We start from the raw sequence: 288,358 nt of genomic DNA, 5'->3' as shown, positions 1-288,358 counted from the left end.
CAAACAAATGTTCAATAATTGTTTAAGAACTTGCCCTGCAAAAGCCAAAATATCAGGATAGATTGTTACAAATAGTTCACAAACCCATTTAGCTGATAGAGATAAGGAGAAAAGGATTGTAAGGAAAAATTGTTAGTGGAATTATGTGGCTTTTTCACAATTACACCTTTTACAATACAGAAATATAATGATATATCAGGTCACATTTTAAAAAAATAGCACCGAGGATAACAAACACACATTTATGTATGTATACATGTATGTGTGTGTGTGTGTGTGTGTAGATAGATAATAGATGGGTAGATGGATACATAGGTAGATAGGGATAGAGATATGTATAGTCAGAATGATAGAGAGATAGTAGTACATAAACACACACATATATAAGCAATAAACTTTGTTTTAGATTAGTGAAATGTTAGAAACAAAACAAATGCTCATCAATACAGGAATAGCTGACCATGTTATGTTTCATTTATATACAATATAAAATGTATTTATATTAAATTATATATATTAAATATATGCACATTTTGAATACTATGTAGAAATTAAAAATTATTTAGGACTGTATCAGTTGATTGTACTTGTGTCGGGGTGTAAGGGGGAATTGTTCACTAACAATTTGCTGTTGTTGTTAGTGTGGAAGGAAGGAAGTAGAAAAAACTGTCAAAGAAACAATGATTGTAAAGGAATGTGTATACATGTATATGTTCAGAAGGCATCCTGGGAAATCCAGGAGAGATAAAACAAAGTGGTAAAATGACCCTAGACCGTGTGTAATGAGTGTACAACTAAAATTTAGAAAAAATGAAATAAAATAAAATACAATCAAATGAGAAACTATGGTGCCACCAGTTAAGGAGGATTATGACAGACAACTGACCAAGTATTCTACCAAGGATAATGAGACTCAATTGCTTTCAGTCCAGGTCAGAGGCAGTGAAGTATCTAATTAATAAATGAATGGAACAGATCATTTCCATGAACATACTAGAAAAAAATGAAAAGATGGGTTACTGGAAGCAGATCTCAGTTTCAGTTCATGTGTCACTTTAGAAGTGTTAAGTGGGTTGAGTGCCCCATTTTGTGCACTGAAATTTAGAAATGAGTTCCATATGCTGGTATCAAAATGTTTGGCTTCTGACAGTAGCTCAAGTTTTTGAGGCTCCCTCTTGCAAGTGTGTCTTATATTTCTTTTAAGATTCTTTCTAGATTAGTGGTTAACTCTCTATTTAGTTTACCGCAACTTTTTGTTAATGTTTTAAGATACTTATTAGGTAGAAAACTCTTCTTATTCTGTAAATTTTCCTAGAGAAAAAAATGATGACTGATGATCAGATGTGAGAGAGATGGTCATGCTTCATTTGTGAGTAACATCTGATATGTAAATAATATTTTATTCAGGAAATTTATAATTTTTATCTTTTATGAAATTAAATTCTATGACCAGTTTATTGCAGTTGTCAATATATCTAACTAGAAACATAGAGACGATTTGACCATGTTCAATTTCCAACTCTGTTTGCTATTTATGTAACTTTACGTAATATACTAATTTCTCCAAAACTCAGCTTTCTCACTAAAAATATAACCTCAAAGGAATGTTGTTTGTATTAGATGAGATAATGTGAATAAAGTGTTTATAAAATATTATTCACTTGTCAAAACTTACATGGCAAAAGTTATTATTAAAGTATGTCTTCATAAAGGGCTCACTTCACATATTAAGAACATATGAAATAATTTAATTTTAATCATAAAGCTAAGAAGTATTAGACCTAAGGCAGTTTGGCAATGTGAATGAAAGAGGGGTTTGGGAGAAAATTTAGTCAAACAAATTTTGTGTACATATTATGTGAAATAGGGCTTAAGAAGTCATTGAGATGTGCTTCAATTTTTTATCTTTAAAACTGAGATGATTGGGAGAGTCTTTATTCATTTCTCAACTTTAACGTGAGAATCAAAGTACATAAAATACATTAAAGGACTCTTTAAATTGTGAAGTACTATACAAATGTGAACTATTGTGATAATTTTATAGTTCAAAATGTCTCTATACTGACATTTTAAATGCTAGATTTTGTAGGTCTTTAGGAAATTCATTCATTCAATTATCAATTTGTTTTAAAAATTAAGGGAGGTGCAGCATAAGAGAAAAATGACTGTAAAACAAGGGCAGTGAAGCAAGCCTTTCATGAGAGCTAGCATTTTCAAAATCGCAAGAGGCTATCTGAATAAAATTACACTCCAGTGAGGTTTGGGTAGGAAAAAAAAAAAAATGAAAAATGATGGTCTACAAGGATGGCTTATTACTTTCACTTATCCATTTCATAAAATAATTTACCACTAACATAATAGAATTTTAATGTTTAATTGTATACTATTTTTAGGTAACTCCTCATATGCTGTTAATACTGTCTTGTTTTGAGATGAATATTTGGAATAATTAATTCAATTTTTAAATGCCAAATGTCTATGTTTAGCCACAGTCAGAAAAAAAAAAAAAAAAAAAAAAAAAAAAAAAAAAAAAAAAAAAAAAAAACCAAGAAGAGTTAGCTGCATATGCAAGGGGGTTACCCGTTGGTATTCCACTTGTGATGGTATTAGCACTAAATTAATCCCTTGAAAAATGTTTTACAAACATGGACAAATCTTCTGATCTTTGATTGATAGACCAGGTTGATTTTAACAAAATTTTGGTTAAAACTGACTGCAGAGCAGTTGTGTCTTCCAAAAGAGTATGGAGTATAGACTGAGAATATTGGGAGACCTCCACATTAATTTACTATGTCATTCTGAAGGTCCTAGGTTATAATGAATGTATAGTTTAATCACAAAACTCTGGATAAGGCTTAGTTTTCTGACTTGGATTTGCATCATCAAAATGCAACACAGTGAAACAAACACATTATTTTTCAAAGAAGACTTCATTTCTGTGTATTTAAAAGAAATGACCTCACTTGTATAGCTTTTCAGAACGCTAAATATTGTAACTCAAAAAAAATTTTGGAGGGTTACTGATGATCTATATGCCAAATATTGGTATGCATCAGAGCAATTCTGCAGCCACTCCACTCACCCAACCTCGCCTATTCACCTACCCACCAGCCCACAACATCAATGAGGTGATGTTGTAATGGTGGCTGCCAAATAGAGACCTCATCCAATCACTTCCATTTCTTGTCAGAAGAATACATAAAGCCAATATGGACCAACAATATGCAATGTACTAAACATGTGGCCATACTGCTTGATTTAAGAATCCATAATTGATCAGATCAGTCAGTATTACTGGAGTATTATCAAATATTCCAGTATTTTCAATCTCAAGTGGAATAAAGTATCATTTTCTCCCTGATAGCCATCCCATGAGGCTTTGCTGACTCCTGTAGAGAAAAAGGTGCTTTGAGGGACAGCCCTGATGGAAAATTGTATCTGGCTACAATCTTCTCGACCAACCCACCTACGTTTCCTGTTTATGTGAGGAAGCTTACTATGTGCTTACCCTATATTAGTCTGAGATGCATTTTTATCACTTGAAATAGAGAGACATAAATGAGTATAACTATAAGTACTTTTAGCCAATGAATACTTTGACTCAGGCAAAATATAACATGTTAGAAATTGAAACATTCAACCAAAAGTCTATTTGCTAACGGTGAAGAGTGAAATTGGTGTTTGATTACACAATTTGGTTAATGACTATAATCCAGGGTATTTTTTTTTAGTTAATTATATTTTCCATTTTGTGCATACAGAGATAGAATGAGAGTGTAGACATTGATCTGGAATGCCTGAGGGTCATGGTTTTACATGATATATAACGGTATCAGTGACAGCCATTGAAGAGAGTATAAACTCCACAGGGTGTACGATCTTCGTCTTGGAACAGTAAGGTAGAAACTTGACCTATGTATAATTGCTCTTTGTGCAATTTTTCAAATTAAAAGTGGGAATAATTATAGTATTTTCAACATTATAAATTATGGAGCAAGACTAAATTAACTATCATGAGAATATTAGTTATTAAGATATTATATTTAACTAGAAATATATAAAAGAGAAATTTTTTGTTTTTTTTTCTTTGGGTTTATTTTAGTAAATGGGGAATAATTACTATATGTAAGATTATATTTTTTTGTATTAACATTGTTCCAGGTTAATTTTTTTTAAAGCCACTGAAATGAAATATTTGGGGGAAATGTAAAACTTAGGTTGAATGAAATATCGTGACTGTTTAATAAACGTTTGGGAGTAATACTAATTATAATGTAGTAAAAGCAACAAAGAGTTTTTATGTGATTTTTGGCAAACACCTCAGAATTGTTTAGGGAAAATAACTTATAAGTTGCTTATAGTTAAGTGTTTTTACTGTTGTTACGTAAAGTTTTATTCTTCCCAGAAACAAATACTTAATTTACTATGCATTGAGCATAAATAGTTTTTAATTCTTACTCTTTGTGCTAAGCCTCAGTCAATTCAGATATATCTTGATATTCTTTAACTAAAACTGACATCTAACAGAGAGGTTGAAATTACAGATATGTGTCATTAGGTGTATGTATTTCTGTGCATTTACTCCTAATTTGCATATTTATTTCATTAATATTTCAGTCAAGAATTCCAGTTGAAAAACTATGACTGGTGCCTGTGGAAAGGAATGAGCAAACAGGTCTTTCAAAGTTTTATAAAGGCAAAAGTAAACCACATCTCAGCAGAAATTAGTATTTCAGAGATTTTTTTTCCTCCATTAAATTAGTTGTTTGTTACCTGGTATCAGCATATCTGCCGGCAGCCGCGGCGGGTCCTCAAAGTGCAGCAACAATCGACGAGAGGGGGTAGGGAACTGAACGCACCAAGGTATGGGATCAGAAGGGCACAAGCAACTGATGGTTGCAAGGGAAGTTTAACAACAAAGCATAGCCATATATATATACCCCTAAAGCAGGGAATTTGCTTAGTCATGCCTTATCGGCATCAGCTGGTTGATTGGCTTCTCGGCTTAGTCACGCCTTATCGGCATCAGCTGGCTGATTGGCTTCTCGGCTTAGTCACGCCTTATCGGCATCAGCTGGTTGATTGGCTTCTCGGCTTCTCCCTCAAAGGCACCAATTTCCCGCCAGGGTTGCTTTTCCTAGCTTTAGGGAACAACCAGGGACTCCCAGTAACTGAGCAGGTCCCTAGAGCGATTTGGCCAAAGGCCATCTCCTTTTTTACGTTCATACCATAAAGTCCAGGATGCATACCAAGGAGAGTACAATCGGGCCCTGAGGCTTATGAGCGTCTTAATGGCGCCTTCCTCAGAGGGCAATGCTCGCCACGTTTCCCCCTCTTTCATTTTTTAAAGCTTGATAATGCAATTTCAACCCATACACCTCCTGACGAAGAGCAACGAGACGGCCAACAATAAAGAGTAATAAACAAGGTAAGGCAATTAACATTAACAATACACATGACCCCACGGTAATCAATCCTGTGAGTCCATTTTGAAACCAATGCATTGGGTTTAACCATTGAAGCTGATCCAAGAGTCCTTGAATTAATTGTTGGGGCCTGACTTCTTGTAGATGAGCTTCTTGAATTGCTTGTATTTCCGCATTAAGTTTTTGTATGTCCAAACTAATGTGTCCATCAGTCCATACACTTAAAAGTGCATTTTTACTTTGTTCCAATCCCAGTCAATTTCATTATAAGCGTGTTGAGTCACACAAATCCAAGTATATTTAGCATGGCAAATCAAACGCATTTTCAATTTTAAAGCCATAATTTGGTCTCCTAAACCTATGAGAGCATTTTTTAACTCATCAACCTCAGTTTTTAGTTGAGTATCAATATGACTTTGTAATGCTAATGCAATACTGGTATTTTTAGACAATTGATTAACATAATGTGCTTTTGTACAGTTGTACTTAATGCTAAACCGGCAGTAGCGGCTATGGCTGTTAAAGCGGCTAAGGTTAATATGCTACATATTAACATTCCAATGAATTGTTTAGGTCTTTTTAAAGCTTCAGATAATTCTAGCCAAGCTTGCATGCTAGTACTATGATAACATGGTTCAGAAATATTTACAGGCAGCATTACATAGGAAGGTTGTTTTAACATCATAACAGAAAAAGTTCCTTTCATAGGCAGAATGCAAGTACTAAAAATACAATTCTGACAAGTTATATTATATCCTAAGGAACCAGAAGTAAACTCAATCTGTAAATCTCCTATTAGCAAGGCATATGAGGGTGTAACACAAGTAATAACCGGTTGATAAGAATAAGACAATGCAAACTTCCCAAAATCCCAATGCTTATAAAACACCAAACTATTATTAGTAACAGAAATAAATTAAAATGGTACCATTATTATAATTTAAGGTGCACCAGATTTGAGAATTCAAAAATCAGATTGGGGAAAATCAGAAGGAAAAAAGGAGGGAAACTTAAAACTTGTAACAGCTTTAACTACCTTTAAACTATGGCCGGCCAGTAAAGTCCCTTGTCCTCCTACATATATTTCAACACAAAAATAGTATCTTTACTAGTCTCATTCTTTCCATTTTTGTTATTGTTGCCCTGTGAAATCATTTTTTTCTAGAACAGCAAGAAGATGTAAAGCTTTCTCAGCTTGGTAGGTTAATATATACAGGTCTACGAACAAAAAACACACTGCTTGGGCAAATTTTTCTTCAAAAGGTTCTATGAACTGATAAAGTTTTTCACCAATGGGTATGGCTTCTGTATACTATCAGACTGATACAGGATGACTGCTTGATTGTAATACAACATACTGTTTTCAAGATCATCTAGTCCATCCATTTCTTCAACAGCCGAGTGCACCTGATTCTTCAATTGGTTAAGTGTCTGTCTTAAACTATCTGTTGTTATCTGGTTACTTTTGAAAAACTCAGCTACTGCCGTATTCAAAATTATTTTATAATCGTCTTTGTTTATATCTTGTAGGCAGGCAAGATGTTGCAGACAGATATCATAATTTCCAGCTGTAAAAGCCTGGAAAGCACTGGTGGACAACTCTTTCTCTTGATCAGTGATTTCAGGTCGCTTCTTGGATACTTCTTGTCCCATATTTTTTTACTTCTGACTATTGCCCCGAGTTACTATCTACTTTACTATGTGGCCACACTTTCACTCTTCACTCTGGGGATTCACCTACCGAGATTCAGATGTCCCTCTCGTCAGGTTCCTGTTCGGGCGCCACTTGCCGCCAGCCGCGGCGGGTCCTCAAAGTGCAGCAACAATCGACGAGAGGGGGTAGGGAACTGAACGCACCAACGTATGGGATCAGAAGGGCACAAGCAACTGATGGTTGCAAGGGAAGTTTAATAACAAAGCATAGCCATACATATATACCCCTAAAGCAGGGAATTTGCTTAGTCATGCCTTATCGGCATCAGCTCGTTGATTGGCTTCTCGGCTTCTCCCTCAAAGGCACCAATTTCCCCTCCACGGTTGCTTTTCCTAGCTTTAGGGAACAACCAGGGACTCCCAGTAACTGAGCAGGTCCCTGGAGCGATTTGGCCAAAGGCCATCTCCTTTTTTACGTTCATACCATAAAGTCCAGGATGCATACCAAGGAGAGTACAATCGGGCCCTGAGGCTTATGAGGGTCTTAATGGCGGCTTCCTCAGAGGGCAATGCTCGCCACATATATCTGTGTTTGAAAAAGGCATCTAGCAAAATATCTGATAGCATTTTCATGAATGAGAGGAGACTATGTGGGAAGTTAATATATTTTAGTAAATTTGAAGATATTTGAACAACTTCACTTTCAAAGAATATTGATAAATGAATCAATGTTCTCTAGTTCTGTTTCCCAAACTGTTTTTTTTTTATGAAGTGAACTCCTTAATTTGCATGCTTGTGACACTATTTAAATACCCATTGGTTAAAAGGCACCAGAAAATTTTAAAATTAGGATGTTTTTATGGTAGCATGAAATGAAATAGTGACAAGCTTTTGACTTAGTAATCATCAATGGTTTAATCAGTTTATTGGATAAAAATTTGACAGATGTGTGAAAATTACAGATAGCACTTGAGTGAGAACATGTAGCTGGTTTGGTAGAGAGCTGACCCAGAACTTTGTGATACCCCAACAGATTATGCTAATGGCTTAAAACAGCTCAACTATGTATGGACTACCTAAAGGCAGAGGCTGTTGTCTCTAGTCTGTTTCTTCTTAGATGCTCAATGCTTCCGTGGCCTTTAGCCTGATTGATTTTTTGCCTGGGAAATAGTATCTTGTTACATCCTTCTGCTTCTAAGTTTGCCTTACATCCAGTCATCTCCAAGCTGCCATTAGAAAACAACTATTTATTTATTTATTTATTTATTTATTTATTTATTTATTTATTTTTAATTGAAGTGTAGTTCATTTACAATGTCTTATTAGTTTCTGGTATACAGCAAAGTGATTCAGTCACACATATATATATATACACATGTATAATATTTTTCATATGCTTTTCCATTATGGTTTATTATAGGATATTGAATATACTTCCATGTGCTATACAGTAGGGCCTTGTTGATTATCTATTTTATATATAGTAGTTTGTATCTGCTAATCCCAAACTCCTAATTTTTCCCTCCCTCAAGAAAACAATTTTTAAAACTCAAACTTGATTGTCTCTTTCTTCATCTTAAAACTTTTAAATCTATTAAAATTTCAAATTTGTAAAACAACGAATGTTATACCAATTCCCATTCACCTCTTTTAATTCTTGGTTCCAATGTCACCTTTTCAGTGAGACCTATTCTTTCCATGCTATTTAAAAGAAGAAATCGTTCATTTTCACTCTTATCTTATAGTTTTCATTTTACTTATCACCTTGAACCAAAATAAAACCTACTTATTTACTCTATAATTTTTATTTGCTAATTCTGTCCTGCAGGAATGTCTATTCTCATCAATGTGCAGTTCTTCATCTATTTTACTCACTGGTGTAACCTAGTACCTAGTAACGCTCAACAAATATTATTTCTAATTAAGTTGAGTGGATAAGTTGATTCCTACTGGACCATTCATTTAATAATTCTAAAGATGCTTATTTTCTATGTAAAACATGTCTTAAAGAGAATATATAATTTCAATACCAAAAAAAGCTGGAGGAGTCCATTTTTCAGTAGAGGAAATATCCCCATTAAATTCTAAATTTAAGTTAAAATAAACATAGAAAGTCAGTATTACAGCACATTATTTTTGGCTCCCATAAACATTTTTTGTTCCCAGTCTTTAAATGGATGTTTAGATATAATATAGGAAAGATTATGTATTCCAGACAAAATGGAAGCAACAGCAATACCATGGAATAATGTTTACAATTATTTTAGATTTTTTCTGCACTAAAAGACTCAGCAGAAAAATTCAATTCTCCAATACTTTTAAGTGTCACTCCAATAAAAATAATCATTTTCCTTCTGAACTGTTATAGCTATTTGATAAGATTATTTTGATCTATATCTCATATACTATACACTGTAGCCTTACGTTTATTCAGGCACATGGCATGTTTCCTGAGAAACCAGGAATTCCCTTAGGTTGGGAATTCCAGCAAAGAAGTCTTTTTAGTAAAAAACATTTACAACAAATGATGACTTTGTCATGTCTTTTTGTTACTTAATTCCCAGAAAAACTCTTTAAGTAAACATAATAAGGTACACCGAGTTCTTTACATTAGAGTCTTGGGGAAGTGGTCGTGTGGAAGTTATATAATATTTCTAATCTTCAGATTTCTAATCTGTAATATAAGGATAAAAGTAGTGTATACCTCATGGCATAGGGGAATAAGTTAACAATTAAAAATTGTTTTAAAGAGAGCCCAGAATCATCAATATTTTTGTTAGCATTATTCTTTCTACCAATACACATTAAAAGTTATAAATATTTATGTATCTCAGTAAATAAAATAATTTCTGAATAGTGGGTTTATCTCTGAATGGAATGAAAAAAAAAAATTAAATCCTGAAGAAGGTGGAAACATCACTAAATCTCTGCACTCTAATCTGTCTAAAGTCAGATTTGTCAAGAGTGTACAAAGGATGACAGTAGAAGTATCCGGTTACTTTTTACTTGATTTCTAAACATGTAATTTGAAAAGACCATGAGCAAATGGGACACGTGGGTTTGAATTAAAAATCAAGATTCTAAAATGGGCCTGGTCATTTGTAAAATTTCTAATCACTCTCAGCCTTACTGTTCTCATCTGTAAAATGAAATAGGATTATTAGGCAAATTAAAGGACAAAAGTAAAAGCTGTTTCTTAATAGTGTAGTTCACTTTGTCCTTTCCTTCTTCCTTTTCTCCCTATAAATGAAGCTATTGACCCCACCCCTCTTTTATTTCTCCCTCCCCATTTCTAGGATCAAATCAGAATTTTATCAGGAAAGATTTAAGGAAGGCTGTCACAGTACACTTTAGCTAGTTATTTTCATATTTTCAGCATTCTTGTCCAGAACCTACCTTAGAATAGTTACAACACAAGGAGCTTTAATCTATCATATTAATTTTTCACTTTACATTTATATATTTATTTTTATTGAAGTTTGATTGACAAATAAAATTGTAAGATATTTAAAGTGTACATCATGATGATTTGATATATATATACATAGTGGAAGGATTCCCTTCATTGAATTAATTAATACATTCATCATCTCACATACCTGCCTTTTTTTTTTTTTTGGTAAGAACATTTAAGTTCTACTTTCTTATCAAATTTCAAGTGTAAAATACAATGTTACCAACTACAGTTACCATATTTTACATTAGATCCTCAGATCTATTCCTCTTATAGCTCAAGGTTTATTCCCTTTTACCAACTTCTCCCTATTCCTCCCACCCCTCAGCCCCTGGTAACAGCTTTTCTACTCCCTCTTTCCATGAGTTCAACTTTTTTTTTCCCCAAATCCCACGTATAAGTGATAGAATACAGAATTTGTCTTTCTCTGCCTGTCTTATTTCACTAAGTGTAATGTCCTCCAGGTTCTTCCATATTGTCACAAATGGCAAGATTTCCTCCTTTTAATACTGAATAATATTATATATATATATATATATATATATATATATATACATATATACACACGTATATATGAAACATTTTAAAAATCTGCTCATTAGTTGGTGGACACTTAAGCACTTAGGCTGTTTTTCATATCTTGGCTATTGTGAATAATGGTTCAATGAATAAGAGACTGCAGATATCTCTTCAAGACAATGGTTTCATTTCCTCTGACTATATACCCAGAAGTGAGATTACTCAATCAAATGGTAGTTCTATTTTAATTTTTTGAAGAACCTTCATATTATTTTCTATAGTGGCTATACCAGTTTACGTTCCCACCAACAATGTACAAGGGTTCCCTTTTCTCCATATCATCACCATCATTTATTATCTCTTGTCTTTTTGATAATAACATCCTAACAGATATGAAGTGATATTTATTTACACTTAAAAATATTAAATGAATGCTGAATCTCATCTAATATTGAAGTTTACATAATCTAGGAAAAACATGCTTTAGATCTCACTTCCACCTATATATAGTTGAAAAACTGGTGGACATTAATATACAAAATCACTCCAAAGCTGTTACAGTGTCTAAAATAATGTAAGTGTATGCACTTTGGAGTGTCATAGACTTTAGTTCAAGCACTACATTTGCCACTTCTGACTGATAGATGGCTTCTCTGAAGCTCATATTCCTCATCTGTTGAATGGGAATATTGATGTGAATCATAAATCATAACTATAATGATAATAAATACATGCCTGATATATATTTATAGTAATAATAAGTTCTTTGTAGACAGTTTGATGACTTTTTCTTGAATGAGTGAATGAAGAAATGAATGAATCAGATCTGCCTTGGTGCCTGACATTAAATTTCCATTTATATCTATTTCTCGTAAGTGGAATAAATTTGTTTTTTCTTCTAAGCTTAGGGCAATATATTGTTCTTGCCAAGTGAAGCCTAGAGAATTCTAGGTCTGCCTACAAAATCTCGCTTTTTGCCTGTGATCCTGCTATAAGTTAACAGATTTCCCTGATGATACTGCCACTACTTTCTGCCCACTGATCTGAACAGGTTTTTTTTAATCTTTTTTTTTTTCTTAATGCAAACTACTTGCTAGCATTAATTCCTTAAGTATGTTTTCCTGACATCCACCTTGATTTTGTCCCAGCAGTAATAGTTGGTTTGTCTCCCAGTTCCTGCCTCCCTGAATTTCTACTCATGCCTACTTGTCCTGTTGGAGATAACCAGGTGTTATGGGTTGAATTGCGTCCCCTCCCCAAATTCATTTATTGAAGTCCTTACCCACAGTGAATGTTAGTATATTTGGAGATGGGTTTTTAAGAAGGCAGTTAAGTTAGAATGATGTCATTAGGATAGGCCCTAATCCGATATGACTGGTGTCCTTAGAAAAAGAGGAGATTGGGACACAGACATGCACACAGGGAATGCCATGTAAAAATAAAAGAAGAAGTCAAGGAGAGAAGCCTCAGGAGAAACGAACCTTAACAACACCTTGATCTTGGACTTCTAGTCTCTAGAAATCTGAGAAAATACATTTCTGTTGTTTAAGCCATCCAGTCTGTGGTACTTTGTTATGGCAATTCTATCAAACTAATACATCAGGAAATTCATTGGAGATTACCAGGTAAACAATTGGTGGTAATGGCAAAATTCCATTCAGTATCCACTTCTTTCAACAAACAATATTGTGTCAGAGATGGGACTACCATCTAAGGACAAAAGGAAAATTAAAATATAAATAATATCTTGGTCCTCAGGTCACTTATGGTCCAACCTGGATCAAAAACCAGAAGTAAACTGGAAGAATATGCTTTAAGGAAAAAGAAGAGAAAAAAGATGTTAATCACAACCAAAATGGCTGAAACTGTTCTCGTGGTCTTACAAAGTTAAAGGTTGTCAATGTGCTTCCAAAAATGTAATCTTCACCTATTACAGACAGTTGTTTTAAACACCTGCATTTTGTGTCTGTTTTTTGTTTGTCTGTTTTTCCTTTTTAAAAAAGTCTTTAAATTAATCTAAAGTTCTTTAAATATAAAAGGCTAGAACAAATAATATACAGATAATGTACATTAAATAAATTATAAAGAATTTACCATTCCAGATACACCATAGTCTTTTGGCAAAAGAAGCCTACAGTTGTCATTTTTAGAACAAGTTGGAGTGGATAACTAACATTATGTGGAAAGTGCAAGACAATTGGCCTAGAATTTTCAAAAATATCAACGTCACGTAAGACAGAAAAAGAGGTTTTTTGGTGAAGTTCTAGACTAAAGGCACTCAAAAGACTTTGCAGCTAAGATGAACATGTGCTCCTTGAATTCTGAAGATAGGGAAAAATACATACTTTTAAATATAGATTGCATATTAGATAAGAATATTATATTGATTTATCTCTGTATCATAATTGTACTGCAGTTATATAGAAGAATGACCTGGTTCTTGGGCAGTACATGGCAAAATAATGTCAGTATCTGCAACGAAACAAAATCCTTCAGCAAAAAGTATATCTGTATATATAAATATATATATCCATATCCATATACATATGTATATATGGAGAGAGCAGAGACAGAGAAAACAAATGTTTAAAAATGTGAAATTAGGGGCTTCTCCGGTGGTGCAGTGGTTGAGAATCTGCCTGCCAATGCAGGGGACACGGGTTCGAGCCCTGGTCTGGGAGGATCCCACATGCCGTGGAGCAACTAGGCCCGTGAGCCACAACTACTGAGCCTGCGCGTCTGGAGCTTGTGCTCCACAACAAGAGAGGCCACCACAGTGAGAGGCCCGCGCACCACGATGAAGAGTGGCCCCACATCACCGCAACTAGAGAAAGCCCTCGCACAGAAACGAAGACCCAACAAAGCCAAAAATAAATAAATAAAATTTTAAATAAATAAATAATGTGAAATTATTGTTGATATTCTTTGAAAGAATAGAAAACTAATTTATTAAACACTTTAAGCTTGAGAAAATATTGTAGTCAAGAAATTACCAAGAGGTAAATGTTAATTTAATTTTTGAAAAATTCTCGAATGGATTGTCAAAAAGATAGCCTGTAATAATCTAATAAAAAGTAGTTATCCATTAAACAATCACGATTTGTCTTAATCACTAAAATATGTTATGCTATTTTTACTATATTTTCCATTGGTAGGGAAATGCCAAAGTCACCTGTTAACTTAAATTCACCAAAACCTTTTGTGGTAGACATGATTTAGTTGGTGAAATATGGGATGTGTAATAAATGAAGTGCTGGAAGTTAGTACAAACCCAAAAATGCATTATTCTATATTTTTCTCTTCAATGTACCAGTAAATATAACTCTTAAATTTAATATTTTACATAATAGAGTTAGTGGTCTCTATGAGAATACTTATTTCTAGAAATCTATATCTTACTTTACCTGTGACAATTAACAAAGAGTAAAAGTACAAGTAGAAAGCAGTTAATTATAATTTTGCTATTCAGCTTTCTTTGCATGTTTGAAAGTTCCAATTACGATGGCTACATGGCGACCAGCTACAAGGAAATCACATTTAACATATGTTTATATTGACCAAAGGACAATTAAAAGGCATTACAATGACAAACATTGGACATGGCATTATTAACCTGAGCATAAACTGAAAAAAAAAATCCATATTCCCACAATTTAAAAATAATTTAAATGCAAAAAACGCTCATGCATTTAAAACCATACTGACTTGAAGCCAATAAAATCCACTCACAGGGTAAAAAATAAAGATAATTGGTTATTTATTTTGCAGCTGAATAAATCTTCCTAGATTCCTAAGCAAATAGTAAACTAAGTTTTAACTTATTTAGGAAGGAAGCAAAAAACAATGGTTTGTTCTGTAAATGTCTACTTATAAGAGTGAGGGAATTGAGGCTTAGGGTGATTAAAAAAGTGATTAAGGGCACATCTAATTAGGGGAAAAACAGTGTATGGATTCTCCTCGATATGACCTCAATTTCTGTGTTCCTTGTCATTGTACTATGTACCACACAGAAAGCCATCAATATTCATATTGTAAAGTTTGGACCCTGGTGCAAACATTCACTGTCATGAACTGGAAAGTTCTCAGTTTCTTCATCTTTAAAATGAGGATAATAAATTCCATATTGGAAGATAGTTTATAGAATTAAAAGTCATAATTATTAAGAGTTGAAAGGATACAAAGCAAAGCCTAGCTAAAATAATTTTAAAACTGAAAATGTTCACAATGATGATTATATCCAACACCTTCTTTACACATAATAGATTCAATTAAATAGTCTTATGATAATTGTTTTCATTCTCAAATACAGTGAAACAAAATGTGCTAGCAAATCTGGAAACAAACAAGTTGAACATCTTGAATGGCACTTCATGCCAACTTAAGCACTGCATTATTTCAATAATTTTTTTAAATGTTAGAAATATTTTTCTAAAAGATTTTCAGGATTACTGAATGTAAAAACAATGTAAAATATGAAATATACACAATACAAATATAAGAAATAATTATTGATAATATGTAATATTAATTACATAAACTAAACACTGTATAGAGATAAAATAATATGAAGTAATTAATGATTTAATGAACATGTATGAATATTTATATTTTAAAATAATACATATAAAAACAAAAATAGAAACAGGCTAATAGAAAACTGCTTATAAAGTTTGGCTAAGTATAAAATATATCATTTGAAACTTTTCCCTTTCTCCCCCTCTTTTCAATTACTCCTATGCCCTAGAATATCATGTAGCACCTTGGCTTTTCTGGATATTTTACCACATTTTGTATTTTCTTTTCTGTGGCTAATCTGGGCCTTTTTTTATTAGTTAACTATCCTCTCACCAGCCTGCCTCTATCAAAGTGTATCAGTACTTTCTATATAATTTCTTTTGAAACTTTGTTTTTAGTATTGAGATTCTTTGCCATTCAGAAAAATACTGTATATCTTGTAAATTCAGGGAACATTTATTTTGGGCAGTGATGTTAGCTGTCTACAAGAGAGTAGAAAATGCAATGTTGACCTTGATCTCATAGGATGACATTTTTCTTGTACACATTTACTGTATTGTGATACTTTATCAACTACAGTCACTTTAAAAGACCCATTTGTATCCAGATGTGGAGATACTGCTTAGTGTTTTATTATTCTTTCTCCACCAGTAAGGTAGTAAAATCTACATTGACCATATTTTATATATGGGAATTGACAAAAGCCACCTTTAATCAAGTAATTTTACAACAATCACAAAAAGAAAGTATACATTTCCTAGAAAAAAAGGGTTAATTTTTACCTTTAATTGGTGCATTTAGACCAATTGATATTGAAAATAATTAACATAGTTATATTAATATAAACCATATTTGTTACCATGTTCTGTTTGTTGCCCTTGTTCTTTGCTTCTAATTTTGACTCCCAATCTTTTTCTACATTTTGTGATTTCACTGAGCATTTTATATGATTCAATTTCTTTCCTTTCTTAGCCTATAAATTATATTTCTTTTTTAAAAAAAGTTTTAGTGTTTTCCATAGAGTTTGCAGTATACCTTTACAACAAATTCAAGTCTACTTTCAAATAACCCTGTATTACATCACAGGAAGTGCAAGTACCTTATAATAACAAAATGTTTTTTAATTCTTTTCTCTCTTCCCTCATGCCATTGCTGTCATCCATTTCACTTATACGTAAGGTACAATCATCAAATATATTGTTGCTATTAGCTTTTCAAAAGTAATGTTTATCTGTTAGATCAATTAAGAATTAAAAACTTTTTTTTTTTTTTTTTTTGCGGTACGTGGGCCTCTCACTGTTGTGGCCTCTCCCGTTGCGGAGCACAGGCTCCGGACGCGCAGGCCTAGCGGCCATGGCTCACGGGCTTAGTTGCTCCGCGGCATGTGGGATCTTCCCGGACCAGGGCACGAACCCGTGTCTCCTGCATCGGCAGGCGGATTCTCAACCACTGCGCCACCAGGGAAGCCCTAAAAACATTTTTAAGAAAGTATTTTACCATTACTTATTTCTTTTGTAATACTATTGTTTTCTTTATGTCAATCCTAATTTCTGATATATACCATTTTCCTTCTCTCTAAAGTACCTCTTTTTAACATTTCTTATAAGGTAAATCTACTCGCAAAATAGTCCCTCAAGTTTTGTTTGTCTGAGAAAGTCTTTATTTCTACTTCAATTCTGAAAGATATTTCCACAAGATACAGAATTCTAGGTTGTTTGTTTGTTTGTTTTTCTCTCAACACTGTAAATATTTCACTTTATCTTCTTCTTGCTTGCATGGTTTCTGTGGAGAAGTCATATGTGAGTCTTATATTTGCTCCTCTGTAAGTAGGGTGTTTTATTTCTCCCCTTTGGTTTCTTTCAAAATGTTTTATCTTTGTCTTTGATTTTCTGCAGTTCAAATATGATATATCTAAGTCTAGGCTTTTTCTCTGTTTTTAGCATTTATTCTGCTTGGTGGTTTCTGAGATTCCTGGATCTGTGGTTTGGGGTTTGGTGTCTAGCATTAATTTGGGGAAATTCAGTCACAATTGCTTCAGATTTTTCTTCTGTTCTTTTTTCTCTTTCTTCTCATTCTGATATTTCCATTATGCATATACTTCAGCTTTTCTTAGTTTCACAGTGTTCTTGGATATTCTGTTCAGTTCTTTTCAGTATTTCTCTCTCTGATTCTTTTTCTTCTTTTCTTTTTTCTTTGTTTTTCTTTCTCTCTCTCTCTCTCTCTTTTTTTTTTCAGTTTTAGGAGTTTGTATCTCAAGCTCAGAGATTCTTTCTTCAGCTGTGTTCAGTTTACTAATGAGCTCATGGAAAGCATTCTTCCATGAGTGTTGGAGTGTTTTCAATCACTAGAATTCTATTGGAATGTTTTTTTGTTTTGGTTTGTTTTTGTTTTTGTTTTTGTTTTGCAGTATGCGGGCCTCTCACTGTTGTGGCCTCTCCCATTGCGGAGCACAGGCTCCGGACGCGCAGGCTCAGCGGCCATGGCTCACGGGCCCAGCCGCTCTGCGGCACGTGGGATCTTCCCAGACCAGGGCACGAACCCCTGTCCCCTGCATCGGCAGGCGGACTCTCAACCACTGTGCCACCAGGGAAGCTCCATAATTTCTCAACTAATCTATTCAGTGTTTTAACTGAGACAAAATATGAATTGATTTCTTTGTGTCTATTGTTTTCCTGGATTGTACCATAATATCATCATTTAATTATAAGAATCATATTCTTACTATTGGTTTACTAGGGCTATTACAGCAAAGCACCATGAACTGAGTGGCTTATAACAGCAGAAATTTATTTTCTCACATTCCTGGAGGTTGTAAATCAGGAATCAAGGTGTTGGCAGATCCTGCTCCCTCTGAAATCTATAGAGGAAGAATTTTTCTTTGCATCATCCAGCTTCTGGTAGTCCCAATGTCTCTTGGTTTGTGTTAGCATAACTCCTTTTTGCCTCCAACTTCACATGGTGTTTTCCATTTGTCTCTTCACAATATCTTCACTCTGTGCATGTCTATTTATCCAAATTTCTTTTTTTTTTTTTTTTTTTTTTTTTTTTGCGTTACTTGGACCTCTCACTGTTATGGTCTCTCCTGTTGCGGAGCACTGGCTCTGGACGCACAGGCTCAGCAGCCATGGCTCACGGGCCTAGCTGCTCTGTGGCATGTGGGATCTTCACGGACCGGGGCACGAACCCATGTCTCCTGCATCGGCAGGTAGACTCTCAACCACTGAGCCACGAGGGAAGCCCCGAATTTCTCATTTTTATAAGGACTTCAGTCACTTTGGATTAGGTTCACCCTTATGACCTCATTTTAACTTAATTACCTCTACAATGACCCTATTTCCAATGAAGGTACCGGGGATTAGGATTTCAATATGTCTTTTTGGGGATGACTAAATTTATTCCATAATACTTAGAACTTTTTACTATAATAAAATATTTATTACATTTTTTCTTTCTCAAACTCTGCTAACATAAATCAGACCATTTAATTTATTTTTTTATTATTGTTTCCCAGAACTACATAAAAATGTACATAATTAAACTCTTAGAGATGGAGGGCTGGCTGACAGCTAGGGTTATTTTCCACAGAAAAAAACGTGTTGTGAAAAATCAGCTTAAAAATAAGTTTTATTTCTATAATGCTGAGTTACATAAAATTTTAGTTTGACTAAAAATCTTGGCTGTTTCTTTAGACAGCAAAATCTCAATACTTTCCTAAGCAAGTGCACAATGCAAGAGAGTAAGTATTTGGTAATGAGGAACTGCAGGAGAAATGTACTTCTAAAATATATTTTTTTTCTTTTCATTATCTGTGAAACTTCACTTATTTCACAGTTCAGTTCAAAATCCTATAACTTAGATTTCACATTCATGATCATTGATCTGTTTGCAGCCTGGGATGCCAACATCCCCTTTAGAATCATTAATTTCAGAATATCAATATTCTAAGGGGAAAAGAAAGCTTTTTATTTCTCTTTTACCTTTATGATCTAGGAATAGACTGAAATGTAATAAAGAGCAATTGCAAGTAATTAAAAATATGATAATTTCAATTAAAAAAAACTACCATAGTCATTACAGTGTTATCAATGGTATATATAAAATATATGTATGTAACTATACATAAAAAGTAAAAAGGGGATGTATTTTGTTTGAATTTAATACAGCATGATGTACTTTTCATATATTCATTTTGTTCTTTACTATAATTCCATCATTAAACATGAAATTGATTTATTATCAAGTGGTACTAATCTCATAAATTTAATTATCTAGGTAAATTCTCCAAAACTTTATTCTTTTATATTTTATTCAGTGGTTAACATCTTACATATTATATACAGTCAGTACTACAATAGTTTGTTATCTTATTAGAATACCCTCTTTCTCTCTAAAAGTGTGACTTGACATATTCTAAATGATTAGGTTAAAATGAGAAAAATGTATAAAAACTATCATTTTCTATTAAAATGAACAATTTATATCAGTTGGACATAGCATCATTTAACAATTATCACCTATATGTTAGTTCTTCTTAAAAATACATTTGGTCAAAGGAATATTCATTTTGATAAAGAAATAGCATGGCAATGAAAGTCATGAAATGAAATAATGGAAACACTTTGGAATATGTTTCTTATTTTTTTTTTCCTTGTCTTCTGTGAAATAAAGCTCATGAACAAATTTTGTATATATATTGAAATTTGTGCGTGAGACTCTGTACTACATAAAATACATAACGTTCTGTCATAGTTCAATGCCAGAAAACTTGTCTTGATGGTCTAAATGACATAATATATGCCCCCCAAGAGTAAGATGTATTTTAAATATATCTTTTAAGTATGTAATAAGTGTGATTTACAGAACTATGTACAAAGAGAGGTTTTTTTTTTAATGTCCTATTTCAAATCAGTCATTTTTCTGATCTTTCTTCACCAAGGTGAGTGTTCATTTTTAGTTTATTCTTTTTATAACAATCATTTTTAATTATTTCCTATTTTCCCTTTCATCTTAATATCAAAACATTAACAGTATAGTAAAGAGTATGTCACCACTCCTAACCTCCTGCACACTCCCCCTTTGAAAATTATTTTAGTCTTCTTTATTTAGGAAAGGACTTCAATAACAAAGGCTTATTAGCTCTCTTAAAATGACAATGTTCCATTCTTTGGGTTAAATCTTTTCAAATCTTCACTTCACAGTTAAGATAACAAAATTCAAAAACTTATCTGATCTAGCCCTTAACTACCTCTTCCACTTCAACTCAGATCACTCTCCCCTAGCCCACTTGGCTACAAGAGAACTGTCCTTTTTATTCTTGGAAGACGCTAAATGTATGCTTTTACAATACCTCACTGGAGTATTCTCACTTATATTTGTCTAATAGTGTAGTATATATTCTTGATGTCACACACAGATCCACCCTTTATAGGATGATGCACCCATCCACCAGCCACTGTGGAATTTAGCTGTTAACCCTGGAAAATTGTTCTAAAACGGTGTATGTCATTTTGCCCAGATATGACCAGAAGGTAAATTATCCCTTGCAAGAGGGATAGCCTGCAACCAATGACTGATTGGTATGAGGGTATGAAGTTCAACCTCCTTGTCTCAAGAGAGAGACAACCCTGTGGTACAATTCATGCTACAGATGTTCTTGTAGGATCAGACTGAGAACACACATTTTACCTAGCTCCTTATCCTGACCAATTCTGATTTCCTCCCTTCCTTTTAGGTTTTACCCAAAGCAAATCCTTGAAAAAACTTTTGCACAAGAAACCTCATCTGAAACACTGTTTGGAGAATATAACCTAAGACAGCTGATACCAGATATAGTCCAAGAAATTGGACTTTAAGGATGGAATTCCAGATTTGTATAATTTGTTTCCTGGATGGCAATGTCTACCCTATTACAGGGGTTCTGTAGAACAGTGATAGTCCTTGGCATGCTCTTTTTTTGTAAACTAGGTCAGTATAAAAGTACAAGAGATGTTGTATCTTGTGCAATGTCTCTGATACTTGAGAAATCTGAGGGAAATAATACCCATAAGATCCATGGAATTAGATGGATACTATTAAGGCCACGGATTTGTATCCATTATTCACAAAATTTAACAAAAATGTGAGAGTCAAAAGGCCTCTTTGAAATTATTCAAAGATATCTTAATTTCCTATAGCCAGAGGGCATGTGTTACAGCCACCCCACAGGAAGATAACATACTTCTACCCAAAACCTGGTTTGCTTGTTGAGATCGACCATGCCATACACACACCAAGATTGTATGAAAGATGCATTACTCACATAATTGGGCTTTCTGGAGAGAGCAGGATAGCTTTCCAGCAAGTGTAAATTGTCTTGAGAGCACAGGAAAAGGATACTTGATAGGGATTTTTATGGTAATTAGGTGTTGGGATTGGTCATGTGGTTTGAACCCCTTCAGTACCAATTGAGGGAGGACCCAGGCTTTCTTATCAGATTTCTCAGATGTAGAACAGAATAGGAAAGACGGAGAGGTTAGGCTTAAAAGATGTCAGCAGTCAAACTTGAAGTAATTGATTCAGACTATTACAGAAACAAAGATGAAAAATTGCACCTTATTGTAAGACTGCCAGACATTCAGAAAAGTTTGCATTTCTTAGACTAGATAACTCTTTCCTGTTAAAGTCGGGGTCTTGTTTTGTTTTTGTTTTTTTAATCCAATCAGCTACGCTATGTCTTTTGATCTTTTGATTGGAGCATTTAGTCCACTGACATTTCAAGTAATTATTGATAGGTACATACTTATTGCCTTTTTTTAAACTTTTTTTTCTAGTTTCTGTAGGTCTTCCCTACTCTCTTCTTCCTCTTTTGGTTTCCTCCCTTGCAGTTTGATTATTTTCTTTAGTGGTATGCTTGTGTTCCTTTCTCTCTAACTTTTGTGCATCTATTGTAGGATTTTGATTTGTGTTTATCGTGGGGTTCATACATGTTGACCTATAACTATATATCTATTTGCTTTAAACAGGTAGTCCTTTAAATTCAAACACATTCTAAAAGATATACATTTTTTATTTCCTGCTCCCACCCTTTTTGTTTTTGATGTCATATTTTGTCTTCATATTTATCCCTTTACTATTTATTGAAGCTATAGTTGATTTTACAATTTTTGTCTTTTAATCTTCGTACTTATGTAAGCTTACTTAAGCGGTTGATTCTCAGCCTTTGCTGTATATTTGCCTTTACTAGTGGGATTTTTCCTTTCCTATAGATACTTACTTCCTATTATAACCTTTTCTCTTCCATTCAGAGAAGACCTTTTAACATTTCTTTAGTGTTGGTTTGCTCTTAACGAACTCTTTTATCTTTTGCTTGTCTGAGAAGTTATCTCTCCTTCAATTCTAAATAATAATTTGCTGGGTAGAGTATCTTAGGTTGCAAGTTTTTCCCTTTCAGCCTTTTCAATATATCATGCCACTCACTTGTGACCTGCAAAGTTTCTGCAGAAAAATCAGTTGATAACCATATGGGGGTTCCTTTGTATACTACTCTGCTTACTGCCTTTACAATTCTCTTTATTTTTAAATTTTTCCATTTTAATTATGGTATGTCTTGGTGTGGTTCTATTTAGGTTTATCTTGTTTAGGACCCTCTGTGCTTCCTGTACCTGAATGTCTGTTCATTTCTTCAGGTTTGGGAAGCTCTCAGCCATAATTTTGTCATATACATTTTTAACCCCCTTCTCTCTTTCTTCTCCTTCTGAGACCCTTATAATGAGAATGTTGGTACATTTGATGTTATTCCAAAGATCCCTCAAACTGTTTTTATTTTTTTTTAATATTTGCTGTCTTGATTGGGTGATTTCCATTATTCTAACTTCTAGATCACTTATGTATTCTTCTGTATCACCTAGTCTGCTGTTCATTCCTTCCAGTGTGTTTTTATTTCAGTTATTATATTTTTCATTTCTGACTGATTATTTTAATATGTTATAGTTCCTTGTTAAAATTCTCACTGTGTTCATCTATTCTTTTCCAATTCGGTTAGCAATTTTATTACTAATGCTTTGAATTCTTTATGTCATAAATTATTTCTGTTTCATTAGTTGTTTTATCAGTGTTTCTTTTTTTTTTTTTTTTTTTTTTCAATTCAGACAAATTCCTCTGTCTTCTCATTTTTGCTTATCTTTCTTTTCTCTATAAAATTAGGTGAAAGATTTCCCTCTGGTGGTCCTGAAGGAGTGTCTTTATGTGGGACCATCCTTATTCAGTCTGTGTGTACCCAGTGTCTTTGGTGGGAGAGCTGGATTTGATGTGAACACAAGTCATGTCTTTCCTCAGAGTGTGCTGGCAGCTATTACTTTAGTAGGAGGTGGGGCTGGAGATGGAGGGGCTAAGGTCGGAACCAGTTATGAGGTGGCATTCTTCTCTGCTCAGAGGCTATCACCACCCTCTTGGAGTAGGGTGTCAAGTCCCAACTTGCTGGAGCAGAAGCCCTGAGCTGTCTCAGTTCCCTTTAAGTGTGAGTTCTTTCCCCTGACCAGCACCAAAACTCTCAGCCCCAAATGAGAGTAGTGCTGGAGCAAGAGGGGCTGGTGTGGGTATTTAGCAAGGTCAGGGCACAGGGTGTAGAGATCTGTTCTGCCTCTGAGGCACTGCTTGTGTAATTGCCCGTAATGGGTGCCGCCTACATGCTCAGATGCAGCTTAGGGTTTGAGCCACCACAGCATCTGGTGGCCAAGCTTTTTGCTTGGTCTTGGCTCCAGTGTTGAACTGCAATGTGAGACAAGTGGTGCTAGAGCATTTACTTGGCTCAGGCTTTGGTATGTGTCAGGGAGGTGGCGGGAAAGCAGTCAGCCAACTGCAAGGTTTCAAGTTTTCCTTTCCTCCCCGCTTTGGGAGCAAGCAAGTATATGTACACTCCTCAGGAGCAGAGTCCAGAGGCCAGGCTTCCTATAGCCCTTATGTTAATCCCATCAGCCCTCCAACCAGCCCAGGGGGCTTATCTTCCTTTGTGGGACCCCGGGCTAGGGCATCCAATATGTGGCCTGAAACACTCACTCCCCAGGGATGATCTCTGTCCATGTAATCTCCCTTTTCTTCTGAGTCTCCTCCCAGGGGTACCTGATTGCTTCTCTTCCTTTCCTACCTGATTCCACATGTATCTTTCTTACAGCCTTTTTGTACAGGGGTCTTTCTGCTAGTCTCCAGTTAGTTTTCAGTGAGAATCTTTCCACATGTTGATGCATTTTCAATGTGTTCCTGGAGGGTAATGATTTCCACATCCCCTTACTCTGCCGTCTTGATTTGAGTCCAAAAAGAGTCTTTTTGAAAGTACTTTTAAATATAAAGTTCTACAGTCATAATATTGTTATAAGATGTGATATTTTTCAAGAACCCCACAATGTTTTAAGCAATCTGTAGTTTACAAAAATCACAGTGGAATTGGAAGTACCAAAAAGAAAAAGAAAGAAAAAAAACACAATCAGGTCTGTAATGCCATATAAAAATCTTTATCTGTATATCCTACTAAAACATCACTCCCAAACACTTGCCTAGCTTAGTTACTTTTTCTGATGGGTTTCTTTACATTTGTTAGAGAACAGTCACCACCTACGGTGCTAAATTCAGCCTTTAGATAAAGGCTGACAGCTCCCTTTGACTGCCATGTACTTGCAAGAGCAGAATTTGGCCTGCAGTGATTCACATGGATGGGGGTGGGGGGAGAGGGGTGGAAAAACAATCTTCAAAGAACTAAAGTGGCCATGAAGCTAAGGCTAAGGAGAGGAAATGGTGAAGGGGATTAAGTGGACTGAAAAAGGGATTTTGTACAGCAGCACTGTGGGATCTCTTACTTACACTTGTTGAACAGTAAGAACATTGCAACCCCCTGGAGTTCCAAAATAGCATCCTTAACTATGAAGTCTGATATCTCAGGCATTCCTTCGGCAAAGTAGTATTGGCTTAAAAGTTGTCAGTCAATAGAAGATACTCTTTAAGGACCGTCAATGACTGACACTGTTTTTTTCTTTTTCACCATAAAAGAAAAATACCACCTTTGTCCTTCATTTTGACTAACATCTCATCCAATGTAAAGAGACATAAGAAAGGAAAGAGCGACATAAGGAAACTATTGAGACTTATAGTCTCTCCCTGTCTTTTATATATAGTTAGGAAAGGGGCTCAGATGTGTTCCTATCAAACAACTTCCAGAGAGAGTAGCTCTTATGGAAACCCACCTGAAGAAGTATAATTCTACTTTAGCAGCACCATTTAGAAAAGTGATTCTTTTGAATTTGCAGTGCCACTTTTTAAAGCAGAATAACTTTTTTTTCTGTTTGATTTAAAAAAAACAGGCATTTTATGGAATTTTTTCCAAGTCTTTCATTTTCTTATATAATATAATAGGAAATATATTGTTTAACTTTTAATTTAAAAGTGCTTCTTAAACATATCACCCCTTATTATCCAAACAATTCTATGACTACACATTGCTGTACCCACTTATGCTTGAAGAAACTAAAGTTTTGAGAGATTAAGTAACTTTTCTAAGATTCACAGCTATCAAACATCAAAACTCAGATTTAAATCTAGGTCTCTAACATCAAATTCTATGTAAGTTCCACTATCATGTACAATTATATAGAAATATGGTTTTAAAATATTAAGTAACTATACAATTATGGGAAAATAATCATATTTTTTTTAAAAAATCAAAATAATGAAATTATTTGCAAGATTTTGGAATCAGATCTAGAGATACATCCAAGGTTTTCTCCATAAAATAAAAATGAAAAGTTACTTAATCACTTTGAACATCAGTTGTTTCATACAGCAATAGTACTTATGAAACTATTTATTATCTAACATAGATAGATGTACATACAGCACATGACAACAGATGCTTTCCCAATAAAGCCCAGTAAAGTATTTTCAGTAGTTTCCAGGAACTCTTTGAATAATATTAGCTTTAGGATGTTGCCCATCTCCTACCTCCCTCAAAATGAGTTTATTTTTCTTTTTTATGTCACAATAGCCATCTATTCACAGAGAGAACTGCTATACCATTCCTGTGTGATACAGTGTGTTTGTGTGTAGAAGATTTAGTATAAGCCAGACACAGAAAGACAAATATCATGATCTCACTTATATGGGGAATGTCAAATAGTCAAATTCATAGAAGTAGAGTAGAAAGGTGGTTGCCAAGTTTGGATGTGAGGAGGGAGATGTGGGGAATAGTTGTCAAAGGGTACAAAGTTTTAGTTATTCAAGTTGAATAAGCTCTGGACATCTAACATAAAACATGGTTCTGATAGTTAATAATATAGTATTACATACTTAAAATTTTCTAAGAGGAGAGTTCTCTAGCTGTTTCTTTCATAAATTTAAGTCCTACCAAGAGCTAATTTAGTCCTCTCATTTTCTTTTTACCTTATATTTTCTACCACGAAGATCTATATTTCCTCATCATTATTCTCTGCCAAAATCACTGATACTTTCATTGATCTTTTTCTCATGGACAATTTTTTATTTCAATTACTGTCAGAGAAGTGCCTGACATACAGGTAATTCTATTAAGGAAACATTCACGGTATTACCCTTTAAATGCTACTTCATTTTTTTTTTCATTTTATGTGGACTATTTTCTCCATAGTTGAGAGCATCCACATTTAGCATCTAGGTATTTCATTTGCTACTTAATTTTCCCTCAGTGATTCAATTATGAATAGCTCTAGACCAAGTCATCATCCATTTAAAGAGCTTAAGATCTTTCTTATGATCCATCATAAATGGATCTCAAATGGCATATGGATTAAAAAAAATAAACCCACTTCTCTAACTCTATAAAAGTATTTGAGACTACAAGTATATTATTTGAGATTATAAGAAGTTTGTATATGTTTTCTTGCAAGGATATTATGCAGCTATGGACAGTTAATACGTATTAGTTTGTTTGGAAAGACCATGAGGGAATGGATGCTTTTTGATTGCTATTACTGGGGAATTTTTTTTCATGTGGAATATGAACTCCTTGGAAAGGAATGAAGGTGAAGCTTCTGCTAAGGAGTCTGGGCAAAGAAGCAGCAGTATTATGTGTTTACTTATTGAAAGAATATTTATTGAGTGCCTACTGTGTTAAAGGCAGTTCTGATGGGCACAAATGTGATAAAACCAAAATTGTTTCATTATTAAATGAAGGATCAATTAAATTCTTTTAAAAAGTAATTATGAGAAATGACTTGGTAAAAGTGGAAAAGAATTGACTATGCAGTGGACTCTTGAACAACACAGGTTTGAACCATGGGTCCAGATACACAGAGTTTTTTCACTAAATACATACTAGAGTACTACATGATCAGCTGTTGGTTGAATCTGTGGATGTTGAAATGCAAATATAAGGGCCAACTGTAAAGTTATATGTGGATTTTAGACTCTCTCAGCATTCCTAACCCCCATGTTGTTCAAGGGTCAACTGTATATATATATATCTATATCAATATCTATAATCTATCTGTAAACGAAATCACTCAAACATGGCCAATTAATTTGGCTACATAAGAGAAACAAGTTAACTTTAAAAGAAAGGATTAAAGTCAGATGCAATATAGTGAGTATTGGAATTATTTTTTGTATGATGCACATCCTCTTCGAGAAATTAGAGACAGTTTTGGTATAGCTGAGTAAGGACTTAAAGGATAAATTGAATTCTTTGGAGAGTAGAGTAAATCTAGGTGCCACTATGAAATGGTAGAAATTTGTCTGATGAAGATATTCTTAGTATTACCAGGCAGATTTTTCCTTTTTGTGTGTTTCATCGTCAATGTTCATGTCTTAGTTGTACATGTAATACATATGCCTTCCACAGTAATTTTCATTAATTAATATACCAAATATCTTATGTCTCAAGATTTTTTTTTTTCCTCTTGGGTATACAAACAGATAAATACACATAGAGAACAAACACACACACAGAGTTTGGGTTTAATAGAATGGTTTATAATTCTATTATATCCTGTTTGAGGAAACCTATAAAATACCAGAATTCTACTTTCAACCACAGCCCCACAAGTAAAAAAAGAAATGAGATAAATAAGAGAAAATGACAACATTGAGAAAATAATATTTTATCCTTTTCAGATCTGTGTTTGGAATGCCAATCAGAGTCTTCCTGGTGAGCTGGAATGGAGTATATTGAACACTGGGTCATATTTCTGCCTCACAACGAATAAACATAAGGTTCCTCATCCATTTTACCACTCCTAGTCCCCCATATAAACTTTGGGAAAACTGAAAGACAAAAGGCAAACAAACAAACAAAAACAAAACAAACAAACAAAAAAACCAAAAAACACCCCAGAAATGACAGAGCAGAACACTCTTCTCATATGAAAGTGAGACCTAGCTCTTTACTGTTTGGTGGCATGGAGGAATGAAGAGTGAGAGCTGTCAAGACTGCCTCAAAAGGAAAGGACATAGGTCAGCTGTTCTTTTCTGAAGAATGGATTCAGTGAGGATAGCAACATCAGAGAGACTTCTATCTACATGCATGACATCTTACCATACCACAAGCACACCAAATCACAATTATGACTAAATATTTGCCCTAGACTATGACCAGCAATGTTATTATACCTTGCTTTTAAGAAGGAATCATGTGGGAAAGAATAGAGAACATAGCTAAATTCCTCTTTTACTTTCTGTGAAAGATAGTATCATTTTCATTTTTCACACCTACAAATTAAAAAAAGAAAAGTGTCTTTAGGCTGAAAGTTTCTTTTTCATATGCTTATTTCTACTTTTATTTTTTTCAATTTTTAAGGATTTTAAAAAAATTTTTAAGTGTTCTTAAATTATTCATGTAAACAATATAATTTAAGACCTCTCCTGCAAGCTTTTATCATGTGCTAGATATTTGTGCTTCATATATAGGAATGTATCAAAGAACAAAATCGATAAAATGTACTAGTGCAGTTTACAGTTTTGTAAGAAAAAACAAATAATAAACCACACATATAATAAATAAGTAGCTTTTATTATGTTTACAAGATAATACATACTGTGCAACAGTAAAATAAAGTAGACCAGAATAAGGAGATTGGATAATGAACAGCCCAAAGGCCAATGTGCTAGGGTAAGTAAGGAAAAGAAGAAGCAAGAATGAATCGATGTTGAAGTGGTGAGTTATAACAGTAAGGCAAATTATCTTGGGCCTGGGAGGCCATTATAAATTTTTTGCTTTTTAATTGGAATAAAATGGGACCTTTACAGAATGTTGAGCAAAGGAGTAACATAATCTGATCTATCTATCTATCTATCTACCTATCTACTTTTTAATTAAATACGTAAGATTTTATCTATACTTACAATGAAGAAGAAAAACAGAAAAAAAAAAATCTTGAAACAAAACCTAGATGTTAGTTTCTCTTTTCTAAAGTTAAGAAAACTAACATTGAAATAACAATTATAATGAATAAAGAAGCACAAGAATATGCCAAGGTTTCATAGCATCTTTAAGACATAATGCCAGGTAATAATGAAGTTTGCTTATCTATAGTTCACTTTTACTGACTGTTTCCATTTTGAAAACTATTTTTGGCTCTTTCTTGTCTGATGAGACAGATGACTTTGATACAACTCTTTGAAATTTAGATTAACTACATGAAATTCATCACACCCAAAACAACACAAGTAGAGATTCAAGAACATTAGATTACAAATCCAGGTTTTATGAGGCATCTGCTCCAAACAGAGAAAGGAAGTGTGATGGCAATCCACACAATGAAGACCACTGCCGTGAATATTCATTGATGACTGTAGCTTTGGCAAACTTAGAATATTTCAGAGAGTCAAAGAACCACTACTAATTCACTAGAGTTGGAAAATTCTGCAAGCAGACAAGAATTCCCAGTGCATGCCATTCAGTATAAAAGCATCACTCTGACAGCTGTTAAATGAAAAAGCTGATGATTGTAAGCAAGGGTTTTACTTAGGAAGATATGGCTGGCAGTAACCTAGGCATGGAGATGTCTATGGGACAAAGAGTAGAACTGTGATGCAAGGTTGTTGGGGTTTGGGTATATTTAAAAATAAGAGGCAACTGGATTGATGATTTAAAGAAGTTGCAAGAGAAGGTGAGGAGTCAAGGAAATCTCCAAGACTTCTGGACTTGACAAATTGAAAGAAGTTACTGTTATTTGGGATGGGGAAAGTTTTGGATACACCAACTTGCAGGGAGAACTTCAAAGTTCAATGTTTAGAATTTTTGATTTTCTGGTATATATTGAAAATATTTTTCCACTTTAATATTTTTGTTTAAAATTTTCTTTTTGTTTTTGCTTTTTGCTATATAGAACTTTTATATTCCCCCTAAATTATTTATTTGTTAAAGTGTGTTTATTATTCATCTCTTATATGTCAGGTACCATAGTCAATATAAATAATAGCCTTGCTCCCATGCACTTATAGTCTATTGATTGGGAAAAATACTAAAGAATAATAAATAACTATCTGACATGAATATATATGCACACATATTTTATTTATTTTTTGTCACATGCTGTTAAGTGTAAGATGAGTTTTTTTTAATAGGAAGGTATTTTTCAGTGTATGGAGGACTTCTATTTAATTTGAGCTCTCAGAAAAAGCCTTTCTTGTGACAAAAAATTTGAGCTGGCATCTATATGAAAGAGGACTCAGTCAACAGAGCTATCTAGAAGAGTATGGGCATAAGTAAGCACAATGACCCCAAAGCAGGAGAGTTTTTGAAATGTTAAAAGTATGGCAATAACTCAGTAAGGAAAGAAGAGACAGTAAGAGATGAGTAGGGGAGCAGTTAGGGACCAGCTCATGTCAGAACATGTTAGCTCAAGAGAAAATGTGAGTATTTTTCTAAATGTGATGGGAAACCATTGGAGAACTTCATCTAGAGGAGTGTCAGGGACAGAGTCAATTGTAAAAGAATCATTTGGAAAAGATAGACTTGTAGATACATATGTGTGAGGGGTGGTATTATTTGAAAATAAAAGACCATTTGAGAGGAGATTGCAATGTTCAAGTTTAGATATGTTGTAAGCTTGGACTTAGGTGATATTGGTGGAAAGTATTTCAGAAGTATTTCAAAGATTGAACTATAGAATTTGCAGATGGATTGAATAAAAATGGGAGAGAAAGAGAAATTCGAGTTTATCTCCAAGATTTTTGACCTGAGTCATTGGAAGAAAAGAGGTGCCATTATTAAGATGAGGAATATTTGAAGGATACTAGGTTTAAGAGGAGTTTAAAAATGAGTTTGATAGTATTACAAATTACATATTCTGAAGGAAATACTGAATAAACACCTGAATATATATGTCAGGAGTTCAATGAATAGGTAATGGCTAGACTTGAACTTGAACCTATGAACTTAGGTTCTCTGGAATAAGAAAACTAAGAAGTTAGTATAGAAAAAGAAGGAAATTAGTCTATGGGCCAAACTCCTGGAGTCTGAGAAGCAGCCAGTGAGGTTAAATTGAATATCTTTTAAAATATACCCTCCTTTATTTGAGGCTCTGGGAGAAGACACCAGGTGCCCTATGAGTCAAAGGTCTCACTGATCACACATCATGGGGTGGGGGAGACACAGGTGGGAGGTAGGGCTTCCTGAAGGATATAAGATGCATGGAAGTATGTCTTTGGCCCTTGATGCAAAGACCAAGTGTCCCTAAGGCATATCAATTCTCAGAGCACTGGTGAAAGACCCTGGGCTGCAGACTTCTGTTTGATGGGCCACCAAAACTGCTGATGGAGACTGTGGTTTTAGCAGCTTGCTGGCAGTTGACTGTGTGTTTCTCTCATCTTTGCTCAGTCTGAAGGTGAGTGGTACCTGGAGCTTGCGCCTCCCCAATGTCACCAGAGGAAAGGCACGATCCCCAGAGAGTAGGGCTGAAAATTAGCTCAGTGACGCAGGTCTGTGTTATCAGATGTCATCCCAGGCTCTGACCTCTGCAGATTCAAAGCGCTGCAAGACTGCTGCATCTCTCAGTGCCGTATGCTAAGTCCTGAACTCTAGACCCTCTTCTTGACCCCTTCTGAGGGTCCTTGGCCATGGCACCTCACCTCTTGGTTGCACCCAGGACATTACACAGTATCTCCAACTCTCCACATTTATGCCTGTCCCCTGGGCTCTGAAGCCCTGCCCCACCTCCCCAAGCCTTACTACAAGCACTTCCTAAGGGTGTAATATCCAGCAGAAGTGATATTGCTTGGAGAGTTTAGACGTGTCCAGATATATGGTGACGGGTGCTAACTAGATTTATTTTGGTGATTATTTCACAACATATACAAATATTGAGTTATTATTTTGTACACCTGAAACTAATATAATGTTATATGTCAATTATACCTCAATAAAAAAGTAAAAACAAAATAAAATATATCTTTTTGATGTATGTGTAAAAATTAAAATACTCTTAAATATAATGAATTTTTGTTTGTATACTTGTTGATAGGTAGGTAAACAAGTACAACTATTTTAAGCATCACAATTATTTCAGAGTGTATAGAAGACACAATGATACCATCCTTACTAAGTACCAAGTGTAGTTTTGAGATTCTGTTGGAAAGTGTTTATATGCAATCTAAAAACTATATATTGTTGAGAACATGTTATGAAAATTTCCTGTTATAAGCAGTTGTTAGACAAAATATATCAAGCAGAGGCCAGTCCTCATGGATTTAAAATTCAGTATGGAAAAGAGCTTATAAAGATTAAAAGATAAACTCAGGCTGTCCCAACTCACAGACTGACCATGTTTGTAAGTCAGTTGCTTGGCACTTCAATGTCACATAGAAATTTAGACACTGAATACATACTTATGATATCAACTGACACACCTAGTAATGGCTTTGAAAAATAAAGTGTTACTTAGAGCAGACTCATACCACTGTCCACACCACAGGCCAATAAATCGAGAGAGGAGTTGTTCAGTCAAAGAATAGAGACTTTATTCTGAAAGATAGCAGACCAAGAATATGGTGGACAAATGCTTCAAATAACCATCTTAGAATCTTAGAATCAAAGAACCATCTTAAAATTCATGCTTGTTTTATACTAAAAGGGGAGGTAGTGTGGTTGGTTGTTGCAAACTTCTTGGAGCAGAAGTCCTTTGTTCTTGTAACTGTCCGTGTGCGTTTGGTCACAGTATTCCTGTAAACCTCAAACAAGACAAGTGTTATTCTATTTTCTGTGACTTTGTATCTCCATATGAATAGAAAAGAGTTAAACCTTTAAAGATCAGAGCCTTGAGAATGGGCTATGGTGTTTATTTCAGGCTATAGGCAACATTCTTTTACAAAGGTGCAGAGCCAGCATAACTAAGCACAGGCAACAGAGCACAAGGGTTAGAGCTAAAGGGGTCAGATTTGTTCTTCTCTGTTACAAAATTTCAGGTGCTGGCAAACAGGAAGAAGCAAGGATGAGTGATGACTATTTCATCAACAAGATATCTAATCCTAACCTTTTATTTTACTGCCTGAAAGAATAACCTCTTCATTGCAAAACCTCTTTGCTTTTAGTAAGCTTCGCCTCACCTCTATCTGACACCAAGTTAAATGAAATCATCTTAAGGGTAAATGCAGTAAATGGATATGACTTTGGAGAAGCTCATAAATCTGAAATCAAATCCCAACTCTCCTATTAAGAAGGGAAATGTTGCCTTAGGGTTGTTACTTAATTTCTTTAACACAGCTTTTCTTTTTGTTACAAGTGGATAAATAATAATTTCTTAATGGGATTACAATGATATAATAAATGCAATATAAAACACATTCTTGCCACTCAGAAAAATGCTTAGTACATTTTAGGTAGTCAATATATAATAATTAATCATTTTTCTCTAAGCACATTATCATTTTGAGTTTTATAAAATATTTTAACACTAGAAAGGCTATGATAATGGCATAAAATACAAGGTATACTTTTGTGCCCCACCTATTTTACATTTTTCCATTACGTACTTTTAGAAATAAAAATGTTCTGTGTATATTAATATAAGACCTTAGTATCTGCTTTGCTGGTGATTACATTTATCTGAAGCTTTGAGTTTCAGTATTTGGTCATTGAGGATATCAAAGAATAAAGAAAAATGACACATGTCAGGGAGCAAAAAGATTTAGGAAATTATGGAAATTTAACCATGAGATTCTGGGACATCTTGCTAAGAAGCAAGATGTGGCCAGATGAGAGGTAGGTGAGGGGATAGAAAAAAGATTCAGTATGCCTAATCATGTTTGGGAGAGAAGAGAGTGGATACTGGGGGAAGGAAGGAGCTCCCAAGAGCTCTCTTTCACTTTTCAGTTCAATACATTTAATCCTGCCATTATAGATGCCTCCCTAAACTAGTCCTGAGAAGAATTAAGAATTCTGGATGGATTAGAAGTCAAAGAGTGTTCTTGTCATCAATTTTCTAAGAACAAGGAGAAAGAACAGGATATTGGTTATCCAAAGCAGCAATAGCGGGGACAGAAGGGAATGCCAATACTCACTGCAGTGGGATTTATATTAAATTTTTTGCAGTTTATGTTAACAGTCTATTGAGGTATCCTAAGGTTTCAATAGAGGCATTTCAGGTACAAGGTGGCTTATTAGACAAAGCATAGGATTTTTTACTCCTTTCTCTATTTTTTCTTATTTTATTTATTTGGGTTGGCATATAAGTTTTTATGACAAAAGTTGTTCTCAGGGGAAAAAAAGAAAGAAGAAAGAAGAAAGGATAGAAGGTAGGTGGACAGAAAAAGAAGGAAGGAAGGAAGGAAGGAAAGAACTCTATTCTATAAATAGTACATGTTCAAAGCAGGTGACTGGTAGAAGCAATAACATATCCAATTTTAGGAAGGGAAAGCTCATTATATAATGGAATGAATGGTAGTGATAAAGAAAGTTTTATGGATATGCAAAGTTGAATTCAACTTTGAAATCTGTTTCATATTCAAATAAGTGATAAGAAGGGGGAACAATTTAATGGTTGGGAGAATGAATTTAGACAGATGAAGATAAGAATAATCCTCAAATATGACCATTCTTAAAAATTTTGAATGCTCCTCTGATGGTGACTAGCCTTTGTCCCTGTGCTTCATTCCACAAAGCCAAGGGAGTTTTAGTAGAGTTCTCTATTGGCCACCAATCTTTTCTCCTGCTGATAAATGTGTTAACTTTCTAACTACTGCTGAAACCCACTTGGACAAATTGAAAACAATTATGTTTTCATCAGCATTGAATTACAGATATAAAATATTGTATGGGAATTATAATTTGATAAATGGGAATATTCTGGGTCCCATATTGAGTTTAGATGGTTACAGTGTCTTTAATACATGCATCCATTTGGCACTGGCACTTTTGTGTATCACAGTCTCTTTCTCATTTATGTTTAATGATGGATAGATTCCAAATAATACAAGATGTTCCTCAACATGTTAAACTTCTGGTGAGTAAGTGAGCAGACAGTGAGTTCTCTTTTTTCCAGTATACCTCATACTCTCAACATAACTGTTCAAAGAAGATCTGAACTTCAGACTGATTAACTGATATTTTCCAATCCCAGGCAAAGAACAGAATAAAATGAACAATTTCTTCCCTCCAAAAGAAGAAAGTATACTTAATAAGAACAAAGTACAGATTGCAGTGCATCTAAAATTCCAGGCTATTTTCTTCAGTCTACAGTCAAATGTGGAATTCAAGGCAACTTCCAGTGAGGTGTAGATTTTGGGGGCACTGGATGTTTTCAAAGATGTCTACTGCTAAATCAGGGAACTAGGTAGATATTTCCTTCAACATGATTCGAATTTACTTATTACTTTATCTATTACCTCTACTATAAATGCACCACTCACCTATCAGTTTTTCCCGTCTTCAATTTCCTTCTCTTTAAAGCCAGCAAGTGTTTGCAATTTATTTTCTTTGAATACTTCTCAGGTTTTTCAACCTACTCTAAAATTTGATAGTTTCCCATTTCCCATAAAATTACAAAATTAAGTTATTTAGCATGGCCAGAAAGGTTACCTGCATTCATTGTCCATTCTAGATTTGCAACATTATCTCTCTGTTTTTTTCTTTTCTCTTTAAAAAATGTTTTTTCTTCCATTAATCCACTTGGTATTTCATCCAAATTAAACTATTTTTCTCCCTCATATTTCAACAGACCTGACGATAAGCCTTACTCTGGATGGTTACATCTTGGGATGCCTGGGATTGGTACCCCAGTACAACTAAATCCTCTGAATTTTTTTCAGCATTATGGTATGACTTCCACTCACTAGCTACCATGTTGATAAGAGGATTAGAAATCAGTATCTCTAAGGCAAGATATACTCACATCCTGATACAGTTTATGTAGACTTTGCACCTGGCTGTACCAGACCAACCTACCCATGTAGAGTCAGAGTGAATGATTATGTACCTCTCATAATAATAGAAAAGAAACAGAACAGTATAAAGTTCTTCTACCTGAGAGTGGCAAGAGGTGTTTTCAGAACCAAACTCTTTGATCCCCAGCTTCATTACTTCTAGCTAAATAAAATAGACTTTTCCACAGGCTACATTCATTCTCCAAAATTTCCTGAGGAATAGAACACTGATCAATGTGCTCAGCTAAAAGACTACAGTCCTCAGCCCCCTTTCTAGGTTATAGGACTGAATTTTGGTCACAGAGAAAAAGCAGAAGTGTTGTGTATGCATTCTGTAAGACTCTTAAAAGGCAGTGACAAGTTTATTTCCCTTCTATATTAATTAGGCATATGTTAGACCTTTTGAAATGGTCTCATAATTCTTGGGTGTTCTTTTCTTTTTTCTCTTTTCTTTTCTTTTACTTTACTTTTTTGGCTGCACCATATGGCTTGCAGGATCTTAGTTTCCTGACCAGGGATCAAACCTGGGCCACTGGCAGTGAGAGTGTCAAGTCCTAAGCACTGGATAGCCAGGGAATTCCCTATTTTTTTATTATTATTATTCTTTTTTTCTCCTTGGATTTTGTTTTGGGAAGTTTCTGTTGTCCTGTCTTCCAGCTCACTGATCAATACTATGTTAAATAGAAGTGATAAGAGTAGGCATATTTGACTTGTTCCAGATTTTAGATATAAGGCTTTCAGCTTTTCACTGTTGATATGATGTTAGCTGTGGGTTTGTCATAAGTAGCCTTTATTATAATGGTTTTGCTATCTCTGTACCAACTTTGATGAGAGTTTTTACCATGAATAGATGTTGAATTTTGTCAAATGCTTTTTCTGTGTCTATTGGGATGATAATGTGATTTTTATCCTTCCTTTTGTTAAGGTGGTATATCAAACTGATTGGAGAATATTGAGCCATCCTTGCATCCCTGGAATAAATCCACCTTGGTCATGGTGTATGATCTTCTTTATGTATTGTTGAATTTATGTTGCTAATATTTTGTTGAGGGTTTTTGTATCCATATTCATCAAAGACCTTGGCCTGTAATTTTCTTTTTTTGTAGTGTCTTTGTCTGGTTTTGGTATCAGGGTAATGGTGACCTCATAGAATGACTTTGGGAATGTTCCCTACTCTTCAGTTTTTTGGAACAGTTTGAGAAGGATAGGTATTAGCTCTTCTTTACTTGTTTAATATGCAGAAATATGTTGCTTTTCTATACACTAACAATGAAATATCAGAAAGAGAATGCAATAAAAATTGCATTTAAAAATCACATCAAAGGGCTTCCCTAGTGGCGCAGTGGTTGAGAATCCGCCTGCCGATGCAGGAGACACGGGTTCGTGCCCTGGTCCGGGAAGATCCCACATGCCGCGGAGCAACTAAGCCCGTGAGCCATGGCCGCTGAGCCTGTGCGTCCGGAGCCTGTGCTCCGCAACGGGAGAGGCCACAACAGTGAGAGGCCCGCATACCGCAAAAAAAAAAAAAAAATAAAATAAAAAAAAAATAAAAAAAATAAAAATAAAAATCACATCAAAAAGAATAAAATACCTAGGTATAAAGTTAACCATGGAAGTGAAAGACCTATACTCTGAAAACTATAAAATATTGATGAAGGAATTTGAAAATGATTCAAATAAATGGAAAGATATCTCACGTTCTTGGATTGGGAGAGTTGATGTTAAAATGTACATAGTACTCAAAGCAATCTACAGATTTAATGCAGTCCCTATCAAAATACCCATGACATTTTTTACAGAGCTAGAACAAATAATCCTAAAATTGGTATGGAACCACAAAACTGCAAAAGAAAGCTTGAAATTAAAACCTGGAAGAATCCTCCTCTCTGTGACCTCAGACTATACTACAAAGCTACAGTAATCAAAACAGCATGGTAATGGCACAAATATAGATACATAGATCAATGGAACAGAATAGAGAGCCTGGAAATAAACCCACACACTCATAGTCAATTAATCTGTGACAAAGGGGACAAAAATTTACAATGGAGAAAAGAGTCTCTTCAATAAGTGATGTTGGGAAACTGGACAGCTATGTGTACAAGAATATTAGAACATTCCTCACACTATATACAAAAAGAAACTCAAAGTGGATTAAAGACCTAAATATAAGATGTGAAACCATAAAACTCCTAGAAGAGAAGATAGTAGAACACTCTTTGACATAACTTGAAGCAATGTATATTTTTTATCTGTTTCCTAAGGCAAAAGAAACAAAAGCAAAAATAAACAAATAGGACCTAATTAAACTTTAAAGTTTTTTCACAGCAAAGGAAAACATCAACAAAATGAAAAGACAACCTGTTGAATGGGAGAAGATTTTTTTTTTTTTTTTTTTTTTTTTTTTTCAGTATGTGGGCCTCTCACTGTGGTGGCCTCTCCCATTGGGGAGCACAGGCTCTGGACGTGCAGGATCAGCAGCCATGGCTCATGGGCCCAGCTGCTCCACGGCATGTGTGATCTTCCCAGACTGGGGCATGAACCCATGTCTCCTGCATCAGCAGGTGGACTCTCAACCACTGTGCCACCAGGGAAGCCCATGGGAGAAGATATTTGAAAATGATATGACAGATAAGGGGGTAATATCCAAAATACATAAATATCTTTTACAAGTAAATGTCCAAAAAAAAAAAACAATTAAAAAATGGGCAGAGACTCTGGGAGTGCCCAGCACTGGGACGCAAAGGAAAGTAGTTGCTGATTGTTGGAGTTTCTTTTGGTCTTTGTGAGTTTTCACAAATTCATTATGATGTTGTGAAGATTAAAATTGATCCTGAGTTAGAAAGAAAGCTGAAAATGAATAAAGTGTCATTGGAATCAGAGTATGAGAAAATAAAGGACTCCACTTTTGATGAGTGGAAGAATATTCAAGGACCCAGGCCTTGGGAAGATCCTGACCTTCTCCAAGGAAGAAGCCCAGAAATCCTTAAGACTAAGACAACTTGACTATGATGATTTTTTTTTTTTAATAGAAATGTTATCAACTGGAATTCCTACTACATACTCCTATCCAGTGGAAAGAAATTTCCAGACCTGCAGAAGCCTGGATGAGAATAATATGATGACACGTATTCTTGAAAAAAAGTCAAGTACAGGTTTTCGTATGTCCTAAGTCATTTATTTGCAAATGAAGGTAACAATGTTGACCACACATACTTTATACTGCTCAATAAAAATGTGAATACAGCTTAAAAAAAAAAAAAAAAAAGGGCAGATAACCTGTATAGACATTTTTCCAAAGAAGACATATAGATGGCCAACAGACACATGAAAAGATGCTCAACATAGCTAATCATCAGAGAAATGCAAGTCAAACTCAGAATGAGATGTCACCTCACACCTGTCAGAATGGGTATCATCCAAAATCTACAAATAACAAATGTTGGTAAGGGTGTGGAGAGAAGGGAACTCTTGTACACTGTTGGTGGGAATGTAAATTGGTGTAACCAACATGGAAAACAGTACGGTGTTTCCTCAAAAAAGCTAAAAATAAAGCTACCATATTGTCTAAAAACCCACCTCCTGTGTATATATACAAAGAAAATGAAAACACTAATCTGAAAAGGTACACGCATCCCAATGCTCATTGGTTTTAGTATGCTTCAACTAACCTCTTTCTGACAGCAAGTTAAATGACATAATCTCAGGGGTAAATGCAGTAAAATGAACACAGACTTCTCAGACAGAAAAAGGCAAATACTAAATATGGAATATTATCACTTATATTTGGTATCTAAAAAATAAAACAAACAAATGTATATAACAAAACATAAACAGATTCACAGATGTAAAGAACAAACTAGTGGTTACCAGTAGGGAGCAGGAAAAGGGAAGAAGCAAGATAGGGGAAGGAAATTAAAAGATATAGGACAGGGAAATATAACCATTATTTTGTAATAACTTTAAATGGTGTATAATCTATAACAATATTGAATCACTATGTTGTACACTTGAAACTAATATAATATTGTAAATCAACTATACATCAATAAAATTTAATCAATTAAAAGTAAATCAATAAGTAAATTTCAGCAAAGATCAGCACCTGTAGTTCTCATTAAAACACATATTGCCTAGTTCTGCTGCTCGAAATATCTGATTCAGTACGTCTGAGGTAGGAACTCATAATTTGCATTTCTAACAAATTCTTACGTGATGCTGAGACCCTTTGAGAAGCAATGTCTTAAGTCATCTCTTGTATGTAAGGAGTTTTCTCCCTTGCATCTAGAACAGTACTATTGAAAAAAAAAAAAAAAAAACCCACAGATCATTTTATATGTGGCTTAATTTTCTCATAAATTTCAGTTGAGAAAGTTTGCCAGAAAATGTCACAGTATTTATGAAAAATGCCTCTTACCTCTTCCTATGATCTGTGTGGAAACAATGTGAGAACTTTATTAATGAGAAACTCTTAGCATCTGTGAGATTGCTTTGAAAATCCCCATGCACTAAAAATAAGTATTTAATTTTAATCTTGTCTAGTTATACTTTATGGAAATGACCTATGTTGAGAGTGCCCTACACTAGTTTGAAAGAAAGTGTCTATTAATTAAATATCTAGCTGAATAAATCATTGAAAAGATTTATATACTGTGGGGTCTCTGGTTTGCAGAATGTGTTACCACACCCTTCTTCTCTGACCTGTTTTATGTCTCTAAGTACTTATGCAAGTTTAACTCTGAAAACTGAATCTGAAATTATTTCTGCTTTGAACCCCTTATTCCCTAATGCAGTAACAGTGAGTGAGTGTAGTTTTGAGAACAAAAAATATTTCTCTACATGTATTTAATAAAGAATGAGACTCTCTCAAGTCTCTCAGGCATCTTAAGATTTATGGTATAGAATTTGCACACACTATAATATTCCCTCCCTTTTCTTAGGGCTTCTTGTCCTCTCTTATTTTATTTTATTTTTATTTTATTTTATTTTATTTTATTTTTTTAAACATCTTTGAGTATAACTGTTTTACAATAGTGTGTTAGTTTCTCCTTTACAACAAAGTGAATCAGTTATACATATACATATGTTCCCATATCTCTTCCCTCTTGTGTCACCCTCCCTCCCACACTCCCTATCCCACCCCTCTAGGTGGTCACAAAGCAGAGAGGTGAACTCCCTGTGCTATGCGGCAGCTTCCCACTAGCCATCTAATTTACATTTGGTAGTGTGTATATGTCCCTGCCACTCTCTCACATCGTCACAGCTTGCCCTTCCCCCTCCCCATATCCTCAAGTCCATGCTCTAGTAGGTCTGTGTTTTATTCCCGTCCTACCACTAATCTCTTCATGACATTATTTTTTTCTTAGATTCCATATATATGTGTTAGCATATAGTATTTGTTTTTCTCCTTCTGACTTACTTCACTCTGTATGACAGACTCCAGGTCTATCCACCTCATTACAAATAATTCAGTTTCATTTCCATTTATGGCTGAGTAATATTCCATTGTATATATGTGTCACATCTTCTTTATCCATTCATCTGTTGATGGACACTTAGGTTGCTTCCATGTCCTGGCTATTGTAAATAGAGCTGCAATAAATAGTTTGGTACATGACTCTTTTTGAATTATGGTTTTCTCAGGGTATATGCCTAGTAGTGGGACTGTGGGGTCGTATGGTAGTTCTATTTGTAGTTTTTTAAGGAACCTCCATACTGTTCTCCATAGTGGCTGTATCAATTTACATTCCCAACAGCAGTGCAAGAGTGTTCCTTTTTCTCCACACCCTCTCCAGCATTTATTGTTTCTAAAGTTTTTGATGATGGCCAATCTGACCGGTGTGAGATGATATCTCATTGTACTTTTGATTTGTATTTCTCTAATGATTAACAATGTTGAGCATTCTTTCATGTGATTGTTGGCAATCTATATATCTTCTTTGGAGAAATGTCTATTTAGGTCTTCTGCCCATTTTTGGATTGGGTTGTTTGGTTTTTTGTAATTGAGCTGCCTGGGCTGCTTCTAAATTTTGGATATTAATCCTTTGTCAGTTGCTTCATTTGCAAATATTTTCTCCCATTCTGAGGGTTGTCTTTTGGTCTTGTTTATGGTATCCTTTGCTGTGCAAAAGCTTTTAAGTTTCATTAGATCCCATTTGTTTATTTTTGTTTTTATTTCCATTTCTCTAGGAGATGGGTCAAAAAGGATCTTGCTGTGATTTATGTCATAAAGTGCTCTGCCTATGTTTTCCTCTAAGAGTTTGATAGTGTCTGGCCTTACATTTAGGTCTTTAACCCATTTTGAGTTTATTTTTGTGTGTGGTGTTAGGGAATGTTCTAATTTCATGCTTTTACATGTAGCTATCCAGTTTTCCCAGCAACACTTATTGAAGAGGCTGTCTTTTCTCCACTGTATATCCTTCCCTCCTTTATCAAAGATAAGGTGACCATATGTGTGTGGGTTTATCTCTGGGCTTTCTATCCTGTTCCATTGATCTATATTTCTGTTTTTGTGCCAGTACCATACTGTCTTGATTACTGTAGCCTTGTAGTATAGTCTGAAGTCAGGGAGCCTGATTCCTCCAGTTCCACTTTTCGTTCACAAGATTGCTTTGGCTATTCGGGGTCTTTTGTGTTTCCATACAAATTGTGAAATTTTTTGTTCTAGTTCTGTAAAAAATGCGAGTGGTAATTTGATAGGGATCGCATTGAATCTGTAGATTGCTTTGGGTAGTAGAGTCATTTTCACAATGTTGATTCTTCCAATCCAAGAACATGGTATATTTCTCCACCTATTTGTATCACATTTAATTTCTTTCATCAGTGTCTTATAGTTTTCTGCATACAAGTCTTTTGTCTCCTTAGGTAGGTTTATTCCTAGATATTTTATTCTTTTTGTTGCAATGGTAAATGGGAGTGTTTTCTTAATTTCACTCTCAGATTTCTCATCATTAGTGTATAAGAATGCCAGAGATTTCTGTGCATTGATTTTGTATCCTGCTACTTTACCAAATTCATTGATTAGCTCTAGTAGTTTTCTGGTAGCATCCTTAGTATTCTCTATGTATAGTATCATGTCATCTGCAAACAGTGACAGCTTTACTTCTTCTTTTCCTATTTGGATTCCTGTTATTTCTTTTTTTTCTCTGATTGCTGTGGCTAGAACTTCCAAAACTAGGTTGAATAAGAGTGGTGAGAGTGGGCAACCTTGTCTTGTTCCTGATCTTAGTGGAAATGGTTTCAGTTTTTCACCATTGAGAATGATGCTGGCTGTGGGTTTGTCATATATGGCCTTTATTATGTTGAGGAAAGTTCCCTCTATGCCTACATTCTGCAGGGTTTTTATCATAAATGGGTGTTGAATTTTGTCAAAAGCTTTCTCTGCATCTATTGAGATGATCATATGGTTTTTCTCCTTCAGTTTGTTGATATGGTGTATCACGTTGATTGATTTGCATATATTGAAGAATCCTTGCATTCCTGGAATAAACCCCACTTGATCATGGTGCATGATCCTTTTAATGTGCTGTTGGATTCTGTTTGCTAGTATTTTGTTGAGGATTTTTGCATCTATGTTCATCAGTGGTATTGGCCTGTAGTTTTCTTTCTTTGTGACGTCTTTGTCTGGTTTTGGTATCAGGGTGATCGTGGCCTCAGAATGAGTTTGGGAGTGTTCCTCCCTCTGCTCTCTTTTGGAAGAGTTTGAGAAGGATAAGTGTTAGCTCTTCTCTAAATGTTTGATAGAATTTGCCTGTGAAGCCATCTGGTCCTGGGCTTTTGTTTGTTGGAAGATTTTTAATCACAGTTTCAATTTCAGTGCTTGTGATTGGTCTGTTCATATTTTCTATTTCTTCCTGGTTCAGTCTTGGCACGTTGTGCATTTCTAAGAATTTGTCCATTTCTTCCAGGTTGTTCATTTTATTGGCATAGAGTTGCTTGTAGTAATCTCTAATAATCTTTTGTATTTCTGCAGTGTCAGTTGTTACATCTCCTTTTTCTTTTCTAATTCTATTGATTTGAGTCTTCTCCCTTTTTTTCTTGATGAGTCTGGCTAATGGTTTATCAATTTTATTTATCTTCTCAAAGAACCAGCTTTTACTTTTATTGATTTTTGCTATTGTTTCCTTCACTTCTTTTTCATTCATTTCTGATCTGATCTTTATGATTTCTTTCCTTCTGCTAAATTTGGGGTTTTTTGGTTCTTCTCTCTCTAATTGCTTTAGGTGCAAATTTAGGTTGTTTATTCGACATGTTTCCTGTTTCTTAAGGTATGATTGTATTGCTATAAAATTCCCTCTTAGAACTGCTTTTGCTGAATCCCATAGGTTTTGGGTCATCCTGTCTCCATTTTCATTTGTTTCTAAGTCCTTTTTGATTTCCTCTTTGATTTTTTCAGTGATCACTTCATTATCAAGTAGTGTATTGCTTAGCCTCCATGTGTTTGTACTTTTTATAGATCTTTTCCTGTAATTGATATCTAGTCTCATAGCGTTGTGGTCAGAAAAGATACTTGATATGATTTCAATTTTCTTAAATTTGCCAAGGCTAGATTTGTGACCCAGTATGTGATCTATCCTGGAGAATGTTCCATGAGCACTTGAGAAAAATGTGTATTCTGTTGTTTTTGGATGGAATATCCTATAAATATCAAGTAAATCCATCTTGTGTAATGTATAATTTAAAGCTTGTGTTTCCTTATTTATTTTCATTTTGGATAATCTGTCCATTGGTGACAGTGGGGTGTTAAAGTCCCCTACTATGATTGTGTTACTGTCGATTTCCCCTTTTATGGCTGTTAGTATTTGCCTTATGTATTGAGGTGCTCCTATGTTGGGTGCATAAATATTTACAATTGTTATATCTTCTTCATGGATCGATCCCTTGATCGTTATGTAGTGTCCTTCTTTGTCTCTTGTAATAGTTTTTATTTTAAATTCTATTTTGTCTGTTATGAGAATTGCTACTCCAGCTTTCTTCTGATTTCCATTTGCATGGAATATCTTTTTCCATCCCGTCACTTTCAGTCTATAAGTGTCCCTAGGTCTGAAGTGGGTCTCTTGTAGACAGCATATATATATGGGTCCTGTTTTTGTATCCATTAAGCCAGTCTGTGTCTTTTGGTGGGAGCATTTAATCCATTTACATTTAAGGTAATTATTGATATGTGTGTTCCTATTACCGTTTACTTAATTGTTTCGGGTTGTTCGTGTAGGTCTTTTCTTTCTCTTGTGTTTCTTGCTTAGAGAAGTTCCTTTAGCATTTGTTGTAAAGCTGGTTTGGTGGTGCTGAACTCTCTCAGCTTTTGCTTGTCTGTAAAGGTTTTAATTTCTCCATCAAATCTGAATGAGATCCTTGCTGGGTAGAGTAATCTTGGTTGTAGGTTTTTTTTCCTTCATCACTTTAAATATGTCCTGCCACTCCTTTCTGGCTTGTAGAGTTTCTGCTGAAAGATCAGATGTTAACCTTATGGGGATTCCCTTGTGTGTTATTTGTTGTTTTTCCCTTGCTGCTTTTAATATGTTTTCTTTGTATTTAATTTTTGACAGCTTGATTATTATGTGTCTTGGCGTGTTTCTCCTTGGGTTTATCCTGTATGGGACTCTCTGTGCTTCCTGGATTTGATTGACTATTTCCTTTCCTATATTAGGGAAGTTTTCAACTATAATCTCTTCAAATATTTTCTCAGTCCCTTTCTTTTTCTCTTCTTCTTCTGGGACTCCTATAATTCTAATGTTGGTGGGTTTAATGTTGTCCCAGAGGTCTCTGAGACTGTCCTCAGTTCTTTTCATTCTTTTTTCTTTTTTCTGCTCTGCAGTAGTTATTTCCACTATTTTATCCTCCGAGTCACTTATCCATCCTTCTGCCTCAGTTATTCTGCTATTGATCCCATCTAGAGTATTTTTCATTTCATTTATTGTGTTGCTCATCGTTGCTTGCTTCCTCTTTATTTCTTGTTAACTGTTTCTTGCAATTTGTCTATTCTATTTCCAAGATTTTGAATCACCTTTACTATCATTATTCTGAATTCTTTTTCAGGTAGACTGCCTATTACCTCTTCATTTGTTAGGTCTGGTGTGTTTTTATCTTGCTCCTTCATCTGCTTTGTGTTTTTCTGTCTTCTCATTTTGCTTATCTTACTGTGTTTGGGGTCTCCTTTTTGCAGGCTGCAGGTTCGTAGTTCCCTCTGTTTTTGGTGGCTGTCCCCAGTGGCTGAGGTTGGTTCAGTGGGTTGAGCAGGTTTCCTGGTTGGGGGGACTAGTGCCTCTGTTCTGGTGGATGAGGCTGGATCTTGTCTTTCTGATGGGCAGGTCCACGTCTGGTGGTGTTTTGGGGGATGTTGGTAGCCTTATTATGATTTCAGGCAGCCTCTCTGCTAATGGATGGGGCTGTAGACCTGTCTTGCTCTTTGTTGGGTGTAGGGTGTCCAGCACTTTTTGTTGCTGGTCCTTGAGCGAAGCTGGGTCTTGGTGTTGAGATGGAGATCTCTGGGAGATTTTCACCGTTTGATATTACGTGGAACTGGGAGGTCTCTTGTGGACCAGTGTCCTGAGGTAGGTTCTTCCACCTCAGAGACACAGCCTTGACACCTGTCTGGAGTGCCAAGAGCCTTTAATTCACATGGCTCAAAATAAAAGGGAGAAAAAAATAGAAAGGAAAGAAAGGAAGGAAGGAAGGAAGGAGGGAGGGAGGGAGGGAAGGAAGGAAGAAAGGAAGGGAGGGAGGAAGGGAGGAAGGAAGAAAGGAAGGAAGGAAGGGAGGAAGGAAGGAAGGAAGGAAGGAGGGAAGTAGGAAAGGAAGAAAGAAAGGGAGAAGACAAAATAAAGTAGGATAAAATATAGTTATTAAAATAAAAAATAATTATTAAGAAGAAAAATTTCTATTAAAAAAAAAAAAATGGGTCGGTCTAACCCTAGGACAAATGGTGAAAACAAAGCTATACAGACAATATCTCACACAGCTGCACACACATACACACTCACAAAAAGAAAAAAGGGGAAAATAATAGTATATCTTGCTCCCAAAGTCCACCTCCTTAACTTGGGATATTTCTCTGTCTATTCAGGTTTTCCACAGATGCAGGGCACTTCAAGTTGACTGTGGAGCTTTAATCCGCTGCTTTTGAGGTTGCTGGGAGAGATCTCCCCCTCTCCTCTTTGTTCGCACAGCTCCTGGGGTTCAGCTTTGGACTTGGCCCCGCCTCTGCATGTAGGTCTTCCGAGGGCGTCTGCCCTTTGCTCAGACAGGACGGGGTTAAAGGAGCAGCTGATTCGGGCGCTCTGGCACAGGCCGGGGTGGGAGGGGGGAGGGGCACGGATGTGGGGCGAGCCTGCGACGTCAGAGGCTGGCGTGATGCTGCACCGGCCGGAGGCGCACCGTGCGTTTTCCCGGGGAAGCTGTCCCTGGGTCACGGGGCCCTGGCAGTGGCGGGCTGCTCGGGCTCCTGGGAGGGGCGGTGTGGAGAGTGACCTATGCTCGCACACAGGCTTCTTGGTGGCCGCAGCAGCAACCCTAGCGTCCCACACCCGTCTCTACTGTCCGTGCTGACAGCCGCGGCTCGCGCCCGTTTCTGGAGCTCCTTTACGCGATGCCCTTAATCCCCTCTCCTCGCGCCCCAGGAAGCAAAGAGGCAAGAAAAAATCTCTTGTCTCTTTGGTAGCTCCGCGCCCGTTTCTGGAGCTCCTTTAAGCGGCGTGCTTAAACCCCTCTCCTCGCGCACCAGGAGGCAAAGAAGGAAGAAAAGGTCTCTTGCCTCTTCGGCAGCTCCAGACTTCAACTGGACTCCCTCCCGGCCAGCCGTGGTGCACTAACCCCTTCAGGCTGTTTTCACTCTGCCAACTCCAGACTGAAGCCCGAGGCTCAGCTCCCGGCCCCGCCTACCCCGGCGGGTGAGCAGACAAGCCTCTCGGGCTGGTGAGTGCTCGTCGGCACTGATCCTCTGCGGAATCTCTCTGCTTTGCCCTCCGCACCCTGTTGCTGTGCTCTCCTCCGCGGCTCCGGAGCTTCCCCCTCTACCACCCGCGGTCTCCACCCATGAAGGGGCTTCTAGTGTGTGGGAACCTTTCCTCCTTCACGGCTCCCTCCCACTGGTGTAGGTCCCGTCCCTATTCTTTTGTCTCTGTTTATTCTTTTTTCTTTTGCCCTACCCAGGTACGTGGGGAGTTTCTTGCCTTTTGGGAGGTCTGAGGTCTTCTGCCAGCGTTCGGTGGGTGTTCTATAGGAGAAGTTCCACGTGTAGATGTATTTCTGACGTATCTGTGAGGAGGAAGGTGATCCCTGCTTCTTACTCTTCCGCCATCTTCTCGCTCCCTTGTCCTCTGTTCTTTTAGTGTATCCTTTCTTGGTTGAGAAAATTAAATCTGAATTATAAATTTTCTTCCTTCCTTTTTTCTTTATCATTCAACTTAGCATGATTATTATTATTATTTTGCTTTTGTCAATTATTTTCATGATGGATTACCTTTGTTTATTTTAGATTTCATTTGCCTTATTTCAGTTTGCTCTTCTGTGTTGCTGCCTTTATTTCATGTTCAGAATTGTTTGTCAGCCTTTTGGTTTTTCCTGCCTTTTATTTTCCCTTTGTTGATTCTCTGGTGCTCTTATTTTGCTGCTAGAGTCAAATTGGATGTGAAACCAGTGTCACATGTGGATTTACTCTGTTCTGCATGACATTTTTCCTTTATGTTTTTGTTTGTTACAAATTATCATGGTTTATAAACCCTTCCAGGCTTTTCAAAGGGTTTTGTATTACTAAACATGAAAAATAAAAGGATGTAGCAGTTTCAAAGGGACAAATTCCCTTTTAGAAGTCAAAGAGGATGCTAAAGTAAAGCAGTAGAATGGCAATTGAATACATTTTCCAACATCATGAGGTGATATGGTTGCTCTTATAATGTCACCAAAGTTAAGGAGGCAATATCCTGTGGAGTGACAGTATGGCTCAGAGCAAACCTCATGGCACATTTTGAACAGAAAAACGAAGGCCTCTTTGCTCACTGGAGATTAGTTTCAAAATAATTTAGAAAATAGTGTCTACTTATGAAAAATTGAATCACTGACCCAGGTTTATCCAGGACCTCAGATTCCTGGTAGTAAGGTAGACATATGGTTGGCCGAACATATTCTTTTCTACATACCTTGTTGACCCAAACTTGAAAAAAAAGATCCTTAAGCAGTCTTTGTCCATCTTAAGATCTTGTTAGATGGTACCTCCAGGTTTTTCAGTGTCCAGCCCTAGCAATTACCGTCTCATTAAGGAGGAGGCTTTACTGGTGTGGTTTATGCAGGAAATGTCCAGGACACTGATGACTTAGGGTGAAAAACAAAGCAAAAACTACATCAAAGTTCAAAGGAAGTTAGATTGCTAGAATGCCAGCCAAAAACTTGCCAAAGAAAGACACTGTCATGGCGACTATGGTCACTGGGAACACTGGTTTTGTAACAGCATAAATTCTTCACTGCTCTACCTTTATTTATTTAATTTTTTTTGAACTTAGAAAATATGCAGTAGGCTAGAATTTTTTATTTGTAAAGCAAACAACCACTTTAACAATCATCTATTCGTGTAGTTCTCTGTTCTCCACACTGAGAATCCAAAACAGGTCCTGGGGATAACTTTTAAAAACAACACACCCATGAAAAAAAAAATCTCAGCCAAGAACACACACTTCCTGCCTATCTCTGGCGTTCCAAAGGATGAAGGAAACCTGAACATTTACATAAGACTCTGATGCCAGGAGCTAACTGCTCCTGTTGGACTCCAGCCCATCCCTCCCTACCCGGAGGAGGACAGGATACTCACCAGTCATTAGGCTGCAGTAACTGGGATAAGAGAGACTGGGAAATTCTGGGGTCAAGTAATCCTCATTTACCCCCGTGCTCACAATCTCTCTGAAACCAAGCAAGGACTCCAGGACCTTTACTTTAATCTAGAAGTTCCAGACAGGGTATTTTGCTGGTTGAAACTAGATTATACACTCATGACCTAGAAGTCAGGATGGTGGCAGAAGTGTTCGCCTTCTCACCTGAGAGCTAGGCACATAGGAATTCTCATGGTGGAAATTCCTTCAATAGAAGGAAGCCAAGATGCAGGAGAGCCAATGATGAATGTCTTTTATGTACATATATTATATATACATTTTTGAACACTAATCTTGGGGATAAATGCAGTAAAATAAATACTGCAGTAAAACTATTTTACCTGTTTTGGGATTTTATAAAATTGAATCAAAATGTATGTTTTATAGAATAACATTCTTCTTTTATTCAATATTAGGTTTATAGACTGCATATTGATATGTGTAACAAATAGGTTTTTTCCTGAATGACATTGTATTCCATTTTAAGAATACATTACAATATATATATTTATTTATTCTATTTAGGATTTTTCCTGTTTTGATTACTACAGACAATGTTTTAAACACTCTTTTCAATGTATCCTGACTTTCTCCAGAGTATTTCCCCAGGGGTGGAATTTCTGGGTTTTAGAGGAATATTTACATATTTATATTTGATAAGTAATGAAAAATTATTTTCCAAAATGTTTATACCAATTTGTACTTCCACCATCAATTTGTGAGAGTTCCCATTCCCCCTGCATTTGTTCATTATTGCTACAGTGATGCTGGCAAGCCACCTCAAACAGAGTGGCTGAGCATAGCAATCATTTATTCTCATTATAATCTGTGGGTTGTCTCTACTTCCCACTGTAGTTGTGTGGGTCTAAGTCTGCTCCATGTGCCCCTCATTCCAACTTCCTATGGTGATGGCAGATGCATGAGAGAGCAAGGCAACAGCATGCACACTTTCAAAGCTTCTGCTAACATTACTTTTACTAACACCTCACTGGCCAAAGCAAGCCCACAGCCTAATCAAAAGTCAGAAGTGGGGAAATATATTCCACCTTTTGTGGGAACTACTGCTTGGTTACATGGCAAAGATGTGGACATAGGGGGGAGTGAAGAGTTGGGACCAGTAATTTATCATATCTCTGCATTCTCATCAACATTTGGTATTTTCAAACTTCTTAAAATGGTATGTAAAGGTATCTCATTGTCACTGTAATATGTATTTACCTGATCATTAATGAGGCTGGACATATTTTTATACCTTCATTGGCCTTTTATGTGTCCCCTTTTGTGAAGTGCCTGATTAAGTTTCCTGCCCCATTTTTTTAAAAAAAGGATCCTTAGTCTTTTCTTAAGAGTCATTTTGTATTTTGATATTTGTCTTTCCCCCACATATATTCTTATCAAGTGTTTTAACTTCCTTTATAATGATTTTTATCAAAAGTTCTTACTTGTAACATAATCAGATATATCCTTTGATATATGGTTAACACCTTTTTTTTCTCCTGCTTAAGAAGTCCTTTTTCAGAGTGAGGTTATGAAAATATTCTCCTACATTATATTATCTTTGAAAATCTTTATAGCTCTGTCTCACAAATTTAGTTACTCAATGTATCTTGATATAACAGGTCTTTCCACTTGATCTTCCTTAAGTGTGTCTTGGGCTATTCTTGTCCTTTTGTACTTGAAATAAATTTTAAATCAGCATTCCAAGGTGTACAAAATACTGGTTTATTTATTTTAATGTATAGTACATTGAAGTTACACACTGAAGTTACATATTGAATTAAGACAGAATTTTTTCCAATAATAAATTTAATGAATTTTTTCAATTCGTAAAACATATTTTGATCTTTAGAATTTTTCTACTTTTGTAATTTTCTCAATAAAGGCTTTATATTTTTAAGTTAAGTTTATTCCTGGATACTTGATGTTTTTGCAGCAATGGTAAGGGTGTCATTATAAACATTTTATTTTCTAGCCATTTATTTTCTAACCATTTAGTGATGGAATGTAACATTCATTTGTGAGATCTTTATATTTTGCCCAGCAATACTTTTGAGTTCATTCACTAATTCTAATAATATTATCTATTGATTACTTTGGGAATTTCTATGTATGAATTAATATCATCTGTGAATATTGAAAGTCTTATTTCTTCCTTTCAAATTCTTATAACATTTATTTTAATTGCTTGCATTTAATGTATTGGCTATGTCCTAAAGTAAAATGTTGAAAAAGCAGACATTTGGGCTTTAAATTGGTTATGAAAAAGAATGGTTTGCACATTTTACCATTAAATATTATTTGCTCTATATTTTGAGGATATGTTTATCACTTTTTGAAAAAAAACTCAGATTTCCACTTTAAAGAAAAAATCATGAATGGTTACTTAGTTTTTAAATGTTTTTATGGTATCTATATATTCAAAGGAATATTTCATTTTTTTACTCCTTAGTCTTTAATGTTGTTAAACTTTAATTTTCTAATGTTAGATTAACTTTGCCTTCATTAGATAATCTAAAATTAATTATGATGAATTTTCCTTATATGCATTGCTGGAACTGTTTATTAACATTCTATTTAGGGTTTTTGCATCATTATTTATTATTAAGATAGGCTTTAAAGTCCTTTCTTTGATGTCTTTTTCAGGTTTTGATATCAGGTTAGCCTAAAATGAGTTGAAAAGTCGCTTAATGTTTTATTTATTTAATTGTTTTTGTAATATTGGAAATAAATATTCCCTGCATTTTAGAAAAACTTAGTGGTGAATTCTTCTCAGCCATAATTATTTCATGGGAATATTTGTGTCTACTGATTTAATTTTTGATAAATATATAAATTTTAGGGTTTTAAAATTTCAATTGTTTTTGTATATTTCATTTAAATATTCAAAATGTTTCTATAATTCTCTATTTTTAAAACACTTTTAATGTTTGAAATATCTGAGTTATTTTTTCCTTTTCATCCTTGTACTAAATTCTGTGCCAACTCTTTTTTCTCCATTACTTACTCTACACTCTTAATTTTTTTCTTTCTATAATAGCTTTTTTCCAGCTTCTTGAATGAATGTTTAGGTTATTACTTTACTTTTATAATTACCTAGTATAAGCTTTATGACTATGTATTTCTCTTAAATTCTGCCTTATTTCTAGGCCTTAAGTTTTGACATGTGATATTTTTACCATTTAGTTCAAAATACTTCCTAACATTCACTGTGATTTTTTTCTCAAACTAATGCATAATTTAGAAGTGTTCATTAATTTTCAGAAACGTAGAAAATTTTATTTATTTTGTTTTTTAATATTGGAGTATAGTTGATTTACAAGAAGATTTTAAATTATCTTTTGTTTATTGATTTCTGCTTTACTGCATCATGGTTAGAGAGCATGGCTTAGATATTTGAAAAAAAATTTTGAAACACACTACACATTTCAATAAGTATAAGGTGATAATATTACTTATTTTCTGATATGTTACACTTTTGAGTGTGAAAAAGAGATGCTAACCAGCTAACCCTCAGGAAAACAGTTTGAGTAAATCAGGCTGTATTGTTATCCAAACCATGTAATACATCTTCAAAATTTTCCATGGGTGCTGGAAAATTATGTGTTTTCTATAATTGTTTTGTGAAGGGTCCTATATATAAACTAGTAAATTGCAGGAAAAAAAGAGGTTATGAGGAAGCAAAGATTAATAAAATCACAGATCTATACCCAGTTTAGAATTTGTCATGTGTCATTTGTCAATTTAAAAAGAAATTATAAGAATATTCCCACCACTACACATAAAATAACTCATAAACACACACACACAATATTTTTTATAATTTCACACCCAGAGTTTTCAATGAAACTTTTCGAAAAATGTTTACTTCTTTCTCACTGTAGTTAATAAAGATTCCATTATATGTGTACCTAAGCGGCAATATCCTAAAATGAGCAATACTCTCAATTTGCCTTTCTAGCTAACACTCTTAGATAATATTAACTTACTCTCTACCCTTTTCTACCCTTCTCTGTGACTTTAGATCACATCAGTTCAAACTGCCTTTCCCTCCGGTTTTTGGATGGCTTCAGCTTTTGGAGAGCAGAGGTGGGAAGAAGGTAAGGTCTGATTACTTATTGCCCTGGTTTGCTTTACTGGTTCTCAAGAAGTCAATGATCAGTTCCCTATACCAAAGGCCACAACTCTCTTCTACAGCTGCAGATCTCTGTTTGTCTTCCTTTCCACTTGCCTCTTCAGGCCTAGGGGTAAGAATGGCTTTCCCACTCTTGCTTAATCCTGGATGTTTCATCCTTCCTTTTCTTGAAACTCCATTCACATTTTTTAATATTTTTTTTATTAAACACTTTTTATTAACCTGATAATTACCTGTCACAACCCTGACTAATATATTACTATATTTTTTTCAAATATATGTAAAATCAATTTGTAATTATAATTCATAGTTCAAAAATAATCATGTAATACCTGCAAAAATCTAGGGTATCACTAATTATATATAATACATAGTCATACTTTAGGGAACACTGTCCTGTACACTACTTAAATTTACTCAGTTTTCCTAAACATAACTAAGATTTGGTTTCTAAAGAAGATGTGGAGGAGACCTCCCCAATAGTAAGTAGTATTAATTCCAAGAAAGTAAATTTTATATAATGCAAATAATAGATGTAATCTAATGAGAGCTATTATTAGGGACAATAATATATTACTTCTATGTAGTGATGTCCAGTAGAACTAAGGTAGATTATAAAGCTACTAAAATGCTCACATAAGACTAGATATCAAATTTTACCTACAGCAAATATTTGGTACATTAAGTTTTCAACAAATATCACTAACTGCTTTTACATTTATTATTTTTATCATGTTTGTTTCTCTGTTTGCTTTGAAAAAAAATGTTGTGTTCTCTGCCTCTTGGATAATACCTCTAATATCCTTAAAACTTTTTGCAGAAATTTTGTATTGTTTTTCAACATACTATAAGTAAAGCTTGTTACATCTGGACAATTTCATGAGAAAAACGGTCAGTTACAGATCAATTCCCCATCCCCCTTTGCCCAAAGGTGAGACTTTAATAGATCCAAGTGAAAAGGAGTTTATCATAGAAAAATGAGAAAAGAGAAATTAAGAAAATGAGTCTTCATTCCATTTATGTCATCCTCAGCATCTTTAATTGAGACAAAGTCACATTTGAAGAATCTTGGAATGTGAGCATTTGAATTTTCAGGTAGAGGATTTCAACTTTCTTATCACCTCTGTTTATACCAGGAGCCAAGAGTTTGGAATGATTCTGAACTTGAGAAGAATTAGGTGCCATAATGATGAGTGAACAGCTAGATATATTTTGTAAAGTGCCTTGTATAAACACATATTCTGCCTTCCACGGTATAGGCTCTTTAGGAAAGCCTTCTTATAAAAAGACTGAACTGCCAATTTCTTAGCAAGCAGAAATCCTAGAAATATCATCATTGATGAATCACTTCTTACTGAGGAGCCAATTTAGAACAGAAATGGACAGGCAAGCTGCTAACAGTAGGGTAGAGGCTTCTGAGGGATATGGGGACAGAAGAAAAGAAGAACAGCATGTTTTCACGTTAATTTGGTCCATAACCTTGGCACTGAAGTGATAATGGAAATCACGTTAAGGTGTGACCGAAGGTCTCCAACCAAGCTAGTGAGGATGTTACATAATGCATCAGTTATAAAACCTCTTTCAACTGCATATATACATTGAGTGTCTCATACCTCATAGCACTTAACATACTGTTATTGTGGAGTTGTAGAATAAGCATGGATTTTGAAGTTAGATGTGTGGAAGTTAGCGAGTACAGTAGGTGAGCCATTTAACCTTTCTTGCCTTTGGTGTTCTCATCTGTAAAATGAGGGTATTTGAGCTCCATAAGATCTGTGGCTCTACATATGTTTAATGATCAGACTCTAAGTATGGTAGATATGGTATAATGGCAAGAAAAGTGGATTTATTTCAAGAGAAAACGGTTCTGGTTTTGAGGTGTAGCACTACCTAAATCTTTACTTCTTACCTTGTGATCTTGAACTTGAAGCTTAAATGTTATGAGACTGCAACTTCTTTTCTTCAAAAAGGGCATAATAAGTCTTGGTAAAGGTGTTTTTTTTTAACTAAAAAGTGGAAGAAAGCATAGCGATACAGTTTCCAAACACTATATAAATGTAACAAATGGACAAATATATTGGTCATGGATACTGGGTCTCAAATTAAACTTTGGTTGCCTAAATCTAGACCCTTTTTTGAAAAAAACATATACCCCTTGTTCCAGGCAGTAAAGAACAGACACAACTTCTTGGTCTCTCTTTCCTTGTCAGGCATACTGCTGTGTGTTAAGCCTTTGGTGTAACAAGACGGTGGATCGTTTGTCATCCCAAGACCCTGATTGACTAACAAAGCAAAGTCCCCAGCAACCTGAATTAGACAGATAGAGTTAGTGAGAAATAAATCTTTGCTATTATGCCACAGAGATTTAGAAGTTAATTTGGCTTTGTAGCATAACTAAACTTTCCTGAGCAAATAGAGGCATTAATACTAGAAAAAAAAATATTTGTTGAGTATTATAGGACAGAGAGAATTCACTGTCAAAGTACTCTAACCAAGTATGAATATTAAGTATGCTTGAACTTCAAAAAACACATCATTTAAAGTAGACTAGTCCCCAGAGGGGCATGTTTAGTATTGGAGATCACCAGAAATTGAACCAAGTCCATGTCAATAACCAAAGAAAAATACAAACTCGGAAAAAGTTTCTCTTAAATGGAAATTGTGTTTCTGGAGTGTTCCTTTGTGTCCCCTTTTCTCCAGAACCTCATTATTCTGGGAAAAAAAAAAAAAATTCATCTTGAGAACAGAAAGTGTCTTATTCTGGCTTCATTCATATAGACAGGGATTCAATGCAGTCCTCTATCTGAAGTTGGACAGTAGAATTTAGATATTTATATGTACATATTTATAAAGATATAATATAAACATACACATATAATTCATGTACCTGCTTATATTAGTCTCAATAACTAAAATATTCCACCATAGCTGGGATTTTATCTCTTGTGTGACTCATAGTATGAACTCACTAGGTATTTGCTTTATTTACACATGAGTGAATAATCGAATGAAATAAGTAGGTGTGAGAATGAATGGATGAAAGTATAAAGATTGGATACTATGTATTTGTGGCAGAAGGCTGTAGCTTGGTGCCATGTGGATGCTAATCACTTATGTTAGAAACAATGGGAACTGGGTTTAGGGCAGCAAAGTGTATGCTAGGCCAAATTCTCACTGGTAGACACTGGCCTCTCAATACTTTTCCTACTTTAGTCATAATTATCTCAGGAACTGACAGGGTAGATGAATTATTTTTACTCTCAACAATTTAGTAAACTAGTTTTTGACCCTGACATTATCTTTCTCAGCTGACTGCATTTGTTCCTTTTCTTATACACATTCTTCTGTATTCTGCTTGGTTGTAATACCTCACCATCACCCCCCACTCCATGTGCCTTTATCTGGTTAATTTCTATTCATCATCTAGCTTCAACAGCTTTATTTTCATTCTCCCCAAACTGAATAGTTGATTTCTCTATGTGTTTCATAGTAATCATAGTTTTCTATCATTTAAGATCAGCTTCTCTTTAATCTCTAATAATCTGGAAGCTTCTATGTCTAGCTCAGGGTACATAATAATCATTCAAGAAAGATTAAATCCCCTGATACTTGAAATTCAGGGACTGTCAACTTAGTTTTATTTAGTAGATTCACTTACCCAACTGCATTTCCAATGCAGAAAATGGGGGTTCTATAACACCCCTAAAGTAAGGTACTGTATCTCTACTTTTGCCCTGCAAGTGAATATACAGATAGACTATTTATGCCTTTTAAATAGTTTCTTTAGAACTTATATAAAATGTGAGATTCTTAGGATCACACACATATCTTTTGTGAAATTATGTAGATTAAAAATGATTTTTTCCAGGTGTTCATACTACTCTGCAGTTTGTAAGGCTAACCAGCAGGAAGCCACAAGAAAAAGAGAGGTGGGAGAGATGAAAGAGAACATCAAATTGATGTTGGTCTGGTATGAATAATGATAGCATGTCTGTGTGAAACCTATACACAGAGGTCAAACTTTCCTGGACCACATAATGAAAGGTGACAGAATCACATCCCTGATCTTAGGTAACAATAATGTAATAACTTAATAAATATACATATGTTTACAATATAAAGTAGTCACAAGAGCATGTTCAAATCATCAGCATTGTGCCAATTAATACTAAAAATTATAGCAAAAGAAAATTAAGGAAAATTATAAGAAATGGAAATTATCCAAATAGAATTTCTTAAGATCTGTCTTTCCATCTTTCTGAGAAGTTTCTAAAGAAATGGCTTTTGAAAACTCTAGTTAAAACATTGTAGTCAACAGGTAAGTATAGAATGAATATGCAACGTCTGTCAAAGAGTAGGTGTATCACATATGAATAGACACAATCAATCCTAAACCACTGCTCTGTAAGGAGATCCATTTTTCTTACCTGCCCAAAAAATCTTAAATATAATTAAGGATGTAGTAGATTTTAAAAAATGTTAAGTATACTATATGAGTTTGAATCCTGACTTAGACAAGCTAAATACCTTCTTTATGTCCCAATTTCCTCATTTGTAGAAAGAGGGAAAATAATAGCAGTTACGTCTAAGTTTTTTGTAGAGATAAAGTAAGTTAGTACCTGTCAATATTATAGATTGAGTGAGTGCCAATTATCAAGTATTATTTCAACTGTTAGTACCGAACTATCATTATGGACACCTGTGTTCAACAATACTCAAAGGGGTTGTGTTCCATTTATTGCTAGTGCATAATCTCATTTAGGACTCTGACCTTTGAGAGATTTGCTCTCTTCTTTATTATATTCTCCATGATGTTATGCTGAAGATAATAGTTAACATTTGTTTTGTAGTTACTATACGTCAGGCACTTAATGTATGAATGCCTTTAATTATGAAAAATAAATAAATACATAAATAAATATATAAATAAAACAGGACAGGAATACCTCTACCATCCTCATTTTAAGTTTATGGAAATTGAAATATAGAAAGGTGAATGACTTGCTCCAAGACAATTAATAAGGTCAGAGACAGGATTTGAACTCATACACCCCAAATCCATGTTCTTAATCCTCACATACATTTTCTTGCCTCCAGTGAAGATCTCCTCTCTCTGCCTCTCCCTCTTCCTCCTCCTTCTTCTCCTTTTTCTTCTTCTTCTCTCTCTCTCTCTCCCCCACTTATTTTTTATCCCTAGTACTCTCTCTGTTTAAAAAATCAGTGTACATTAACTTAAAACTTGTCAGAAAAACAAAACAAAACAAAACACTTCTCAAATGATGAAACCAGAAAAACTATTCTACTTTGTACAAAAATACTTATTATAACATTCATTTATTCATAAATATTAATTTTGTTTCTACTATGAACCAGGCTATGTTCTATGTGATAGAGATAAAATGGTGAAGGATATATGGGAGCCTTTATTCTAGTATTTTAAACAAAAATATTAACTAAAACTTATTCTGAATCAGATGGTGATAAGTGCTGTGGGATAAGGTCAAGGAGAAGAGTATTGGGAATGAGTGTGTGACAGAGAGAGGGGGGGGGGAGAGAGAGAGAGAGAGAGAGAGAGAGAGAGAGAGAGAGAGAGAGAGAGAGAGAGAGAGAGAGAGAGGAGGTGATGTTCATTTTTAAACATATGGACCAGGGAAAGCCTCACCACAATGATGACATGTGAGCAAAGAACTGAAGAGAAAGCACCCAGAAACCAAGGGGAAGAGAATTCCAGGAAGGGGGCAGACAGTTAGTACAGAGCCTCTGAACAGGTGTATATTTCTGATGTTTTGGAAGAAGTGTAACATGGCCACATGTCTGGGGTAGAGTGGGAAGGGAATAGGGCATGAGGGTAGTGTCAAACAGAGCCCGAATTTTGCAGGCCATTTTAGGGACTTTGGGTCTCACTTGCAATCAGACAGTTAACCTTTGAATGATTGCTAATATTAGTAACACAAACTGATTCAATTTGTATCTGTGTCACTTCCCAGTGTTAGATGGGGAAGAGACTGTAGAAGGTCAAGAGCAGAAGCAGGGGTGCTAGTGGACTAGGGTGAAGTTCCTGAGAAGACGTAATGGTGCCTTAGATCAGATGAACAGGGTGACAAATCAGACTCTGAATATGTGATTGAGGTGAGTCTGAGAGTGACTGTGACATGATCAATGTCCCGCCCCAATTACTGTAGCTGCTGTAGTTGTGCAGTTTAGTTCTAGGGGCAATAAAAGCATGTAGTAGAGTATGGGTTACATGGTGAGCAGTTTCCCAATGATAGCTGAAATTTAAACCTGAGTTTTGAGTAGTGGTACAGCCATGATTATCAATGAACTATTCTTTTTATTGTATGGGCACCATCTGAAAGGGTAGTATTCCACCAAGAAAAGGTAGGATCTAAGGAATGGGGCATAAGAAGGATTGTAGATTGAGGTGGCAAGGGAGCAGCATATGGTAGTGAGTGGAAATAAAGGAAATGGTAGTGGTGTCCAGACTTTGGGCCTCCTCAAAGTATATATATACTTTACATATATATACACACCCACACATATATGACATCAAAATGCCCGCCCACAGGCGTTCCAGAATTAGGACTAGCAGAGGGATCTATACAGAAGTATTAGGCGTATTAGCTGTAGAACGAGATGAGAACACTCATAACTGGTGATTCTTTACCCAGACAGATCAAGGTTTTGCAGACTGGAAGCTGGTACAATTCTTAGTATACCCCTTTAGAAAGAGAATAAATAATTATAAACACAAAGTGAGGTTCAGAGTCTTGCAAATGGCCTGTGCAAGTGAGATTAAGCTTTACTAGAACCATGGTAAATCCACTACTAATTATAGAATTTTCATATGAAATACATTTTAATTGCATTTATTCCTAATAAACCTCACTAAACATCAACTTATAAAAATAATAAAAATAGGAATTTCTTTAATTAAAAAATTGGAAACGGTAAAGTATATATCCCTGATTGTTCTCAGGCTGCCCCCTTAAGCCCTTCCTGATACAAATAGTTTATTTTTTTTTTAAACATATTCTGAAAAAAATAGCACACAGTTTGGGTTACTTACAATTTCTATCATGGTTTTAAAGTGAATGATGCAATAGTTGTCCCAAATACCTATTAAAAAAATCAAAGCACATTCAGCTCTGGGCAGTTGTTTAGAAAATGAAATACAGATCAGAAGTGGTCTAAAAATTGGAAAAGAAGTTAGGATTTAATTTTTTAAGAAATGATGGGGAAACCAATATTACCTGATAAAGGAGAAGACAGGAGCAGGCTATTTGTACTTGACTATGCCCCATATGCCATCCTTTATCTTCTGTGCAGGAAACCTCTGGGTGAGAAAAGATGTATTTCCTTGCAATTAAAAACCCCTCATTCCCATAAATTCCTTTCACTGCCATTGTCTAATCTGCACATTTTGTGGCTGAATTAAAGGAATAGAAAATATATCTTTCTCGAAATCAATTTTTATTTTCCCCCAAGTGTTCAACTTTCCAATTTGCAGAGTCCCACTATTTCTCTAAATTCTTGTTTTCCACATATCCAAGTATTTTCCCCTTCTTTTTGGATTTTAACAAGGAATTAAATGAACATTTTAGTGATTATTAGAGAACAGGTTTAGCATTTCTTAAGGGGTCGTCCTAAGTTAGCCTTCAGCTGGAAATAAGGGAAAATCAAAACTCTCCTTTGACCCCTTTAGCTCTACCCTCCAAGGAAACTATTATCTGGACTAGAGCAGCATCCTCTGCTGTTACTCCACCCAGATTCCCTGAGGTTACTTGTAATGGTGTGGTGTACCTACTGTGCCTTAGTGCTCAGGTAAATATACTCAGCTTTGAGTTTAGGAGAAGTAAAGAAAATACATCAAGTGTCCTAGTTTAGTTGTTAACCATTTGGATTAATCTAACTTGGGTAAATTACTCTCCCAACATATTCAACAAAAATCTCTGGGTCTTGCAGTGAAGCTTGGGGCTAAACATCTAGGTAGTAATTACATGTCACTTTACCAGGTACTGCTTTGGAAAAATGTAGGAAGGATCAATTATCATATTAACATCTATTCTTAAGTGTATTTGAGTTTTGTCGCCAAGAGTCTAAAAGTTACCTAACTTTCCTTTCCTTCTAAACAGAGGTTATTAATTTGAAACCTAATCATAAAAATGTAACTTTTAATTTAATTGAGCAATAGTGCAAGGTATTTGCCAGAAACCATCATCTGGCACCAAGCTAACAACAAGGACATGTGTGCAATCTACTCTCCCTGTGAATCCTGGAAAAGGAAAATAAAGTGGGATTTGGTAAACATAGATACTGTCTTTGCTATGTTAACTAAGCAGGCATTTTAGTTAGCTTTTGCTGTATAACAAACTGCCTCCCCCCCCCCCCAAATATAATGATTTAAAACGTAACAGTGTTATTTAGCTCATACTTCCATGGGTCGTCTTGATATTCTTGTGGTCTAGGCCAGTTTGGCTGGTGATGCTAGGCTCTCTCACTTATCTATGGTGAGCTGGCAGGTTGGCTGGTTGTTGGTTGATCTCACAGGGCCTCAGTCACAAGACTGGCAATCGCCAGGCATGTTGGCTCCTCAGGTGGGATGGCTCATCTCAGCTACATGTGGTCTCTCAATTTCCAGTAAGCTAAGTCAGCTTTGTTTACATGGCAATCTCAAATTTTCCAAGCATAGGCAAATGAGCTCTGATCTCTTTTCAAATCTCTGCTTGTATCACATTTGCTAACATCCCGTGGGCCAAGGCAAGACACATGATCAAGTCCAGATATAAAAAGTGAAGAAATAATCTCCATCTCTTGATTGGAAGAGCTTCAAAATTACTTTGCAAAAGGGCATGCATGTAAGGAAAGTAAAAATTTGTGGCTACTTTTTGCAATCTTCTCTGTAGACTAGTTGAATTGAAACTATTGTGCTATTGTGTTGAATTGAAAACCTTTGATGGTCACTCTCCTGCATTTTTGCCTTTCTCTTGCAGCTCTCAGAGCACATTCTTAATCTTCACAACTTCTACTTAGAGATAAAATGTTCTCCTCCCATACCACCTTATTTTTCTTTGTAATTTTTTTTTAAAGTATTGATTAGGGGAGACGATTTGGCTTAATGATTCTATATTATCCTGTTTGTCTCAACACATCCCTAGAATTAAATACAGTAAAAAGATTTTGAAAATGATATTTATTTTCAAAAAAGTGGTATGGTTTTTGAGAGTCAATGACTGCATACCAGCATTATTATTTCTTTCTTCTTAACACTGTGATTTATGCATTGTGCATATGCTTATACTTCTCTGCAGAATTTCTAGGAACCTATTGAATGACATCCACATTAATTTCCCTAATAAATCATAAATTTGAAACAGGTGGTCAATATGTACTGGGAAGTTGGATGGTATACAGTGTCCCTACAAAATTTTTAGATGCTAGGTCTCTTCCAAAGCAACAGGACTAAATGATGTCATCTTGTAAATTCCTCTCTGGAAATGGGGTGAAGGTCAATGAGTGAACTCTTTGCAGTTGACAGTGAATTGAAGTCCATTACATTATGATCTTGATCATTACATGGATTCAAATTATCAAATTACTGGCCATGATATCAGAGCAATAGAGAGGAAGGGGGGAAGAAAGAGACAAAAGAGAGAAAGACAGAGAGATAATTTACTGTAGATTCTGATATTTACCTATGGCATCGTTTTCCAAAGTTTGTTTCACAGATCATTAATCTTAAAAATGATTAGAGGAACTTTCCTGGTGGTCCATGGTTGGGAATCTGCCTTCCAGTGCAGGGGACGTGGGTTCAATCCCTGATCAGGGAACTACGATCCCACATACAGCGGGGCAACTAAGCCTGCGCTCCACAATTACTGAGCTTGCACGCTCTAGAGCCCATGCGTCAAAACTAGAGAGAAGCCCATGCGCTGCAGTGAAAGTTCCCATGTGCTGCTGCAACGAAGACCCCTGCATGCTGCAACCAAGGCCCGACACAGCCAAATGAATAAATAAATATTTTAAAAAGAAAAGATGATTGGAGAAAAATTTTTAAAAATGGAAAAACTTGGAGTAACATAAGGAAATAAGTTTGGAAGATAATACCTTTGATTTTTCTCCCTTTAGATATTTATGATATACATCAGAATAATTAGGTAATCTGGGAAATCTTTAAAAAGCAAACCAAATTCACCTATCTATATTTACTGCTTTTTTTTTTAAAGAACATAGTAAAGCACTTCTCAAATGAAATTGGTTAGATCAGCTGACCCCACTCTGAAGATTAGGAGCTAGACTGGGAAGGGGGCAGATTACCTAATCTCAGGCAGCAATGATGGTTGCATTAGATTTTCTTTCCTTATGGTATTATGAAACCCAACTCCCCTCAAGCTCTTTCAAATGAGGAAAGTTGAAAACTTGTGTAGAATACCTATTCAGGAGGAGACATTAACAAAGATTTTGGTAATCTGAAGGGGGAGAATATGTGGCAAAGGGGTGATTGGAAGTTTCAGTCAGCTTTTTGGTCTCTGCATCCAATACATTGCTTCCAAACTTTTTAAGCACGTGGTTTTTATTTATTTATTTTTTAACCTCTTTATTGGAGTATAATTGCTTTATAATATTGTGTTAGCTTCTGCTGTATAACAAAGTGAATCAGCTATACGTATACATATATTCCATATCCCCTCCCTCCCACTCTCCCTATACCTCCCCTCTAGGTGTTCGCTGATCTCCCTGGGCTATGCGGCTGCTATCAACTAGCATTCTATTTTACCTTTAGTAGTTTGTATATGTCAATACAACACTCTCACTTCATCCCATCTTACACTTCCCCCTCCCCATGTCCTCAAATCCATTCTTTACATTTGCATCTTTATTCCTGTCCTGCCACTATGTTCATCAGAATCATTTTTTTCTTTTTAAAATTCCATATATTCGTGTTAGCATATGATATTTGTTTTTCCGTTTCTGATTTACTTCGCTCTGTATGACAGCCTCTATGTCCATCCACCTCACTGCAAATAACTCAATTTCATTTCTTTTTATGGCTGAGTAATATTCCATTTTATATACGTGCCACATCTTCCTTATCCAATCATCTATTGTTGGACACTTAGGTTGCTTCCATGTCCTGGATATTGTAAATAGTGCTGCAATAAATATTGTGGCACATGTCTCTTTCAAATTATGGTTTTCTCAGGGTATATGCCTAGTAGTGGGATTGCTGGGTCATATGGTAGTTCTATTTTTAGTTTTTTAAGGAACCTCCATATTGTATATAGTGGCTGTATCAATTTACATTCCCACCAACAGTGCAGGAGGGTTCCCTTTTCTCCACACCTTCTCCAGAATTTACTGTTTATAGATTTTTTTATGATGGCCATTCTGTCTGGTGTGAGGTTATACCACATTGCAGTTTTGATTTGCATTTCTCTAATGATTTGTGATGTTGAGCATCCTTTCATCTGTTTATTGGCAATCTGTATTTTTTCTTTGGAGAAATGTCTATTTAGGTCTTCTGCCCATTTTTGGATTGGGTTGTTTGGTTTTTTGTTATTAAGCTGCATGAGCTGCTTGTAAATTTTGGAGATTAATCCTTCGTCAGTTGCTTCATTTGCTAATATTTTCTCCCATTCGGAAGGTTGGTTTTTCATTTAGTTTATGGATTCCTTTGCTGTGCAAAAGCTTTTAAGTTTCATTAGGTCCCATTTGTTTATTTTTGTTTTTATTTCCATTTCTCTACGAGGTGAGTCAAAAAGGATTTTGCTGTGATTAATGTCAAAGAGTGTTCTTCCTATGTTTTCCTCTAAGAGTTTTGTAGTGTCTGGACTTACATTTACAACTTTAATGCATTTTGAGTTTATTTTTGTGTATGGTGTCAGGGAGTGTTCTAATATCATTCTTTTACATGTAGCTTTCCAGTTTTCCCAGCACCACTTATTGAAGAGGCTGTCTTTCCTCCATTGTATATTCTTGCCTCCTTAATCAAAGATAAGGTGATCATATGTGTATGGGTATATTTCTGGGCTTTCTACCCTGTTCCATTGATCTATATTTCTGTTTTTGTGCCAGTACCATATGGTCTTGATTACTATAGATTTGTAGTATAGTCTGAATTCTGGGAGCCTTATTCCTCCAGCTCCATTTTTCTTTCTCAAGATTGCTTTGGCTATTCAGGGTCTTTTGTGTTTCCATAAAAATTGTGAAATTTTTTGTTCTAGTTTTTTGAAAAATGCTATTGGTAGTTTGATAGGGATTGCATTGAATCTGTAGATTGCTATGGGTAGTATAGTCATTTTCACAATGTTATTCTTCCAATCCAAGAACAAGGTATATCTATCCATCTGTTTCTATCATTTTTAATTTCTTTCATCAGTGTCTTATAGTTTTATGCATACAGGTCTTTTGTCTCCTTAGTTTGCTTTTTTCCTAGGTATTTTATTCTTTTTGTTGCAATGGTAAATGGGAGTGTTTCCTTAATTTCTCTTTCAGATTTTTCATCATTAGTGTATAGGAATACAAGAGATTTCTGTGCATTAATTTTGTATCCTACTACTTTACCAAATTCATTGATTGGCTCTTGTAGTTTTCTGGTAGCATCTTTAGGATTCTCTATGTGTAGTATCATGTCATCTGCAAACAGTGACAGTTTTATTTTTTCTTCTCTGATTTGGATTCCTTTTATTTATTTTTCTTCTCTCATTCTTGTGGCTAAAACTTCCAAAACTATGTTGAATAAGAGCAGTGGGAGTGGGCATCCTTGTCTTTTTACTGATTTTAGAGGAATGGTTTCAGTATTTCACCACTGAGAATGATATTTGCTGTGGGTTTGTTATATATGGCCTTTATTATATGTTGAGATAAGTTCTATCTATGCCTAGTTTCTGGAGAGTTTTTATCATAAATGGGTGTTGAATTTTGTCAAAAGCTTTCTCTGCATCTATTGAGATTATAATATGTTTTTTATCCTTAGGTTTGTTATGATCCTTTTAATGTATTGTTGGATTCTGTTTCTACTATTTTGTTGAGGATTTTTGCATCTATGTTCATTAGTGATATTGGCCTGTAGTTTTCTTTCTTTGTGACATCTTTGTCTGGTTTTGTTATCAGGGTGATGGTGGCCTCATAGAATGAGTTTGGGAGTGTTCCTTCTTCTGCTCTATTTTGGAAGGGTTTGAGAAGGATAGGTGTTAACTCTTCTCTAAACATTTCATAGAATTCGTCTGTGAAGCCATCTGGTCCTGGGCTTTTGTTTGTTGGAAGCTGTTTAATCACAGTTTCAATTTCATTGCTTGTGACTGGTCTGTTTATATTTTTTATTTCTTCCTGGTTCAGTCTTGCAAGGTTGTGCTTTTCTAAGAATTGTCCCTTTCTTCCAGGGTTTCCATTTTGTTGGCATATAGCTGCTTGTAGTCTCTCATGATCCTTTGAATTTTTGAAGTGTCATTTGTTACTTCTCCTTTTTCATTTCTATTTCTGTTCATTTGAGGCTTCTCCCTTTTTTTCTTGATGAGTCTGCCTAGTGGTTTATCAATTGTGTTAATATTCTCAAAGAACCAGCTTTAAGTTTTATTGATCTTTACTATCTTTTCCTTCATTTCTTTTCATTTATTTCTTTTTTTTTTTTAACATCTTTATTGGAGTATAATTGTTTTACAATAGTGTGTTAGTTTTTCCTTTACAACAAACTGAATCAGTTATACATATACATATGTTCCCATATCTCTTCCCTCTTGCATCACCCTCTCTCCCACCCTCCCTACCCCACCCCTCTAGGTGGTCACAAAGCACAGAGGTGATCTCCCTGTGCTATGCGGCAGCTTCCCACTAGCTATCTAATTTACATTTGATAGTGTGTATATGTCCCTGCCACTCTCTCACTTTGTCTCAGCCCACCCTTCCCCCTCCCCATATCCTCAAGTCCATGCTCGAATAAGTCTGTGTTTTATTCCCGTCCTACCACTAATCTCTTCATGACATTTTTTTCCCTTAGAGTCCATATATATGTGTTAGCATACGGTATTTGTTTTTCTCCTTCTGACTTACTTCACTCTGTATGACAGACTCCAGGTCCATCCACCTCATTATAAATAACTCAGTTTCATTCCTTTTTATGGCTGAGTAATATTCCATTGTATATATGTGCCACATCTTCTTTATCCATTCATCTGTTGATGGACACTTAGGTTGCTTCCATGTCCTGGCTATTGTAAATAGAGCTGCAATGAACATTTTGGTACATGAGTCTTTCTGAATTATGGTTTTCTCAGGGTATATGCCCAGTAGTGGGATTGCTGGGTCGTATGGTAGTTCTATTTGTAGTTTTTTAAGGAACCTCCATACTGTTCTCCATAGCGGCTGTATCAATTTACATTCCCACCAGCAGTGCAAGAGGGTTCCCTTTTCTCCACACCCTCTCCAGCATTTATTGTTTCTAGAGTTTTTGATGATGGCCAATCTGACCGGTGTGAGATGATATCTCATTGTAGTTTTGATTTGCATTTCTCTAATGATTAATGAGGTTGAGCATTCTTTCATGTGTTTGTTGGCAATCTGTATATCTTCTTTGGAGAAATGTCTATTTAGTTCTTCTGCCCATTTTTGGATTGGGTTGCTTGTTTTTTTGTTATTGAGCTGCATGAGTTGCTTGTAAATTTTGGAAATTAATCCTTTGTCAGTTGCTTCATTTGCAAATATTTTCTCCCATTCTGAGGGTTGTCTTTTGGTCTTGTTTATGGTATCCTTTGCTGTGCAAAAGCTTTTAAGTTTTATTAGGTCCCATTTGTTTATTTTTGTTTTGATTTCCATTTCTCTAGGAGATGGGTCAAAAAGGATCTTGCTGTGATTTATGTCGTATAGTGTTCTGCCTATGTTTTCCTCTAAGAGTTTGATAGTGTCTGGCCTTACATTTAGGTCTTTAACCTATTTTGAGTTTATTTTTGTGTGTGGTGTTAGGGAGTGTTCTAATTTCATACTTTTACATGTAGCTGTCCAGTTTTCCCAGCACCACTTATTGAAGAGGCTGTCTTTTCTCCACTGTATATCCTTCCCTCCTTTATCAAAGATAAGGTGACCATATGTGTGTGGGTTTATCTCTGGGCTCTCTATCCTGTTCCATTGATCTTCATTTATTTCTGATCTGATCTTTATGATGTCTTTCCTTCTGCTAACTTTGGGGTGTTTTTGTTCTTCTTTCTCTAATTGCTTTAGCTGCAAGGTTAGATTGTTTATTTGAGATTTTTCTTGTTTATTGAAGTAGGATTGTATTGCTATAAACTTCCCTCATAGAACTGCTTTTGCTGCATCCCATAGGTTTTGGGTCATCGTGTTTTCATTGTCATTTGTTTCTAGGTATTTTTTGGTTTCCTCTTTGCCTTCTTCAGTGATCTCTTGGTTATTTAGTTGTATATTGTTTAGCCTCCATGTGTTTGTGCTTTTTACAATTATTTTCCTGTAATTGATATCTAGTCTCATAGTGTTGTGGTCAGAAAAGATATTTGATATGATGTCAATTTTCTTGAATTTACCAAGGCTTGTTTTGTGACACAAGGTATGATATATCCTGGAGAATGTTCCATGAACACTTGAGAAGAAAGTGTATCCTATTGTTTTTCAATGGAATGTCCTATAAATATCAGTTAAGTCCATCTTGTTTAATGTGTTATTTAAAGCTTGTGTTTCCTTATTTATTTTCACCTTGGATGATCTGTCCATTGATTAAAGTAGGGTGTTAAAGTCCCCTACTATGATTGTGTTACTGTCGATTTCCCCTTTTATGGCTGTTAACATTTGCCTTATGTATTGAGGTGATCCTTTGTTGGTTGTGTAAATATTTACAATTGTTATATCTTCTTCTTGAATTGATCTCTTGATCATTATATAGTGTCCTCCTTTGTCTCTTGTAATAGTCTTTATTTTAAAGTCTATTTTATCTGATCTGAGAATTGCTAATCCATCTTTCTTTTGATTTTCATTTGCAAGGAATATGTTTTTCCATCCCCTTACTTTCAGTCTGTATGTGTCCCTAGGTCTGAAGTTTGTCTCTGGTAGACAGCATAGATACAGGTCTTTTTTTTTTTTTTTTTTTTTTTTTAATTTATTTATTTTTGGCTGTGTTGGGCCTGCGCCGCTGCATGAGGGTTTTCTCTAGTTGCGGCAAGCGGGGGCCACTCCTCGTTGTGGTGCGCGGGCTTCTCATTGCGGTGACCTCTCCTGTTGAGGCTCCAGGCGTGTGGGCTCAGTAGTTGGGGTGCACGGGGCTTAATTGCTCCACGGCATGTGGGATCCTCCCGGACCAGGGCTCGAACCCACGTCCCCTGCATTGGCAGGCAAACTCCCAACCACTGTGCCACCAGGGAAGTCCGCAGGTCTTGTTTTTTTATCCATTCAGCCAGTCTATGTCTTTTGCCTGGAGCATTTAATCCATTTACATTTAAGTTAATTATCGATATGTATGTTCCTATTATCATTTTCTTAATTGTTTTAGGTTTGTTATTGTAGGTCTTTTCCTTCTCTTGTGTTTCCTGCCTAGAGAAGTTCCTTTAGCATTTGTTGTAAAGCTGGCTTAGTGGTGCTGAATTTTCTTAGCTTTTGCTTCTCTGTAAAGGTTTTACCTTTTCATCACTTTAAATATATCTTGCCACTCCCTTCTGGCTTGTAGAGTTTCTGCTGAAAGGTCAACTGTTAACCTTATGGGGATTCCAATAAGGGAATTATTTGTTGCTTTTCCCTTGCTGCTTTTAATATGTTTTCTTTTTGTTTAATTTTTGATGGTATGTTTAATATGTGTCTTGGCATGTTTCTCCTTGGATTTATCCTATATAAGACTCTGTCTTTCCTGGACTTAACTGACTATTTCCTTTCTCATGTTAAGGAAGTTTTCAAGTATAATCTCTTCAAATATTTTCTCAGTCCCTTTCTTTTTCTCTTCTTCTGGGACCATGATAATTCAAATATTGGTGCATTTAATGTTGTCCCAGAGGTCTCTGAGACTGTCCTCATCCTTTTCATTCTTCTTTCTTTATTCTGCTCTGTGGTAGTTATTTCCACTTTTTTATCTTCCAGGTCACTTATCCATTCTTCTGCCTCATTTATTCTGCTATTGATTCATTAAAGATAATTTTAAATTTCATTTATTGTGTTGTTCTTCATTGTTTGTTTGCCCTTTTGTTCTTCTAGGTCTTTGTTAGACTTTTTTTTTTTTTTTTCTCCATTCTATTTCCAAGATTTTTGATTATCTTTACTATCATTACTCTGAATTCTTTTTCAGATAGGCTGCCTATTTCCTCTTCATTTGTTTGGTCTGGTGGATTTTTACCTTGCTCCTTGATCTGCTACACATTTCTTTGTCTTCTCATTTTATTTAATTTCCTTTGTTTTTGGTCTCCTTTTCACAGGCTGCAGGTTCATAGTCCCCTTTGTTTTTGGTGTCTACCCTTAGTGGGTAAGGATGGTTCAGGCGTTTGTTTAGCCTTCCTGGTGAAGGGGACTGGTGCCTGTATTCTGGTGGGTGGGGCTGGATCTTGTCTTTCTGGTGGGCCATACCACATCCAGTGGTGTATTTTGGCGTGTCTGTGAACTTATTATGATTTTATGCCACCTCTCTGGTAATGGGTGGGGTTATGTTCCTGTCTTGCTAGTTGTTTGGCATGGTGTGTTCAGCACTGGATCTTGCTGGCTGTTGAGTGTTCCTGGGTCTTAACATTGAGATGGAGATCTCTGGTAGAGCTCTCACCTATTGATATTATGTGGGGACGGGAGGTCTCTGATTGTCCAATGTCCTGAACTCAGCTCTCCCACCTCAGAGTCTTAGGTCTGACACCCAGCCTGAGCACCAATACTCTGTCAGCCACATAGCTCAGAAGAAAAGGGAGAAAGAAAGAAAATAAATAAATAAATAAAATATTATAAAGTAAAATAAAATATATTGTTAAAGTAAAAAAAAATTAACAAAAAGTAATAAAGGAAAAAATAAGAGAGCAACCATACCAATAAACAAATCCACCAATGATATTAAGTTCTAGAAGCTATACTGAGATAAACATAAAAATCATAAAGAAGTCAGTTGCATACAGCAAACCCCAAGTCTACAGTTACTTCCAAGGTCCACTGACTCAATTTTGGGTTGATTCATGGTCTATCCAGGTATTCCAGTGATGCAGAGTACATCAAGTTGACTATGGGTATTTAATCCACTGCACCTGAGGCTGCAGGGAGAAATTTCCCTGTCTCTTCTTTGTTCTCACAGCTCCTGGGGTTCAGCTTTGGATTTGGCCCAGTCTCTGTGTGTAGGACGCCTGAGGGCATCTGTTCTTTGCTCAAACAGATGAGGTTAAAGTAGCAGTTGATTCAGGGGCTCTGGCTCACTCAGTCCAGGGTGGAGGGAGGGCTAGAGAATGCGGTGCAAGCCTGCAGCAGCAGAGTCCAGTGTGATGTTGCAACAGTGGGGGTTGTGCCATGTGTTCTCCAGGGGAAGCTATCTCTGGATCACGGGACCCTGACAGTGGCAGGATGCACAGGCTCTCTGGGGGTGGGGAGGGAGGTGTGGATAGTGATCTGTGCTTGCACACAGGATTCTTGGTGGCTGTAGCAGCAGTGTTAGCGTTTCATGCCCATCTCTGGGGTCCACATTGATAACCGTGGCTCATGCCCATTTGTGAAGGTCATTTAGGCAGTGCTCTGAATCCCCTCTCCTTGCGCACCACGAAATAATGGTCTCTTGACCCTTAGGCAGTTCCAGACTTTTTCCCAGACTCCCTCCCGCCTAGCTGTGGTGCACTAGCCCCCTTCAGGCTGTGTTCATTTAGCCAACCCCAGTCCTCTACCTGGAATCTCACCTCCGAAGCCAAACCTCAGCTCCCAGACCCCACTTGCCCCAGCGGGTGAGCAGACAAGCCTTTCAGGCTGGTGAGTGCTGGTCGGCACTGATCCTCTACATGGGAATCTCTCTGCTTTGCCTTCTGCACCACTGTTGCTGCGCTCTCCTCTGTGGCTTTGAAGCTTTCCCCCCACCCACCCGTCTCCACCAGTGAAGGGGCTTCCTAGTGTGTGGAAACTTTTCCTCCTTCACAGCTCCCTCTCAGAGGTGCAGGTCCTGTCCCTATTCTTTTGTCTCTGTTTTTCCTTTTTTCTTTTGCCCTACCCAGGTACGTGGGGTGTTTCTTGCCTTTTGGGAAGTCTGAGGTCTTCTGCCAGCATTCAGTAGGTGTTCGGTAAGAGTTGTTTCACATGTATATGTATTTTTGATGTATTTTTTGGGAGGAAGATGATCTCCACATCTTACTCCTCCACCATCTTGAAGCACCCCTAAGCATGTGTTTTAATGTATGCAGAATTCTATTGAAATCTTAGGATGATTCAGGGAGAATTCATATAAATAAGTATATAAACCTTTCTCTAATCATTTCTTACTCACACTGCATAATTAGTAGTTGATTAAGCAAAAAATGTTTATAATACATTAACACTAACCTAATTAAGATACAAAAGCATGTAATGTATCCATTTGTAAAAATGTGCATAAGATTTTCATATACAAAACTCTTATGGTTTGTGCATAATGACTTACCTGAATTAACTTTGTATTATGTAACAGTAATTAAAAATAGCTACTGAATATTAAGCCCTAGACATTCCTGATTGTCCTTTATAATTTTCACCCATCTCTCACCTAAATATCTGTCCATAAGCTATATATATTCATCTCCAACAAGACTTATATGATCAAACCACTACTCCCATCTGATGGCCATCGACATCTTCACTTGCAACACTGACCTTCTTTCTACACACATGCATCAACTATTTATGAGATTCAGGGAGAATAAAAAGAAATAGTAATGACAATATTTTTTTTCACTCTTCAACTCATTACAAAATGATTTCCACTTTAGATAATTCTCCTTCAATTCCTTAAAAGACAGTTTTAGACCAATTTATGACACGATAAAAGCAGAAGTTATAGACAGACATTAAATACCCTTCTTTACCCCTTATTGCTCATCACAAGTCATAATACGCTCATCTTCTAGAGCTAATAGTTGGCACAATATTAATGACACCCTTGGATTGTGACTTGGCATCATTGTGAACCTGGAAAGGCTCCTGGTTACAGAAAGTCTAAGGTTTTGGTTTTGGTTTCAGATCACTCATGAAGTTGATGGGCAAGCCAATACCTATTTCTCCCCTCTATTCTGGGATTAACTTTTTATAGTATTCTCTTTGACCTCTGCCTATATACGTTGTTCCCAAAATATCAAATCATAGTTGACTCCTTCTGGTCCTTTTTTCCTAAAGCTGTTAAAGCAGAATGTGAGTTTATTTTTCATTGGCTTTTTACACCTAAGTGTCACTCAATAAAGGACCTAATCATAATTGTCTCATATTTTTGAAACATTATAGATTGACACATTTAGTAATATTCAGAAATTAGGTATTTATGGCAGATGTTGACCTGTACCACCTTCATCTTGGACATTGTATATTTTCATTCAAAGCAGACAAAAGCAGACTTATTTTAATACTCATCTATTGCTACACAGGAAAGTAATTACAGTTCTGTGGGAATTACCTCATTCACAGGTTGACCCAAGTTCATTTCTTCTACTTCAACTAGGTGATCATATAATACTTTCCCATACTCCTTCTTCCAGTCAAATATATTTATCTGTCAAGATGTGAATCTGCTCACAATGAAAACAACTTGTCACATTTATATAAAGGATATTTTTTTATATAAAGGATATTTAAACATCTCATTGACATCATAAAAAATATCTTAATTCACATTAACAAAGCCAAAAGGATCTCTGATGTATTTTTTCCCATATAAGAGATCTCTCAGGCCCACAGAGATGAATTCAAGCCTTTACCAAGTAAATAATCATAGAAGCTATGGAACTGCACTTTTTCAGAGTTTCCAAGATTTCTGGATTTATAACCTAAATACAAGGTATAACCATAATAAGAACACCTCTCTCAATCCAGAAATTTTGTTGAAAAGATAGATTTTCTACGCAAATGCCCTGATGGAGTAGAAGGGCAAGGAAGGTGACAGATCTATCACTCTATTTTAAAGCAAATCTAAATGGTCATATTTTCCCTGTTATACTTTTATTTCCTATTATATATATTTTCTTAGGTCAATTAAACTTTGCTTATGGGGGAATGGGTGCAATTCCAAAAAAAAGGTGAGTCTAATTAATCTTAATGCTATACACTCAATATTGAAAAATTCTGGAATAAGGTCTTGGTGTAAAAGTGTCTCACTTTATGTTTTTCAAGAAGACTGTGTTTGCCCAATATATACCAATGGATCTGGAGAACATTCTAGCTCCCAGTCCCCATCCATTCCCTGTCCAGTAGAAACACACTTGGATAGATCATGGAAACCCCATAAATATATTGCTATATTAGATATTAGAAATTATTGATATCACAGAAGTATTTCTATATTGTGAGACACAGAATAATTGTAATCATTTTGAAATAATATAACATTCCCTCAATGTGGATCTGAAACTACATCTCAATCCTACTTTGTGTTTGAATGATCTCTAAATACTCCTTTTTACTTAATATAATAGCAATCAGTTGAAGCTCATGTCTGAGATGGACATTTTTGAATTACATTAAATGCTTTAGGACTAGAGAACATGTCCATATTTGCTTAGAATTATCTAAACTATATTGGATAAAACATATTTACCTCTAAGCTAAGCCATTTTAAGGCTAATTTCAGCGTGAAGGTCCCTTTAAAAATGGAATCTATAACAGAAACTCAGAGAAGGGCCGAAGAATATCTGTGCTAATGGTTACCTGTATACTTAATAATACTATTTATTCAACATTTTCTCCTTTATCGATTGTTTAAATTCTACGTAGCAACCTTCAGCAAAAACATTTAAACAACAGGATCATAAGCTGGTAAGAATGGCATACTGAAGAATGTAACTTCTTTTTTCTTGCATTTTGACTTTTGGCATGCCTATCTACACAACCATTCTTCAAATTAATTTGGAGAACTGAGAAGTTTCAAGGAGAAGGATGGAAATGTGGAGAACTTTATTGAGACATTTGTACTAAAAATAGAAAGGAAAAAAAATAGTATCATTTATCTAAAGACATATCATCTAGAGCTGTGATCTTGTCAGTTCTTAGTAGCTGAGTAGGGTCAGTTCCTCTTAGCACTTGAATGTGAGATCTCAGGAAATAATATAAAGGATTGAAAGAAATGGTGTTTGTGATTTTTAAAAAATAAGTTATAACTTTATTCTTCTTTCAGATTTCATCCAGGACTCATAATAGAGTTAAGGAAACTATTGGTCATGTTAACTTAAAAATAAAAAGTTAACAAAAGCAATATTTTATTAGAAATTCCTGGGTATTTTTAAAAATTCATTTGTGTTTTCATTGTCATTTATAAACTGACATGTCATTATTGTCTTTGTCACATTAGACACATTTTCATTACAAAGTTTCATATTCTATATGCAAAATAGGTTTAGGATAAATTGTTCCAAACTCCTGTCCCCATATCTAGGTTCCTTTTCCTGTGCACCCATCAAATTCTGTGTTTCTGAAATTGACCTTATCCTAGCTTTATTCTCACACCTAATGAGATTTATTTGCTTGTATCTCTAGCAGAAATAAAATTTCTATAGGGCTAATTCCCGACTTCTTAATACTTAATTGAAGGCTTGGCCTACAGTAGGTAGTTAATAAATATGTGTTGAATATATGAATTAATAAATGAATAATACCAAGATACATAATGCTGGAAGAAACTGAAAAAGGAAGGGCTCTAAATTGGGAATTCCTGAACCTAACAACTGTTCTTCAAAACCCATGACAAAATTTTAAAATTATGTGCTATTCTTAAGTGTATTTATGTCTTTATTCCATACTGTTTTGTGAGTTTATTTCTATCTTAGATTGAAAAATATCCTAATGGAAGCAAATGTTTTCAGACATAAAATTTTAAGTATATGGAAAAGATAGCAAACTCGATGTGATTTTAGAAATGCTAAAATATTTCTTCGATTAATGTAATTGTAATAGGGAAGAACAAATCTGACTCCGTATTGGATCTGTTTCTTTTGTTAACCTTTATATTCTATTGCTTTTGCTACAAATTAATCACTAAAGTGATGTTGCTTATGGCTTAAAGTATACATAATGACCCATCTCTGGGAACCCTGCCTCCCATGCCTAAACATTAAGCTAAAATACCTTTGTTTAGCTCACAAGAAACATCCTGACCAGGCCCATCTATGAATGGCTGCAGGAGAGATGAAATTAATATATCCCCACCAGAGTCTGGCTGGAATCAGGAAATATTTGCAACAACATATCATCTTTTTTACTTGACATCCTAACCTTTACCTCTTTTTTCTATCAAAGAAACCAGCATCCAAAGCCAGGCAAGATAGTTCTTGGAACACAAGTCCACCATCTTCTCCATCTGCTGGCTTTACAAATAAAATAGCTATCCCTTGCCCCAACAACTCGTCTCTCAATTTATTGGCCTGTAGTACAGCGAGCAGTATGAGCTTAGACTTGGTAGCATAATTATTCCAGAAGTTAGAGAATTATATTTGTGATTTATGATTTTAAGATTAAAAACCTTAAGATACAGTAGAAGAGTCTTTTACCTTATCTCTAATGTCCTTCCATTTATGCCATTGAAGTAAAGAATGATTAGTGAAGTAGAATAGAGCTGGATTCCAATTTTTTATCCACTTATTTACCATCTTGTGGTACTAAACTGGTATCCTAATTGTTTTCTTTTATATCTGTTAAAAACCTGTGCCTCTCATAAAGTAGAACTCCAATAAATTATTGCAATTCAACATTATTTTCACAGTTATTTCTTAAAACCCTTTTTACATATAAAGCATTTCACCTTAGCTCTGCAAAACTCTGGTGTCCATTTTCTACTTTTTCAAAAGAGAGATCAAAATACTGGTTTAAGCAGAAAAAAATTTTCTTGGGATTGCTTATAATTTCAATGCTCCAGATCATTAATCAAAGCCATATTGTTTGGTGACTATTTCACTTTAACAGTAATTAACCAAGAGTCTCATGTAATAGAAATTGAAATGACACCCCCCTCCCCCTCCTCAGAAAAGAAATGTAAAAGCCATGAGACTTGGAATACAAGGGAATAGCAGCAAGCTGTGATCCTTTTCTCTATTCATACATCTGGTGCATGAGGTATGAACCTGTGAAGAGAGAGACTCTTAAAGGAAGTCATTTTGAAAGCTGTTGAAAATGTTTCCCAGTTTGGCAATAGCTCTTACCTTGGCCTCAGACTCAGAAGCTTGTCCCAAAACAAGTGATATTAAACTCATTCATACTCTAACAATTTTGAGCTTCAGTCATTAGATTTCAGAAAACATGCAAAATACTTTCCAAAAATGAATTATACAGCAGAATAATACTGATATTGAAATATTAATAAAGGTCCTAAGAGACTGTTCATTTATTTTTGCTCCAAATATAGTAAATTTCTTCTCACATACTATACATTGTTTAAATTTGTGTAACATAAATAGTACATAAATAAATAAATTTAGTACAATGGTAATATAAATAAAATTCTAATATTGAACAAAATATGTATATAACAAAGTGAAACATCTAAGCTCTTCACAGAGTAGGTAATATTCTTCATTTGATTTGAAGAAATAAACTCTTAGAAATAAGATGCAATGTCTTGACAGGCACAATTTACAAGGATAAGTCTCATTAGTCTCAACGGGTTCTAAATAAGGATTCCAAAATTCATTAGATTATCCAGTGTTAGCCATAGTGTATCTAAGATTTCTTGGTATATGAACCAATCTGAAAGAGTCTTAGATATTATCAGTCTAGTGAAATTCTTGCTTCTCTTTTACTCTCCAAGAGTTAAAAATAAGAGCAAACTGTGTCCGTGTTCTATTCAGTCTTAATATAATCAAATGGGTTTGTTGATTTTAGCATAAGTTTATTCTCACATGAGATCCTACGGAATAAAATCAGAAATAAATTGGCACTGGAGTTACAATTCTATTCCCAGGTTTTAAAGATGTTCACAGGGAATAGTATTTCAATAGATGTCAGGAAATAGAGGGAATGCAAGTTCGCATTTTTTTTTTTCTTAAAATAAATTTTACGAATAGACATAAGTAGGTGTGTGGACACAAAAAGGTTTTTTTTCTTAAGTAAATACCAAATCAAGAAAATGAGTATCCAGTTCTGTGTTGAACTCCAATCTTCTGTATTTTCTTCATTTTACTTTTGCTTTTTTGACTTCACTCAGCCCAGAAGGAGACACAGTTCTAGTTATCAATACATAAAACCATAATGGGATAATAATAGTGACAATAGTATCAATAAATTAGTAAATAAATTTATTGAGCAATTATAACATTCAGTGAGATGTTTAACATAAATTTTCATTTAATGGATTAATTTTGTGGAATAGTTTTCATTTAATCCACACACAAAAAAACACTTCAAGGGAGTTACTTTTATAATCTGAATTTTACAAAAGAAGAACCTAAAGCAGAGAGTGGCCACATGGCACATCAAACTTAAAACAGCTACTACTGCAAAACTAATGTTTAAAAAATCCCTTATTTATTACATTACATTAACCCTTTATCTCACTTTTACTATAATTTATCAAGTCAAGGACCAAATCATATTTACGTTTAACATTCCCAGTACCAAATGCTGTGTAAAGTTCACAGTTGATAATACTCTATTGATGGGAGTGTGAAACATATTTTTTACTCAACAGTTATTCATTATCAACTATGTGCTTTACAATGACCTCCTTGAATAGTTTCAGTGATCAGTTGTGATGTAGTTTCAGTCCTTCAGTAGTAATCTGTTCTGCTGCTAATTATTTTGTCTCATTCCTGGCCTTTTGCCTACAAGGTGGTTGGCATTGCTTCCTTTATCCTGTTTCTCTTTGGCTAATTAGCTTTGTCAACCAGCACAACGTTTTTTTCTTTGGTTTGATCATGAAATTCCTAATTCTTAGCTGAGGAAAGACTCTAGATCTCATAGTGGAGCAGAAGAAAATGAAGTATTTTGAAGCACAATGAGGGCCGGAGAAGTTCAGGGGGCTAATTTTGCCATTTTTTTCAAATTTCCTGGATTATTCTTTAATCAGATTATGACTATGAAGAGCAATTTCTCAGAATCAGCAATTTAGTTTTTGCTGATTGGTAATGTGACAAATATGTTCCAAGTTTATTGAGAAAAGAATAAAACTCAGAGTCAAGAGGATGTAAAGGGCATTCATTACAGGGAAGCTGAAAAATCACCTTCATATGACTTTCTCTACCTATTTCTGCTTTTCCTTCTTATTAATCCCTCTCTCTTCCTAAACTGTCTCTCTCATCTTCCTCCTTCTTTTTCTGCTTTCCATCTTTATCTGCTTATCTACAACCACACACATACATATCTACAAATCTACATACAGATACAAAGATTGATTGATAGATGATAAATGGATAGATTGATAGGTATATAGAAAAAAATGTGTAAATATGTAAATCAGAGTATTCTGGGGTGTTTCATTATTTCCGTAGAAGACTAAAAGATCAGAATAATTCACTAGATGACAAATAATCACATAGCCTAAAACTAGGTGCTTGAATGAATATCTACAAAGAATGGACTAAAGCTTTTGCTAACAATATTCTTTACCTTCATGCAGGTTACTCAAGTAAAGTTGAAATATTCACTGGAAGGTTGAGAAGCTGATAGCAAAAATGTCCTTGTAGAGATCAAAGTGCGTTGTGACCCCTTTGTAGAGTCTGAGGAAGCAAGAAGAAGTATTTGGAATATGCCAGGAGAAAGTTTCAATCAGATAGACTGACTAGCTTAGCCTGAGACAAAAGAGCAAAGAGAGACAAAATTGCATTAACAGAAAGCTGCACTTACAGGTTCTGCCAGGATAAGGAAAGTGCATGTGACAGAATTTACTGTGGGTTACTTTGGGAAGAAAAAAATTCCCATTGAAGATGTTATAGACTCATGATGCTTCGTCACTTCACCAGAAAGTGACTTGAGGTGGAGAATTCAGTGTGGAGCTGATAGGTTGTAAGGTGCCAGGTGGGGTGGTAAACCCAGTGCCAAAGGAGCTGCAGGCAAGAGATCTCCAACTGTGTGTGCATGTGCGCACACACACGTGGAATAACAGGAGCTTCCCTTGAAAGGAAGGTTCATTAAAAATTTGATATCAGCCACACCCAGATTACAACTGTAGCAGTCAGTCAAAAACATGTTTCCCTTTTCTTGTTCCTCTTCCCACTCTCTTTTCAGGAGTTGTGTTAAACAGCAAAGTGAGGGAAAGAGGAGATGAATTGAGAAATAGAGAAGGGGAAGAGCCAACTTTGCTTTCTTCCTAACTGTGGGGTTCTTGGGCTGAGGTTGGCACAGGGATAAGTTATACAGATGAGACTGTTGTTTCCCTTTTCTTGTTCCTCTTCCCACTCCCTTTTCAGGATTTGTGTTAAACAGCAAAGTGAGAGAAAGAGGAGATGAATTGAGAAATAGAGAAGGGGAAGAGCCAACTTTGCTTTCTTCCTAACTGTAGGGTTCTTGGGCTGAGGTTGGCACAGGGATAAGTTATACAGATGAGACTGTTACATTTTAATATTTCTGGACTGAAATTTGTACCTAGCAAAGGTAACATTCACCTATTATCTAGGGGTAATCAGAAAAGTTATGAGACATGCCAGGGATTGGAGATGTAGGAGTGGAGTTGAGTGGGATTGGAGGAAGGAAAAAGTTGATCAGCAAGGAAAATGAAGAAACTATATGAAAGGGTTTGAAGAATTACTTCCTGTTTGACTCCTACAAAACACAGCTTGTTCAATTAAATGCATAATCATGATTATTATGTGCCATTCACTGGGCCAAGTGCTTTATATTCATTATCTTCTTTGAATTCACTTAAATTCAAGTGTAAATGGCAAATATTGCCTTGCTTGATAATTAAATGAGCACTGTGGAAGAAAAGCAACTAGGACACCACGAACACAGCCTTCACTGACGAATGCTGGGGATGAAAAGGCTCTGGAAGAGAGTTCAGGCTTGAGGAAGGAGGGGGGAAATATGGAGCTTCAGCAGGAGGATGTCTATTGAAGCTCAGCTAGTTTCAAAAATGTGAATACAATTGTTCTTGAAGACTAGTAGCCACTGTTTGGGCAGTGTTTATTGAGAGTTGTGAAGAGAAGCAGAGGGTAAATTATGTGCCAGAGAAATTGTCAAGAAACTGATGCAGAACACAAGATCTTGTGAAAGTGAAGTTTTCAGAGGAAAATCTCAAGCCCTTCAGTGTCTCTCACAGGGCTTTCACATCAGCAAAACTTTAGCATTTATAACCCCATCATGGAAAAAAATATGCTTTGGGCAACTGATTTTAACTTTTAGATATATGGGCAGTAGAGAGAGACTTTTTTTAAAAGACAAATGTATTATTTCTTGGTATATTTTTCAAGCCAAGTTAGTTTTATTTGGAAAACAAAGACTCCAAAGATTCAAAAATTCTTGGGAAAAAAAGTTCTGAAAGGTTGAGTGTGCTGATTTTGCATAGTTTACCCCAAAATCAAACTCAGGAATTCTCTTACCTATGAGTTATGATTTGGAGAATATGTTAGAAGTGTTAAAAACATATTCTGTGAAGAGGTTCAGAACAAGCTTCCCCAAAATGTGTCACTTTTGTATGTGGATTATTTGGGCTGAAAATGATCAAGGACCAAAAGACTTAGGAAGACCCTTTTACCACCCCCTCAACTACCTAAAATAATTTAGATAGGGGTCCTGACTCAGACAGAGAAAGCTATTACCAGAGGTAACTATTTTTCTGAATGAACGATCTGTATAGCAGGACAAACATCTAATTACCAATCCTGTGAATTACCCTCCTTCCCTTTGAAGTCCCAGGCCCTATTCCAATCCTTAGCTCAGAATAGCATATAAACCTCAACTACCTGACTTACTTTGAGTCGGTCTTATATCTTTAGGTATCCTGTTTGTATGAAATTAAAATTTTTCTCCTGTTTATCTGTATTATATCAATTTAATTATTAGATCAGCCAAAGAAACTAGAAGCATAGAGAAAATTTCTTTCCTCCCCAACACTCGTCATTATGATCTCTACTTTTTAATCAACCACGTTCCTTAAGCCATCCTTTAAAAAAAAAAAAAAAAGCACATTTTTGATGGCAATTTTTAAAAACTGGCCATAACCAAATTGGCCATATCCATTTAAGCAAACACAAGAAAAAAAAAAAAAAAAAAGGGAACAAGTATGCAAGACTCTCCTACCTATTTGCAAACATTTAAAATATGAATTTCCCCTAAAATATATATAAAAACAATTTGGGAGCTTTCTAACTATTTACAGTTAGAATAATTTTATATACATAGTAAGGACAAGTATTCTGAAAATATTTTATCTATTTTTATGCTTCATATAAAAAAGTATTTTTCAAAAAATTGTTAGATATTTTATTGTTCTCTAGTTGTACACATCTTCTGACAATACCTTACACTTGATCTAAAAAAAGGATAGTAGTTACAAGGTGAAGGCTCAAAGAACCAGCTCTCATTAAATATAAGAAAATATTGATTTTGTGATCCACCATTATTTTAGGTAATGTTAAGAAAAAAAAATACTGACAATTAAAACAGAACATGTTGCTAAAATACTGATAAAACAGAACCCAATGTTTTCTTATCATTTAGATTTTTTATTTTCTTTTTTTAGACTCATTTTGATATATGTTTTTATCATATATCAAACTTGAGCACATGTGAAATGAAACTATAAGTGAAATAAAATGGTTAAAGCATTCCAAAAATATCTTCTTATACAGAGTTTGGTATTACCAATGTTAGACCTGAACGGTCTCCGAGGGATCCCAGCTCGCCCAAGAACCGCCAAGAGTCGAGGGTCGCTGCAACACGCAAGAGGTTTATTAGGAGCCGGTGCACCGGGGTTCCTTGGTCCTCACGCAGGAGGCCGAAGAAGAATACCCCCCCCCCCCAAGCGGAATCACATACATTTTATAGCTTTCATTTTTCATTATGCAAAGTGTGGATATATCAAGGGTTTTTTTCTCATTGGTTTGTTTGTTCCGGACCAGAGTGGGGACTTGGCTCTAGTTCCTTGATTGGTTGGCTGTCGGATGCCTACTTTACATTTACCGGAGTGGGGTCTTGGCTCTAGTTCCTTGATTGGTTAGCTGTCGGATGCCTACTTTACATTTTCGTGTTTTTGTGGTGGGGGGTTGAGTCACATGAGTTATGGTTGGCTGGGGCGACCTTTAAACTCTTTGGCTTAATCATTCTTATCACCCGCCATACTTGTTGGCTCGAGGTCTTATCCCCCGCCATACTTGTTTGCTCGCGGTTAGGGCATGTCTCAGACATGTCCTGTTTTCCAGGCCTTTGTTGTTTGCTCGGAATGGTTTCTGCCCAGGGGGGACATTCCAGTATCTTATTGCCAGCCGAAAAAGCTCAAAGCTCAAAAGTATCCATAGGGAAGTAGGGGTGTAAGTATAGTTAAGGCCCTACACCAAATCACATTGTCTCAGAGTGGTCAATGTCAGTTTTTCCATGTAGCATCATTCTCTGTGCCATCAAAGCAACTACACAGTAGCATTTCTTAAATAAGTCTTCTACCATTTTCTTCAGGATGTTCTTCCAAACTGATAAAACCCATACTGCAAGTTTCAATTTGCAGGTACCTGCTTTGTCAATAACAGTGCAACAACTGCTGCCTGGATTGTTGTGATTGTAAAAGGTCCTGGATTTCATAATGTTTCAGGTGAAGAATGTACACCTTGGAATTCACAAAATATTGCAGGAAAGCTTAATAGTGTCTTTCAAATGTACTCTTAGAAAAAAGGAATACCTTACATTTCCTCATACTTGATTTAGGATGTAAAATTATGGGAACAAAGTCACATTTGCATTTGAAAGATTTTCATTTAATTCCTCAGTTGTAAAGCAAGGAAAAGGTATTGAAACCTTATTCATTCTGTGCTTTCTTACACTGTGGTTCTCTATTTTTTACATTCTTCTTCTTTTATTTTTTGTCACTTTTGTTTCCTGTATTCTTTTTTTTTACCTTTGACTATCCTAAGAATCTGAGAGCCTTTAAGACCCTCAGTTAACTCTGAGACCATAAAAAATAGTTCCTAATACAAACTAATTAAAATAATTATTAAACATGAAAAGTCACCCTCACCATTAACTTTTGACTTTAACCCAGTCTTTTTCTTCCTCAGCTTCTAAAAAGCATTCAAAATTTCTTTGTTCTGCTGCTCACCTGCCAATCTCTTAGGAAGTTAAACCTTGCTTGTTAATTTCTTTGGGCTAAAGAATTCGGAATTCTTTGGTGGTCAATGCTTAGTTTGGGAAAGGACACATAAGAATAATAGGCACATGAACTAGGCAGACTTTAGAAAGACAGAAGGCTTGAAAAAGTTATGCCACATGACATGACATCACATGCTACATATAAGTACCCTGTGTTCTGTGTATTTCCACTCTAGTTATTTATGAAATATCTGTAAGGAGTTTGAGCCATTATGAAAGTAATTTTGGTTATTTTTAATGTTGTTTTGATGAATACACCATAATGAGAAATTGGCCAAGTAGGTTACAAGTTTATTAGTGGTACCAAGAGTCCCAAATGCAAATGCATCCAGAGAGCAACACATAAGGAAAGCAGACAGTGTTTCCCTTAAGAGAAACATGAGAAGTGTGGCAAACTGGAAAGGACACATTCCAATTAAAACTATTCAAATTCAAACATTTTCTTAACACTTTGGACAAACACAACTTCAGCCTCAACAAAAGCCATTGCAGCCTCATTTAAGTTGAGGCTATGCAGTGTAAAACGTAGACATTACACAAATGACTTTAAAAAAAGCTACTCTTGATCACACTTGCTGTGGGATCAAATTAAAGAAAAAAAGGAAGAGTTGGGATTTGAAGCTGTGGGTGAAGGCCTAAAGTTAAAGCCTAATATTATGCACTACTTTGGTATCTGGTGAAACCAGGAGCGCCTTGAATGGCTTAACCACAAGTTCCCCTTCTGACTCTGTTGCCAATGATAAGGTCCCTAGCCAAACAATTCTCCTTACCAAGGAGACCAGGTACAGTTCTGGCATATCCCTGAGGACCAGGTTTCAGTTCCTAGCTAGGCTGTGGAATTGTTCCTGAAAGCTAATCACATCCTGCCTAGAACAAGAGGTCAGGCATCCTCTTGATACTATAAACTGTGCCTCCCACAGCCCTGGTTGTTCTGTTTCTGGGTGCAACCTTCATGGGGCCCTTTATGGCTTGCAGTGTCCTCCTTCCCTGCTCTGTAATTAGATGTGGCAAACAAACTGTTGTCTATCTCATCTGTCCAGTGTCATGAGTCCTGCATTCAGCCATCCCCACAACCCTGGGGGGAGGGACGATCCCTCCCTCATAAACGGGGTGCAGAGGAATCATTAAAGCAGAGGTAGTGGCCTCATGCAGAATAAATGTTCAAAAACTTTGTTGAATTATTTTTGATTAAGGACAAATATAAGAGTTAATACACAAAAGTCCATTTGTGGCCATTTGCTACTTGTTTGCAAATAATTTAGATGCTTCCAAATACTGAAAATTAAATAACCAAACTTCACAAAACCAGTAAATCTCTATTCCATGAAGGAGAAGATGTTTTCTAACATTTAGAGTGTCAAAATAAGTACTGAATTATTTCTGAAGGGCTGTTGTGCAAGCATTCTTTCTTTGGGGTTTCTGAAAAGTTTGGTCTTTAACCCCAAAAGCCTAAAACTGCCTCAGGACAAAAATGCCTTTAGTGTTCCCTCCTTTCATTATCCTGCCTCTAAGCTGTGTTAAAAGGAAAAGAGAGCCTCTCAGTTTACTATAGCTTTAGAAAGTTTGCCTGTCTTATCATGCAAAGAAAAGCAATGGGGATTTGTTTACGTGTTGCTTCACAAGTTTTAACTTATTACCCTTGAAAAAAAAAGTTTGATAAATCACCATGCATATATCATAGAGTTATGTGAGCATTAAAGGCTTAATCTTTGCATTTGGGAAGCTTATATGTCTAATGTAAAGTAGCTACTTAATAAATATCTGCCAGCTGAATATATGTGCTATAGTGGCCAATGCACTCCTGTGATAGAGTGCTAGGAAATGTGTCAGTTAAGTAAACCATGACATTATTATTATGCAATTTTACTTACATTTTAAAATTATCTCTTTGGAATAATTTGTAACATTTGTCATTATAATCAATACATTTCATAATTGTTATTTAATTAAGTCTTTGTTTTCCTTTCTTCTTTACTGATTTTTATTAGATTATGACAGTCATGAATGCTAAAGCTAGTAAATTGTGCTGCTGTCTGTTCATAGTACATCACCACAGATAACAATTGGGAATGTACTTTATTCAATTTATTTTTTATTTTTTAATATCTTTCTTGGAATATAATTGCTTTACAATGGTGTGTTAGTTTCTGCTTTACAACAAAGTGAATCAGTTATGGGAATGTACTTTAAATGGTCTTCTCACAATTAATGGCAGTTTGAGTTGATCAACACATACTATCACTTTGTGCCTTTGTCACCAATAGCTTCTTTTTTTTTTTTGGCTTCTGTCTTGGAGTTAAGACCAGAGAAATATAAAATTACCTACTGCATATACACATTCACGGGGTTAGATTAGCTAGTAAAAAGTATGCTAATTCAATTCAAATGTAACAATAGTAAAATTTATTGAAAAGTTACTATGTGTCAGGCACTGTGCTAATAGGACTTATAGCTCTGTTTAATTTTTCTAATAGTCCTACAAGCAACTTATATCAAGTCCATTATACAGGAAATGAAACTGAAGGTAAGTGAAATAATTTTTCCTTATATGGTACATAATGACTAAAATGATTAATTTAATGTGTGAATTTCGCTAGACCACAGTACCTGGCTAGTTGGTAAAACACTATTCTAGAAGTTTCTGTGAAGCTGTCTTTTGGATGGGATTAGTGTGTAAATCAGTAGACTGTTAGTAAAGCAGATTGTTCTCTATAATGTGGGTAAGCCTCATTCAATCAGTTAAAGGCCTTTCGAAAAAGATTGACATCCCTGGAGGAAGAAGGAAGTCTGCCCTAAACTCCCTCCAGCTTTGAACTGCTACTCTTCCCCGACTTCCATTCTGCCAGCCTACTCTGCAGATTTTGAACTTGCCAGGTTCCACAACTGCATGAGCCAATTTCTTAAATCTCTGGATAGACAGGGAGAGAGAGAAAACCCTGATTCATACAGTGGCGGAGTGAAATTTAAAACAAGGATTTTCTGATTGTAAATTTTGAGATTTTTATAATTCTGGGCATAATGCATACTCAAATTATGCTGTTTTATTTTATCCTTTAATATGTGTTTATCCTTCTGTAATGTGTGTGTGTGTGTGTGTCTGCTTGACATCACTCTGGTCTACCACCCATCCACCATGTCCAGTCAGTTTGGCTCTGGTCATATCCCTACTATCCCCTGGGTTAGGGGAAAGCACATACTTCACATTTGGCCAATTAGAACAGTACTTTGTTTAGACCACAATGATTGGTTTAATGAAAGGCTCAAAGTGAGGCCAGTTAAAGCCTTCCTGGATCTCTCAGGAAAGAGGATTTCCTTCTAAAATTCTTTTTATTAAGGACAATGTAGATGCTCATATAGGACCCAAGCTGCCAGAAGATAAAATAAGCAAAGAAGAAAACAGAGGAGAACGACAATATTAATGAATCACTGGAGTTTTTAGGACCAACCTCATTTAACCACATTTAGTTTTTTGATATTATATATTCTGATAGTGGAAAACAATTTATCATTTAGTTTAAATTAGAGTTATGTTTATGTCACTTGAAACTAAAAGAACTTAAATTAAAACTTAATTATAAGAACTTAATTAAAAGAATAAATACTTTGTAATATAGTTGAACATTTTTCTTTGTTTTTGGTTTTTTGATTCAGAAAGTTTTGTGACACTCAGTATACTGATAAACATCACCATGGGAGAAATTATAGCACAGGCAACTATTAGGTGAAAATATCCATTTACTTATCCATCACAGTAATAGATTTAATTTATCTTCACAGAGGTGAATCTTCTATAATACTTACAGACACATATAACATTCCATTTTCATAGAATCTTTTGGTTTTCCAAATGTTATTCCATTGGTTATCTCATTCAGATATTCATCAAGCCCAATGACATGGCTTGAATCAGTATGATGATCACAATGTATTGATGATGAATTTATTGCTAAGATGTTTGAATGACTTAATATTTCACAATTAGTTAATGGCAAATAAAGACTACATAAATCCAATGTATACAAAAAATGCAGAGGTTGTCACATAGTAACCAAACCACAAATACTAAATAAGTAGTTGCCATACATATATGAATTTAATGTATATATACAGATATGTGTATATATAAAATGCATATGTATATTCATATACGCATATATAGCTGTTATATCACATATTTAAGCACTTTGTACTGAAAAGTGCTTATCTTTTCTAATTCAAACACTTATTAATGATTTAATATTTTTGATCAAGGAAGGAAATGTGCAGAAGACCACAAATAGGTTGGATCTATTGTAGGAGACTATCAGGAGATAACCTGAGAGCAAAATAGATTTAGATGGGTAAAGTTTTTGTTTAATCCAATGGTATAGAGAGACAAAGAGAGGAAATTAACAATTCAAAATTGTTAAAAGTTTTCCTACTCTTAATATGTACAGAGATCTGAATTAAAAACCTGTGGAAAAGGAGGATTCGTATTAGAACAATTGTTAAATAAATCCTAATACATGCAGCAGGAATAAAAATGGGATTAAATCTTTAATAAGTGAATATTGATTATAATACTGTAGAAAATCTCTCATGAGTTAGGTATATTGTTAAAAATTTTAATAGAATAACTTTTTGAAAAACATCTCTATAATAGAATGTATTTTACAACCTAGAATGTATTTTCATGCTCACTGAATGAGCATGAAAAGCCAAAATTCTTTCATTAGTCAAAAGAAAATAAGACTTCAGTGGAGAAATTTCAGATAAATAATTTCTTGGCTGATGTTTTGAATATTTGGAAGAGTCTATAAAAGATGATTCTGAGACCAATTTAAGGCATACTTTTGGTAAGTCTTCTATAAGAAATATATATAATAGAATATGATTTCATAAAAATGTGATATTTTCAATGCCTGAATACATCTAGAGGTAACACTGCATGTTCATTAAAGTTATCTCCTGCAAACTGCTTTGTCTGAATTACTGTCTCTAAAATCGAAATCTGATCAAGTCCCTATACTACTAAAAAAAAAAAAAAATCCTGTCTTTCCTTTGCTCATAGGACAACGTCTAAACCCTTTATAAGTTGCCTCCTTGCTCTATCCAGTCCTATCCTCTTAGAATATACAATCTGGTGATTTTAAGTTTTATCAGTATTTCAACAGGACCTTTATACCTGTGCAACTTTGTACATACTATTCTTCGGACTCAATGCCCTTGATCCCCTTTCTTTGTTTGCCTAACTCTAAACCTACCATCAAGATCTTGTCAGCTCAAAGTTGTTTCTGTCACTATGCTTCTTTGGCTCCCTCAGGCAGAGAGTAAATATCCTTTGCCCTCATGTGATGTTACTCATACTTTTAATTTTATATTTATCTGCCTGAGCTATAATATCTTCATATTTCTCTTTGTCTAACAAGACAGTGAGTCCATCAAGGTCTAATTCCACATGTTTTTAACTTTATATTCCTGGTATTAAGAAGTATGAATCAGACATAACAAATGTTCATTAATTATTTGTTAAATATTTAAATGAACATTTGAAGGAATAAATGAATGCATAAATTGAATATTTTTTCTAACTTCCTAATCTGTGCTTTCAGAAGTGTATCCTTTGTTTTGATAGTGTATCAGAAGAGGCCTAATTAAGAAAGAGACAAAATCTACATATAGAAGATTTAAACACTATTATCACATTTTGGAGCAAAGGAAATATGTTTAGAGAGATTATTAGAAACATTTAAACTGAGACTTCCATTTTCTTGACATTCAATCCAGTGTTGCTTTAAAGGTCTTTTGACGATCCCATTTTGTCTCTCAAGAAAAAAAGTGATAATAGAGTGAATTTTATCATAGCTTGACAATTTGGGGAATATCTTTTACTATCAAAGAAACTAGATGTTGAATGAAATGGAAGCGCAAACCTATGTGATGCTAATTTATCTACAGTTACACTAAAATTGTCCTAATAAAATATAAAAATATTGAGTTGTTAGATTTAAATACATTATAGCACAGTAAAGTATTAACCATAATAGAAAAATTGAATAAATTTAACTGTATCAAAATTAATAACTTCTATTCATCAAAACACACTGCTGAGAGAATTAAAAGGCAACCTAGAGTATGATAAGATATTTGAATGAATTTATACAAGAGACATTTACCTAGAATATGCAATAAATGCCTGCAAATCAAGTATAAAAAGAAAACAGCAATAGAAAACTGGGCAAAAGTCTTGAACAGACACTTCACAGAGAAGATAAGTAAATGGCCAAAAAAACCTATCAAAATGTCTTCAAATTTAAAGGAAATGCAATTTGTAAATCATAATATGATACTTATTTATCCACCAGAAAATAGAAGTGAAAAAGATGAAAAATGAAAATACCAGTTGTTGATGAGAAGAGGGAGTAAAGAGAGCCCTCATTCTTTGTTGGTGAGAATGTAAATTGGTACAACTTTGCTGAATAGCTGTATACCCTTATAAGACAGTGACTATACTCCTAGATATATATTCAATAGTAATATACATGTGTATTCAACCAAAAACATGGACAAAGATGTTCATTGATGCACTATTTGTAATATCATACCTCTTCAAAAATCCAAAAGCCCCATAAGCAATTAAATGAAAAAATAACTTGTAATACATTCACATAGTGACTATAGCAATTGAAATGAACAATCCAAAACTTCACACAGGAAGGATAATTCATGTTCATGTTCATATATCACTCACAAGTGTAATGTTGTGTGAAAAGCAACCAGACCAACCAACACACAAAGCACAAACTGTGTGATTCCATTTATCTAATATTAAAAAAAAAGGCAAAGTTAATTAAGCTATAATGTTAGAACTTGTAGTTATTAACTTCTGTTGAAGTTAATACCTGGAGAAAAAGTAGAGGCTTCTAGGATTAGGCAAATGTTCTGTTCCTTGAGTTATGTTGGTAAAAATTTATTTAGCTGTTGACTTAGGGTCTTTGCAGTTTTTCTATTTTTATTGTACTTCAATGTAAATTGCTAATACTTTGCTAATACTTTTATTACAGTGTTTTAAAATAAAATAGTTCATGGGCCTGCTTCATAGTTTAGAGTGTAGATCTTAATCTTTGAATACTCCTTAGAGTTTGTAGCATCGCTCCCTTATTATCTCTCCTACTAAAAATATTTTTATCATTTGGAGTTTTGTCATAAGTTATCAAATTGTACAAAAATTATGGATTCCTAAACTTTAGAAATATGATCCTATGAGAATGTGAGGGATTATTCTGAGAGGAATACTGATGATATATACCTAATTATAAGATTACTCATTTTTTAATTTGATAAATTTGACATGTTAACATTTTATAAAGTATACAGCATGGTACATTTATATTTTGTAATATGATTGCCATTTAAGCAATATTTATCACATTACATCATTATAGTACAATTTTATTGTCTATATTCTTTTTTTTTTTTTTTTTTTTTTTTGCAGTACGGGGGCCTCTCACTGTTGTGGCCTCTCCCGTTGCGGAGCACAGGCTCCGGACGCGCGGGCTCAGTGGGCATGACTCACGGGCCCAGCCGCTCTGCGGCATGTGGGATCTTCCCGGATCGGGGCACGAACCCGCGTCCCCTGCATCAGCAAGCAGACTTTCAACCACTGCGCCACCAGGGAAGCCCGTATTGTCTATATTCTTTATACTGTACATTAGATCCTTCTGGCTTTATCTTACTTGTTACAAGTTTGTACCCTTAAACATCATCAGTCTTCTCCCTCCACCTCTCATCTTCTGATAATTACCATTTTACTCTGTTTTTTTTTACAGGTTTGACTTTTTTGGATTTCACATTTAAGTGATACCACACAGCATTTTCTTTCTTTGTCTGACTTATCTCACTTAGCTCAACGTGCTCAGTATCCATCCATGTTGTTGCAAATGAGATGATATCCTCCTTCCTCATAACTGAATAATATTTCATTATGTATATTTACTACATTTTTGTATCCATTTATCCATTGATAAGCCTTTGGGTTGTTTCCATATTTTGGTCATTGTGAATAATGCTGTGATAAACATGGGTGCATATATATTTTGTCAAAATCCTGTTTTCTTTTGGGTATATACCCAGAAACAGAATTTCTGGATCATGTGGTAGATCTATTTTCAATTTTTTGAGGCACCTCCATGTTGTTTTTCATAAAGATTGGACTAACTTACATTCCCACCAATAGTGTATAAGGGTTCCCTTTTTACCACATCCTTGCCAGCACTTATTGCCTCTTGTCTTCTTGATGACAACATTCTAACAGGTGTGAGCTGATATCTCATGGTGGTTTTTATTTGCATCTTCCTGATGATTAGTGATGTTGAGCATCTTTCCATGTCCCTGTTGGCCATTTTGATGTACTTTCTGAAAAAAATGTCTATTTAGTTTATTTGTCCATTAAAAAAAATCATTGTTTTTCTTGTATTAATCCCTTATCTAATATATGGTTTGCAAAAATGTTCTTCCATCCTATAGGCTGCTGTTTTATTTTGTTAATTGTTTCTTTTTCTGTGTAAGAAGCTTTTGAATTTGATGTAGTACCATTTGTTCATTTTTGTGTTTTATTTTCTGTTTTTGGTTACATGTCCAAAAATCATTGCCAAGACCAGTATTAGTGAATGTCTTTCCTATGTTTGCTTCTAGGAGTTTTATGTTATAATGCCTTATTTTTAAGTCTCTGCTCCATTTTGAGTTGATTTCTGTGAGTGGTGTGAGATAGGTGTGCCTTTTCATTGTTCAGTAAGTGTTCCTCTAGTTTGGCCAGCCACCATTTTTTATTTTATTTTATTTTTTTTTGCTGTGTTGGATCTTCTTTTCTGTGCGAGGGCTTTCTCTAGTTGTGGCAAGAGGGGGCCACTCTTCATCGCGGTGCATGGATCTCTCACTATCGTGGCCTCTCTTGTTGCAGAGCACAGGCTCCAGACACGCAGGATCAGTAGTTGTGGCTCAAGGGCCTAGTTGCTCCGTGCCATGTGGGATTCTCCCAGACCAGGGCTCAAACCTGTGTCCCCTGCATTAGCAGGCAGATTCTCAACCACTGCACCACCAGGGAAGCCCCCAGTACCAATTTTTAAGAGACTATTCTTCACCTATTGGGTGTTCTTGGTTCCCTTGTTGGATATTAGTTGAATGTGTACACCAGGATTTAATTCTAGACTCTCTTCTGCTCCTCTGGTTTATGTGTACATTTTTGTGTAAGAACAATACTTAAAAGAAAATTTTTTTTTATCACTATGGCTTTGTAGTTGAATTTGAGACCAGGAAGTGTGATGCCTCCTGCTTTGTTCCTTTTAATCAAAATGCTTTGGCTAATTGGGGTCTTTTGTGATCTAACACATATTTTAAGATAGTTTCTTATGCTTCAGTGAGGAATGTTTTTGGTATTTTGATGGGGTTTTGCTGACTCTGTAGATGGCTTTGGGTAGTATGGCTATTTTAGCAATATTTATTCTTCTGATCCATGAACATGAGCTGTCTTTCCATTTGTGTGTGTTTCTTCAATTCCTCTCTGAAGTATCTTGCAATTTTCATTGTACAGATCTTTCACATTCATGGTTAAATTTATTCCTAAGTAATTTATTTGTTTTTGTGCTGTTGTGATTAATAAAATTTTTATTTCATTTTTTTGATGCTCTAGTATTAGTGTAAAGCAATGTCACTGATTTCTGTAATTTGATTTTGTAACCTGAATATTTATTGAAGTCATTGATTAGTTCCAACAGTTTTTTGATTGACTCTGGGATTTTCTATATATGAATCATATCATCAGCAAATAGTGACAATTTCACTTCTTCCTTTCTGATTTAGATGTCTTTTATTTATTTGTTTTGCCCAATTGTTCCAGTGAGGACTTCCAGTAGTATATTGAGTAGAAGTGGTGAGAGCTGTCAATCTTATATTTTTTCTGATCTCAGTGGGAGGCTTTCTAATTTTTTTTCTCATTGAGTATAATAGTTAGCTGAGAGTTTATCACATATGGCCTTTATTATGTTAAGGTATATTCTTTCTATACCCAATAGGTAAGGGCTTTTATCATGAAAGAATGTTATATTTTGTCAATTTTTTCTGCATCTTTTGAAATAATCAACTGATATTTATTTTTCATTTTACTGATGTAATTAATTACATTTATTGATTTGCATATGTTGAACCATTCTTGCATCCCAGGAGTAAACCCCACTTGGTCATAGTGTATATTTATTTTAATGTGTTCTTGAATTTGGTTACCTAATAATTTGTTGAGAATTTTTGCATCTATATTCATCAAAGATATTGGTCTACAGTTTTCTTTTTTGTGGTATCCTTATGAGGTTTTCTTATCAAAGTAACGTTGGCTTTGTAGAATGAGTTTGGAGGTATTCCCTCTTCTTCTTTTGAAAGAGTTTTAGGAGGATTTGTGTTAATTCTTTAAATGTTTGATAGAATTTACCAGTGAAGCTATTTGGCCCTGGAGTTTTCTGTGTTGGGAGTTTTTTCTTACTGTCTTAATCTCTTGACTTATTATTGGTCTGTTCTAATTTTCTGTTTCTTATTGATTGAGTCTTTGTAGGTTATGTGTTTCTAGAAATGTATCCATTAATTATAGGTTATGTAGTTTTTTGGCATATAATATAATTGTTCATAGTAGTCTCATTATTCTCTGTATTTCTGTAGTACTTGTAATATGACCTCTTTAATTTCTAATTTTATTTATTTGAGTCTTCTCTCTCTTTTTTTAGTCTAGCTAAATATTTGTCAATTTTGTTTATGTTTATCTTTTTGAAGAACCAGCTTTTAGTTTTGTTGATATTCTCTCTTTTTTTTTTTTTTTTTTTTTTTTTTTCTGGTCTCTATTTCATTTATTTCCACTCTGATTTTTATTATTTCCTTCCTTTTTGCTAGCTTTGGGATTAATTTGTTCTTCTGTTTCTTGTTCCTTGTGGTGTACACTTAGGTTATTTATTTGAGGTCATTCTAATTTCTTAATATATGTGTTTATTGCTGTAAACTTTCCTATCAGAACTGCTTTTGCTGCATCTCTCAAAATTTGATATGTTGTATTTCTATTTTAATTTGTTTTGAGATAATTTTTGATTTGCTTTTGATTTCTTTGACACATTGGTTGTTTAGGAGTGTGTTGTTTAGCTTTCACATATTTGAAGATCCACTAACTTCCTCCTGTTATTGATTTATAATTTTATGTCCTTGTGGTCAGAGAAGACAGTTGGTATGATTTCAGTCTTCTCAATTTTGCTAAGATTAGCTTTGTGGCCTATGATACGATCTATCTTGGAGAAAGTTCCATGTGAATTTGAGAAGAATGTGTATTCTGCTGCTGTTGGATGGAATGTTCTATATATGTCTGTTAAGTCTATTTGTGTTAAAGTGTGGTTCAATTCTAATATTTCCTTGCTGATTTTTCTGTCTGGATGATTTCCCCTTTGTGGTGTATTGAAGCCCCTACTATTATTGTATTGTCTGTTTCTCCCTTAAAATCTGATAGTATTTGCTTAATATATTTGGATATTCATATGTGGGGAGTGTATATATTTATGATTGGCATATCTTCTTCATGCATTGACACCTTTATCATTATATAATGACGTTTTTTGTCTCTTGTTAACATTTTTGGCTTAAAGTCTATTTTCTCTGATATAAATATGGCTAAACCTGCTTTTTTTTGGTTACCATTTGCTTGAAGTATTATATTTCACCCCTTTACTTTGAGTCTATATTTATCTTTGGAGCTAAGTCTCTTAAAGGCAGCACATATTTAGATCTTGTTTTCTTAATTCATCCAGCCACTCTGTGCCTTTCAATTGGTGATTTCAACTATTTACATTTAGGGTGATTATTGATATATGAGAACTTACCATTGCCATTTTATCTTCAGTTTTCTGGTTGTATTTGTATCTCTATTTCTTTTCCTTTTTGTTTCTGTTTACCATTTTCAGTTAGTGGTTTTCTGTAATGCTTTTCTCAGTTTCTTTTTTTTTTTTAATATTCTATGTATTTGTGCTAGATTTTTGTTTTGTGATTAACATAAGGTTTGCAATGAAACATCTCACAGAGAAACACTGCTGGTAGCAACTTATCTTCACTTGTCTCTACAGATTCTGTCATTTTCCTCCTCCTTTTTATATTTTTATGGTCACAAGTATCCCTTTTTATGCTGTTAGTTTGTTACCAAGTTGTAGTAGCTATAGTTATTTTTACTTTTTTCCTTTAACTTTTATTTTATAAATGTGCTTAACACCCTATTCTAAAGAAGAGTTACAATTTTCTGATGCTGTCTACTCAAAGTTTTGTATACTTTTATCACTTTATTTCAGGTATAAGAGCTCTTTTCAACATTGCCTGTAAGGCAGATCTGGTGGTGGTGAACTCCTTTAAATAAGCTTTCTGACCCCTTCTTCTTGTCTCCTCCCAGAATGCCCATTATTCTTATGTTTCTCTGAATGGAGTGTGATAGATCTTGGAGGGTTTCTTCAATGTTAAATCTTATTTCTCTCTCCTCTTCCACCTGAATCATTTTTATATTGCTATTTTTCAGATCCCTTATTCTCTCTTCCATCTGATCTGCTCTATTTCCACTGCTTTCTAATGCACTATTCATGTCATGTACTGAGTTCTTCAACTCCAGAATTTGTTTGGTTCCTTTAGAATTTTAGTTTCTTTGGTAAAGTACTCCTTCTGTTCATTAATTTTATTTTTGATTTTACTGAACTGCCTTTCTGAGTTTTCTAATATCTTATTTCTTCCCAACAACTATTTTGAATTCTCTATCAGTTAGAACCTAAGATTCTGTGATTTTGAGTTTAGCTGTTGGAAAACTGTTATCTTCTTTGTTTCTTTTTGTTGAGTGGTACATATTACCGTGATTTTTCATAGTGTTTGGTGAGATATGTCTCTGCCAGCACATTTGAGGTAGGGAGAACCTTTCTTATTTAAGGCAAAGCTTTGTTTACTTTGATTTCAACAGATTAACAGGTTGGGGACTGGAACTGACCAAAAAGATACCCCACATCCAAAGACAAAGGAGAAGCAACAATGAGATGGTAGGACGGGTGCAATCACAATAAAATCAAATCCCATAACTGCTGGGTGGGGGACTCACAAACTGGAGAACACTTATACCACAGACATCCACCCACTGGAGTGAAGGCTCTGAGCCCCACATCAGGCTTCCTAACCTGGGGGTCTGGCAATGGGAGGAGGAATTCCTAGAGAATAAGACTTTGAAGGCTAGCAGGATTTGATTACAGGACATCAGCAGGACTAGGGGAAAAAGAGACTCCACTCTTGGAGGGCACACACAAAGTAGTTTGTGCATCAGGACCCAGGGGAATGAGCAGTGACCTCCAAATTGAACCAGACCTACCTGCTAGTGTTGGAGGGTCTCCTGCAGAGGCAGTGGGTGGCTGTGGCTTACCGTCGGGACAAGGACACTGGCAGCAGAAGTTCTGGGAAGTATTCCTTGGTGTGAGCACTCTCAGAGTCCACTATTAGCCCCACCAAAGAGCAAGGTAGGCTCCAGTTCTGGGTTGCCTCAGGCCAAACAACCAACAGGGAAGGTACATAGCTCCACCCATCAGCAGACAAGTGGATTAAAGTTTTACTGAGTTTTGCCCACCAGAGCAACACCCAGCTCTACCCACCCATCAGGAAGTCCCTCCCATCAGGAAGCTTGCACAAGCCTCTTAGATAGCCTCATCCACCAGAGGGCAGATAACAGAAGCAAGAAGAACTACAACTCTGGAGCCTGTGGAACAATAACCACATTCACAGAAAGATAGACAAAATGAAAAGGCAGAGGACTATGTACCAGATGAAGGAACAAGATAAAACCCCAGAAAAACAATTAAATGAAGTGGAGATAGGCAGCCTTCATGAAAAAAAAATTATCAGAATAATGATAGTGAAGAGGACCCAGAACCTCAGAAAAAGAATAGAGGCAAAGATGGAGAAGATGCAAGAAATGTTTAACAAAGACCTAGAAGAATTAAAGAGCAAACAAACAGAGATGAACAATACAATAACTGAAATGAAAAATACACTAGAAGGAATCAATTGCAGTAAAACTGAGGCAGAAGAACACATAAGTGACCTGGAAGACAGAATGGTGGAATTCACTGCTGTGGAACAGACTAAAGAAAAAAGAATAAAAAGAACTGAAGACAGCCTAAGAGACCTCCCTCTAGGACAACACTAAATGCACCAATATTCACATTACAGGGGTCCCAGAAGGAGAAGAGAGAGAAAAGACCCAAGAAAATATTTGAAGAGATTATAGTTGAAAACTTCCCTCATATGGAAAGGAAATAGCCACCCACGTCTAGGAAGTGCAGAGAGTTGCAGGCAGGATAAAGCCAAGAAAAACACAAGACACATAGTAATCAAACTGATAAAAATTAGAGACCAAGAAAAAATATTAAAAGCAACAAGGGAAAAATCACAAATAACATACAAAGAAACTCCCATAAGGTTAACAGTTTATTTCTCAGCAGAAACTCTACAAGCCAGAAGGGAGCAGCATGATATATTTAAAGTGATGAAAGGGAAGAGCCAACAACCAAGATGACTCTACTTGGCAAGGATCTCATTCATATTCAATGGGGAAATCAAAAACTTTACAGACAAGCAAAAGCTAAGAGAATTCAGCACCACCCAACCAGCTCTCAACAAATGTTAAAGGAACTTCTCTAAGTGGCAAACACAAGAGAAGAAAAGGACCTACAAAAAGAAACCCAAAACAATTATGAAAATGATAAAAGGAACATACATATCAATAATTACCTTAAGTGTTAATGGATTAAATTCTCCAACCAAGAGACACAGGCTTGCTTAATGGATTAAAAAACAAGACCACTATATATGCTGTCTACCAGAGACCCACTTTAGACCTAGGGACACATACAGACTGAAAGTTAAGGGATGGAAAAAGATATTCCATGAAAATGGAAATTTAAAAAAGCTGGAGTAGCAATACTAATTTCAGATAAAATAGACTTCAAAGTAAAGAATGTTACAAGAGGGCTTCCCTGGTGGCGCAGTGGTTGAGAGTCCGCCTGCCGATGCAGGAGACACGGGTTCGTGCCCCGGTCCGGGAAGATCCCACATGCCGCGGAGCAACTAAGTCTGTGAGCCATGGCCGCTGGGCCTGCGCGTCCGGAGCCTGTGCTCCGCAACGGGAGAGGCCACAACAGTGAGAGGCCCGCGTATTGCAAAAAAAAAAAAAAAAAAAAAAAAAAAAAAAGAATGTTACAAGAGACAAGGAAGGACATGACATAATGATCAAGTGTTCAATCCAAGAAGATATAACAATTATATATATATATATATATATTTATATATAAATATATATGAACCCAACATAGGAGCACCTCAATACATAAGGCGAATGCTAACATTTATAAAAGAGGAAATCATCAGTAACAGAATAATAGTGGGAGACATTAACACCTCACTTACACAAATGGACAGATCATCGAGACAGAAAATTAATAAGGAAACAAAAACTTTAAATGATACAATAGACCAGATAGATTTAATTTATATTTATGACATTCCAACCGAAAACAGCAGATAACACTTTCTTCTCAAGTGCACAGAAAACATTCTCCAGGATAGATCACATCTTGAGTCCCAAATCAAGCCTTGGTAAATTTAACAAAATTGAAATCATATGAAGCATCTTTTCTTATCAAAACACTATGAGATTAGAAATAAATTACAGGGGAAAAAAACCCTAAAAAACACAAACACACGGAGGCAAACAATACATTACTAAATAACCAGAGATCACTAAAGAAATCAAAAAATACCTAGAGATATATGACAATGAAAACACAATGACCCAAAACCTGTGGGTTGCAGCAAAAGCAGTTCTAAAAGGGAAGTTTACAGGAATAAAATCCACCTCAACAAACAAGAATAAACTCAAATAAACAATCTAACTTTACACCTAAAGCAACTAGGGAACGAGTAACAAACAAAACCCAAATTTAGTAGAAAGAAAGAAATCATAAAGATAAGAACAGAAATAAATGAAATACAAACAGAACAATAACAAAGATCAGTGAGACCAAAAGCTGGTTCTTTGAGAAGATAAAAAAAAATTGATAAACCTTTAGCCAGACTCATCAGAAAAAAAGAGGGAGACAACACAAATCAGTAAAATTAGAAATGAAAAAGGAGAAGTTACAGTGGATGCCACAGAAATACAAAGCATCATAGAGACTACTACAAGCAACTCTATGCCAATAAAATGGACAACCTGGAAGAAATGGAGAAATTCTTAGAAAGGTATAACCTTTCAAGACTGAACCAGGAAGAAATGGAAAATATGAACAGACCAATCACACAATCACAAGTAATGAAATTCACACTTTGATGAAAAATCTTCCAAAAAACAGAAGTCCAGGACCAGATGGCTTCACAGGTGAATTCTATCAAACATTTAGAGAAGAGCTAACCTTCATCCTTCTCAAACTCTTCCAAAAAATTGCAGAGGAACTAGCACTCCCAAACTCATTCTATGAGGCCACCATCACCCTGATACCTAAACCAGAGAGAGATACTACAAAAATAAAGGAAATTATAGACCAATATCACTGATAAATACAGATGCAAAAATCCTCAAAAAAATACTAGCAAACAGAATCCAAAAACACTTTAAAATGATCATAAACCATGATCAAGTGGTATTTATCCCAGGGATGCAAGGATTTTTCAATATATTCAAATCAGTCAATGTGATACACCATATTAACAAACTGAAGAATAAAAACAATATGATCACCTCAATAGATGCAGAAAAAGTCCTTGACAAAATTCAACACCCATTTATGATAAAAACTCTCCAGAAAGTGGGCACAGAGAGAACCTACCTCCACGTAATAAAGGCCATATATGACAAACCCACAGCAAACATCATTCTCAATGGTGAAAAACTGAAACCATTTTCTCTAAGATCAGGAGTAAGACAAGGATGTGCACTCTCACCACTATTATTCAACATAGCTTTGGAAGTCCTAGCCCTGGCAATCAGTGAAGAAAAAGAAATAAAAGGAATACAAATTGGAAAAGAAGACGTAAAACTAGCTGTTTGCAGATGACATGATGCTATACATAGAGAATCCTAAACATGCCACAAAAAAACTACTTGAGCTAATCAATGAATTTGGGAAAGTTGCAGTATACAAAATGTATGCACAGAAATCTCTTACATTCCTTTACATTAACAATGAGAGATCAGAAAGAGAAATTAAGGAAATAATCCCATTCACCATTGTGACAAAAAGAATAAAATACCCAGGAATAAACCTACCTAAGTGGGTAAAGAACCTGTACTCAGAAAACTATAAGACACTGATGAAAGAAATCAAAGATGACACAGATGGAGATGGAGAGACATACCATGTTCTTGGATTGGAAGAATCAATATTGTCAAAATGACTATACTACCCAAAGCAGCCTACATATTCAATGCAATCCGTATCAAATTACCAATGGAATTTTTTACAGAAATAGAAAAAAATAACAAAATTTGTATGGAAACACAAAAGACCCTGAATAGCCAAAGCAATCTTGAGAGAAAAAACGGAGCTGGAAGAATCTGACTCCCTGGCTTCAGACTATACTACAAAGCTACAGTAATCAAGACAATATGATACTGGCACAAAACCAGAAATATAGATGTAACAGGATAGAAATCCCAGAGATTGCCCCATGCACCTATGGTCAACTAATCAATGACAAAGGAGACAAGGATATACAATGGAGAAAAGACAGTCTCTTCAATAAGTGGTGCTGGGAAAACTGGATGGCTACACGTAAAAGAATGAAATTAGAACACTCCTTAACACCATACACAAAAAATAAACTCAAAATGGATTAAAGACCTAAATGTAAGGCTGGACACTCTAAAACTCTTAGAGGAAAACAGTAAGAACATTATTTGACATAAATCACAGCAAGATCTCTTTTGACCCACCTCCTAGAGTAATGGAAATAAAAACAAAAATAAACAAATGGGACCTAATGAAATTTAAAAGCTTTTGCACAGCAAAGGAAATTATAAACAAGATGAAAAGACACCTCAGAGTGGGAGAAAATATTTGGAAACTAATCAACAGACAAAGGATTATTCTCCAAAATATATAAACAGCTCATGCAACTCAATATTTAAAAGAACAAACAACCCAATCAAAAAATGGGCAGAAGAACTAAGTAACATCTCTCCAAAGAAGACTTACAGTTGGCCAAGAGGCACATGAAAAGATGCTCAGCATCACTAATTATTAGAGAAATCAGAATCGATACTACAATGAGGTATCACCTCACACCGGTTAGAATGGGCATCATCAGAAAATCTATAAACAATAGATGATGGAGAGGGTGTGGAGAAAAGTATAAGAAACACTCTCATACTGTTTGTGATAATATAAATTGATACGGCCACTATGGAGAACAGGATGGATGTTCCTTAAAAACTAAAAATAGAATAAACATACGACCCAGCAATGCCACTACTGGGCATATACCCAGAGAAAACTGTTAATTCAAAAAGACACATGCACTCCAATGTTCATTGCAGCACTATTTACAATAGCCAGGTCATGGAAGCAACCTTAATGCCCATCTATAGACAAATGGATAAAGAAGATGTGGTACATATATACAAGGGAATATTAGCCATAATAAGGAAAGAAATTGGGTCATTTGTAGAGACATGGATGGACCTAGAGACTGTCATACAGAGTGAAGTAAATCAGAAAGAGAAAAACATATATCGTATATTAACTCATATATGTGGAATCTAGAAAAATAGTACAGATGAATTGGTTTGCAAGGCAGAAATAGAGACAGATGTAGAAAACAAACCTATGGACACCAAGGTGGAAAAATGGGGGACAGGGGGTTGTGGGATGAATTGAAAGATTGAGGTTGACATAAAAACACTAATATATATAAAATGGATAACTAATAAGAACCTCATGTATAAATAATAAATAAAGAAAATTAAATTTTAAAAAATGTATAACAACAGCAACCAAAAACAGGTGAGGGATTAGAGGCCTTCTTTTCATTTTCTAACAGATGACCATATAGGACAAATTTCTGGTTTTTCTTACCTGAGCTGCCCCATGACTATATTAAGGAATGTACACATTTCACCCCCACCTCCTCTTCCAGAAGGGTTGCCAGTGCTGTCTTTGTTGTTTGTTGTGGTTGCTGCAGCCATTACCAGGGTGGCAGGTGCTGCCACAGCTGCTGAGATTACTGGTGTCATGGGCAATGCTGCTGCTGCAGGGGCCTGGGGTCACAGGCACTGCTGCTGCTGTTGGGGTTATTGAGGTTGTGGGCACCAGTGCCATTGCTCCCGCAATTCTATCACTGCTCCACTGGCTCAGCTGCTTCCATGAGGTCCAGTCCCTTCACCTTCAGATGTACAGATGTATGGATCTTTCCAGCTTTCTAGTGTGCTGCACAGAGGAACCTTTGTTGGGTTATGGATGTCCTACTGGTTATAAATTAAAGGGGAGAGACAAAGGAATGATTCATATCACATTGATACTGATGGCACTCTCCATTAGCTGACTCCAACAGGCTACCGAATAGGTTAATGCATCCTTTCCAAATTAGTCATGACAAGCTTGTTCTGATCATTTATTTGCAAATGTAGACTTCAAAAAAGATTCAGTATAATGGATAGTGTGGCATGGGGGACCTAGGCAGTAGGTGATACTTGTTGTCATATAGGCATTGTTTGTACTGTTCTAATTGATCACTTCTTTCAGAATAGGAGTTAGATAAGCAAAATCACATTCCATAGGAAGAAGCTGCTCATAAAAACCCATTGGGTTAATAAATCAAACATTTTCAAACTAGGAAATGACTCTAGTTTATATACAAAAGTACTTTGATATACATACAATAAATCAAAGGTCATTCACATAATTTCAGCATGGCTGTGTGGCTATTATTCAGCCAGCAAGTCAGTGTCAAGGGTTAGTGCAAAATATTTCTCTCCTGGCTAAACTCGGTGGATGGATTCTACCCTGCTTGGTGACAGTAAAATAGAGGAAAAATATCAAGGAAGACAGCTACAAAAATACTGTAATCCTGGACCATTCACAAGGATAATATTATTGAATAATAAGGTCCAAAGCTACTGAGTCTTAGGATTGCTTTCCCATAGTAATGACCATCTGATGGAAGAAGTGAGGTAATGGTGTGGCAAGACCATTGTATTACTAGAGTAATGCTTGCTGTCCAACAGGTGGACCTATACGTGTACTACAGTTCAATTAAAATAGAAGATTATGTGTCTTTCACATATACATTCCAAGATGTTTCCAGGGAGATGGACATCTGATCTACAAAGTCATTCAGGGACACAGACTTATGCGATTCTGTCATCTTTAGTGCATGGCTTTCAAATTCAGTGTTGGCATTCACATTAGCAAAGAGAAAGTGAAAGTACAAAAATAGCATATGGAAATACTTTCGTTTTTGTGTTTGTTTATTCTGGGCAGAGCTAGGATTGGTAGCATTACACATATTTTTGCTCACATTATATTTATTAGAAATCAGTCACATGGCCACATTTAATTGAACAAGAGACTAGAATTATATAGGATAATATTTCAGGAAAAATAAGTAATTGGTGGTAGCTAGCATTAACTCTTACATCTATCTAGTTATTTGTACTATTAACGCCCTGATAAGCACAGATGCATTATGTATGCAAAATTCCTGAAATGGTTCTCAGTACACTTTCTTTAGTTTGCACACAAGCTCACCCCCTTATGATCCTAGCTATTGTCTACTTGTCAACTCCAAATTCTCCATTCTTTTGCAAAAATGATAGCTAAACCAAAAGTTGATTCAACTCTCAAAACTCATGGTTTTATTTACATGAAAATCTTATTGTAGTATCAAGAACATGATGATGGCATTCAGTCACCCAGAAAATCAGGATTGGTTCTTCCATCGTCCAGTCTTTGAATTACCTGGCCAAGAAGTACATAACTATCTCAAGATGATTTTCCAATGCACATAGAACATAAATTCAGTTTTGTTGGTGTATCACATTGTCTATAAAAGTGTTTGTAACATTTAGCAGATCACACTTATTATGGATTTAATATTATAAATATTTTGTCTTCTCTCTTCATTATCTTATGAATTTTTCCCTAAAGTCTTCCAATCTCTGCTAGTTAAGGTGAAATCACTGATTTAACATGTTTCTTTTATATCAATTAAAACTTATATGCTTAATATTTCTCATCACTATTATCAAACATATGCATACGTGATACTTATATTAAAACTAACTAAAATAACCACTAATATTAAATAAACATTATTTTGTAAGCATTGTGCTATCTCATTCAATGCTACAAGATCTAAAGAAGAAATAAAATTATTACCAATATTTTAGGTATAAGGATATGGAGAAGAGAGGTCAAAAACTTGCCCCAGATCATACAACTATCAAATTTATACCAGGGTTATTTTACTTCAACACATATGGATTTAACCACCACGCTTGTGCCACTTACTGTAGCCAGACCTTTTATAGGCTACACTGACTATTGTATTGCAACCTCAAATATACACATAAGAAGTTGTGCTGGACCATATAGTAGATTGCAAATAAGTTTTGCTATACCAAGGGAGACCATCCATAAATTTCTGGATTATTTTCTCTAAGTACACGTGAAATATGCCTTACAATATTTTCATTCTATATATCACTTGAGCTGAAGAAAAACTAATGTGGAAAATGCAGAGTTTATTTACATTAGGAAATAATGACAATAGACATAGGTCTATTAACATAAGTCAAGCAACAAGCTCATTTATTTAAGAAAAATATCTTCTTTTCTGTTTTGTCTTCATTTTCTTTCTGCTACCTGTTCTGCTAACTGCACATCCTCTGAATAACACTTAGGTGGTTTGTGGGAAGGAAATTATTCCATTTAGGTTGTACATTCTAAGTTAATTATCCACTAATGTCTGAATAACGTTCTTCATTTCTGAAATTATATTTAAAAATTATCTAGTGCTTATAATATTTTTCTTCTCCCTAGAATTTTCTTTCAACTAGTATGATACATTTTCATTAAAGTAAAGCCTTATATATTAAAGTTAAATGTCTTTAAAGACAATTTAAATCACCTTCTATATGTCATTGGAAAACATATAACCACCAAGGGGAAGGGAAAAAAAAATGATAAATTTCACTGGCCTATCACAGAAATACATTGAAAGTTTTACTTTAATAATTATAAAACTTTGCTAAAAAAAGAATTATGGCACAACGAGTTCTTTTCATCTCTAGATCCTTTTCATGAGCAATCTCAGGAGAAAGCTCATAACTGCTGTTTCTATATTCATTTGAAGGGGAGGAAGAGGACAAACAATTGAAGGTGATTTTAGCAAGATTTCAAGCAGTAGCACTGGAATTAAATGTTGAAAACAGAAGGGCTATAATGTCAGGGCGCTTGTGAAGAATGTGAGTCTTACAATATTTTCATTAAACTTTCAGCTTAAGCATTTTAAAGGTTGAGTGAAATATTTTACTGCTGTAAATATTCAGAAATCATGAATTAAATTACTGAAAAATTTGCTATAGTCAACTTTTTAGAAAGATTTCCAAAATTTTATTTATCACACACATTTTAAATGACAGTGGCACATCTTGTGACTAACTCTAATAATAAAAATATTGTATTAAATAGCTATGTTTTGATAATGGTTGCCAGGGGTTATAAATTTGAAATCAAAGCAAAACAACTGCTATAAGTAAATATTCAGAAGACTATGCAAAGACTTTTTTGTTAAAGGAATTTAAAGATTACTAAAGAACTTAAAAAATTATGCCTAACTCTTTCTTATGCCTCACCTATATTCCATCTTACACAGTTGTACCTTCATTCGCCTACTCAACAGGAAGCTGGAAATCATCTCAGATTCCTTTATTTTTTAATATCCAGAATCAATGAGTTACTCACCTATGGCAGATTTAACCCCCTTAAAAACTATCAAAATGAACTTTACTTATTTATTTAGAGCTTTATTGAGATATAATTCACATATATTATAATCCATCCCTTTAAGAGTGTACAACACAATTTTTAATATAGTCACAAAGTTGTACAACTATCTCTACAATCAATTTTAGGTAATTTTCATCACCTTCAAAAGAAATCCCATACCAATTTCCACTCACTTGCCATCCCCTCAACTCTCAGCCCATAGCAATCATTAATTTACTTTCTATCTCTCTAAATTTTTATATTCTGATCATTTTATATATAAAAAAATCAAATCATACAATATGTGGCATTTATTGACTCACTTCTTTCATTTAAAATAATGGTTCCAGGATTTTCCATATTTTAGAATGTATCAATACTTCATTCCTATTTATGGCTGAATTGATACTCCATTGTTGGACACACCACATTTTATTTATCCATTCATCAGTTGATGAGCATTTTAGAATTTCCACTTTTAGGATATTATGAATAACACTGCTATTAGCATTCATGCACCAGTTTTGTGTGTACATATTTTTTAAAGTATTTTTTAATTTAATTTTTATTTTATATTAGAGTATAGTTGATTTACAATGTTGTGTTAGTTTCAGGTGTACAACAATGTGATTCGGTTTTACATTTACATATATATATTCTTTTTCAGATTCTTTTCTCATATAGGTTATTACAGAATATTGAGTAGAGTTTCCTGTACTATAGAGTTGGGCCTTGTTGATTATCTATTTTATATATAGTAGTGTATATATGTTAATCCCAAACTCTTAATTTATCCCTCTCCCCATATTTCCTCTTTGGTATCCATAAGTTTGTTTTTGAAGTATATGATTCTGTTTCTATTTTGTAAATAAGTTCATTTGTATCATTTTTTAGATTCTACATATGTGCTACCATATGATATTTGTCTGTCTCTGTCTGACTTACTTCACTCGTATGGTAATCTCTAGGTCCATCCATGTTGTTGCAAACGGCATAATTTCATTCCTTTTTATGGCTGAGTAATATTCTATCATATATATGGTACCACATCTTTTTTATCCATTCCTCTGCTGATGGACATTTAGGTAGCTTCCATGTCTTGGTTATTATAATTAGTGCTGCAATGAACATTGGGGTACATGTATCTTTTCAAATTATGATTTTACTGGATATATGCCCAAGAGTGGGATTGTTGGGTCATAAAGCAGTTCTATTTTTTATTTTTTTAAGGACCCTCCATACTGTTCTCCATAGCAGATGTACCAATTTACATTCCCACCAACAGTGAAAGAGGGTTCGCTTTTCTCCACACCCTCTCCAGCATTTATTGTTTGTAGACTTTTTGATGATGCCTATTCTGACTGGTGTGAGGTGATACCTCATTGTAGTTTTGATTCTCATTTCTCTAATAATTAGTAATGTTGAGCATCTTTTCATGTGCCTCTTGCCCATCTGTATGTCTTCTTTAGAGAAATGTCTATTTAGATCTCCTGCCCATTTTTTGATTGGGTTACTCATTTTCATTTTTTATATTGAGATGCATGAGCTGTTTGTATATTTTTGAGATTAATCCCTTGTCAGTCGCTTCATTTGCAAATATTTTCTTCAATTTTGTGGGTTGTCTTTTTATTTTGTTTATGGTTTCCTTTGCTGTGCAAAAGCTTTTAAGTTTCATTAGGTTCCATTTGTTTATTTTTGTTTTATTTTCATTATGCTAGGGGGAGGATCCAAAAAGATATTGCTATGATTTATGTCAAAGAGTGTTCTTACTGTTTTCCTCTAAGAGTTTTAGAGTGTCCAGCCTTACATTTAGGTCTTTAATCCATTTTGAGTTTATTTTTGGTGTATGGTGTTAGGGAGTGTTTTAGTTTCATTCTTTTACATGTAGCTGTCCAGTTTTCCCAGCACCACTTATTGAAGAGACTGTCTTTTCTCCATTATATATTCTTGCCTCCTTTGTTGTAGATTAATTGACCATAGATGCATGGGTTTATTTCTGGGTTTTCTATCCTGTTCCATTGATCTACATTTCTGCCAGTACCATACTGCTTGACTACTGTAGCTTTGTAGTATAGTCTGAAATCAGGGAGCCTGATTCCTCCAGCTCCATTTTTCTTTCTCAGACTTGCTTTGCCTATTTACATTATTTTGTGTTAAAAAAATATTTTTCTAGTTCTGTGAAAAATGCCATTGGTAATTTAATGGGATTGCACTGAATCTGTAGATTGCCTTGGGTAGTATAGTCATTTTGAAAATATTGATTCTTCCAATCCAAGACCATGGTATATCTCTCCATCTGTTTGTGTCATCGTCAATTTCTTTCATCAGTCTTATATTTTTGAGAGTACAGGTTTTTTGCCTCCTTAAATAAATTTAATCCTATATATTTTATCCTTATTGATGCAATGGTAAATGGGATTGTTTCTTTAATTCTCTTTCTGATCTTTCATTGTTAACATTTAGGAATGCAAGATATTTTGTGTATTAATTTTGTATCCTCTGTGTATTAAAATTGTATCCAAATACTTTGATGAGCTGTAGTAGTTTTCTGGTAGCATCTTTAGGATTGTCTATGTATAGTATCATGTCATCTGCAAACTGACAGTTTTACTTCTTTTCCAATTTGGATTTCTTTTATTTCTTTTTATTCTCTAATGGCCATGGCTAAGACTTCCAAAACTATGTTAAATAAAAGTGGTGAAAGTGGACATTCTCAAAAACATACCAGCAAACCGAATCCAACAATAAATTAAAAGGATCATACACCATGATCAAGTGGGATTTATCCCAGGATGCAAGGATTTTTCAATATCTGCAAATCAATCAGTGTGATATACCACATTAAAAAAATGAAGAATAAACACCATATGATCATCTCAATAGATGCAGGAAAAAAAACTTTTGACAAAATTCAACACACATTTATGATAACTCTCCAGAAAGTGGGCATAGAGGAAACCCACATCAACATAATAAAGTCCACATATGACAAACCCACAGCTAACATAATACTCAAAGGTGAAAAGCTGAAAGCATTTCTTCTAAGATGAGAAACAAGACAGAGATGTTCACTCTGTGTACATATGTTTTTATTTCTCTTGCATATACAACTAGGAATTCTCTATTTGCTATTGAGGAACTGCCACTGTGGTTTGCACCATTTTATTTTTCAACCAGAAATATAGGAGGATTCTAATAACTTCATAGCCTCCCCGATATTTTTCATTGTCTGTTTTATTGACTGGAGCCATCTTATTTGTGAAGTGTTACATCATCTTGCTTTTGATTTGCATTTCCTGGCAACTAATGATGTTGAGCATGTTTCTATGTGCTTATTGGCCATTTGTATATTTTCTCTGGAGATAAATCTATACAGATACTTGGCCCATTTTTAACTGAGTTAGTTCTCTTTTTTTTTTATTATTGAATTGTAAGAATAGTTTAATTATTTTAGATACAAATTCCTTATCAGATATTGGATTTGCAAATATGTTCTTCCATTCTGTGAGTTGTCTTTTCATGTTTTCGATGGTATCCTTTGAAGTATAAATTATTTTTACTAAAAAATTTTGATAAAGCAAACTTTCTATTGCTAAATTATTTAAGATTTCTGCCTTAATTTAGGTACCATTTTACTGCCTGATACTATTGCTGTAAATTTAAGACTAATTTCCCTTCTTTCAGTCCCACCCCCCTCCTGTATAATCTTTATCCTGCTATCAGTTTGATCCTTCCAAAATGTAGTTTGGTCATTATCCTTATTCCTAAAGCAGTGAACAGTAAGGAAAAAGTACATACTCTCTGGGAAGAAAATAAAATATTTTCATGAAATTACTCCTGGTGATCTCTCTAGCATTTCTTTTCACTGTACTTCTCCCTGCATGTGACATTCCAGATATCCTATAACTTCCTAAGTTCAGTAGTTATGACCAAACTCACTTTGACCTCTATCCCTCTTGCTAACACAAATATACACATATGCTTGCATCTTCTATCTCAGAGGACACAAGCTGGTTATTTGTGGGCTGTTTTTTTGGGCAAAGGTACATCCTTTAGTATTGTTTAAGACACATTCTTTAATTTTAATTAATTTCATACAGTTAACAGAAGAAGAGTTGATATAAAATCCTGAATTTCTATCTTCTATTAAAAAATTAGAAGTTCTGGTAAGATTAGACCTATATTCCTTCAATTGTAATTGTCCAAACAATGATCATTTGACTCCTCCACAGTGAAGTCTAGTGCTACTGTAATTTGTTAATTCATAGCTAGTTCATTTCACTCATTTAGATTACCTGATTGGTACCTCAATGTATTTCATAGTAGTCTCTATTTTATATACGTCTCACATTGATATAGTAGTACTTCATTATACATATCTATTATTATACATACCTTATAACAACATGGTTTTGCAATTAAGAATATAGACAGGCTTTGAAATTCAAATATCTGGGTCAAATTTTGGCTCTACTTAAAACCTATGTACACTTTTTTATTGTTATTTAAATTTCTATGCTGTATTTCTTCAACAATATAAAAAGTACAACAGTGATAACTATCTCAATAACGGTGTCTGTCTATGTGTATAGATTACATAAGTCATCATGTGTATCGTCCTTAAGTCCTATGGATGTACCTTGTAAATGTGTAGTTTTACTATACCTCTGTTTGTTTAAAAAGGCTATTTTCTTATTATCTTCATATTTACAGTACTCAGTATTTTGTCTAACAGGTAGTAGATACTCAGAAATTACTGGATCAATTTGATAAATGTAAAACAAGTCAAAGATGGAGGAAATAATTTTCTAATGTAAACTACGACAAACTTATAGCTAAAAAATAGAGAATGGTTCCGACCTCATTCAGTCCATCTCCTGCTCCCCAATTATTAATTTGTTTGCTAATTTCTTTGTTTATATTTATGTTACCTGGATTACAAGGCCGTGAGAGTAATTCATTGCTCTTTCATTTTTTTGCTTTATAGAGAGTGTCCATATTTTTAGGTGTGGTTTCTGGAAAAAATGCATGAGTGATTTATTCAAATAAATCTTTTTTGCCACAAATACTTAACAAGAGGTGTAACTTCTTTTATAACATCAGTGCCTAAACTAATTCTTGATGAATTCCTCACTATCCCACCTACATAGTGTGTAAGATGATAATATTCATTCCATATACTTTACCATAAAGTACTATATTTTTTTATTTTAATCAATTCTTTAATTATTTACAACAATCTTTTGATAATTTCTGCCAAATTTGTTCTGATATATATTTTTTAACATCTTTATTGGAGTGTAATTGCTTTACAATGGTGTGTTAATTTCTGCTTTATAACAAAATGAGTCAGTTATACATATACATATGTCCCCATATATCTTCCTTCTTGCATCTCCCTCCCTCCCACCCTCCCTATCCCACCCCTCTAGGTGGTCACAAACCACCTAGCTGATCTCCCTGTGCTATGAGGCTGCTTCCCATTAGCTACCTATTTTACGTTTGGTAGTGTATATATGTCCATGTCACTCTCTCACTTTGTCCCATCTTACCCTTCCTCCTCCCTGTATCCTTAAGTCCATTCTCTAGTAGGTCTGTGTCTTTATTCCCATCTTGTCCCATAAAGTACTATGTATGGATTTTTAGTTCATCATACATTTCATATATTTATCTCAGAAGTTCAAATTATAGCATACACAAATAGTCTCCTGAGGATGTAAAAGGAAAACTAGCTTGCAATGCTAGAGCTTTGCACAGTCATAGATTATACAAGTAGTTCAGACTGCTCTTCCAAAAATACTTTAATCAGAACAGTTCTTAATACATTTAAAATATGAATACATTTTAGAATCAGTTGATGAATTACATTTCGTATATCAAACATTTGTGAAACAATTATGTGTAAAACACTCCCTGGAATTCATAAGGTATATCATGGTACTTGCACTCAGCCAGATGGAAAGTTAGATATAGAAACACAGGAAAGAAATAAGTGCTCAATAGATTTATAAGCTAATATCTATGAAGTACAGGTGGTGGGGGTATAAAGAAATAGTACTGGGATTTTGGTAAATACCTATACAACAGTGGTTTGATAGTCCATGATAAAAATGAAAGTCTATGGTGGCTGCCCAGGGGGAGGGGAGTGGGAGAGGGTAGGAGTGGGAGTTTAGGATTAGCAGATGAAAACTTGTATATACAGGATGGGTAAACAATAAGGTCCTACTGTATAGCACAGGGAACTATGTTCAATATCCTGTGATAAACCATAATGGAAAATAATATGAAAAAGAATGGATATATATGTATAACTGAGCTCACTTTGCTGTACAGCAGTAATTAACACAACATTATAATTCAACTATACTTCAATAAAAAATAAATTTAAAGAAATGAAAGTCTAGGAAAAATATTCCAGGCAAAGAACACAGTTTGTTGCTGGTCACTGCCAGTGTGAGCAACTACTCTCATCTGCCGAAGGCTGAAGAATTTGCAAGAATAAAACAGGGAAGTCCTAGGAAAACTAGGACAAGTTTGTCATCCTAAGTAAAGACAATGAGAAGATGGTGAAAGAAAGTCATTTTAAAACTCCACCTGTGGTGAAAGATGATGAAGACACAAATCAACAGTCACATACCTTATTTTTATCCATAAATATGAACTCAATTCACCTGCGTGCTGCCAAATCTGAAATTATCAGTTTTAGAATCATCATTTTTAGAGTACTACTATTTAGGTTCTAGCAGGAAAAGCTGAGCTAGGACCTCCATTATCTGTTAAGTTTTTTATACTAAATTATAAATACATATATTCTGTGTTGAGGTGACAAGCGGAGGTCCCAGTTATAATCCCTTTAAGAAATGACTATTTATGAAACGATATGAAATACTAATGATACTCTTTTTGATGGTTAGTTATGAGACTTTTCCACATATAATTTAACAAAAAAAGTGTGGTGACTTAAATAAAACATTTAACATTAGCTACAAAAATAAATCTGATATGTCCCAGTTATGAAGTCACTTCTTGATAGCAAATTAAGAAGAAAAGATGCATTTGCCTCTGTACTTTAGAAATAAGACAGTACATTTCTACTACAAACTAGTGCACAGAAAAAATATAGTCTTGGCAGCAACCTTAGATATTACCTGGTTCATATGTTTCCAATGGAACTACTGTGGCATGTGTCATAACCAGTTACAAGATCAACAACAAATAATCTTTACCTATGTTGGATTTTGATGAAATTACTTTTCTTTTAATTATACAAATAGAAATAATTCAAGATTGTCACTAATAACTTGTCTCACTTAATCACGTATATCTCTGTATTTACCTGAATGAGAAAAAAAAGAATGCAGTTATAGCTAAAACCGTGTAGAATTGTGAACAGTCACCAAATGACCTTACCTATACTGAGGCAATATAAATGACCAGTACTATTTTCACTTTTATAGATAATAAAAAAGAAGTCTAGACACAGCAAAAGTCAAGCCCAAGGCGCTGCTAAAATACATATCTCTGACTAATCATTTTATATGTGTTTTTATCTGCCCTGCATGACACAGCTTTCAAACATGTGAAGAACCATCGAGAACTATGGAGGCTCTGATATTTCACCCTACTTGAAAGCTGCCAAATTAACCTCCTGCAGTTTCCTAGGTGGTGATAGAAGACAAGTGTGTGCTGAATCTGAGACAAAGGACTTCATTACTCGTGGCACAATAAAGTGCGTGAACTTCCTGTTTGCTTTGGGTTCCTGTACACCCTCTTGTCAAGTTCCACAGAGTTGATGTGGAGCAGGCACAGGTAAACGCTCCATATACAATGGATGTGTATCACAGCCAAAGAACGCTGAACATAGAATCCCAACTCTTTTAAAAGAATTACTGGCAAAGCTGTCCCATCATTATTCCAGGGGAAGACATTGTCTTTACCATACTGGTCAGAAATCACATCTGTCCTTTTCCCCAGAGGGAGACCCTGTTTGTACCTTCCAAGGTTGCTTGCTATATAAACAATCTTGGGAAAATAGTTCCAAGCAAAAGGTGATAGAGGACATGCAGAAATGACACAGAGCATTATCCCTCAGCAGGACTCCACCGCAATATGGTCTTCAAGGGGGCTGCAAATTATGGATGGGATTAGGTCCTAATGGGAGGGTTTAAGTAAAATATGCCTATCATATAACTACAATATTAGCTAATTTATATTTAAAGGAAATGGGACTCTCACAATTACAGGTTAAAGATTTCCACCTAGGGGCACTCACCATCAGACCTGAGAAATAATTCATCTGATTATGGGTAACACATTATGACAAATGACATTCTAGGACAAACTGACCTGCCTAATCTTACTGCAGTCATCTCAGACTTGCGTGTAAGGAGTGATAACATGACCAAGGGGCATGTTCTCTTCTATGTGCCAGGAAGAGCCTACTGCCAGCTTCCCTCCTGGTGCCAAGATTAGGCAGGCTCTTAGGATCCTTAGGATTCTATAGACACAACCTCTCATTCAGAAGAAAAGTCACAATGAAGAAACTGGTATTTTTGTGATTATTTATCTGGATGGCATTTATACAGCTGCAGCCATTTCTTACATCTAATATAGATCCACGAGTAGACTAGGATTATCTTTTCTAATGTGCTTTCTTGGTAAGACATATTTTAAATTACTTTTGCAATTTTGATCTGGGGATGGAGAGGAAAGGAGAATTGTTTCCTGGTGACAGTTCATTAAATCATGAACAGTCTCCTATTCATTAATGTAATATTAATATTACTGAGAATTTAAGTTATTGTGTCCTGAACACACTATTAAAGAGGCCAAACTGGTCTTGCATATGATGTAAATGAATTATAAAATATTTAAATGCAAAAAAAGATTATTGAAGAAAATTAAATTTTTTCTCAAGAGTAACATTCCAAGAATCCCAGTTTGGGTATAAATATCAATTAGCTTACAAGAACATAATTGTGTAATATATAGAAATTGCCTCAAAATTTCAGGGAATTGAGGGTTCATGTTTATTATATGGGGTGCTTGGTGAAATGTACTCATACAAAATGACATAAATTAGAATTTTGAGAGGAAAGAATGGTTGAAACATATTTATTCATTAAAAGAGAGGGAAAGAGAGAGAGGGACACTCAAATTTACCCAAATATTAAATGCTTGAAAAAATTTGACTTAGTTTCAAAAAAAGTTCAATGTGTCTCCTTAATACCAAGAAACATTGAAAACCAGAAAGAGCCTTATTTAGGAAAGAAAAATCCATTTAATGCAGCTGGAGCTAAAATGCACAAGTTATAGAAATAGGGTGGCCTCTCACATTAGATTTATTTCTCTGAGGAGAGACAGGTTTCCATTCCCAGATGAGTGACTATTCAAGAATTAAGGGTGTAAAATTAAAAGCACAAATATTTTTCGGCGATAAATGAATGGCCACAATCTAGGGTTAGGACTTAATACCTGTAACTGTCAATATTTTTATTCTATTCAACATAAATATTAGGCACACATAATAAAATTTTAGTTGGCAGTATGTGACATCTGTCAGACTTTGAGACTATGAATCAAACAAATTGTATAATATGGGCCAAAATATCATGATAGACAATTTTATTTTATGAGAAAATGTTTGGTTTAAAAAATAGTATGTCTGATTCTTTTTTAAGAAATATCTAATTCTGGAAGTTCTAGGGAATGAATTACGAGGAAGCCTGGAGCCATTTATTCTCATTCTTGAATGAAGGACTCAATAAAAAATATCTCCCGCCATATCATTTTTCTTCCCAAAAAGTAAAGAGAAGAGAAAATGTATCAAGAAAACTCAATTTATTTGATTAAAAATGAGGCTCAAACTTGGAAATGTGTCCTCTAATGATCCAGTCAGAAGTATCAGACTTTTAATTTGTATTATTAACCAAAAGCCCACATAAAGTTTCCCAACCTTTAATCCCAACTAGTTCTTCTTTTAACTAAGAGAGTTTTCAGATTGTGTGTGTGTGTGTGTGTGTGTGTGTGTGTGTGTGTGTGTGAATACCTTTTCATTCCTTCATACTGATTGTCTTGAAAGCCTAGGTCTTGTGCATTTTGTGAAAGAAAAACTAATGAATTGCATATTTGGAAGCATATCTGTATTTGATAGGATGTGTAATTAGAGAAAAAGAGTTAGTTTAACAGACTTCATGACAACCAAACATGGAAATAAAAGAATACATTATGGTGTGCATGAATGTATGTGTGTATGTGTGTTTGTATTTCAATGATGGGAGGATGGTGAGCCATACATGCAAGACTTCTAGTAAAAAATTGGAGATTTGGGGGGGACCTTCAAGACGGTGGGGGAATAAGATGTGGAGATCACCTTCCTTCCCACAAATACATCAAAAATACATCTATATGTGGAACAACTCCCACAGAACACCTATTCAACATTGGCAGAAGACCTCAGACTCCCAAAAGAAGGCAGAGCACCATCTAAATGAGCTCCAGAGAAGGGCACAAGCAGCAGCTATCAGCTTGGACACCAGAGATGGGCATGAAAGGCTTATGTTGCTGCTGCAGCCACCAAGAAACCTGTGTGCAAGCACAGATGCCTGAGTGTGACCTACACGCAGAGGTGGGAACAAAACCAAAGCTGAACCCCAGGAACTGTGCAAGCAAAGAAGAGAAAGGGAAATTTCTCTCTGCAGCCTCAGGAGCAGTGGATTAAATCCCCACAATCGACTTGAGGTACCCTGCCTCTGTGGAAAACTGGAATAGACAAAAAATCAACCAAAAATTAAGGTGGTGGACTTTGGGAGCAATTGTAGACTTGGGGTTTGCCGTCTGCAATGGACATGTTTCCGATTTTTATGTTTGTCTTAGTACAGATTTTAGAGCTTGTTATCACTGGTAAATTGTTTATTGGTTTGGTTGCTCTCCTTTTTTTTAAATTACTTTTTACTTTTATTCTAATTTTTTTTTAAATTTTAAATTTTATTCATTTTATTTTATTTTTTAATTATTTATTTTCTTTCATTTTTCTCCCTTTTCTTCTGAGCTATGTGGCTGAAAGGATCTTGGTGCTCTGGCCTGGTGTCAGGCCTGAGCCTCTGAGGTGGGTGAGCTGAGTTCAGGATTTTGGACCACAAGAGACCTCCTGGCCCCATGTAATATCATTTGATGAGAGCTCTACCAGAGACCTCTGTCTCAGCATTAAGACCCAGCTCCACCCAACAGACAGCAAGCTCCAGTGCTGGACGCCCCATGACAAAAAACTGGCAAGACAGGAACACGATATCACAGAGAGGTGGCCTAAAATCATAAAAAGTTCAAAGAAACCCCAAAACACACCACTGGACTCAGCCGTGACCACGAGAAAGGCAAGATCCCGCCCCACCCAACATAACACAACCACAAGTCCCCTTCACCAGGAAGCCTACACAAGTCATTGAACCAACTTACTCACTGGGAGCAGACACCAAAAACAATGAGAACTACAAACCTGCAGCCTGCGAAAAGGAGACTTCAAACACAGTAAGTTAAAGAAAATGAGAAGACAGAGAAATATGCAGCAGATGAAGGAGCAAAGTAAAAACCCACCAGAAAAATAAATGAAGGAGGAAATAGGCAGTCTACCTGAAAAAGAATTCAGAGTCATGATAATAAAGATGATCCAAAATATTGGGAATACAATGGAGAAAATACAAGAAACATTTAACAAGGACCTAGAAGAACTAAAGAGCAAACAATTATGAACAACACAATAAATGAAATTAAAAGTTCTCTAGAAGGAATCAATAGCAGAATAAATGAGGGAGAAGAATGGATAAGTGACCTGGAAGATAAAATAGTGGAAATAACAAGAGTAGAGCAGAATAAAGAAAAAAGAATGAAAAGCATTGAGGATAGTCTCAGAGACCTCGAGGACAACATTAAATGCACCAACATTCAAATTATAAGGGTCGCAGAAGAAGAAGAGAAAAAGAAAGGGACTGAGAAAATATTTGAAGAGATTATAGTAGAAAACTTCCATAACATGGGAAAGGAAATAGTCAATCAAGCCCAGGAAGCACAGAGAGTCTCATAAATGATAAATACATGGAGAAACATGACAAGACACATATTAATCAAATTATCAAAAATTAAATATAAAGAAAAAATATTAAAAGCAGCAAGGAAAAAGCAACAAATAACATACAAGGGAATACCCATAAGCTTAACAGCTGATCTTTCAGCAGAAACTCTGCAAGCTAGAAGCAAGTAGCAGGACATATTTAAAGTGATGAAAGGGAAAAACTTAACAACCAAGATTACTCTACCCAGCAAGGATCTCATTCAGATTCAATGGAGAAATTAAAACCTTTACAGACAAGCAAAATCTAAGATAATTCAGCACCACCAAACCAGCTTTACAACAAAAGCTAAAGGAACTTCTCTAGGCAGGAAAAAACAAGAGAAGGAAAAGACCTACAAAAACAAATCCAAAACAATTAAGAAATGGTAATAAGAACATACATACTGATAACTACCTTAAATGTAAATGGATTAAATGCTCCAGCCAGAAGACATAGACTGGCTAAATGGATACAAAACCAAGATGTGTATATATGCTGTGTACAGGAGACCCACTTCAGACCTAGGGACACATACAGACTGAAAGTGAGGGGATGGAAAAAGATATCCCATGCAAATGGAAATCAAAAGAAAGCTGGAGTAGCAATTCTCATATCAGAAAAAATACAATTTAAAATAAAGACTATTACAAGAGAAAAAGAAGGATACTACATAATCATCAAGGGATCAATCCAATAAAAGATATAACAATTGTAAATATTTATGCACCAAACATAGGACGACCTCCACATATAAGGCAAATACTAATAGCCATAAAGGGGGAAATTGACAGTAACACAATAATTCAGGAGACTTTAATGCCCCACTTTCAACAATGGACAAGTCATCCAAAATGAAAATAAATAAGGAAACATAGCTTTATATGACATATTAAATGAGATGGACTTAATTGATATTTATAGGACATTCCATTCAAAAACAACAGAATACACTTTCTTCTCAAGTGCTCATAGAACATTCTCCTGGATAGATCATATCTTGGGTAACAAATCAAGCACTGATAAATTTAACAAAATGGAAATCGCATCAAGTATATTTTCTGACCACAGCACTATGAGACTAGATATCAGTTACGGAAAAAGCTGTAAAAAACACAAACACATGGAGGCTAAACAATATGCTACTAAATAACCAAGAGATCACTGAAGAAATCAAAGAGGAAATCAAAAAGTTCCTAGATACAAATGACAACAAAAACACAATTGCCCAAAATCTATGGGATGCAGCAAAAGCAGTTGTACAAAGGAAGTTTATAGTAGTACAATCCTACCTCAAGAAACAAGAAAAATCTCAAATAAACAACCTAATTTTCACCTAAAGCAATTAGAGAAAGAAGAACCAAAAAATCCCCAAAGTTAGCAGAAGTAAAGAAATCATAAAGATCAGATCAGAAATAATTGAAAAAGAAATGAAGGAAAAGATAGCAAAGATCAATAAAACTAAAAGCTGGTTCTTTGAGAAGATAAACAAAACTGATAAAACACTAGGCAGACTCATCAAGTAGAAAACGGAAAAGACTCAAATCAACAGAATTAGAAATGAAAAAGAAGAAACAAGTGATACTGCAGAAATTCAAAGGATCATGAGAGATTACTACAAGCAAATATATGCCAATAAAATGGACAACCTGGAAAAGGTGGACACATTCTTAGCAAAGCACAACATTCCAAGATTGAACCAGGAAGAAATAGAAAATATTAACAGACCAGTAACACGCAATTAAATTGAAACTGTGATTAAAAATCTTCCAACAAACAGAAGCCCAGGGCCAAATGGTTTCACAGGTGAATTCTGTCAAACATTTCAGAAGAGCTAACACCTATCCTTCTCAAATTCTTCCAAATATAGCAGAGGGAGGAACACTCCCATACTCATTCTATGTGGCCACCATCACCCTGATACCAAAACCAGACAAAGATGTCACAAAAAAAGAAAACTAGAGGCCAATATCACTAATGAACATAGACGCAAAAATCTTCAACAAAATACTAGCAAACAGAATCCAACAGCACATTAAAAGGATCATGTACCATGATCAAGTGGGGTTTATTCCAGGAATGCAAGAATTCTTCAATATACACAAATCAATCAATGTGATACACCATATCAACAAACTGAAGGATAAAATAATATGATAATCTCAATAGATGCAGAAAAAGCTTTTGACAAAATTCAACACCCATTTATGATAAAAACTCTCCAGAAAGTAGGCATAGGGGGGACTTACCTCAACATAATAAAGGTCATATATGACAAACCCACAGCCAACATTGTTTTCAATGGTGAAATGTTGAAACCATTTCCTCTAAAGTTAGGAACGAGACAAGGATGCCCACACTCACCACTATTATTCATCATAGTTCTGGAAATTGTAGGCAGAGCTGTCAGAGGAGAAAAAGAAATAAAAGGAATCTAAATCAGAAAAGAAGAAGTAAAGCTGTCACTGTTGGCAGATGACATGATACTATACATAGAGAATCCTAAAGATGCTACCAGAAAACTATTAGAGCTAACCAATGAATTTGGCTAAGTAGCAGGATAAAAAAATTAATGCACAGAAATCCCTTGCATTCCTATACACTAATGATGAGAAATCTGACAGAGAAATTAAGGAAACATTTCCATTCACCACTGCAAAAAAAAAATTAAAATATCTAGGAATAAACTTACATAAGGAGACAAAAGACTTGTATGCAGAAAACTATAAGATGCTGATGAAAGAAATTAAAGATTATCATCTTTAATGATGATACAGATGGAGAGATATACCTTTTTCTTATTCTTGGATTAGAAGAATAATATTGTGAAAATGACTCTACTACCCAAAGCAATCTACAGATTCAATGCAATCACTATCAAACTACCAGTTGCATTTTTCATAAAACTAGAACAAAAAATTTCACAATTTTTATGGAAACACAAAAGACCCTGAATAGCTAAACAATCTTGAGAATGAAAAGTGGAGCTGAAGGAATCAGGCTCCCTGACTTCAGATAATACTACAAAGGTACAGTATCAAGACAGTATGGTATTGGCACAAAAACAGACATATAGATCAATGGAACAGGATAGAAAGACCAGAGATAAACCCATGCACATACAGTCACCTTATGTTTGATAAAGGAGGCAAGAGTATACAATGGAGAAAAGCCAGCTCTTCAATAAGTGGTGCTGGTAAAACTGGACAGCTATATGTAAAAGAATGAAATTAGAACACTTCCTAACACCATATACAAAAATAAACTCAAAATGGTTTAAAGACCTAAATGTAAGGCCAGACACTATAAAACCCTTAGAGGAAAACATAGGAAGAACACTCTTTGACATAAATCACAGCAAGATCTTTTTTGACCCATCTCCTAGAGAAATGGAAATAAAAACAAAAATAAACAAATGGGACCTAATGAACTTAAAAGCTTTTGCACAGCAAAGGAAACCATAAACAAGATGAAAACACTCAGAATGGGAGAAAATATTTGCAAATGAAGCAACTGATAAAGGATTAATCTCCAAAATATACAAACAGCTCATGCAGCCTAATATCAAAAAAACAAACAACTCAATCCAAAAATGGGCAGAACATCTAAATAGTTCTCCAAAGAAGGTATGATTGCCAACAAACACATGAAGGGATGCTCAACATCACTAATCATTAGAGAAATGCAAGTCAAAACTACAATGAGGAATCACCTCACACCAGTCAGAATGGCTATCATCAAAAATTCTACAAACAATAAATCCTGGAGGGGGTGTGGAGAAAAGTGAACCCTCTTGCACTGTTGGTGGGAATGTAATTGATACAGCTACTATGGAGAATACTATGGAGTTTCCTTAAAAAACTAAAAATAGAACTACCATATGACCCAGCAGTCCCACTACTAGGCCTATACCCTGAGAAAACCATAATTCAAAAGAGTCATGTAGCACAATGTTCATTGCAGCACTATTTACATTAGCCAGGACATGGAATCAACCCAAGTGTCCATTGAGAGATGAATAGATAAAGAAGATGTGGCACATATATACAATGGAATATTTCTCAGCCATAAAAAGAAACAAAATCGAGTTATTTGTAGTGAGGTGGATGGACCTAGAGTTTGTTATGCAGAATGAAATAAGTGAGAAAGAGAAAAACAAATACAAATACCATATGCTAACACATATATTTGGAATCTAAAAAAAAAAAAAAAAATGGGTCTGATGGACCTGGGGCAAGACAGGAATAAAGACGCAGATGTAGAGAATGGACTTGAGTACAAGGGGGCGGGGAGGGTAAGCTGGGACGAAGTGAGAGAGTAGCATTAACATATATACATTACCATATGTAAAATGGATAGCTAGTGGGAAGCAGCTGCATCACAAGGGGAGATGAGCTCAGTGCTTTGTGACCACCTAGGGGGTGGGATAGGGAAGGTGGGAGGGAGATGCAAAAAGGAGGGCATATGGGGATATATGTATACATATAGCTGATTCCCTTTTTTATACAGCAGAAACTAATACAACATTATAAACAATTATACTCTAATAAAGATGTTAAAAAATAATTGGCAATTTCATAGTTCTCTTCAGAAAATTAATAATGTTTCACAATATAGCATTGTCATGAGAATGATTATGAAACTTTAATTTCACATCAGAAATGTTATTAGGGATTTTTAAGTGCATGTTTACATTTCAAAATTTCAAAAATTTCAAAATTTTGAATTTTTTCTGGTAACTGAAAGTTGTATACTTCAGGCATTCAGAACCAAGGGCATATAAAAAAATTAAGCATAATAATTCTATTTATCTATCAATAAATATTCCTTGAGCATCTATTAAGTTCTAGGCATTATTCTATGTATTAATGGTACAGTAGTTTACACACAGAAATACTGTGTAATAAGCATTAATGAAACAGATATATACAGCCACATAAACCAGTCATGAAAATGTGTATTGAACCTTGATTGTGGACATTTAAGAGACTGTGAAGCAGAGAACCCAACTAAGGTGTGCTTGGATCCCTGACCCTCAGAAACTCTGAGATAATAAATATTCGCTGTTTGAAACCACAAAATTTGAGCATAATGAGCTTTGCAGCAAGAGTTAAATAATATAAATAATATGAAATATATACAAGTACATCTAAAGATACACTGCAGGAGAAGGGAAATTGGACTGCACATATTGAATGACGGGAACACATTTTTTTTAAGATACAAAAGAAGAGACTCAGGTCCAACAAACAGCGGACAAAGTGAAATGCATGATTAACTTAATGTGTTTGCATCTTCCGTAAATACACATTCTGAAATAGTAATATACTGGGGAGAAAATGGGTGTGGTGGGTATATTAGGCTGCTGGGCACCCATAACAAAATACCACAGACTGGGTGGCTTAAAAAACAGAAATTTATTTTCTCACAGTTTTGGAAGCTAGAGTCCAAGATCAAAGTGCCCTCAGAGTTGGTTTCTAGCAAGGCCTTGCTTCCTGGTTTATAGATGGCCACCTTCTCACTCTGTCCTCATATGGCCTTTGTTCTGTGAGCTCTCATGGAAGAAGAGAGCTCTCTGGTGTCACCTCCTCTTCTTATAAGGACACTATTTTTATTGGATTAGCCCTCGCCCACCTTTATGACTTCATTTAATCATATTGCCTTCTTAAAAACCCCGTCTCCAAATATAGTCACATTGGGAGTTAGGGTTTCAACATGTGAATTTTACAGAGACACAAGTTCAGTCCACAATAGTGGGTCATTTTGTTTTCCCCTTTTGTTGAAAAATATACATTATTATGCAGTTTTGTTCCTCAGGGAACAAAGATTCTGTATATAAACAAATATATATGAATAAAATACCTGTGGAAAAAAACATTCAGAAATCATGTCAAGTGTAGCAACCTGCATTTGTAGCAACAGAAAAAATACTACCTTTTGGGTTTTTCTGGTTCTTACACTAAGCAAGGCCTTTCATATTAAGCCATCACTCTCAACAACTTTTAAATCTTTTCTTATGCAATTCATCATTTCAGGCAAACTTTATAACTCTCTAGTCCTTTTACTATTTTTTCTATTTCTTACCAAAAGAGAAAATGATCTAAAAAGCAGCTGTCTGTACTTGTTTTTTTGACTACCCTTCAGCTAAAATTCTAAGTACTAAGAGCTTTTTTACATATTAGGTCTTTTACTTTCTAATTATGGAAAAAAATGTTTATATTTTAGGGGGTCTTCCAACCATCCAAAATAAGGTAATTTAAGTTGCAAATCTCTATAAATTGAGTGGAATATGAGGCTTTATGAAATCAACTTGTGCTTACTAAACTAAACCTAATTTTCTCAGCATAAATTGTGTGAAAAAGTATTAGGGGCTCCATCTTATGGCCTGTAATCATTAGAGATCATTTTGGAATTTTCTCACAAAACATTACTGAATTTATTTTCCCACTTTATTCCTTGTTTGAGAGCAGGCCAGTCCCCCTTTCTGTGCTGCAAAATGTCCAGCAACCTCTAGGTCTCTTATTATGCAGTTGACATTATCATCCTTAATATTTAATAATGTTTTCTACTATAATTTATCATATTTGGACATCCAGAAAAGATTCCCAAGCCTTGTATTTTAATTCAAGAATGTTCTGACAAATAAGGATCATTGGTACTCTTTCCTATGTTAACAAAAGCAATTATATTCACTTTAACTTCCGTTCTTTATAGTCAGGACATTTCTTAATACAACAGACTTAACATCCTGAGAGCTACCAGTGACTTTAGATCTGAAAAGGAATATAATTTTAAAAAATAAGAAAACTTTAATTCTGATTCTAAAATGAAATTACCTAGTTCCTTAAAAAGTAGGGCAATGAAAAAATGACATTATTAAGGGAAAAAAATTCTGTGCTGGAGTCCACAGAGAAATGTGTATTTCAACAATATTCAGTGAGTAGAAATACACACCGAATACTACTTCCAAAATATAAAACTGAAGGTCATATGGAGAGAGAAATATTCAGGTGGACATTTTCATAAAAAGGAATACCCTTGATAATTATTGCCTTAAGCAATAATCTATTAATTAAGTATAAGGAAAATATATGCACATTAATTCAAAATATATTATAATTTAACACAAGCAGAATTATTTAGGATTTACACTGAAAAAATATCACCAATATGTGGTGCTTCTGTGATTGAATTTGATTAAACTTCATGCAAATCTGACCCTAGGTTTTACTATTTTTAGTTTCCTATATCCCTCTATCTCACAGTCTACTTAGCAACTGTTCAGTAGTGAACTGGTGATAAAATGTCACTGAGGATAAAATTTTTTACGTATTTGGGAGACATTTTCTATCACCATCATTTAAAAAGATGAGAAATAAGTCAGAGTTCATAGCTATAAAAAATAGACTGCTTAAGGTGGTACTTATCTGATAAATGAATATACAAGTGCTTGACTCAAATGGAGGTTATGAATTTTGCATAAAGCCCTTCATCAAGGTTGAATTACATAATGTCTCATTTAACAGCATATCTATGTGACATTCATTGTCAAGCATTATTTTTCTTTGTCAGACTAAACATTTGATTTGTAAGGTATAAAGTGAATTTCACTGTAAAAAAAGCATGTTTGCATTTGTAATTAAACATGAATGATAAGATTAGTGAATGCATAATGTATTACTATAAAAAACTATGACTTTGCACATGTGATATTTACAGTGAAACACCAAAAGTATTAGTGTTACTTTGACTTTATTTTAAAGACATTTAAATATAAACTGATTTTAAAATTAATTCAGATAACTGATATCAGAATTATTGTGATAAAATTCAATACCTGCAGGCTTCCCTGGCGGTGCAGTGGTTGAGAATCTGCCTGCTAATGCAGGGGACACGGATTCAAGACCTGGTCTGGGAGGATCCCACATGCCGCGGAGCAACTAAGCCCGTGAGCCACAACTACTGAGCCTGCGTGTCTGGAGCCTGTGCTCCACAACAAGAGAGAGCCGCGATAGTGAGAGGCCTGCGCACTGCGATGAAGAGTGGCTCCCGCTTGCCACAAGTAGAGAAAGCCCTCGCACAGAAACGAAGACCCAACACAGCAAAAATAAATAAATTAATAAACTCCTACCCCCAACATCTTCTTAAAAAAAAAAATTTCAATACCTGCAATGACTTATCAGAATAGAAGTCACTTCTCAAAATTAAATGTTAATAACAAACCTTTAATTTGACATTTATATAAGTTGAAAGTGCATTTATTTAAAACTATGCTGGACCATTAAAAAATTAACTACTAAACCAATTCGAAGTGGATATTCCAAAAATGAATTATTTTAATTATTGCGTTCCTTCTTTGAATAAATTCATATACCAAAATTAAAATTTCTTTAGCCAGTGAAAATGGGATTTTTAAAGTATAAAGCGTAAGTTTTCTCAGCAATATTTTATTTACTAGATTTCTCAGTTTTCCCTATTATCTCTATCTTTCTCTTAAACACATTTTGCCACTTTGCCATATAACATCATAGAGTATAGTATATTTAGGCTGCTAAAAACAAAATTTCTTTAAAATAAAGGATGCCTTACACAACACATTCCCTTAGTTATGTAAAATATTAAATGTCATGGATTTACTTGTGTCCTCCCTCCAATTCATATGTTGAAGTCCTAACCCCCAGTACATCAGCATGTGACCTTACTTAGAGATAAGGTCATTATAGAGGTAACCAAGTTAAAATTAAGTCGTTAGTGTGGGCCCCAAAACAAAATGACTAGTGCCTTTATAAGAAGGGGGAATTTGGAGACAGACACACTTAGATGAAAGACTGATGTAAAGAGGATGGAGAAGACAGCCATCGAGAAACCAAGGAGACAGACCTGGGATAGATCCTTCTCTCACAGCCTTCAGAAGGAACCAATTCTATCTACAACTTGGTCTTGGACTCCTAGCCCTCAGGACTATGAAACAATACATTTTTGTTTTTTAAGCCATTTAGTTTGTGGTGCTTTGTGTGTAGCCCTAGAAAGCTAAATTAGTTACCATGTATAGTATCTGTGAAAACTTTGAAACTGTATGTTATGATTCAAATAAGTTTAAATGCTATTTCAGAAAGTAAAACTTCTGATTTAATTTTATATATTTGATTTAATTTTATATATTTAATTTAATTTAATATATTTATATATATTTAATTTATTTTATATTTATTATTTATATTTATTATATTTATTATTTATATTTTATATATTTGATTTTATATATTTGATTTAATATATATATGATTTAATTTTATATTTTACTGTATCTATTGTCCTTCTCTTGAGTGCTTTTAATTTTTTCTAATTTCAATTCACTGAAAAATAAATTATGGGGCCATAAAAATTATGTGTTAATATTAATTATATCATGATTTTCTAAAAAATGAAGTATTCTTGTTTTTTTAAGCTTTTAAATAAATAGTACTTACTCTAAGAAATGTCATAAATAATTTACAAAAGCACATTTTATAAAATATAAGATGTATTAAAATTTATATTGAATATAATGTACCTTTTCCTGATGATTTAGGTTTATTGTAATCAACAAATACTTCTGTTAAAAATGAAAGCAAATATTGAGGGCAATTATTGAGGTATGTAAACCTGTTTTATTCCATTAATAAGATGACAGGCTTCTAAATTTCTGTTTTCTTATTTCTTTCAATGTCAACATGTAATCTAAAGAAAACACCCTGATTCTTCCAGTATGCTCTGGGATATATATTTCCTGTCAGAACTTTTCATATATCTGTTTTTATAATAAATCTGTAGTAAATACATTAATTCTCATTAAGATGATGGTAACTTTTTTTAGTTGCCCACATTTGGACAGGCAAAACTTGAGGTATGTGCACAGGCAGTGAGCTGAGAGAAAGTTTATATGCTTGGGAAGGAAAAGGCAAAAGTTACCATAAATAAGAACATTTTTCCTTCAGTATTACCTAATTTCAGTTCTAATGTGTCCATCATTTTCTTATATTTTTCTGCAATAAAAATGGCATGAAAAGCTACTCTATAAACTTTCCATTTAATTCTTAAAAGTCAGTCTTTTGAAATAGTTTAGACCAAGTTATTTCTACTGTTATGGCACTTCAACAACAACAAAAATAACCATAATCACAATTATACCATAGATGCACACACATATACACACACATGCACCCTATATAATTGGAGCAGACACTTACACTTGTCTTGGGATTGTTGTTAGACAACATCCAAGGTTGTGTGTTGTAATCACATGCAGGTTATGCATTTCAGATAATTATTAATAAAAATAGTAGAAGTAATCAGGTATATGAAATGAAGAGTCATCAGGAAATGTAGGGTAAATGTAGACATCATCGTCTTTGCTGTTTTATAAAAATAAGTTGAAAGAACGCTACTGCTCAGAAAGATCACAGGGTTGGTAGATGAAAATAACCCATGGCTTCTTCAGGGTTAAACATTATTCAAGCCTGTATAAAGTTCTCAGCTGTCAAGATAAGCCTCTTGGGGACTTTTAATTCTCACCCTGGAGAGCTGAATACAGTCTGAAACTTGGAGTCTCTAATGCAAAATCAATGTAAAAAATACATAAGCATTTATTTTAAGGGTTGGAAAGAGAAAAAAAAAATCAGTTTTTTTTGGTGATAGTTATAATTCTGTTAGACTCTTTTTAGGTAACTTATTTATTTAATTCTTGCTCTAATATTTTAAAATAGATACTTGGGATAGTATAAGAAGTACTTTATTGCATTCTGTTAATAATGTATTAAAATTTTAAGCACTCAAAATATTTACAAAACCCATATATTTCTATTGATTGTTTAGTATGCAATGTGTGAGATCTGAGACACTGGGAATACTATTTAAACATACAAAATAAAAACTTAGGCAGCAAGGTCCCTTCCTCGAAGACAGAGTATGATCTATGTGGGAGTAATGTAAAGCATGGGGTGAATAAATCCAAATTAAACAAGAAAGAGAAATGTTGAAAGCTAGAGTTTTAATGATATTGCCAATGGCAGTTTCAGGGCAAGGTTGTTTCTGAATTAGGATGTCAATATTTCTTGAAACTCACTAACCAGAGCAGAAAGGAACAACCAAGATAGCATTCTAATTTAAAATTTTAATCATGTCAATAACAACTTAAGCAATTGCTAAGTCTCTGCTCCATGTAGCTTAACTAGCTTTCCCTTAATTTCCACTCTAGTGCCATCTCTTCCAACTATTTCTTACCATGCTATTTCTTGATCCAGTAAACTTAGTATTTTTCCCCAGATGTAATATTTTTGTTGTGTCTATAACTTTAAAAATATTATTTCTTTTAGGTAATATGTCTCAGGTGGCTAATTGAAGAACTGAGTCAAATATCTACAGTCTTTATTAAAAACAAAACAAAGTCAACAACCATTTCCAATTTCATGTTGTTGTGGCACTTGGAACTTTATCTAACCATATTGTTAAAGTTGATGTCCAAGTCAGTTTGCTTAGAAACAGAGCCAGAAATTATGGATGATTATTAGACAGGTGATTTATTAAGGGAGTGCATTTTAGAGAAAACTGTAAAAAAGTTTGTGAAACAAGATAGGACAGGGAAAGAAGGTAGGTAAAGAGATGTTTTCAAGGATAGTTTAGAGTCTTACTGATTCCAGAGGTAGCTCTGACCTGTGAATTGCACCATAATATTTGTATTCTCCTGAAGCATGATGCTGTACCATCATATCAGTTATTGGTGTAATCTCCCAAGTATCTTTTTACAGAGTTGTCCCCATTAATGAAAGGACAATTCTCCATGAAAGCATGAAGATGGGAGTCTTTTAGCAGCAGTTGTTTAGGTGTGGAATGATGTTGACAGGGGATGGAAAAAAACAGGAAAAAATCATGATGCACTTTCCATATAGAAATCATAGTTTTGCAAATGTATTGCATACAGAGAATGATGGAAAATAAAGAATCAAAGCTGGAAATTAGCTTATGTCTTGAGCTGTTTAGAATAGTGGTATTATTGTAATTGAAATGAGTTGGATTACAGCAGATTTTGAAGCATAAAATCAAGGCTTCCAATTTAGCCATAAGTTTTGAAATACCTTCTAGACATGCAAATTAATATATCAAATGAGGAGTTGGGCATAAAATTCTTAAACTCAAGAGAAAGGCCAAGTGTGGAGATGTGAGTAAGGGAGTCTTCAGCATATAGATTATATGTAAAACTCTGGAAACAGAATAGACTACCTTGAAAACAGTTGGTTAGCGAAGAGGACCAATACTGATTCCTAAGATATTTCAATATTTGGAGCTCAGGTAGAAGAGGGAGAGCTAACAAATGAAACTGAAAAGGACTGACCATAGACCTAAGAAATAATCCTGGTGAGTATGGTGTCAATGAAGCTAAAACAAAGTTTTTCAAAAATGTTATGAAATGATCTTGAGAGACTAAGTAAACTGGGAACAGAGAAGTGTCCTTTGCACTTGTCAGATGGATATTGTTGGAAATCTTGTAAAGAACATTTTCAGGGTAGTGGTGTTACAAAAACCTCAATGGAAAAAGCCAAATAGTTAAGGGAAGAGAAGGAAGTAGAGACCAAAAGTGAAAGTTACTGAAAAACCTTTTTCTGTGGAGGGGAGAAGAAGGATGAGGGAGTTTGTGAGAGATGAAAGAAAGGTTATGAAAGATGATGAAAAGTCAATGAAGTTCTGTTATTTTGTTATTATAATAGAAAGTCCTAGATTATAATTGTACACTGGTGAGAAAAAAATCAGTGGATTGATCAAACCTGTTTTTCCTTTTAGGATTTCTTAATTTAATTTTAAATTTAGGTATTTGCCAAAGTTAAACTGAATATAAAGTTTTTCTATATTTAATTTTATTTTCATTATATTTTTATGTGCATCTCTTCCTTTCAATATTAATTAAAAACTTCAGCATTTCCCCCACTAATTTAGAAGGCATCTTGAGCACGTTAAATGTTTAACTATACTTTTTTTCTGTATCTTATCCTTATTATTTTATTCTTTCTGTCCCTCTCTTGATGCTGAAATTCTTCATTTTTGTAGTTTCATGAAACATGTTAATATATCATCGTGCAAGTCCCTTGATACTTTTCCCTTTATTAAAAATATATCATCTATTTATTTTTCCTTATGAACATTGATAATTTTTCTGCAAAGCACACCAAAATAAATCCTATTGTGAAATAGCAAAATAGGAATCTTCCAGTACATTAGATGATTGTTTACAAAATAAATACAAATGTCCTACAGGCTTTAAAAATGATGTAAACTGACCCATAGTTAGAAATGTATAAGTTAAAATGATAAGAAGAAACTATTTTCACCTATTAAATTGATTAAGATAGAAAGTGGGATATAGCATTGTTGAAGAACAGTTAGGAGAAAAAATGGTGTCATATGTTATGATTGAATGTGTATATAAATGCAAATTTTTGGAAAGAAATGTTGAATAATCCTTCAACTGTTAAATGTTCAAAATTTTGATTGAGTATATATAGATATAGATATAGATATAGCATGCATACATAGACCAAAGGTGTCTGTTGAAGTCTTATTTGTAATAGCAAAGTGCAAGAAATCTATTGGGAGTGTCACTGAATATAAGCACAGAAAATTAGAAGTGCATCTGTGTTCATTCGCTTCCTTCAAGGCTGGGAACAGAAAACACCAGGTGGCAGGAACTTCCATTGCCTATAAAAGCTTATGACAGGATATGGCAAATGTCAAACCTATTCACATTTCATTGGCCAGAGTAAGTCAGGAGGCAAAACTTAAAGTCAGTGGGACAGAGAAGGCAGAAAAAAATAAAGATACCAATGGAGGGAAATGAATGAATTATTACAAACAAATAATACATTCCACTAAGCATCAATAAGAATCATGACTAAAATTAATTGACGCATATAAAGTATATAAAAAGTACATTTCATAATGACAATTACAAGTTAAAATAACTTTCACTTTTAAAAGAGATAAAGGCAGCACATCATTATTCTAAGTTGATAAGTAAGGGAAAATGGGGCAGTTATGCACTTCACTGCCTTTCATCCACTATCTATACCTCAGCATAGCTGAAAACTTGATGATAGAAGACTCACTCTTTAGCATATTTCAGCTTATATATTAAGGGAAAATTTGATAAAATTAGAATATGAACTTTTCAACCTCCTAGAGAAATAATGGATATAGGCAATGGTAATATTGGTGACCAACATCACACAGAGAAACAACTGGACCTTATGTGCCTTATGGTGGAAGGACAGAACATCACTATGAAGTATTATTACCCTCCTACACCAAATAAATCCAACTGAATAGAACCAAGCTTTTAGATCTAACTACCTGACCATTTCACAGAAATATAGTAGCTAGGAGATGTGAAATGACATTCTGGGAAAACAATTTGTGAAATCCAGAATATACTAACTCTATAAGAAAAATGATTCAGTTTCTTTAATAAGTAGATTGCAAGGAAAATCAAAAAGGGGGTGAGGAGTTATTTATAGATTAAGAGATTTTCTTTATATATCAGCAACATTCAATGTACCATATTGATTTGTCCAGTATATATAATCTGTGCTGATTCTAGCAAATTAATATTTTTTAAAAAGCATTTGTAGGATAATGAGAAAAGTTGACCACTGAATATGTGATAATGTTAAACAATTCTTAGTATATTGAACATTTAATAATGGTACTGCTATTATGTTTTTTAATGAGTATATTGCTTGTAAAGAAGCATCTTACAATAATTATGGGTAAAATGATACATCTAAGAATTTGCTTGAAGCAAATCCAGTGAGAGTAGAGATGTAACAAAATTGGCCTGGAATTGACAACTGATGAGTGATGGGTATACTGAAGTTCATTTATAGTACTCTCTATTCACAACATTGTAAATCAACTATACTTCCATAAAATTAAAACATACTCTCTATTTATGCATATGTTTGAAATTTTCTATAATAAAAGGTTTTCAAAATAAATGTCCATGAGACATATATAAACAGGAAACTCTATAATAATGAGAAAGTAAATAATTAAAAATAGACAGTTTTATATTTGTTGTCATTTGAAATAGCTAATTAATTTTGATGATTTTATATATTGAAAATAAGTAATACTTGTAGTAATAATAAAGTTTTGGAGTTTAAAGTAATGAGGTTCAATATGACATTTTATTTTTTAAGTAAATAGTTAATGAATAATTACTATACATAACCTTGGATTTTGATCACTTCTTCTTAGGGATATTTAGCTGTTCTTCCAGCAGGGTATAATTTAGGTGTTCTTTTCCATAGGACACTAGTGCCATCCTCAACTACCAATATAGAACTAAAGAGGGGAATAATACCACCACTAGCACAGAATCCTTACTTAGCTTACCCAAACATACATATTATTTGTTATATTAAAATTAGTTATAACATCCTTGATTCTAGAAAGAATTAAGGATGACACATAAAGTTGCAGTAAACATTATCATTTTCTAAAAAAAATGTTTTATGGGTTTGGAGACTGAAATCTAGGTCTATTGGAATGTAGAGTTCTGCTTCCTGCCCCATTTCCACACTACAGTTGATAGAATAGAGTGATTTGCTATCCAAGTGAAGGCAATCATTTTCCCAGGTTCTGGATCAGATACAAGTAACAAAATTTAGCCTCAGATGTACAAGGTAATCCAGTAGTATTCGGAATGCCAACAGTTCTATTTTGCTGTTAAATAGGAAATCTGAGCTATACGTTCGACTGTATCAGGCACATGAGAGAGCAGTATTTATCAGCATGCCTGGAGAGGTGAAGATGCCAGAACAAAAAGACTCGTGAAAGTAGTGGGAAAACGTATGAAGAATAAAAGGGTGGTTCCCCTCTTTGTTAGACAGCATGATTAAAAAGAAAATTAAATGATGAGTAGAACTGGACTTCTTGTGTACCTTTCCATGACACCTCCATGATGTGTCTTTCAGATGCATTCATTCACATAGGAAGTGTGCCTCCATTTGGCAGCCCCTAATTTTTTTTTTTTTTTTTTTTTTTTTGTGGTACGCGGGCCTCTCACTGTTGTGGCCTCTCCCATTGTGGAGCACAGGCTCCAGGCATGCAGGCTCAGTGGCCATGGCTCACGGGCCCAGCTGCTCCGCGGCATGTGGGATCTTCCCGAACGTGGCACGAACCCGTGTCCCCTGCACTGGCAGGCGGACTCTCAACCGCTGCGCCACCAGGGAAGCCCAGCCCCTAATTTTTTATGAGTTCATGAGCCTCATAATGGGAGTAGATAAGTAATTTTCAATAATAAACAAAACACGATGGAAAATTTCTAGGAATAATTAACAAAAAGATAAGCTAACTAAAACATCAAATTATTGTACTTCTAGGTAAGATGTGCTTAGTGATATTTTCATTTTGAACAGAAACTATATTTTGCAATTTTATCTCTTTCTTTAACATGAGTTAGATTACTAAATACTATATTAAAAACAGTTTGATTAATAAATTATTTTAAAGAGAGCTATAAGGGTATAATAATAACAATTTAAAAATTTTTATTCAGAATTCTACATATCACAAAATTATGTTTGACTAAGACAACCTCCTCCAAGCAAGTGGAAATCCTTAAAGTTTCATAACTTTGATTAAGATTTTCACCAAACTCTAATTAATTCACAGCTTTAACTTCACATTCAAATACTTTGCATTCTTTCTATGATGGAATTTTTTTAGTATTTCACAGTACCACCACACAAATGAAGGGATTAAATATGTGACTGTTATTTAGTACTGAGTTTCATCTCTACTTTCGGTATTCTGACAACTGATTACGATTGCCTTGAAAAAAATAATTATAAAATTAGCAGATTCTGCATTTTATTTTTTGTCCTGATAAATATTCAGTGTCTCATATATTTAACTCATTGAGATGTTACTCTTTGCAAAAGTTATTAACATGCCAAATGCTACGCATTGAGAATGGCAATGTATTAATGTCTAGTTTGTATTTATAACATATAAGAGAAAACTATATAGTCCAATAGAAGAATATAAAAAGTTCATAAATGAAACCTACCCATTTAAAATTCTAGGTACACAATATTTTAAAATGTTTATATTAACTCGATCATATTAAAAATCAGATTTAACAAAAGTCCTCAAAACAAAAATAATTTAACATGATTGTCTACCTACAGCTTATGCATTAACTGACATTTGAACATTGATTTCAAATAGTCAGCAATAGTGGGGGGATATAAAAAATATGGAACTTCATCTTAATATAACTTTTATAAAACTGAAATATATAGATGGTTATACATGATACTTTTTCTATTTTAGTTTGTTACAAATATGCCTTAAGGTCTTATGAGTCTCTAAAAACTTTATTAAACAGTCCTTTTTTTTGAAATAGTAGATGGAACTTCAAAACAATTGCTTAATTTTAAGAAAAATTCTCTGAAATTTAATAAAAATGTTTTGTTTGCAGAAGTTTGAAGAATAAAGAAGGTAACAGATGCAGGGAATAAGAAAAAGAGAAATGTTGCAAAAACTCATCATAACTTGAGAATTTCTAGTCAAGTCTCTCGTGTGAAAAAAATGTGTTTGTGCAAGTTCAAAATGTAGATAATTAAAACTTAACCACATTTCCTATCTGCCTGACACTGTGCAAAGTTTTCTGATCAAGACAATGGTTTTAGTTAGTAATCATTTAAATGGAACGGTCAATCAGTTAGAATTGTTTCAGCAGAATTAACAAATAATGAGAAATCATGTTTAAGTTTGTCCAAAGGAGCATACTTGTCGCTAAGTCATATTTTTTCTCTGCAAATATGAGACCATGTATCAATTTCTTTAAAGCTTTAATATAACCAAAAAAGCAAAATGGAAATAGCATGATTTCTGATGCAGTTCATAGCAGAATGTCCATTTTGTACTTCAGTTTCTGAGGGAGAGAAAGAAAATTCCTTCTACTAGTAACTCTTCAATTTTTTATTATTATATACTAAAATTATTCCAGCTACAGATCTATTTGTCTTCATATCCTTCAAATATTATTAATAAAATATCTCAAACCCGATAGGCTTCTTATTTCAATATTTCAAAATATGATTTAGTGAAGAAAACATTTACTAAAGGACATTATCCAAAATTTTAGCCTGATATTGAAGGCTAACTTATTATATTCATTATATTATATTTATTTATAGTCCATGTCAAGTTGATTAATCATTATTTCTTAGTAAGCATGGATTTAGTATGTCTGTATCCATGCTTCTTTCACCTCTGAAATTTCATTTGAAATGACCTTCCCTTGTCTTTGTTCTGTTGTGATACTTGTTGAACTGTTTTTTTTTTTTCTCCATGAAAATATCTGTGATTTTTCTACTCATGAATAATCATCCTAATTTAAAAGCTGTAGTACTGTTTCTACTTCTCTTTCCTCTCTTGTAGTTTTTTTATTTAAATGATTGAGATTATATACTATTCTTATAGACTCCAGTAGATTGCATATTATTTTGAAGAGGTTATTATAAACATATTCCTTGTAATAGTTGTCATAGTACTTGGTCAATATTCTGTTCAAATCTATGTATCTTGAGGGAGAATGCCAGAAAGATAGCAGATTAGGAAGCTCCAGGATCTTCTTCCTACAGAGAGACACAAAGTTAACAACAATACATGGATCAGAAACCTCTGTGAGAACTCTAGAGACCAGTTGAGCAGCTACAACCCTCAGAACATCTTAAAAACAAGAAAGAAACCCAGAGGAAGTTTAGGAATATTATCTGCATTTGGCACAACTGTTTATGCCCCTCTCCCTATGCAGTATAATGGAGCAACCAGAAGGAAACCCTTCATCTTGGGACTCCTCCTTCAGGATGTAAACAAAAGAGTGGACCAGGCATCCAATGTTCTGGCTTGTCTGGGGTCTGCCCTAGAGACTGGTTTCTGACTAGGAGCACTGACAGGACTGGCAGGAGTTTGGAAACTGATGAAAACAGATGAGCACCTCTGCACCTTAGAACTGTAAATTTTGCAGGTAGACCCTGGGGGAAGGAAAAAAACAGAAAAGGCTTGAGAGGTCCTAGGACCTCCAGCCTGGCAAAGGTTTCTCTGCACAAGATCAGGACTCAGACTGAGAGAGATGGTTGTTTTTTCAAATGCCCACATCATAGCAAAAAATTAAAAGGTGTTCAAAGAAACCGAGAAACATGGCCCAATCAAAGAAACAAAATAGAACTTCAGAAGTTGACTCTAAAGAAACACAGATCTATGAGTTACCTGTAACATAATTTTAAAATAACTGTCATAAAAATTCTCAATGAACTAAAAGAGAAAACAGACAATTAAATAAAGTCAATGAAACAATGCATGAATAAAATGAGAATATCAACAAAAGGTAGAAACTGTAAAAAGAACCAAACAGAAATCAGCCATAAAGAAGAAGGAAAGGCTGGTATTAGAAAAAACATGGATGAACCATGAGTACATTATGCTAAGTGAAATGAGTCACAGAAAAAGAAATATTGTATGATATCACTTATATGTGGAATGTAAAAAGCCAAACCCATAGAAATGGGAGTAGATTGTTTGTCACTAAGGGCCAGAGGATGGAGGAAATGAGGGATGCTGGTCAAAGGGTACAGACTTTCAGTTAAAAGATGAATAAGTTCAGGGAATCTAATGTACACAATGGTGACTATAGTCAACAATACTGTATTGTATACTTGAAATTTGATAAGAGAGTAGATCTTGAATGTTCTCTCTACACACACACACACACACACACGCACATGCACACACAAAATACTATGTGAGGTGATGGATGTGTTAACCAAACTTATGGTTGTAATCATTTCACAATACATAAGTGTATGTATATGTTTTATATATATGTCCAATCCTCACATTGTATACCTTAAACTTACACAATGTTTTCTGTCAATTGTTTAATGGGTATAGAATTTTAGATATATAAGAGGAAAAATTCTAGAGATCTGTTTTAAAACAATCTGTTTTAAAACAAGTGTATAAATGTACACTTAAAAATTATTAAGTTAGCACTTTCATGTTGTGATTTTTAACACAATTAAGCATTTTAAAATTAAATTTAAAAGTTTATTTTTTTTAATTTTTATTTTATATTGGAGGATAGTTGATTTAAAATGTTGTGTTAGTTTCAGGTGTATAGCAAAGTGATTCAGTTATACATATACATGTATCTATTCTTTTTCAAATTCTTTTAAAAGTTTGTTTTTAAAATCCAACAATTCATTCACATATTCTGGATTCACTGGAAAATGTGTAGTTTATCATAAAACTATTTGGGTTCAAATACTGATTTGACTGTTTACTGAGCCATGTGATCCAGGTCAAATTACTGAATTTATAAAGTCTTGTTTTCCTTATCTGCAAATTTGTCATAATTATAAGAATCTACTCACAGGTTTGTTGAATTTCTGTGTGACCACCCCCCCCCCCTTTGCTCCTACATCGCAAATAGATAGATAAGAAATATTCCGTGGTAATACAAGTTACTGGACTTAAGGAGATTGGTTATTCGATTGCTCTAGTCTTATAATCCCATTACTAGAAGTGAGAAAAATTAGAACTTCCATTTCAAATGACCCCTTATTGAAAAAATTATCAGGAAGAAACATTAGAGTTCACTATTGCAAAATGAGAAAAGCATAAATCAGTCTAAAAACATTATAATAGTAAATATTACAGTGAAAGAAAGAATTTTGAAGCACTAACTTTAAACCTGAATTGTCATAAGCCTTCCATTACCAAGAGTCTCAAAATATTTGGCATTTTTAGGGGAAAAAAAGGAATTAGAAATATTTTCTCCTGCTGAATCATAGATTTGGGCAGTTAAGGCATAGTTGTTTTCCAAAAGAAAGAGGTAGCTTACCTTAGTTAAAGAAGTATTGTATTCTTAAAGCAATAGAAATAATCTGTCCTGTAAATTCAAAACAAATTCATGTATTTTTATATATAATACTTGCTTTTGGAGTATGAAGAAAATATGAAAACTAAAAGACATTCTTTGAGTGGGAAATCAATTATGTAACTAAAACTATTTTTGTTTCAGAATTTGCTAAATCACTTGATTAAAATACAAAAAGCTCAGTGTTTAATGCTTTCATTTAAAGTATCAAAATAATATGTAGTAGCATAAATTTTGAGACAGAGATTATAAACACTGAAAATAAAACTGTTTTTCAGATAAAAATACCTACTATATTTTAATCATTGTGTTTTCCCTTTACATGTCATTTGAATAACAAAATCAGGAAAATATTTTGGAAGCTTTAATACTTAGAAACCACAAGAGTGGATACTGAACTAACAGACATTAAAATTGGGGATACATTTTAAAAATGTCAATATGTTAAATTTCTTCATAAATGAAAGTAATATAATAAAGAAAAAATATGAAATCTAAAAGATAGTCTTGAATGGGAAATCAATTATATAATTAAACCTCCATTGTTGTTTCAGGATTTGCTAAATCATTTGATTAAGGTACATTGATCCCAGTTGCAAACATGTGATGTGTTAGTCATCAGAACTACTACAATGACTTTCAAAATCAGAAGAGTACACTTGGCACCAGTCTACTCAGAAGAAAAAAAATCATAGAAACCACAGCCTGCCAACAGGGCAGCATCAAATGTTCTCTGAATGGTAGTCCTTTCAGTAGTACTGAGGAGGATAGAGGGCTGTAGGGAGCCATTTTCTCTACAGGTTATTGCTCAAGTGCCAAGGTTAAAATCCACTGGTGGGTGTGGAAGACAAGCTGGCTTAAAAGCCTCAAGTAGCATGAAGGGTGATATGTCTTGGAACAACTCTATAAACATAGCTTCCAATTTTATGTACCCATTTATAAGGTATGTACCCATTTATAAGGTGTGTGCCCATTTATAAAGGACTCCACTCTAAAAGAAATGCAAATCAAGGAGCCTCTACCAGGATTTTATAGTCCTCTCAGTAGAGGTATAGTTTTTAACAAAAGCAATATTGCCTAGTCACATAATTAACACAAAATGTCTTTATCTGTTTCCAGAGACTAGAAAGTTAACCAAAGGACAATTACCCAAGCATAACAATGGAAAAGGGTCTTATTAACTCTTTACTCTCATATTACGAGCAAAGATGGTCTTCTCTCAGACTTGACTGTGTGCTCTTCCAATACAGAGGGTTCTAAGTAATACTAGAAAAAAACCAAAGATGTACTAATTACTTATGAGAAAATACAAAGTCAGATAAAAAACTGAAAATTAAGAGGTTTTTTTCCAATTAAGTTAGGTATTCATACTATTTATAGAAAATTATAGTATTCAATGATTTATTAAAAACTAGTAACTAGATTTTCACAAATAAATGTAGAAAATTCAGAAGAAAACATAATTAAATGTTTTCTATTTTCATATATTTGTTAAGAGAAGTCTCAAAATAAAACATTATTTTGTAAAACACTACAGCATTCAAGATCCACACACATTATGGGTAATCAATTGTTTTAAATAACCTGTTTACTCTCAATAACTTTGTTATTGAGAGTGAACAAACAAAAAATAGAGTTTCTGCTTAGAACAAATGATTTTTTTTTGAAACTGAGGGTTTTTTTCCTTGTTTTTGTTGTTGTTTTTTATTTTATTTTTTTATACAAAGTATGTTCTTATTAGTTATCTATTTTATACAAATTAGTTCATATATGTCAATCTCAATCCCCAATTCATCATACCACCATCACCCCACACCACTGCTTTCCCCCCTTGATGTCCACACATTTGTTGTCTACACCTGTGTCTCTATTTCTGCCTTGCAATCCGGTTAATTTGGGCCATTTTTCAAGACTCCACACATATGCGTTAATATACTATATTTGTTTTTTCTCTTTCTGAATTACTTCACTCTGTATGAGAGTCTCTAGGTCCATCCACATCTCTACAAATGACTTAATTTAGTTCCCTTTTATGGCTGAGTAATATTCCATTGTATATATGTCCCATATCTTCTTTATTCATTCATCTGTCAATGGGCATTTAGATTGCTTCCAGAACCTGGCTATTGTAAAGAGTGTTGCAGTGAATATTGGGATACATGTGTCTTTTTGAATTATAGATTTCTCTGGGTATATGCCCAGTAGTGGGATTGCTTGGTCATATGGTAATTTTATTTTTAGCTTTTTAAGGAATTTCCATACTGTTCTCCATAGGGGCTATATCAATTTACATTTCCACCAACAGTGCAAGAGGGTTCCTTTTTCTCTACACCCTCTCCAGCATTTGTTGTTTATAGATATTCTGATGATACCCACTCTAAACACTATAATTCTGATTTGCATTTCTCTAATAATTAGTGATGTTGAACAGATTTTCATACACCTCTTGGCCATCTGTACGTCTTCTTTGGAGAAATGTCTATTTAGGTCTTCTGCCCATTTTGGGATTGGGTTGTTTGTTTTTTTTATTATTGAGTTGCATGAGCTGTTTATATATTTTGGAGATTAATCCTTTGTTGATTCATTTGCAAGTATTTTCTCCCACTCTGGAGCTTGTCTTTTCATCTTGTTTATAGTTTCCTTTGCTGTGCAAAAGCTTTTAAATTTCATTAAGTCCCATTTGTTTATCTTTGTGTTTATTTCCATTACTCCAGGAGGTGGGTCAAAAAAGATCTTGTGATTTATGGCAAAGAGTGTTCTTCCTATGTTTTCCTCTAAGAGTTTTATAGTGACTAGTCTTACATTTATGTCTTTAATCCTTTTTGAGTTTATTTTTGTATATGGTGTTAGGGAGTGTTGTAAATTCATTCTTTTACATGTAACTGTCCAGTTTTCCCAGCACCACATATTGAAGAGACTGTCTTTTCTCCACTGTATATCCTTGCCTCCTTTGTCATAGATTAGTTGACCATAGGTGCATGGGTTTATCTCTGTTTCTTTCTATCCTGTTCCATTGATCTATATTTCTGATTTTGTGCCAGTACCATATTGTCTTGATTACTGTAGCTTTGTAATATAGTCTGAAGTCAGGGAGTCTGATGCTTCCAGCTCCGTTTTTTCCCCTCAAGATTGCTTTGGCTATTTGGGGTCTTATGTGTCTCCATTCACATTTTAAGATATTTTTTCTAGTTCTGTAAAAAATGCCATTGGTAATTTAATGGGATTGCATTGAGTCTGTAGACTGCTTTGGGTAATATAGTCATTTCACAATATTTATTCTTCCAATCCAAGAACATGATATATCTTTCCTTCTGTTTGTGTGATCTTTGATTTCTTTCATCAGTGTCTTATAGTTTTCTGAGTAGAGGTCTTTTACCTCCTTAGGCAGGTTTATTCCTAGGTATTTTATTCTTTTTGTCACAATGGTGAATGGGATTGTTTCCTTAATTTCACTTTCTGATCTTTCATTTCTAGAGTATAGGAATGCAAGAAATTTCTGTGCATTAATTTTGTAACCTGCAATTTTACCAAATTCATTGATTAGCTCCAGTAGTTTTCTGGTGGAATCTTTAGGATTTTCTATGTATAATATAATGTAATCTGCAAACACATACAGTTTTACCTTTGTTTTCCAATTTGATTCTTTTTACCTCTTGTTCTTCTCTTATTGCCATGACTAGGACTTCCAAAACAATGTTGAATAATCACAGCAAGAGCAGACATTCTTGTCTTGATCCTGATCTTAGAGGCAATGCTTTCAATTTTTCACCATTGAGAATGATGTTTACTGTGGGTTTGTCATATACGGACTTTATTATGTTGAGGTAGATTCCCTGTATGCCTACTTTCAGAAGATTTTTTTTCATAAATGGTGTTGAGTTTTGTCGAAAGCTTTTTCTGCATCTTGTGAGACGATCATATGGTTTTTATTCTTCAGTTTGTTAATACGGTGTATCACATTTATTGATTTGCATATATTGAAGAATCCTTGCATCCCTGGGATAAACCCCACTTGATCATAGTGTATGATCTTTTTAATGTGTTGTTGGATTCTGTTTGCTAGTATTTGGTTGAGGATTTTTCTATCTATGTTCATCAGTGATATTGGCCTGTAGTTTTCTTTTTTTGTGACATCTTTGTTTGGTTTTGGTATCAGGGTGATGGTGGCCTTGTAGAATGAGTTTGGGAGTGTTCCTCCCTCTGCTATATGTTGGAAGAGTTTGAGAAGGATAGGTGCTAGCTCTTTGGTAATGTTTGATAGAATTTGCCTTTGAAGCCATCTAGTCTCGGGCTTTTGCTAGTTGGAAGATTTTTTTTTTTTTTTTTTTTTTTTTTTTTTTTTTTTTTTTTTTTTTTTTTTTTTTTTTTTGTGGTAGGCGGGCCTCCCACTGTTGTGGTCTCTCCCTTTGCGGAGCACAGGCTCCGGACGCGCAGGCTCAGCGGCCATGGCTCACGGGCCCAGCCGCTCCGCGGCATGTGGGATCTTCCCGGACCGGGGCACGAACCCGTGTTCCCTGCATCGGCAGGCGGATTCTCAACCACTGCGCCACCAGGGAAGCCCTAGTTGGAAGATTTTTAATCACAGTTTCAATTTCAGTGCTTGTGGTTGGTCTGCTTATATTTTCTATTTCTTCCTGGATCAGTCTTGGAATGTTGTGCTTTTCTAAGAATTTGCCCATTTTTTCCAGATTATCCATTTTATTTGCATATAGCTGCTTGTAGTGATCTCTAATGATCCTTTGTATTTCTAGTGTCAGTTATTGCTTCTCCTTTTTCATTTCTAATTCTATTGATTTTAGTCTTTTCCCTCTTTTTCTTGATGAGTATGGCTAATGATTTATCAATTTTGTTTATCTTCTCAAAGAACCAGCTTTTACTTTTATTGATCTTTGCTATTGTTTCCTTCATTTCTTTTTCATTTATTTCTGATCTGATCTTTATGATTTCTTTCCTTCTGCTAAATTTGGGGTTTTTTTGTTCTTCTTTCTCTAATTGGTTTAGGTGCAAAGTTAGGTTGTTTATTCGAGATGTTTCCTGTTTCTTGAGGTAGGATTGTATTACTATAAACTTCCCTCTTAGAACTGCTTTTGCTGCATCCCATAGGTTTTGGATTGTTGTGTTTTCATTGTCATTTGTTTCTAGGTATTTTTTTGATTTCCTCTTTGACTTCTTCAGTGATCTCTTTGTTATTTACTAGCATATTGCTTAGCCTCCATGTGTTTGTAGTTTTTACAGATTTTTTCCTGTAATTGATATCTGGTCTCATAGCATTGTGCTCGGAAAAGATACTTGATGCAATTTCCATTTTCTTAAGTTTACCAAGGCTTGATTTGTGACCCAAGATAAGATCTATCCTGGAGAATGTTCTATGAGCACTTGAGAAGAAAGTGTATTGTCTTGTTTTTGGATGGAATAACCTATAAATATCAATTAAGTCCATCTTGTTTAATGTGTCATTTAAAGCTTGGGTGTCCTTATTTATTTTCATTTTGGTTGATCTGTCCATTGGTGAAAGTGGGGTGTTAAAGTCCCTTACTATTAATATGTTACTTTCGATTTCCCTTATATGGCTGTTAGCATTTTCCTTATGTACTGAGGTGCTCCTATGTTGGGTACATAAATATTTACAATTGTTATATCTTCTTTTTGGATTTATCCCTTGATCATCATGTAGTGTCCTTCTTTGTCTTTTGTAGTAGTCTTTATTTTAAAGTCTATTTTTTCTGATATGAGAATTGCTACTCCAGCCTTCTTTAATTTCCATTTGCATGGAATATCTTTTTCCATTCCCTCACTTTCAGTCTGTATGTGTCCCTAGGTCTGAAGTGGGTCTCCTGTAGACAGCATATATATGGGTCTTGTTTGTATCCATTTAGCCAGTCTATGTTTTTTGGCTGGAGCATTTAATCCATTTACATTTAATGTAATTATCGATATGTATGTTCCTATTACCATTTTCTTAATTGTCTTGTGTTTGTTTTTGTAGGTCTTTTCCTTCTCTTCTGTTTCCTGCCTAGAGAAGTTCCTTTAGCATTTGTTGTAAAGCTGGTTTGGTGGTGCTGAATTATCTTAGATTTTGCTTGTCTGTAAAGGTTTTAATTTCTCCTTTGAATCTGAATGAGATCCTTGCTGGGCAGAGTAAACTTGGTTGTAGGTTTTCCCCTTTCATCACTTTAAATATGTCTTGCCACTCCCTTCTGGCTTGCAGAGTTTCTGCTGAAAGATCAGCTGTTAACCTTAAGGGGATTCCCTTGTATATTATTTGTTGTTTTTCCATTGCTGCTTTCAATATTTTTTCTTTGTATTTAATTTTTGATAGTTTGATTAATATGTGTCTTAGCATGTTTCTCCTTGAATTTATCCTGTATGGGATTCTCTGTCCTTCCTGTACTTGATTGACTATTTCTTTTCTCGTATTAGGGAAGTGTTCAACTATAATCACTTCAAATATTTTCTCAGTCCCTTTCATTTTCTCTTCTTCTTCTGGGACCCCTTTAAATCGAATGTTGGTGTTTTTAGTGTTGTACCTGATGCCTCTGAGGGTATCCTCAATTCTTTTCATTCTTTTTTCTTTATTCTGCTCTGTGGTAGTTATTTCTACAATTTTATCTTCCGGGTCACTTATCTGTTCTTATGCCCTAGTTATTTTGCTATTGCTTCCTTTGAGAGAATTTTTAATTTCATTTATTGTGTTGTTCATGATTATTTGTTTGCTCTTTAGTTCTTCTAGGTCCTTTGAAAACGTTTCTTGTATTTTCTCCATTCTCTTTCCAAGATTTTGTGTCCTCTTTACTAACATTACTCTGAATTCTTTTGCATGTAGGCTGCCTATTTCCTCTTCATTTGTTTGTTCTAGTGGCTTTTTACCTTGCTCCTTCATCTGCTGCATATTTGTTTGTCTTCCCATTTTCCTTAACTTAATGTGCTTGGGGTCTTCTTTTCCCGGGCTGCAGGTTTGTAGTTCCCATTGTTTTTGGCTTCTCTTCCCAGTGGGTAAGTTTGGTTCAGTGGTTTGTGTTGGCTTCCTGGTGGAGGGGTATGATGCCTGTTCTCTGCTACTTGAGGCTGGATCTTGTCTTTCTGGTGCACAGGACTGCGTCCAGTGGTGTCTTTTGGGGTGTCTGTGAACTTGTTATGATTTTAGGCAGCGTCTCTGCTAATGAGAGGGTCTGTGTTCCTGTCTTGCTAGTTGTTTGGCATAGGGTGTTCAGCACTGGAGCTTGCTGGTTGCTGAGTGGAGCTGGGCCTTATCGTTGAGAAAGAGATCTCTGGGAGAGCTCTTTCCCATTGGTATTACATGGGGTCAGGCGGTATCTTGTGGTCCAGGGTCCTAAATTCAGCTCTCCCACCTCAGAGGCTCAGGCCTGACACCTGGCCGGATCACCAAGACCCAGTCAGCCACATGGCTGCTAGTGTTGGAGGGTCTTCTGCAGAGGCAGGTGTAAGCTGTGGCTCACCATGGGGATAAGGACAGTCCAATTTTCTTAAATTTACCAAGGCTTGATTTGTGACCCAAGATATGATCTATCCTGGAGAACGTTCTGTGTACACTTGAGAAGAAGGTGTAATCTGCTGTTTTCAGATGGAATGTCCTATACTATCAATTATATCTATCTGGTCTACTGTGTCATTTAAAGCTTTTGTTTCTTTATTAATTTTCTGTCTGCATGATCTGTCCATTGGTGTAATTGAGGTGTAAAATACCCCACTATTATTGTGTTACTATCAATTTATAGCTTTTAACATTTGCGTTATGTATTGAAGCACTCCTATGTTGGGTACATATGTATTTTTAACTGTTATATCTTCTTCTTGGATTGATTCCTTGATCATTTTGTAGTGTCCTTCCTTGTCTCTTGTAACATTTTTTATTTTAAAGTCTATTTTATCTGAAATGAGCATTGTTGCTCCAGCTTTCTTTTGAGTTCCATTTACATGGAATATATTTTTCCATCCCCTTACTTTCAGTCTGTATGTGTACATAGGTCTGAAGTGCGTGCCTTGTAGACAATATATATATAGGTCTTGTTTTTGTATCCATTCAGTGAGCCTGTGTCTTTTAGTTAGAGCATTAATCAATTCACATTCAGTGTGATTATCGACATATATGTTCCTATTATCATTTCCTTAATTGTTTTGGGTTTGTTTTTGTAGGTCCTTTTCTTCTCTTGTGTTTCCCATTTAGAGAAATTCCCTTAGCATTTGTTGTAGAGCTGGTTTGGTGGTTCTGAATTCTCTTCGCTTTTGCTTGTCTGTAAAGCTTTTCATTTTTCTGTCGAGTCTGAATGAGACCCTTGCTGGGTAGAGTAATGATGGTTATAGGTTCTTACCTTTAATTACTTTAAATATATCATGCCACTCCCTCTGGCTTGTAAAGATTTTGCTGAGAAATCAGCTGTTAACCTTATGGGAATTCCCTTGTATGTTATTTGTGGTTTTACCCTTGTTGCTTTTAATAATTTTTCTTTGTCTTTAATTTTTGTTACTTCGATTACTATGTGTTCCAGCATGTTTTTCCTGGGGTTTATCCTGCCTGGGACTCTCTGTGCTTCCTGGACTTAGGTGGCTATTTCCTTTCTCATGTTAAGGAAGTTTTTGACTATCATCTCTTCAAATATTTTCTCAGGTCTTTTCTCTCTCTCTTCTCCTCCTGGGACCCCTACAATGCAAATGTTGTTGTGTTTAATGTTGTCCCAGTGGTCTCTTAGTTTGTCTTCATTTCTTTCCATTCTTTTTTTTTTTAAATTCTGTTCCATGACAGTGAATTCTGCCCTTTTGTCTTCCAGGTTACTTATCCGTTTTTCTGCCTCAGTTATTCTGCTACTGATCCCTTCTAGTGTATTTTTCATTTCAGTTTTTTGTTGTGCATCTCTGTTTGTTTGTTCTTTAATTCCTCTAGATCTTTGTTAAACATTTCTTGCATCTTCTCGATCTTTGCCTCTATGCTTTTTTTGATGTCCTGCATCATCTTCATTATCATTTTTCTGAATTTTTTTCTGGAAGTTTGCCTATCTCCACTTCATTTAGATGTTTTTCTGGGATTTTATCTTTTTCCTTCATCTGGTGCATGGTCCTCTGCCTTTTCATTCTGTCTATTTTTCTGTGAATGTAGTTTTCATTCCACAGGCTGCAGGATTGTAGTTCTTCTTGCTTCTGCTCAGTACAATGAATGTTTTTGTTTGTAAAAATAAAAAGACAATGAAAATCTTATTCTTATATTTTAAAATTCACTTTTCAACTGGAAGTTATGTAATGAAAATAAAGTACTTTTTTTTTTTAATACCGTAATTGATATAATAGTGGTATGTAAAGGGGTGGTGGTGAGAACAGACTTGTGGTTGCCAAGGGGTGTAAGAGTGTGAAAGAAGGATGTATTGGGAGCTTGAGATTAGCAGATAAACAGCAGTGTTCTACTGTATAGTGCAAGGAACTATATTCAATATGTTTTTATAAACCATAACAGAAAAGAATATGAAAAAGAATATACATATATATGTTAATGGAATCACTTTGCTGTACTGCAGAAATTAATACAACATTGTAAATCAACTATACTTCAATAAGATAAATTTTAAAATTAAATGTAAAAAGGACATGGGAACAATTAAAAATAAAAGATTACTTATATTTTCAGGTTCAAGAATGTTTTCATTGAAGTACTGGCATATGGACTTGACACTGGGAAAAATAGAGGTTACTAGATAATGAAGGCTATTTCATCCAAGGAAGAAAGTGGAGTAACTTCAGATAGGTACAGAACAATTTATCATGTCCTTGAAAATGTCGTTAGTTATTTTTTAGGGTGCAGAGCAAAAGCATTGGAGACTAGGAGTTGAAAGTAAAAAAAATCAGGGAGTGAGGGCAAGTAGTAAGGAAAACAAACAATTTTAAAGGAACACCACATTTGTATGAGGTGTGTGCTCTACAAAAACACTATGCAGAGGCTTTTGCAGTTGGTATTATCAATAAGAAACCTGAGGGGCTTCCCTCGTGGTGCAGTGGTTGAGAATCCGCCTGCTGATGCAGGGGACATGGGTTTGTGTCCCGGTCCGGGAAGATCCCACGTGCCGCAGAGCAGCTGGGCCCGTGAGCCGTGGCCTCTGAGCCTGCGTGTCCAGAGCCTGTGCTCTGCAACGGGAGAGGCCCCAGCAGTGAGAGGCCCGTGTACCACACAAAAAAACCAAAACCAAAACAAAAAAACCTGAGACTCAAGGACTTTAAGTCATTTTTTCAAGGTCAGTTTTCATTAAATATCATTACTAAATTTAAAATTAAGTCTGTCTGACTGCAAGATTCAATCTCTTTTCACTAGCCCATTCAACCAGATTGAGATGGTCACACTTTTATAACATGCTAATATACTCAGGTTTCCTCATGTAGGATTTATGGAGTCATGTAAATTATTTTTAAAAAATGTTAAAATTATGGTATGTGAAACAGAGTACAAAACAATGATCCTGGAAGGGAATAACATAATTCTAATGGTGTAAAATTACATCCAAAAAGACTTCAAAATACACTTCTACTGATTTATAGGTATTATTTATAAGTATTTCCTTTGTTCAGTTATGGCAATTCCCAAGAAATGGTAACCCCCCCAAATTTCCCACATTTTTGTTCAATAATTTGTCCTTTTTTTGGGAGTGTAGGAAGTTCACTGATGTTTGGAAGCTCAAGTTAACAAAATATAAAATGTAGAAAAATATAATCCATCACTGCATGTTTCTTTTGTGGTTCCACTAGTTTAACATTATTTTTCTTGTGTGTGTGTGTGTGTGTGTGTGTGTGTGTGTGTGTGTGTGTGTTCAAGTGCATACACAAGCACACTGCCAGCATCTCACAGAGTGTTTTAGCATTGAGAATGAGATGGGAATGCAAAGAGAGTCAGGGCAATTCATTTAATCATTCTTTTAGTATACACTGTAATTTAGAGAGTGTAGAGTGTCTCGGGTGCAATACTTAAGGAAAATGTCCAAAATCAATCAGACTAGGTAAATCTTTCTCCCTAAGTTGTATTCAGTCACGTCAGGAACAGTTTCAATGTGTAGTCAGTTTGAAGCATGCTGTGAGAGGTAAAGTTCCCTGGCAGAATTTTCTCCTCTCTCTTCTCACTGCAGCATCTAATCAGTTTGGGTGAATCCTTATCACTGTTAAAATCATGAATAGGAAATAGGATGAATAGTATCCTATTTAAGACTGTAGGAGTCAGAGAGTGTGGATGACCTCGGAGAAACGTATTCCTTTTACAAGAGCAAACATTGTGGTGCCTCGTACAGGGGCTCAAATTTCCTGATTCAGATTGATAATAGGCTGACCCAGACATTTATATTTATTTATTATTTATTTTTATTTTATTTTAATTTTTTTGGACACGTTACTTTGTCATTTTATTTTATTTTTATTTTTTAACATCTTTATTGAAGTATAATTGCTTTACAATGGTGTGTTAGTTTCTGCTTTATAACAAAGTGAATCAGTCATACATATACATATGTTCCTATATCTCTTCCCTCTTGCATCTCCCTCCCTCCCACACCTCTAGGTGGTCTCAAACCACTTAGTTGATCTCCCTGTGCTATGCGGCTGCTTCCCACTAGCTATCTATTTTACATTTGGTAGTGTATATATGTCCATTACACTCTCTCACTTTGTCACAGCTTACCCTTCTCCCTCCCCATATCCTCAAGTCCATGCTATAGTAGGTCTGTGTATTTATTCCTGTCTTACCCCTAGATTCTTCATGACCTTTTTTTCCCCCCTTAGATTCCATATATATGTGTTAGCGTACGGTATTTGTTTTTCTCTTTCTGACTTACTTCACTCTGTATGACAGACTCTAGGTCCATCCACCTCACTACAAATAACTCAATTTCATTTCTTTTTCTGGCTGAGCAATATCCATTGTATATATGTGCCACATCTTCTTTATCCATTCATCTATTAATGGACACTTAGGTTGCTTCCATCTCCTGGCTATTGTAAATAGAGCTGCAATGAACATTTTGGTACATGACTCTTTTTGAATTATGGTTTTCTCAGGGTATATACCCAGTAGTGGGATTGCTGGGTCATATGGTAGTTCTATTTGTAGCTTTTTAAGGAATCTCCATATTGTTCTCCATAATGGTTGTATCAATTTACATTCCCACCAACAGTGCAAGAGTGTTCCCTTTTCTCCACATGCTCTCCAGCATTTATTGTTTCTATATTTTTTGATGATGGCCATTCTGACCAGTGCAGACACTTATACTTAAAGGCAAGGGAGCCCTTGGCAATTTTAATTTACTTTTAGACATTGATCCTATTACATGATAGGGATAAATATCTCCAAAAAGTTCATACAGATGGATTGGGAGCAAACGTGTGTCAGAGATTCTTTTATCTTTCCCAGATTTTATCTGAAATATTTGGTAATCAAATAAAATGACTCTCATTCAACTAAATTGACCTTTTGTATTTTCCATTTGCATTGCTTATGTCTATGGCAAACTGTAGCAGCACTAGGAATTTTAATTAAAAAATCTACTTTGGAAAGGACCTGCATTCAGGATAATCAAAAACTTCTGAAATTAGTCTTGCTCATTTGCAGGCTATTTGCTGCTGCACCTGTTCAGACAGTGTTCCAACTAACTGGTGATTTAACCATTCCCTCAACACTCTTGATTAAGAACATGTCTTCATCAAACCAGTTGGAAGGCTCTCACACCTGTATTTGAGTTTAGATTTTCTTCCTTCAAAGGATGATCTTAAATTTTGTACAGAAGATTTTGTGCTCAGTTATTTCTCTGCATTTGTCACAGAGGGGATACATGCTACCACCACCCTATACAGCGGGAAGAAATAAATTGCTTTCACCAGACATTTAACCTCCTTTATTTGCCCTAAACTGAGGAAGAGTAATCAATAATGGGAATGGTTTTGTGAGCATAAACTTTATTGTCAGGATCACCTGAAGCTCAAATTCCAAGTCTGTCACTTACTGGCTATGAAGCCTTAGTTGAGCTACTTTAGCTCTTTAAACCTCCTTTTACTTGCCTGTAAATTGGGTACAATCATTTATCATTCCATGGCTTTAAGGATTCAGAGAGATTATGTATTCAACATTCTAACAGAACTCCTGAGGCATAGGAAGATCTTAATACATTGAGGTACAAAATGTTCTTTAATTTTAAACAAAGGAAGATTTAAACCTACCCACACTCTTAATTATTAATGTCCAATATTGAATTTATTCCTAAGGTATCTCTGTCTGTTGCCAACTTGGGTCATCCTTTGCAGCAAACATCTTTCTCATTCCCTAGGTCCTGACAGGTAGTAAGTTTTCTAAAATTTTTTTCAAAAATGATAATTTTATAAATATGTTGTATAATATTTAATGTTTTAGGAAATCACATAATCACAAAATATAAAGAGGGATATTGGGATTCTTGTGTTCATGAATGTAACTCTAAAAGCATGAAGAATGGTTTATAGAACTACATAATAATGTAGAAATGAATGAATGATTGCATGCTTTATAGCTCATTAAGTAAATGGGTACTTTTCAGTTCTGGATGCAAAACTCTCTGACTTCAAATTTACCCACACAAACAGGACCATTCTCTAGGCAATTACCTAATAGCACTTTTCTATTCCTGTTTAAATATTATCAGTAGATGTGAAATCCACCTTACCACAATATCATCTTAATCTTATCCATTCAACCACCCATATCTCTTCATGCACATAGATTTTTTATTACAATATATCTTTAAAAAATAATCAGATATAAATACATAGATAATTTGAAGGGAAAACATGACATTTTGTAACTGTATTTGGAGATTAATTTTATAAATCGAAAAACCATATTGTATTTCACACCGAATCTCCACACTCCCTAATTAGACCTGATAACAGAACATCGCAAGGTAGATTACACTAGTACTTTTGTATTCATGATGTCTACACAAGTCTGTACAGTATATGCTGTTAGCCCATAAGCAATGGAACACATAGCAAATCCCATTTCAACACAATTGCCCTGAAGTAACTCAATGTTTCTAACTACAACTATACTTCCAGATTTACTTCCATAATATATCTATGACTTTTGGGTGTCTCAAGCCAGGATAGAAACTCTTACTTAAAAGAAAAAAAACCTACAGCAAGTGGAATCAGTCATTTTTAGGACTAGTTCTTCGGGGTCTGTACTACTTGAGGATGAGAGATAAGAATTTAGAGTTTCTAACCAAGAACATTGTGCAATGGTTTTTTAGGATACCTAGCAGAATATATTTGATTCTTTAACAAAATAGTTTTATATCTCATTTCATTTCTCCTTCTCTAAAGAACTGACAGAACACTGCATCTTCCAGACTATAACAGTGGATTAAAATATACACAGATGTAATGCTGGGCTTTCCAGATATTTATGTATGGTGTTTTTTAAAGATAATTTTAGCTAGAAAACATGTTTCATAATAATAATAATACATAATAGCTTAGTGACTTTTTAATAATTTTCTTCTACATATATGTTTGTTTCACAAAACATAACCTCTTATTTCTATAAACATGAATTTATCCCTTTCAGACTTCTTTTCATGAAGGGTTTTGCTCTTTATTCAGTTCATTCAATTTTGAATTTTGCTATAATGATACCATTCCTGTGGTTGAAGGCAACATATTTGTTTCATCTGTTTTTTGTGAAGTCAGCTACATTATGATTTTCCTTCCAAAATAATGTTTCTTTCTAATATGAACTCGTCAGCTTTGTTTTTTAGGATAACACCTTTAAGATCTGTAAAATAAATACAGGTGCTGTGTTCATTGCAAATTTGTTTTAAAAAAGATAATATACTGCAAGGCCCTTGGATATACAATAATTTGAGTTAAGAATATCACTCATACTTATTATGTCCTTTACTGGATGTTGAGTTTCTTGAAGGCAGTGACCGAGGCACATTGCCCAGGACATAGGGGTATTATGAAATATTGGCTGACTTAGTCAATGAGAGACTTGCGTCTGGAAGAGTGATAGAATTTTCACAAGATTCTACAGTAAGAGGAAAAAAGGCATTTTTATGATTCTCAATGCAGTACTCTCCCACTGCAACATGCCACTTCCTGAATGAGATTTTGGTACAACATGAAGTTTTGAAAGGAGACAGGATCATATTATTTCTGTGGGAAATAATGTTATCTGTGCCTCCAAGATCCTTGACAGGTTATCAAGGAGGAACTCTGTATGACCTGAAATGAATCTTTATATGATCATCACTATATAAAAACAAAACTTAGCAGGCAAGAGCTTTTTATTGTCTCTTGAAAGAAGAGGTAGCATGAGCACTTGAGAAGACATATGAAGAGGACTCTCCCCTGAATCACATACATTTGGTCATTAATCAAAAATCTAACCCCTTCAGTAATTTAATATTTTGGGGGTTTTATCCTAGTGACTTCCAGTCTTAGATTAATGCAGAGTAACTGGATGAGAAGCAGAGATTTTTGAACTCTAAATGTTAAGCTAATTATTTATTGCTGATTTTCTATTCAATTGGTCTTATATTTATTGGGATGACTTGACCTCTGGTAGCAGCAATAGACAGGACAAACAACAAGGTAGAAAACTTCTGCTATTGCTGATATCTCAAGCTAATTTACCAAAGCCACCAAACAGAGAATGAGCCATTCCTGGTGACTCCTCTCATATAGTAATATTACCATGTTGAATAGCTGAGGCAAAGTGAATGCAGATACCTGGCTTAAACTGGCTATATAGGGAACATTTCAATAGAGTACCTGGAAGGTCTTCCTAAGATGTTCAGAAACTCACATGTTAAGTTTAGTATCTTTTATATTCAATTTATCAACTTTTTATGATATACTTTCTCCACTCCAAAAACCTCTTCAAACAAATCCACAAAGCTTCCCCCAGGTAGAATTTGTCATACATTGTATTTTTTTTTCTCTTTAATTAATGCTTAATTCATTTGCCTGAAGCTTTTCTCACTATAATAGCATTAACATGTGCTAAAGACTTTGTAATCAGGACAAGCAGAATTGAGGCTGAAACAAGGTATTCTCAACTGGATGCTATGCTTCTTCTTATAGGATGTCTTATGTGTTATTTGATCACCTCACTCCTATGGTGTTGATATAATAAAAACCCTACAGTTTTCTCTTCATTTGTTTTCTATTTGTCAGAACATCTTGCTAATTATACATGTTTTCCCTAAATTACTGATATCACAGAACCTAAATCTACTAATTAAGCCTAATAGATTTGAACCTTTGGCTCAGATATATTTTACCACTTGTATCTAAGAATTATCATTTCATAGTTTAAGAAAAGTATCTAGAGCAGGGATTGGCAATTTATGGCCATAAGCCAAATCCAATGTATTGCCTATTTTTATAAATAGAGTTTCATTGAAACACAGCCAAATCCATTCATTTTCTCTGGCTACTTTTGAACCATAATGACATTGCTGAGTAGTTGTGACAGGGACATTATGATCTATGAAGTCTAAAATATTTTCTATCTTGTTCTTTACAGAAAAGGTTTGCTGACCCCGGATCTGAAGTGGTCCACTGAGATTTTATAATTTGTATAATCTCCCTACGTAATTATATTATAAACATTTTATACTAATGCCCTATAAAATAACTTGTCTTGATTTAAAAAATATATAGCAACATATTGTAAGGAGGGTATTATGATTGAGTGTTCTTAGGAAATGTTACTAGTTGAGAAGCAGCAATAGTGTTTAGCATTAACTATACACAACTGAAAGGAAGCAGACACAATAACTGTGTTTCCTCATTCAGCAAGTTCAAAAATCAGAGAACTCTAGAACCTCTTCTGTGTTTTTTTATGCTATAAGCTGAGTTTATTTGATTGCCTACACCACTAAGAGAAAGAAGTTCTTCTTGCTATTAAGAATGTTAGAAGTAGAAAGATAAGATTCTTAGATAGAAAGGGGCCATGAAATAGTCAAGGTGGAATGAATTCACTGGGTTTCCTTAGAAGTTCACACTTGAAGCATGCCTCACTTCTGCCATTGTAAAGAGGAGTGCAAATAACCTTTCTGGAAGATATCTGCAATCCCAGTGTGCAGAAAATTCAAGAAACATACAGAGATAAATGGGAACAACTAGAAAACTAACTAAAGTAAATTCATAATTTATTTCTTCAATATTTTCACACATTCATTTATTTAAGCAAAACATTGATCAAACTACTAGGGGCCATATTATGCCAGTCATTGAAGATAAAGAAGTAAATAAAAAGATTTTTATTCTGAAGCATCTCTAATTCTCTGGGTTAGCAAGATAGTGAGGTAAGGGGATGGAAGGGTGGATGAGAACAAGAGGAAGATAAAAGCAAGTGGGAAAGTGTGACTTGTTCTCATTCCAAGGTATATTAAAGATCTCTAAGGAAATTTAACTTAAGAGCTCTTCACAAAAAATGTTAGTTTGGGAAAAGTTGTAGAAGAGATCAGATCTATATTTTGTGTGCGTGTGTGTGTATGTGTGTACATATTCAATCATATATTTATAAACAGGTTGAATTACTTAACAATTTATCTTGACCTTAATCTTATTATAATCAGTAAGTTTTAAAATTTCCGTGATACAGTGTACTAAACTGCTCCCCCTGTCACTCAGGGACTCAATGGAACTCTGTCATCTCAAAATTGTGACTTCCAAGGAAATCTTCTTCATTAACATTTGGTTACCAGCAGGTAAGAGTGAGGCAGTAGAGGCTCATACAGGGGTTTTATAAGTCATGCCTTGACTTAGACATCAATTCTGCCTATACTCTATTGGCCAAAACTCACCGACACTGCCCCAAAGGGTGCCAGGAGGTTTGCAAATGCAACCTCTGGCTAAGCAGTCACTTCTCAGCAATTCCTTTACACTACAGAACTGGTCCCTTTGATAGAGCTGTCTCTATATCACAGTGTTTAAACACTGTTACTGTATCTTAAGTAGTTAAAGAATAATTCAGTTTAACTGTGATTAAACATGGTTGCTGTATCTTAAGTAGTTAAAGAATAATTCCAAGGACCATCAGAGTCTACTTTGTTTTCCTACAGCTATTGGAAACCCTCTTAGATCATCTATAAGCATCTATCTGATATAATGATTGTTTACAAATATATTTCATATTCCAGTATGGAATGCATGCTCTTGAAGACAGGAATTCTATGTTCATTTTGAAAAATCTTCTTCAGAGATAGGCCCTATCTATGATTGTTTAAGTTATAGGGTCACTACTATTTTAATTTCAACTGGCTATTTCAATGCGTAGACCTGATGGATATTTACTTATTTTGGGTTAAGTTTATTGGACTCATTCTATGACATAATTCCTACACATTCTTATATTTATAGAAGCTGAAGACTGTTGCATATTACTGACATCAGCTAACCTTTGTGAGCCTAATAACAACAATTCTGAGAAGGCACTTTGAAGGCCATGGACATGACACTATATTATGATAAAATGATTAAGAATGTCTTGCGAGATTGCATCATTAAGCTATTACTGCCTTGCTCTGCCATGAGATCATAGTTTACTTTTACTCAGCTTTTGATATTCACAAGCAGTTTTTTCTGGCCACTTACTGACTCTTGACAAGACTCTTACTAGTGCATTGATTTTGTTTTCCATAAAGTATTTTCAAGCAAAGAAGCCATGGACCTGAATCTATTCCAGAGCAGTATGCTGTTAGCACCAGGATTCTAAAAGGATGTATATAGCTAGAAACATGAGTATTATTTTAATGGGATTTAATATTCTCTGAGAGCAGGTATATAAAATGTTAAATTAAAAAGGAAGTAATTATGAGTCATATATTGCTTATTATTTTTCCTTCCAGTTTTGTTGAGATATTGATATATGGTGCTGTATAAGTTTAATGTGTCTGACATGATAATATCACTTACATACATTGTGAAATGATTACCACAATAATTTTAGTGAACATTCATCATCTTGCATAGATATAAAATAAAAGAAAAATATATTCTTTGTGATGAGAACTTCCAGGATCCACTCTCTTAACAACTTTCATATACAACATTCAGCGGTGTTAATTGTATTTATCATGTATCAATACATTACATCCTTAGTACTCATTTATCTTATAACTGGAAATTTGTACTTTTTGATTTCCTTCATCCATTTCTGCTTCCCCCCTGCTACACCCTGTCTCTGATAAACACAGATCTGATCTCTTTTGTTTGTTTGTTTTTGAAGTATAATTGACCAACAACACTATACAAGTTCCTGTTACACAGCATAGTGATTAGATATTTCTATACATTATAAAACTATCACCATTACAAGTCTAGTTACTATCTGTCACCATACAAAGATATTACCTATTTATAAAGGAAAATAATAAAATGCAAATGACTGTATAAAACATTCCCTTCCCTGGTAGAGTAATAATAAATCAATATAAACAGGATGGTTAACATAATGTATTTCACAAAACAGAGGGTAAAAGTAAGCAGGAGCTACTTTGGCATAAAACCAAACATTGAGGATATTCAACTTTTGTCTTTAAGGAGATCAAGCTAGAGTAAGACATAGAACATGACATAAGTAAACTTCTATCTAAAACAAAAATTCTATCTAATACAGAATGCTTGAATTTTGCAAATGTGAACAACAAGTTCTGAGCAAAATCTCAAGATAAAAACTGTCATAAACACAGGTTAAAAATTTGAGTCAATTTTCTTCTTCCAGCCAAACACTGACTTTTGGAATTGAAAACTGTAAATTTCAATAAAGTAGATTCCCTACTACATATCTACCTCCATCTTTTTTTAACCAAAATTGTTACAGTAATCTCCTAACAGACACTGTTGTCCTCTATGATCCATTATCCAAACACAGAGCAGGTTGGTTTCCCTTAGGCAGTTTCCCAGACACAGTAGGGAATATAAGGTGTTCATTAGGAATCAATACCTCTGAAAAGATGTAGGAGGATGCAGGATTGCACCAAGGAAGAAGCAGAACTGTGATGCGTGAACAACAAGCACTTGACATAGGAATTCTAGAGGGAATATTGCACATAGAGGTTCTCCTTTGTTGGCTGAAATTTCTAGGTCTTTCTGCCCCTGGGCTATGGAACTCCCTGAGAAGGCTACAATTTCAAATGAAGTGGCTCTCTGGAGATCCTGAAGGAGCTGACAGTTGGAATCTGTTTGCTGACTAATCCTTGAAGCTATGATTCTTTCCTGAAAGGTGATCTAAGCAGTATATTTCATGTCTACCACAAAACAGCAGCAGTCAAAATAAAGTTTTTGAAATATAAAACATTTTATATCTTTATTAACACATAAATCTTTAATGGCTTTTTCTGTGGTTAGTACAAATGTAACATGAAATACAAAAGATGGTATTTAGTAACATCTTTTCAATTTTATCTCCCTCCTCTCTTCCCTTTGCTCAGTCACTAATTAGTATTTAGTCTTAGAATTTTTCAAGGAACATTTACTCTTTCCAGCTTAATGACTACTTATTCCCTATGTGTACAATGGTCCATAACCTGATTTCACTTGTACATTTTTTAGCTCCTAGGTCTCAGTTTAAATGATTACATGCACATAGGCCTTCTTAGACCATTCACTATAGCAGTCATTCTCATGAAGGATATGTTTATTGTTTGTCTCCATATTATGTAATATGTTCTATCAGAGAAGTGATTACATAAATAATGTTGAATGCCATAAGACAATACAATTAGAAATTAATGGTAACATAACTTTAAAAGCCATGTTTTGTAATAAAATAACATATTGCAAAAGCACACTAGGGTTAAAAATGAAATCTAGAAATATTTAGAACCGAATTATAATGAACCTACTGTCAAAACCTGTGACCCATAGTTAATATAATACTTAAATTACAGCATAATAGAATATGAATAAATAAATGTTACAGAAAATAAAATAGATAACCAAGAACTTCATTCAATAACTTCAAACATAGATTTTTAAGAGTTATATTTATAAAACCTTCAAGGTACAATTAATTTGATTTTAATCAAGGTGTACAAAAAATCTTTTAAAAAATACCTAATTTATCTGTTACTTTAATAATACCCTGTAATTATGTTTCCAAAGCCAGATCAGGACAAAACAAACCAATAAAAACAAGTACAGGCCCATTTCACTGAGACATGTAGATGTTAAAATTCAGAGGAACTTATTAAGTAATAGTGCATTTATACTTTATGTTTAAAGAGCTTAATTCCGGGAATGTGGAAATGTTTCAATAACATAAAAAAATAATGCATTACTATATTTGATAACCTTAAAATATTAAGGGAGAAAAAACAATTTCTTTTACAAGTTCTTTCAGAAAAATAAAACAACACAAATAAGTTCATCACTTATTTGTGATAAAAATGCTTAGTAAAAGAATGGAGACTTCTTAAGAATATAAAAGTTGACTTTACTTACCAAAACCTATAACAAATATTACATTACACTTAATAAGGATACTCTATACACATTCCCTTTAACATCAGGAATAAGAAAATAATAACTAATATTACTTTTTCTGCTACATTGTAATCAAGACCCTAGCCAATCTTATTCATAAAAAAGCAAAATAGAAGTTTAATTTATTTGAATATGATAAAATAATTTACCTAGAAAATCCAATGGAATCAATGAGCTATTAGAGCTCGTTAAAATTTTAGCAAGACTAAAGAAATGAAATAAAAACTTCACATGCCCAACTCAGTATCATTTCTCTACAGCAGCTATTATATGCCGGGAAATACAAATGGGAATAAGGTAAGATATAAAGAGCAAGTAAAAATATAACTATCTAGAAACTATGTTACTAAGAATTAATAGATATTTCATGAAAAAATTTTAAATCTCTAATAAAGGAGGGATAATGATCTAAATTAAGGTTTCCCAACCTCAGCATTATTGACACTTTGTAACAGATAATTCTTTGTCATGTAGGGCAGCCCTGTGCATTGTAGGATGTTTTACATCCTTGACTAGGTGCCAGTAGCATCTCTCCAATTGTAACAACCAAACTACTAAATATCTCCAGATATTGCCAAATGTGTCCCAGAGGACAAAATTGCCACTGATCTAAAAGAATAAAAGAATGAAGAGATAATTCATAATTTTAAAAGAGATAACCTAATAATATAAAAAAGATGATTTACCTTTACAAAGTAATATATGATGTCAGTGTAATCACGATAAGAATTTCATTTGTAAGATCCTTTATAAGCTTACTCTTACATACATAGAAATACAGAACAACGGGTAACTAAGTCAACTTTGTGAAATTAAAGGAATAAAGACTTGCCTAGAGAGGCAAAAACATACTTCAAACTTCAAAGTCAGAACCATGGTAATATTTACATCAATAGCAACAACAGCAACAATAATAACCTGTCTTAGCTTAAAAAAAAAGAAATAAATAAACTATTGGAAAAAATAAAGAGCTAAAAGTAGATAGAGGCACAGGTGGAAATTTATAATATTCTAAAGGTGGCACCAATGCTGTATACTGGGGAAATTTCAGAAATTTTAGTATATGGTGTTAGAAACACTGAATTAGCATACAGAGAAAAGTAGTACTAAATTATTTTCTAAGATTCTAAGTAACATCAGGTTCTATTTTCTACATAAAAATGGATTCTTTTTGGATTAAATACAATTATAATTAATAAACACATAAAATACTTTTCTGTCCTGGAGTGGGAAAGAGGTTTTTAAACAAAACTTCAAAAACATAAAAATGAAGCCATACATTATTAACAGATTATATCAGGTTTTTATTTTTCTGTTCATAGGGTGAATGAATGGTGAAAGTTAAAAGATTTATAATAAAATATGAAAATATACTCTAGATATCTAGATATGGCAATAGATTCATATCCAGAATAGACAGAGAACTCCTGCAAATCAACAAAGAAAAGACTAAATAAAAATATTTTAAAATTGCAAGGAAGTAATAAAAACTCAGTTTACAGAAGAAAGAGCTGCCAGAGTTAATGAATATATGAAAAATGTTCATAATTGTAAGTAAGCAGAGGAAAGAAAATCCGAGTAACAAAAAGATATGGCTTTGCCTATTGGACTGGCAATGATCAGAAAGCTGGAAAATGTCAAATGTTAGTGGGGATGTGAGTCTCACTGTTGGTAAGATCGTGGGTATTGGCAGTCATTCTAGAAAGCTCAGTATGGGGACATGTGCACGGTCATTCATTGAAGCAATGCTCTTAGCCAGGGAAATGCATTGGAAGAAAATTGTCCATTATTTGGAGAGTGGATGGATAAAATGTGGCAGATAACACCATGGAGTGTTATAAAGAAGTTAAAAGTTATGACTTAGATATATACACAGCATAATGGATAGATCATAGATATATAATGGTTTGTGAAAAAGGAAAAATCATGAGGCAGCAATATAATATTTGTTAAGCAGAAACTTCTATCCCATAGTTTAGGTTAAATGTTTTTCTGGTAGGAAGTTTTATTCTAAGTCTTTTGTAATTGTCATGTAGTTATGTTCCCCTGACCCCACCCCTCCTTTGGAGTCAAGTTGCCTACTCTACTTATTTGTATTTCTAATTACATTTTCATAACTACAGCTAGAATAAACCAAAATGTATGTTAAGATTGCATACTATCATTTTATCTTCCTTGTATCTCTATTTCCTTGTTCTCTGGTACCCTGCAAAGTGTAATAAACAGAAATATAATTTATGCTGTGCTTTCAAAATCTGTCCTGTTGCCAGCTTCCCTCACAAGTTGGCAGCATGTCCCAGAAAGTCCTATACAACAAAGAAGACACAACTTCTCACACATATATTTTTTCTTATCATTTTCTCACAAAATGTAGAAAACTAAGGGGTCCATGACTGGGTTCTTAATCAGATGATATATGAGAGGGAACAATAACTCTGAGTTATTGAAAAAAATTGGATGAATTGAAAAAAAAGTCATCTCCCGAATTTGCCTGATATAAATGGCTTTTTGAGTCAGGGGACAGAAGGAATTGGAAAACTAAGACATCTTCCCATAATTTCAAGTTTTTTATTTCGTATAATTAATCAGAGTTACCATGTTAATATTCATGAAACCCAGAATATATTTTCCCACAATCCAGCTATATCTGTCTTCTAAACAGCATCCTTACATTTCAAATGTTTCTCTCTTTCTCTTTCTCTTTCCTTGTATATGAAAGAACATTATATTATATACATATTTAAGTTTGAGTTATATATAACATAATGCAAAATATAAAAGATATTGTAAAGTACTATATGTAAGAAGTAAAACTAACATAATAAATATACTGAATTTTTATAGAGAAATTATATATAGAAATTTAGATTATATATAAAATTGGAAAGAATATATATACATATATATATGTGTGTGTGTGTATATATATATACATATATATATATAATTGCCTAAGAAATGGGCTATTTCTACAGAGCTTCAAGCATAAAGCCAATTATGTCCCTTTTCTATTTCATACTATCTTGTTGTTCTCAGTCCCTCATTTACCTGTTCAAGCTTTTTGCACTCATGATTTCAGTAGCTGGCATTGCTCTCGACTTTGTTTTAACCAATAATATGAATAATATGATGATTACGTCTTAATATACGTAATTGGAAAAAACAATCCGCATTCCAGAGTAAAGGACTTTAGGATTCTAGAACTCTCTTTTAAATTTGTCATCAGTCTAAATCTGGGTGGGTAAACAAGGTCAAGATGAATTCATCCAACTTCAGCATTAGATCAGCTTCTGTTTCTTCATCAATACTTAACTGACAGTTCTGCTGTTCAACAAAATCATTCAATCAGGGACAGGCACTGTTCTATGAACTGAAAATCTAGAATAAAAAATAATAGATAAGGTCTCTGCTCTCATAGTTCTTTCATTTTAATAAGCCAGTCAACAAATAAAGACAATCATTTCATAAACTGAAAAGAGCTATAAAGAAAAATGAAACGGAGTGATGTGATAGCAAGTACATGCCAGGCTTTTGTATGTGTGTATAGCTAGGAGGAGACCACTTGGAACTAGGTTTTGAGGAAAGACTGTACAAATGTAATATTTGAGTGGAAACCAATGGGAAAGAAAAAACATCCACAGGAACACCAATGAATTGGAGACTTGATCTCATAAGTTCCAATGTGCTTTCTATTACTCTTCACTGTCTCCAATAGGATGGGCTATTTCTGTTTTTAAAAGGGCCCATATATTAATTTCCTCATTTAACTTACTGTATTTGGAGTTTATTGATTTTGTAGTTCTATATTTTCCCTCAAATCATTGTAAGAGATAAAGGGAAGATTGCTGAAATAATAACATTGAATTACCATATTCATTATTTCAATTATTCATATTTTAATAAATGCTATAGGGTGCAAACTCTCTAAAAGAAATAAGTGAAAGACTAATTTGTTCAATTGAAAGACATATCAAATATATATCTTGGTCATTACATAGATAAGACAAAATTTTCTACCCACCCTTTTTTATTTTTTTCTTTTTACTGATTGCTCAGGGTTTTGTTTTGTTTTTTAGTTTTTGTTTTTTTGTTTTTTTCTTCTTTATTTAGTTTTGGATGATTATAAAGCAACCAGAAATTTTTGATAGGATGACCTACTGGAAGAAAGTTGTCATAGGATACCTGAAGAACAATACAAGAAATTTAATTTCTTTATTTCATTTAGAATTATGCTAACCATAGGTGAATTGCATAGAAAATCACAATGCTTCTGTCACCTGCGACTTCTTTTCTCAAAGGACAAGGAACAAAAGATTATTTATACCATCAGAAATCATCAGTCTACCACTTCCCTTTCCCCCCCCATTTTTAAAAAAATTAATTAATTTATTTGGCTGTATGGGGTCTTCATTTCTGTGCGAGGGCTTTCTCTAGTCGCGGCGAGCGGGGGCCACTCTTCAACGTGCTGCACGGGCCTCTCACTGTTGTGGCCTCTCTTGTTGCGGAGCACAGGCTCTGGACGCGCAGGCTCAGTAACTGTGGCTCACGGGCCCAGTTGCTCCGCGGCACGTGGGATCTTCCCAGATCACGGCTCGAGCCCGTGTCCCCTGCATTGGCAGGCAGATTCTCAACCACTGCGCCACCAGGGAAGCCCCTACCCCATTTTTAAATGAATGGATAATGTAGGCATCTGCCAATATCTGAGTGGTAGATTTTTTAAAGGGACATTTCTAAATATTCTAAGAAATGGTGTGGAAAGGAGTTGATAAGATTGGTGAAATTCAAAATGCAAAAAACATGATGGAAAATCATGTTAGGAATCCAAATATAAACATTTAAATGGAGACACCAGTGTTCAAGTTTCATAAATGTATAATAATTAGATTAGAAGCAAAATATGTGAAAGCAGAGAACAATCATATGTTAACCTAATCTGATGCTCAGAGAATAATCTCAGGTTCACTTGAAAATTTGCAGCTGTTCATAAATGTTTTAGACTGCTTTCATGCTTAGTTCATCAGTTGAAAAAAATTATGCACATATTGTAAAGTTCTTGTGCATATGTTACCAGCCCTTCTTTTGCTGTTTATATCACCACTAATTAACATTTTTAATTAAGACAAAAACTGTTAACGTAATACATGAAAAATTGAAGCAGGTGTTTAATTTGTATAAATAGCTATTTCCCTACGCTAACATCTAAATTATAATTATTAATTAGCTTTTTAATGGATCAAAGTGAAAGTCTTCCTTTAATTTAAGGAGAAAATAGGAAAGAAAAGATATACCACAAAAATAAATGCAGACACTAGAAAATTCTACTATTCTCATTATAATCCTAGTGTATACTACATTTAAAACTTATCCTTCTTGAAGTCCATCTGGTCCTCTTTCCTTCCACCACCTCTGACCTTGTGCTCTTCAATTCATTCTTGAAAGCATAGTTCTAAACAGAAATTTCCTTCCTGACTTTCTCGGCTCTTCAAGTTTCTTCTCCCATTAGAAACAGGATGGGTTTTTACAGCACATTGTACTATATTCCATTAAAATAGGTACTCACTAAATTAAAATTACTTAATAAATTTGTCCATTTTTGTCTAGTCAAAGAGCAAAGTACTAGAGGACTTATGTCACCAGCACATTAACTTAAATTAATTAAGTTAATTTAGCTCATTGAAGTAAATTAAATTAAATTAGCTATTTAAAGAGAGCTACTCACAGTACATGCATCACATATGATATGCCAAATTATGTGGCTTCAAACTTACCTAAAACTCAAAAATTTCATTTCTTATTCCTCTTGCAAAGGCTTTCTGCTACCCGTGTTCAGAATCTAAATTAATGGCATCATTTGTCCCCTAGATGCCCAGGAAGAGACTGCAGATTTATCTATAATCTTTTTCCTCTCTCATCTCTGGTAGTCAATGCTCACAACCCATCATGACAACTAAAATTTAGTGAACATGTATTATGTTCTGGGTTGAGAATGTAAGAAAGTGTAAAATACTGTATTCTAGTCATGCTCTTTTGAAATGCCTCTGTTATCACTCTTTCTAACACTTCAGTCCTTTGTCCTGTTCATCTTCTTATCATTTGCCTAGATGATTCTAATATCCCTGATTTGGGTTCTCAGAACTCAATCTTTTAACCTTCTCACTGTAGCCAAACATTTTTTTCTAATAAAAATTGTGAATTTTTCTTTCTTTTTCCTATAGGTAAGTAATAGCTATAGTTGCCCTTTCTAGGTAGTAACTTAATTGTGAAATATATATCACATATTCAATTTTTAAGTACTAAATTTTTAAGTATTCTAACCAACTTTGATCTGACCCTGGCCTATTCTCTGTTTCTCATTCCATTATTCTCCAGTATACACAGAACTCTGCATCATCACCATGACAAAGTATTATATACAATTCCCCTTGGAAGTTTGATCAGATACTCAGAGTGAATTATAGAATAATAATTACTGTATTAGTTAGGGCTCTCCAGAAACACAGAACCAATATGCCATATATATATATATATATATATATATATATATATATATATATATATATATATGTATATTCTAGATACAGATATAGATATAAGAAGAGACATTACAGGAATTTACTCACATGGTTATGCTGGCTAAGATGTCCCATCATCTCCTGTCTGTAAGCTGCAAGCACCAGAGAAGCAGTGATGTAATTCAGTTAAGTCCCCTAAAGACTGAAGGACCAGAGGAGCCAATGGTGTCCCAGTTCAAGGCCAAATGGGGGTGGGTGGTGGTGGTGGTGGTGGAGGGAACTTATTTAAGTCTCAGATTCTGAAGACAAGAGCTGCAATGTCCAAGGTCAGGAGAGGATGGATTTCCAACTCCAGAAGAGAGAGAGAATTTGCTACTCCTCTGCCACTTTGTTCTATTTGAAACCTCATGGATTGGATGATCCCCTCCCACATTAGTGAGGGTGGATCTTCTTTACTAGATCTACTGATTCAAATGCTAATCTCTTCCAGAAACATCCTCACAGATACACCCATAAATAATGTTTCATCAGCTATCTGAGCATCCCTAGGGTTTGTCAGGTAGACAAATAAAATTAAACATTTAAAGTCCCTCTTTTGTCAGCTCCACACCTACACACATCTCCTTAAACCATACTTACTGCCAGTTAATTTAACATGTAAAATTAACCATCACAATCACTGAGACTTATGTAGTATTTGCCATATGCCATATATATCCTGCCTGCTTTAGAAATATTAACTTGCTCAACACCTTGTGAGGTAAATATTAACATTTTACTCAAATTTTACATGAGAAAACTGAGGTACAAAGAATTTGCTCAAGCTTACTCAGGAATTAAATAGCAGGATGAGGATTAAAATTCAGAAAGTGTACACCTTAAACCCATATTCAGAAACAACAAGAGAGACTGGTTCTCTCACTGAGTTGTCATATAAGAGGTATGAAGCACCACTGCGGTGTACATCTTATTTTAGTCATAGTAAAAATTCAACTACAATGTCTCATGACTCTGTAGTCACTTAACTTACACAAGAATGAGTGTTATATATAAAACTTGTGAAGATAGGATATATTTTACATTTCTTAAAATGAGGTGGTTGTAGCACATTTTGTGATGTCAAATGAATGATGCAGTACTTAACAATAAATTCAGAGATAGGATTAGATATATGACTGTTATAAACCAATATTAAACTATTTGCCTAATGAAAAAGGAGAAATATTAAAACCACAAACTCTAAAATAGATGACTCAAATTATGTCCACTTCACATTGTGATATGCACAAAATATTTACAAGTTAATAATATATAAAACAATTTTGAAGTTTCTCTCTATATTCATTCCATAGACATTTTTAAGTTTATAATCTTTAAATATATTTCTCTTTTTTATGTATCCAATTGTCAGTTTTGCTGTAATCAGAGGTAAATGCAACTGAACATAATCTTCTAGAAGTTAAAAAAGATATTCTAAATCTCTATAATGTCCTTTTGATGGTAATAACTATTGATGGTAATAACTATTATTTAATGTAAAATCTTTATGTGATTTTAGCCTATTAATTCTAAGATTAAAAGAGAACCATTCCATAAATTATATAGTTTTATTTTTCATAGAAGTTATTACTCTCTGAAGTTGTAGTGTTTATTTACTTGTGCATTTCTCTATAATCTATCCCATAAATACAGTATAAGTTTCATAAAGCAATCATTTTGTTTGTCTTATTCACCATTGAATAACCATAATCTGGAATAGTTGGGCCCACAACAGATATTCAAATACTTCAATTTCTATACCCAGAGCAAGTGAACTTGACTTGGGGTCTGAGTGTTTGTGTTTTCCAAAAAGTCACATGTTGAAATTCAACCCCAAGATGATGGTATTAGGAGGTGGGATATTGGGGAGGTGATTAGGGTTTGAGGGTAGAAAGCTCAAAATGGGATTAGTGCCCTTATAGAAGAGGCCCCAGAGAGCTCCTTTCCACCTTCTGCCATGTGAGGATACTATAAATAGATGACTGTTTCTGAATCAGTAAGAAAGCAGGCATCAGACACCAAATCTGCTGGCAACTTGATCTTGGACCTCCCAGCCTCCAGAACTATGAGAAATAAATGCTTTTTGTTTAAACCACTCAGTCTATGTTATTTTTGTTATAGGAGACTGAATGGGCTAAGTTGGGGTCTGTGGAGATACATGAAGATTCATAGAAACAATCAAGAAGCCTGAGCAAATCCTATATATAAAATTGTATCTCCATTTTCTTTTATGTAAATGTGATTTTTTAAAAAGTACATGACAAAAGACATTTAGAAATTATACTATATTTATTTCTCTACCAAATCTACTTACACTTGTTCTGTTACCTCAAAATTTGAAAAGACAAAAAAAAAAAGATAGAAAAATAAAGTTGTTTCAAATAAACAAATATAATGATTAAAGAAAAAGATGAACTCTTCAATGACATGTACTATGAATAAACTACTACAGATTCTGATGTTTTATTATGAATGTATTTCATGTAATGGTTAAGATTCAGTTGCCTGCATGTTTGCTACTATTTTATACATATGTTTTAGATGATAAACTTTGTAGTCAGTGTTTAATTTTTACACACTCTATGTTAAGACTTGCTTAATGACTTTCTCTAAAGTGATATACCCAATTGAATTGATTAATCATTCCATTTAATATACATAAATGACATTATATCAACAGAAATTAAAATTAAAAACCTTAATCACAGTTGCACCCTGTTAGACCACTTTTTCCAATATTCTATTATAGATTTCACTGTTCATATATGTGTGTTTATGACTGTATGCGTTAGTTTATGGTTTATGTAGAAGTTATCACAACATAAATGTTTTCTACACAGTTGCATTATCTTCACAGATATTATTTAAATAAATTCATCAAATGTATTTAAATGATGTAACCTAATTTTTAGCCATGTTATATTATTCAAGGACAAGCCGTTTCTAGATTATTACCATTGGAAACAAAGTTGCAATGGATTTCTTCAGATATAGTGCTTTTCCTCTTATTTGAATGATTATCTTGGGATAATTTACTAATAGTCAAAATATATGAACATTTTAAGACTCTACAATTATTGTCAAATCACTTTCCAAAAAAGTTTTACCCTTTGCGTTTAATGTTGCCTTTATTGTTAATATTAACATCATAAATTGATTACCCTACTTCAAGGGTAAAACATTGAAGAAGAGGACATATTTATTTATTTATTTATTTTTTTTGCGGTACGTGGGGCCTCTCACTGTTGTGGGCTGTCCCATTGTGGAGCACAGGCGCTGGACGCGCAGGCTCAGCGGCCATGACTCACGGGCCTAGCTGCTCCGCGGCATGTGGGATCTTCCCGGACCGGGGCACGAACCCGTGTCCCCTGCATTGGCAGGCGGACTCTCAATCACTGCGCCACCAGGGAAGCCCCAAGAGGACATATTTATAAATCAAGGACAGTTCTTGGAAACCCAAGACATTGAGATCCCAAGGAAAGGGGACAATGTTTAATTACAATCCAAATATATAGGACTAGAGATTGATTTAATAGATGTGTGGAGGGTGTAAACATCAGTAAAAGCAGAGATGAATAAAATTCAGAAATAAAGAAGAAAATCATTACTCAGACAGCTTGGTTTACAGGAATGCATTACAAAAGAAGATGCCTGCTGTGGCTCAGGAAGAATTCCACCAAAGACAACTCTTCCCTCCCATGAAATAAGAAACCTTATGAGTCCAGTCCAAATGGACAACGAAGCAAACATTCAATAGTCTGCCCTTTCCATCGATATATTTATGATTTGTTGTTTTTGGCTGATGTACAAATAAATGATGACTCTAATGTTTTATTTTAAAAGGTGAAGATATTTAATATGCTCTCTGGTAGGGGTCTCATTGGTTTCTGAGAAGATGTGGGCCACACACATCTACGACAGCTGTCTTGCAGAACACAGGCAGCTGAGCTGGAGCTAGAAGGAAGAAAGGGTGACACCAGGATCATCTACAAAAATGTGTGATGACATTTTTAAACTCTGTTTTTAATAAATGAATGATAGTGACCTGTTGTCTTACTTGGCAATTAGTTTATAATTATTTTTAATGTATTATTTTAAAAGTAATATATAGTTTTCATATTAATGTGAATAACACACTATTAGTACACCTTAGATCTTTCCAAAGGTACTTTTATTCATCACATAAAATATTGTCAGAAAAGTCAGTGTGTGTACATGAGAAAAAGGAAAGGAGGAGGAAATCAATCATTTAAAAAATGGGTGAAATCTATAGATTTCTTGAGGCAGCTATTCACTATTTCTCCAAGCTCTATTTATAACTGCTATAAAATAATAATCCCCCTTTCTTGTTCACTTTTATAGGCCTGTCTATAGGCCTTAGAAATATTGTGTTTGGATGAAGACATAGAAATCTTAAAAACAGTAAAATCTAGATTTGGGCTTTTGGACCTTAGCAGAGGAACCTGCTGGCAGAGGCTGGTACTTGCATTTAACCCCCAAAGAAAAGATTTGTTATCAAATATTTGTGAGCTTTGAACAAAATTTTATGAAACTGGTCGATCACATATGTACAAATACAATAAGAATTCCAAAAAGTGTTCCATAATTTATTTTCTATTGTTCTTCTAAATTCTTTATTGCTTAAATCAAACTGATTTTTCCAGGTATTTTGAGACTTAATTGGCTCCCACTTGGGACCTAAGATAACTTAACTTGTCTAACCTGTAGTCTTCCTATTAAAAAAAAAAATAATGTTGGGTGTTGGTTGAGAATTTAAACCAGGTGATAAATAGAAAGTATAGTCTCCTGAAAATGATAGAGTGACAATATACTGTTTTTGTTTACTTTCTTCACCCTTCCCTCAAATTCAGTTAACCTATGTGAAATTATTATTAGCTTTAAAATCAGTGGAAACTTGTCTTCCATAGCTTATAGGTTTAACAAGAATAAAGAATAGCTTTACTTGAAATTGTCAGGATATAGAGACCTTTCATGAACTACTAAATTTAACTCTCTTGGAAATATACTTTTGGCATCAAAATAATTTATTAACTTAAATAGGTGCTGTGAGAATCCAGAAGCAAGAGATGTATATGTCTATACTTAATATAGCAGAGTCAGATTCTGAAAGGTTGCATCTGTTAAGTGAATCTATTGGCATGATCTTTACTTGGGTATCAGATGTAGATATTTTAAGGTCTTTGTTAGCTGTGAGAACCATGAATTAGTTCAGTAAAAAGTAAAAATTTAAATAGTATTTCACAAGGAAGTACATAAGAGTAGATAAAGTTCCCCAGTTAATATCCACCAAATAATCTGGAGAAAATTCCATAATGGCAAACTTACCAAGCCAAATTTCTGGTAAAAGCAGTCCATTTATATGTGCTCTAGGTAGTTTCAGAAAATGTGAAGATCTATCAAGTACATTTATAATTGTTAAGAACTACGAAACCTTTGGTCCTGTGTATCTACATAGTGAAAATAAAAAGCAATGAAGTGTAAGATGGTGTTTAACATTCTGAGTTTTGGAGTTAGACACCTTCGGAGTGGGTACTGGCTCTGCCATTTAGAGAACATTTGATTGTAATCTCACTGAGCATCTTCAATTTTATCTTCTCTAGAGTGAAGAAAGCATCTGTTTCATAAATTTGCCATGAGGAATAAATAAACAATGTGAATACAGAATGCAGTATGGTGCTTGTGGTAGTTGTTAAATAAATCATGGTGATACAGTGATTTAGGACATACAGATTATTTATTTGGCTTACCATGTTTAGAGGAATAGATGATATATAATATTAAAATATGACACAATATATAATAGCTTATTTTATTTACATTATATACTTTTCATACAATAACTTCATTTGAGGTCTCTTTACCTGATTTCCCCACTCACTCTTAATTTGTGAACTCATTTGATATATCATTTATGTATTGGCTTATTCTTCACAATCTATAGGATTCTCTCCTTCATTGTACGCTAGATTATTGAGTAAAATACTCTAGGCTCCCAGAATACTGTGTGCTTCTTTAATCATGTTACATTTCATATTTAATTGCAATACTGGCTTAATTTTATATAATTCAATGAAAAACTCCAAGAAGGCATTAACCTTCTGTGTGTGTGTTTGTGTGTGTGATCCAGAGAAGGAATTCAGTAAAAGCTATTGTCTGAACTGAGATGTGTTAGACTATTCAATCACACTTGTAGTGATGGAAGCAAAAAATGTCAACTCATTAAAAATGAAGGTGAATCAAACTTGTTTATGCTTTATGGTTAAAACATTTTATGTTAAATGGTTGTATCCTGCAGATATGTAAATGTTTATATCTCCTCAAACTGTTGAAACGACAAGAATGAATAATGTTGCTACCAGAAAAAAAAAATCAACTATAAAACAAATAATCAGGACAAATTTTCTTTGGTCTTCAATTACTATTCCTTTATACCAAAGGGTTAAAGTAGGTAAATAACGGTTTAAGAGAAAGTCTAATAAAGTTTTTAAAAGAAACCCATAACATGTACACCTTAACTTATACAATGTTATATGTCAAGTATATCTCAATAAAGCTGAAAAGAAAGAGAAACCCATAATAAATTGTATATCCTCCAGGAAAATATTTTAGTATGTCATATGAATAAATATTAAGCAGAGAAGATTTTATGTTACAAAATATTCTCGTGACTTCTTCCCCAGGTATTTAAAAAGAAAAATACTACTCCTCTGAAAATTCTCAGTATCACAGAGAAGTAAAAGAAGACCCCCTCCCTTATTCACCCTCCTAATGAGACAGAAACTTTTCAGACAATTTAAGAAAATTCCTTGATTATTTGTTTTTATATTTAAGAGCTATCATCAAATGGATATCTACTAGACAGTTGGTTTTGCTTCAAATCGTAAATCTGTCATGGCCAGCTTTATCATTTGCTGTCTGACACTTTCCAGTACTAATAATCTCTGCGAAGAATGAGAAGCTGGAGTGGAAAACTCTTTGTAAACCCCCTCTGTAGTACATTTGTCAGTTTCATGTTTTTAACTCTCAGCTGCTACTGTGGGGATAATTTCTAATTCATTCTCATTTGAAAGTCCTCATTTTATCTGCTTTTCAGAGTGCAGTGTTATCTGATGTTATTTCATGATGAAATGAAACACTGACTGTATCAGTGGGGATAACTGTTGAGAAGAAAGAACAAAAGAATTGCATATATCTAACCGTCCAGAATTTTCACTGGGGTTGTGCTGAGCTAGAGGATTTACTTATATCCCAAAAAGATTGTTTCATAATATATAGGTTCCTATAAACTTTGAGACTTGTAAAGGAAGTAAGAACTCAACCACAGGTTTCACGTTTGGGTGAAATTTTCAAAATGTTATTATTTTTGTCACTTTCTCTTTATTCCCATAAGAAAACAGTTTTGCATATGCCATAAAATTGTCCTTGGGAATTTTGATCTAAAGGACAAAACTTGAGTGTTTAATCTCTGAAAATAAGCAAAAACTTTACATTTATTGATCTGATTACTTTGCAAAAGTGCTCACAAAAGTGCAATAGGGAAAAAACATTTCAAGAAACCATGACACAATAAAAATGATTAATACTATGTAATCCACAGTTCAGAAAAAATTAACTACAAATTAGCTTTTCCTCTTAGATTATAATGATCCTGTTTCTAGAATACATTGCAAAACCAGTTTAATTTTAGATGAACTAAATATAAGAATATTAAAGAGTTTAAATAACCTGAATATATATGGAAAGTCCTTTTAAAAATCATGTGATAAAATCCCTAGCAGATTTTAGTTTTAGCCTTATTTGGGACCATATGCAACCATTTTCAAACATACATCATTACTCCAGTTTGAAGGTAAATTAGATAATATTTATAAAACTCTTCACATCAATCTTGAAATATACTGTAATATAGCAGTTAGGGTAAAATAGAAATCAGGGTAGTAATAATAATAATTTTGGCATTTCCTTTTCGAAAAGGTAGTTTAAAAGATACTAATAATATTTGACATCAGCGATTATCAGAGTCACTAATGAATAGATTAGATTTGTAGTTTCCATTCTGCAATTCATGTCTATATGCAAATTATTTTATTAGAATTATAGCCCATAGCTTATTAAGACAAAGTTATTTGTGTGTTAGGTTAATGTTTAATTGACATGCATAGAATTATAACCAAATGCAAAATAAGTAAAATGTAATAGTGTGTTTCATCTTAATTATATTCATATTTGTAAGGATTTTCTCTTCTTTCTCCTCTCTCAAAGAAAAAAGAAAATATTTCATAACAACCTTCTTAATTTGAAACACCATATGGTTCATTATTCAATCCATTAGAGAAAATTGAAAAGAACAGGTTGTTCTTTTGTAATGTCGTGATCCTCACTTCACCTTCCATTACGCTGAAATTCTGACCTCAGAATTTCAAGGGGTTTGATCCCAGATCTTTGATCCTAGTTAGCAATTTGCTGGTTACCAATTTGTTAACCCTGAGCAATGCATTTGTTGTGCTTCTAGGTTTGATCATTTATATAAGAAATATAGCATTCTTGGCTGTCAAAATAATCATTAAATTTTGAATAGTATATATATTCATATTTTATTATATGATAAGTGACAAATTAAAAAAATAAAGAAGATAGTGCAGTCCAAGGTTACTTTGAAACTTAACTTATTCAACTATCTTGGAAGACTATAATATATCAGACACTATGCTGTGGTTGATATGTCATAGAAACCCTCACTTATAAAGCAGGTGATTGGGTAGGGAAAAATGTGAAGAGAAATTAAAATATTTGATCAGAACCATTGTATACCAGTGCTCAAGCAATTACATGAAGTGAAATATTGAGGGCATAGGTAAGTATAAGTTGTAATGTAAACATGAATTGGAGACACAAATAGTATTAGGATCACATAACATAAGTGAATAGAGAATCAATTGGTAAACCATTCAGTATAAGGGAAGTACAAGTGCAATTAGGGTATGACAAAAGCTTATTTTCCTATTCTGAGAGTTGTAAATTTAATTGCCTATAGATGTTGTATAGATTTCTTAACAGAACTGAGTGGACTAATTGGCATGTGTTTGGTCTCAGTATCCAGGATCAATAGAGAATACTGAAATGTAGTGAACTGGAGTGCAAGGTCCCTGTCTAAAGGGCACAGAGGCTGATATTCATCTGATAATTATGATAATCTAGTATTGTTGTGTTTTGCACAAAATGTCCAAATAGCTATGTGAAATCTAGCTCTTTTTTTAGTTGAAAAAAAGCAATGTTTTTTTTTTTTGTTGTTTTTTTGTTTTTTTACTTTTGGTGTTAGGTAAGTTTTTAGTAGACTTCATATTTTAAAGCAGCATAGATAAGTTCACAACAAAATTGAACAGATTATACATAAATTTCCCATATATTCCCTGCCTCCACACAGGTACAATTTCCTCTGCTATCAATATTCACCACCACAGTGGTACCTTTGTTACAATTGAGGAACCTACACTGACACATTATTATTACCCAGAGTCCATAGTTTACATTAGTTTTCACTCTTGGTCTTATATTTCCTGTGGATTTGAACAAATGTATAATGACATGTATCCATTATTATGGTATTATACAGAATGTTTTCAGTGCCCTAAAAATCTTCAGTGTTTTGTCTCATTATCCCTTCTTTTCATTTAACCCCAGAAGCCACTGATTTTTCCTTTTCAGTTATGCCAGTCATATAGTTAGAATTATACAGTATGTAGCTTTTTAGCTTGACTTTTTTCACTTAGTAATATACATCAAAGTTTCCTCCGCATCTTATTACAACTTGATAGCTCATTTATTTTTAGCACTGAATAATATTCCATTATCTACATGTATCACAGTTTGTTTAACCATTCATCTACTGCAGGACACGGTGCTTGCTTCCAAGTTTGGGAAATTATAAATAAAGCTAATATAAACTTGTGTGCAGGTTTTAAGGCAGATGCAAGTTTTCAACTCCTTTGTGTAAATATCAATGAACACATTTGCTGGATTTATAGCAAAAGTATATTTACATTTGTAAGACACTGTCAAACTGTCTTCCAAAGTGGTTCTATCATTTTGCTTTCCTACTAACCATGAATGGATGAGAGTTCTTGTTGCTCACATCCTCAACATCGTTTGGTGTTTTCAGTGTTTTGGATTTCATTCTTTCTAATGAATGTGTAGTGATATCTCCTTACTGTTTTAATTTGCAACTCCCTGATGATATATGATGCTGAGCACCATTTCATATGCTTACTTGCTATCTATCTTCTATGGTGAGATGTCTGTTCAAGACTTTTGTCCATTTTTAATTGGATTGTTTGTTTCCTTATCATTTAGTTTGAAGATTTCACTGTATATTTTGAATAATAGTCCTTTATCTGATATGACTTTTGCAAATATTTTCTCCCAATCTGTAGCTTATCTTCTAATTCTTCTGAAATTGTATTTCACAGAGCAGGTTTAAAATTTTTTTTTTACTATTTTTTCTTTTTTTTATTGTTTAATCCCCAGATACCCTTTTTAAATTTTTATTTTTTTATTGGAGTACAGTGCACTTACAATGGTGTGTTAGTTTCAGGTGTACAACAAAGTAAATCAGTTATACATATATATATATATCCACTCTTTTTTTAGATTCTTTTCTCATATAGGCCATTATAGAGTATTGAGTAGAGTTCCCTGTGCTATACAGTAGGTTCTTATTAGTTATCTATTTTATATATAGTAGTGTGTATATGTCAATCCCAATTTCCCAATTTATCCCTTGCCCCCTGGTAACCATAAGTTTGCTTTCTACATCAGTGACTCTACTTCTGTTTTGAAACCAAGTTCATTTGTACCCTTTTTTTTTAGATTCAGGTTTTTAATTTTAATGAAGTCCAGCTTACCATTTTTTTTCTCTCATGGTTCAAGCTTTTGGTGTTGTATTTAAATATTCATAGCCATACCCAAGGACATTTAGATTTTCTCCTATATTACCTTCTGGGAGATTTATAGTTTTGTGTTTTATACTGGGTCTGTGAATCAGTTTTTAAGTTTAATTTAATTTAATTAAAAAAATTTATTGGAGTATAGTTGATTTACAATGTTGTGTTAGTTTTAGGTATGCAGCAAAGTGAATCAGTTATATATATACATATATCCACTCTTTTATAGATTATTTTCCCATGTAAGCCATTACAGAGTACAGTTCCCTGTGTATACAGTAGGTCCTTATTAGTTATCTATTTTATATATAGTAGTGTGTATATGTCAATCTCAATCTCCCAATAATGACCCATTTTGAGTTAATTATTATGAAAAGTGTAAGGTCTGTGACTAGATTCTTTTTTTTTTTTTTTTTTTTTTTTTTTGCAGGTGGATGCCCAGTTGTTCCAGCACCATTTGTTGAAAAGATTATCTTTGCTCCATTTAACTACCATTTCTCCTTTCTCAAAGATCAGTTGACTACTTATGTGGATCTATTTCTAGTCTATTTATTCAGTTCTTTTGATCTACTTGTCTATTCTTTTGAAAATACCCTACTGTTTTGATTACTGTAACTTTATAGTGAGTCTTGAGGTTACGTAGTATCAGTCCTCTAACCTGGTACTTCTTGTTCAACATTATGTTGACTATTCTGGTCTTTTACTAAATCAATCCATTTAAAAATATTAAAAAGTAATTATTTTTTTAATATTGTGTGTGCCAACACTGTATAGACCAAGTTAAACATCTTTGCAAATCATTTTTAGCCCACAGATGGTGAATGTGTAAAGCCTGCCCCAATATATCAATATAGAGTTTTGAAAAGATTTCTAAAGAATTTCTGTTTAATATTATGGTAGGACAAAGAGAAGAAAATTTGGATTCTTTTCAAAATTGCTATTTAGAAGGAATAGAACAGAATTGATCATTTAAGAGTTGTCCTAGTGGAACAGACTTCATGATGAGACCTAGGGTTACAGTAAACAAACTACCATGGAAACTACATCCAAGGGAAGCAGATATCAAGAGGGACTTTTGGTTGCTTAGGATAGGAATAACTGTTGGAACCATACAAGGAAGTATCACTGAAAGAAGGAAATTTGATAGAAAATCTCTATCATTTTAATGTGGCTTTCTCATGTCATTTTCTGGGTAGAAGCAATAATTCCTTGCCTTGACCATACTACTGTTTGATTCAGGTTCTTTTTTTTTTTTTTTTTTTTTTTTTTTTTTTAAGAAGATGGTGAGGGTAGGAGTTTATTAATTAATTAATTTATTTTTGGCTGTGTTGGGTCTTCTAGCCCTCTTCTAGAGGGCTTTCTCTAGCTGTGGCAAGTGAGGACTACTCTTCATCGTGGTGCGCGGGCCTCTCACTATCGCAGCCTCTCTTGTTGCGGAGCACAGGCTCCAGACGCACAGGCTCAGTAGTTGTGGCTCACGGGCCTAGTTGCTCCGTGGCATGTGGGATCCTCCCAGACCAGAGCTCGAACCCGTGTCCCCTGCATTAGCAGGCAGATTCTCAACCACTGCACCACCAGGGAAGCCTCATTATACACATATACATTATACAAAACAAGTATTTAGATATAACATTTAAATACTTGGTGGAAATAAAAACTGAAAAAGAAACCCTGGAAGTGAATTCAAGAAATTACAGATGACTATAAAATAAACAAAAGAAGTCTTTCCATTTCTAATCATCATAGCATATCTTGAAAATAATTTCCATATCAACAAGAAACCAAAACTATACTGTTTGCCTCATTGTGGAGTTGAGAGTTACTTCCTTTCTTCTACATCTATATCTATGCTAGCATTAATTCAAGAGCTTATTGGAAGCTTTCTTTATTTTATGGAATTAGTCACTCTAAGTGGGCAAGTGCAGAATCGTGACATGATTTTCCTTACAATTTTAAAAAGCCCTGGATTATTATGTTGGAATTTTATTTTCTTGAAATTTCTAATAATAAAACAAAAATTTCAGTTTCACAGCTGTGATGGTTCCTCGGTTTCCATAGAAGAGTATTTTTTATAAAGCGAGGACTGAGAATCCATCCGTATTCAAATTTTCCCCTTTCATGACGGCTCAGTTATTATTGTTGGTACTAATCATCTCAGTACTTGGAAAGATTCATTCATACTTCAGGAAAGCAGACTTTCCCAGAAATCAAAACACCAAATGTTCTGAACAAAATAATTGGAGGATTAGTCCCCTTAGAATCTGAAATTTTCACTTGACAGAACCTTGACAAATGTGAGTGGGTGTTTAATCAAAAGGATATTTATCATAGAGCATAGCTCACAATTTTCAACACAGAAAAGGAAATATTTGGTTTCTATGGTGCAACTGGAGCTTAATCCAGACAGACCATTCCAAGCCTGTCATCCAGATTGGTATTTAATTCCAAAGTCAGTGGCTTGAAGATTCAGTTTCTGAGGTTTGCACAGATATGAAGGCTATGGCTTACTTTCTTACCAAAGGCAGTGATGGTAGAATTGGTGTATCGCTACATTTACGGTTCTAGGAGATGAGGCAAAGTGCATGAATTAAAGAAAGATGCAGTGTTCCTTTCTGCATGTTTATAAAATGGAAATGATATCATCAGAGACATTATGTTTATACAAATTCACCTTTTGAAAATGATTTTAAAAGAGAGAGGATGTGAATTTATAATTTACTTTTTCTTGACAAACATTTTTGAAACTTAATTTTAGATCAACTGGAACATTTTGGAAAATGCCATTTATTAAGTGTGAGTTAGAATAACCTTGTAGAATGTTTAAAGCTGCTTATATCTTCTAATAAAATCTGTCCAGCTATTAGAGTAACACTCTTTTGTCTAAACTGTTTTTCTCCTCATAAGTATTTATTCATTAGAGAGATCAGAAACTATAAAAAAAGTATAAAATCAAGAAAACCATATTCTTGAAAAACAACTATGTGTACATATGTAATACTATATATTCAGATTATTTTTGGAAAAACAATACAATATTTTACAATTTATATAACATGTGATACATTTTATTATATATATTTGGATTATTTACTTTGGGAAAAACAAGAGTTTATAATTGTTGAGCCCTTACTACGTATTGGGCTTATTTATTTATAATAATCCTATTTTACAACTGAACATATTTTGAAGTACACAGTGATTGATTATTATATACAGCAAGATAATGAAAGAGCCTGGATTCTAATACAGATTATCTCATAGGTACTTTTTTCCTTCAATAATATTATTTTCATGTAACTTATTCCCATGGGTGTGCTATTGCTTTTCACTGATTGGTACATCAAACTGTATCTCAAATAGATTTGTCAAGATTTTCCTGATATTTTTACCCTAAAGTGTATTCCTGTGTATAATCAACCCACTTTAGATCAGTCTGTATGGTTATTGTCATACATAAAACCAAGTTCATTGCTTTAATCTTGTGATCTCCTCTCCCTGGAATGCAACCTCTCACCTTTAAATCCACTCCGTATTCAGCCACCATCATCTTATAACCTAAATCTGCACTTCTTTCCTAATGCACTCCCTATAACCTGATCATCAAGCAACTTCACTCTCTTCTAAAACTGCGCATGTCATCTGCCCCAGAGACTGGAATTTATTACATTACACTTCCTATATCCTTAATATTTTTTCTTTCTATAAATATTGACATGCCTAAACATGTATATCATTGTGTTAGAAACTGGAATGTGAAGATGAACGAGATGCATTTCTTTCCCTTGGTTTGTTCACCTATTGATGTCTATATTTTTTTTTCAATACACCTGGAGAATATGGCTCCTACAATATACTGAGTTTTAAGGTTTACAAATTATCTGAATAACACATTCTTTAAATTTTAATTTATTAGTAACCACTTTATCAAACTCATGCCTCAGAAAATGATAAGAATATATCATACAATAAGACTAAAGTTAAACCAAATATCTTGATATTCTTATGGTTGAGCAGAACACCATGGACAAGTTACCATATGAGAAAAGGACTTCAACTACATGCAGGATAGTCAAGATCATCACAATGCCACCATCCAGGATTAGACGTCCAAATCGGTCTCCCCACTACATCTTGGTATCAGAATCTCCAAGGAAAACAAAACACAGGCAAGCACTGGATGGAACAATGCCTTTACTCACATAGGGAAGAGACAGAGCAAGATCAACTCTGATAGAGTGCATTTGTCCCTCATGATTAGCAGCACCCACATACACTCGGTCCCTGCCCATCCCCAGCTGATGCAGGGCAATTGGTCTATATGCATTCTCTAGTGCTGCAGTAGAAGGACCCCTCTTCCTCCCCCATGAAGTCTGAAATACTGAAAGTCAGAGAGCCACTGAGGCACATGAGTAAGTAGCACATAGGAACACTCATTGAGTATAAAACAGGACAAGATATTCCCACACAAGTTGTTAAGTCTGGAACAGGCTGTGCGCTCACTTTATCTCTTGATAAGGAATTGCTCCAGACCCAAGACCCATTCTTTTGTGACCTGTGAGTGAGCAGCTGTCAAAAGACTCATGCATGATTTTCCCAACACTTGTACAGTATGAGAAAAAATATTTTTAAAAAATACAAATGAAGGCTTCCCTGGTGGCGCAGTGGTTGAGAGTCCACCTGCCGATGCAGGGGATGCAGGTTCGTGCCCCGGTCTGGGAAGACCCCACATGCTGCGGAGCGGCTAGGCCCGTGAGCCATGGCCGCTGAGCCTGCGCGTCCGGAGCCTGTGCTCCGCAACGGGAGAGGCCACAACAGTGAGAGGCCTGGGTATAGCAGAAAAAAATAAATAAATAAAAGAATTAACCGAAGTGGAGACAGTAAGTGATTTGTTTTCATTATGTATGGACAGGCTACAGCTGGTATATTTAGACTGATCAGCCATTCTCTCATATCTATTATACACTATTAGGGATTCCTGTCATATTTAACTTGGAGTCTCACTTTTAAAATGAAAAGAAAAGGCAAACAATCTTAAACGGGATTTTGGCTGCATGCAACAGACATTTTTACTGGAGTTCATGCCTTTAAGATAATCACTTACAATGAATGTCCTGTTAAATAGGTCTGTGACATTTTGCAAGCAATGGTGGCCAACTAATAACATATTTGTGTGTAAATGACAATCCAGCTTCAATTATACTTTACCATTTGTCCAAATTTCCTCTTTGGTAGGTCAGTTTTTCTTCCATAATTGGAAGTCTGTCCTCTTACCACACTGTAAGATCTTTGAACAATGAACAAATATCTTCTACTTGGACATACCTCATCACATGCCTAATACACTGTGACGCTGGACCAGGAGCAGACAATAAGTTGAGTGGATTAATGAAATAGTTTCAGATGCAGATACAAACAGCTTGTCATCATCATATTCTGTTTCTATACAATCCTTTCACCTTACATTCTGCCAATGTGATATACTTAAAATAACATTTACTGCAATGGGTGTATTAATTTTCTTTCGGTGCCTAAACAATGACAACAAACTTAGAGCTAAAAACTACATACTATCTCACAATTTCTGTGGGTGAGAATCCTGGGCATGACTTTGCTGAGTCCTCTGCTCTGGATCTCACAAGACTGCTGTCAGGATGTTAGCCAGGTGGCATGATCATCTGGATGATTGACCAGGGAAGAATGCGCTTCAAAGGTAAGTCATGCTGTTTGCAGCTTAAGTTTCCTTGGGGCTGTGGAAATGAGGATCTTGTTTTCTTGCTGGCTGTTAGTTGAAGGCCACTCTCAACCTCTAGAGGCCACCTGAAGCTCCTAGCCACATGATCTTCTCACAATATGGCAGCTTACTTCTTCATGGCCAAGAAGAGAATCTCACTCTCTCTGTCTTAACATTGTTGCATTCATAATATAATCTCATCATGGGAGTGAAATCGTAACACCTTTTCAATACGACAGAACCTGAAGAAGGTAGTGACACCCCATCACGTTCCGTCTTTTGTTGATTGAAAGCAAATTACAAGTCCTTCTCACACGCAAGGCGAGAGGATTATACATGGGTGTGGCCACCATGATTGATGTTCTTTTGTCACAAAGGAAAGGTTAAGAAACTTTTGCCTATGAAGTTTATTACTCTCCTTAGTGGATTTTTAGTCTAATTTACTTAATTGCGTATCTATCTATCTCTATCTCTATCTCTACCTCTATCTCTATCTCTATCATCTATCTCACAGTGAACATGGAGACCCATCTTTAACCAACAGAGAAAAAGACTATTAATTAGTAAAAGTTTTACAAAGCCAAATGTCTGTTTTTTTCTTCTGATATTGACCTTTTAAAATGAAGGATTTAAATTGACAACTTTTAAATAGATCAGCCAAATAGTTACAGTCTTTTTCAAGATGATATTTTAACCCACTCTCACTTACACATCTTACTTAGCCTGGGGATGAGTGGCCAGAAAAATACAGGTTTTACGGTTTTAGAACACAGAATATTAGTGCGTCTGACTGGGATATCTGTTTTTCATGAGAGAGTGCCCGCTCCCAAAATAAATTCCTTACTATCTATCTATCATGGACTTCAATTTTCCAACAGAATAGCCTGATTCATCACTGTTATGCCAATGACACCCTGCTCTATCTGTTGTTGCCTACAGATTACCCTGGGGAAGCTCTAATATTTCAGGCTTATGTGGAAGATATTAAGTTTGATATAACATAATTTCTTACATCTAAGAAATACTAGACGAGAGGATCGGCATTGACTTTCACTATTCATACAGGAATTTTAGACACAAAGTTGAAAAGGATCTCACAGAATTTATAATAGGAAAGAAAAAAAAAAAAAGGTCACTGTACCATGGTGAAAATGAGAAAATGAGGCCCAAAGAGGAAACATCATATGTCTTTGGTCACCAAACCAATTAGGTAAAAGATTCAAACTTAAGTTTTCTAATTTTAAAACAGTGTCTCTACCCTATATTAAGCATTCTATGTATACCTTCCACCCCAAGCCACAAGACACAAGACAAATTATAGCTCTAATATTATAATAGCACCATAACCCAGTTACATGATGCTGACAACATTTTTCTTGCCCTTTACATTTTGGTCACTCTATCATTCTATCACCTTCTGGATCTCTGCATCCCTTTCAGTCTTTTCCCTCCTCCTCCTCTTGGTATTTGTTCTTCTAATCACTTACAAAATACAATTTTTAAAGTATTATATCAGTTGTTGTCAACAAAGTTTTACTCTAAGAGGGACCAATTCCGTTTATCTCGTTGTCTCTATCCTATTTTCATGCCACATTATCCTATTTTCACGCCACATGTTGCCTTTTCTCACCTATGCATACTTATATTCCATTAGTCACTATTGTCTACTGCTATACGCTCTGATTTCTGGATCTCTGTTTTCTAAAACCAGCCTCCTAAGGTTCTGGGCATGAAAATCATCAACATTTATTGTCCTGCCATACGAAGTTTGGAGATGCCACCTATGATAGAGTGGAGTTTTGGTAAAGAATGAGATGGAACAATTTGGAACTACAGCATTTAACATTTTCATTCATTTACTTGAGCATGGGTTTCAGTGGGTTCACAGAGGGTATGGAAATGATCTTTGGGAAGGCAATATAGCAGGAAAAATATAGAAAATCTTTTTTCCTCAAAAATGTATAGAGGTAAATAATCAAAAAACAAAAATAAATGGCTGTATAATGCAATGTTAAGTACAGAGAATGCATAAAGAAAAATAAAGCAGGGATAGGAAATATATAGTAATGTAAGTTGATGGGATGTTTTAGGTATTATGTTCAGGGAAAGTTTGCTAAGGAACGGATTTTGGGCAGAGACCTGAGTAAAGATATCATTCAAATGACTATGAGAGAAGCGTTTTTGGAGTGAGAGCAGCAGTGTGAAGATTGCAATAGGGAATGAAAAGTTTTATTTGTGGAAAAAGTAATTAAGGTCATAGTGACAAGACATGCAGCAATATCATACATAAACAATATGGATGAGTCACTTAAACCTAATGTTTAGCAAAATAAATTACTATAGGACTACATTTATAAGAAGTTCAAAAATGGACAAAATAATTTATGGTGTTAAAATAATAATTTATTGTGGGGATAAAGGAGTAAACAGGATGGTTCCCTTTAAGGGGTTTAGAGTATTTCATTTTTTGAACATGGAATATTCTTTTTATAAAAATTCACTGAGCTGTACACATATAATTAATGTTCTCTTCTGTAACAATTTTACTACAATAAACATATTTAAAAACTCTAAGTGCCAGTGGAAGGAGATAAGCCACACACTGGGGAAAATAAATTAAAATATCAGGCATAAAGAAGTCCATCAATCTGGATACTGGATCCTGGAAATACCCTACTATATTGTAGTAGTTCAACAGACATTTACTAGTACATATTAGATGTTGCCAAACGGCAACATTATTCAGGTTCTGATAGGGAAAAAATTACAATAGCATTTAAGAAACAAAACAGACAATTGAAATAAATTAAAAACAGGAATTTTCTAAAATGATGGTATTCATACTATTCTGTGGAGTATCGTATAAAGCTATTGTTCAGTAGAAAACACAGAGTACATATGAGGCAAGTGAACATTGTTAGGAATTTATGAACACAGTTATTAATGAGCTGACCTGTTGTTCTACTACTTAAGGTCCTTGGTTTATTTCTCCATGCCGTCTGGGTAAGATCTGAATTCTTTATAATGGCTTATTCCTCTTTTCTTCCTTGCACACTTTGTCTTTCACTGAACCCATACATCCTGAAAATGCCTTCTATTCTCTTATCATTACACCTGTACACACTGCTATTTTGGGACTGAAATTTGCTCAAATCTTCATCTGGCTAATTCTGATTCATTATTTACACATCTCTTTCTCAGTTAGATATTCTTTGACCCCCATATACTGACTTTTGTCCCTTGTTTGAACCTTTAACACTGGAAGGTGACATGGCAACCATCACTTTGTGTCATTAGTACTTCTTACCTGCCTCCATTTCTGGCTGAACTGTAGTCTGATTGAGGAAAGATGTTGTGTCTTGTCCACTGTTGCATACACACCACCTAGTGCAGTGGTTGGCACACAGGAGAGGCTCGATTCATTTTTGCTGAATGTGTGAATGAATGGAATGGAAGGAAGGAGGAAAGAAGAGATAAAGGAAGGATTGGGTGATGGAAAGACCAAAGAACTGGACTAGAAATCAGGTCTCTTTACTACTGGTCCAGGGATTTTCCTTTAAGCATGACCTACCCAAATGGATCTGGGGACAAGCAGAAATAAAAATTACCAAAAGAGAGTTTGAGGGTGTTGATAAATGTGAGCAGGGCCCTCTTTAAAGACAAAGCAGCTCTTCAGTTCCAGTTTACTTATGTCATCTGAGAATGCTAATGGTCAGTGTGGCCAGATACTCTGATGTTTGTTTGTGCAAAGATAATCCATAGATGTGGATTTTGAAGAGCTGGCTAGTAATTCTAGCACTGTCATCATCATTATTATTATTTATCTGTCAATAATGTGCTTACCCAGAGTGTAAAACCTTTCTGCCTCATTTCTAAACCCTACTCTTTGCTGATCTTCTACCATAGTCCATTCTAGATAATTCATTTTCAGAATGATGATTCTACCTTCAATTTTTCTTAAAGCATTTTTCTAAATTATTGAGATTTTATTTGGAGCATTCTCATGTGTTATAAAAAAAGTCAATAGTGATCAGTCTCCTCAGTATGACAGAAACTATGTTCTTTATTTGACCTGATGTTTTAAGAAAATAATCTCATAAATTAGGAAGCATTTCAGGATTTTCCTTAGTTTGTATTTTTCCTAATAAAATTTGAAAACTATGATATATGCTCTCTTGTCTTCCAATAATTCATTCTCGTTAATTATTTAAACATATCACTGGAAAAAAAATCTGTGTTGGATTTGAGTTCACATTTTCCTTAGATTTGAATGTGCATTTCTCTTGTTTATGTTAAAACAATTTTGGAGTCAATTTTGGATAAAAACAGCTAGAAGATATGCATCTGGAAATGTAATGACACAAATTATTAAGGCATAACCTTAAATGACTCAGAAAAAGTAACCTGTTTTATTTTTTGCTTATTGGGCCGTAGATGGTTATCTCCATTGTTAATTACAGTTAAAACTTATTTGTAATAATAGACTGTCTACAAAAAAAAGTATCCATTTGGCTTATTCTAACTCTGGTTTTCTTATCCTGAGCATTTAGCAGGATATTCACAGGTATAATTAGGCTAGCAAAGAAATTCTCCTATAAAGAACTTTAAAAAAAAAAAAATTATTATTTATTTATTTAGGCTGCGTTGGGTCTCCGTTGCTGCGTGGGCTTTTCTCTGGTTGCGTCCGGGGAGGGGCACTCCTCCCTGCGGGGCCTCCCATTGCGGTGGCCTCTCCTGTGGAGCATCAGCTCTAGGTGTGCGGGCTCAGCAGCTGTGGCACTCAGCCTCAGTATTTGTGGCTCGCAGGTTCAATAGTTGCGGCTCACGGGCTCAACCACTCCACAGCATGCGGGATCCTCCCAGACCAGGGCTCGAACCCATGTCCCCTGCATTGGCAGGCGGACTCTTCACCACTGTGCCACGAGTGAAGCCCCTTTAAAGAACCTTAAGTTCATAAATTTGAAATCTTACATCAGGTTGTAAACTGGGGATAAAGGCATATTTCCAGGCTAGAGTAATTAGTAATAATATACTCATATTCCTAGGGTATAGTAACAGACATTAAAAGAGGAAATTTTTCATACTCATGTAACACAAGAAATATATATATATATTTTTAAATCATCATTAGCTTCAAAAATTATAAACAATATTTGATACTTTCCCATAATTTTCTATAATCCCAATTTACCTGTATTAATTTACTCTGGGACTCGCTTCTAAATTGAAGGTATATAATATTTTTAAAATTTCTCACTGTCTTTATTCTTAGTGCCCCCCAGATTTGTTTCTAGGGAGGCTTATAGGCAAAGCTGGACATATTGAGGAGAAAGTCTTGGCTCTGAGGATCTCTCACAGATTAGCCTTAATAAACCTTGTTAAACATATGCTTGTAACTGAGTCTCACTGTGGTCAATTATCTGGAGTAATTCAAGACAAAAGGCATGGATAGGCTAAAATCATTGATATTTATTTACTTTCCATTATAGTACATAGATAGTTGCTGTTTCTTGGTAGAAAGCCAAGAGATATTATTTCATAGAAATTTTTTTTCTTTTCTGAAAAACCTTGCAATTAATTTACCAAAATTTTTACTGATCACCTTCTATTTTTAACTTACTGTCTTAAGCTGATACTTGAAAGGCAAAGGAGAAGCAAGAAGCTGAATGGAGGCACAAGCCACATATGCAAATAAGTGATTCAAATCTTTTGAAGTGACCTACAGATTATGCTAGAATGACAGTTACTATGGTTACCTTCAGAGGAAATATTGAGGATTAAAAAGAAAATCATTTCAAAAACAGGTTAACTGTTTGCCTTTTCTGTTACTATTAACTATATTAACTATCTCTTTGTTATGACTGAGAAAAACATACTCAAAAAGAGAATATTTGCTTCATTAAAAGAGAAGTAAGAGAAAATAATTACTACCTCTGCATGAACATTTAAAAATTCATTGTTTGTAGGAGGATATAGTCCTACATCAGAGATGTAGCCCTCACCTAGCTAACTCAACAGCAGAGCCTCCAACTACTGCAAGCTTATGATTTCTACTCTGTGTATCAGTTAGATTTTGTTTTATAATAAAAAAGCAACACAGTTTAGCAATTTAAAACAACACTTGAATTAGTTTTCTATTGCTATATAGCAAATAACCAGGAATTTAGCAGCTTAAAATAACACAATGTCATTATGGTAAAATTTCTGTACCTCAGGAGTCCAGCATGTTCTATCTCTAATCAGGGCCTCACAAGGCGGAATCAAAGTGTTGAATGGCTGTGTCCTCACCTGCAGGCTTTACTTAGGAAAGATCCACTTCCAAAATCTCTCAGGTTGTTGGAAGAATTCAATTCCTTGTAATTGCAGAACCAAGGTTCTCATTGTTTTGCTAGCTATTAGCTGGTTACTGCTTTCAGTTCCTAGAAGCTGCTCTTGAGTCTTTGCCGTGCAGCCCCTTCTGACTCAGACATGAAGCAATTCCCCTGAGTCGAAATCCTGTCATGCATTGATCTTACTAAGCATCCTCTTTTGAGAGTAGCCACAGAAAACTTTTAAAGGGCTCATAAAATTAGGTCAGGCTCACCCAGATAATTTCTGAAGGTCAACAGCACTATATAACCTCACCTAATTATGGAAGGAAAATCCATCAAATTCAGAATCCCAGGGATGATGGAGTGTGCATATATCAGACAGGTGAGAAATCCTGCTTGTCATAACCAATTTGTAAATCTCATGAATGTGCTGATTCTTCATATGAGATATTATTAGAGTTCCATATGTAGCTGTGATCAGCTGGACATGAGGCTGAGGTTGGATGTTTTTTGAAGACCTTCTATGGAAGAGTTATATGAAGAGGCAATGCGTAGGCTCTCTCCACCTTGATTCTCATCCTCAAGTAGCGTTGTCTAGTGCTTATTACTAGAGTTCTGATAGAGAGTGAATATAACTGTACAAAGCCTCTTGAGACTTAGATCTGAACTCATAAATTGTCTCTTCGGCCATACTGTGGTCAAAGTAAGTCACAAGTCCTACCCAGATTAAATGAGTGGAGAAATATCTCCACATCTTTAAGAGAAGGGAAGAATCTGTGATCATTTTTGCTATGTATCACAGTTATTTCTAGATAAAATTAATTAGGACAGAGAAGAAAAACTTGTTAAGGGAAAATATATATTCATAAATATACAATTAGTTAACATATCATGTATTCTAAGAATTTAGACTATATAATAAGTATTTTTAGATTGAAAGATCTGGAAAAAAATTTAAATTTATAAGAACTAGATAAACAAAACTCCAAAGAATGGTTAATTTTACAGCTATCTTGATATAAGAGGATAGGTAAGAGAGGACATTTTTTGCTGCAACTACATGTATTTCTTCTATTTCAACTTTGATTTGATCAGATTCTTTGTATTTTAAAAGGTGGAATAAAAATCTTTGACTCATCTTTCACATTTTATTCTGTGAGAGGTATGCATATATAATTAAAAGAAAAGAAACTAAACATCCTTTCTCTCTAACCACTGTTTTAGCTTTTATAAATATTTCTATTTCTATGTATCATAGAAGTTTGAAGGAAATTTGCAAAATCTAAGTGGGATTTTCTCATCTAATTAGGATTTGATGTGTGTCAACTTTATTCCCTTGCTTTGTACAATGTCACAGGAAGATAATGGATAAATGAACTGAAGGAGACACATATACTTATTCATCAGACTCAGTCGCTACTAGACCATGATATTCAATTTAAAGCATAATTCAAGAGGGAGAAACTGAACATCCTTTCTCTATAATCAATATTAGCATCATTAGGGATCTTAATAGCCAAAAGATAGGAGTATGTCATCTAATAAATTTTGGACATAAGAACCATTTAAAATTTTATCCCTGTTGGAAATAAGAAAGCCACATTTTCATAATATTCCAAAATTTTGAGACATTCCAAAGGCTTATATATTTTCAGTGTAAATATTGGCTGTTTTGGCTAGAATAAATGACGCTGAGAGGGCATGTAGCTTGGTTTGTTGGACTGAAGTAGCCAAAGTCAATGGTGCTGCTTCAATTACTTCAAAAAGAGTTGATATTGCATATTTAGCATAATATTTTCCACTTTTATCTTTCAAATGAGAACCATCAGTAAACCATGAGAAATCAGCATCATCCAAAGGATTTTCCTGTAAATCAGCATGAGGGGTCAAAGGGTGACCTGTCTGGGTCAAACAGTCATGAGTAGTCTCCTTTGTAGAGGAAGGAAGAAGAATGGCAGGGATAAAGTTATTAGAATGGGAAACAGTTAAATGAGGAGCAGTTAGCAAGAGAATCTCATAGGAGGTAAGGTAACTGGTCAAAATGCATTGAGTGTGATGAGAATTTAGGGGGGCTTCCCCTGCATGGGTTACAAGGTGGTTAAAGGGGATCTTATTACTATTTCTTTAGTGGCATTAAAATTACAGTTTCAGGAATAGCCCTTAGGCAAGAGGGTATCCTCATGCCAAAGTCTAGTTGTTAGCTATACCCTACTCAACTCGATAGTGGTCCCCATGTTTTTGGGTGAGCAAAACCCCAAGGGCATTTGCTTTCTTTCCACATACAAAAGAAAAAAGAGAAGTTGTAATTAGAGTGTCCAAGTGCAGGGAGATTTACCCAATTTTCCTTTAATTTATTAAAACCTAAGTTATCCTGATTTTTCTAAGTAATATGGTCAGGTTCAGTGTTCTTTAGTAAAGCATATAAACACTTGGCTGAGCTCACCTTCTCCCAAGAGCACACCAAAATTACAACTATTTACAGAGCAACTACCAATGAGAATGACCTGAGAACTAGCAGAATAATTTTTCCATCATGAAGGTTATAAGAAGAAACAACAATGATGTGGGTGGGAGGGCTGGAGACACAGTATGGTCAAGATCCACACCCCCTGAGTATAACACCAACAAACAGGAGAATAATCACAATTACAGAGATTCTCCCCAAATAGTGATGGGTCTGAGCCCCACACTGGGCTCCACAGTCTGGAAATCTTGCACCTTAAAATTTTTTTTAATAACTACTGCACTCCACATCTCTCATTCTACAGTTTTTGACACTAGATATGGCCAATGTATATGGTGCCATTATCAGTGAACCACACAAATGACTCCTCAATTCTGCCATCTCCAACACACTCCAAAGTACATTTGGAGTATGAAACTGCTCTTATATCATTCCTCATTTTTTCCAATTCTATTGATTCTCTTGTTTAAGAAATAATTTTTTATTCAAGCATTTAATAGTTATTATTAAAAAGTCAAGCTTTGAAATCCCAAGTCTTTTTATTGTTCAAAAATATATGGCACTTGCAATTCAAAGGTCATGTGTCTTCTACTATGACTCTCAAGAAGCTAACATAAAAGTAAAATTTTAACTTTCTTTTTTAAGTTGGTCAAGCTTTAACTCTGAGGACGTAGCATATAAAAAAATATTTTCTGATAGAAAGATAAAGCTAAGGTTAAATTGTAAGTAAACAAAGTATAAAATAAACTTTAGGAAACACTGGCTATAAGTCTTCTGATAATACTGTGAAAGGCAGCTGTAATATTCTAAAAAATCTTGTGCCTAGGAGACAGTAATGAGTTCTCTGCTTCTCTAAAAAATGGCATTTTTGCTTAAATCTGAACGATAAGCAGGGATTACCTATAATAAGCAAAGGGTCAGAGTTTGGGGAAGGTTAAATATTCAGAAAATATCAAATGAAAAATGGTAAGAAAGGAAATATTTTTTTTCAAGGAATTGAGAAACAGTGTAGTCAGAACACACAAAATGATGAGTCAACTGCCACAGATGAGATTGCTGAATTGGTACCAGGCTTGGAGGCAAGTAAAATGCTAAATGATTTAGATTTGAAACTAAATACAATGGGAATCCAGGGAAGAATTTTTAACAGACACAAATAATGTGATTTATATTGTGCAAATATATGACCACTATAACTATGAACCTGCATTCCTAGAACCTTATTCGGATGGGCAGCCCTCTTAAAGTGTATGTGCCCCTATAGGGGGAATGCTCTAACCTACCAATTATTTCTTTATAATGGTGGTGCAGAGATATTGTGTAATGTCTGTAATGGTCCCTATATCAGATGGTCACATTAAAATTAACAATATTTGAGACACAGTATTTCAGACAATATTCCATTATGCAAGTGTGATGGAAAAATCAAGCCATCCTTTGTGCACTATATATATGAGTAATCCTTCCTGAGGTTCCCAACTTTATATAATGCATATTTTGACTACTTGCACCTGTGGGTTTATGTCCTGTATGTTGCCTTTACTAAAATAAAACACCCTCATTTAATTGTGCATATGTGTGTGTTTGTATGAATGTGGGTATTTTCTCTAGAAAGATTTGTGGAAGCTTAGAAGGGATACATTTGGAATGATATAAATAGGAGTAAAGGTGTTATGTCATCTTTTATGATTGGCATTATAGAAAAAATGTAAATTTGTATAATCATAAAAAGGTAAAGAAGTGATACTGTATGTCATGAATAGAAAAATATAGTTTCTATAGCACAGGAATGTAAGCATATTTTATTTTTTCATGAGATGAATTTCTAAGAAATTCTACTGTCTAGCTGAATTAATTTTTATGATCATAAAACACCTTAACATATTTAAAGAGATTACTGCCCATTAGCACTGATAAATTATAAACTAAAATGAAGTGGCCACTGGGAAGACATTTAGATTTTGGATGCTAAACTTTAACTTATGATATGGGAAAAGTCAAATGATACATTAGTTAAGCTAATATCTGTCCCTACACTAGTAGGAAGGAGCATAGGAGAAATTAGAAATATTCACATAAATGTTAAAGTTGAAGCTAAGCATAAAAATTTGTGATTTTGCCAAATTTAAAAATTTATTTATATATAGTAGTGTTTATCTATTAATCCCAAACTCTTAATTTATCCCTCCCCCCTTTCCCCTTTGGTAACCATAAGTTTGTTATCTGTGTCTGTGAGTCTGTTTCTGTTTTGTAAAGAAGTTCATTTATATCATTATTTTTTTAGATTACACGTATAAGTGATATCATACGATAGTTGTCTTTCTGTGCCTTACTTCACTTAGCGTGATGATCTCTGGGTCCATGCATGTTGCCATAAATGGCATTATTTCATTCATTTTGCATGGCTGAGTAATATTCCATTGTACCACATCTTTATCCATTCATATGTTAGTGGACACTTAGGTTGCTTCCATGTCTTGGCTATTGTAAATAATTCTGCTCTGAATATTGGGGTGCATGTATCTTTTCAAATTAGAGTTTTTATCTTTTTCAGGTATATGTCCAGGAGTGGGACTGCTAGATCATATGATAGCTCTATTTTTACTTTTGTAAGGAACCTCCATACTGTTCTCTACAGTGTCTGCACCAATTTGCATTCCCACCAACAGTGCAAGAGGGTTCCTTTTTCTTCACACCCTCTCCAGAATTTCTTATTTGTAGGCATTTTGAGGATGGCCATTCTGACTGGTGTGAGGTGATAACTCACTGTATTTTCTATTTGTATTTCTCTAATAATTACCAATGTTGAGCAACTTTTCATGCTCCTGTTGGCCATCTGTATGTCTTCTACTATCTATACATAAAATAGATAAACAACAAGAACCTACTGTATAGCACAGGGAACTATATTCAATATCTTTATAATTACCTATAATGGAAAACAATCTGAAAAATAATATATATATAACTGAATAATAATTATATATATATATGTATATATATGGCCTGAGTCACTTTGCTGTACCCCTTAAACTAACACAACATTGTAAATCAACTATACTTCAATTTTTAAAAATTTAATTTAATTTAAAAAATAAAGACACTTGGCAGTGATCTTCAAAAAATTATTTGTTTAAAGTAAAGATAATAGCATAGAAAAATATATGATTAACATCTAACTTTAGTGACAAAAGATCTTCAGTTTAGCTTTATTTCTTCAATATAATAAAATTTTAAATTAAATAATTCAAGAAAGATAATATTTTAAAAATTAATTCTATCCTCAAACATGAAGTTTTAGATTGTGTAATTTCAAAAAAATTACATGGAATCATTTATTGTAATACTTTGATAAATCACATGTCTCTATATAAAATTTAGTTTTATATTTTATAAACTCATGATTTTATTTCATTTTTTGAAAAGATTAGTCTAACAGGTGCATGTTATAACTTCAGAAACACAAAATGTATCTTTTGGTTGCCTGCCCCAATTTTTCCTACACTTTAGAAAACAATATACCATATTAACACTTATTTATTCTTCAGTGTAAAGTGAGCATGTGAAATTAACTTTTTACAATAGAGTTAAATCAACATCAATGCAGTGGTAAGTATTTCCAAAGAAAAAGTTGAATAGCCTTGCCATCTGCTCAGAGATGGCTTTTATACAAGAAGTGAAGAAGCACTCTTCCAAATAATTTCCCAACCTCATATTAAAGTGAGAAAAGTTTTAGAAGCTTACTGACACTATTTAAAAATTGATTAATTTTCCAAATAAAGACAATTACAAGATAATCCACATTAATGAGCTAATTATGAATATAGTTCAAAATAGTCTTCTCCATTTAAAATATTGTTATTCTTTATACAAGTTCAGACAACACTTCATTTCAATAACACAAAATAACATAAAACAAAGAGTTCTGAATATTTGATGTAAAGATTTAACTAATTCATTTTTACTTCACATTAGACTGTTGCAAAATATCTCCATGAGAATTCTTATAGTCCATTTTCAGTACTGCATTATATTAAATATATGAAAATTTCTGTTACTTTATGCAATTAGCTTGTTTGTTTTATATTTTTATTTTTAATATAAACTGGCTGAATAAAATAGTACGATGGAATTGCTTCAAATAGATTTTACCTCAGTAAATAATGATATCTGTCTTATTTTAAAATAGGAAATGACACATTCAAGAATAATTAACACTCATAAATCCAATCTAAATCAGTAGTATATATATTTGCATCATCCACAATATTTCACACTATGGAATCTTCTCCAGATGAGAATGCTGATAGATTATATTTAAAAAATTATTCTGTCTCTGTGTGCATATGAGTATGTATTTAAAATGTCATTATTATTGTATAGCATTTTATCTGTTTTATATTGGTCATATTCACAGAGTTCCTTAATTTCTAAAAATTAAAATATTTCTAAAATTATATATTAAAATGTTACTGTGTGCTAACAGCAACATTGATAATTTATATGCCTTTGAAATTATTTAAAATTCTGACTTTAACATAAAATAATTGATTTCTTCTTAACTCCATATCTAGTACACATATACACTGGTCGTTTACTGTCATATAGGTTGAATTCAGTAAATTTTAGGAAAACATAAATAGGGAAGACATTTAAAAATATTGCTTATGTCTCAGTATTTTTCAACAACAAATGTATTAGAAGAATGTAGAATCATTGTGATAAATATAGGCACTTTTTATAAATATTACATATTTGAAAAAGCACAACATATCTATACTGTAATTGACAATAATGGCATTTAGTAGAAAGGAATGCTATAAAGTAAATTATATGTTCTCTTAATTTTGTATTATTTGTATATAGAATAGTACCAGTGATATGGGAGTGTGTTAGTTATTTATTGCTGCTTCAGAAATTATATCAAAACTTAGTGGCTTAACACAACAAATAATTATGATCTCATAGTTCTATGAGTCAGGAATCTGAGCATTATTTAGCTGAGTCCTGTGACCCTGGATATCTCACAAGGCTGCTGTCAAAGTATTGGCCAAAGCTATGGTCATCTCAAAGCTCCTTTTAGGGAGAATTTCTTTTCAAGCTCACTCACATTGTTGTTGGCATAATTCATTTTCTCCTGGGCTTTTGGATTATATGACTCAGTTGTTGGCTGGTCTGTATGTTGGCTGGAGGCTCCCCAAAGTTCTCTCTGTAAGTCACCTCATAACATAACAGCTGGTTTAATCAAACTGATCAAGGGATAGAGATAAAGAAATGCCACTAATATGGAAGTGACAACCCATCACCTGTCCTATTTCCTTTGTTAAAAGTGAATCATCAATGGAACAGGATAGAAAGCCCAGAGATAAACCCACACACCTATGGTTACCTTATCTTTGACAAAAGAGGCAAGAATATACAATGGAGAAAAGATGGTCTCTTCAATAAGTGGTGCTGGGAAAACTGGACAGCTACATGTAAAAGAATGAAATAACACTCTCTAACACCATACACAACAATAAATTCAAAATGAATTAAAGACCTAAATGTAAGGCTGGACACTATAAAACTCTTAGAGGAAATCATAGGAAGAACACACTTTGACATAAATCACAACAAGATCTTTTTTGACCCACTTCCTAGAGTAACGGAAACAAAAACAAAAATAAACAAATGAGACCTAATGAAACTTACAAGCTTTTGCACAGCAAAGGAAACAATAAACAAGATGAGAAGACAACCCTCAGAATGGGAGAAAATATATGCAAATGAAGCGACAGACAAGAGATTAATCTCCAAAATGTACAAATGGCACATGCAGCTCAATATCAAAAAAAACCAACCCAATCCAAAAATGGGCAGAAGACCTATATAGGCATTTCTCCAAAGAAGACATACAGATGGACAACAAACACATGAAAATATGCTCAATATCACTAATTATCAGAGAAATGTAAATCAAAACTACAGTGAGGTATCACCTCACACTAGTCAGAATGGCCATAATCAAAAATCCTACAAACAATAAATGCTGCAGAGGGTGTGGAGAAAGGGGAAGCCTCTTGCACTGTTGGTGGGAATGTAAATTGATACAGCCACTATGGAGAACAGTATGAAAGTTCCTTGAAAAACTAAAAATAGAACTACCATATGATCCAGCAGTCCCACTACTGGGCATATACCCTGAGAAAACAATAATTCAAAAACACACATGCACCCCAATGCTCATTACACCACTATTTACAATAGCCAGGACATGGAAACAACCTAAATGTCCACCGACAGATGAATGGATAAAGAAGAAGTGTTACATATACACAATGGAATATTACTCAGCCATTAACAGGAATGAAATTGGATCATTTGTAGAGACATGGATGGACTTAGAGACTGTCATACAGAGTGAACTAAGTCAGAAAGTAAGTCAGAAAGAGAAAAACAAACATCATATATTAACGCATATACGTGGAATCTAGAAAAGTGGTACAGATGAACTTGTTTGCAAAGCAGAAACAGAGACACAGATGTAGAGAACAAATGTATGGACACCAAGGAGGAAATGGGGGGTGAGATGAATTGGGAGATTGGGATTGACATGTATACACTGCTATGTATGGAATAGATAACTAGTGAGAGCCTGCTGTATAGTGCGGGGAACTCTACTTGAAGCTCTGTGGTGACCTAGATAGGAGGGAAATCCAGAAGGGAGGGGATATGTGTATACATATGGGTGATTCACTTCACTGTACAGCAGAAACTACCACAACATTGTGAAGCAACTATACCCCAATTAAAAAAAAATAGATTACTCCAAGGAAGCTATACACATGGCCAATATGCACAGAAAAAGTGGCTCATCATCATTAGTCATTAGGGAAATACAAATGAAAACCACAATAATATACCACTTTAGACAAACTAGGATGGTTAAAATAAAAAAGACAGACAATAACAAATGTTAATGAGCACATGGAAAAATCAGAACCCTCCAAAGTGTGTGAGAATGTAAAATAGTGAAGCCACCTTGGAAAATAATTTGGCAATTACTCACAAGCTTAAACATAGAGTCAGTAATTCTACTCCTAGGTATATGACCAAGAGAAACAAAACATATGTCCAAACAAAAATTCACATATGAATGTTTACATTAGCATTATTCATAATAGCAGAAAAGTGGAAACAGCTCAAATGTACATCAACTGACAAATGTATAAACAAAATGTGGTATCCATACAATGAAATTATTCAGCCATATAAAGGCATGAAGTACTCATACAGGGTACAACATGGATAAGCCTTGAAAACATTGTGCTAAGTGAAAGAAACCAGACAGAAGGTCACATAATATATGATTTCATTCATATGAAAGTCCAGAATAGGGAATCAATAGAGACAGAACGTCTATTAGTAGGTGCTTAGGATTGGGACTGGAAGGAGGGGAAGAGGGAAAATGGGATAATAAAAAAAAGTTCTAAAATTAAAAAAAAAAGTGAATTATAAAATTTAATTCACAGTGAAATGGATGGAATTACACAAAGGTGTGAATGCCAGGAAGCAGGAATCTTTGAAGGCCATCCTTGAAGTACATCAAGCACAGGGATATGTAAATACATTCTTTCTGCAAAAATTTTCCAAATTTCTGTGAGTGAGAAATCTTGATCCCCATGAGATATCTGGAAAACTCTCCAAGTAACTATTAGGAAACTGCATTCTTTAGCCAACCAAATGTCACATATCATTCTTCTTTGAAAAATATGTTGATGTGTATATTGCCTGTAGATCTCATGATCACAGTATGTCAAAAAAAAATAAAGTCACATTATAAGGGTAGTTATTCCTTACACTGATCCTATTCAATATGAGTGCTGTAAATCAAGAAGTTCTGTCCAACTAATTAAGTAATTCCCTTCCTGCATTTGTCATGACTTCCAGAGATTTTACCTGTCTTCCTTTCATCTGGCTGTACACACAGCACAGTTGAAAAGGGGAAAATAAAATATATCACTTAATTTTTCATATTCAAAGAAAACAATAGAATGAGAATTCATATTTCTCAGATGGAGACACTCTCTTAAAAATCCATTGAATTGGGCTTCCCTGGTGGCGCGGTGGTTGAGAGTCCGCCTGACGATGCAGGGGACACCGGTTTGTGCCCCAGTCCGGGAAGATCCCACATGCCGCGAGGAGCGGCTGGGCCCGTGAGCCATGGCCACTGAGCCTGTGCGTCCGGAGCCTGTGCTCTGCAACGGGAGAGGCCACAATAGTGAGAGGCCCGCATACCGCAAAAAAAAATCCATTGAATTTAATCGTACTTTACACACTAATGCATGTATCCAAACCAGAGCAAAAATAAAAATAACTCTTCAGGGAAGATTCTTTTATATTTACCCAGCTACTGTTAGATGAATTCCTAGAAAATGCAGAAAGATATGGAACATTATTTTTCTTATGCTGACTGATTCATTAATGTTCAACTACCTTGGATGATAATGGACTTATCCATGCACATTACTGGAAAAATGTAGCCCTGGAGAGTTAAACAAATGTAATGCAGGGAATAATATGTCTCAGGAGGGAATGTTTGACCTATGCACCATATCAACTTTGTATCATCATTGCTTCTTTGACTAGTTAAAAAAACCTATAAAAATGGTTATTAATATTTTAGAGAAGTGTTAGAAAGGCTAGTACTATGCATTTATAAAGGAAACCAAGCAAACTACTAAAGACTACATTAAAGGATCGTTTTACACTGGGATGTTTACAGAATTCTTTGTTTAATTCTTTGTTATTCTTTGTTTTAGAATATGTTCACACTTGAATATGAGCTGTTTTATTTGTGATGGTAAATCAATAGATAAATCCATTATTACTGATCATCTACTATGTTTCAAGTACTATTGTGAGACACGTAAAAACTACGACTTTCTTCAAATAGGTTAGAATTACAGTAACTCAAATTTGCACATCATTTTAGCAATTACAATACAATTTTACACACAAAAGGGAGGGAGTATCTTCTTGACATTTAATTTCAAGACTATGTGACTTATAGTATAGCACACTTGAAAAATTTTGAGTTCATTGTTTTATTCCTCCTGGTGAGTTTTTGTCAAAGCTAGTTCCTTATCCCATTCAACTGTAGGATAGTGCTTCCCTGCATGCCATTCATGGATTACCTGACTGGAATCATCTGGACAATGTGTTAAACATGAATATTCTGGCCACAAACATAATTATTCTGTATCAAAGTCTTTATGAGGCAGTGAAGGGAAATCTTCACTTTAACCAAGTCTCTGTGTCATTATTCTGAACAGTGAAGCATGAGAACCACTTCCCTTAGTTGTGTTAATCCATACATTTTAGCTAGAGAGAGATGAACTTCCATTTGTGAAACTGACCGTGAGGGCTTGGAAGAAATGGGAAATAAATAATAGAAAACTGAAAAGTGGTAAATTAAATGCACAGTAATTTGTTTATTGACAACAATTATTGAAAGTTGACTGTGTCATGCGTTGTTTCAAGCATTTTATGTACAGTACCTAACTGAAATCTATAAAACATCTCTTCTAGAAAAGAGGAATTTTGAATTCCTAATTTACAAAGGAAGAAACTGAGAACAGGACAATGTATTGAACTGACTAACATCATCCAAACAGTAATCAAAGGAGAGATTCAAAATAAAGTCAGTCTTCTTTAAATTTTAAACTTCTATGCTACCCTGGAGAGAATAACATGGTTTGCAGTGGATAAAGAAAGTTTCACTGAGAAAGGCAACTCATTTTAGGCTTTGGTATACAGAGAATTGAGACTCATAGTAGTCATTGAAGAATGACTGGTGTTTAAATAAATATAATAAAGTGGGGGAGAGTATTCCTGCTTTGACTAATGGTGTAAGTAAATCTTAAAGTCAGGCATAACTGGGAATGCACGTGACACCAAATACTGAAAAGTATAGAGGAGCAGGGAGAATTGAGTTCCCAGAAATAGAGTGAATATTTCTTTGGTAGTTCAGAGGTGAAAATTTTTACTTTTAACGATGTAAAAAAGTAACAATTGTATTTATGTGGCAGTATTTGAGTAGAACTTCCTTCTGCACATATTTATTATTATATCTGAAGCATTTAAAGCACTTGACTACTCTCTTCTTGAAACTCTTCACCTTGAGGTTGAGAGACCTTGTTCCATCAGATTTCTATTCATCACTGTATTTTTTAATCAATTCTCTATCTCATTTCTCCTTCTGTGCTTATCCCTTAAATGTCTCATTTCTCCTTCTGTGCTTATCCCTTAAATGTGAGTTTTGTTCTGCATGTTATACAAATATGGACTCCATGGTTTTCTTTACAATTTCTGCTGGGGGTTTCTTAAACTAGTGTCCAAAATATTCAGTCTTTATGTGGCTTAAATTTAACTGTTGAGTGTCAATTCACTCACTGTTTATTCTTCTTTGTTTTTGGCTAGAAGTGTCTCAATTTTGTTTAACTTTTAGCACAGCTCTATATGAATCATCTTAACTCCCTAATAAAAATTTAATTCCTCTTCTAAGAGATTGATTGAAGAATGGATATATGAACCAATCCTGGCAATAAACATGGAATGAAGTTGTCTGGAGAGGGGAATAATAGTTCCAGGAAAGGTTTCTTCCCTGGTAAAAGAGACACACACAGAAAAATCACCATTGTTCTTCAGCTGGACCTTGTCAGATCTGAGTTCTGTTCTGGGACCTGATGCATCTATCCTGCATCCATAAAGAGGACTAGTCCAAGTGCAACCTGACATCCCAAGGACGGTAGAGAAGAAAGACAAAAAGTACTGACGTCCATTGTAATATTTTTGAAAGACCATATCCCAACCTTGGAACTTAATGTTAAGTATGACAATGAATTTTTCTTCTTATTTGAATTACTTTAATTTGGTATTTTCTCTTACTTGCAGCCAAAGTTATCCAAATTCCAATGGTAAATGAGATAGATAGAACCTTAAAATTGTGAAATTTTGTGCATATTTCTGGGAATAGATTTTTTGGTCTTAGATTTTTTTAAAAATATGTAGTAGTAATAAATTCTTAAAATGTACGGATTGATATATTGATTACTTGTAAATATGCATCTTCTTTATGAATGAAGTTATTTTTCATTAACTTCACTCTTATACGCACTAATACAATCATTTCTCTATTACCATTTCTATTTTCTAAATGAAATTTGGTCATGTTATTTCACTGCTTAAACCTTTATTCTAATCTCCTAAGGTGTTGCCTTTAAGAGAATAAAAATGTCATACTGCCTACAATTTTAATTTTTCTAAATCTTTATAAAAAGTTCATTAAATGACTCTAATCCTTCAAAAAATCAATATGAAACACACTCAAAGCTTCCTGAGTGATGGACTTGTCATGAATAAAGAAATAGGAAAATAGAGTAGCATGGTAATCTGTCTATCCTGCATCTACCTTTCAGTTTTTGCAGATGAAGCAGTGTCCCACTGAGGGGATGTGTCCAGGAATACTAGGTGGTGGGCATGGCATGACACCCTGTCAGAAATGGGAGAGTGAAGGAGAAACAAAATGTACTTAACAGTAACTGAGAAGAGAACAAAATAGTATGTTTCCTAAGTACTTCATATTTTTTAATTTATTTATTTTTGCACAGACAATTCAGCTTTCTCTTGGCTCTTGCATACAAGAAAAACTTAACAAAATCATCTTTCAGTTATTAGTATCCCCCGTCTTGAAAGACCACCTATGTGTTTGCATAGGAGACATAAATTTCTCCTCCTCAGTCATGATGGTATGTTTGAATCATGAAAAATGGGGAGACAAAAATTTGGGAGGAGGCGAAAAATTGGTTAAAAGCAAAGTGACAGTTTGAATAATAAGCTCTGTGATGTCAGAGATATAAATAGGATGGTTCCCACGTGAGGAGGCATAATACAAAACTGACAGAAAATTTTTTCCCACAGCCTGGAGATGGCTCCCACTGCTGGGCTTACCAGCGAGTTAAATTTCAGCATCCAATTTCTCCAGTGGGAACCTGGGAAAGAGAAGAAAATGGCACCTTTATGTTGTAGTTGAAGGATTTGTATTTGAACACGTATTTGTATTTGAGAGACATCCTGTGAACATCACCGATAATCCAGGAGTACACTGGAAGGCGCATCAGATCCTGCAGTTGCAAGCATATCCCGCAGAACAAGGATTTGCCTGCTGTGAATACCATCCTGGATGAAGCCCTTGGGAAAGAATGCTTGAAAAAACATGAGCTACCCACTCATATACAGCACTTGAGAATTTAGGAGCTGGAAAGGACTTCCGGAGATCTAGCTCTCCTACTGTCCTGTATGTTACTTCTGCCACAACTTCCAAAGCTTGCATGCATTCTCAAAACAAACCACTGTTATCATTCAAATGTTCCATTTTTTTCTAAATAATCTTATTAGTTGTGATATGTATGCTATACAAACTCTCCATTTAATGGCATATTTATCTAATTTCTATAAGATAAAGTATTTTTTAGGAAAAATTACTTTTCACAATCTATAAAGTTTTCATCAACTTTTAACCTAATGTATTTATGCTTTCTGCTATGTATTCTTTATTTTTTAATGGATAATATAATTAGATTTTAAAACTGGGAAGAATTCAGTAAATGACAAGAAGGCAAGCTCCCAAAGCTCTTTCTAATACAAAAAAACAAAGCTATGAAGACAATTAGAAATATTAAGACTTTCTGAAACAAATTTATGGAGCTGAAAGACTATTTTATCAGATAAGAATACAGTTTTATATAAAAATAATCTACTCTTTCTACTTAGGCTATATTAACTGTTACAAGTTAAAAATACAAACAGACTTTTATTAAGAGGGTATTCTATATGCCAGTCATGGTTTTATCTTAGTTTTCATTTAAACTAATTACCTCAGACCCATAAATAATAAAAATTATCAGTAAAATAAAGTTGCCAGAGTAAATGTGGATTTTGGAGTTAAGCAGGACAAATTAAGCATCCAGCTCCTTTCTCTACTGCTGTTTTAAACCTGGACAGGTTACTTAAATTCTCTAAGTCACTGTTTCTTCCTTCCTGTAATGGAGATATACCAATGTATTTGTTTGTGAAAAGAATTAAATGAGAATTTATTTGGCATAGTACCTGGCATTTAATAGTTTCTCAGTGCATATTAATTCCTATCTTACTCTGTGAGGAAATGGAAAAAAAACATTTTCATGGTAGACCCAGATTAGATGCCAAAAATAATTATATTAATATCTAACCATTGAACAAGTGCTTATTATGTGCCAATTCTAAGCACTTTGTATGTATGACCCCATTTATAACTCAGGATAATACTGTGATGTAAGAAATATTCCTGTCCCCTTTAAACAGTTACTGAACCTGGGGATTAAAGAAGGACCTCGGTAATGAGCACACTACTGCTAGGAGAAGCTGGGATTCTAGTTCAGTGAATCCGATGTCAGAGCTCCCGCTCTTACTCCTATGTTTTGTTGATTTAATTCTGTAGGTATGTATAAGTGTGCACATGTGTGTTCATGTACTTCTTTTTTTTTTTTTGTGGTACGCGGGCCTCTCACTGTTGTGGCCTCTCCCGTTGCGGAGCACAGGCTCCGGACGCGCAGGCTCAACGGCCATGGCCCACGGGCCCAGCCGCTCGGCGGCATGTGGGATCTTCCCGGACCGGGGCTCGAGCCCGTATCCCCTGCATTGGCAGGCGGACTCTCAACCACTGCGCCACCAGGGAAGCCCTCCATTGGTTTTTAAAGTCACAGTTATCTAGTACCTAAGAATGATTTTTTTTTTCAGAATTAAGAATGCTAAGTAAATACCTTCATAGTTTGAGTTTTTGATGGAAAGTCCCTGAGTTAGACATAGATATATATAGAAACATGTTATTTATATTTTTATATTTAAAAATAATTTTATATAAATATATATTTATGGATACTTAATATTAATATACATTATATATAAAATAAATCACATATATGGTTAGATATGGATATATAATTTTAATAAACTTTTAAACTTTTAATTTTGGAATAATTTTAGACTTATAGAAAAGTTGCAAAGAGAGTAGAGAAAGTTCTATATGCCCTTCAACAAGTTTCCTTTAATGTTAACATCTTACAAAAACATTATACATTTTTCAAAGCTAAAAAAATAACATTATTTCATTAGTATTAATTAAACAACAGATTTTATTCAGATTTTACCAGTTTTTCCAATAATGTCCTTTTACTGCTCCACCATCCAGATTAAGATATCACACTGCATTCAATTTTCATGTCCCCTTATTCTCTTCCTGTCTACAACAGTTTGCCAGTCTTCCCATATGTTTCTTGACCTGACCTGAAGAATTTTGAAGAACACTAATAATTTATTTTGCAGAATGTCCTTTAACTTCTCATAATTAGATAGTGTTATAGGTTTGGGGGCAGAAATCAGAGGCGAAGTGTCCGTCCACCACACTATGTCAGGAGTATGTTATATTGATATGACTTACTACTGGCAATTACTTGTTTATAGTAGTGTCTTCTAAGTTTCCTCATTATAAAGTTACCATTTTTTTTTTCTTCACATAGTATATTCTTTGGAAGCCAGTCTTTAAGTACAGGTCACAGTCAAGGAGGAGGGAATTTAGTGCCACTTACTCGAAGGAGCAAAATACCTGTATATATTATTTAGATATCCTCTGTAAGGAAGATTTGTCCCTCTCCTCATTTATTTATTTTTTCAATAATTTATTTATATCAATTTAGGTACATATATATTTGATTTATGCTTTGAGTTAGAATCTAGTATTACATTAATTATTTTGTTCTTTTAATTTTTCCAGCTTTGGGCACCAGGTGTTTTTTTTTTTTTTCTTTTCTTTCCTTTTAAAGTGGATGACTTTTAAAAAATTGTCCTTTGCTCTGATTTATAGATATTTATATTACACAAATCTACAAAATCTCTTCCCTAATAACTTTAGCTTATATGGGTTTTCTACCTTCTCTTAACAATTTTGCATTCTACTCCATAATTAACGACTTAATTCTATTTTATTTAGTAATTATCTTGATCCATGAAATTTGGTTTGTTAAATTCTATCTTGTTCATCAATCCATCAAACAACAAATCCCTAGGGAACACCTCTAATTTGTTAATGAAGATGTTGGATGCCGTGGAAGCTAGAAGGGAGAAAAAAGAAATAATATCTGTCTTCAAAGAACATAAAATCTATTTGAGAGAATAAAAATAGCACTCTTGAATCAATTGCAGCATAATAGAGACCTTCATAATAGAATAACTAATATTGTGGAAGTTAAGAAAGGGCAAAAAGCAAGGCTTTACAAAATCAAAACTTGATTTATCCAATAAATATAATGTGCTAAAGTTCAAGAATAAAGTGCTGAGAAGATGTTTAAGAAGTCATGTCCAGAGAGTGTGATGAATTAGTTTTAAGACTAGTTATACAGAGCACTATGATATAACTTCACAGAATCTGAGTCTATGGGGTTTCAGGAAGACTTCTGGAAGTGACTTTTATATAAGATCTGAATTATTAACAGGAAAGACCATTTTGGAACCTGTAGGCAGTCTTGGAAATGACTTTCAGAGCATGAAATCAGAATGATAATTGTTATACATAATGTCGTATTTTCTATGTCCTCAAATTAATTGTAAAATATCCACAGGTAAGGGTTTCTATGCAATATTACTTAGCACAGAATAGGTTTTTAGTAATCATTCTAATGGCATTTTATATGTATGTGTGTATGTGTTTGTGTGTGTGTGTGAGTGTGTGTGTGTGTGTGTGCAACTGCAGGTTTGTTTTCCCTGTTTGATGTTTTTAATACATGACCATAAACTTATTCTGTCATTATTTTTTCATTTATTCTTCCAACAAAAAATCTCTAGGTAGTTTGTGGTAGGCAAAATTCTAAGATGACCTCTAAAAGACCCTCTCTCTTATATAACCTCATCATTCCCTTGAGAGTGGTAAACTGAATTATTCCAACAGAATGTGCTGTCAAGTGAATGTTCTCCCAGAACTTCCAGATGAGAATTCAAGCTGGTCAGTACCTTGATTTCAGTCTTGCAATACTCTGAGCAGAGAACTCAGTAATGCAGTCTGAACTTCTGACCTATAGACTGTGAGCCAATAACTGAATATTGTTTCAAGTCACCAAGTTTGTGGCAATTTGTTATGCAGCCGTAGCAAACTAACACATGCTTATTTGTTCAAGACTATTTTAGACCCTTGCAATGACAGTCAGGATATACTATATTATTTTGTGAAAAAATAATAAAAGCAATAACAAAACTTCAAATCTTTGTGGTTTAATACTACAAAACTTTGTTCTCACTTATGCCAATCTCTAAGGCAATTGGAGAGTGTGTAATGATGCGTTTTTAATCTTGTAACGTCACATCTCAACAAAGCTTCTCTCCATGACTGCTAAAGCAGGATTAAAAAGCACTGGTTTTATAAAACCAAAAAATATTTTCCCCTGGAAAACACACATTACTTTTGTCTACACCAGTTGGTTTGAATTAGTTGCATTGCCATGCCTTGGGGTGGAGGGAACCAATGTGCCCAGGAAGAGAACAGGGTATATGTGAACAATAGAAGTCTCTACTATACTTGGGTGACAAAACATTTAAATCAGTGACCAAGACAAAATCCTTGTCTTCATGGAAACAATGTCCTTGGTATTTAAGGAAATTTCCCTCTGGGAACAAAGGTTTATTATTGGGACATTTTAACAGGTATAAAGCAGAAGGTGAATTATAAGTTTGACTCCCAAGTCAACAAAATTAACATTGTCAGCCAGTCTGTGTCTTCAGTTCCTACTAACTTACCCAGGACAAGATGGAAGTTGGGGGGAGGAGGAAATCATTTTTACTCCTATGGAATTGGGAGGAGTCAAGGAGGCAAATGAATGAAGGGGTCAGAGACCCAGCCTCTCATATTTATCCCATTGCTGGTTTGAGCCTTGGGGATATTGCAAGCTTATCTCCACACTCACACGCAGGATGGGGAATAATGAATGATATACTCTAGAGCCAGTTCCTTCAGAATAAGGACATGTATTAAGACACATCTCTCACCATATTTCACAGACATTTTAAACTCTGCATCAAACAAATCTATGAGCAAATAACCTGATGGTATTAGGTAAATTGCCTCCAGCAAAATTAAAATAATAATAAAGGAATAAATAAACTAAACATGTTAATAAAATATGAACAGAAGAGAATTTTAATATATGCTGATTCAAAAGATACAGTGGCCACACGATTCTAAAAATTTACTTCAGCCCTCTGCACTTTCTACTCAGCTTCTCCATTTGCAGAGGTGATCTTGGACCATTTTAAGGAGGTATTTTTCACCTGCAATTTCTTTGTTCCTCTGTGACTATCAGTGCCTTAAAAAAAAATCAATGGATGTATCCAAATATCTAATACTACAATATAAGACACTTTAATTTTTAGAAAGTTGATTTCCTCTGCCATTGTTAAGCTGTTTGTCAAAAAACAGATTGCTATTTACATGAATTACTGTAATGAAAAGACTTTAAATCAATTGTTTTAATACACTCTACATAGTTAAGTCCAACTCCTTAATTAGTTTTAATTTTATAAGTCCCAAAGAAATAATTGCTCATTTTTTATTGTTCTTTCACCTTCTAATTTAAAAGAAATATCATTTTATGTCATGTTACCATGCAAAATTAATTATACTGCTTTAACAAAGGATAGTTGTTCATACTCTATCTTAAGTAATTAAGGATTTGAAGTTAAGTAGAGACACTTTTATTTGTGATGTATTATATTCAGCACATATATTTCGTTAATAGACTTTACATAAAACATATATTTAGTAAATTGTTAAAGAGGACTATTGCTATGCATTTAAAGTTTTACAAATTTGTATTATGAACTTACAACCTGGTATTACACCAAGTTCTTTTAAGAAATGTAGTAAAATTCAGGGTACTTAAGGAAGTTGGAATCGAAAATTAGGACAACAGGTGAAAAAAATATTTTTAATAAAAATCAGAATAAACCAACTCTTAAGCATTATGTGAAAGGACATAAAATGCACCAAAAGCAATCTGTGTAGACAGACAGCCCCACAGAGAAGTCAGTGCCTTCATGACCTCTACCTATGTAGGTTTTGACACTAAGATCACAGAACTATGGCGCAACCACAGTCATAGAATATAATAGGAAGGGCTAAGATCAAGGATTCTTCCAAAAAATCAAAAAGGAAGCATGGAATGAGAAGTTAAGCTGTATACTTGAGTCTGAGGATCATGATTCATCCCTGCTACTACCCACAGAAATAGCACTTGGAAAGTTAAGATTCAGAATTTTAAAAGGGCTGTGAAGTTTGTTGTAAATTAAAAAAAAAATACATTACTTTTACTTAGAGCTTGGAGGATAAAGCAAAGAGGACTTCATAGTGGTAAAGAGACAGTACATTCATTGCCATGTAATTCTGGACCATGTAATCTTAGGCAGCTGTTCACAAACGGGAATACAAAGGTAGGAAGTAAAGGAACTATCCTGTTCCCTCTGGAAGCATCTTGTTACAAACTGAAATAAGATGAAATAGATAAATATAGATTCATTTTATTAGGGGGTGACATAGAGAATCTTACCTGTTTGACTTAAGAAATCTCAGAGAATAAGGACTCCACACCCCTTCATTTTACACAAGGTTGTGTTTCTTATAAAAATAAAATAGACAATTTAATATTTGCTTGTTTTGTGATATTTTACTAGGAACAGATATACTTTCTTATTTCTACTTCTACATTATCCCACAGGTGTGATATGATTTCCAACTGCTTTTTGCTATACTATTCCATTGTAAGCTTAGGCACATTAACCTTTAGCATTGCCTAAATATCATTGTCTTAGCCTTGTTGAATTCAAAGCCTCCTGCATAAAATACTAGGAGACCTGCCAATGCAGGTAAAGTGGCTTGCTCTTTAAAGGTTAACTATGGACCTATCCTACTGACCTAATAATAGCTCAAAAGACTTTAGAAGTTATTAGGTAAAACAAATCAATACTGAAGGAAATCAATATTAAAGAGAAAATAAAAAGATTAAACTTAATTATTATTGGATATTTTTTCTACTTAAAAATCAATGGTTGTTCAAAAGCTCCATCACCTACCTTTCTCCAAAACAATTTATTTTGTCACAGTATGTCAAAAATGTGAAACAGTCATCATGATCTATTCTCTTCTAAACTAGGTAATTCAAAGCATTGTTTTGTTTTGTTTTGGTGGTACGCAGGCCTCTCACTGCCGTGGCCTCTCCCGCTGCGGCGCACAGGCTCCGGACGCGCAAGCCCAGCAGCCGCGGCTCACGGGCCCAGCCGCTCCGCAGCATGTGGGGTCTTCCCAGACCGGGGCAAGAACACGCGCCCCCTGCATCAGCAGGCAGACTCCCAACCACTGCGCCACCAGGGAAGCCCAAAAGCATTGTTTTTTTAAAAGTTTATGCACTTAATTTTTCCACTTTTATTAAATTTGAGTTTAAAATACAAATAATTTTTTATATTTGTCACAAAGTTCATTAACATCAATTCTTACAACTTACTATTTTGTCAGTCACCTTTGAACTAAGGTTTCATAAATACCAACAAAACATATCTATTTTTTACCCAAACTGAATCATGTATATATAATAGCAAAAGATTTTGATATTTCATTCCACACTGTCATTCTTGCTCTTGGGTTTAGAAATCTGGGAATTTCTTTTATCCTTTATCTCATTTGGTGAACTTCACAAACTTTAAAAAGTTTACATATACTAGGGGACTAACTGAGATGCCCAGATGGAGGGTAAGTTATGGCTAGTAAAAATCAGCTTGACCACATCCTTGTTATAACTTAATTGATAGGAAACTAGATGTCACACACGGAATCCCAGCATTTGAAGAGTTATCTGAGCAGAACTAGCAGCAGCATTCTCCCATTCATAGATTCCCTTAGTGTCTGGACATTTTCAGTAAGTAACATGGCATTTACCAATGCAAAATCCAAACTATAACTCAAAGCAAAAGCTACATATGTTTCTGAAAGACAACAAAGCATTCTTTAATTGATTTGCATATTCTTACATAATTTTCTTTATTGTTTTCTCTGACTTCCTTAAATCTGCAATAGTTTGTAGTCATGCAACTCAAAGTGAGGTCTGAGGACCAGCACTACTGGCATCGATTAGATTTGATAGACATGCTGAATCGTAGGTGCCACCTGAAACCCATTGGATAAAAATCTTTTTTTTTTTTCAGTACGCGGGCCTCTCACTGTTGTGGCCTCTCCCGTTGCGGAGCACAGGCTCCGGACGCGCAGGCTCAGCAGCCATGGCTCACGGGCCTAGCCACTCCGCGGCATGTGGGATCTTCCCGGACCGGGGCATGAACCTGTGTCCCCTGCATCGGCAGGTGGACTCTCAACCACTGTGCCACCAGGGAAGCCCAAGAATCTTTTTAAAAGATATCCTTATAATTCATGAGCACATGAAAGTCGAGGAAGCACATGTTTATAAGTTATTCTTGGTATATCAATGTAAAGTATGCTTCCAGGACCTCAAACTGGCTTTCAGTATGTGCCATACTGTGCTTCTCAGTTATCATTTTCATTCCTTAGAAAAACATTCTGTAATTATGATGTGTGAGCATGCTTTGAGGTCCTGTGAATTCAGCAGTGACAGATATAGACAAAATCATCTGCTTTTATGAACTTATATTCTAAGCATGAGAGAATTATTAAAAACACAAAATAAGTAAAATATTTATAATGTTAGGCAATGACAAAAAATATGGAGTAAAATATTTTAGGGAACAGGAGAGGGAGGTGGTGGGATATAATCTTAGATGGTATGACTAAGGAAGTTCTTGCTAAAAGGCTAATGTTTTAATAAATTCCAGTAGAAAGTGAGGCAGCAAGTTAGATGGATATTTTGAAGGAAAAAAGAGCAAAAATTTATGTGATGAGATGTTTTGTATTAAGCCTGGAATGCCTGGTTAGCTGTACTTCCAAGGGCAGAAAAATCATAGTATAAAATATTAGGGTAAATTACTATCCCTTTAATTACTATCCCATTAATTGCAGTTATTATAACTGGTCTCTATGGATTATCTCCTTTAGTTACCATGACAACTCTACTGGATAAACATTATTATTTTCTTGAGGAAACTGAGTCTCAGAGGAGCTGGATAACTTGCCAAATTTCATATAGCTTGAAATACAGAAATCAAGATTTAAGTGCCAAGTCCATGTGTTTCAAAAGCCCATGCTAATTCCTCTAAGTCTTTGGCTGTAACCCCCTCATAACCAGGATCAGATTTAATTTGAGGACAAACAAAAAACCCAATTTCTTAGTAAGTTGAAAAGTATAATACTGACTCAAGAAAAAATTACTACTGACCTCAGTTGTTTCCAGAGCAAATAAAGTAAGACGAATAAACAGCTTAAATGTAATACTGACACTGTTATTTGTTATTTTTAATCAGCAATTTTAGCACTTGGGTGAAAAAAATAATCAGCTGTGGGAACTTTTATTCAAACCTCTTGTCATTCCCACTGACTTCAGCATTTTAGATTCATTAAATTCAGTTTGGGGGCTCAATTATCCATTTTTTAACCAAAAGTTCCATAAGCAGTTCTGATGCCTGAGAATATCTAACAATCACTGGGGTAACTTTTTAAAGGACCTGATCAAAATCATCCAAAGCAATTTCACCTTAGGGGAAATTAACTTAGACAAGACTAGTTGGGATTCTCTCTCACATCTTTTTCTTTTAAAGACAATACATCTGCCAATAAATAAGCTAAATTACTTTTGTAAATTCTTATCAACTCTGACCTAGATAGTGTGCAATTTCCTTTGAAGTGTGTTTCCAGATAGTCCATACTGATTGGACAGTATCAATCTTACAAATTGCATTCACCACATGTTACTTGAAAGGCGATGTGATGTGGCCAAGGAATAAGAATGAGTCTGCACTTTGGAAATAGAATATTCCAAACTCTCTTTAGTAAAGTTTAAATGGATTAAGTATGCATTTGTTCTATTCAATTTCCTCAAGTGTTTACCTATAGAAATTTTTAAAAATCTGTATGACAAAACTTAGATTTTATAGAGTTCTGTCACTTTGGATTGTATTTGAACTTTTAAACTCAGTTCTTGAAGAAAAGTCTGCTTTAATGTAAATTCACTTTGTGACTGACAATTTGACAAGAAATATCAGAATTGTGAAAACTTGAGGATATTGTCACAAGACTATCGTTGAAACTAGACAAACAATAGTGATATTATAAAGAAGGTCACTTACTGTGATATTTGGAATTAAAACTTATCCAAGAGTATACAGTTCCACTATGGATAGTAAAAGCAATTTATTGCTGCTTTTCAGTATTGGAAAAGAAAAAGTTCATCCTGTCATTGATTGACCTTTAAAAAGAAAAATGTAGCTGGCTTATGGGTAATAAGAGAGCTATATATATATATTCGTTACATTTACAAGTAGACTTTCTTCATTTGGGTCCGTTGCATAGGTTTTTCACACATTTATTATAATCTGATTGGATAAACTAATCACTGCCAATTCATATTACCATAATGGAATGCAGCTCTTTTTTTGCAATAATTTTTGCATGCAAAAATAAAATTACAGAGTAGGAAGACTTAAATTTTTCATAATTTCTTCATTTGATAAATAATGTGACATAGAGAATATGTAATAATTTTATCATTTGTACTTATAAAAAAATAAAAACCTCATTTTAAAAGAGTAATATTCAACAAATATCTTTGCAGCTATAGTTTAACCAATTTCTCCTCTTGGTAGAAAATATAGTTATGTAGCATAAAGACAGTGAATGACATAAAAGTTTACATGATAAATGATGTATGTAGTCATGGTCAGTTTTTGCAATTGAATAACAAATGATTGTCTTGGAACTATGACATTTTTCCTATTCAAAATTACCCTCATATGTCTTTACTCTCTTCTTTCCAGGTCTTCACATCTTTTTGTTGTAACATATTTTATGAAATACTAAATAATAAAAAAAATCCAGTTGTGCCATGCTACGTTACATTATTTTCTGAATTCAAATTTTAGCTTTAATTTTATCTTGTTAGATAAAATTAACATAATTAATGTCTTCATATATTCCATAAGCTACTTGTTTTCACAAGCAGAACGTTAAATGTATTCATTTCTTGAACACCAGCTTTACTTGCAACATTTAGTTCTCTGTCCCTTAGCTCTTCTAATTCAGTTTGATTTTTTAAATTTAGGGTACATGGGTTTTATAAGCTCTGATCATAAAGAAGATGGCATTTAAAAATATAAGCCTAGTAAAAATATAAATTTAGTTTCTGACACATTTACATTAGGCAATATCAATTAAATTTCTTTTTTTTTTGCTCATTATATTTTATTTTTTTAATTAGGATTTAGTGATGATATCTTTCAAAACTTAATTTCTGCCAATTGGTATAGAATCTAATACCAGACTCTTTCTCCAAAAGTCTCCTACCTTTAAGTTTGACTTAATTTAGTTTAATTGAGTTAAGCTTGAGTTAATTCTCTTGAATTTATTGCCCTTTCTTTCTCTGAAAGCTGAAAGTAAGCATCTTCTTATAAGTCCTCAGGGATTTTATATTTTATGGTATGATTTGATTTATATTTTAATACTTCTCCTTTCAATTTCTGCAAATCTGCTATGTTGTTGCCAGCTATAGAACCACCTTGTACGATAGCTATCATTTAATGACCTCAACCTATGAAACCCAGATGCCTCAAAAGATTATATCAGCCAAGGTAGCCTTCTATGTTAGGGAATGCTTCTTGCTCAATTTATTCAAACAGCCTTATAAAGGCCAAGCGCATCAATTTGACAAACCTCAAACATCCTTATAGAGGCTAAGACTTAATTGTACAGGGTGTCTGTACTGTGCAAACCCAAATTTAAAAATCCAGGTAAAGGTTTATCTTTTGACTTGCCTATGTGATTATGCAGGATATTCTCTGCTTAGTACCTCTGAGCAAAGAGTCATCTGAACATGCTTTTCTTCATATTTGCCTTCCATTTCTCTTATATCTTATTAAAAAAGGAATGGTGGAAAAGAGTTTGTATGGGCATGATAATGCTGATATACACCTTGTTGTCCAATCTTTCTATAGGCCATCTATGGAAGATGGATTAAAGGAGTTTATTTGGAGTAGTGGGAGGTGGAATTTGGGACTCTAGGTTTATTTTCAAAGATATATGCTGTTCATACATCTATTCTACCAGCCTGAAATCTAAGTGCATTTTTGTCAGGGAATGGCAGTAACTTATTAGAATTATTTGCAGCAACACATATTCTAATAGTTCACTGGTTTATTGCCATAAAAATATACTTCTCATTTAATATACCATCCAATGTAGGTACGAGGAAGAAGCATCCAGGGGGCCAAGGCTCTGCTCTATACAGGGCCAAGTTTTTTCCATCTTCTTGTGTCTCCACCCTCCTAAATTTGTTTAGTGTCCTTTACGTTCATTCAGCCAATGGAGAAAGAGGACCAGAATTCTGGAAGGAAAGTGTGTATGGGACCATCCTGAAAGTGATGCCCATCAGGTTCACAAAGTGATGCCCATCAGGTTCACTCATATATTCTATTGATGATCTGCAAAAACTGAGTCACATGGTCACACCTAAAAAGTTAAAGATGCAGTGCATTCCAGCCAAGCACCCAGATGAGCTGTAAGGACCATTACTCATAGGCGCTGGCAAACTCTGGGTTTTATGGTTGAGCTTCCTATTTGTCATATATATTTACATGTTTGTATATATCCTTTCTCTCTGATTCTATTCACCTTTAACTAGGTCTTATGTGACCTGCTAAACACAGGTTTAAAGACTTTAATCTATTTTGTTTTTCCTCAAAGCCATCACTATTATTTGGGAAATTTGTAGACTAGTATCTTAATTTTAACTCTAAAATTCAACCTGTTAAGCTAGAAAACTCTTTAGAATATGCTAATGTGTTTTATTTTACATCTCCCCTTTTTTTCTATGATATAAATTATAGGATAAATGAAAAAAGCTAAATGGTGTCTTTGTTTCCACTTAAAAGATTTCTTAATGAAAATTACATAAATGTTAAGTTATAGTCTTCCATACGGAATTTGGTAGTTTCTTTGGAAGATGTGAAGAGGAATTATTTTTGTCTTTCTTACTGTTTTGTACTAATTTCAATTAATAATTAGCTATATTTAGACACAAATTCTGGTCTTTAGTGAGGGGGCTACATCAACTGTGAAAATAAATGAAATAAAAACAAAATTTCACTGCTACTCAATATTCAATAACTGCAATAACCACCTGCGTTATTAAGCTTCTGTGTGTTCATAAATGTTTAATATTAGCTTTTATATCCTCATGAAATTACTGGTCAAACAAGCAAAGAAACAATGTAGAAAAGTAACATGATTACTTGTATCGACATACCGATACAGAGTACTAGATGAAACATGTTGGAACAACTATATCAAATAACACAAAATTTGGGTGGCAGGAAATACTCAGTTTATTGAACTAAATTGAATTTCTCGTTTCTTACCTTTGGAATGTCAAGCATCCTTAGAATACTCTAAGGCACTCAAATTTACCAAAAAATCCCTTTAAAAAAGAAGCCTAGGGCTTCCCTGGTGGCGCAGTGGTTGAGAATCCGCCTGCCGATGCAGGGGATACGGGTTCGTGCCCCGGTCCGGGAAGATCCCACATGCCACGGAGCAACTAAGCCCATGAGCCATGGCCGCTAGGCCTGCGCGTCCGGAGCCTGTGCTCCGCAACGGGAGAGGCCACAACAGTGAGAGGCCCGCGTACCACCAAAAAAAAAAAAAAAAAAAAAAAAAAAAAAGAAGCCTATAGCAGTTGAAACTACTATAAACACAATTTTTATTAAATATACACAATTCTTAATAGCACCATTTCATAAAGACTTGTTTGGGTCTAGGAATGATGCAGCAGAACATGAAAATGAGTGAAGTCAACAAACTGTGCAGTATTAAAGAGAAGAAAATTAGATTTGCTTTAATAGTTACCTAAATAAATGGTCCAGTATTGAGGGCAAAAAAGGTAAGACCTAAATACATAATTTAATGTTTGATTCTTTTAAATAAAAACCAAAATTACCTTTATAATTTTTAAAAATTTTTTTAACAGTGTTACTAAAACACTGGTCAATTCTGTCAGGTTGGTCATGTTGGTTATTTGAAAAATTTAAAGGTTTCCTTAGTCTCTTAAGTACAAGAAATCCAAGGAAAAATAATAAGAACTTTGCAATGTTTACAAGTAGGGTATTCTCAGGTTTTTTACATATATCCCCATTCACTTTTCAGATAAAAATATGGAGTTTAAATCATTCATTGATTTTTTTGTAAATTCAATCAGAAATAAAATTATGTCAACTGCATAGGATTTAAGTAATGAAGATGCAGGAGAGGACAACATAATCTTTGATCTTATACACATGGGGTTTACAGTTCAATATTTATGCAAAAAGAAAATGATTTCAACATGGTATGAAGAACAAAAATATACCTGAAATACATTTACAATATCCAAAGATAAAACTCATGCAATAACAAAGAGGAAACCTACAGAACAATGGAGTGTATCTCAGATATTGCTTATGTACCACACTTAATACACAACCTCACCCTGTATTCTAGTCATTGGTACTATGACCAAATTTGTGTTGATACATCTCGAAATGTATCAGCTCTGTCTAAAACAATCTTTATTTATTTCAGCCCCAGGATATTTTTGTTCTATAACAATGGAACCCAGCAGAAAATGACTTAGCACTCAGCATAGGCAACCTGGAAGTGTAGTGCCCTAGGGGTCAAACTATGGTCAAAGGAACATAAGAGACAATGGATCAATGCTTCTGTCTACTTTTTTCTAGGTGGATTGTCCTGAGTCATATCTCTTAAGCTTCTCAAACCTTCCCAAGGGATTGAGTATCCAGAAGCCCAAGCAAGTCACCTATCAGATAGTGCATTCTGGTATTCTCTCTTTCTCCTCCTCATCTCTCTCCCTTTGATCCCTTCCTCCTGCACCTGGAATCGTATTCCTAAAAAACTGCAACTATACATGCCATTGCCTTAGGCTCTGTTTTGAGGTACTCAAGTAAAACACAGAGTGTCTGAGCTGACTGGGGATGGAGATGGTAGGTTGAAATATAAAAGCAATTTTAAAGAAGTCTATACTCATTATGTTCTGCTGTTATATTTGAGTGCTAGTGATTCTCTGCTGTTATATTTGGGTGTTAGTGATTCACTCAAGGTCTTACAGTTTGCAGTCAAAATGTGACTAAAACATGATCATCTGCTTCTTCATCCAATGTATCTTCCAAACCTATTCAACGTTTTTCTACACTGTCTTTCATAAAACAAACCTTGATCTATCCCAGTATGGTTCTTAAAACAGAGGTGAAAATGAGAGAATTAGAAAAAATAATCTATAAAAGGAACTCTCTTCCCATTTTTTGATTGGATTGTTTGTTTTTTTGATATTGATTTGTAAGAGCTGTTTGTATATTTTGGATATTAACACCTTTTTAGTCTCATATTTTGCAAATATTTTCTCCCATTCCATAGGTTATTTTTTTGTTTTGTTGATGGTTTCCTTTCTTGTGCAAAAGCTTTTAAGTTTGATTAGGTCCCATTCAATTATTTTTGTTTTATTTATTTATTTTTGTCTTGAGAGATTTATCTAAGAAAATATTGCTATGATTTATGTCATATAATATTTGCCTATGTTATATTCTAGGAGTTTTATGGAATCATGTCTTATAGTTAGGTCTTTAAACCATTTTGAGTTTATTTTTGCATATGGTGTGAGGGAGTGTTCTAATCTCACTTTTTTACATGCAGTTGTCCAGTTTTCCCAGCATCACTTATTGAAAAGACTTTCTTTTCTCCATTGTGTACTCTTGCCTCCTTTTTCATAGATTAATTGACTGTAGGTGTGTGGGTTTATTTCTGAGCTCTCTATTGTGTTCCATTGTAGACCTAAATAGACATTTCTCCAAAGAAGACAAACAGATGGACAACAGGCACATAAGAAGACACTCAATATTGTTAATTATTAGAGCAATGCAAATCAAAATCACAATGAGATGTCACTCACATTGGTCAGAATGGCTATCATCAAAAATCTACAAATAATGAATGCTGGAGAGGGTGTGGAGAAAAGGCAACCCTCCTACACTGTCGGTGGGGATGCAAATTGGTTCAGCCACTGAGGAAAACAGTATGGAGGTTCCTTAAAAAACTAAAATTAGAGCTATCATATGATCCAGCAATCCCACTCCTCCTGGGTATATATCTAGAAAAGAAGACAACTCTAACTTGAAAAGATACAAGAACCCCAATATTTATAGCAGCACTATTTACAGTGGCCAAGACATGGAAATATCCCAAGTGCCCATCAACCGATGATTGGTTTAAGAAGATGTGGTATATATATACACAATGGAATACTACACAGCCATAAAAAATGAAATATTTACATTTACAGGAAAATGGCTGAACCTAGAGAATATTATACTGAATAAACTCAGAGAAAGACAAATATTATATTGTATCACATATATGTGGAATCTAAAAATAATACAAATGAATCTATATACAAAACAGAAACAGACTCACAGACACAGAAAACAAACTTACGATTACCAAAGGTGAAAAAGAGGGAGTAAGAGAGATAAATTAGGAGTACAGGATTCACAGATACAAACTATTATACATAAAATAGATAAGCCACAAGAATTCACTGTATAGCACAGGGAACTATATTCAATATCTTCTAATAATATATAATGGGAAATAATATGAAAAACGTATATATATATATATATATATTTATATAAACTGAATCACTTTACTATAACCCCAAACTATCACAATATTGTAAATCAACTATACTTAAATAAAAAGAAATTCTCAAGGATATTGTATATTGATTATATAGAATAAAACATTATCTTATTATTTTATATCATTAAAAAATCTCATACAATTTACCTCATTTATTTTCAGTAGACCCCACCTTTCTTCAGTTTGTTTGTTTGTAAGCAGCTGTAATACAGAGTTATGGGGACAAAAATGAATCAGAATCAGAGTTAAACTATGGTAGAATCTTACATGGTACAAAAGTTGTCTTTAGAGATTAAATAACCAAATTGTCTTATCATGCTCTCTCCCAAATAAGTCATATTTTAGATAAAAGAGAACAGTAAAAATTTTAGGCAATAAGTGATTTTTTTTAACCTGGGCAGTGAAATCATTTTATAAAACTTTTCATTCATAAAATCTGACTTACTGTTACTACTAACAGGATGAGGGCCCCAGACCAAGGTCTTTTGGGATTTCTCACCCCAAGGTTATATGATAATCATCTCTGAAGTGAAGAAAAATACAGTAACAAACTCTCTACCTTGTAGATATTTATAGGTATAGAAGTATAAACAAGGTCCAGATATATTTACTTTATTGTGATATGTGAATTGCATTGATTTTTATAGCTGGAGTTCACATTTTTTAGGAATGAATGTGTTGCAAAGAATTGCTGAATATATATGCTATGCCTCATCTTTAATAGTCTCCCAAACTTTATAGAGGAAATAGAAAATGCCAATTGAACACTAATTGAAGTCTGGTTTCCCTGAAATAATACATCATATATGTATTCACATGCATGCAACTTATTAAGGAAATGCTCCCAACAAGTCAAGTTAATTGTGACAAAGTCCCAGTTTTAGCACTATTGCAGTCCAGAAGGAAGCTCTGGAGTTTAGTTATGCCTCCTAGTTTGTTCCATTTGCAGGGAGTGTATGTGAGGAGTAGGATGGTGATGTGGAAACCCTCACCACCCAGACATCTCCTTATGCCCCTCTAATCTCTTAGTGTTGGGAGAAAATGGCTCTGTAGCTTAAGGGTAATAATTAAAAGAAAAACATGGGCAACTAGGGACCCAGTGATGGGCACACAGAAGTGGTGACATTTCCATTCCCTGTGTAAATAAATGATAGGGATAGGAAATGCTTCTTCTGTCTTGAAGGAAAGAATGATGCAACAACATACTGATTGGTCCTGTTTTTACCCCCAGTGACTGGCACAGTGCATGATATATAGTAAATGGCTAGTAAATATATGTAGACTAATTAAAAATAAACACACCAAGACACCCACACACAAAACTCAAAGGACATAGATAATTAATGAAGCTTTCAAATTTGCCGAATTTATACATCAAAAACTTTTGAATCACAATATTATATTGTGATTAATCACAATATTATATAATCACAATATTATAGTTGTACCAAACCTTCTACCAAGAATATCTCACATAGGATTTTAGTATTTAATTGAATGAAAGAATATGCAGTGAATTTTTATTTCCTAGCACATTTTCATGCATCTCTTCTGTGCTTGACCCTCCTGTTGATTTGAAAGGAGACTTGCTCAGCAGTGCTAACAGCACAGGAATAAAAGTTTCATGAAAACAATACATTTTTAAGTTGTTAATTCAATACCTAAAGGGGGAAAAAGAGGAAAGAGAGAAGGGATTCTGTTATTATCCTACACTGACTTTAAATACAGCAAAACCACAGTTTTCTACAATTATCTTTACTTTCTTATAGTTCAATGAGTTTTCCTGGAAGAGAAAATACTTTTCCATATGCATTAATGTTAATTCATAAAGCAATTTATATGCACCAAACACTTTAAATTCTGTTTCTCCTCTTCTTCCTTTTAAATTAATTCATTTTCTTAGTCTTTTTTTTCAATTTATACATATATATATATATGGAGTATATATAATATAGCAGTTGTATAAGGTGTAACAGTAGGCAGTTTTAAGCAACACGCTAAGCCTAAGCTGTTTTCACCAGGAACCTTATAATGCCATTTAAAAATATCTATTAGAAATAGGCAAAAGTTTCTCTCTTGACTTTTGCTTTTAGATGTGGAAAAAAAATCATTTCAGTGCTGTGAACTTAAAGGTTGATTTTTTTTTTCTTCTGGATTTGCTTGTGACATTCTCTAGAATATAATTTTAAACTCATAGAGGATTGTAAACTTTTTGACTTGAAACATTTGCCTTTGATGCATCCATAAGTCTAGATAATGCAGACATTTGCCTTTTGACACGTTATCTGTAAAGCTGTATATACTGTAATTATGGTGCATGATATTTGTTAATGGCTTTATTTCTTTAACATGGCATCTAGCATAGAGCTGGGAAGAGAATTATCACTCAAGATACACCTATAGCATGACTTTAGTAAAAGTTTACAATGTCAAAATAAAATTGTTTAGTACTTCTTTGGATATTTCAAGGCATTATAAACTTAAACTTTAGTAAGAGACTTGAGAAAAATATTTACATATCAGTTCCAGTCACTGATAAAATTCCCTTTATATTTCAAATAGAATTATTCAAGGTGAGATGAGAATATCCCTTCTCAGAATAGATAAAATATTTCTATGGATAAAAGTATAGATGTTAAATGCTAAATACTTGCTACTAAAATACAATCTGTTCATGTTACTTCTTTCCTTAAAATCCTTTGGTGTTTCTTCTTTGCTTTTAGGATAGAGTAAAAACATCTTAAATTGTCTTATAAGCCTATCTACAATTGGACTCTGATTTCTTTATCTTTTTGTCTCACCACTCACCCCTTCACATTCTTGACTATAACTGTTTTGAATTATTAACTCACCAAATATTCCATAATTCTGCTTCTAGCCCTCGTAAAATATGTTCATTTATCCTTAACTATCCTCTTCTTCTCTTTCACTTTGTCCTTATCTATAAATCCCCTAGGTTCCACTTTCTTTCCAGTAATTGTCCTGAAGATATTCTGAAATGAGGGTCAATGTCTCTCTTGTGTAGTCCCATAGCATCTAATATTTGGACAGATGGTAACATTTCAACCACCAAAATTTCCTATTACTTTGTCTGCATTGCCCTGCTAGACTATAAAAATCTTGAACTAACTAATTGTACCTCATTCATTTTTGTATCCCCAGCAAATAGCAGAGTGTAAGGCACTCAACATTCCACAAATAGTTTATATAATTTCACACACACTCACACTCACACTCACAATTTACTACAGAGATTGATGAAATTATTTTATTCTGATGTGCCAAAGAAATTTATACATGAGAATACTAGGTAGGCACCTAGAAATAATTTTATGTGGCCAGCTAAACAAGTGATCACAGAACTATATGACAGTTACTGTTACTTATTCAAATATATGCCAGTCCTAGTGAAATTTGAAAACATTTTTAGATTTGCCATATCTGTTCCCTCTTTTCTTCATCCAGAGAGAATTATGATCTTTGACAAATCAGTTGATTCACCTTTAAGTCAACACATTATTTCATATTCTTAACAGTAAGACAGTGGTTAAAAATGTATAACACCGCCTTCCCTGGTGGCGCAGTGGTTGAGAGTCTGCCTGCCGATGCAGGGGACACCGATTCGTGTCCCGGTCTGGGAAGATCCCACATGCCGTGGAGCGGCTGGGCCCGTGAGCCATGGCCACTGAGCCTGCATGTCCGGAGCCTGTGCTCCCCAACAGGAGAGGCCACAATAGTGAGAGGCCCGCATACCACAAAAAAAAAAAAAAAAAAAAAAAGTATAAAACAATTCTTAACAATAAAATAAATTTTATTTGTACATTTATTATGGAATAATTAATCTATTGATACTCATTATGGAGAATTAATCTACAGTCCCAATGAGGCAATATTGTCTTGAAATACAACTATTATACATAGGTATAAACTCAATCTCAATAAAGCCTTCGTTTTGCTTTCAATAACTACTCACCTTCCATCAATGAAAATTCTTTAATTTTCAGTCCATGATCTATATCTAAATATATTTGAGTTCTTCTCAGTGAATTTCCTCTGTATTGAGCTAAATTTTAGTTACATATGTAAGTACTATTCCTCTATTGCATAGTAAGTTGTACTTTTTACCTATTTATTTTTCTAAATAAACCACACATAAAATAACTGTATACATTTATATTTATAAAACTGACTTTGCTTTATTTGGGTAAATATTCATAAAATATGAATATGGATTTATTATGTTTAGAGGTGAAAAAACAATTTATGTGTCTCAGTCTCACACAGTCATTAATTCCTGAGGATCAGGTGCTATCTATACATCCCAGTGTCTGGAAAAGGCTGAGTTCAATTAATATTTGCTTTAAAAATGAGCACATACAGGGCTTCCCTGGTGGCGCAGTGGTTGAGAATCCGCCTGCCGATGCAGAGGACACGGGTTCGTGCCCCGGTCCGGGAGGATCCCACATGGCGCGGAGTGGCTGAGCCTGCGCGTCCGGAACCTGTGCTCCGCAACGGGAGAGGCCGCAACAGTGAGAGGCCCGCGTACCACAAAAAAAATAAAAATAAAAGTGAGCACACGCAGTAGAAGGATGAGTTCAATTAATATTTGCTTTAAAAATGAGCACACACAGTCAAATGTAAAGAGGGAGGTAGCAATTATACTTTCATTTGACCAATAGATGCTATATTGTTGATTTATATTCAATTGCTGAATAGTTGACCTGTATACTATGATTTTCCAAATAACTGGAGAAAAGAAAACTGCAAATTCCTTATGCCATTCTTCTTTCAAACTTGTTTCTCTTTTGAAAGGTCAAAGAAAATCACTAATCCCAAACTGCTTTACTGCAGTTATTAGAGTAGGTGTTTTATGGAGCTCTCTCTTTATGTGAATTTGAAGATCCACAGTTTGACCAGGGAAGTGTATTCCAAAAATGAAGAGTTTCATATATAATTTAAATATGTTTTCTAAACAAAACAAAAGCCTTTACTAACTTCAGGTACCCTGTCCCAAAATATAAAGTACCTAAGACTAGGACTTTGGTGAAGTGTGGGAAGGTGGTCCCAAATGCTTTACGATAGTGTGTTTTACTGAAAACATACTGAATGCCTTCCAGAAGCACCCAGTTGAAAGATGAAAGACTCGGGCATTATCTAACCAGTTTCCATTTGCTAACATCAGAGAGTTGTCCCATACTTCTGGGCCAGAAGTTTCACCAGGGTCTAGAGCTTCAGAAGCCTTGGATCCTGGGGCACATGTGGAAAAACTCACAGATATGCTTGAGGCTGATACTTAGAGCCAAGGTAAATCAGTACCTTTGGCACAGTTGAGCTGAAATCAGAGATTGCCCAAAGGATGTGACCCAAAACACCTACTACATGAGTTTTCTGTAAAACAGACATAACTCTAGATGCTTGGGATGTATCAGTGAGTAATACAAACAAAAATCCCAGCCATTATGGAGCTTCTATTCTGGTAACAGTAAAATGTTCAAGCCGAATTGGGTGAAGACTTGTCTAAATATATCCTTTTGTTATTTGATTGAGATTTCAAATTATAAATAGTTCGCAACATTTCATAATAAACCTTTCCCTAAAAAGCATTTACCTCTATTATGACAGTGTTTTCCTTCTGGGAAACAAAGGAAATTGCACTGATATTCAGTGAAAAGAAATAACAGTGCTAAGATATTACTATTAAATTATGTATAAATATCTTCATAATTATAACATAGTATGTTTATGCTGATATGAGTATTTATTGAAAACAGTAAAAAAAAATTTCCATGTATAATATTAACAGTATCTTTCTTAAACTAAAAATTAGAATAGTGTGTTTTAAATTATTTCTTTTGAAGTCACATATTCACACTTCTGCACATGAAATTTTATAATTGACTACATAAACAAAAAATACAACATTTATCACCTTAATTTGTCCCTATTTTCCACAGATACTAAACTCCATAAAGGGGACTATCATAGTCAAGTGTTTTTCATGACAGGAAAAAAATGCTAGTTCAGATACCCAAGGCAATTAATATAAGATCCACCATGAAGATAGGATATTTTTGGAATTACCTGAAATAAGGAAAATATGTTTTTAAATCTTGATGTAATTGTTTCAATAAACAAATCTATAGTCTATCTTGTATCTATTGTTCCTGTTCCAAAACACTCAGACATTTTTGACCAGCTTGTTAATTTGCTAGTGCCAGTATCTAGGAGGTTCCATAATACTGAAATACAATTCAGTTTAGCTACTCAAAGTAGTTAGAAAATTGGAATTAAAAAAAAACAGGGCTTCCCTGGTGGCGCAGCAGTTGAGAGTCCGCCTGCCGATGCAGGGGACACGGGTTCGTGCCCCGGTCCGGGAAGATCCCACATAACACGGAGCGGCTGGGCCCGTGAGCCATGGCCGCTGAGCCTGCGCGTCCGGAGCCTGTGCTCCACAACGGGAGAGACCACAACAGTGAAAGGCCCGCCTACCACCAAAAAAAAAAAAAAAAAAAAAAAAAAAAAAAATATATATATATATATATATATATATATATTTAAAAAGAGGGTATGAGATCTTGAAGTAGTGATAATATTCAATACTCCCTTTGGAGAAGCTATTCCTACTTTGTTTGTGCAGAGAGAAAGAGACATCTATTCATAATATTTGGACTAATTGCACTGCTTCCCGTGGCAGGCAGTATTTTAAAGAGCAGGCCACAGCAGTAACCTCCATCCCACATTGTGACTTTGCCATTTTTACACTGGATCAAGGGAACTCTTCATCCATTGAATGTGAGTGTATCTATTGTTATCTTGTAACCAACTGAATGTAGTGGAAGGGATACTGCTTAATCTTAGAGGCTAGCTCATAAACAACAGTGGAGCTTCTGCCTCCTTTGATCAGATAGATTTTGGAGCCCTGAGCTGCTATATAATAAGCCCTACAACCCTGTGGCTGCTATGGTCTGAGAAACCCCAAACTAGCCCATGAGGAGAGATCATACAGATAGGCTTTTAGACTAAATAAGAGAGAAAGAGAAAGAGAGAGAGGGAGGGAGAGAGCTGCCTGGTAAATTTACAGACGTTCCAGCCCCAACTCCCCCAGCTGTTTCAGCTCTGGCCTCTACTTGAATGCAGTTACATGAGGGACAGCCAGAGCCATCCTTTCTGAATTGCTGATCCACAGAAACTGTGAGAGACAATAAAATTACTGTTGATGTTTTAGGGAGATAACCAAACCTGTCTTAAGAGAGTACCGATAACTTTCGCATGTTTAAATTATTATTTCCACTGTGCCTTTACCCCTATAATAGAGAGCCCTCAATATGATTAGTGCTTAATATATATTTGTTGATAATTTAATTTTGTGTGAGGGAACTATAGATTTGTACCTAAAATTCCTTTAGATACTTGATTCCAGAAAATCGTAGTTTACCTCTACACAGAATTGGGAATATACATAGATGGATAGATAGATAGATAATGTATCTTATTTATTTTCTTCATCATTAGTCAAAAAGGTGCACAAATTTTCTATTAGAATATTGGCCTCAAATATCAGAAAGAGTTTTATACAGACAAATGCATAGTTTGAGTCAATAAATCAATACATAGAAACTTTAAATATTTTCATGAATTACTATGATGTAAGTAATTTCTTAGGTCATTGCTGGCTGGTTTAATCTTACTTTTGCAACTTGCATGGGAATATCTGAAATTTATATTTCAAAGCTTAGTAACCAAAATTTTTATTAAAAAACAATCATAGCAAGACATTAAGGAAGGAAATTCAAGAAATATAAAGCAACCTTAGTGGGTAAAATCCCTTTATCTTACATACAAACAACAAGGCTTGATTCTTCCTTTTAATTATGCATGAGGGCCTTGCTAATGCACTGACTTTTATGTTCTTCTCTTTAGATTGCCCAGGGTCTCAGTCTACATACTTGGAAAAATGGTCCAGAGATTTTCCAAAATATAACTCAATTGACATGCCACCTTTTTTTTCCCCCCAAAATTGTTCTGAACTCTATTTCTTGAAGTACAGTCTCTCCTTTATCAATTTCAAGAAATCTAGAAGCTACATGTCAGTTTTATCAGCTATTCTTTCCAGTGTATAAATCACTCCAAAACTCAGGAGTTTAAAACAAATGCCATATGATTTTGCTTATGAGTCTACGGGTCATCTGGTGGTTTTGCTGATGTAAGTAATTCCCAATTGTGAACTGGGTTTGCTCTTGTGTTCCAGTCGACTGAGTAGCCTCACTCACATAATTGGTGGTTGGCCTGCTATCAGCTGAGACTGTGGAGAGACTACATGTCTATCATTCTTCTCTAGGCTAGCCAGGACTTCACAAGGGGATCACTGACTTTGAGTTCTAGGTCAGAACTGGCAAGTCCCTTTTGCTGCTTTCCACTGGGCAGAGAAAATCAGAAAGCCAGTCAATATTCAGTGGGTATAGAAATAGACAAAGACGTAGACTTCATCTGTCAAAAGAAAGAGCTTTATTTATTTATTTATTTTCGGTACTCGGGCCTCTCACTGTTGTGGCCTCTCCCATTGCGGAGCACAGGCTCCGGACGCGCAGGCCCAGCGGCCATGGCTCAGGGGCCCAGCCGCTCCGCGGCATGTGGGATCTTCCCAGACCGGGGCACGAACCCGTACCCCCTGCATTGGCAGGCAGACTCTCAACCACTGCACCACCAGGGAAGCCCAAGAAAGAGCTTTAATGCCATGTTTCAACTGAGCATAAATACAGGATGAGAAATAATTGCATCATTTTTGCAAACATTCTACCATTAGTCTAGTGGCCAGCTAGGTGTCACTTTACCAAGAGAAAGAAAGAACATAATTGCTGTCTCAACAGTCACCTCTCTGCCCCTGGACTCTTTATTTTTATTTGTTATTCTCACCAGATTTACTTTTTATACCCACTGTGATATCAAGTGATGATAACAAAAACAGCAACAATAATAATAATATCAGTTAACATTTATTGAATATTTACCATATGCTAGTTATTAAATTAAATTCTTTACAAATATCTAACATATTCCTTCAGCAATTTAAAGAAGTAAATACAATTATTATAATATAAAATTATGAATGAATAAGCATACATAATTTTTATTTATTTTTTATTATCATTAATTTCTCTCAGAATAAAAGCAAGCAGCTGTGCATGGGCATATAAGGACGTGCATAGTCTTGCACACAGACAATTCTTTGATTGCATCTTCTGTTCTACCCTTCTCTCACCCCACTACAGAAACTCTGGCCTCCTTGCTCATCCCAAAGCAAGACAGGCAATACCCCAGTGTACTGTGCTTTCCATCCACCTGGAGCAATTCTGTCAGGTGGCTACATGGCTTCTTCCCTCACTTCCTTCAATTCTTTGCATATAAAGTACTTCCTAAATGAGGTCCACCCTGACAATTTTATTTACTGTTTTAATCTACTCTCCTACCGCCATTCCCCTTAAACTGTCCTTCTCTGTTTTCTCCTATGACTTGTCACCTTCTAGCATATTATAAAATATACTGCTAGAACTGAGGTCAGTAAACTATGTGTCAATAGGTCAAGTCAAGCCCAAATTCTGTTTTTTTTGTTTTTTTTGTTTTTTTTTTTTTGTGGTACGCGGGCCTCTCACTGTTGTGGCCTCTCCCGTTGCGGAGCGCAGGCTCCGGACGCACAGGCTCAGTGGCCATGGCTCACGGGCCCAGCCGCTCTGCGGCATGTGGGATCTTCCCGGACCGGGGCACGAACCCGTGTCCCCTGCATCGGCAGGCGGATTCTCAACCACTGCGCCACCAGGGAAGCCCCCAAATTCTGTTTTTTAAACAAAATTTTATTGGAACATAGCCAGGCTCATATAATTATGTATTAGCTAGGGCTGCTTGTGAGATACAATGGCAGAACTGATCATTTGTAATAGAACTCAAAAAGCTGAAAATATTTACTGTATGAATCTTTAGAGAAGAACTTTTCTGACATATTATCAGAATGTAAACTCTAAGAGGGCAGGGAGATATTCTTTGTTCCTTGATGTGTTCCAATATCTAGAAAAAGAAAATTAATAGTTTTTGAATGAATGAATTCTCCAGCCTGCTCCTCTCTAGTATACATCCATACACTAATACTGCTGTAAATACTTTGGGCTCAAATCAACATAACATAGGAGGGAGAATTTTGAGGTAGACAACATAACACAGTTTGAAAATATTTTCAAATACAGTATAAGTTTACTATATGACCTGATAGATACAATTTTTTCCATACTAGAGTTTGCTATTGGGAGATTTTTCTGATTTGTATATATTGATATTTTCCCCCTCAAAATTATTATCCTTGCAAATCAAATTAAAGGGTCATCTCTTTTTGTCAAATCTTTTTCCAATTACTTCAGTCTAAAACATGTAATATATGTTTAATTTCTATATCTCTTGATAATTCAATTATTGGTATGAACATTTTGTTATTTTCTAACTTAAGTTTTCCAGATATAGATATGGTGCTCCCCCAAATAACCTTTAAAAACTGGTTTATTAAATGCTGGAATTTTGTCTTATTTTTCTCTGTCTATAGTGACTAACTTGAAATTTACTAGTTATTCTACCAACATTTGATTTTACTGTAGTGTAAACTTAGCTCTGCTAAAAATAATTTTGAGCCTGCCAAGTATTTATCTTTATATATAGACTATTATACATCTTATATTTCTTGAAATGGTAAAAGCAGCCAAATATATACTTTTAAAGTATCATTAGAAGTCCCTCAAAAACAGAACTTATCAAATGTCCAGCCCTCCCTTTCTTTATCCAAGGTGTAAATATCACATCCCAGCCTTTTTCATTCTACTTTATTTCAAACAATATTAAAAAGTGTTGACATGTGAGAGGCGGATACAAGTTTTCATTTGAAAAACTATCCAACCTTAGAGAAGAAATATTATCTCACATAATTAGAGGAGTGAATTAAAGTCAGGACACATATGAAATCAAAATTAGTTTTAAGCTCCACTATGAGATGTATTATATTCATTCGTTCAGTAAGCATATTAAATGTCAATTTGTGCAGACTATATTGTCAGGCTCTGTGTCTACAAAGGTAACTAATATTTGGTCTTTTACATCAAGGAGCCCAAAGACATGGAGATGTGGGCAGACACAGAGTGCTACCCATGAATTCACATTGAATTCCACATTCAGATGTGTATTTACAAGGCTTACATGGGCTTGGGTCAATTTATACTGGCAAATATTTTACACTTAAGCTTGTTTTTCTGTTTGCTCCTTATAACCAAACAGAAGGATTAACTTTATATGTTTTTTTTTTCTAAGTTTCCTATACTTTCATCAATTTCCAAAACAATTTTTGAAAGGCAGTGTTTGGAAATTTCTATTAAAAATTCATAAAATATCTCACACTTTTAAGATAATTCCTGGAACTACACAAATTGATTTAGTGAATAAAAGACATATATGTTTTTCTCCTCTTTTGAAAATTATTGTTTCAAGAAAATTCTTAAAGAACCTGCATTCTCTTAATACTATTGGACATTGTCACTTTTCCTAATATACTGTTCCCTGACTATCTTTGCTTTATGTGTTCTCTTTGTATTCAATACAATTGTTATATATAGCCACTATTTTGCATCTATATAGTTTTCTGTGTGGTTATATAACCATCTGTATACAGGTCATCTTCATAATGATATTTTAGATCCCATAATAGCAAGAAACATGTCTTATTTGATATCACTCATCATCCTTAAAAGGTACTTTATTAGATACTCAAAAATATTTTAAATAGTGATATTTTAAATTTTTTAGATTAAAAAAGAGATTCAATTGTTATTTTACTTTCACCCCCTACATTAAAAAGCATTTGAGTGGCAAATTCCTCATCACATATAATTTAGTCATTTCCCATAATTATGTACCTTGAGAGGGAAATTCTGTATTCTTATTCTTAACATAAAAACTGAGATCTCAGTCTTTCTAGTCTTCCACTAAGATGTTTAGCATATAGTCCATGTTTGAGTCTTAGTTGAACTCATATTTGCTCTCTCTGGAAGACACTTCTATCCGATATCTTCATCCTTTGTTCACCCATTTCTTTCCAAATTCTGTTCTACGTTATTTTATCAGGAAGAGTTTCTTGGACTATTTTATATACAAAAAAGCAAGCCAGTTCTCATATATTTATTTGCCACATCCTCCTGCATTATATTTTCTAATATCCTTAATGCTCTCTGAAGATATCTATCTATTCATCCATCTATCTATATTGTCTATTTATCACTCCCACCTCAAGAATAATATTCTCATGTAGGGTAAAGTTTTTTGTCTGTTTTCAGCCTGCTGTTTCTTTAGTGCATCAAATAGTATCCAACATATAGTAGGTATTCAATAAATACCTTTTATTCACACTGACAATTACACATTTTAAAAGTAATATAAGTAATATTGAAATATCTTAAATATGGAATATGACTAATTGATATTTTACTATTTCTTAAATGTTAACTTGTTTGTAATTATTCTATCAATCCTAAGTGCACAAATATGTAAATAAAATATACTTTAATTTTACTATTAATTTAAAATTATAACAGTTATTTTTAGCTCTTATTTGAAAGCAATACTGAAAGTATAAGTATTCTAAAGTTTTTCACTATACATTCATAAGTGACATAAAAATTAATCCAAATTTTTTAAGAATATTAGAATTTCATTTCCATAAATTCCTACAAGATACCTGGAAGTGATCATCTCATTCTGTTCAAAGGAGTATCAAGACAAAAAGTTTTTCTTTTTTACCCTAAACTATCTAATTAATGGGAGAAAATTAATGATTTTATTAGAGACGTTCATCATTAAATTAATCCCTAGAATTTCAGTATTTTATAAGGGCACTGCAAGAATTCTTATTTTGGATTTAAAAAGAATATATGCAGCTGAGTATGTTTGTCACCATTCCTTCCCATGATTATTCTAGTACCCATCTTTCTATTTTGTAATGAGATGAGGTTCTGTAAACACAGAATAGGAAGGAAAAGACATATTTAAGAGCCAACTAGTATTTTTAATATATTTTTACCTGGTAACAGAATCTTCTAGAGAAAGGGTCTACTTAACTATGCAGAAGTTAGCATTCTAGGCACTATGTAAACTACTGCTTTAACTATGGCCATGAGTTGATTGAATCAGAGTAGGCACTTGACTCAATGGGATTGCAACCAATTTATTAGATGAGCATCTACCTGAAAGGGTTGTCTTGAGGAATTATCAGATCTTTCTCTTGAAGAGGTAAAACAAAAAACACAGAGACTTTTAGAAAACAGTGATAGATATCAAAACAGTGTGGTTCATTGATTAAATAAAAGTTTTGAACCCCTACTACATACCAAACTTTACTGAGAATATAGTAATGAACAAAACAAAACATGAATTCTTTGCAGCATGAAATTTAGATTCTAATGAAGACAGAACAATTAACAGGTTGGTAAATTAAATATTAAGCAAGTCAGATGGTAATAAGAGCCACAGAATTAAGCTGAGCAAGAAAGGGGATTTGATATGCTGGCAGAAAGCATGACCTCTGGATTTCTTTCATGAGTCATATCAATATGCAAAAGTGATCATTTGCTTGGATGTAAAATGGCCAAATGTGTGATTACATAGTGATTCCTGGACTATGGCTAATTGCTTGGATAGATCATCAGGAAGGTAGAAGAAACATGAAAATTAGTAACAATGAAATTTAAGAAAGAGATATTTGGATATACTTCCCTGAATGGGCAAAAAAATGAATATATTTGTGTCCCATGTGAATGTTGATCAATGACTCACCTCAGCAGAGGAGAATTTTAATAATCAAGTGGATAGAGTGACTCATCTTGTGGATACTAGTCAGCCTCTTTCCACAGCCACACCTGTCATCCCAAAATGGGCTCATAAAAAAGTAGCCATGGTAGCACCAAGGACTCTTAACTATGTCCGCTGCTGAGTGCCCAGTCTGCTAGCTTCAGAGACCGATGCTAAATCCCTGAAATGGCACCATACACTGAGGTAGTGAGTCAGCTCCCTGGTAGCAGGTTGACTACATTGAACTGCTTCCGTCTTGGAAGGGACAGTGTTTTGTTCTTATTCAAATGGACGCTTACTCTGTACATTGAATTGCCTTCTCTGCATGCAATGTTTCTCCAAAAACTACCATTTGTGGACTTACAGAATGTCTTATCTACTGTTGTGTTAATCTGAGTAGGGAACTAAGTCTTCCATTAGAACATATTTGGATGAGCTGCAGGGTGTTAAAAGAGCATCCTCATGTTGGAAACTAATGCTTTAAGAACAAATCAAAAGTGTAGTGTGTAGATACAAGTGAGTACAAGTTTATAGATGATTTAAAACATGAATGAACCTTATAAGAGAATTAGGCTTTCAATAAATTGGAAAAATAATTATGAAAGTTGAATATAATGCTACTGTTCCTTCTTTTTCTAGTCATTTTATATGAGTCTCTAAGCATAAAAAAGCCATGGTATTTCCTTGTTCCCACGTCTTAAAGAAATGCTAAAGACATGGATGCGATGAAAGAAAGAGTCTTTGCTTTATACATTACTTCACTGTGCTGCCAAATGCTTTGCCAAGTCAAGGAATTTAAAAAAAAATGTCATCCTCATAGCGGGCCATACGAAGAGGCAACCTGAAAAAATAGAAGATAAATAAAAATCCCACTGCGAGATAATTATGGAATCATGTACAAACCTTTAAAGGTTAATGAGCTCTCTAGAGAAGATGAATGACAGTTCTAGAATCAGTGCCTACCTATAATCCATTTTCAACATAATCCTAGTTGTGAAGATTTGACATATTACCGGTAATTTGGGGGTGAATGTTAACTGTGAAAGTGGTAATTTAGGTATTGTGAGCCTAACTGATATTAAGAAAAACATCATTTGGTCAAGAGATGAAACAAGATAATTTAAAACTTAGTGACTAGAAAAAACAAAGCCCACCTTAATGATAAAAAGCAAAGTAAATGACCAAAAAATGATCTTTGAAATTATTAATATAAGTATAAGCCAAATGAAATCTATCTTTTTATTCTTCTTTTATGTAAAATTTTAAGTGTATAGTTAAGCAAAATTATTTATTTTTAGTTACATAATGTTGTGGTAAGAAAGACAAAATGACATAAAGAGAAAAATATTTAGCAAAATACATCTGAAACACCTAGATTTCTTTTATAGTAAATGAGTACAGTATGATGATTTTTGAGACAGAATTTTCTACTTTATATTTCCTATAAGATTACACACTCTATAAGAAGACAAAGACTTTAGCGTGGACATTTATGATCAGTCAATTCATTAACTGAGGAATACATTGAAGTAAGAATAATTGGTAAAATTAATAAAATTAATTTTTTTTTGTAAAATAAAGGCAGATTACTGAAACATTTTTAAATGAAAAATGTGTATTGTAAATAAGAGAAGCCTTGATACAATACATAAATTATTTATTGTATTTATGCTTGTCCAAATGTCAAATTATATAATCAGTATTATTAATAATAATAAAATAATAGGAGTAAATATTTACTGAAAACTATCTAGTTCATTTCATTCTTCCAGTAAATGTGCTAATCATTTTATAAGCATTATTTCATTTAAATGCTTTAGCAACTTTACAAAGTTTGTATTATTGTTATTATTGCTATTATAAAATAAGATTACTGAGATTTTTATGGTCATATGATTTATACAAAATAGACAACCAATCAGTAGAGAATTTAGAATTTTAATTCAATAAGTTTCCTTTTAGAAATTGAATTTTGAACATTATTGCTTTGATACTCTCATTTTATAAAAAATAAAATGAAACTATTTTTTTCTTTAAATTTTAATGCTTAATAAAAATGGTCAGAAATAGCTTTGTACTGGTATTTGGGAGCAAGTTATGTTAGATGTATTTGGGTTCTCCAGAGAAGAAAACCAACAGTATATAGATAGATAAGTCTATTTCCAGCAGACTGGGAACCCAGGTAGGTTTTCCATTTTGCAGTCTTGAGGAAAATTTCTTCTACTTTGGGGATTCTTAGTCTTTGCTCTTAGAACCTTCAACTGATTGGATGAGGTCCTCCCATATTATGGAAGACAATCTGTTTTACTCAAAATCTACTGATTTAAATCTTAGTCAGATGTAAAATATAACTTTACAGCATCATTTGGACTGGTGTTTGACAAAACAACTGGACACCAGGGCCTAAACAAATTGACACATAAAATTAGCCATCAATGGCTTCCCTGGTGGCGCAGTGAGGGGACACAGGTTCGTGCCCTGGTCCAGGAAGATCCCACATGCCGCGGAGCAACTAAGCCCGTGAGCCATGGCCGCTAGGCCTGCGCGTCCGGAGCCTGTGCTCCGCAACGGGAGAGGCCACAACAGTGAGAGGCCTGCATACCGCAAAAAAAAAAAAAAAAAAAAAAAAATTAGCCATCAAAAAAGTCAAACCTGTAAGCATGACTAAATTTTATCATCCTGAGCAATCTAAAATAAGTGAGTGAACAGTGATTCAACCAGTGTTATGTGAGGGGTATTAGAATAAATAAATGGGAGAGTGAGAGAGAGACTACTCCATTTCTACAAGTCAGATCTCTTCCTTGACAACAAAATCCTTACAATAAATTTTATTTTCTCTTAAGGTAGGTAGAGTTTCTTGGTTAGTTTGTTTATTCTGTTACTTGCCACCAAACAAGCCTAACATTTATAGCTGATTAGATTTGACAAAAAATAAACAGACAAGTTACTAAAATCTACAAAATACCATTCTAAACCAATACGTTTCTTAAAAGGACTATCTCAAAGGGGAAAAACAAAACAAACAAAAAAAATCCCACTTTTCCTTAAGTTTCTAAAATTAATTCCAAAGCTAAAATAAGAATATGAGGTAAAAGTTGTTTCTACACATCACAGTATAAAGTCACAGTGCTTGAACTATTATGTTATTCATATGCTTGATTTAACCTAAAAATATCAAGCTATGTCTAGAGGAGATGTCAGGTCATGACAGAATTATTTAATTTCATAATTAGAGTGATCTAAATGTTCATGAATTAATTTCATACTCATTCTTACATTAAAATATGTCAAAATTAATTTGTACCTGAGTTATTTTAAATGATTAAAATATTTAAAAATCTGCACTTAATCTAAATACTATATTTATAATTTTTACATTTGTGTTGTTATTATACAAAGAGGAGGATCACTTATTGATTTTTGTTCAACAGACTTAAGTATGTTTTAAATGTTCTCTATTTTTTCAAAGTTCTATAAAGAACTTTATAGTTCTTTTAAAATGTTAACACTCTGAAAATAGGTCAAGACACTTCCTCTTGGATCTCAATTTTCTAATAGGCAAAATGTGAAATTGTATGAAATTTTCCATAAAATAAACAACAGTTTTTGTATTAAATTTGTATTATTATAATGTGATACAAATATGTATATATGCAGAGATAAACATATGCAAGATGAACAGACTCAACATTCTAGTGAGTAGTGAGTATATAAAAATTTTAGTAAGCAAATAAAAATAGACAAAAACAGCAAAATCTTTACAATAAATTTGTTCATATTTGATTAATACAAAAATTTCTTTGTGGACCCTTTTTTTTTCCATCTGTACCGCATGTGGGATCTTAGTTCCCTGACCAGGGATTGAAGCCATGCCACCCCTGCACTGGAAGCCTGGAGTCTTAACCACTGGACTGCCAGGGAAGTCCCTGTGGATACTATTTCTATTTAACAAAGAAGGGGCTCTAGGATTAAACAGGGCAGTATGCATACAAAAGCATGCAGTGCTGAGTACACTCATGATTGAAAATAGCAGGTATTGCACACTTTGCTAAAAATGTTTGAGGGTAGAAAGGCTGAAATGTTATTGTCATGAAAGACACTGAGTTTGCAAATGTACTTCTCAGAGCCTCTATCGGTATTTTTGTGTACTTCTCTAGTGGGATATCACATTTCCAGCAAAGTGCTGAACTTCCTGCTGCTGTCAGGCATTTAGCATCTTTCCAGTGGTAAGTTTAAAAAAATCAGCATTTCCACTCCAACTTTTGGAAATCATACTGAAAGGGAAAAATTAAATAAAGAACGTACTGTGAATACTAAGGCAAGTACATTTTCCAAACACTTTATGGTAGAATACCAGAGCAGACAATGGAATTATGGTTCTAAAAGATTTCTTTTATCTTCATGTGCATTTTTATTTGTCCATGTCAGATTTTCTCATATTTTGTCTAGCTTAAAATATTTAGAACAAGTGATAGCAATTCCTCTTCGAAATCTTGAGTGTGAGATTTGAGAGCTAAATTGAAATCTTCATATAAATGGAAGAAGCAAAGTTATTTAAAAGAGAAGACCACAGAGGCAAAAGGGGAACAATATATTTTTTTCATCTGTTAGAAAATAATAAAGCAAGCACTGGCTTGTGTAGGAGCTTAATAATAAATTTTCCATCCAAATAATTTCACAGGATACATTAGCCATTTCTTCTAGATATACGCATTATGATTTTTCCTAATACTGTTAATAAGGTGGAATTGATAAATGAGAACAAGTTGAGATTGGCAGAGGGCAATCTTGGATATATCTGAGATACATTTCCCTAAAGATAATAGGATAAGTAACCATTAAATGCATTTCGTAGGGGGGCAGACTGTTCCTTCTTAATCAATAATTAACATTCTTCACTGTTTCTGGATAACATTTTTTTTTCCACTGATTTCTCTTCCTATAGAAAGCTTAAGATTAATAGCTTGTCACAAGCTTTTGCTGATGCTTATGTTCCAACATGCTTCCAAAGAAATGTGAGATAATAATTTATCTGAATAAGGGAAAAAATAAACTCTTAGTTCAATTTGATTATGTAAACTTTAGTTAAGTTTTTATAAAGATAAAATTTTTTATATTACAAATATAGTTAAAGAAACTTTCATAAAATAAGAGAGAATGTCATCCAAAGATATGCAAGAAGAATGGTCTCTATCTCTCAATTACACTGTGGGAAAGACTATAAAGAATCACAAATTTCTTCACAGTAATAGTCCAAAGTGCATGAATTTATTTTCTAATTTGACTATGATAACCTTGCTCACTTCTAATTAATAATGTTATTTTGTTATAACTTAAAGAATACTGACTTGATTATAGACAAATCATCATTAATATAAGTTAATTAATTGGCTAAAAATCATATTTTCAAAGTGGCTGAATGTATTATTCTTGATACTTCCCTGACTCTCTCTCACACAAATATCTGATAAATATAATCAAATAATTTTGGCTCTACTTTAATGATATATCCAGAATTTATCATTTCTCAATACCTTCACTGCTACCACCTGGGTCTAAGATGGCATCAAACTACATAGTATTTCTTGCAATAACCTCCTAACTGATGTCCCAGCAGTCTATTTCCAATATAGTAGCCAGTATAATCCTTTTAAAATATTTCAGACCATATTATTCCTCTGCTCCAAGGCTGCAATGATTCTTTTCTGAACATTCTAAACAAAATGGCATTACCAAATTCACACTGACTCTCCAAACGCCTTTTAGATGCTTTAGTCTTCTCAAAAGCACTCATAACTGTGTGACATCCTACATTTCTCTGTATGTATTTGTTTACTATTTGTCTTCCCAAATATAATATAATGAAAGAGAGTGAAGTCAGGGACTGTATTTTCTTCACTAGGATATCTCCAGTGCCTAGAAACTTGCTGGTTCATTACAAGCTCTGAATAAATATAGGTTGAATAGGTGAATGAAATTAAGAATATACCAAGGTTTATGATTGCCACAAAAATTAGTTCAATAATTATAAATGGATTAAAAAGGTAATCTCCTTTAATGTACATTAGTTTTAGCATTCTAATATGAACTATATTAATAGCTACATTTTTCTTCTGCCTTCTATGTTATAAGGCACTGTGTTAAATCCTTTACATACATTGTTCTACTCATCTTTGAATAATGCTGTGAAGTAGGTGCAAGTATGACTGATTTTACAAATGAGAAAGCCAAGACTTAGCAAGATCAAATTATCTTTTCAGGGTAAGAAAGTGCTTATGTGGCAGAGCTGAAGCATGTCAAATTGATTTCACAACCTGTTTTATGTTATACTGTCCCAATCCACAGTTTAGATGTTTTGGGTTAAGTGATGTTGTATAGACCTGTCTGACATCATAATCTGCACCAAATAACAGGTAACAAATCCATGAATTATTTTCTGAAATCCCTAAGTAGTGCTTCAATGGATCCTTTTTAACACTCTCAAGAACATAGTTTCTCTCTCTTCTGTTCATATTTGTTGCATCTATTTTACAATCTGTGTATGATCTTGATATTTCCAACTATGAGTTAGACTTTACCCCAGCATTATTCAAATCATCTCAAGCAATGTTTCTCTCCTTTTATCCATGACCTCAGAAATTTCCAACCTGTGGTCTTTCTTTGTGGGCAACAGCTCCACCTTGCTCATCCCTGCCTCACATTAAAAATACACTACTGTGATACTGACAAAATGTTTGAGCCTCTATCAGGTGATTCCTTTGCTTTCTGGTTTTTCATCTGAAACTAACTCATAGGATACAACATAACTCAGATTAATGTATTTACTGAGAGAGAATTTAGTGTACTAGTATAGCACACCATTTTGGATCTATTAGAATAATAAAAATAACAACAGTAACACACTTATTTCAATTAGTGGGTCATAGTTTAAGTTTGCTGGCTACTTAGAAAGTCCATAGATGAGACACTGGTTCCACGAGCAACTGTATAATTGATCCACCAAATGTGTGTGTGTGTGTGTGTGTGTGTGTGTGTGTGTTGTGTGTGTGTGTGTGTGTGTGTGTATATGTGTGTGGAAAACTATGTGTGATTTGCAGGGAGGGCAGTCATAAATTTCATCAGATTGTTAGAGGGACTCTTGTCATAAAAATCTTAAGAATTTTCATGTCATTATATCATTTTTGTTAGAGGAGGTCATCAAGAGGATATGATCACTGATTGATCCAAAATCTGGCCCAAGGTAATTAGATGCTCCTTACCACCTCCCCTGACCTTGGAATACACACTTTGCCCATTCTTTCCACAGAGGGAGCCATTTTCAAGGACATGACCTTAAGAGAGCAACGTGTTGTTGTGGCCATCTGTACGGTACATGTGGCTGAACCCAACTAAGGCCTCTACGTAAACACAGATTCTGATGGGAGAGTGAGGAGATCTACTCATCTTGTAAGTTTCCTTGCTTATTTACCCTGCCACCTAGCAATCTGAATCCCTGTCTCTTTCTTCAGTCTCTCCTTGCCCTCTGTGTATGGGGGCAAGTTTGTAAACCAACAAATGTTGAGCCAGCCAGGATACCAAGAAATGGGGCTTAGGAAAGAGGCATCCATGAGGGAAATTTTAAGTTGACCATCGACCTCTATGTGGAGAGGGATGGCCTGTATGCTATATACTTGTGGACTGCTGCATGAGTTTGGATGTGCCCCCCAAAATGCTGGCTGTTTTGATGCACTTGTCTGAGGAACTGGGCATAACGCACTTCACTGGGGCAAAGAAAGAAGAATGGCTGTGCAGGGGGTGGGCCTCTACTGTGGCAGGTCAGCTGGACACCGATGCCCAATGAGAAGCTGAAGCTTCACTTAGAAAGAGGAAGAGCTGAGGATAGAGAAGGACGTGCAGGTGTTCACCGCTCTGCTGGCTTCGGGACTGGTAGACAGGGTGGGGGAACAGGATAGTAAATTGGAGACTCTACAGTGCCATTTTGAAAAGCTAGGAGGGAGCAAGCTGCAATGGATTAAGGTCTGAGCACTTGTGACAAAGCCTGATTGGGACAATAATGGCTGGAATCCCTTGGAAAGTGAGGAGAGCAAAGAGGAGGATGCTGTAGGGTTTGACAATGAAACGGTAGAAAAGTCTCTGCCATCTGAACCCTAATACAGAGAAAAGCAAAAGCACAGCAACAACACCAGCCAGTGGTGCAGCCCCCAATTCAGGAGACATTCATGATGAGAGAATATATACCCACTGAGCTTACTGATATAGCTGCCAAGTTCCAGCAAAAAGCCAGGGAAAGAACACAGGCATGGTTGGTACAGCTATGGGATATGGGGCAGGGGGGGCCAATGGCATTTCTCCAATTGGGCAGGAAACGGAACAAAATGAGCAACGTCACCACATACTCTGCCCTCCAACATTGTCTACATGGTGCTCTGGGGGTTCAAGTTACTCACTCCCTTGTAGATTGGATCGCTCTAGCCTTCAGGGAGGCTTGGGCCAATGAGAGGAGTCTCCCTGAGGATGCAGGACACTGGAAATATACAAGGAAGTATAACAATTTTTAAGGAATTTGGGAGTAAAACATGCCATCTATGTCCCTGTCTTTGAAGGCCCTGATGGGACCACATTCACTGCAGGAATGAAAGCCAAGATACTCCAGTTTGTCCTCAGCACTGTTACTTATTTTGGGAATCATCTTAATCTGTGTTTCTCTTTCATGTGCCTATATTGTTGCTGTGGTGTCTGCCTCCAATGCAGAGAGATAGATGCCAAAAGGTCACCTCCATGTTAATGAAACCCCTTGCTGACCACTCAGGGCACACTGCAGAAGATGAGAGGTGTGTAAGATTATAAGAGCCAGTCATGAGGGTGTTGAGGAAGTTATCCAGAGGACATGACCTCTGATTGACCCTTGACCTGGACCTGAGCAATCAAGGCTCCTCACACCACCCCATCCTTAGAATATACGTTCTTCCAGTGTTCCCACAGTGGAAGCCGTTTGCAAGGATGCAGCCATGAGAGAGCAAAGTGTTGTTGAGACCATCTGGACAGTATACGTGACTGAACCCAGTTAAGGTCTCTATACAAACTTTTAAGATTCTGGAGAGCAGGTGAAGAGATCTATGCATCTTGTAAGTTGCCTTGTTATTAACCCTGCCACCTACCAATCTGGAGTGGTCACCCTCTTTCTTCAATCTCTCTTTGCCTTTGGCATGGGGGCCAGTTTTGAAAACAAATGTGTATATTCAAATAAATTTTGTTTTTACTAATTACCTCCAGGGCCACCTAGAAATTATGCATCTTCTTTAAAAAGTTTTATCCCAATGTGTTTAGAATTGCTATTATTTTCTTTAGCTGGTCTCATTTTCTTAAAGTTTTGCTACTCATCTGCCAGGCAAAGCTGAGCCTTTTGTATCATATTTTGTTTCTTGAGGCACAGTTGTTTTCTGTGGAGGAAATAATACATCAAACATACAGAATGTGCATCTTTGTCAGGGAGGGGTGAGGAGGAATGTGAGATGTGAATTTTGTTCTGCCCACAGCATTTGTCAGCCAGCAGCGAGGGAAAAAAATGGATATAAATATCTATTGCTCTTGAGGAAAAGGAGCTGGTAGCAGGTACCATTACCTTAAAAGACAGTGATAGCAACTTTTGTTACTGTTTGCAGCTGTGTTTTTCTGCCAAAATAAACATGGCTGTGTTGTATCTCACCATTTCTCCTTCTGTATCTTTTAGTGAGAAGAAAGGAAAATTCTCACTACTGATGAGTTAAATCATCATTTTCTGAGGCAGAGTGGAGGGGAAATGCTGTCGACTATTTCCATGGATGGTAGCATTTTATCTCACTGTTGGAAAGTTGATGGACAAGATTACTATTTTTCTTGACTAGCCATGTTATCTCCAATTTGCCAGTTTCTGAATTACAAATCAGCAATTTAACTGGCCATAATTTACCTCATTTACAACACTTTCCTCACCATATATGTATGTATCAAAAACAAGAACGCCTAATATTTGGCAAAGTTGTGTGTGTGTGTTTGAGAGAGAGAGATAGAGAGAAAGAGAGCTGTTTTTTGTTTTGTTTTGTTTTGTTTTTGCGGTACGCGGGCCTCTCACTGTTGTGGCCTCTCCCATTGCGGAGCACAGGCTCCGGACGCGCAGGCTCAGCGGCCATGGCTCAGGGGCCCAGCCGCTCCACGGCATGTGGGATCCTCCCGGACCGGGGCACAAACCCACGTCCCCCTCATCGGCTTCCACTGCTCCACCAGGGAAGCGCAGAGAGCTGTTTTAAAATGTAGGTAACAGTTTAACTCTGACCAGTAATTCAGAACAAAGCATCATCAATATAAGGCTGCTTATCCTTACAAGTTTTTGTTTAAGTTATTTAAAATTTACTGACTATTGATAAGTTATTTGGCAAAGAAAAAAAACAGAAAATAGATTCTACCTTTGATAAGCACTTCCAGGACAACATATAAGTAAAAAAAAAAAAATCAACTGAAAAATAGTGAGACTTCAAATGGGAATTCTATTTAATGACTATTGTTTTAAGTACTGTATTAGTTTCTTATCGTTGCTGTAACAAATTACCCCAAACTCAGTGGTTTAAAGCAATGCAAATTTATTATCTTATAGTTCCAGACATCAGAAACACAAAATGGTTTCCATGGGTTAAAATCAAGGTGCCTGCATGCTGAATTCCTTTCTGGAAGTTCTAGGAAATACTCTGTTTTATTGCTTTTTCCAGCTTCTAAAGGCTGTCTGAATTCAGTAGCTCACGGTTGCCTTCCATCTTAAAAGGCAGCAATAGGGCAGTAGGTAGATGAGTCTTTTCCACATCTGAAGGGTAGCAGAATATGCATTTTTGGCATAGAGATTATCTTCAGCTGATTATTATTGAGAAACTACAGACACAGGAGAAGCTCTGAAAACAGAGTAGAAGTTACGCTTTTGTAAGGGACATTTACATTTACGAAGGAAATGTTCATTTATAATAGTGTCTCCTTATCTGTACCAGGGAGAGAAAGACGACTCTAAATCACAAGAGAATCTTATCAATAGAGAAGAACTTAAATCTATATAACAAACCTCATCCTTGTTTACCTTGCTTTTCCTGGTCTCATAACTGGCATTGCCCTGCCTTCAACATCTTCCTTTTTTCTTTAGCTGAAAATGGTATTTTATTTTTACTCCAAAATGTTAAAAGCATTTCTTTCTTTTTTTTAATCTTAAAGTTGATGTTTATTGTTCACTGACAAAAAATGTACAAAAATTATAAATAAAATGTAACCCTAGACAACAAGAGTTATTGCAGATAGAAATCTGAAGATTCTGGAACCTCTCAGTTTAGGGGTTACTGAATTCCTTTGTGAAATAAACATAGTATAACCAAATATCTTATTTTCTTTCATCTTCCTACTGTGTTGTTGTTTTTTTTTTTCTTGCAAAGCTTTTTGTTTGTTTTTTTTTTTTCATTGAAGTATAGTTGATTTACAAAGTAATGTTAGTTTCTGGTATACAGAAAAGTGATTCAGTTATTTATATATATATATGTATACATATATATATTCTTTTTCAGATTCTTTTTCATTATAGGTTATTACAAGATATAAAATATAGTCCCCTGTGCTGTACAGCAGGAATTTGTTGTCTATCTATTTTTTATGTAATAGTTTATATCTGCTAATCTCAAACTCTTAATTTATTCCTCCACCCCTTTGCCCTTTGGTAACCATAAGTTTGTTTTCTATGTCTGTGAGTCTGTTTCTGTCTTGTAAATAACTTCATTTTTGTCATATTTTAGATTCCACGTAGAAGTGATACCATGTGGTATTTTTCTTTCTCTTTCTGACTTCGCTTAGTATGATAATCTCTAGGTCTATTCATGTTGCTGCAAATGTCATTATTTCATTCTTTTTTATGGCAGAATAGTCCATTGTGTCACATCTTCTTTATTCATCTGTTGATGGACTTTTATATTGCTTCCATGTCTTGGCTATTGTCAATAATGCTGCTATGAACATTGAGGTGCATGTATCTTTTCAAATTAGAGTTTTCCCCAGATGTATGCCCAGGAGTGGGATTTCTGGATTGTATGGTAACTCTATTTTTAGTTTTTTAAAGAATCTCCATACTGTTCTCCATAGTGGCTTACGAATTGACATTCCCATCAACACTGTAAGAGGGCTCCCTTTTCTCCACACCATCTCCAGTGTTTATGATATGTGAACTTTTTAATCATGGCCAGTCTGACCAGTGTGAGGTGATACTTCATTGCAGTTTTGATTTGCAGTTCTCTGATAATTAGTGATGTTGAGCATTTTTTCATGTGCCTATTGGCCATTTGTACATCTTCTTTGGAGAAATGTCTATTTAGGTCTCAAAATGGCTTAAAGACTTAAATATAAGACAGGGCACCATAAAACTATTAGAAGAGAACATAGACAAAATATTTTCGGACATAAGTCATAGCAACGTTTTGTTAGATCAGTCTCCCAAGGCTTTTATAGAAATAAAAGCAAAAATAAACAAGGGGAACCTAATCAAACTTATAAGCTTTGTATAGCAAAGGAAACCATAAACAAAATGAAAAGACAACCTATGGACTGGGAGAAAATATTTGCAAATGATGCACTGACATAGGCTTAATTTCCAAAATATACAAACAGCTCATACAACTCAATAACAAAAAACCAAACAACTCAATCAAAAAATGGGCAAAAGACCTAAAAAAGATATTTCTTCAATAAAAATGTTATTTAAGGTGGTGGCTTGGCCATCTTGGTGAGTTACTCAGTTTTTCTGGGTGTCTCCCATGTATATATGATAAACTTCTGTTTGATTTTTCTTTTGCTAATCTGTCTTTTATGATAGGGAGTCTTATCCAAAACTCAGAAGAGCAGAGAAAAAATTATTTTTCCTATCTACACATCACATCATTCTGACACTGACTCTTGTTCCTCCCTCTTCTATAATTAAGGACCTTTATGATTACTTTGGGTCCACTGAGTAACCCAGGATAATCTCTCTATTTTAAGGTCTGTCGATTAGCAACCTTAATTATATCTGCAGACTTAATTCACTTGTATATGTAACTTAACATATTCATTGGTTCAAAAGATTGGGACGTTTACATGTTAGGGAGCCATTATTATTTCTACTATAAGCACATAATATGTACTTTATATTATGCCAACTCTTCTATGAAGTTGAGAGAAGGCAGACCAAGTCAGAAATGGGCATCTATGTTTGTAGTAAAGTATATTCATTAACTTAATAAAATGGATTCATTAGAGTTATTACTAAAGTGCTATGTGGCAAAATAGTGTATGACATCCAATAGCTCAGGGAAGTTTGGAGGACGGAAATGCTATTATTTTAAACTCTCACTTTATAGGTTTCTTAAGAGCAGAAATGCCCTAATTACAGATACCACTGAATGAGAGCAGTTAGCTTTAGCCATATATCAATCTAATTCTCATTAGGTCTGTGTTATGATTTTATCCCAATAACAATAGATAAGAATAGGAAAATAATTTTGATCTAAAAGCATTTGTATCTTTGGGAAACTTGAAAAAAACGCTATTTTACTTATCCCTTGACATTTCATAAGTTCCAAGAGGACATGGAATGCCAACTTGTTTTCACATGGTGTGAATCAGCCTAACTTCATTTTGAAGGAAGCACTTGTTGAAAGACTTGGACAGTTATTGTGCATTAGATACTGGACAAAGAAAGATGAACGAAACACCGAGCATTTCTATGAAATGCAACATCATGCTAGAAATACACCAAGAGTATTAGGGAGTAGGAGGAAAGGACATTTAGACAGTTTCAGAGTCAAACATCTTATAGGAGGTGATACTTGATTTGATTCTTTACAGAAAAGGAGTAAGATTAATTTAAGACCAAAATTCTTAGAAAAGGAGTAAGATTAATTTAAGACCAAAAGGTTGAGAATAATGGGTTAATGCCATGTGAGCAGAGGGAATAGCATGAGGAAAAAAACATCACAAAGGTGTAAAAATATCAGGATGTGGTAGAGGCAAGATTTCTGAAATCTGCAGTTTCCAGTGACATATCTATAAATGATTTGGATGCAAATAGAATATAAAACATTATGAAATTATTGCTTAGTGATTAGACTAATCAGCAATAATATTTGAAGAAAATTATCCACTTATTTACATAGATAATGATGCCCTGGAGTAGATGAGCAACCTCTATGTTCTCTTCCAGGTAATTTTTATTCCAGGTAGAGCAACATAGCATGGAATAGTACTGAACAAGTCTCTGCCCTTGTTCCATGGCAGTGAAGGGAGACAATACACAAAAACATAATTATGATAAAATGATTTCAGATAAGAAGACTAGCAATGAAAAACAAATACCATAAGACACAATGTGACTGATGAAAGGAGGAGGTGATGTTTTGAGTAAAGTTTGTAATAATGAGACGGATCCAACAATAAAACTATCTATGGGAAGATATTAATCATTGCAAGGAGAATCATAAAGACCTATAGCTATATTAAAATGATGAAAGTTAATGCCTATGTATACAGCAGATATATGTTTTATTGTTCAAACCAGGACATCTTATTGGTGAAGATTTTTATTAAGGTATTTATTAACTGACTGAAAGATTTGATCTTATTTTATTGGTAGTCAATTACCATTCAAAATTTATTTTTGAGAATAAAATTATTCCTAAATGACTTAAAATAATATATATCTATGTTAATTACATATACATTGCTACAAAAGTATATCAATTAAAGCAAAAAGCGTCATTTACATTTAAAGTGAAATAAGAAAATTCTCTTTTCTGGTTACATATTCACACATTTCAATTCCCTAGCCACCTAGTATACCTTGGAACTGATATTTTTCTGCAAAATGCTTTTAAAAATATAATTCTTCTCTTTTTCTTTTTTTACAAAATCACCCATAATCTCCTCCCAAATTGTTTTTTACTTAATAAAATTGAAAATGCTGATATATTTAATTGCCACTCTATACCATAATATTTTTAATTTGTATTGACAGGTGAAGGTATTTCAGCACCAACAGATTTATAGGTATGTCTTATTGCCTTCATTCAGAACACTTATATTTTCAACGAATATCTTGCAAGACAAAACTGGTTAAATTAAATTGACTCCATACATGACTCACTTAACTGTTTCTGTGTATGCTTTTTTGACAAACATAGGTGCTTCAAAATCATAAAATTCCTTTATTTGATTCCATGCCAGTATAAAATATAAATTACATACATAGAATTCCATCAAAAATTCTTTCTACATATAGAGATACTCCAAAGCACACATGTAGACTTTCAAAATTAAATCTGTACACCATATAAACTTTTATTGTTTAATTTGTTCAGTACTTTCATAGTTCTTGTGAGAATATATTTTAATGCCTCTCTCTTTGCAAGCTTTATTTTCAATAGATGAGAATTGGTACTATTTCCAAAACATAAGTTTTGTTCCACTCAATTTATTGGACAACTTGAATTAGACAAAATATATTTAAATTTCAGCAGATTTAATGACAAAAATAATCTTAATCTATATGCCTAGGATAAGTTAAAAATATATTTATTCAAAGGCTCAGTATATCTAAAGTCTGATCACTGACAGGCAGTCAAGAGTCAAAGCATGCACAATCAACAGCAGTTTCATTACTATTTATTTTTAGTTCAGACACTCTAATTTTGTATACATAATATGTTTATAAATATTGACAGCTACATTTGGTTAGTAAAATGTCATAACTTTCTTGTGAGTATTTATAAATTACATTTTTACTCTAATCATTTTTTAATCTGTGGTGTGTGTGTGTTTGTGTGTGTGTGTGTGGTAGAGGTGAGCTGGAAGTGAAGAAATGAGCTCATACAAGAAAACAGAGTAAAATGTATTTAGAATTTCATTATTCTTTATATTAGCTTCAGACAATCCGACAAATTTTTGGATTCAATGGAATTGTTATTTTTCAAGTACTAAAAAGGCAAAACATAAAAGTAACTGTAAAAAAAATACAGTTAATTCAGGAGGAAGGGGAGGATGGAGTCTGTGGTGCTAGCTTAGAGTCAGAGTATCAAATATCATTAAGACTTTTCGATTTTACTTTATATACATAGATATGTACAGAAACACACACACATACACACATACATGAATGTATGTGTGTATTTTTATATGGATTACTATACATACATATATTTCAAACTCTGTTGAGAAAGCCTAGAAGTACTGACATCCCAATAACAATCTGCACATTCAGCACTACATCATAGTTTGCAAATACCTTTATTCAGTAGCATAAACCAAGTTTTCCTGAAGTGATAGCTGATTCTAGGGCTGGGGCAGGGATTATACAAGATAAACCTGGTACATTATGTAGTGTCAGAAAGTAAGGAAACGCTTTTTAAAAAAGTGGAATATGTCAAAAATACTTTGGAGCCAACCTTTCAGCGTCCCAATAGCCCAAGCTGTGACAATTTGAGCAATAAAATAAATAATGAGAGTATTAGATTATCACTCAAATCATAAAAAGAAATATCTATGAATCCATATTGATATGAACAAATGACTGAATAAGTAAATAAAAGGATGAGAAAGAACACATTTATTTTTTTTTTACAGAAGAATTTCTCATAATGAACGTAGAAGAAATGAGGAAAATAGAAAATCACTGTTAGAATATGACAATAATAATTGCTATGGGCAAGTCCCCAGATGAATGCTAAAATTACTGTGAAAAATTTTAAGTAGAAACAATATACTTGCAAAATCTTAGAATATCTTCCCTCAACTATTAATTAATAGATCTAGCAGTTTTATCCAATATCTACAAATTATTTGATAATTTTCTCTCCATGAGGTATAGTTTTACTCCTCTCCCCTTGAGAGTGGGCTAGATATAGTATCTTGCTTTTAAGGAATAGAGTGGGGAAAGGAAAAAATGTAGTAACTTTATGGTGGAGAAATCTAGTGGACACCACCTTAACCAAGAAATTAAGGTTGACATCAACAGTCATAAGTCATGCTGGTATCATATACTATCTGATATTATGTGATGAGAATATCTTTTCACCACTGCTGTATCATACTCCCTCCCAAAAGCATAATCCCAGTCTAATTATAAGAAAATATTAGACCAACCCAAATCAAGGGACATTCAACAAAATACTTTGCAAGAACTCATCAAAATTGTCAAGGTCATGAAAAACAAGGGAATGCTGAGATTCTGTCACAGACAGGAGACTAAGGAGATAAGATGACAAAATACATTATGGTACCCTAGACTGAATCCTTTAATAATAAAAGTACATTCGCAGAAAATATAATAAAATCTGAATAAAGTATTTAAATGCTAATAAAATGTGAATAAAGTCTAATGAATGTTAATTTATTTGTTTTAAGTATTTACCAGCATTACAGACTATGTTAGTATTAGGGGATGGTGGGTGAAAGTTTTACGGGAACTCATTAAACCATCTTGACAATTATTGAGTCAATCTAAAATGATTTCAAAATAGTTTTTAGAGGTTGACAACTTTTAGGATAGTTTAATGGAGAGAACCATCAGAAATTCATTCTCATTTTAGCTCTACTTTGAACAACTTGTTTCTTCTTTGGTTCTCAACTTTCTAATTTGTAAAATGCAGAGATAAGACAAGGTAATTCACCTGTGATGTTTTCTTCAGGTTTCTCTAACATTATGTGTAAGATTTAAATTATGCCGAGCCATAATCTTGGATTTTTGTTAGGTGGATTGGTAGAAGCAGACATAGAGATTAGTGTGCCAGACACCCCGTAAAATGACCCCCAGTGATCTATACCTTCTGGTATCTATGCCCTGGTGTAATTCCCTCTGCTTGCCTGTGGGCTGGATTTGGTGTCTCACTGCTAATAAATAAAACATAAAAGAAGCGATAGGGTATTATTTATTGGACTAGCTTATAAAACACTGCAATTTTCATCTTGGACCGTCCCTCTTTCTTTTTCTCTTCCTCGCCCTCTCTAACTGACCCAGAGAGAATCCAGATGTCACGCTATGAGGCAGCCATGTGGACAATTCCAGATGATGAGAAAGTAAGGGACTGATCACCTGAAAAATTGATTTTCATTTCAATGAGGGTTTATCTATTGTGTCTATTCTGTCTAAAGATATAATTAGTGAAAAAAGATAAATATTATATGGTAAGACACCTTGTTGTAAATATGCATCTTTTAGGGACTACGACTTGCCTTTAGCTTCTGATTTCAATATTTATTGGAATAGAGTGAGGCCCTGGCTATTTCCATGGTGGTCATTAGTTTCATTTCTGCAAGCAGACTCACTCTCACTTTTTTCTATACGGGGTTACAGGGCTACCAAACAACATTTTTGTGGGTTCCTCAAATAAGAAAGTCTCATTTTACATAATTTCACTCTTTCCCTGATTTAATCTTGTACCAATTTATTCTTCCTCTTTTTCCTACCCACAAATGTTTTTGACCCAACATTTAAAGGTTAAAACATGGCGAAATGGAACATTGGTATAATCTAATGTGATATTCCTTACTTTTTCTACTGTCATATGCATCAATTATAATTATACTGGATCAATTTAAAAATTTCTCTTTAGATTCATGCTAATGATATAAAATACAATACGATTAACATTGAACAAGGAAAAGTATAAGAATGTTTTATTTTGTATGATGATGAAATAGCAAGGTTATTTATGGTATTTCATTATGAAATGAATACAACTAAATCTTGTCAAAAGTACATTCTAAACCTTTTCAGAAAGAGTTAACTTTTTCTAGGTCAAGTTTGAAACATTACCTTTTGCTATATTTTTTCTACTTCAAATATTGAGGTTGATAATTTGAAGATACTAATCTTAAACTTTCCAGAAAATTGCTAGTGGAGCTAAAATAAAATATCATGTCATTTTTTGGAATTAGCTATTTAATTAAAATTTTCATTCATCTTCTTGATAAAAGAGGTAACTGACAGGCAAATTTTAACCTTCAAGAAATTATTATCTATAATGAAATTATTAAACTTAAAAAATTAAATTTTTGGTTTGTGTATTTTTCAGGTATTTTATTTGCACAGTTGAGATTTAATATTATGAAAGTTCATATAAACGTGATTAAGACAAGATTGACTCAATGTTTATTGACTGATTGATTGAGGGATTGAATTTTACTAGTAAACTCAGAGCTAATATTTGAATTTATTCTGGACATTAATCAAAATATGTCTCCATTAAAAATTTTCTTTTAAACTTTTTGGACAGGCATAAAATATATTTTTAATTTATGCTTGAACAGTAAATTGGTAATAGTTTAATGATATTTAATTTTAGTGAATTAAATATCTGATAACAATGCTATTTGTTCTTTAAAAATCTGTAGACTTCTATTTCGTAAATTAACAGCTCCAAAACCAAGCTTCACATTTAACTAGCTCTCATAAACATGAACAAAAATAAAACATTAAGTGACTTTGCAAAGCCAAGGGCTTATAATTTATTGGCAATTTTGCTCTTTTAATCATATCATAAGTTGGATTGAATGACCTGCTAAGAGACGAAATAATGAGTCTAAACTGCACATTCAAAATCAATTTAAACATATAGAATAGGGTCTGCATTTTTATTTACATATATGAAATGCTCTTTAATTTGAAGAAAAAAAACGAACTTGAGAAATGAGCATATATCTATCTGTAACTGATAATTCTGCCTCCTCCTGATGTTACAATGATTCTACAGTGGAGAATATTAAATGGAATCCCTAAGTAATGGAACGTGTGATTGTGTTAAAAGGGCTGAGACATCAGTCAACTTACACTCATGATGTTATTACCCTTCCTCTAAGCAGTGCCACTGAGATGCTATAAGTGACTGCAGAGTTCAGCAGGAAGGAAGAAAATGTAATGATGATTCTAATTTTCAAATAGATTTTCTTTGTAGTTGGAGCATGTCCTGCATCACATTGCTTCCAAAACCAGAGACTGCCACTTTGTACTCTGCCACTTGCAAGTGTGAAAGAAACATGTTAAAGACAGGTATTCAAGTCTGATTTAAACAGTGTCTGGAAAACCAGAGTGGAGATAAAGATTGATAATGTGTTAGTACTGGCCGATAGTAGATTAGCCAAGTAGACTAAAAGTGTTTTCATTGTTTGAAGTTCCATTGCCTCATTTTAGCTGTGCTCTTAAACAAGTTATTTAACTTCTCGGTGCCTTATGATAATCATAACAATGATGGTATCTACTTCATCAAATTATTCCGAGGTATAGAAAATTAACAGAAGAACAAAACACTTAAAGTGGCACCTAGAATATAGTAGGCACAAAGCTGTTATTTGTTTGCCTAAAAAAATATCCCCATGGCAGTTTTTTATGAAATAATAAATGAAATTGTTTTCCTGTGTAGAAAAGATGTACAAGTCAATTATAGATAATTTAGAAAATAAAAAAATTGTAAAGACTAAAATCTTATAATGTCAACACTCACTAATAATTATTATTTAATTTGTTTTATTTACCTATTAGAAATATTTTCATAAATTAAATATACCTGTATAATGCCAATTTTAGTGACTGCATGTTTATTCCATTAGGTTTTTCCATAATTTATCTCCCATTTAATATCAGGCCTCATTTTCTCACCTCTAAGGTGCACATAGTTGTAAATACCGACCTCTTAGTATAATAGGGAAAGTTAGGTTTGACAGTGTATATAGAGTTAACAAAATTTGAGCTATTTTTATTATTTAATAATTACAACTTTAAAAAATTCCATTTTGTTTTAACTCACTTTAACATATTCAATGATGCATTGGAGAATGTGTATATGTTGAATTATTAGAGCACACATTACACATTAAGATTTTAAATCTAGGAATCACTTTTAAATTGCAGTTAAGCATAACTGTTTTAACTAAATTTTCCTTGTTTTTCCTCCAAGCAAATTGAATTCCCAGAATCCCTTCTCATTTTTCTCTCCTATTTTAAGGTCCCAATTCCACAGTCCTCCAAGCAAAGACCTAGCACACCCTTTCAATTACATGATTACAATATGCACACAGTCTCATTTATCACCCTTTATAGAGCTAATAGGGTCCTTTTGCCTTGAACCATCTTTTAAGATATTTAAAGGTGATTTTATAATGCAAATAATTTCAATTTTATATCTATGACTGTAGGGGAATTATTCTAATTTGCAATGATATTAAGTGCAAACTAAGTGAAAAGTAAGAGTGAGCAACTCTGCAGAATTATTCAGTTTTAGATATTTTCCATAAATATATCTCCTGAGTTCTTCCTTGGATGAAAACTGCATAGAAAATAAATATATATCTGCAATTTAAAATATTAATTTATTCTCTAAAGATGAGCTCATATTTTTAATCAATGTGTCATTTTTTTCATGTAAGGACTAGGTTAAAAAAATTGGGGGACTTGGGTCATGTGCTGCCAGTTTAATAACCTAGTAATCAAAGCAAAAACTCAGATATACAACTCTTAGACTATGGGCCTTTGACACCTGAAGAACTAAGGACATGTTCTCTTGAATGATGGAAACTCTATTAGAATTTACTTGGAACTTATAAATTCCATTGACTGATTATTTTAATTTACAGCATATACATTGTTTCTATTTTATTGTCATATACTTTAATAATTCTGTAATATAACATTCAGTAACATGCACATCTATTGCCATAGAACTATGAGAAATTATTTTAACAAATGATAAAGTCTTATACATTAATATGACACTTGTAGTCACCAATAAAATAATTCCTAATATTCTCCTGATATCCTTATCTTTTTACTGTCCAAAAAGTCTATTTTGTCTATAAACTAATTAATACTAAGAAAATAGGGAGCAGGCAAGTAATGGTAGCTAGTTTTCCTTTATTCATGAATATTATCATAAGTATGTAAGGGATGGATATGTTACAAATTTTATGCTAAATCTGGAGAGTTGTAATGAGTATATAAAATTGTGCTAAGAACCAAAGGAAAGAGATCAATTAGCAGTGTTTGCTGAAAGAGTATTAAGGAAACTAGTGATATGTATACCATATATTAATCATACCCAGTGAATTGACATTCTCAAACTAAAGTTTTTTCATTTTCAATTTCCCTTTTGGATCATTATTTCTTTATTAGTCAAGCTTCTTGCAGCTGCACAAAATAGAACACAACTCAGAATGGTCTAAGAAAAACAAATTTGTTATTTGATTGGCTGTGTAACCGGCGTTCTCAGTGTCACACTTACGTTCAGGAATGAGCAGACAAAGGAGCTTTCTCAAATATATCTAATCTCTCCTTTGGCTCTGTGTTGCTTTCATTTCAATGTACAATCTGCATTTGTAGTGGCAAACATGATCACCTATATCATCAGGCTTTTATATTATCAGTTTATAAACCCCAACAGAAACAAGCAGCTTTCTTCACAGTTGCAGAATGAAATATATGTTACTCTCATTTACTCAACCCAGAATGCAGCTCTGTAGTGAAGAAGGGTTAATTAGATCCAACAGAGTAACATGGACCTATGGTGGGGTAGAGGTGAAACACCAAAGAAAATTTACCTAAAGAAGGGTGAAACAACAAATGGTCACAAATGGTCACCATAGCAAGAGATATCAACTAAAATGTTACTTTGATAATCTCCACAGTATTAGTTTTCTACAGTTGCATTAAAAATTACCACAAACTAAGTGACTGTCAACAACACCCCTTTATTATCCTATAGGGTCTATAGGTCAGAAGTACAGGCATAGCTTACCTGGGTAACCTGTTCAGGTTCTCACAGATAGGAAACAATATGTCAGCCTGGGTGGTAATCCAATATTTACAAGTCTCTTCCAAACTCAGTGATTGTTGACATAATTCAGTTCCTTTCCATTGTAGGACTGAACAATTCAGGTCTTAAAGGCCTCCCACTGTTACCTGCCATGTGACATAGTACTTTGTTCTTTCAAGGCCAAAAGAAAAGTGTTTTTTTCTTCCCTGCCTCTGATTTTTATATCTAGACCTGCTTCTCAAGGGCAAATCTGCTTATGTCAGCTCAACCAGGATAATTTACCTCTCGAATAACTTAAAATCAATTGATTACATCTGTAAGATTATATCTGCAAGATTCCTTCACCTTTGCTATGTGATATAGCAGTCATGAAGCATAAAACTTGTGGTAATTATTTTAGAATTCTGCTTACCACATCTACTAATCAATACCATCAATGTATAAGGTATAAATAGACTCAGAGTTAACTAAAATGAATAATATTTTCAAGATTGTATCTTTCTAATAAGTTCATTGGCATCTTTTACTACCATGCTTTGTTTAATACAAATGATTCATTTTGGTTGTTAGTTTTCTTTTTTAATATTTATTATAGGGGCTTCCCTGGTGGCGCAGTGGTTGAGAGTGTGCCTGCCGATGCAGGGGACACGGGTTCGTGCCCCGGTCCGGGAAGATCCCACATGCCGCGGAGCGGCTGGGCCCGTGAGCCATGGCCGCTGAGCCTGCGCGTCCGGAGCCCATGCTCCACAAAGGGAGAGGCCACAACACTGAGAAGCCCGCGTACCGCAAAAAAAAAAAAAAAAAAAAAAAAAAAAAAATTTATTATAGTACCTCATAATCTTCATTTAGCCACAATGCATCAAAAACTTCATTCAATATTGCTTCTCCTCATTATGTAAATCTTCAAGTGAAATCATTTTCAGTCTGACAGTTTAAACTCACATAGAAATTTACATATATGTATATTACAACCAAAGAATTCCTTTGTACAAAGAGTTAAAAACATTTTTAGGAGTTCATGTTAGCTATTGCTACCGCAAGACATTTTAAAATCCTCTCCCTAAAAACAGCTATAAAGCAGGACAAAATTGACAATAACAACCATTTCAGTGCTCTGGAAAACTACCACATATTTATATGAAAACTGTCTACAGTTGAATAAATATTGAACCTTCAGTAAAAATAACAGGAATCTGTGATCATCCACCCAAAGGAGAAAGAGATAAAGCAGAAAAAATATTTTTGAAAAAATAATGATCAAGAACTTGATAAAATATGTTAATGTACACTTGAAGAGAGATCTAAATTAGGACAATTGCAAATAAATCCACATCTAAAGAAATCATAGTCAAACCATTGAAAGAGAAAAATTTGTGCAAAGCAAAGGAAAATTGCCTCACCATGTACAGGGATGACTCAATATAATTAATGAATGACTTCATGTGAAACCATGGAAACCTGTAGACAGTGGAATAACATATTCAAAGGACAGAAAGAAAAGTCAGTAAACAAAACACCCGGTCAACACAGAAATGTATATACAGCAAAATAGCCTTCAAAAATGGAAGTAAAATTCAGATACTAATAGACAAAGACTGAAAATTGTCACTAGTAGATCTGCCTTACAAAAAAATGTGCAGGGAATTCTTCAGGCTAAAAGAAAATTACATGATACAATACTTAAATCACAAGAAGAAATTAAAAAAAAAAACATAAAGGATAAATTATTCAGTTAATAGAAATGAGTCTATAAGTATTTTTATATATTCTCTTAATATCTTTAAAATTATTAAATTTTATAAGGCAATGATTATAACACAGAATTGTTGGGTTTATATCACATACAGATATACCTTAATAATTATATATAGATGGGGAACTGTAGCTATATAGGAACAGTTTCTATATTATACTAGAATCAACTTAGCATTAATATGAAGTGAATTTAATCAATTGAGATTCATGTCATAGCCCTGAGAGAAGCCATGAGAACATAACTCACAAAAATGTAATTTTAAAAAAGGAACTAAAATTTATCATTAAAAATAGTTATTTAGTATAAAAGCCAGTAGTTAAGAAAGCCTATAAATACACCAAAAAAGTAGAAGACATACATAATGTAAATCCAACTGTATCGATAATTATATTAAATGTAAAATTCTAAACAACTCAATTGAACTAGTAGATATTGTCAGACAGTATAAAAAAAATCAAAATCCAAATATAGGCTGTCGGTAAAAGACAAAACTTAGATTGAAAGAAACCCACAGACTGAAAGTAAAAGGGCGGGGAAAGATATCCCATGTAAACAGAAATGATAAGAGAGCTGGATTGGCTACACGAATATCAGAAAAAAAAAAAGACTTTAATATTCTTAGAGATGGATAAGTATATTTCATAACGATGAGTCAATAAGTCACAAAGATATAACAATTATAAATATATACCCATCCAATAACAGAGCTACAACATACAAAGTAACAATAATAGTTGGAGATTTCAAAACTTAATTCCATTCTCAAGAATTAATAGAACAGCTAGCTAGAAACTCTGTGAGAAGATAGGAGTCTTACACAACACTGTCAACCAACATTATTAAAATGACATATTTAGAACACTCCACCCAATGACTGTAGATTACACTGTTGTTTGTTTGTTTGTTTGTTTTTGCCGTACGTGGGCCTCTCACTGTTGTGGCCTCTCCCATTGCAGAGCACAGGCTTCGGATGCGCAGGCCCAGCGGCCATGGGTCACAGGCCCAGCCACTCCACAGCATGTGGGATCTTCCCAGACCGGGGCACGAACACATGTCCCCTGCATCGGCAGGCGGACTCTCAACCAGTGGTAATTTGATAGGGATTGCATTGAATATGTAGATTGCTTTGGGTAATAGAGTCATTTTCACAATGTTGATTCTTCCAATCCAAGAACATGGTATGTTTCTCCACCTATTTGTATCATCTTTAATTTCTTTCTTCAGTGTCTTATAGTTTTCTGCATACAAGTCTTTTGTCTCCTTAGGTAGGTTTATTCCTAGATATTTTATTCTTTTTATTGCAATGGTAAATGGGAGTGCTTTCTTAATTTCCCTCTCAGATTTTTCATCATTAGTGTATAAGAATGCCAGAGATTTCTGTGCATTAATTTTGTATCCTGATACTTTACCAAATTCATTGATTAGTTCTAGTAGTTTTCTGGTAGCATCCTTAGTATTCTCTATGTATAGTATCATGTCATCTGCAAACAGTGACAGGTTTACTTCTTCTTTTCCTATTTGGATTCCTTTTATTTCTTTATTTTCTCTGATTGCTGTGGCTAGAACTTCCAAAACTTTGTTGAATAAGAGTGGTGAGAGTGGGCAACCTTGTCTTGTTCCTGATCTTAGTGGAAATGGTTTCAGTTTTTCACCATTGAGAACAATGCTGGCTGTGGGTTTGTCATATATGGCCTTTATTATGTTGAGAAAAGTTCCCTCTATGCCTACTTTCTGCAGGGTTTTTATCATAAATGGGTGTTGAATTTTGTCAAAAGCTTTCTCTGCATCTATTGAGATGATCATATGGTTTTTCTCCTTCAGTTTGTTGATATGGTGCATCACGTTGATTGATTTGCATATATTGAAGAATCCTTGCATTCCTGGAATAAACCCCACTTGATCATGGTGTATGATCCTTTTAATGTGCTGTTGGATTCTGTTTGCTAATATTTTGTTGAGGATTTTTGCATCTATGTTCATCAGTGATATTGGCCTGTAGTTTTCTTTCTTTGTGACGTCTTTGTCTGGTTTTGGTATCAGGGTGATGGTGGCCTCATAGAATGAGTTTGGGAGTGTTCCTCCCTCTGCTATGTTTTGGAAGAGTTTGAGAAGGATAGGTGTTAGCTCTTCTGTAAATGTTTGATAGAATTCGCCTGTGAAGCCATCTGGTCCCAGGCTTTTGTTTGTTTGGTTGTGAGCCACAACCCACCTCCACCTCCCCAAGAGGCTCTCCTCTGTCTCTGGGCTGGTCTCTGGATCTGCTGTGGACCCTCTGGGGACCACTCAGACTCCGATCTGCCCCAAGTCCCGCATGTGCTTACCCCAAAGTACACAGTTGCCAGAGCTAGACCATGTTCTTTTGTGGGAACACTCATTGTCTACTCAGTTATTCCATAGACACGGGGTCTACCTAGCTGATTGTGGGGATTTAATCTGAGCTTGTACAGCTAATGGAAAGATATTCGATCTTCTTCCTTCATTGCTCCATCCCTGGTGTTCAGCTTTGGTTTTATCCCCACCTCTGCATGTGGTCTACCCACAGGAGTCTGGTCCTGAGGCTGCCTTGGAGCTCTTGGGTCTGCCCCAGTGAGGACAGGGCACAGAGGTGGTATGACTGCTTGGATCATGGGAGCTCTGGTGGTGCCAAATGCACAGGGAAGCCAGTGGCCTTGAGCACAAGACATATGGCCCAAGTGAGGGCCTTTTCTGGCACCTGGCATAAGGCACGTGAGGGCCATCCCTGGCCGGGCTTTTTCTGGTGCCTGGCAGCAGGTGTGTGAGGGCCGGCCCTGAGAAAGCTTTGATTTTTATTGCCCTGCAGCCAGCGTGTGAGGGTCAGCTCTAAGGGGGCATTTTTTATTGCTCGGCAGCCGACACCAGTGTTTGGGGAGAGAGAGGTTACAATAGTGGCTCCTCTCCCTCTGTGTGACTCAGCAGTAATGCCCTGCTTTCATAGAAGTCTGGTCTTCCTCTGTAGGCATTCCCTGCTGTGGATTTCCTTCCTCCTGTCCCCTCAGTCCATCTCCCCACAGCCAACAGCAGTTCTCACTCTGGGCCTGTTCTGCAGTCTCCACACTCCAGCTCCCAGCCCCCTTGCACACCTGTGAACACTCGTCCCAGTCCGGGGCATCTAGGGTGGAGGTATGAACCATCTGTGTATTTCTCACTCTGTCGTGTCTGCCACAGATATGCTGCTTCACCCTCTTCCGACAGCCTCAAATGCTTCCCTTCTGTCCCAATCGATTTCCCCTTTGGAGAAGGGGTTTCCCTGAATTTTAGAATCTCTCCTCTATTTCAACTTCCCCACCCTGGGGTACAGGTCCTTTTCACTTCCTCTCTTCCTCCTTCTCCCTTCTTTTTTCCGTCCTACCTGGTTATGCAGGGATCTTTATAGTCCTTTCTGGTGTCCAAGGTCTTCTGCTAGTTTTCTGTGAGAATTGTTGCATCTATAGATGTATTCCTGAGGCATCGTGGAGAGAGATGAACTCCATGTCCTCCTACTCCTCCACCATCTTGAATCTCCCTGACATAAGTGATTTTAAATAAGGTATTTATTACTTTTTAGAAATACAAGAGTGAAAATAAATTTATGGTAGTATTTAAATATTTATTCAAACTCATGAATGAGTAAACAAGTAACAAATATATTTTAAAAATCAACCAAACTTTTTTCAGTCTATAGATAATATTCTAATTAATTCAAATGTATTTACATATCAAATAATCAATATCATACTAACATTCTGGGCATCTTTACCCTTTATTCAAGCTTAGTAGTAGTAGTAGCAGTGGTGGTAAAGTGGTAGTACTAGTAATAATAGTAATTTCTTTTTTTAAACTTCTGATATAATTACACACGTTTGCACTTTTTCATATTTTTTACAGGCGGTATTCTGAACACCTCTTTATATTTAATAATTATCACTTCAATGAAAATCATAAATACCAGATTTCTTTATTATTTACATTTAGCTGAGAATTTTATCCCCTTTATTCTGGAGATTTGACATTATTTCCATGAAATAAAAACCTATATGAAAAAGAAAAACCTGGGAAAATTTATGACTGAGTTAAGGAGAGTTTACAAGGCAAGAAGAGAGAGGGAGAGAGGAAGGGAGGGAGAGAGACAGAGAGCTTATGAGTGAGAATGATGAAAAACAAACAAACAAAAAAAACACCCCACTACTTGGAGGGAACTGGTTGATTTTACAGAAAGAGAATCCCGACAAGAAGAAATAAAATATGGAATTAGTGTGTAATTGTAATTATATTCTGGGTTTTCCCTGAAAGCTTTGCTTACCAGTGACAAAGTAAATTAGTTTTACATGCAAGAAGAAATAAAATATGGAATGAGTGTAATTGTAATTATAGTCTGGGTTTTCCCTGAAGGCTTTACTTACCACTGGCAAAGTAAATTAGTTTTACATGAACAGTATAACTTTTATTGTAAATGTTTTAAAATATATGATTAACAGAATAACTTACTCTACTCCATTAGATGTATTGAAGATGTTTTCCCACACAAACTAAGTTAAGAAATTAAGGCACTTTTAAGTGGAATGGTGAAGGATTGAATTAATGAAGGCTAAGCAAGAAGCCCAGGCAATTGAACTGCTCTAAAGATGCAATCTTTTTGATTACTTTAAAAAGTTAGGATGTCAAGCTGCTTCCTTTTTCCCCCCCAATATTTTTTTTTCAAAATAAAATAATGTGCTTTTTTTTTAACCTATTCATTTTTCAAAGACTGAGTCTATGGCAAAAGTGGAATTCCTTACTTTTACATTTTATGAGCAGTCTCTTTAATCTTCCCACATTCTGTACCTTCAGGCACATGACACTTAGTTCATGTTTTTTCACAGACCTAATTCCAATAAATGTCAGTAATGGTGTGAGGAGACTTCAAGTGATGGATGTACTCTGATCTATTAGAAAACTAGCATGCTTTTTGCATAGAAGAACAAAATCCATATTTTAAATGATGGGATTTACTGGGTGTAAATATAGGATTTTGCAGACTGACAGAAAGAGAATCAAATTTTTATTAATGACATCAGCTAATCTGATACTATCAGTTATGGAAGAATCATAGTTTTTACCTTTTTATTAAAAATAATTGAACTTAAAATTTTATTGTCTTCCATATTTTACTCTCATATGCCATCTCTTTTTTTCTTTTCATTTATGACTGCAAATTTTATTATTTTTCACATTTTTTCCCATTTAGAGTCCTGAGAACAGTTTTTCACGCATGCATTTCATTCCAGTTAGACAAATCTGTCATTATGTGAATTATTTTTCAACTTATGCCAAGTATGTGCCCAAGCACAATTCTTTAAAAATCACCAGTATAAGATTTAACATCATAATTTTCCATATTTTTTTGATTGTATGGAATTTTTATTGAGATTTTTTTAAACATCTTTATTGGAGTATAATTATTTTACAATGGTGTGTTAGTTTCTCCTTTACAACAAAGTGAATCAGTTATACATATGTTCCCATATTTCTCCCCTCTTGTGCCTCCCTCCCTCCCACCCTCCCTATCCCACCCCTCTAGGTGGTCACAAACCACCTAGCTGATCCATATTTTTATTATAAAAATAATGCCTAAGAAAACTCAACAAATATAAAACTCCATAAAGTAAAGAGTAATAATAATTACATTTTTTGTCAACACCTGGCCTTTCATCACTTCAACTATTTCTACTATGAGTCAATATGATGAAAATCTTTATTTATATCATTCCAGATCTTTTTCTACAAACACACATACACACACACTTCAACGTGATTGTTTTAGACTTAAGGTCTGTTTTCAGTTCTACTCTATAAATCCTAAAGTTATCACAACAAATGTCATCTCTTCTTTTTATATCCTGCATACTGTTCCATATGACAAATATACCATAATGCCCTTATTAAGATACATTTAGGTAGTTACTGATATTTTTCACTATTGTAAATAATATTGTAAGAAATATAATTTATATGTATGCATCACACTTATGTAAATAATTGCTTAGGATAGGTTTCTAGACTTAAATTTGGATGGTCAAAACTATGCACATTTATATTTTTGATAGGTATTGTCAAGATGATCTCCAAAAACTATGTAAAATCTGTAACAATTTATTTTCCCTTAATTTTATTCATTGTGTTTTAGAAAAACTATCAGGTTTTTAAACAAAAAAGACAGTGTCATAACCCTAATTTTTGTTAACATTTTAGTACAATATTAACAAGGAGGGGATGCAAGGTTAATATAGTTGCTAAGCCTACCAGCCTGTCTTGAGAGCCAGCTTTTCCTCTTTTTCTGGAGACATCAATCCACCTTTTTAACTTTGCTCTCACACTGTATACATATAGCTCAGTGAACTGAGCCACAATCTACCTAACTTGTTCTTGGTTAGATTGTTCATGACTACTTCTATGTGCAATGTACATAAATACCTAGAATTGTAGAAATAACATTAATGGCCAAATTAAATAACCTTAACAAACTGTAGGTATTCTTTCCACTCTGCCCAGTATTTTGACTTGTCAAAGGCCTATTTATTGATATTTACAATAACACCACAGATTTTGGAATCACAGAGTACTGATTTTAATTTTGCCAATATGCTGCTTCTTTGGTGCCATAAATTTCAGTCTTCCAAGTCAACTTATTAAGTTACTTCTATCCTGCCACTCTAATCTCTACAGCTTTGCCCCTGCAGATGTCCATAACTCCTGCCTATTTGTATTTAATTAACTTGATGGTTATTCCCTTTCAAAAGTCATTAATAAAGATGCAATACAAGATCCTTTCACCTCATCCAGAAGAGATTAGTAGTGTCCTTGCCTGGTGCTACCTCTGTGAAATGAAAGAGGCTGTAACTCCTGATCTCTCACCTCCCTCCTTTCTGGTCTTTTTTTTTTCTTCATTACTAACCTCTTACTCTCAGCCATATTTTTCCTCCAGTTTCAAAAGAACTTTTATGCCCTGGGAGGTTTGTGTTTCTATGGAACTTTTCTTTAGAAAGCAGTTCAAAACACTTGTCTGTCATTGTTTTGGTTAATTCTCATAGTTCACTGTAATGTCTCCAGCTAGTAAGTTCTTTAGTGATAGTACCATTTTACATTGAATCTGAGGAATAATGAGACCAAGTATATTGTTAAGTACATCACAATAAATAATCAGAAATAAACTTTTACTTCTGAACTCATTCTTCGACAGTGATTTACTGTCTCGTCAGAGCTTAAATATGACAAAATTATTTCCTTTACTTTTTGCCAATTAAAATACATGATGCTTTTGTAATCATGTAAAAAGACATAGAGTAGTACTAACACTGATTTATTATTATTCAAGAGTAGGGACATTTATTTGTGTATTTTTTTGCTTCTATTTTCTATTTCTAATTAGTAATAAAATATGTGTAAAACTCACTAGTTTCTTATTTGTCTATATTTTGCTAAAATTTTCTTAGGGAACTCTGACAGGAGAGAGGTAAAAAAAGAAAAAAAAAAAAAAAACTATCAGCAAATCTACATGTTTGCTGCTGAATCGCTACCAATATTTAGTGAACTCAAACAGTTCTTTCAGAAACTTTAATACTTGAGTAGAAATTATACTTTCAAGTTGCATAATTTTAGGGTTTATGAAGTATTTTCATATGTGTTATCCTAATAATCTCAGCAGCTCTTTAAAAGGTATATAATTATTCATATTTTATAAATGAGGAAATTGGAATCAGAAAGTTTAAAATATTTTTAAAGAGTTAAGGGTATCTTAATTCTTAAATGGAATAGCTGAAATTAAAATCCAGGTTTTCTTGGTCCAGGTCAGTAATTTTTGCCTCTTAATACAAATAATATTTATTAAGGGTTTATAATATACCAGGAACTGTTTTATATGTTTTGCCTCATTTAACCATAACAAAACACTGAAGGAAATAACTTTTAATAGTGTCCTAAGTGTACAGAAGAAGAAGAATAAGCATGAACTCATAGCTAGCTGAAGGTGAAGATGGGAATCAAACCCACATGTCTTATTGCATAGTCAAAACCCATGACTATGGCATCCACTTTCTGTCACTTTTTGACACTAATTGAACCAAAAGGTATTAAGCATTAAGTGCATACTTTAGTCATATAATTATGACCAGCATGAGCAATGGCTTTTGTGTCCTCAAAAACTCTCCTGTACGTTACAACCTGGCTGAAGTCGTGACGTACCTTTAGTAACTGGCTCATCAAGGTGTAACCTGCATTGCAAGAAAAACAGTTTTACCTAGAATCCTGTGAGGAAATCGGCACCTAAGGCCCCACCAGGCAGACTTACTGCATCACAATCTTTGTCATAGTGAATCAGCAATGACCAAAAACAATTTTGAGAACTACAGGTATATTAAAGAATATTTCAAAGTTATTTTATTTTGATCATTTTTTGTGGCTGTTATTTATAAAGATAAAATTCTTTTCCTCATAATGTCTTTGAAATTGGTGATGTTACATGATTTTATGAATAACAAAACTTGGGAAAACTTCTTCTATATTTAGCTCTATCAGACCTTTTTCAGTTTTAGCCCTTTAGATTTTTTCTTAAGTTACATGCAGATCTAGTATATGGATGACAAGGTACTTTGTATATATTAGCATTATACTTCTGCAATGTAGACTACATGTTGGAAAAAGAATGAGGGAAATGATAGCTTAGAAAACTTGAAGCATAAATCAGAAGATTGCCTCCTTAGGAACATTTTTAATAATATGTAAGAAAATCATTGAAAATAATGTACATAGTACAGGCTTTTCTTTTATTTGAACACTAAACTACAGTAATACAGTATTCTGTAGAGTGTCAAGAATTTTTTTTTAATTTCATAATATCCTTACTCACTCTGAATCTGTCTCAGTTAAAATGATCAGAGGAAATTTTGTCTGTATATATGTGATTTGTATCTGTTTAGAAAATAAAACCAAAAAGCATCACATATACATTTATATCTTCATAAAGCTTGGACACCTAAAGGAAAAAAATTTTTAAGGAGAAAAAAATGTCAATTATTATTCAGCCCAGTTAATCATAATGTATCTTCCTAATCCACTGCATTGTCAAGGTTATGTCTCTAAGTGTAAAGTGGTTTACCTTTATTCATTATATTTTTAAATTTCTCTGTTTTGTATCATTTTGAAGGATTATAAAATGTGAGGGAGTATATTACCTGTTAAAGTAAGACTAGTTTTCTGTCTGCATTTTTACCCTTAGGCAACAAGCTGACAAATGGACATGATTTTTGCCTCTCAGTGTTCCACAGGCTGGTATTGTCCTGACATAGTAAAGTGTTTATCATGAAAATCCTTTACATCCATCACCCAGGGCCAGCCTTTGCTTGATTCTAATTCCACTGACATTGAAATCTGAAGCTCTCTGTTAGTCATTTATCACATTTATTAAAATGTTCCACTGTGGATTAGAAGAGCAATTCACTATTATTTCAGAGTGCTGCCCAAGGGGCATTCTATTCAGCAATCTTAACGCTTTATTGAAACAGTATTTTGGTTTTAATAAACAATTCTTTGCAAAGGTACCCTGCTTTCAATTATGAAAGATGATGTGGCTTTTAAAATCTGGCATCTGTGCCCAAGATTATGTAAATCCCTTAGTTTAATATTGCATTTTTCTTCTCTAAATATTGCACCCTCAAATTTTAACATGGGTATGTCAATTGGATTAGTTAGACTATTGTATAAAGAATGTCTTTCTAAGTTCCCTTTTTGAAATGGGGTCAAATGATCAACATATAATGAAGACTTCAAAATAACAAATATATTTCATATGAACAAAAAGAAAATACAGTTTTTTCATAAGAAATGAGGTATTTGTACAATAGGAAAATCATTTCTGAATAGAACCTATTATTTTGTACAGCAATCGTCTCCCAAACTGAGATGTGTTACTTTTTTCGGAAAACTTTGAATATATAGTAGCCCAATCTACTCTTATCTCTTTCTCTTTCTCTTTCTTTTCTTTCTCTTTCTCTGTTTCTCTTTCTCTCATTATGTGATTGTGAATGACATTATCTCTTTGATGTCTTTCTAGGAAAAAGATAAAAGATAATTTTGTACAAGTTCTAACTTTCTGCTCCTATTTGAAGCTTCAGTCACTGTGATTTTGAAGTCTTTTATTTTTGAAAGAAAAAAGATTAACTTATAATTTTTAAAAAATTAAAAAATTTAAATAAATTGTTGTTGGTATAATGTTATTTTTTTTTCTTTTCCATTATGTTTTTTAATATGATATTAGATATAGTTCCCTGGGCTATATGTGGGTATGTTTTCTTGAGGTTATATTTCCTCCTTAGATGTATTTCCTCCTTAGCCAATAAAGTGATGAAGCTACAGGCTAAGTTGTTTAGCCAAAGCTACACAGGAAATGAGAGAAAGATACAGAAATATAGCTTTTAACTGAGAAATCATAAAAACTTCTCCTAATGTTAGGTTGTGCTTCTCAATTTTCATATGTCCTTTTATTTTATTTATTTATTTTAAATTAATTTTTATTATAGTTGCTTTACAATGTTGTGTTAGTTTCTACTGTATAGCAAAATGAATCACAGGGAGATCAGCTCTGTGCTTTGTGACAACCTAGAGGGGTGAGATTGGGGGGTGGGAGGGAGATGCAAGAAGGAGGAGATATGGGGATATATGTATATGTATAGCTGATTCACTTTGTTATAAAGCAGAAACTAACACACCATTGTAAAGCAATTATACTCCAATAAAGATGTTAAGAAAAAAAAAAGAATCAGCTATATATATGCATATATGGCCTCTTTTCTGGATTTCCTTCCCATTTAGGTCACCACAGTGCACTGAGTAGAATTCCCTGTGCTATACAGTATGCTCTCATTAGTTATCTATTTTATACATAGTATCAATAGTGTATATATGTCAATCTCAATCTCCCAATTCCTCCCACCCCCCTCTCTTTCCCTCTTGGTATCTATACATTTGTTCTTTACATCTGTGTCTATATTTCTGCTTTGCAAATAAGATTCATATGTCCTTTTAAATACCTGCTTATATATATTTTTTTCAACCAGGAAAATTAAATTGGAAGTTAAGTATATATTTATATATTTATGTATGTAAATTTATATTTTTTTTATAAATTAAACTCTGACCCAGTAACTTTATAGCAATTTATCATAATTAACCAAAGGAGATTGAAGTCTGAAGGGGATCTTATTTCTTTTGCTCTGCAATCTGTTAATTTTTTAAAATTTTGATGGAAAGTTTACAGGTGAATATGATCCCCATTTATAGCAATAAGCAAAAAAAAAAAAATGGCATACAATTAGATTTCTTATGTTAGGAGGGGAGAATGCTAGAGAGTGAAACTTAAAACAAAAGGAGACGTTAGGGGTGAATAGTGCATATAGAGAGGTAAAACTGAGGAAAGCAGGTGGAAACAAGAAAAGTTTCATCTGAATGAAAGTGATCCAGACTTCTAAAACCATTGAAGCACAACTGTGTCCCCATCCTTACCCTGTCTGTTGTCTTCAATGTGGAGAATCACTGGATTTAGTTTCATAAGATAGTTCCATCTTGAAAAGGTGGGTCTAAGGTAGTCCCATAAGTGCGGGAGAGACAGGAACTTCTGTGTACTGGATCTCCTCTTCTGCTCCAGAGTAAACACAAAGCAATGAATGCATCTAGAAATTGTCCTGAGGACTTCATACATTCACCCTGGTTTCACAAGAAAATATCCAGAACTTCCACAGCTAAATTTAAAAAACAATCTGAAGAAAACATAAGCATAGACAGCCTGTAATGTAGCTTTTGTGCTGTTTGGCAGTATGAATTATAGTTTTCACTCCCATTTTCTGCATTTGGACTTCTGAGAAGCAGGAGAGATTCCAGAAGCTTACACAATTCTGACACATATACCATCCACCAGATGTGAAAATTAAAATCATGAGACATTTGTTATCCTATATATGTAAAACCCTGACCATAAATAACAGGGGTAATTACAAACAATTTATTAGAGAGGAGGTTGAACAGACAACTAATCACAATTCAAAGAACAGTAATCATAAAAATAGACAGGATACTGTTCTCATTTCTGAACAGACTAGGTCTATCTAGAAGTTGATTTTATTAAAAATTATTTTTCTATAATCATCATCTTTACAGGATGAATGAATTCCCTACTTCACACTCCCAAATAAGGTCGCTGCAGCATATATTCCAATTTAAGCTATTTTAAAACTGTCAAGTTGAAGCTATTTCCTTCTAGCTACACATACATCTTCAAGGCCTTCTGAGAGTATTTGAATGGTGATGACTATAAATTATAGCTAATTAAATACCTGAAAGAAAATGAAGGTTTAAATAAGAAAACCTGATAAGAGGAGGAAAATATTGCCAAATTGAAGTTGAAGTTTGATACATGGTGTCTTTCAAGGAACTTCCCATTACAGAAGTAATAATTAAGTGCAGTAACACTTTGTTTTTAAATAACTTACCAGTGGAACTTATAGTTAGAAATGTCTGACAACTTTATTAAGAATGCATGAATTTAGTCATATTGTGTTAACATATTTTTCCATCTCTGCTGCCAATATGATGTCCATAAAAGTTTGGAGTTTCCCTTTTACATTAAGTTTCAGCCTGAAGTCGAAGAAAATAATTTAATTTATTGTAAATATCAGTTTGGATGATTTTTATTAGGGATATTGTTTATGTTTCTGTTTCAGAATAAACATGTGCATAAAGAAATTCACTTACCAGGTGCCCAATTGTCTCTGTAAGAGAATAAAATAAATGAACTGGATTCCAATTCATCCAAATCATGTAAAGTACATGAAAAAAAGGCCAGAAATGCAGTATTGCAATTACATTGCAATACAAAGATAGGCTTTTGAAAAAAGTTCTAGGAGTTTTGTCTATACTCCACTGCATATTAAATATGATGGAAGATTTACTTAGTGATTTTCAAGATTCATTGATATGTTGTGAAGATTTATAGAAATTAGCATGTTGAAAATTACTAGACCTTTGCTTTATACTTCTGCTTACTTAGAAAGCTCCAAAGAAATTGTAATTTCTAACTGTTAAATTGGAAATTTTATAAAATCAGATTTTAAATAATGAAAAATGCATGTAGCATGCAGATATAGCAGTGTTCAGTGGAAAACTTATAGCCTAAATTTTCATTTTAATAAAAAATGAAATAACCTTTTTTTTCACTCTTAGATTGGAAATGTTAAAAAGAATAATATGTTATATCAGCATTCACTTACCTGGAGAGTGTTGAATTGGTACACTTCTACAAAGATTCAAAATTTTTAACTTGCTATTTCTCCTAAAATTCTCTTGTCAGGAAAATACTAAATTAGAGTTGAACGTCCTTATATCTTTCCTGTAGCATTCTGTTAGAAATAAGACATTTTAACATCCAACACACTTGTGTTTAAATTACGTATGCTAAAAAATACCTCATCTTGAAAGCAATTTGAGTATTTATGAAAATAAATTTAGAAAAAAAAATTAAATAGAATTTTGTTCATGCACTGTTTTAGCATAAAAATATTCTGGGGGAAACTTACTGGCAAATTGACTTAAACTCAAAACCCTATAGATTTTTTCTTTAAAACAGTGTAAATTAATATGTTCTAGTTCTATACATGTGAGTCAAATGAATTTCTTTGCCTTACTCCATCCAAAGGCAAGATAGATATACATGTATATTTAGAATTGTGGGCAATTGACTAAGCAAATTCAGATTGGTGCCCAGGTTCTACCAGTTAATGTTGAGTAATTTACCTAATTTCTCTAAACCTCAGTTACCTCATAGATTTGTTTAAGGATTAGCTAAAATAAGGCACAAAGTTCTAATTGTGCCCAGTGCATGGTAAGTTCTCAGGGTTTAGAGTATGAAAATGTATGGATTAGCTTATTTGTATGCTATTTATATCTTCTCAACACTTTTTTGTTCACCTGCTAATACGGCTGAGAGAGCTGAATTGGATTTTCCTTCTATTAGTATTTTTCTATGTTTCCTCATATTCATATATATATATATATATATATATATATATATTTTTTTTTTTTTTTTTTTTTTTTTTTTTTTTTCCGGTATGCGGGCCTCTCACTGTTGTGGCCTCTCCCATTGAGGAGCGCAGGCTCCGGATGCGCAGGATCAGTGGCCATGGCTGACGGGCCCGGCCGTTCCGCGGCGTGTGGGATCTTCCTGGAACAGGGCACGAACTCGTGTCCCCTGCATCGGCAGGCAGATTCTCAACCACTGCACCACCAGGGAAGCCCTCCTATATGTTTTAATTTAAAAAATACTATGCTGTGTATTATGGTTTATAAATATTTTAATATTTCTCATTTTAAATTATATAGTTCATCATTAAGCATTCAACACTCTTACCTTATTTACGTTTTTACCCTGATTTTAATTTAGTTTGATTTAAAGATAGTGAATACTAAACTCAGTTTTTATTTGCTTGGTATGATTTGCTCATTTTGAAAATTTCAATCTCCCTGGACAATTATATATTTTAATATAACCTATGAACATGTTTTCTTTATAATCCTTTTGTCTATATAGTCTTTTTGTCTTTTCTTTTTAGAGGTTGGTTTATACCAGTTATACTCATTGATGTCACAGATACATTTGGCTGACATTTAGCATTCTTCCATTGTATATTATCTTGGTTAAAATTTTTGTTGTTTCTTTCTCTTTCAAAAATTTATTATATACCTATGGTGTTTTCTTTCCCCTCCAAGTATATCACTTCTAGTGTTTTTTAAAGAACTTTAGGATTTGTATTTTTCCTTTTCTTTCATATCTGAATTTCGGTTCAGCTGAATATGAAATCTTTTTATTACCCTTTCCTTTCCTTTCCTTTTCTTTCCTTTCTTCTTTCCTTCATTTTCCTTTTTTTTTTAAGATTCCTTCTGTCATTTGTGTGTGTGTGCGTGTGCGTGTGCGTGTGTGTGTGTGTGTGTGTGTGTGTGCGCGCGCGCGCAGAGAGGTGTTTTGCAGCCATTTCGCTGTTTTCTTTAACTGAATTTAATTCTGGATTAATTTGAAAAAAATCTGATTATTTGATCATTTTCTCTTTAAAAGTGATTTGAAATTTTGCTTAGTTGCTAAACAATCTTTCTTTTCACACCTTTCATCAACACTACATTTATTTGGAAATGTCCCACTGTTGATGGTTTTTTGTTCTTAGATTTGGAAGTATTACTTGTTATTTCATAGCAAATTCTTGAATAATATGTTTAAAAACTTTAGAATAAACCAAAGAGGTATATGATAGATCTTCTTAATCTCTATTCTACATCATGCATCTCTTTGATCATATCTATATTTGAACTCATTGGTCATTTCAACTTTTGTTTATTTCTCCTGCACAGAGCAATTTGTGACTTACTTTTTATTTTTTATGATAGCACTGTTTTATCTTTTATGTCTTGAGCTCTGTTGTTCATATTTCATCTCTTCAATAAACTATGTGTCTCTTCATGTGCTCTTATTGTACAAAGGGAATTGATTCATTAAGGTGTTTATTTCTTTTTTCAATTTATGTAGGTATTTGGTTAAATATTTTATTTTTGCTCAGTAACACCATTTTTTATTGATGATCTTCATTCACCAACATTTTAATTTTTCTTTTCTTGCCCTTCCTTTTTCCTATTCATCTCATTTGTTTTTTTTTTTTTTTTGTTTTGTTTTTTTCCTTGTTATATATGCACAGATCCCATTTTGGTTTTAGGCTAATTATTGCACTATTTTGAATGAGAAAAGTTCTGGCTAGACCAGCTATTAGTAAAAGGTTTATGTAGGGGAGAAGTCAGTAAATAAGAGGTAAGTATCTTTTTATAAGATACTTAAAATTCTCCTTATGAAACAAGGTTGTTTCAGTGACTGATACAACTTAATCTTCCCTTCTCCCATCAACATATTAGACATCTTATGAATCTCACAACCATTTTGAGTGAGATTTTCAAAGCAGTTGAGTATTAAAACCACTCAGATGATTAAATTGAAAGAATGAGAATGGGGAAGGTTCCTGTTCTTGTTGCAGTGGCATGTAGAACCAGCCTAAAATAAGATAATTAATCTGTAAAGAATTAAATATCTTGGAGTTAGCTTTGATGCTCAAGTAAAGCACTCTTTGTTTTGACATGAATGGAATCCTATGTCTTATCCCTGATCCCTTTCTTTTTATTCTATCAAAGCCTTCCTGTGGCTAACTTGCCTAGAGTCAGTGCTCACTTTCATGTGTGGAGAAACAGACATACCCAAGACAAGAGTGTAGACAGAGAAACTAGCTCCACCAGACCTTATTATTATATACATGCCCATTCTAGTAACAATAAGCATAAACCTAAAGACCAAAAAAATAATAATAATAACAAAAGCAAATAAAAAACAACTATCAACAAATTAATGGATGTGACTATGAACACCTGAAAAATTAAAGAAAAAGATGAATCAGAAAATATGTGCAATATGTATGATATATTTGTAATAAAATGATTTATCACACCAGCAGAAAGAAAGATAAAGTATATAAGGAAACAATTTACAAAAAATGAAAGATAAGTGTCCAGTTCAGATATATGGTTCTACATTGGTGTTGAATTGTATGAGCATTTAACCAATTTGTGTAAAAAATGGGAATAAATTTTGCTTTTAAAAAAATTCTGTCCAATATTCAAGGGTGCTATGTATACATTGTTGACTGGAATAAACACAGGTAGTCAATTTATCAATACACATCAATATTTTAAAATATATATACTATTTATACATTCAACATTTAGAATCTGAGTCAGTGAAAATATTTGGCCTCTTTCAGATATGGTATTCAGGGACTGTCTCTCCAAAATTCATACCATGATCTTTCCTATTCAAAAATCCATTTGCTCTCAGTAGCTTTCAAAAAGTGGGAAATCCTTAGCAAATATGTGTGGTCTTTCATAATGTACTATCAGTATCAGACACTATCATTCCACAAGCATTATACATTTTTTTGTGTGTGTGTGGTACCCGGGCCTCTCACTGTTGTGGCCTCTCCCGTTGCAGAGCACAGGCTCCAGACGCACAGGCTCAGCGGCCATGGCTCACGGTCCCAGCCGCTCCATGGCATGTGGGATCTTCCTGGACTGGGGCACGAACCCGTATCCCCTGCATCAGCAGGCGGACTCTCAACCACTGCGACACCAGGGAAGCCTGGCATTATACATTTTTGATGTAATAGCTCACTTAGGCTTTAAAATAAGCTGGGCTTTTATCTTTCCTACAATGCTACCGTTTAGTCCATATTTACTCTATTTTTTCTCTTTGCCTAGAATCTTCTTTTCTATACTCATTCCTATCTTCACCATCTGAAATCCTTTTTGGTCTATTAAGACAAAATTCCCACAGTCTTCACCATCTCAGTTATTGGCTATTCCATCCTTTTAATATCTCAGGTTGGAAAAACCCTTAGAAGTACTCTTGACTCTTCTTCTCTCAATAAGTAAATCCAATCTATCAGCAAATCCTGCCATCCTGCCTTCAAAGTGGATTCTGAATCTGACCACAGCTCACAGCCACTACTTTTGATAAATGCTGGTCCAAGCTACCATCATCTCTTAACTATATTATGAAATATAGATCTTAATGAGTCTTCTTTTTACTCTCTTTAATTTAGGTCCTTGATGGCATTAAGAATGAGTGTTAAGACACACATCAGAACATACCTTTCTTTTTTAGCTTTCAATTACATTCCTATCTCACCCAGCAATAAAAGTACCAATGTTTGAAAAAGACTTAACAGTCCCAATATAAGCTGATGAAATTTCCCTCTTTGACTTTCCCTCCTACTCCTCTTCTTCATTTTTCTCTTACCTCTAGCAACACTGGGTTTCTTGCTCATTTGTACTCAGACTGGCACAATCCCACTTTAGGGACTTTGGGGACTATTTTGCTACTTCTTCCATGTTCTAGTGTTACTGTGTACTTGTTTTTCATGTCTACCTGAAACAAGTGGCAGGGACTGAATCCTGTTTACCAAACTATCCCTCATAGAAGCCATGACTACCATATGTAATTTCTAACTTTTCCATAAAATATTGATTAAATTGATTTTAAGTGAGCTTGGGTTCAAAGCAGTTAAATGTGTAACTGAAGGTCCCACACAGAGTTAATAGTATAGAGAGAAATGTGTCCTGATTTCTTCATTGCAAGTCAAGCAGCTGGCCTGTTCTTTTACCCCTTGTAGGAATTCATATTGAAACACAGTCAGATTTGCAGAGTGGTCCTCATTAACTGACTATTCTTTTCTTCATAGAGCTAAGGTCTCATTAAAAGAAAACTGACACTCATGGGGTTTCCATATGGACAAGCAGAAAAATGCAGATCTCATTTGAGTGAAAACTTCGGTGCTTCCCCCTGTGTTGCTATCCCCAGGATTTGTTATTATCTTTAATAACCCTCTATGTGTATGTATATTTGGATGTATGTGTTTCTATAGGTATATGCACACAGTTGGGCATGCATTCCAATGTATTTAAGTGAGAGGCATCTTTAAAATATAATTTTTTTTCCTGAGAAAAACAATTGTAAGATGAACTACCTATGTGAAATTTTAAAATCTATCCCCATCCCCCCTCCACCCCATCTCTCTCTCTCTCTCTGCCTCTGGTTATTTCACTTTATTGTTAACTCTACTATTTTAAACCCTATTTAAAATTTTTTCCCTTAATTTATTAGAATTCTTTTGGCAAAATCATCAAGATGGCTAAATATTACAGAAAATTATCTCAGACTTTTTTAGACAGGGAAGTTTATGAAGGAATGTTAAATAACCAATGAATACAGACAATTTATTTTGGAAATATTTCATATTGAGTGACAATACTGCATTAGTCTTCAATTAAACATTAGATAAAAATGACTCTTGACTAACCCTTTCAAACAAACAAAAAGTATGACAGCTTTAATATAATTTTTAACCTATCAATTGAAAATAAACCATTTTTCCTTCTGAATTTTTGTATCATGTTTAAACCACCCACCATTAACACTCTGAGAGCAATAATAGAATATGTTTAAAAATACATTAAATAATGTTGTTTTGGTACAGAATGAAATGTTGAGGAATGAATGTTATTGATGTTGTTTTATATTTGTCTTGACACCAGATACTGAGCTTTGCCAAGAGAAACAGAAACCTGATGAAAACACTTTTCATATAACCTCACACATTGCTCCATCATTTGTTTAACTGACTTAATTTGAAGGAAAGATAAGTTCCCTTGTCCTTCAGAAAGTTACAGTCTAACTGTATTGTATTATTGAGCTACTCTTCTACATTTAGTGCTGAGCCCCTAAATTGGCTATATAAAAATTTGTTGAAATTGTGTTCATCTTCCTTAGAAGAAAATTAAATTTGGATGATAAAGGGTTGTCTTAAAATTATAAAAGGCAAATGGATTTTAAAAGTTGAGCCATTGTACATTTTGGTGAAGTACTATTTGGCACTATATATATATGTGTATGTGTGTATATATATATATATATATATGTGTGTGTATATATATATATATATATATAAAACTTATAAAAATATATTCCAAGGAAATATAGAGGGAGGTACATTGAGATTGAATTAAAAAATGTTCATTATATCATTGTAATAAGAGTAAAATATTGGGAAAAATCTAAATGTCAGAGAGTTAGCTAAGTATGTAACTACTTTATTGAATGGACTGGGTTAAGTAGGGTATATTTAGAAAACAATTTTTTCTACAGTTATTCAAACATTATCAGATTTCCCTTTGCTGCTATTTAAGGATATCTTGAGCAAATGGTATAACTTTTTTTTTAATTTTGAAAATTCTTCATGTCATGTAAAAGACCAATTTCCTTAAATCGCAACTTTAAACTCAAACCCACCTTCCCCAAGTCCAAGTCTGATCATGGATTCAAGATCAGCCAAAAAGGAGAGAAAGGGATGTAATCTGATCTTTGCCTAGTCTTGACATTACTCTTTTTCCCAACCCTTCTGCTTTTGTTTCTTTTATGTTGAAGACAGTTGGGGTTAGGAAAGCAGGGATGAGAGGGAAAATATCAAATATGTGTTGCATTTTGTTTTGATTTTTACTTAGTAGTGGTTGATAACATTTCTCTTCTACCTCTTACATGCAGTCTGTCCAAATGGTGATATCTGAAAGTTGGCTATTTATTAGGGTTTATAAGTGAATCTTTAGAAGATCTCTACAGTGAACCATTCCCTGCTTTGAACCATTACTTATTACATCTTCTTTCCTACACCTTTGTAAAAAAATATTCCAACTTTGCTTCTATTTGTCCAATTATCAACCAAGTTTGTGCCTTGATTGACTTTGGGGAGTGAGTAACTTTGATTGTTCTTGCACTCATTCCATTTCTCAATCTCCACTGTAGTGTAGGGATCAGGGAGTAGGAATAAAGGAAAAGGGGGACATCATCACCCTTTTTAGAACTTAACAAGCAGGACACCTGTCCTGTGGCTTGCATGCCATACAATATATGCACAAAATAATAAAAAAGAATATGTATGGCTTGCTTATACAAAATCTTGGCTTGATGTTGACACAGCAAGACCTGTAACCTCTAGGCATTTACACTCCTAACACTGCTAAGAACTCAAGGAAACACTTCTCTATCTCTCCTGCTGTGTATCTTTCAAAGAAAAAGTACCTCTATCCTAGTGCCTTGAAAGTTTGTAAATTCTGTTTCCAGTGTCAGAGTTATAAAATAAATACTTTCAATTTCAGATATTTGCATAATGGAAATGTTTCAGTAAGCAAAAAAAAAAAAAAAAAAAAACTACCTTGTCACATCCTTTCTTTCAGATAGCATGAATGCAATTCTATATTCATTCTATAGAATGAATTCCCCTTTCCCCTCTACCCCCACTGCCCTAGGAGTGACAAATTTGTTTTCTTCCTTCTCTTGGTGTTCCTATTTGTGATTTCAGAATTAGTGAGACACTGTCTATGATTACAAATAGTAAGAAACATTTTTAACATTAAAAAATTCATAATACCATTTAAATTTGTTTATATTATATGTGAATGTGAATGTGTCTAAACATAACGTGCATTATTAATAAGATATCAACTTGTTAAACTTGGCAAAACTTTCTTAGCCTGATAATTTTATCTTTTAATTATTTGAAATATTTATGAGAATATTTTTTAAAACATATAATTAAGGTTTTTAAAATAATCTTGAAGTGTTTTTATATTCATTATTGATAGTTTGTATTTTGTCTTTTAAAGTTAATAGAGAATTGTGAACAATTTAAAAGAAAAATAACCGTTTGAAACATACGCATATGATTTACTCACTTTTAATTTACATTTGTATACTTATTCACATTTTTATACTCAAGACAATTACATTTATTTTAAATTATTTTATATTATTATTATTTGAAAATAAGTTGTGAAAATATTTATTATAATAACATAATTATTGTTTTTCTGAAAAGAGGCAAACAAAATAGATCATATGAAATAAATACAAAAATTATGAATTATGTGTGTTTTATTTTATTATGCACTTAAACATAACTTGCCATCTATAGAATATTTAGACATGCACAATAATAATTAAACTCAGTTTCTTTTGTGAAATCCATAGCCTCACCCATATTTTAAAATTTTATCATTATAAAGGTATATTTATCAGGTAGGAAAATAGAATAGATGTTATTAAACAATTTGTTACCCTGATTTATGACTTGATAACATTTATATATATAACATTTAGCTCTTTATTTGTGTCCTTGACCGTATCTTGAAGATCTAAGGGGCACTCATGGGTAAAATATTTCTTGAATTTTTATTTTTTTCTGACTCTGGTTAATAACAATTGACTGGCAGTGCTCTCTGCGAGGCAATTATCCAAACGCTGGAACATTTTTCAGAAGTATGTTTGAATTTTTCAAGGCTTCTCCACTGCCCTATTCCTTCATCAACATCTGGTTTACTGCTTTCCATTCAGGGTTCCTGCCTCAACTACAAGTGCCATCTTTGTCTCTTGCTGCTAGAGCCTCTAGGGCAAGAAGACAGCGGTCCTGAGTCAGGTACTGATAAAATGGCTCCAGCTGAGCTAGATTCTGCAGTAGTAACACTTGATTCACAGAGTATTCACACATTCTTGATATATCTCAAATGGAAGGAGTGCAATCTGCTATGCTCAGGCAGCTACATTCAACTTGATATTTCTCTCTAATTCATAGGTAGGTACAAGAGCAGATCATCAAGTTGACTGTCTTGCAGTCTCTAAAGCAGTATATTGAATGAGGTTCACCCAACTCCAATTGGGCAGGGAAAGAGTAAAATGTTACTACTGAACTGCCTTTCCCTTGTTTATTTCTCTGTATGAACAGGGAGTATGGGCATTGAATTAGTGACGGGTGATAGTGTAGTGTCTTCTTACAAATCTTGTTAATTCTCAGAGAAAGGCATATGGCCTTGAAGTTGGCAACTGTGTATGGGCTCAGTTTAGAAGATTATTTTCGTCTTTTTTAAAATTTTTAAAGTAGTAGTCACAATTATTACCAAACCTCCATTCTATACCCTGTTATAATGGTAAACTAAAGTGTGAGATTACTTTGTAATGCAAATTATCTTAAAGAAAAATGTGGCTTATATGATTTGTTAATTTATCACTTCACAAACAATGTCACCAATTTAACAAGCAATTATATGTATTTTACCACTGGGAGCAGTTTGTGAAAAAGAAAGTGTTGTGTCAAGGGAAGAATAGAAATCTTAAATGAATAGTATAAGTGGCAAAAATGAAAAAACTAAGTAACAATTCAAAATCTCAAAAGATGCGGTACAACCTAAGAGAATCACCAGGGCATGACTTGGACTCTGAAAAGATCTTCCACTTTAAGAAAAAATAATTTTATTTTCCACTCAGAAAGCAATTTCCTATTTTTAAAACTGCATGTCTAGCTTTGACATTAAACTAATATATATTGATTCCTATCTCTCTGGTTGTACTAGAGAATATTGATTCATATGTTAAAAATTATCGACACCCATATCACAGTGTTTCTGAAATTAATATTTTAACATTTTCAAGAAAGCACTTATCTATTCAATAGGTAGATTAATATTCTGACCTCAAAATTCACATTTGAGGGGAAAGTGTAGGGATAAAATACCTCTAGAATATTATAGAATTTTGTCTACTCCTTATCTTTTCCTCTTTCTGTGCAATCATTCATCCTTTGGGCTCTTATTACTGTGAATCTTCAATGTTATGTGGAACAATCGATGTATATTTTACATACATACTCAGGAAAATAAAATCTTTTTTCTGTTTATAGAGGTATAATAAAGCATTTTTTTTTGTAAATATAACGTGCCAGGCTCTAGATGTCTACTATTAACTTATTTAATCCTCACAACAGACCTATAACATAGATATTATTTTATAGTTGTACAGCTGAAGTACAGAGATATTAGAACATTTTCCTAAAGTAACAGCCAGCAAGAGGCAATTTCTGAATCCAGGGGTTTAGCTTCAGAGTCTCCTTTTACCCACAACAAAATAGAGTCTGTTCCAATAAACAAATGTTGAAGTGCTAAATAATTACTTTTGTTGTTGTGGTGGTGATGATTATAGGTTTGTAAAGTTTTTTTCCTCATTAAAACAGGAACTGTTTCAAAGAATTTATTTAGCTAAGGCTTAGTAAAATTATTAGGGAGGAGGAGGTGGAGAAGGAAGAAGAGGAGGAGGACTTGATCCAAACTGAAACAATTAGGATTTATCCTTAAAAATTAGAATGGGAAGAATAATGATTACAGATTTTATATAAAACGCTTATGAAATGAAGTTGGCAATACTAGACACCTAAGAAACAATGATAAAAATAAACCTAAATTTATTTCCAGTCATATAATTTAAATTCAAGAAAAAAGTTTAAAAAAAATTCAGAGGTGTTATACATATGATTGGTTGGCTAGAGATTCTGACATAATTTCTCAAGAGGAAATTGAAATTGTAAGTGACTTAGAACTTAGTTAACACAGTTTTTAAAATGTCTATCTTAAGAAAGCTTACTTGAAGATTTTGAGTTGAAATTTTAGTACAATAATTTAATGCTGGATAACTCAGTGCTTTGGGGATGACCAAATGCATGGTTAGTATTTAATATATAGGTGTTGAATTGAATTGAATTGAATCCAATTCCCAGCATCCCTGAAAAATTTTTGACAAGTTTACTTAAATTTCAAAATATACATAAGATAAAAAGTTAAAACACTTTTGCACTTGGAAAAAGTAAAGTGTTCAATTTCTTATATAATTAACATTATTGAAGTAAGGAATTTTTAAAAAGTGACTTAAAATAGTAAAAACAATGCTCATAATGTCAGCAGTGGTGTAAATTACATTTTTGGCAGTAATTTAGGAAAAGTCTTAGCATTTTTTAACATTCATGTCAGAAATTTTATTTCTAGGTATTTATTTTATAGAGGTAATTGTGGATATAAGATATAGCTATAACTGTTCATTCCAATATAGTTTGCAATGGAAAATGTTTCTAAATAACCTAATTGTCTAAGACTAGGAAATTGAATAAATTTTCCTAGACCCTTGTCATATAATACTACACAGTCATTAAACATTATGTTCTGGAATAATATTTAATGGCTTGGAGAATAATCATGAGTCAATGTTAACCAAAGAAGCAGATTACAAAATAGTGTGTAAAGAAAAAATGTCGTTTAACTCATATGTATCACATGCCTGGGATGTTTTTTCTTTCTTTATGATGTTATACTGCTTTTAAATTTTTTTCTTAAATGTCTACACTTTGCTAGTTATCATGGGCTAGGTCATAATGTGACCTAGCAGTGATGGCAGGCAGGCCCCTAATCACAATGACTTAATATAATAAAGATCTAGTTCT

This window comes from Kogia breviceps, chromosome 6, assembly GCF_026419965.1.
Source record: "Kogia breviceps isolate mKogBre1 chromosome 6, mKogBre1 haplotype 1, whole genome shotgun sequence".
In the NCBI taxonomy this organism is placed as follows: Eukaryota; Metazoa; Chordata; class Mammalia; order Artiodactyla; family Physeteridae; genus Kogia; species Kogia breviceps.
Note: the sequence above shows the minus strand (reverse complement) of the source record.